This window comes from Cavia porcellus, unplaced genomic scaffold, assembly GCF_034190915.1.
Source record: "Cavia porcellus strain 051 isolate PalLab524CR breed Dunkin Hartley unplaced genomic scaffold, mCavPor4.1 scaffold_6, whole genome shotgun sequence".
In the NCBI taxonomy this organism is placed as follows: Eukaryota; Metazoa; Chordata; class Mammalia; order Rodentia; family Caviidae; genus Cavia; species Cavia porcellus.
This window is the reverse complement of record NW_026947489.1, coordinates 27,145,857-27,410,203: the sequence shown is the minus strand read 5'-3', so window position 1 is coordinate 27,410,203 and position 264,347 is coordinate 27,145,857. Positions and strand designations below refer to the sequence as shown.

Here is a 264,347-nt window from a genome sequence, read left to right as displayed (position 1 = left end):
GTGAACGTTTCTTCATGTATTTATTTGCCATTTGTATATCTTCATCTGAGACCTGTGTGTACATCTCAGATGCCCATTTTTGGAGAAGGTCTTTGAATTTGGGGGCTTGATGTTTTTCAATTCTTTATATGCTCTGGATATAAGTCCTTTGCCTGAGGGATTGCTGGCTAAAATTCTTTCCCATTCTGTGGGTTTTCTTTTCACTCTGTTGGTAATCTCTTTTGAAGTGCAGAAACTTTTCAAAATATGAGATCCCAGTTGTTGATTCTTTGAAATGTTTCCCCAGGCAGTTTGCATTTTGTTCATGAATTCTCTGCCTACTCCTATGTCTCCAAGACTTCTACCTACCTTATCTTCCAGTAGATTTAATGTTTCTGTTTTAATATTTAGGTCTTTGATCCATTCAGACTTTAGTTTAGTGTATGGTGATAGGCATGGATCTAGTTTCAGTCTTTGGCATATGGAAAGCCAATTTTTCCAACACCATTTATTAAAGAGGTGAACATGCTTAGCCCCTTTGTCAAATATCAGGTGGCTGAGTGTCTTTGTAGTTGTGTTTGCATCTTCTAATCTGTTCCATTGATCCTCAGGTCTATTTTTTGCCAGTACCATGTTGATTTTATCGCTGGCTTTAAAGTATAGTTTCAAGTCAGGAATTGAGATACCTCCTGCATTGCCTTTGTTGTCCAGAATTGCCTTTGCTATTCTGGGTTTCTTCTGTTTCCAAATGAATTTCAGGAGTGTTTTGTCTAGATTTGTGAGGTATGTTAATGGTATTTAGATTGGGATTGCATTAAATCTGCATAAGAGTTTTGGAAGTATGGCCATTTTCACAATGTTGGTTCTTCCTAGCCAAGAGCAAGGAATATCCTTCCATTTTCTAATATCCTCTTCAATCTCTTTTTAGCGTAGCATAATTTTCAGCATGTAGGTCTTTTACATTCTTAGGTTGATTCCTAAGTATTTCATTTTTTAGCTATTGTAAAGGGCGATATTTCTATAATTTCTCTCTTGGTGAGTTTTTTGTTTGTCTACAGGAGTGCTATTGATTTTTGAGCACTGACTTTGTATCCAGCTACACTGCTGAATTTGTTTATTACTTCTAGTAGTCTTTTAATGGAGATTTTTGGGTCAGACCGATCTTAAACTCACTTTGTAGCCAGGTTGGCCTCAAACTTGAAGTGGCTGTCTTGCCTCAAGTTCCTGAGTGCTGGGATTACAGGTGTGCACCACCACACCCAGCTAGTTATACAAATTAAAGTGTTTTATTTTGGCAGATTCATATATCTACATAACACGGATCATTTTCACACTCCCCAGTCATGCCCATTGTACCATCTTCCCCTGTTTGGTGTTTTGGGGGACTTCAATGTATATAATATATTTTGATCATATTCATTTCCCATTACCTTCCTTATATACTCTCCCTCATAAGTCTGTACTTTTCATTAATCCAGGTACACTTAGTGCCTTGATACTTACCATAACAAAAGACTGGACCCTGCCTGAACATCCATAAGTAAGGTATTGGATAGATAAATAATGGGATGTACATGTAATAGAAGACTAGTGAGGTATGAAAGTGATGAAATATCTCTATATAAACTAACACAGGACCACCTTCAGGCTGTATCATTAAATGAAATGAGCAAGTCATAGACCAGTGTGAATGATATGCTACCTTTGTGTGAAGGTTGCATATCAGAATGTATGTGAGTTTGCTTATGGAGACTTTCTACAAGTTTCCCTAGTTAGAAGTAAAGGGAAATTCAGTTCCTTGGGGTAAGATTTTCCATCTTCTATTATCTTTCTGCCAAAGAGAATGTACTTAGGTGTTAAGATTTTTTTAAACAAATTTTTTGAGATGAGGTTTCACTATGCAGTTCAGGCTGGCCTTGAACTCACAGTGATCCTCCTGCCCCAGCCTCCCGAATGCTGGGATTACAGGTGTGTGCCACCACACCTGGCTAAAATAACGAAATTTTGCAAGGGAAATAAAAGGCTAGCTGAAATAACTGCTTCCTCTCACTGAAGACTCTGAAGTTGGGGGGCCACTGGAGACTGTGGGCTAGTTCCCTTTTGGGGGTTTCTTTTACTTGTAGTACTAGCAAGGAGAATCTCCTCTTTTCTGGGACAGTTCCCATGAGAGTTTCACAAGTGTCCCATCTCTGGCTGTTTCCCTTGGGGAACTTTTGGGGAGCCCACGATGAGACAGATACTGTTGTGTTTTGGTTTAGTGGGAGGTGTGAGGAGGAGGATGGAGGGAGGGGGTGACGGGCAAGATCTGTCCCAGTTCTGACAATACCCATGCCTTTTGACTCCCCAACCTCCTGTTAGAGCAATACCCCTCAGCTGGTATGTCTTCAAGAAGGAGTCATTTACTCATTTGTGAAACAAACGTCTATCAAGCACTGTTGTGCACCAAGACTGGAACAGATCCTGATAATAATTTAGTAGATTAGACAGATGTGTCCCACATGCCATAGGGTTTATATTCCAGCAGGGGGAGACACAGCACTAAATTCCTGCAGTAAGAGTTCACCTGTCAGACCTAGGAAAGTGGATAGGCTTCCAGAGTGTTGTGGTTTTTATCTAGCTGTTCCCACAAAGCCTCGTGTAGTCATAGGTGGGGCTTTTTGGAGGTGACTGGATCTAGGGTGTTTGATGCTGGGTCAAGGATGTGACGATAGGATTAAACATGTGAGAGCTACCTGCCCTATGGGCGGGTAGCCTAGATAAGATTTAAGAGGCAGAATGAGGGGCTGCTGTTGGAGCTGGCTGTCACTTTCCTTATTGTTTGCTGCCAAGATGCCATCAGCCTTCTGCCTGCCCTGCTTTGCCAGACACTCTTTCTCCTTTGCGATCCAACTCTGCTGTGGAGCAGGCTGATTATGAACTGAAACCTCTACAAACTGTGAGCTAAATAAACCTTGCCTCCTTTTGCTTTGGATGTTGGGTATTTTGTCTCAACAATGAGAGAAGTAACTAAGAGAAATATTTCAGCTGGAAGGTGGAAAGCTAAGCAGGAGCTGTTTGGCATTGGGGTAAGGGGTGAGGTGGAGTGGGAGAGAGAACAGGATGAGCACATTTCAAAGGCAGCGAGCAGCTACAAGAAAGCTAAGGCAAGGATTAAATCCTCCAGTGTTGAGTTAAGGATTTGAGTTTCATTCTTGGAGCAGTGAGAGATCATTGAATGGTATCTTAAGCAGTTGAGCAACAAATGTGATTTGCATTTTAAATATACCACACTGGCTAAAATAAGGGAAATGATTTAGATGAGACAAATGAGGAAGGAGTTGGTGGGTAAGAGGTTACTGTAACAGTGCCAGGGAAACATGAGGGTGGCCTGGTTGGGGAGTGTTGTTGGTGAAGAAGGACCTGGGTAGATTTGATAAGTAATTGGCAAGACACATCAATGGACAGGAAAGAGAGGACAGAGAAGATAAGATGTTCAGCCTGACCCCCAGGTTCAAATAAAGTATGCTGCTACACTGCTTTACAAAACACCTCCACCAAGGTCTCTCGCAGTATCTGAACCTTAGTCTTGTGAGCCATGTAAGGGCTTATTATTACCATATTATTGGTGAGAAGACAAGTCCAAGGAGTAAACAACCATTTTAATGAATAAATCAATAAATACATTCCCACATCCCAGAAAGAATTTAAGAAGACAATGAATCATAACATGGTAGAAGACCACTTTTAAAATGATGCAAACAATGAAAGATCAGAGCCCCAAAAGAGCCAAAGTCAAGCTGGAAATTGCAAATCTTCACCCTCTTGCATACAATAGTCCACATCCTGGACATTTACCTTTAAGCCCTTCAGGACTGACACTTTCCCACTATCTCCCGCCTAGAGCCAGACCCAAGCCTCTCTCTGTGAGTCAGCACCATTGGTGGACTGTGCAGGGAGAGAACCAGGCCTCGCCAGGAAGCAATCCCCGTCTGGAAACCACACCATTTTTATTGTTTTGTTGGGTTGGGTTTTATTCTCTTTTGTTTTGTTTGGTTATGTTAAATCTGATGGCATGAGCAGCTACTTGAAAGATAGCAAGATATATTATGGTAGACATTTTAGATTTACTACTGATTTGTTTTGAAGTCCTTTACTGCATTCATTGTTTTGTTTTTATTCTATTCTGTTCTGCTCTATTGTACTATGTTTGAAAGATCTGCAGCTATTTTGAAGACAACAAAATTCATTAGGGTAACTATCACTGATTTCATAAGGTTTTGAAGTCTTGTATCACTTATACTGGTTTATTTTGATTGGTTTTATTTTCCTTGATTTTACCTCTTCAAAAAAAAAAAAAAAAAAAAAAAAAAAACCAGTATCTCCCACCTCATAGCAAAGCCTAGACTCCAATCAAGATCTTCCAACTTAATCCTGCATGTTTGATTTCCAATTAGCCTTCATCCAAACCAGGGAGGCTCTCTATTCAGTCTTCTCACTGATTTCTGCATGTAGATTCAACAGATTAGCTTGTTAGCACTCATTCTGTTGGGAAGAGGCAGGAAAACTGAGTAAAATATTTAAAATACCTGACTGGACACAGTGGCAATGTCCCTGTAGTCCCAGCACTTGGGAGCTGAGGCAGGAGAATCACTTGAGCCTAGGAGTTTGAGACCTATCTGAGATAATGCAGAACCTGGTCTCAAAGGAACTAAAGTAAAATAACATATTTGCTTTAAGACATCATGGCAAGAAGTGTCAGAGGGTCAAGATCTCAGGAGAAGAGTGCATAGAGTTGAGTTTGGCCCTGATTACCACTTTTCCTTGTGGAACATTTGCTGATACATAGTTGGTAGTCGAGACCTGAGTATCTAGGCAGATCTGGTCACCTTATAGGGGTGGAGTTCTGGAGCCACCAAGGATGAGAAATCCCAACGAACCTGGTTTTTTGTTTTTGTTTTTGTTTTGAGACAGGGTCTTGCTACGTAGTTCAGGCTGGCATTGAACTCAACATGTAGTACTGGCTGTCTTTGAATTTGTGGCAATCCTCCTGCCTCAGCCTCCTGAGCGCTATGATGTGGTACCATGAATGATGGAACCTGGCTTTTGATGGGGTCCCTGGAAGGATAATTTCTCAAGAGTAAAAGCAATAAGTAGGAAACAGACCAGCTCTTGGAAAACTTTTAAATCAACCTCCATTATGATCCTTTGTCCCTACTCACCTGCTGGTCAGAATGTTCTCTGGAGGATGTTAATAAAACCAGAGCCTGACATTGATACTAACCTGCTTCTCACATTCCCACAGAGCCATTCATTATTGCAGTTCAAACCTCTCCTGAGCATCCTTGATACACCAGGCACATGGCCTCCCTCAGGAAGCTCCACGCTCCAAATACAGCCTAAGCAGGCCCCAACCTATGGGGTCAGAGGTGGCTGTTAGGGATCAGCACTTTGCAATTGAACTCTTTTTGTCTGCATTGCTGTAAGAGCAGCAGGCCTGATGCTAGCACTGTGGGAGTCAGGTTCAGGGCGGTGGAGAAGGGCTGCACTTGCTGCACCCTGCCTGCTTCTTAACGGGCAGCAGACAGATGGTGGGGGCTGCAGCAGTGGTGGCAAACCTGCCGCGTGCATTCTGCAGTCGCTCTGAGAGGTTCGCCATCCCTCAGCCAGTTGGAGAGACCAAGGAGAAGCGCGGCCTAATCTTTCCACACAAGCAGCCCCAGCTGCTCTATTTATTCCCAAGGTCAGGAGGTTATTCAAGAGCTTCTGTAACTTCCTTGAATTTCAGACTAGCTTATGGCACCAACAAAGACACATAAGGAGAAAACAGATCTTCCTCAACAGATTTACCAATGCTGTACACAATGAGGAAAAAGGTATTACTTTAAAAATATTTCATAAGGCTCTGTGTGTGTGTGTGTGTGTGTGTGTGTGTGTGTGTGTGTGTGTGTGTGTGTTTTAACCTGGAACTGAGCTGGGGGTTTGTAAGAAGGAAACTACACTGAGTTCAGTTAGGGTCAGGGGATTGGGGCTGGGAGTAGGTGTTGGGAAGGGGCGGGGTGGGTCTTATTGTGCTGTTTCCTGTTCTATTCCTTAGGCCTAGAATGTCCAGCATGCAGGCAAGTACTCAATAGATGTTAGTGAATGCATGGAAAATGGCCTTTACCATCAAAGAAGACCTTTGCTCTCAAAGGAGTAACTTTGACAGGAATTGCAAACTCCTCTGGCTACAGAGCAGGGAGGAAATGCATTTATTTTTTATATGCTCATCTCAATGGCTTATGGCTCTGGCTGTTTTATCTACCCCCTCTTCCTCTTATCCAAAGTCTACCTCTGATCAACTGCTAGTCTTTTAGCATTCAATCACTTCTTCTAGGAAGCCTTCCTTGATCACAATCCCAAGACTGAACTGGTTGGCCTTCTGCTCCCATGACTCTCAGATTTACCCAGAGGCCTTCTCCCACTCTGGGTTTTAGTCTCCTGTTTTCTTTTCCCAAACTCTTACTATACTTGAGCTCCTGAAGTGGCAGCTCTGGCCTTTCTCATGTCCTCATTACCTACCTAGCTCAGTGCCTGGCTCCTAGAAGAAACTCAGTGCATACTTACTGAGTGACCTAATGAACAGGTAATTAAAGTTGAGATTCATAACAGAATCTTGGGATGCAATAGCTGGTATCTTCCAAGTACTTTAGAAGCCACTGTCTCTGTAAGGTGCCTCTCCAGGGCGTTTTCCTTAAACGATTTCTCATGACTGTCGTGTAACAATTATAGGATAATTGCATGTTACTTCTAACTCCCTGGCACCAGTTCCCAGTTCTCAGCCCACTCTCTGGTGAGACAATGAGACTATCATGTAATTCTTACCGCACTCCTTTTCTCCCTCTCATTAACCACACTGACCCTTTTGTTTATGTATAATTGAAGCCTACAGCTTCTTTATTTAATGCATGTACATGGAATGGGGCAGCTGTCCCAGTCCCTGGCCAGCGCCTGGAAGGCAGGTCCTTTGTGCCTTTATGGAGCAGACTTTTGATTGGTGCCATGAGAAAGAGGGTGTGTCTGGTAGGGTGTGATGCTCTACTAGGTCTTGGAAAGGGTGGAGTTTAAATGACCATAAATACAAGCTGCAACCAATAGAAAACTTTGGGAGTATTTGATTCTCTACCAAACATTATCTGACTGCATTATTCAGTTGGCTATATCTCTTGAACTCCAGCCACCTGCAGCCCTCCAGAACTGCAATGCCCAGGTGACATTGCATGAAGATGTTAAGACTGTGAGAGTCCATTGGCTGTCACAGGGGAAGGGATTCAAAAGGAAGCCAAAGGTGAGAGATCTCACAGGCTTTTGTCCAACATAGAGAGATTGCAGGTGCTACCTGCAAGGTTGTGCTTTTCTAACTGGTTCATGACTGCTACACTGTCTACGTTTATCATCTCTCTTCCCTGGCTGCACTGGAATGTAAGCTCCATCATGGCACAGATACTGCTTTGTTTATTATCTTGTCCCCTACACTCCGAATAGTGCCTGGCATGCACCAGGCACTCAACAAACACTTTCTGAAAGAGTAAATGGGCTCAGGTTTTGAAGCAACAGGACACTCCCAGCAACCAGGGAGCTGGTGGCAACAGGTGGGATCTTATTCAGGGAAAGCGATGGTTACGTGTGACAAAGGAGATGAGAGAAAGGACTGAAGTTTATTAGTACTGGGAATTAGCATTGCATGAGGTGCTCAGCTGGTCGGTGACGGCCAAACCCAACCACTGTCCTCTGACCTCTGTGCCAAATCACACATCTGTATGGGAACCCATGAATGCTGAAAAGTCTTGGGAGGGCTGTGCAGATGGCCCAGGCCATGGGCCATTGCTGGATTCTCCTTTTGTGCACAGCTCACACTCAAACTTGAAGTTTAAAAATCTGTTTGTCCCAGAATTTATAATGCGAAGTCTACATACAGATTCCTGTAACCTTTGATGTCCTTAAACTTGTTGCTCCTTAGGTTCGCCTGGATCTGCCTCGGGCCACTCTTGAAGGGGATAGTCTTCACAGTGATGGTGGCTTTGTGATGGGGTTTGAGGACTCCGATGCTGTAGCAGAGAATGAAGAGTGTCAGAAAGGCACTATGACAGCCCCAGTGCACTTTTTCACTCTACGTCCTGGTCTCTCCCTTCTGCAGAGTCCTGAGCCTGGCCCTGGAGCCAGTATTCAGAAAGGGCAGTGTTAACCCCAGCAGAAAAGGCTGAGCACTCCCAGCACTTACAGGATTCTCTGCTGCTTCTTAAAGAGGCCACTTCCTTCCAAGGTCAGCACACAGTCTTCCACGGGCTCCAAGAGGGGGTTTGAAAAGATCACTTGTATGGAGAGAGGCTGGTACATGATGGCTGCACCTAGAATCTAAAGAAAGGCCCAGCAGAGGAAAGGGGCATGAAATTAGTCCCACTTCCCTCCCCACTAAACATTTGGGGACAGCATTGTTTTGTGTGGTGGCAGAATATGCTACTCCTAAATATGCCACTTTGGGATCAGGATTATTTTAAATGGAAGGCAGTACGAAGCAGAAGACATAAGAAATGATCTCTGGTCTCCTGTTATGGTTTGGATCTACAGTGTCCCCACGAGTCTTGTGTGTTTAGAAGGTGGCTGGGTCATGGGAGTGCTTTACTCATAGCTGGATTCACCCTTTGATGAGTTCAGTATACAAAGGTGCTGTTAGGAGTGCCGGGGTGGGCGTGGGGTGCCCTCAAAGGGTAAGTGTATTCTTGTCTCTGACTCCTCCCTTCTTCCTCTGGTTCCCGGCTGTCATGGGATGAGAAACTTTCCTCCATCATGCCCTTTCACCATGCCATTTATGCCTTGGAGCCAGCCAACCACGGACTGAACCCTCTTTCTAACTAGGAAGAACAAAATGTAATCACTGAGATAACTTTAAACCCCTCTTGGCCTAGAGAGGCTGCAGAAGAATCTGTTAACAATATTTTATGAAGTAACCCTTCCCCTTGAGTGATTCTTTTAGATTTGCCTCCTCACAATCTGTTGACTCTAGAGACTCAAGGTGCATTTCCTTTGTCTTATCACTTCTCTTTGCTGAGAGGCTATAAGCCCAAATTATTATTATTATCATCATTATTATTATTATTTAGGGACTAGAGATCAAAGTCAAGGCCTTGTGAATACTAGGCAAATATTCTACCACTGCGTTTCTTCTCAGCCTTTTTTATTTTTCATTTTGAGATAGGGTCTCACTAAGTTGCCCAGGCTGGCCTTGAACTTGTGATTTTCCTGCCTTAGCCTCCTGAGTAGCTGGATTACAGGTGTGCACCACCACATTCAGCCATGAGCCCAACTACTAATTGCCCGACCGGAGATTCCTTGAGCTGTTTGGTGGGATCCAAGAGGCAGTTGGCCTTGGAAGTGAACATTAGAAGGAAGTAACCCTGAACATCTTCTCACTCAGGAGACTACAGAGCTTCAGAAAAGGAGGGATCCTCAGAGCCTGTGTGGTCTAATTCACTCCTGAAAGTTCAAGAAACAGCAGCCTTGCACAGGCAGGAGAAGGAAATGACATCTAAGCCAACCTTGGGACAGGGTGCTTCACCCAGCGGAGCCCCTCCCACTGGGGGTCAATTTCCATGGGAAGGCCAACTAAATGCAGGAGGTGGCCTGAGAGAGGATCTCTCTGATAGCCCATGGTCCCTGCTCTGCAGCAGACTCATAAGACTTGTCATTAAGTCTCCCAACCTTGTGGTATCAGAAGAGGCAAAGAAAAAGAGGAGCTTCTCCTGAGCAGGCCCAGTGCTCTCACAGAGGGCCACCCTGCCTCCCAGCCCGAGCTAAGGGGCACCCAGGCCACTGGCAGATCTCTTGCCTACATTGATTGTGATGCCTGGGTAAGTCAGGGTGATGATCTTGTTCACCAGGATTTTCTCAGGGCTGCTCTTCTCTTCACCCAGGGCACTGATGCGAATCAGCTTGTCGGTGGACAGGTACTGGCTGTATTGGGAGTAGGGGATTTTGCAGGTGTAGGTCTTCTCTAGAGAGAAAACACAAGGTGAGGTGAGAGTGGCCAGGAGCATTGGCTGTGACTGGGCTGGATCTGGTTGTCCTTCCCTAGAACCAACTTGTACTGAGCACCAGCTCGTCAGACAGAGCAACTGAGGATAAGGGAGCTCACTCAAGTGAGGCTCCAAGCAAGTTCTAGATGACTCCAAGATGCACATTTTGGACTGAGGTAGATGCTTTTGTTAGAGGTAGTAAAAAGAAGTCGGGGAGAAGAGGGAGGAGAAAGGAGGGGAGGAAGGGAAGGAAGGAAGCAAAGGGAAGAGGAAGAACTGGTGCTGAAATAGACAGTGAAAGAAAATACAGTCTCAGGAGTCTTCCCTCAGCGTCCTGTTGGCTGACTTAACCCCTCACCCCAGTAGTAACCCAACAACTCTGTGCCCGGTGTGTCCACGCTTTATCCAGAGCCCATACCTTCGTCAGGAGACAGGGAGATGAAAGCTGTGTCCTGCCAGAATGGGGGCAGGGGGTTGCCATCGTGCAGCAGTGACTGGGCACTCAGGTTCACTTTGAGATCCTTGAACTGGGATGACATGTTGAGGGCCAGCAGGACAAAGTTTATGTCCTGGCCCATGTTGGGTGGGTCGAGTAGCTTGAATTTGAGAGAGACTTGAACAACATCACTGGGTCGATGGGAGGGTATATTCAGGCTCCGATGGCTGTTCCAGCTCTGTGACATGGGCCTGGAGGGTTGTGAATCAGCCCGGAAGGCACCTTGGGACCTCCTAGCCCTCAGCTTCTGTAGAGCCTTCTGAAACACCAGCCTCTCTTCGGGGGAACCTAGGAGGGGAGAACACATTATCTTCCATAGGTCATGCTACACAGAGGCTCCTCTTGGCTGAACATTTCACTGTCCACACGTCTACTGGCCTTGTGTGGGTTGGGAAGCTTAATGCTTTCATTTCTAAGAAGTATTACCGCCCTTCAAGTGCTTTCCAAGAGCCAGGCTCTGCTGAGCATTTTGCATCTCTCCATCCTCATATCAACTTCCAAAAAAGATAAGATACCTTGTATTATTATTATTATATACATTTGAAAAAGGAAGCTCAGATCAGTTTGTCTTTGCCTTTGGCATGGAACTTGCAGGGAGAGGGTCAGGTGGGTACCAAATACGCCAAAGTCCAAAATCTGTGTTTGTGACTTAGCTGTAACATCCTCAGGGAAAGACAAAGACCCACAGATGTGGAGGATAAATCTCTTAAAGGCAGTAAAAGAAGATCCTCCAGTGATCGTCTTTCCTAGAGACACCAAATTGAGCAGCATTCACACAACAGCTACCTTCCAAAGAGCTAAGGAAGTCAGGTGAGAGACCAAGAGGCTGTAAAAAGATGTATGAGAGAAGGCAAGAAGGAAGGAGCTATGTACCTCATGCATCTTACTCAAACAGCCCAGCTTGGAAGGAGACAACTTCTCTTTGAGGAGGGAGGTTCTAGACTTGAAAGCTGGTACTAGTTTTATGTTTTTGTGTATTATAACAAATTTTTACTTTAAAAAACTCAGCAGAGTATGGTGTGATTTCCTGTTTTAGAGGCAAATAACTGGTCAGCTGTAGACTAAGTCCTGCAAACTAAGAAACCAAGAAGTACAGTAAAAATAAAAATAAACAAATGATGTCACTCAGGCAAACAGATTCCTGAAGTGTCTCAGGCTTCCTACTCAGTCTCACAGGACCAAGGGGCAGGAATACTCCCCCAGGAATCCCTAATAATCCCCTTCCCAAGAATTTACTGTTCCCAGGGGCTCCGCACTCTCAGTGCAATTGCACAACCTTCTGAGCCCTCTAGAGGCCACTTTGACGCTCTTGCTCTGGGGGTTATTGTAGCCCAGCCCTAGGTGGAAGAGGATCTTGAGACTTTTCACTCAGTAAAAATGGACCCAGAGAGGAGCAAGTCATATTCAGGGCACCTGTGGCCTGTTTGGCCCCCAGAATGCATCAGTCCAAGTGAGAGAGACAGAAGCCTGCTGGCCCAGGGAGACAAAATGTAGCAGAGCACTCGGGGCCACTGCAGTGTGACTTAGTCTCTGTGAATGCAAGGGGCCCTATGGGCCTTGTAGTAAATGTTGCTGGGATCCCCTTGGCAAGTCCCATTTTGTGCCACAGGCTCTACTTTCAGACTGTAGCTCCTGTGACTCCTTCTGAGAGTTTCTCTGTCCCTAGATCAGACCAGCCTGTGCATGGGACACATCAGAAATGTCAGGAACTTATGCTCCCGAGGAGCAGCCCTCAACACTGGGTTCCTTGCCTCTCTGGTGCCCAGATCTGCAGTGTTGTCTACACATCTCCCTAAACCAAAGGCGGGGCTACCAGATTTAGCAAATAAAAATACAGGCCTGCTGAATTTGAATTTGAGATAACATAATGTGTTACGTAATTATGACAAAGCATTATGCACCCCTAGATTGCCTTCTTTCACTTCTGTCCCATTTGTTCACATGCTTACCAATGTGCCCCGCAGTGCCTCCCAGATAAACCACTTGTACTTGAAACTCTGCCTGCAGGTCTGTTGTGGGGGATGCCAACCAAGTACCTCCGGCATCAATGAGGACTGGAGAGGTGATGCTAGGCTGTGTGTTCAATACAGCCATCCCTTGATACCTACATAGTACTGGTGCCAGGACACCTGATGATACCAAAATTCAAGGCACCACTACAGTGGTGTAGTGTTTGCATGTAACCTGCACAGAACCTCCTACAAACTTTAAAGCATCTCTAGATGACATAGTGATAACTTACACAAAGGAAACACTATGCAAACAGTTAGTGTACTATATGATTTAAGATTAATGACAAGGCAAAAAGTGTATACATGTTCAACACAGATGCGATTTCTTTCCCCAAACATTTTCAACCCACAGTTGGTTGACTACTTGGGCACAAAACCCATGGATATACAGAGAGCTGACTGTACCTGTCCCTGGCCTCATGGCTGGCTAGTGTTGCTGGATTCCCTGAGAGGTGAACTTGGCAGTTGGCCTTTCCTGATTTCTAAAAATGTGTCTACACTTGATTAACGTAGCCTTCCCTGTGGCCCTGCTGGCTGTGTAAGAAGCCCCCTTCCTGGCTTGCTCCTCAGAATCACCCTCTGGGCCTGAGCATTTAGCTCAGCGGCATAAGCACCTGCCTTGCAAACAGGTGGTCGTGAGTTCGATCCCCGGTACCGATAAAAATGAAAAAGACAAAGAAAAAAAAAAAAAAAAAAGAATCACCCTCTGCCCTCAGCAGGAATGGGAGGGAATATCTGGCTATAGGGTGTTGCCTAGAGTTTGACCTGTCTCCCAAACAGAAAGAATCAATTAAACAGCAGGTTGAAGAAAATAAAATACTCATAGGAGAGAGAGTACTAAGTCACTTGCTGTCTCCGGAAGGAGGTGGAGTTTTCAGGAAACAAAGGCAAAGGATTCATATTCTGTTGATTAGATGCCTGGGAACAGCTCTCCAAACACCGTGAATGTCTGTGGGGAGCTCACTGTGCTGTGGGATGTGGGGTGCACAAGAAAGGAAGCAGTGGGATCCTCCAACTAAGCTGTCAGAGCTGATGGCTGGACAGAGAGCTGAGCTGGCCCTCCCTGAAGATGCCTTCCTAGGGCAGGCCGGGGAAGGTGCCTGTAGGATTGGACTGAGTGGGGCGGCCTGAGCATACCTTCTCCATACTTGTAGTTCTCCGTGATGTCATCCCGTTCATCACTCTGGATGCTCTTAGTGCTGATGAAATGGCCAACGGAAGTTGTGTCCTGGTGAAGTTTCTGTTCCTTCCCCCCATAGACAAGCCAGGACATGCAGTCAGCATTCACCATGGCAAATACGAAGGGTGTATCATAGTTCAGATCCACTTCGCCTTCTTTGATGGCTCTGACTGAGGCAGGGCCGCAGCAGTAAAGCCCTAGAGGAGAACAGGAGAGCCTCCATGGTGGTGGGGAGCAGTTTGTGGCAGGCCAGGTAGGGGCAGAAGCAGGTGCTGTGGGAGCGGGTCCTGCCTTCTCTCTGGATAGCCTCACCATTGCTGGTCTCCTGAGGGGTGGCATCCAGCACCTGCCAGCCTCCATATCCAGGGGGGAGGTCCTGCCGGGCCATCCAGCACTCATTCCAAACATGGTAGTTCCTGGGAGACAAACCAGAGGAGCCAGTGTTAACTGCAACTTAGGGAAAAGTTGTCCTGCCTGTCTCATTTCTAGAGGAAGATGGATGAGCAGAACTATTAGATTTAGTGCCCATACGGCCCAGACCTCTATGTGAATAGTGATAGATTCTCTTCCCCTTGATTGTCCATAGCCCCTAGAGAAAACTTTTCTTCTGCTGACTATGTGAACAGAGAATGAAGGCTCCAGTCTTCTGATGCTAAAACTCCTTTATACTCTCTCAAAAAGGTCCTAATGGGCCCTTCCTTGAACATGTCATGGTAGCAACATGCATGGTCTTTGTGTGCAGAGGTGTAACTTTGAGCTCTCTAGTGATCAAAAACATAGGCTGAGCATTAGATGAAGGAGATGCCAAGGAGGGAAGCCTCTACCTAGGGTGGAGAGCTCTGGGGATAAAAAGACCCTAAACCCCAAGTTGCTTTTGTTCGGCTATCTCCCAGTGGGGTCACCAAGCAAGGGGAAGAGGGATGGGTGGAGTAGCAAGCTATGGACACAGTCTTGCCCTCCTTTCCTGCTTATGGGCTTTGGCTCAGGTGTGTAACCCTAGAAAAAGATGAAGAGATCATCTCTCACCAGACAGTATCTCTCTTCTTGTTCTCCAAAATCCTGCCTGTGCTGTCGTAGTACTCATCTATGATCAGGTTGCCATCAGTGTCATGGCCAGAGTCAAAGTTGGTGGTCACACGAGTGGGGATCCCCAGGCACCGCATCACTGCAGGAAAAGCAGAAAAACTACCTGTGGGCTACTAAGGGACTCTGCGGATTCCTGAACCTGTGGCCCTGGACCTGGGGAAAACATTTATATGGCATCTGTAGGATGAGCCATCTGGGGAGTGTGTTGGTGATGTTTCCAATCTCCCTCCCCATGTTCTGAGCTCATGGAACGACTTTAAAGGTCAGGATGCTGGCTGCTCCACAAGCCCTCCAGAGCCAAGAAAAAGTCTAGCAAGTTATCAGGTCTCCAGCAGCTTGAGGAGGCATGCCTCTCCCCTGGCAAGCCTCAAGCCTGACTCTGACTCACTCTCCTCTGGTTTTAAAGATCCATCTTCAAACCAAAGAGCTGCGATTCTATTTTTTTCTGATGTTAGAATGACTGACCAAGACCATCAGGTTCTTAGGCAAAGGTTCTGTAGCATGTATTTCTCTTCTATCCTGTAAATATTATTGTGGAAGCGTCTTTAGGAATGCCCCACAGAACAAGCCAGGAATGGAAGGAAACCATGTAACAAAAGCTTAGAAGGGTGAAAGTCTGTACCGGTAGAAAAGTTCTTGAAAGGAGGGAGAATGTTGTCTTTATTTCTCAAGGGTTATTGTCCCCCACTACCAAGTGTCCTGTCCACTCAAGTCCAGAAGCAGTGGCCCACTGAGTTCAATAATAATAATACTAACAACTACAGTGAAAGTGTCTGCTGGCCTGGGATGGTGCTGTGTCACATGTGTTATAGACAGGACAGTTCACATGGCATTTACTATTATTACCTTCCTGATTTTTGTTTTTTTGAGACAGGATCTCACTATGTAGTTCAGGCTGGCCTTGAACTTACTATGTAGCCTAGGCTGGCCTTGAACTCATGGCAATCCTTCTGTATCAGTGGCCCAAGAGCTAGGGTTACAGGTGTGTGCCACCATGCCCACTTTTACCTCCACTTTGAAAAAGAAGTTTGCTACTTTGACCAAAGTCCCAAGTCCTGGTTTCCTGTCCTGCTTGCTTCCAGGACTGTCTCCTCTCAATTCAGCCCAAAGCTCAGCGCTCTGTTTTCATCTCATCCTGTACTCCAAGCAATTTCCAGGCTAGCAAATAATTGTCAAGAGATTTCTAGTGGTGGTCATTTTTGGGTAATTCATTGCTTTCTAGCATATTTGTATAAATAGAGCTATGATTAATATTTTTGTAGATCATTATCCTGCCTCCATCCCTTGGGACGGATTCCAAGAAGTAAAATGACTAAGTAAAAAATAGATTTGTAAAAGTCCTCACATATACTACCGTCATCTTTTGAAAAAGGCTTGGAGTTTTTAGTATAAACAATGAATGTTTATAGACTCAGCTGAGACTCCTTGTACTGCAGCTGGGCACACACTCTCCGGGACAAGGACAGGGAGAGGCTGCCGCTGGATGACCTAGTGTGAGGAGTAGGCTAATCCCTAGCTGTCCCTCGAGTGGCAGGTCTGACCAGGGCCAAAGAACTAGGTCAAGCAGTGGGCAGTGCTGACAAGCGGGCGGAAGACAGAGGTGACACAGGACGGCCTCAGAAGGGATGGTGAGGGCTGAAAACTGCTACTGAAGAAACACAAAATAAGAGTGAGAAAAGCAAGGAGCAGCTCATGAGGGTTTAAATTAAAAGTGTCAGGAGAAGGGGTGACACTCACAAGGGGGCGAGGGTGGGGAGCAGCCTCCTCTCTTCACTTTGATGGTCCCTAAATGGCCACCTGAAGGGCCTCTGCCAGTATCCACTCCTGCTAAACATGGCCTCCGGGCATTTTCCCTCTCTTAGAGGGTCTCTTTTTCAGAGCAGTGGATTATCACGAGTTACCAATCTGTCTTCCTGACAGCAGAGACTGTGTGTTACTCATCTCCATCATCACATAGCGTCAACAAGATGGGGTGAGGCCTCCTTTGCAGGGGTTGCTTGTCTTTGCCAGGTGGTTGAGTGAATAATGTCTCGTGAACCTTATGCCCATTCTAGCAATTTCTGACTTCAGCCCAGGACCGTCGTAACAGCTGGGTGCTATGTGTTGGGCACCAATTCAGCTGTCCCGAGAGCACCAGCTGTGGGTAGTGATGGACTTGTTCTGATCCTTTCTGTCTTCCTCACCACAGCTTGTGAGAGGACTGGGCTAGGGACAGACTGTCACAGGGGAACAGAAGGAAACTACAGAGGGACAAGTCGTGCATATCCATGTGTCCTTGGGGCCTGTTCCTGTCCTTGCTGAGCCTCCTGCAGACAGCTCACCTGCCCATGACTTCCTCTCTCTCTTACTGAATGGGAAGCAGGAGACCTCCCTGTCACTGAGCAGTTACCACACTGAACTTGCTGTCCTTCAGCCTGCCCAATCTTCCTCTCCAATCAAGGGCACCATCACCACCATGGGCGTCAGCCATGGTGCCATGCCCTGCACAGGCACAGTCTCAGTTAATCCTTCCCAAACCCTGGAGCTCTCTCAGCTCTAAAGATGAGATCCCGGAAGATTAGAGAGGCAAGGTCAAGAAGCAGGAAGAAGAGAGCTAGGTCAGCATTTAGCCCTGTGTTTCTCAGATCTCAAAGCCTCCCTGCCCTAATTATAAGCCCCACCACTGAAGCTGCCCCAAGACTGCAGTGACTTCACCTTGGTCTCTACGTGCTTTGCTTTGTGACGTTTTCACCCACTGCTCCAGGCTGTACTGACCTCTCACATATTGGCAGTTGCCTGTGTCACGCATTGAATTAAACTCTCATTTACAATATCTGCCCAGTCAGCCAGATTACAAATAACCTTAAAGTTGGGCTTGTATCAGATGCTTTCCTTGCTTTTCTTCATTCCTGGTACAGTGCTGAGTTGATGCTTATTAAAGTCCTATTGAGGTAAATCATCTTTAGCCTGTGAATAAAATTTCTGCAGAAATTTTATCAGTCCTGATGCCTTGTAGTTTGACATGAGACTCAAGTGCCTCTTCCATGGATAATTTTCTTGGATTTGTATCTCTTATAAAGGAATGCATCCTGGCAGGCACACACAAACACACACACTTGTCAGTGACAATGGGCAGGGATGGATGAGATTTCAGAGTAAGGAGACCTGCAGTTTCCAAAGGCCCACGGCTCCACATCCCCAGCAATATCCCTGTTTGGTTTCATTCGAGTGAGACCATGGAGCCTTGCTGGGATAAAGCACTGGGTTAAATGCATCAGCTGCAAACGTGAAAGACCTTTGGGCCCTTAAGGAGTACAACTTCACTTTTTTTTCTTTGCAGCGCTAGAGATTGAACCCAGGAACTCAAGCATGGTAGGCAAATGCTCTACCACTGAGCTGCATCCCCACCGCTTTTATTTACATATTTGTATTTTGAGACAAGGTCTCACTAAGTTGCTCAGACTGGCCTTGAACTTGTATTCTTTCTGCTTCAGTCCCCCAAGTAGCTGGGGTTACAGGCATGAGCCACCATGTCCTGCACAACTTCATTACTGACTGTGGTAGACACCATCTTGCTGGTGTATTAAAAAACCCAAGTGTGTTTCAGGACTGTCTGTGAGAGCTTCTGACCAGTTCTTTCCCTATTCCACAATGTGAAAGTGTGGTTCTAATTTTACAAGAAAAGTCAGAAGAAAGTTAGAGTTCAACTTGTTGAAACTCGTTTGATCAGTTTTGGTGCTCTACCTCCATGGCTTCTGCAGAGACATACAGTCAAAGCCCCAGCTCATCGAGTCAAAGTGATCTCCCTTAATGTGGTGACTCTTATCACCTTTAAATTTCTCCAGCCAGGTGTAGTGAAGCACACCTGTAATTTCAACATTCAGGAGGCCGAGTGAGGTAAGAGGATTGCCGTGAGTTGCAGGCCAGCCTGGGGTGCATAGTAAGTTCAAGGCCAGCCTGAACTACACAGCAGCACATAGTCTCAAAAAAACAAAAAGTAAATAAATTCCCCCAAATGCATTGTTTCCATGTGATGAAAATATTGCTTTCTGTTCCTCTCCCTTCACCTTTAATCGTTCCTTAAAACCAAGATGATATTGGCCTTTCAGATAGGCACCTGTGAAGCTGTATTTAAATTATTCTCTTCCATCTCCAATGGCAATGGAATAAAATCTTATTTGTTTCCTTAATGGTATTATTTTCAATTAAAAATTTTTAAAAGATTCTGGCTTAGGGGCTGGGGATTTAGCTCAGCGGCATAAGTACCTGCCTTGCAAGCGGGCTGTCGTGAGTTCGATCCCTGGTACCGATAAAAATGAAAAAGACAAAAAAAAAAAAAAAATTCTGGATTAGACAAACAAATAGTACTGGAAAAAATAACAACTGTAGACTCATTCTTTCTATCCTTACTAGCAAGGGCCAGACCATGCCAGCCAGGGATCAAGGTCAACATGAACAATGATACATTCAACACATTCAGCCCTAGCCTCCTGAGTATGTAGGTGTCAAGAACCATTCTATATCACTGTTGAGGGAAAATCATTTCATAATTAAGTTGTGATTAGAGCTAGTCACAGGCCTAGTGCCTTGCCATGTGGGCTGGTTATGATATGTGGGAACATGATTCTGTGTACCTCCAGTCACAATTGAAGCCTCAGTGCTCCTGTGATGCTATGACACCCCCAGCCAAGACTGCATCCGCTGAAGACATCTTGATTCCTTGAGAACCCAGTGATAATAAAAATAGGGTCTCATCTTGGGAAAGATCAGACTTCTTAACCTGCCATCTCTCTCTCATCCTCATCAACATAAAGATCCTCATTAACATAATGTCATGCCACCCTTTGAGTCATCGGATAATCCCTTCGATTATTGTACACACCCAATAAATAGTGTCTGCCCATCCTGAAGTACAGACCTCCCAGCCCCCTGTCATGCATTACTAAGTTTGTCTCCGTTTCTTATTTCATTCTTTTGCTGTACCTCTCATGCAGCATTTCGGGATGTTGGCCAGGTCCCTGATAACTGTGTCCTCACTGCACCCAGCTCTTAATAGTGTTTTAAATATCTAAAGGTATAACATCTCTTTTCCATGATAATAGTCAGTCTTCCAGCATGTGTCAGGGCAAAGCCCTATTCAAATTATTTATGGTAACAGAATATGCATAAGTTAGGGACACTGAGTTGTTTGCTATTAAGAAGCACAGGTGAGCACTTTTACTGGAGAAACAGAAAATAGAATCAAGTCTGGTGACTTTTATGGTTCAAAGCAGAGTATGGGATCTACGAAACACAGAATGTATGTTAGACAAGATTGCAGCTCAGTTTCCACATAGTTGGGACCAGCTCTGTGGCCCTGTGGGGATTTGTCACCTGGGGACATCTTAATAGTAGCAGAGGTCCCCTCACGATGAGAACTCCTGTACTCCTGTTCTTGGAGCAGGGCCAGCAGGACAGAGAGAAAAATCTCACACAAGTGAAAACTTCACACAAGTGTGGAAAATACAAAAGTTGCTTTAAAATGAAGAGCCTCTCACCAAAAATGTCTAATTTGAATATTTCAAGTCTTTGTGTCTAACTTTCAATTACTAGACAAAGAACAGAGGCAGAAGACCAACAATTCAATGAATCCCTTGAGAAACCCAAAAAGCAGTCTGCAGGACTATGTCCCATGTCTTCAACAAAGTCATGCACAGAATAAGAGGTCTTCTGTTTTAAAAGAGGCACAAAGAACATTATAATGACATGCAGTGCTTGGTTCCAGATTAGGTTCTGGGTTGGACAAACAAATGGTACTGGGTAAAACAACAACGTAGACTCACTCTTGCTATCCCAGCCAGCCAGGGATCAAGGTCAGCACGAACAATGACACCTTCAACACATTCAACCCCAATGCTGCATATTAAGCACATGAAATGCTTCCTGGGCCCTGGGGTGCAGCTCGGCAGTAGAGCACTTTCACAGCACACAGAGACCCTGGAGTCCATCTCCAGCACCCTCCACCAAAAGTTTTGTTTGGGGGGGTGGAAATGAGTGAAATTGAATTATGGGGTAACCGGAGCAAATTATTTTTTAAAAGAGAGGCCTGAAGTAGGCTGCATACATATCATAATGCTATAATGTGAGGAGCATGATTAATTTAACCCTAAATAGTCCAAGAAAGAAAGCAAGAAAATAAAATAGAAAAATAAGTAGAAAAAATAAAAGTAAAGGGAAAAAATGGTAGAGAGGATGGGGAACTGAAGCATGGATCTGGATAGAAATTATCCTTGAGCAAGATTACGCCAAACCACAGAAGCCTAAGAGGATGATATTAAAATGGTATTATTAATTATAATAGCTTTAGCAATAACTAAATAAAAGTAGGTGTCAAACTTCCTTCTAAATACACCTCACGTCAAACCACAACTCTATTAAGGAACAAGGAACATTCCCTGCCATCTCGCTGTCTTCTAAGTCAGTAAGAGGTAACAGTAGGTGTGTGTTCAAGCCAGGGCCCTGTACAAAAGACAGTCTGGACTAGGATCTAATGGAGGTTTGGAGGAAAATAATACCCCAGCCCCTTGGAACCTAAGACTCAGTAAAAACCATAGAATAAGAACTGCACTGACATGAAGATGAGGTACTTCACAGAGGTCACTACAATTAACTTAGAAAAAGTCTTAGAGAACAGCTAGCTTGGTTTTTTTTTTTTCTTTTTGAGACAGGGTCTCACTATGCAGTTCAGGCTGGCCTTGAGCTCACTTTGTAGCCCAGGCTGGTCTTGAACTTGAAAAGATCCTCCTGCTTCAGCCTCCCGAGTGCTGGGATTACAGGCATGAGTCACCACGCCCGGCTAGCTTGGGGGCTTTTGAAAAGTTCTGAGTACCCTACTGCAAGCCAAACGTAAGTGGGGATCCAGTAGGAGAGGACACACAGCAGGGCTGCTTTGCTGGAGAGAGAGGGCCATGTGCCTACCTTGCAGCCTCCCATATGTCACACCAGCCCCACTGTCCCCTCCTATCGTGACTCCCAAGGCCTGTCGTCCTGGTTTTCAGGAAAGCGACCTACTGACCTGTCACAGTCACACAAAAGTGTCTTTCTGCCTGTCTTTTTTGCTCCTCAACTCCATGCATACTCCCCGGAGCCTGGTTACCAACAACTTTCTTGAGATACAATTTACATACTGTAACGTATCAGTAGGTGATTTGTAACATAGCTACAGGCTGTGCAACAAATCTTACTAATTCCAGAACATTTTCATCATCTCAAAAAGAAACCTGACATCGGTCAGCAGTCCCTGATTATTCCCTCTCTATCTCCTCCTTGCCTATTCCAAGGGTCATGTAGTATGCGGCCTTCTTTTTTTATCCATACCAGGGATTGAATTCATGACCGCGTGCTTGCAAGGCAGGCGCTTATGCCTGCTGAGCTGAATCCCCAGCCTTATGTGGCCTTTTGACACTCGGCTTTGGGAATAGTTTTTAGACAACTGAAGATTACTGTCCTCTCTGTTCCCTAAAGTACAAGACAGCTAGGCTACTTCCTGCACTCCAGCTGAGGTGAGGATTACCCACCTTTCCCAGGAGCAGGTGGCCAGAATAGCAAGCTCCTCATGGCCTGGAGCGCCATGGGTGCTGGCCAGTGCCCAGAAAGGGCAGGCTAGGGATTTCTCTGATATTCCCAAGTAACAATCAAATCAGTGGATGCCAAGGAAACTGCTCACTCACAAGATTATGACCATAGCTTAGATGTACACAAAGACTTCTTTTGTGATTCTTCTTTACAGGAAGTTGAAATCAACATGTTTGACATTTTAAATGGAAACACAGCAAAGGAAGGCTGCAGAGGGGTGGTGGCACTTTTGGTTTACTTTAAATTTTGGTTTTCTTATCTGCAAAAGGCTGTAATAATGCTTGATGTTCAGGTGGTAAGAGGAGTAGAAATAATAAAAAGTGCTCTGCATGTGCCTGATGCACAGAATTACTGGGAAAGGCAGCTGCTAGCAATAGTCCCAGGGCAGGATAGCCACAGCATGACCCAGAGCACAGGCAGGCTGGGAATAAGACTGGCTCTGTCATTCAGTGTCCTGTTCTGCCAAATGGAGATGATGAAAGAACCTATCTTGTAAGGTCATGTACGGGATCGGCTAAGAGGACTCAAGCTGATGCTTACTGAGGCTCACCAAAGCCAGGCACTCTCCATGCATGAGTTCACTCAGTGCTTTCAATAAGTAGGTGCCAGATACCACTGCTTTCCCTATCTCACATCTGAGGAAACTGAGGCAAAGTTAAGTAGCTTGCTCAAGGTTGCTCAGTGGAAGTGCTAGTATTTAAAGGAGTGCCTTTCTTCTTTGGTTTGCTTGAGCAGTTTAGTTACCCTCAGTCAATCATGATCCAAAAATATTAAATGGAAAATTCCAGAAATAAGCAACTTATTAGTTTTAAGTTGTGCATTATTCCGAGTAGTGTGATGAAATCCCAAGCCATTCTGTGTGAGGCATGAATCACCCCTTTGTCCAATGCATGAATTATGTCTCTTTGTAAATGCCTTAGTCTGTGTTGCTTGTATTAACCACCCATTGTTCACTTAAGTGGTAATTTAGCTTATTCAAATCACCTGTCATAGTGTCACACTGCTTATATTCAAGTAATCCTTATTTTATTTAATAATGGTTCCAACGCACAAGTGTAGATATGCTGACAGTTTCATTATGGCATATTGCCACAATTGTTCTATATTATTATTATTTATACAAGGTCTCACTCTGTAGTTCAGGGTGGTCTTGAACTTGCAGCAATCCTGTTGTCTTAGTCTCCTGAGTGCTGGTACTTTATTATTTATTATTGTTGTTAATCTCTTACTATGTCTAACCTGTTATCTAAACTTTATGCTGGATATGGTGACACACACCTGTAATCCCAGCACAATGGGAGACTGAAGCAGGAGAGCCACAAGTCTAAGGCCAGGTTGGGCAATTTAGCAACTTAGCAAACGTGTCTCAAACAGTAATAAAAAGGATTTGGGATGTCATTCAGTGTGAAAGCCCTGGGTTCAGTACCTAGCACTGCCAAAATAAGCAACCAAAAACAAACAAAAACCCTGTCATAATCTTAGGTAGCTATGTATAGAATAGGTGTATAGGATTCAGTACTATCTACAGTTTGGGACTCCACTGGAGTCTTGGAAAGCATCTTCTAGATGAGAGGGCACTACAGTAACTCCAAGCAGTCTGTTGCAGCATCTACATGCTTCTCTTGTATCCCAGACTATCGAGGTTTTAGCACAGTGCCTAATACAAATGAAATCTCAAATAAACATTAGCTATCGTGGCCCTGAAATGATAATTATTTTTTAAAAACATGTTTTCTCAGATGTATTGGGTTAAGGCATTTAGCTATGGTTTTACTTTTGGTAGAGGAAAGAAGCTGGATCTTTCCTATCTTTGTATCTAAGAATACTTGGAACAGAGTACCTGGCATAGAATGAGAGCTCAGGTCTTACTGAAGACTGAACTTTCAAAACGATGTGTCTGTTTTTGTTTTTCATAGCCAACATGGTGGCCTTCTGAGGAAGACTGGCTGCTCTGCAGCTGGACTGGATCACATTTGAGCCCCTGTGGCCGGCCACTTTTGCTCCCCAGGTCACTGTAAGGCCATGATTCTCATAAACATTTTAGTTTATCTGTTCGTTGTTGCGTAATCTCCATCCGCTGACTTCACCTCTTCCATTGCCCCATTCCAGACACCACACCCAGACCTGCTTCTCTCTCCACATGCACGCCAGGTCCATTGCACAATCAATTTTCCCACACACCGAAAGTTTCCCTCTTTATTTTGCACAGATCCACTCTGCCTGTCAGTCTTACAACTGAGTGACTCTCACCTCCCACTTTACTCCAACCTCCATGACTTCTGTTATCAAAGCTGTTGAGGGCCCTCATGGCGGACCATCAACACCAGGCTCTGCAGCTCAGAGGAAGCAAAAACTAGGATTTCACCATCAGCTCACTCAGAAGTCACTCTCTGTCGGTGTGGCCCTTGGACAGAGGCCAGGTGCTGCTGTCTTGTCAGCAGCCTGGGGCTCTCCGGGATTCCTCCGGGACTGTTGTATTGCTCCAAGAGCCCAGAGACAGGCCCAGCACACGTGCACACACACTGCACCAAGCCTGTCATCAAGGCATTTTCCACGTAGAAAGCCTGAACCCTCCATAAACAGCCAGTTATGGAAACCTGCCTGGCCTCCCTGGATTCCACTAGAGTCCAGTGAGAAAAAGCCTTAATTTGTCTCTTTGTCCAACTAATATGAGTAATAGCTTACTGGTCGTGACCAACTCAGCACTTGGACATGTGTGCCCAGAGGCTCAGCACTGACCTAGCATGGGTCAGATAGAGGGTGAGGATTATGACCCAGAACGTGGCCTGAGTGAGGCTCAAGGGCTCCTTCTGTCCTCTTTAGTGTGTGCGTCACACTTGTATTTTTAGTTCTCTCAAGATTTCCTCCTTAACTTCCTTCTGAGCACTCCTCTTGCTGCATACACACCAACCTCCATTTGCCTTCTTTATTCATATGGATTTTTTAAGCTTTTCTTTTACTAATGAAGCTATTGGCTCCCTACTGGAAAAGCTGACATCCATTTTGCCCTTATTCCCTGACTCCCTGGCCTGAGTCAGACTTCAAGTCCTCCTTGACCTTACAAGAACCTTAATTTCAAGGTCATTTTACACACATATCTTCACTTTTCTGTACTCAGGTGGAACACAATTCAGCTTGTAAGCTTGATCGTTACTTGGCCTCCCATCTCATTTCTCTCTTGGACTTGGCCAGTTCCCAGCCAGTATCTTAAGAATATTCTCTTATGTTGCCTGAGCTTAGAAGAAGGGAAGGGCACTGAACCTGGAGATGTGATTTCCATCTCAGAATCACTGCTTGAAATCAGCGCAAAGTTGGGAAGCTCAAGGTCAGCAACAAGACACTGTATAGGAGAGAGCTTTCCTCCAAATATCGCTTGGTGGGAGCTGGGAGACTAGGATGCGAGCGCTTCAGAGGAGTCTTGTGTGAGCTGCTGTCTACGTTTGGTCTTTTCCCAGGGATTCTTTCTGCCTCCTACCTGTGCACATGACAGCAGCAAAGACCCAGCACTGCCCATAGCGCACTGGCTGGCAGCCTGTGGCATGCCACTTCTTTAGGATGGCCACGCTACCGGTCCACTCGGCAGGGTTGACACCATCTAGATAATTCTCACTCCAGTTTCCGTTGAGCACACCATTGTCATCGTTGCTATTGATCTAGAAAGAAACCATACAGAAGCGTGAGAAACATCCTTTCCTTCAACAGGCTGTGCTGTGTGGGCTGGCTTGGGGTGTCCAGGAATTAAGTGAAGTGATAGGCTATGCCCAGCTACCTCGGAGCTCAGCTGAGAAAACTTGTTATCCACATTTTGATGTCAGTCTTAAGCAACATGGCTTTGGTAGGGAGCCAATCTTTCAATTCCTTGCTCCCCCTTGCAAGGAGACAGGTACAGGTTCCCTCACCTGGCTTCCTCCCTCCTGGCACTTTGGGGACCTCACCATGGCACACACCACTCTGCTGATGTAGACAGGGTTTCCCCGTAAGGCGCAGTCTGTGGCAGGGTCGATTTGGAAGTTCAGGCTCTTGTCTAGCAGCTCCAGGCAGATGTCTATGATATTGTCTTCAAACTGCAAGAGGAGGCCCAGAGAGGGAGGTGCTTACCGAGCACACGGGGCAGGGGAGGGGTACATAAAGAAGCACACGCTATACCCTCTCTAGCTCTCCAACGGATGTGCCTATGGAAAACAAACCCATTTGGAAAGTAACGGTCAAACAGAAGGCCCAGCCTCCCAGGAAAGTGTGGGGTTTCCAAGCAAGCTCTAACCTTTGTGTGTGCCTTGAATGTCAAATCTGTCCCTCCACTTATTCTGAAGAGATGGTTGCTACTGTTGGTTTTTTTTTTCTTGGTGGGTCTGCCAGGCTGAAAAGTGTTTCTCCCCTTTTCCCCTCTTCTACACTCCTGGAGCACCCGAGATGTTCTTGCTTTTTCCGTACTCACTTGTGACCAGCTTATCACTGGCAATCAGGCTGAGAGGATAGTGCAAATCTGCCACAGCCCCCACAGCGGGGTGGGGCTCTGACCTAACCCACCAGTTGCACATGCGGAATGGAACATCTAGCCCAGGGTATCAGCCCTTCAGGCCTAGTGCGCGGCCACTTTCCCAGGCTTGACCCAAACCTGACCACAGCTTCACGCTGCAGGCCAAGGATCTCAGCCCCTTCTCAGACTCCCTAATCTGAAGACATCAAGGTCAGTCTTCCTTGCCGGAGGATATGCTCCATGTGGGTGTAGCTCTTTTCATAGCTCTGGACCCCAAAGAGCACAGTCCCTCACATATAACAGGTGTGGCATATATCTTTGTTGAATGAGTGTAAATGAATATATTATTCTGATGAAAACCAGAAACATGTAGAAGTAGATGTTTCTGATCCATCTTCTTCAAGGGACAGTCTGGCCAGATCATTTTTCTATTGTAAAATGTCCAAAGGCTCCACAGCCTAGAGAATCAAAGTCCCATGCTCTTTCAGAAAGCACCAAGTCCCTCCCAGAGCTGGCCCCTGGATAATTCTCAGCTCATGGCATGATTTTTGCTCCAGTAAATTATCTGTAACTCTACCAAGAGCCACACCATTTCCGGTCTTGTGCTTTCAGTTGGCTAAACCAGTTCAACATCTCCCTTGCCAAGAAGCTTCCTGACATCTCCTGCATGGCAAAGAGCTTTCCTCCTGATTTCCAAATGTTCTGCACTGTCTCTCAGTCCTTACATACCCTACTCTGAGGTCAGTGATCTGCATGTATCCACTCAGGCCCCCACTACACTGTGTGATCACGGGCTGTGTTTTATTCATTTCCATGTCTCTAGTGCTCAGCACACACAGACCAGACAACCAGCTTGCCTTAACTGAAGAAGAACGGAGGAGAACCAGGGCTTGGAAGGCAGCAACCCCCCACTTTTGTTTCACTGGGGTGAAGCCAATGGCAGGAGTTATTGAATATTGCAATGAATATAATATCTTTACATCTGAAATCACATGTTTTTAGAATATGTGTAGGAAGCAAAGCATAGAGGAACACATGTATACCCAGATGGTGACAGTACTTAGATGACCTCTATGCTCCAGGTGTGGGGGCCACCATCAAGAAATAAAAAAATAACAAATGCTGGCAAGGCTGTGAAGGAAAAGGAAACTTTCTGCACGGTTGATAGGAATGTACACTAGTACAACCCACTGTGGAAATTAGTGTGGAGGTTCTCCAAAAACTGAAATTAGAAATTCCATTGGATCCAGGTATTTCCTTCCTACATCTTTCCAGAAGAGTTAAAGACATCCTACTACAATGATGTTCGCATACCCATATTTATAGGAGCACAATTCATAATAGCTAAATCCTGGAAGCAGCCTATATTTCCATCAACAACGAATGGATAAAGAAAATGTGGTATTTACATGCAATGGAATACTACTCTGCCATAAAGGAAGAAACCTGAGTCATTTGTAGGAAAATGGATCCACATTGGGATCATTATGTTAAGTAAAATAAATCAGACACACAAGGTTAAATATTACCTGGCTTATGTTATTTGAGAAACCCAAAGTATAAAGGAAAATAAAAGGTAGGTACAGAGAAGAGGGAGAAAAGAAAAAGGGGTGAAAAAGGAATTAAAATGTGTTATGTACATGAGCCAACTCCACACAAAGAATGTAAACATTATGTACTGCAAACGTGTACTAATAGCTGGGTGTAGTGGCACATGCCTGTAATGCCAGCACTTGGGAGGCTGAGGCAGGAGGATCATCGCAAGTTCAAGACCAACCTGGGCTACAAAGTGAGCTGAAGGCCTTTCTGGACTTCATAGCAAGCTCCTGTGTCAAAAAGTACTAATAAAGAAAATGATCTGGAAAGAAAAACCCCAATTGTGTACTTCTTTTATAATGAGATGACTCATTAACAAAATAAATATACTAATAAACTGAATTGAGAATGAAGAGGCAATAGTCATGAGGCAGGAGATGCCCTGCCCTTCCTTAGCCCTGGTCTGGTAGAGATGTTGCAGGGAGAGGTCCCATCAGTGTCAGGCTCGATGCTTGGCTGCACGGCTAGGCTTGTGAAGATAACAAGCACAGGTGCCAGGCGGCATCACTGCTGTGGGACAACTCCTTTCCATCCTCAGGAGAGCTGCTCTTTTCCCTTAGACCCTGGCCCACGTTTCCCTCCTGCCTTAATACGGCTGCTTCTCTAGCTGCTCAGGTGGCATCACACACCTTCCTTGTGCTGTTAGTTAGTGCCAGTTGTTAGCTCAGCCTGGTCTCCCTGCTCTTCCCAGCAGCCCAGAGTCCAGACGGGCTGAGACTCACCTGTCCATAGTTCCATGGACATGGGCGAATCCAGTTCTTGTTCCCCTGGTAGATGAAGCCATAATCATTCACAACGTATTCTTGCCTCTGGGGTTCACTGTCCAAGTAGACGGCATCCCCTCAAGACCAAGGAGAATAAAGCAGAGGAGTCATCTTGCCCTTCCTGTCCCATGTTTGTCCCCATGGTCCAATGGAAACTAAAGCAGGTACCAAGAAGGGCTGAGGTGAGGGGACTTTTGGGAGCTCATACCTCCAACACCAGCAGCAGGCGTAACGTGAGAATGAGGAGGAATGATGTGATTTACCTTTCATGAAGTGTTTTGGTTTACATGCTCATTCTACTTAAAGACTGAGAAAACAGACTCAAAAGTGAGTAAATAACTTGCCCAAATCACACCTAAGGACAGAGTTGGAATCTGAACACAGAGCTAACGCAATGGCGGCTTCTGTGCCTTCTGCTTTGTTCAGCTAACCTGGTCTGAAAAGAACAAACTGGAGCAGGAGGGTTGGCATTGTCCTCGTCATTTGTGTTGTAGGAATTTAAGGGAAGAGACTTGCTGAGGTTATGTTAGATACGAGCTGCCCAATGGAGTGCCTCTCATAATACTGGAAAGTGGAAACAATCGAGCCGCTGCTCTTGGGCTCTAGCCAAACAGCCCCCACGAATCTTCTCTGTAGAATTTACATAGTATTAACATAAGGTGGCAAATATGGGCATGGAACTCAGTATGTTCCAAATTGACCTTTGTTTAAAAAAAACTGCATGCATATGCTCACAGGCTTTTGAAACTTCTTGCAAAATACATTAACAGTAATTTTTTTTTTTTTTTTTGCCTATTGGTTTCTCCAGAATTTCTGCAACGAATATGTATTACTTTCATGATATGAAAAATTATCTATTTAAGGTTAAGAACAAGCAAACCAAAGGCCACGATGGGCAGGGTGCTTTATGCAGGGCCTAGAATTACCTGAATGCCCGGCCTGGGACTGAGGTGAGGGGCCTGCTGCTGTCCTTGGAGGCAGCTTAGTTGCAGCAGGGACCTGGTGCTAAGATGGGAGGACTCCTGCCCTGGTGTGTTTTTTCGATGGTTTGGGCCAGTGGTGAGAAGTTGCAGGTTCTGGCTGAGGCCACATACCTCCCTGAGCTACAGGCTGGGACCTCGTAGCAGTTCCCCAGCACTGTGACATGGCAGCGGCTGGATCCTGGCTGCAGCCATCCCCATTCCTCATCCCAGTCTTCTGGGGAGTTGGCTGTGGCACAAGCTTGGAAGAGAAGTCTGTGTCCTTCCCACAGCTCATGGAGGCCCTCATTGAAAGTCTGAAGCCACAGACATGTGTTTTGTGTGTGTGTGTGTGTGTGTCTGTCTGTGTGCATGTGCAGGTGTGTGTGTGTGAGTGCTAGAGAAACAGACCCAGGAGGATACACACAGACACACACAGAAAACAGACAGCTGGCCCTCCTGGGTCCAGGATAGGCCTCTTCCCTTGGCAGGTGAGTGGCCATCCTGACCATTCCAGAAACGGAGGTAGAGGATAGTGCAGTGTCAGAACCCTGCTGGGGTCCTGGGTCCCAAAATGACCCAGCAGACACCCTTAGGATAAGGTCAGGAGAGACCCCAGAGGGAGAGGAAGGTTGGGAAGGGGCTCATCCTCGTAGTAGACAGAAGCAAGACTTGATGAGTCTGACCTCTGCCTAAGGCGCACCAAGCCCACCTGCTCTCAGAGATCTTCTTGCCCTCCTTCCCACTCCCTCCTCCTGACTGTGCTTCCTCTGTGTCCTCAGATCCATCCACTATCTACCCCTGAGCTCAGGGGTTAAGGGTTAGAGGATGGGGTGCAGGGATGCTCCCTGTAGCTTTGTTCATACAAGAGAATAACTCCAAACAGCTAGAGTACTCAGGAATAGGGGCCTACTTATAAATATTTGGTGTATCCAAGCACTGGGATGATTGAAAATATAGGGAAAATGTTCTGAAGGAAAGCACGCTTACAGCTGAATACTTTAAATGAAAATACACATTGAAGTAGTATGTATTTTTAAAACCCCACTCACAGCATCTATTGTAGACACACAGAGGCCTGTTTGATTAAATAAGGCTATGCACAAGTGTTTACAGGGTTTCTGCAGGAGAACAGAGCTTGAAGATTGAGAGGTTTTACTTTTTACCTTATGCTTTTTTTCTTTTCTTCCTTCTGTTCTTTCCTGCTTTTATTTCTTCCTGTCTTACATTTTACTTCATTCTTCAAAAATTTAATGTAGTTTATTTATCATTAAAAAAAAAAAAAACTGAGCCAGGAATGGTGCTGCACACCTGTAATCCCAAGCATTCTGGAGGCTGAGTCAGGAGTTTTGCAAGTTCTTGCCCTGCCTGGGCAATTTAGCAAGTTACAGAGACCCTGTCTCAAAAAATGAAAAAGGGCTAATGATGTAGCTCAATGTGAGGACCATGGGTTCAATACCCATCATTGCAAACAACAACCATAGCTTTAAAATAAATAAATGAAAAATCAAGTAGAGTTAATTTTTTCGATGAAGAGTGCTGTTAACAGTGGTCAAACTTATAATAGTGTTCTATTTAAGGAAAAAATATTGGTCTCCTAATTTAAAAATTCTAATAAATAAATAAATAAATAGCAAAGTGTCCCTGCCCTGGTTGCTAGTAGTTGGAGTGGATGCTGTATTTAAGGGACAGGGAGCAGGATCTGAAAACTCTCAAGCCCAGCTGCCTGTGTGCCACAGATGATAGAGCCCCAGGACCCCGCTCACCTGGACACCAGGGATTGAAGAGTAGGATGAACTCCCCAAGCTGGTAGGCGGAGACAGTTCCCTGGAAGGAATTGATGTGAACTTTCAGCACATACCGACCCACAGCTGCCATGGGTGGGGCACACAGGCTCACTTCCAGGGAGGTGTCCCCCTGCATCTCCGGCAAGGCGATCCAGGAGCGGGGCCCACCATGTTTCCCCAAGCTGAACACTGCCCGAGTCCCTTTGGCCAGGTCTGGCAGGGGTCCTGGGAGGAAAGTAGAGCTGAGACCCGCTATGGTGACCTCCCAGCCCGACCCTCTAAGATCTACTTCAGCCCACGCGTAAGCACACACCCTCACACCCACACACCCGCTCTTTGCGAACCAACTGAGAAAGGGTCTCACCAGTCTCAACCACAAAGATGATGTTGTCTACGACTGGCAGAAAGCCACGGTTTCTGAAGTACAGGGTAATGTTGAAGGCTTGGCCCCTGCGAACGAGGAGGTGGTCCACACTGATGTCCTCGGTGTGGTGGTACACATTGTTCCAGGAGCTCCGGAGGTCTGAAAGGGCCACCTCTAGCCCTGTGAGGAGACAGGCAAAACAGCAGAGTTGTAGAGCGTGGTCCAGACCTGTTCATCACTTAGTAATTGCAAACTTGAGTTTCCTTGTTGATGAAATAGAGGCTAAAATACTATTCTGACAAGATCAGAATGAGGGCTGCATGACACACCCTGAAGGTAGATTTGTCCTTCCTTGCTTCCTTCCTTCCTTCCTTCCTTCCTTCCTTCCTTCCTTCCTTCCTCTCTCATTCCCTCCTCCCTCCCCCACTTCTTCCCTACTTCTCTGACCCTGTACCCTTTTCTTCCTTGTGCCCTCCTGGAGGTGACTGGTCTTCAGCCTTTGCCTGACTTCTTATCTAGGCCTGCCCAAGCTTGGTTCTTCTACATTGACTTTCTCGGCCTGAAGTTAACAGTCTTACCTGCCCATGGACCAGCCTCAAAGCCTGGGAGCAGGTCACTGGGTTAGCAAACCCTGGGTCAGTGGTCACTGGATTAGCTGCGCTATATTTAGCAATTTTCAAACTTTCTGATGACCACCCATCCATCCCATGTGCCCAGAATCCTGGAAACTTAGATGCTGAGGAAAGTCAAGGAAGATTCCACCCAGATGTCGGAGCTTCTGCTAATACACAGGCTGATCTCCTGTTCTCCAAGCGTGCCCCTCTCAGAAGGGATCTGTGTCCACCTTCTTGTTTGATCATAGTTTTGTCACTGTCCTCAGTAATTTAGGGATGGACACAGCTTCAAGTTACAATCTCCTCTGTCTGTAATCCATTGTGTGCCACCAAGTCCCTTCACTTTTTCTATTAAAATGTCTCTCATATCCATCCCTCCCTTTCCACATGCACACAATTCCATTTACCTAATTCCTAGTGACTGTACTACTTCTGACAGGGCTATCTTCTGTGCCACCTCCTACCACTACCCCTTGACACATTACCAGTTACAACAATTTGATCCTGCCATTCTTTTGCTTTAAAAGTTCTAAGCTACCATAGTCAATCATATAAAATTCCTTTACTGACACTTGGTACCCTCCATGGCGGACTTTATGTTTACATTATTACTTCCCACAGCTCTCCAGCCAACCTGTCTCAAAAAAACGATCCACTTGCCAGTCTGTGCACTTTGTTCCTGCCATAGGCCCCACTCAGAATTCCACTTTACTATTTTACCAAATTCTACCTGTCATCCGAGATCTGCATCCCTCATAAAGCCTGCCCTAAATGGCCCATGCTTTTTGCTATTCCCCACGCTTCTATAATTTAGCCATGTCACTCTAACTCTGAACTGTTTAACACATACAGTTAATTTACATGTCATGGTAATTTGTTCACTTATGACAATGCATTTTTACTAAGAACCTACTAGTTTCAGGCTCAGCATTTGTTGTTCAAATATTTTTCTCAACTATTTTGTATCTGTTTTCAACCACTAGATGTAAGTCAGCAAGGACAAAGACCTCTCTGCCTTTTTTTAAAAAACTATTTTAAGATTTAAAAAAATGAATCAAGAGACCCAACAAAATCCAATACTCAACATACTAAGAATAGAAAGCATTTTCTCAACCTGGTAAAATGATATCAACAAAAACCTGCAGCTGACCATATTTAATAGTGAAAGGCTGATTCTTTCCTTCCAAGGTGCAGAACAGGGCAAGGGCATGTGCTCACTTTGCTTGTTGTGGCTTCTATCTGGATCATGCCCCATGCGGTCAGGGGTGAGAGTTTTGGGAAGTGACTGGGTCTACTGTGTGTGATGCTGGGATTGATCCAGGGTATGAAGTTAGGGCAGGTGGCCTGCATAGAATATAAGGGACAGAAAGAGGGCTACTGTTGCCACCAGTTGCCTGCTGCCGCTTCTTTACTTCTTCACTATTTGTGGGTCTCTGCCCACTATGGGCTGTTTCTCCTCTGCGATGGCCCTCTGCCCTGTCATCCCGCCTTGGAGTCAGTCAACTATGAACGGAAACCTCTACAAATTGTGAGCTACAGGTCAGAAGGAAGATGGCGGATCTGGAGGTGCAGTTGTGTGATGAAGAGAAGCAGCGACAGCAGCAAAATTCATCATTCATGTCCCTCCTGGAGAGTTTAATGAGGTTTTTTAATGATGTTCGGTTATTGCTTAATAATGATAATGTCCTCAGGAAAGGAGCAGCCCATGCATTTGCACAGTATAGCTTGGATCAGTTTACTCCAGTAAAAATTGAAGGTTTTGAAGATCAGGTATTGATTACAGAACATGGTGATTTGGGAAATGGAAAGTTTTTGGATCCAAAAAACAGAATTTGTTTCAAATTTGATTGCTTAAGAAAGGAAGCAATTGATCCAAGACCTACAAAGCAGAAAATGCAATTGAATCATGGAGAGCTTCTGTAGGAACTGCGCTGTGAGCATACGTAAAAGAACATTACCCGAATGAAGTTTGTATTGTGTATGGTAAAAAAATAGATGGACAGCAAACCATTATTGCATGCATAGAAAGCCATCAATTCCAAGCAAAAATTTTTTTGAATGATTGTTGGAGGTCAGAGTAGAAGTTTACAATCACACCTTCAACCTCTCAGGTGGTTGGCATCTTGAAAACTCAGGTTCATTATTATGAAGATGGTAATGTTCAGCTAGTGAGTCATAAAGATCTACAAGATTCCCTAACAGTGTCTAATGAAGTGCAAACAGCAAAAGAATTTATAAAGATTGTAGAAGCTTCAGAAAATGAATACCAGACTGCCATCAGTGAGAATTATCAGACAATGTCGGACACTACTTTCAAAGCCTTACATTGACAGTTGCCATTACACGTACTAAGATTGATTGGAACAAGATCCTTAGCTTGTAGCTAATTGGCAAAGAAATGCAGAATGCATAAGACGAACTTTGCATGTCCGGTTCATTTTAGTAATCTTTGCATTTAAAAAAATCATTGCAAAAGTGTTCAGAACTGTTAAGCTGCCCAAGTGGGCTATTGCCATGTAAAATCAGTGTAATTAATTAGTTTGGTTAGAGCACAAAGTTTAGCTAATCAACCATTCTTTTCTTTTGTTTGAAGAGAATTGAAAAAAATGAGTTTAAGCTAAATGTCTTTTACTTTCTGTACTTCCTTTGTTACAATGAAGAGTTGATTCCTCTAGTTTATGATTAAATTTTTTAAAGTATTACAAAATATTTTACTTAGTATAACCCTAAAATTGTTGTCTTTGGCTTATGAAATGGGTAACTTTTGATAGTACCCCAATTCTTTTTAATAGACATTCTAATTTAAGGTGGTTGATGGACTACGCCATTCATGCTGCTAAAGAAATTGTCTACCCCTCCACCACTTCTTCCACTTATATAAGATTGAGATTACAGGGAAAGCAATTTTCTATATCAATTGTGGGTCAGTCTTTCAGTAAGGTTATTTAGCTAGCTTAGTGTTGAACTAAACTTTTTTTAAAGCAAGGTCTATTGCTGTTTTGAGATTCCGAAATTAAAAATGAAAACACATCATAAATGCATTTAATGTTTTTTTTCTTGTGACAATTATGCAAGTTAGGTTGAATTCCATATGTTCTTGAGTTATTTTTATCATAAAGCCACAAATATAGTATAACAAGGCAAATTGTAATATATATAATCCTGAAATCATGACCATGTCTAAGTTTATTTTTTTGCTTGAATTGAAATGTACTGAAAATCAGTGTGACATTAAAGGACAAACTTTCCTAAAAAAAAAACTTTCCTTCCTTTAACTTTGGGTTTAGGGTATTTTGTCTCAGTAATGAGAAAAGTAACTAAGATACCTCTCTCCTCACTATTAAAATGGAGCTGCCAGCCAGGCTATTAGACAAGGAAGAGATCAGACATACAGGTAGGGAAGATGAGGCAAAACTGTCCCTATTTACACATGATATGACCTTTTTTTTTTTCAGAGAAAACACTGGAAAATTAGAATATTATGTTTTCATTTTTAACTTTTAATATGTTTGCAACAAATAATAATTCTAATCATCTTGGTGAGTTAGTACACATGCAGATCACATCTTTATTGTTTTACTCCTCTTCTGCGTTCTCCCCTTGCTCCTCCTTCCCAGAGCCCCTCGATACACAGACATAATCTTACATATAGAAAATCCTAAAGAATTTCCCACCTCCAACTTAGAATTAATAAATACATAAATTTAGCAAAGTGCCAGGATACATCAACATACACAAGTCAATTATTTTACACAGTATTTCTATACTTTTGATGAATAACCTGAGCACAAATTTTAAAAAAGCAATTATTATATAATTGCATTAAAGGAATGCAATACTTAAGTAAAAAATTTACCAAAACAACTGCAAAACTTTTACCACAAAATGAACCTCAAAAAAGAAATTAAAGAATATGTAAATAAATGGAAAAAAATCCCATGTTCACATATGGGAAGATATTTAAAGATGCAACAAAACACCTGCCAAAATTCCAACGGCCATTCTACAGAAATTGGCAACTGAATCCTAACATTCATGAGAAAACACAGGAATCCATAATAACCAAAGCTATCTCAAAAAAGAAAATAGAGAGCTCATACTTCTCTGTTTTAAAAGTTGCTACAAAGCTACTATCCTCAAGGCAATGTGGTAGTGGTGTTTGTATAGACTTAGAGTGGAGTAGAACTGAGAGGCTAAAGTAAACCCATATTTAGTTAGTTAATCCTTTACAAAGGTTCCAAGACAGTTCAATACGAAAATCATATTAGTTTTTAAAAAATCATGCTGGAACAAGAGGCTGCACATATGCAAAAGAATGAAACTGAGTGCCTACCTCATATGAGACACAAAATTAACTCAAAATTGAACTTCCTCAAAATTAGTAACATTTTCTTTCATAAACACTATAAAGTGAAAAGATAACCTACAGAGTATGAGAAAACATTTGTAAATCATGTTTGTAACAAGGGGCTTCTATCTATCATCTATCTATCATCAATCAATCTATCTATCTATCATCTATCACACAACTCTACAATAGAAAGACAACCAAGATATAAAATGGACAACTTATATGAGTGGATGTTTCTTCAAAGAAGACATGTAAATAGTCAATAAACACATGCTTAATATCATTAGTATGTAAATGAGGTACTACTTCACATCCATTAGGATAGCTATAATGAGAAAGACAGATAACAAGTGTTGGTGAGGAAGGAACCATTACAGGTGGGCTTGTGAAGTGGTATGGTACTTTGATGAACACTGGCAGCTCCTCAAAGTGTTAAATGTGACACAATCTTGCCAAGAGAGTGAAAATGTATGTTCCCCCAAAGCCTATATGAAAATATTGATAGAAGTCTTATTTATAATATTCCTGAAGTGCAAACAACATAGCTGCCCATCAACTGATGAACAGATTGACAAAATATGGTGTATCCATGTGGGGTTTTTTGTTTGTTTTTGGGGGTTACCAGGAATTGCCCTCATGACCTCACGCTTGCCAGGCAGGCATTTGAGCTGCTGAACTACATCCCATGGTGTATCCATGCAACATAATATTATCTAAAAGCTGAACCTGCTATACCATGGGAGAACCTTGAAAACATTATTCTTAGAAAAAAGAAGTCAGACACGAATGCCATGTATATAATCAGTATATAATCAGTTTATATGAAATGTCTAGAATCCACAGAGACAGGAAGTAGATGGGGGTTTGCCAGGGGCTGAAGAAAGATGGGATGGGATATAACTGCTAATGGCTATCAGGTTTCTTTTAGAAGTGATGAAAATATTCTGGAACTAAGTGATGGCGGTGCTTTCCCCCTGTGCTTGAAGAGAACATCCCAGTCCTGCCAGTTGGAAGGCAGTTAGCTTTTTCCTGGTAGTGGAAAAAGCAGCTCACCCCTTTTGGAGCCGGGCTGGCTAGACAGGGAGCACTAACTGGCTCTGGCTCAGGTTGAACATGTGACTCAGGCTACTCAGCAGGTGGGGCAGTATCCGCCTCAGGGTGAGCCCTGCAGCCTGGTCTCATCCTCTGCGTACATAAGGAACAGTCAGTCTCTGCCTGCAACACAGGAGTTGCTCTCCAGCCCAAACAGCAAACATTCAGCAGGAGTTTTGTTTTCTACTGGGCAGTATATGTTCTCCTTGGGGAAAGGGGAGAATGAGGAGACAGGATCAGGGAATTAATGAGGAGATGATGGCAGGAGAAACTACGAAAGTAAGTGATCTCAATATCTGTCCTAGAGAGACACTCCCTGCTGTGTACAAGAGGCATGCTTAAGGGTGTTCACTGTGACACAAACAACGCAGTGCTCATCTGCATGGGGCTGGATCAATACAGTTCTACACATATGACACAATACTATGCAAAGTGGAAAATACTGACAGACTAATAGGAACTGATCAGCATCAACAAAGCTCTGAGACATACTTTTGAGTTAAAAACAAAATCAAGTTGTAGGATAATACTTGCAGTATAATAAATCATGAATATCTTTAAAAAGCTACACATGTCAATCCTATGTAGGACACTGAGGATAGACGATAGATAGATAGATAGATAGATAGATAGATAGATAGACAGGTGATAGATAACAGATGATGATAGATAAATAAATGATAGAGGATAGATACATGGATGTGTTACTGGTAACAGTGGTTACTCTGGCAATGAGATTGGGTTGAAAATCAAGTCAGGTTATATCAGTAATTATTGTTTTACTTTTTACTCCAACTATGTACTGATATATTTACTCTGTAATTAAAAGTTATACAAATTTTAAAATAAAAACTTGAACACAAAAAATAGTAACTGCAAGCCAGGCTGTGACATTTGTAGAGCAAGTTAAAACCCATCTTTATAAAAGATTTCAATCAACCATTAAATCTTCATAGCAGTTCTTTCTAGAGCAAGGGGGATGATGGTGGGAAGATTAATGAAGATGAGGAAGAGGCCCTCTGAGAGGAGGAAAGAAAAAACATCCATAGAACTTCAGAGCTGGGAGACAACTTCAAGCCTCTAGTCTAGTCCCTTCCATTTTTCAGGCATGGAAGGTAGAAACTAGCAGAATGACTTGCCCGGTGTCAAGAAGTCAGATAGTGTACACTGAGCCCCGATCCCAGACCCTGCCCCTCACCCTAGCTGTGGAAGCGGCCATGTTTACCTGTCAGCCATCCCCTTGTTCCTGGGCCACCAATGATTTCTGAGGATGCTGGGGTCTCTACTCTTCCTTGTCCAGCTCTGTTTTTCCTCCCTCTTTTTCCTTCTGATTCCACCCCCATCCCAACTCTCAGGACTTTCTCTGTGAAGCCCTGAATACCAGTGGCCCCACGGGCTTTCCCTACCTTGGGCCATCGTGGCTGCTCCAGGCTCTGGGGCTGCTCCCCACAGAACAGCTGGGTGGACTGGAGCTTCAGGAAATGGACTGCAGAGTGTCTGCTTCCTTTTCCATCCCAAGACTCTGGACACACCAAAGGCGGAGCCTGGCCCTGCACTGCCGCTTGTTTACTGGGCAGATCACAACTGGTTTTCTCACTTGCCCTCTGGTTTTTCTTGGCGGGTTGCTCAGCAGACAGGAGGTGAGGAGGCTGAGGAACCATCAGAACTTCATGCCACGTGATCTTTGACAGCGCTCAGGCAAGGGGGAGGTGGGGCAGCAGGAGGGAGAGGTGAGCTGAGCTGATGGCGACCTCAGGCTACAGAGGGGGCTGTACCTCTACAGAAAGGAGCACCAGGGTCCCAGAACTACAGCTCACACCAAGACAGCCTCCTTGAGCCCTCTCTTTTATCCCGAAGAGTCACTTTTTAGACATAAAATACAGGCCAAACCACCTTGATCATCCATGATATATTTCACTGTATTTATTTTGGTAGAGGTGTTGTTTTGGGGGAGATCTTCCAGGTCCAAGGTGAATCTCAAATAAAGACAGCACAGGAAGATGCACCAGGGGGATTCTCAGAGGAGTTCTGGAAATAGGTAAGCCGATAGAATGTCAGGATTAAGGACTTCGGTCCTAATGAGAACATAAGAGTCCTGAAAGTGAACACACGGGGAGAAAATCACAGACAGAGCAGAGTGGGAGGCCAGGCTGGGACACACCTGCCCTGCCTCTCCCGCAGTGGGGCGCCTCTGCCTACACCATTGTTCTCTGGATCTTTCTGCCTCAGGAGCCTGCTCACTAACATTGTCCTTTCTCCTGTATTCCCAACTCTTTCGGTTCCTACTCAGCTCCTTTCTCTCTCTGTGTCTCTGTCTCTCTCTCTTCTTCCTTTCTTTTTAGTACTGGAAATTGAACCCAGGGCCTTTTCACTGGGCTACATTCCCTGCCCATTTTTATTTTTTATTTTGAGATAAGATCTCACTAAGTTGGGAAGTTTCGCAGGCTGGGCTAAACGTGCAGTTCTGCCTCAGCCTCTGAGTGCTCTGGGATTACAGGTGTGCACCAACGTGCCCAGCTCCAGTCAGCTGATGGTGTTCATGTGCACAGACACAGTTCACTGTTTTAACACTCCTGCGCCTGCTGCTGATCAGCTGATGGTTCTTTCACTCAGTTCAGACACAAATCACAAATCAGCAAAGTGCAGTTAATGCCAGATTCTGTCAGTAAAACCTACCAGTCGCTGCTCTGTTGGGTGCTGGTGTCTGGAGCTCCTCAGAACTAACAGCCCCTAGCATTTATAGCTCTTTCTTTTAAAGCAACCACTCTACATACGGAGCCCCTCTGATCCAGACCTCCTCAAAGTCCTGAAGAGAATATGTTTGTAATCCCAGGGAAAATTATTGGAATTCTAGTAGGTAAATTCCCATCTACCACTTCCAGTGCAACAAGCAGCAAAAATAAAGTGACAAAGACACACTTGTTGTGGGAGCCAAGGAATCCTAAGTCCTGTTGGAACAACGGCTTACCAAAACGAAGGCCATGACCCAGGGCAGCACTGGGTTTTATTAATTTGTGAAGCGGGGAGTGGCTCAGGATTGAGTGACAGTAGTGGGAAATATGAGTAATGTGAGGTGGGCTGGGTAGGAGGATGATAGCATCTCTGCAATACGCAGAGAGAGGCTTGCAGAAAGAGCACCGAATTCAGCCTGGGTGACCTTAGGTAGCCTCTAAGTTTGGAGGAATCTGTGTAACACAGTTTGAGGAAGCATCTTGTGTTTTTGGTTAGTTACCTCAGCTTTTTCTGAGCCTTCCTGCCCTGGGGTGTCACTGTCCCTTTCTGGAGTCTCAGACCCAGTGGACAGTGTGTGTATCTTAGCCTGGCTCACACTGAGTGATAGGGAGCTATAGGCGGCCATCACTGACATATCCCATTGCTTCAAAGGCTAACATCAGTGCCTCGGCTAGACCCCTTTGCATTGCTTAAAGCCAGTGGAGGGGGCAGGGTAATTTCCTAGCCAGTTCTGCACGTATCAATGCATGGAAGTAGGGCAAGAGTGGGCCAGAATGGAGAGAGATGGCCTTATCTCAGGGAACGCCATCTCACATGTATACACTACTCAGGGTACATTTACGAGACCTAAACTTACACAACCCAAGAAATAATGAGCGCCCAAGAGAAGCTTTGTTTGACCCACAAAGAGGGGTCAGCATTCCAGAGGGTGGCCTCCAACAAGTGTGAGGGAATGTTGCTTATACTGCCACAGCAGGCCTGTACTTGGTACAGATTGTAGCCAGCTGATTGGCCCAAACTGGTCTACACTGAAGCTTCTGATCCAAGCTTAGTGACTGGTACACAGTCAATGCTACTGCTTAGTTAAGTTTGAGCCTACTGCAGTCAGGCCAGACATCCCCTGGAGCAGCTGTGGGATGTAAGGACAGCCACAGCTTTTGGGGCTGTGCCTCAGCAGAATGTAGGGGAGCTGTGGATTGGTTAACAGTTGTTGCATCTCTGCAAAAAAATGGTGGCTCTGAGACGGGGAAATCATCAGCGGGGCTGGCTGTTAATCACAGTTTACTGGTGTTTGGAGAGGTTGGGGATGCTAATAATGCGCCTGGATCCACTGTTCTGTAAGTCAACGAGGGCACCACAGCTGACAGACAAGCTGCACCTCTTACTGGAATGGCCTTGTAGGTAACACTGGCAGTGGTAGGAGGACCCTGAGGGGAGCTGTCCCAGTACCTCCTGGTAGGGGGCTCAAGGAGGAGCGAAGAGATGCAAGGGGAGGAGGGGACGGCAATGGCAAAACCACACTCCCGCCAGTGTCACAGGAAAAAGAAGAAAATCTGATGCTCCTCATCACTTCACACTCATCTCAAGCGCTCACCCTATGCTCCCCTCTGGCTCCCGCACCTTCTCTACCTCTTAGCCAAGCCGCTGGGCAAAAGGAGCTCTTTTGCTTCCACTCACTCCTGACCTCTGCAGTCAGCCTCTGTCCCAGCTGCCTCACCTGCTGTCTCTGATGGCCAGGCCCTGGGCATCCTGCCTTGCTCTTACCTTGGTGGCCCCCTGCAGCCCTATTCTATCTATCATCTATCTATCTATCTATCTATCTATCTATCTATCTATCTATCTATCTCTGTCCTCATTTAATCTCTTCTCTGCATCCCCCTTCCCACGCCTCCCTATCCCTACTCTGATTCTTCCCATGGTTTTGTTTGGGGGCTTCTCTGCTCTCAGTTCACTGATTCCCTCATGGCATTGTGACCCCCGGAACTGTGGCTTGCAGGCACCACCTGCTGGACCACTCCACCATGCCAATTTCAGATACCTCCCACCCAACAGCCCAAAATGGACTTTGCCGCCTCTCTGCTTCCTCTCAAAATACATCCTTCCTCCCACAACTTCTGGTCTTGGTAAGTGACCAATGTCTATGGCTATGTTCACCCAATCATTGCAGAAAAATCTGAGTCCACCTCATGTCCCTCCAGCTTTCCTAGCTCCCTTTAACCCATCAGTCCAGGTTACCTCCTAACATGACACTTTCTGTCCCTTGGCCCTGCCTTTGCTGAAGCCTCATTTTCCTGGACAAGAACTCTGAGCTAGTTTCTCACCATCCTTTCTCCAAATGGCTCACAGGAGATTTTTCTGAAGTGCTCAGTCTACCAAGTTGCTCTTCTGCTTAAGATCTGACAGTGGGTCAAGCCCAGACTTCTCAGCATCATCCTCCAAGCTCTTGAGGGTCTTTTTCTCCTCGCCTGGAGTCTCGGCAGGAAGAACTTCGATGGAGACCCTTCTCCTGTTTCTTTGCGCTCTCATGTGCTTCTCTCTCTTTCTGACTTGTCTACTCTCTACAGTGCCCAGGCTTGAGCATTCACTCTGGGGAGGCCTGTTGACACTCTCCCTCTACCATGCTGGGAGTTTAGAGGGCTTGCCCTTCTGCATTCCTTATTATCCAGCATCATAGATACTTGCTGATCTCACCCATCTCTTTCCCCCAGAGTCATGGATGGTGTCTTATTAATACTATCCCCAGTGCTTAATAGTGACAATAGCTAAGAGTAAGAACTACTGATAGAATTAAAGTAGCTTTTAAGTAGTACCAGATATGGTTTTAAATTTTTGACATGTATTATCCCACTTAATAGTGATATGTATAGGGCTTAAGCGTTCTTGTTTTTGTATTCAAAGAAGAGGAAGTCAAGTCATAATGATCTTGAAGGCCCAGATTCTTCACGTAGAACAGGTGAGCCAGCTTTTGAGTGCAGTCAAGTTCCTGAGCTCCATGAGGGCTTACTGTATTATCTGAAGCCTGGTCAGTTTCCCAGCTCATGTATGCTGCTAACAAAATGGATGAACTAGAATATGGCCCACACGTGGACAAGAGGACCAATGCCTGGACACACGACCACATTCTGGGATGGGCTGCCAGGGGAGGATAAGGGGACGTGAGTACAGCCACCTCATTGTGAGGAGGGACAGGAAAGTGAAAGGCAGGGTGGACAGCTCTGGAGAAGATAGTCTTTTGATAGCTACTGAGACAACATGGTGTCCTGGAGCCAGCCTAGAGCACCTGGGTAAGCTGTGAACATTTTGGAGCCACCAACATCCATTGTTGAGTTGTCCCAGTCCATGTGGCCTGACCTCTGAGCAGCTCTGCCCCCTCCACGCCCTCACTACACCTGGAGCAGGATGGTACACAGATCTCACATGGTTGGGAGGCACCTGAGAGACTTGTGGACAGGGAGTGCCTGGAAGCACCACAGGGCATGATACTCCTTGGTGGGGCCAGGAAAATCCACAGCACCTCCTGTGCCTAGACCTCTAGGGGCTGAACGAGACCTGAGCCCTGAGCCTAATGAGCTGCTTTACAGGTTTAGCGTTTCATTGGCTTCCTATAAACCCTTAGTCAGAGGGTGTGTGGACAGGTGCAGAGCGGGAATCAGCTGGTCAGAGCGGTATGTTCCTTGGTCCAGAGAAGCTACGCAAGGTTGATGAAGGCCCTCATTTCTGGAAGGAAGCAGGGCTGTGAGCTCAGGGGTGGGACAGCTAAGACAAAGATATGGACACTCCCACAATTCCTATGAGGCAGGACAGCTTGGGGACCTGAGGGTGCTGGCTCCAGAGCTTTCAAGTTCCAGAGAAACTTGAGGGCCAGTTCTCGCCTACCATGGTGTGGCCTTGAGTAAGTTCCAGTTTCCTGGTCCACAAAATCAAGCCCATGATACCTAGACACCCAAGTCTGAGGGAAGAGCACAGAGGTTCCCCACGGATGGTTGAATACAGAAGCCAGAACTGACAGGCCCAAGTGTGTCCTCTGCTCCCTCCTTCTTAGCCCCAGAAATGGAGACCGAAGCCCAGGAGAAGGGCTTAACATGCTCAGAGGGCCTCTGCATGTGAACGTACTTAGGAGTTTACAAAGCTTTTTACAGTCCACCTTCTCATCTGATCCTCACAGCAACCTTGCAGGGGGTGGCACTGCTATTGATGTCATTTTACACTAGCGAACAGATGCTTTGCATCGTGTAATGATGCTTGATGTCAAAGGCCCCAGAATTGTCAATCCAAAGGATTTAAGGATGTCACTGTGGAAGGGGATGGGGAACAGAGTCAGTGGCTGTGGCTGCTGAGCTCACCTGAACACCTCCCCACTCTACTCTCCAAGCATTGCTTTTGCCTCTGCTCGACTGTGGGAGCCCCTGCCTGGTCTATTGCCAGCTTCACTGGGTGGCTGGGAGGTATTTGGTGGGGAAGTGACCCAGGGTCCAATTTCATAGCAGTGGGATGAACCTTGAATCCTGAGGCCATGTTTGAAGGCGACTTCAAAATGGCATAGCTCATTCACCATCAGAAGTGGGACAGTGAAGAAATAAGAAAGCGTCACAGAGCGTGGCGAACAGCCAGATTTTACAGTTTTTAGGTGACAAGAGGGAAAACTGTGTATCAGCTGGACTGAAAAAACTGACATAACTAATTTCCCCCACACCCCTGGGAATCCCCTCACTGTTCCCCAATTTGGTGACACAGCTGAGAAAGGACAAGAAGGTGATGCCTCAGCAGAGAAAGACATGGCACTCAGCAGACAAGCAAGGTGTTACATTTCCAAAGGAGGCGGCACAGAGACACCTGGGTGCCCAGAAATGCCCAGCAGGGCTCACGGGGCAGGCTAATGGGGCACACAGGGCACAGTGCAGTGTGCAGCCTCCTGCATCAAGGCCAGACAGAAAGGAGGACCACAAGCATGCAAGACAGACAGAGAGCGGGAAGAGAGAGGAGGAGCCAGAGGAAACTATGAAGAGCCACGCAGAAGGGAAGAGTGGGGTCCACACCTGAAAACCAGTGGGAAGATGCTCTGCTTTCTGTGTCTGCTCAATGATGAAGCCAGGCATGGTGGGGCACACTCGGAATCCCAGCATGGAGGAGGCCAAGGCAGGAGGACCACCTCGGGCTACCTTTGAGACCTTGTCTCAAAGAACGATAACAACAACAAAATTATGAAGTGTTATTGAAAAATATAGTAAATGTTTAAAAATATATTAAGTACTGTGTAATAACCTGACAGCCTTCCTCAAAACACTCCCTATTGCTTTTAATACAAATGTCCCATTATTCTTGCCACTTTCTTGAGCAGTTTTGGAGTCCTTTTTGATAAATATCTTCCTGAGGTGTGACAAAAAATTCAGTGAACGCTGCTGCCATGCAATGGAAAGACGGGCTTGCAAGGACACGATGTTGTGTCCTCATCCGCCTTACTGACCAGATCAGGCACGATGTGACTTCTGGCTTTTCCGCAAAGTCAAAATGACCAGGAAAGAGAAGTTTTGAATCAGTTCAGGACATTGAGGCAGCCACAGCAGTGCAATTAAGACCCAAAGAGGCCTTCCAGAGCTGCTGCCCAAAGTGGCACAAATGGTGTGTTTGAAGCAAGGGAGAGTGCTTTTGAGGAGATTAATGGAAATTAATGTGTGGCCTTTACTTTAATATTTTTTAACTTTTTTTTTTTGTCTTTTTGAGATAGGGTCTCACTATGAAATTCAGGCTGGGCTTTGTAGCCCAGGTTGGTCTTGAATTTGCAGTGATTCTCCTGCCTCAGCCACCCAAGTGCTGGGATTACAGGAGTGTACCATCATGCCCAGCTATAATTTTTAATTTAAACATTACCTGTATTTCTATCATACTTTGTATGTATTAGAAAAACACATATATTTACAATGACAACTTAAAAAACATGACAAAAGGGGGGAAAGGACCATAAAGATTAGAAAATGTTAGCAGAAGCTGGGCATGATGATGGCACATTGTGCCTGTAAGTCCAGCTACTTCAGAGGCTGAGGCAGGAGAATCACAAGTTTGAAGCCAGTCTGGGCATCTTAGCAAGACTGTGTTTTGAAATTAAAAACAAAAAACGTTTCTAAAGGGCTGAGGTGCAGCTCGGCCCTCCCTGGGTTCAACCTTGCTGTCTCCCGGCAAAAAAGGGAAGAGATTTCCCCTGAGGTTGGAATTTTTTTTTCTTTCCAAACTAGCAAGAAGGAACACAGATGATTTTGATAACTGTAAGGAAAATGGCACAAAAGAGTGGTTCTCTCTGTCCTGAAAATAGCAACATAAAAGAAGCTGAGGAAAGTTAGGGTGACAGGGAGAGGGTAAAGATTAAGCGGTGCAGGCTAGAAGGGGGCTGGGGCTGGGAAAGCAAGGGCACAGTGCCCACTGAGAGGTACCTCCCAGTCCTCCTGGAGGGCTGCACTGGGGGTCCCGGGGTAACGCATGTGGGATGTAAACCTGCCAGGAAGGGGCTGCCCCGCCGTGCTGGGTGCTCCCAGGTAGGCAGCACAGATGGTCTGCTGGCAATGGGCACAGCGCTGTGGTGTCCTCTGCAGGGCTCCCTCTGCTTGAGTCTTACTGGGCAGTGGAGAGGGAGAGACCTAGAGCCTCCATTCCACAGAGGCCATGAGAGGGCTGTGGAGTCTATCCTGTGGTAGAGGCCCTTTAGGGAGCAGGCAGGGGCTCAGGGAGCAAGAAGGTCCCCAGTCACAGAGCTGGCAGCTAGGCCAACAGGACAAACTGGTAGCAATAAGTGTCTGATCAGGGCAGGAGCTGCGACACGAGGGATAAAGAATCTCCATTGTTTCTTCATTTGCTCCCAGGACCAAGGTGGGGCAGGACAGGGAAAGCAGCAAGGAGGCTGAGGGACATCAGGAAGGCAGGACCTGGCTCAGGGAGCTGCAGCTGCGGCCACGAAGATGTCCTTGTAGCCTTTCATCTCCTTGATCTCACTGCTGCTGATGAGGACCTGGAGCTGGCGGGGCCCAGCCTTACTGGGATAGAGGTCCAGGTGAATTTGGATGGTGTCTCCAGACTTCAGAGTCCCAAGTCTGGAAGTCAAAACGATGCTGTTAGACTCTAAAAGAGTGATGGACAACTTGGGTGGGTGTTTGGGGTCCCCTGTGGTGGGTGAGCACCTGCCACTCCATAGCACCACCGAATTCCCCCTCTCCTGAGGAGGCCAAGGAGTAGAGGCACAGGGGCACCATCCAGAGTCTCAGGAGGAGACTCACAAGGGACCTACTTGAGAGGCGGACAACGGTATTACTTACTCTTCTGTTATCTGTCCATTGATGAGGCCACTTCCTTCCAGCACCATTGTGCAGTCATTCAGGGCCACTGTGAGCGTATTGGTAAGTGAGATCTGGACCTTCAGGGCCTTGCCCACCTCAGCTGTCTGGGACACCTGTGTAGACAGAAGACAGAAGTGTCCTGGTAATGGGCCTTGCTTCTGCCCTCCGGTCAGTAGCCTTCCTTCCCTGTCTCCAAGGACTGTTACTTCGAGATAGGATACTGCGGCTGGGAGGGAAGACTGGAACTGAGAATATCTAAGGTTAACACATGTGCTGGCCTGTTTTGGAAGTCAGGATATTCCAGGAAGCTACCATCCTGGAGCCCACTTCCCTCCCCACCATGTCATTCAAGATGCCTAGTAGATTTCAACTGAAGGGCTAGTTGTGAAGGTTAGAGGTGTATAACATTTATGCTGAGTGAAGCGGCATCCTGAGAACAAATACTATCAACCACAATTAATTAGTAATGTCTGGTGCAGGCACGGCAGAAGACAGGAGCCTCATGTGTGCCACTGGTGTATCAGTGAAGCCATCTTGACCTTGCACTTTACCAGTGAGGATACAAAGAGGCCAAGGTCCCATGATGTGGGAAGGCAGAACCAGGCCCTGACCCAGATCCCAGCACTGAATCTGTTCCATGCTGCTGTATCCTTCTGTCCACTCAAGATTTTTCAGTGGTGTTCAGTGCTTCAGCCTGTGTCACAGCAGCACAGCCTCGGCCCATACGGGGAGGCAGGGATTCTGTCCTACTCACTTCTGGAGCTCACTCCTGTGCCTAGTACAGTGCCAGCCAGGTGAGGACTGTTGGTAAGCAAGTCTTGAGCTGAAATGAGCTCTGACCAGTAGGATGTATGCTGGCTTCATCAGAGAATCAAGGAAAATGAAGAACACACTCAGGTTATTTAGAATTCAAACAAAAGGCCAAGTCCATATTGAGGGGGTCAAAACAGATAGGGTTAAAATGAATTTGGAATCCAGGAGAGTCACACAAACTATCCCACAGTCCCACACCAATGGGGACCAATTTTCAGCCTACTCAGCATCTGCTGTGCTGTGCTGTGCTTGAACCCTGTGTCAAGCAGGGCTCTGCCTGGATAATGGGCACAATAGCTGCTAATCTTCGCCAAACATTATTGGTAGAATGTCACCTCTCCTAGGCACACCGCCCTGCACTTGGTACATGCTGCTCAGTAACCATCACTTTGGTGTCTGGGGCAGGACAATGTCTTATTTGCTGCCATCCCCCAAGACCTGTGCTGGATGAGGCAGAGAGCCCTGAGGCCCCATCTCTGCCAAGACCTCACCTCAATAGACAAGTGTGGAGGCTCCAGACAGAGGTCTTTTACGACCAGCATGGACCTCCCAGTCTCTTCATCCTTGGCAATGCCAGACATGCGGATCAGCTTTTCATCAGTCAGCTTGTTTCTGTAATTGGTGAAGGGCAGCAGGAGTGGCCAGTGTATCTCTGCACAGACAAACACATCTTGAGTCCAGAGCATGGGTCAGAGATGGAAGGAAAGAGGGAGGGCGGGGAGAGAAAATACACAGGTAAGAGAAAAATGTGAGTTTTCATGTAGAAAAAGAAAGACAGAGTATTCATTCGACCGACACAGATGGCCTCTGGAGCTCACTGCTGTTCCACCTGGCAAGACGGTTTCTGAGGTACCGCAATGGGCATTTCATCAATGGGCAGCAGCCCTCTGCCTGCACTGGCTGTGCATGCACTGCCGGGGGCTTTCTGTGATCTGGCCAGACCAACCCAGCCCAGTTCACAGACTTGAAGTCTTGTCTTTGTAGGAGCCTCCTCAGGCCAGTCTCATACGCACCTTGCCCAAAATCCAGGTCCAGGTGCACTGCTTGCTTCCACAGGGGCTCCCTTGTGCCGCCCCCATGCAACAGGGCCTGGGCACAGAACCGCACCTCCAGTCTGATGGGACCCTGGCGGTGGGTACTGTCCCGCACCCTCTGGACATGCAGGGTGAGGAGCAGGTCCTGGCCCCACGTGGGAGCCCTGGCCAGGTAAAGCCGCAGCCGTGCTGGCTGAGACTTAAAGGCCGCAGAGCCCAAAAGATCCAGGAGGGACGAGGAGGCCCCTTCTTGTCCCAGCATTTTCCGGGAAGCCTTCATGAATACAGAGCGCTCCTCCGGGGATCCTGGCAGGACAGAGACACGAGAAAGACCTCAGTGAGGAGGAGTAGAGACAACAAATGCCTTCCAGCTTTCCTCCTGAAGCTCGAAGAGCAACGCGGCGACCGGGCTGCAAACATGGGCGTTGGTGCTGCTCACTCTGACTCCGCGTCCTTGCTCTGCTCCACCAGGGTCTCTTCTTCCACTGGGGCTCAGGATGATACCAGCACCAGCTGGCCTCACAGAGTGGCCCAGAAAAGCTGAGTTAAGTGTGTTGCTGAAATTAATCACTCAGCACTGTCCTTTGTCATCAATACAGCCACCTTCACCATTTATCATTGTCATCTGGTTTATCTGACCCTCCAAACATCCTGTCTTCTAAAATATTTATTTGAGTCTTTTACATAGAATCCCTTGTCTTGCCTTTGGGGGCTACTCAACACTGAGGAAAAAACAAAACAAAACATTGAAATATGGCCTGTGTTAACCCCACAGTGTGACTCTTTAGGAGCAGTACCTGTGCACCAGAGGGTCTATCCACAGTGCTGTCCTGCATCAGCTCACTTAGCCCTCTGAGCTGTCCCATTTCACAGATGAGGAAGTGGAGGTGTGGGGATGGCAAGGCTCCCACTTTACACAGCCAGAACATGGCATGGCCTGCTCAATCCTCAGGCATCCCCGTGGGAATGTCCACTCCCTCTCATGGGCCCTCGAGCCCTTTCCCTCCTGAATGTCCACCTCTGCCCTTGTCATCACCTCTACTTCCGTGGACAGACAGCAGTGTGACCCTGGCATAGAGTTGCCAGATAAAATACTCCAATTAAGTTTTAATTCCAGTCTTACACAACAAGAAATTTCCAGTACAGTATGTGACACGCAACATTGGAACGTTTATACTAAAAACACAGCCATTGCAAAGAAATAACTACTTTTTAGTAAATTTCATGTACTAATACAATATTTGCTTACCTGAATGAATTTGGAGTTGAAATTTAACCAAGGGGCTTGTATTTTTGTTTGCTAGGGCCACATGCTTCCTGGAGTCTGCCGTGAGGAGGCACCATCCCAGGAGCTACACCCACCCTTCTGCAAACCCTGGCCCAGGCACCTTCTGGATACTTGTAGACATAGGTGATGTCTTGGCGCTGGTCTGACCCTACCATCTTGGTGCTGATCTCTTTCCCGATGGCACTGGCGTTGTGGGCCAGGATTTCCTGGACCGTGCCATCCTCAAAGAGCCAAATGACTTCATCCGCATTCACCTCGGCGAACACAAAAGGTGTGTCATAGGCCAGGTGGACATCCCCTTCTTTGATGGCCTTCACAGAGGCAGGGCCGCAGCAAAACAGCCCTGTGGGTGGATAGGAGTTGTGGGGTATTGTGCTGATATGTGGGCCAGCGTGGCTGGATGCAGCCATGGAAGGTAGGGACAAAGGAGAAGCAGTGGCACTAGTGACCTTTACCCTTGGGGTGTCCTCCACTTTACCAAGCTCTTTCCCTGCATTAACTCATCTGGGCCTCTGAGCCACCATGTGATGTGGCTATTGCCATCACCCAATTTACAGGTAAGAAAATAATAAAGAAGCCCAGTGACTTTTCCGGGCGACCCCACTGTCAACCACAAAGCTGGATTCACCATCTGAGGCTGGCTTGGCTCCACCTCTGGGTAGGGGTGAAATGGGAGGAACATTTCTCCCCTCCAGCCTCCAGGTCACACAGTCCCTCCCAGAGATCGGCCCGCCTCTGTGGTCCTCACGCACTGCTGCTGGTTTGCTGGGGAGTGGGGTCCAGGACCTGCCACCCGTTGTATCCCGGTGGGAGATCTTTCCGGATCATCCAGCACTCATTCCAGACGTGAAAGTTCCTGCGGAGGGAAGAAAGGACACAGGTTTATATATACTGCGGATTTGCCAGGTACCAGGTACTAGACACTAAGATGGGTGTTTGTTGTTCTTTCTTTTTTCTTTTACTGTTTATTAGAAAGTAATTCCAAGCTTGTAATTGTAAGAGTAGTACAAAGAACACTTACCTATGCAATTCCTGTGCTACTAATGGTTTTTTCCACTTTTTCTATTAATATGAATATGAAGTATGATTGAACAATATGATAAATGTTTAAATTTTAAAACTGATTACACTAAAAGACATATTAACACCCCTTAAAATATTCCCCCTTCCTTCAAACACATCTATATGATAGTTCTTGCCATTTTCTGAAGCAGTTCTGGAAATCCTTTCATAAATGTCTTTAGCTGTACTGCTGTGGCTACCTCAGCATCCTGAAGCAATTCAAAACATTTACCTTTCATGGTCATTTTGCCTTTAGGACGAGCCAGAAGTCTCATGGTGCCAGATCCGGTGAACAGGTGGATGAAGACACCTTGATGTTTTTGTAAGCCTGCCTTTCCACAGAACGGCATTTGGCAGCAAAATTCAACATGGGTTTTTTTAAAATCATACTTCAGAAAGACACCCACAAAACAAGACTTCAGAACTGCTTCAGAAAGCGGCAAGAACAATGTGTTAAGTATGTTTGAAATGAAGGGGAATATTTGGGGGTGATTAATGACAATATGTCTTTTACTGTAATCATTTTTAGAAGGCATTCACCACATTTTTGATCACTTTGTGTGTACACACTTCAATATGTGTTTTCTTTTCTTTTTTTCTTTCTTTTTTTTTTTTTTTTTTTTTGTCTTTTTCATTTTTATCGGTACCAGGGATCGAACTCACAACCGCCTGCTTTGCAGGGCAGGTGCTTATGCCGCTGAGCTAAATCCCCAGTCCCTTCAATATGTGTTTTCAAGAATAGGGATATTTTTCATGTAACATTTAATCAACCTTAGCACTTAAAATTCCTACAACACTTTAATTTATGTCTATATTTCCATTTTATCAGTTGACCTAATGTTTATTCTTTTTTTCTGGTACCAGGTATCGAACTCACAACCTCGTGCTTGCCAGGCAGGCACTGTGCTGCTGAGCTGCACTCTAGGATCAGATTTACTTGTCTACTACTATGATCTCATAACAGTTCTTCAGCCTTACTTTTATCACATTGACATTCTGAATATGGTCATCGATTATTTCTCTCTCTCTCTCTCTAGCAGAGTGGTCTCTGTTTTGGGCTTGCCTGACATTTTCTCATGACTGGTCTCAGACGATATATTCAGAGAAAGAATTCTACACAAGCATCTCGGTTTTCACATACATCATTGCTTCTGGAGTCTGAGCCCTTGGGGAGCAGAGGTGTGGATCCCAGGCTGAAACCCCATCACTGCTTGCTTCTCTCTCCTTCCACCCTAATGACCCAGAGAAATAATGGAGGTTCTGTGAGAATGGGCTCAAAGGATGCCAGCTAGAAATCATGCCAAGCGTTTTACCTGGAAACTTACTGGAAAGGAAAAATGAGAACCCACACTTGGGGTACCATAGAGAAGGGGGAAACAGCTAGGAAAAGAGAACTGAGATGCACAAAGAAAGGGACAGAAGTAGGTGACGCATGGAGAGGAGAAAGTGCAGGGAGACCAGCAGAGGAGGTCGGAGGCAGCTGCCCAGGCTCTGTCCCTGGCAGGGGGAGAAAGGGAACACACGGAAGGGCAGGGGAAGGGACAAGCTGACAGAGAGCTTAGGTCAGGGGTGAGGACGCACAGCTCTGTGTGTGGTTGAGGCTTCCCCATGTTCTCCCAGTGTCTAGCTCTGAAATGAGTTTGATTTGATACCTAAGTAGAAGAGCCTCTGGGTTGGGAGATTTTCTCCAAGCCTCAACTATAATGTAGAGGGCAGAGCCAGTGAAGTTCCCCTCTGCCCCCAGCTGGGACAGAGCAGAGGTCTGCTCAAGGCCGTGTCCTTACCATACTTGGTCTCGTTTCTGAGTTGGAAGCATCTCTGCACTTCGGTCATAGTAGGTATCGATGGTCAGGTTCCCATCTGTGTTGTGTGCAGAATGGAAATTGGAAACAACACGGGTTGGGACACCCAAGCATCTCATCACTGAAGAGAAGGAAAAGAAGAGGGTCACAGAACTCATTCTGAGCAGAATTACTGCTTTTTCATGTATAATTTCCTTCTTTTCTTCTTTTCTTTTTTCATTACTGCAAATTGAACTCAGAGCCTTCCCACTGAGCTGTGTCCCCAGCTCTTCTCTGTTTTTAACTTTGAGATGGGGTCTCACTATGTCACTAAGCTGTGCTAGACTTGAACTCGTGGCCTTTCTGCCTCAGCCTCCCAGTGTTGGGATTATGAGTACCATCACACCCAGCCTCTATACCTCATTTCCAACTTTAAAACTGGAGGAGAAAAAGGAGCCGAGATTTTTACAGAGCCTCACCTGTAACTCCTGTATTCCTAGAGCACCACTGCCAGGCCCAGCATTCACTGCCTGCTGGCCCCATAAATGGTTTCCATCTCACAGAGAGAAAGAAATCATTTGAGAGTCACTTACAATAATAATGAACAACCAATTCATCGTCTAGGGCTTTTTCCCACTCAGCAGCTTTCCAAGTTAAAAACAGAGAACTCAAAAAGTCATTTGATAATTAGAAAAAAATGTAAGTCTCCCTGTGCCCTGGCCAGTTTGAAAAAGAAAGCAGAGTGAACTCAGGTACGCGGCCCAGCTCCTCTTGCTATTGCCCTGTGCAGCAGCATGCTGAGCCGGACCAAGTGACTTTCAGCTCTGAAGTTCTGGATCTGCTGTTCCACTTACAGGTAAGAGTCGGGAAGAGAGGGAAAAGAAGGGCACCAGGGAAGGGACAGAAGGGCACTGTTTTGTCTAGAGATGCAATGGCAACTATTGTCAGAGACCTTTGATGAGGCAGTAGCTCTCCCTTGTGGTGTCTCAGGAGAGTGCTACAAAAACCTTAAAACTGAGCAGAGATATTGGACAGAGATCTACCTCTGCCTGGCAACCACAAACCAACCTATTCAGTGGCCATTCTAACAGCTTCCTTCTCCATCCAGCAGACTGCACAGGTCAGCTCCCCGAGACTGACCAGTGTGCTGACAAGCCTGTGGGGGTCATGGGCAAGCCACTGGACCTCATGAGTCATAGGTGGCTTTTCTGAAAAGAGACAATCACAGTCTGGCCTTGGAAGGTCATGAAGACGGAGGAGCTCTTCACTCACCAGTGCACATCACAGAGGCAAAGACCCAGCACTGTCCGTACTTCACAGGCTGCCCGCCCTGAGCTGACCACTGCCGCAGGATGGCCACACTGCCATTCCACTCAAGTGGACTGATGCCTCTGGAGTAATCCTCACCCCAGTTCCCCTCCAGCACACCACTGTCATCATTGCTGTTGATCTGCAAAGGACAGACGCACGATGTCCACAATGCCCACCGGATGAAGATCAAACTGTCCCGGGGACTGTGGGTCTCACCATGGCGCTCACCACCCTGCACACATACACCACGTCGTTCCGCTGGGAATGGTCCTTAGCTGGGTTCTTTAAGAAGTACAGGCTCTTGTTCAGGATCTCAAAGCAGATATCTATGATGTCCTTTTCAAACTTCCAAGGCATTGCAAAGGAGAAAAGAGAGAGCAAAAAGGACTAGACCTCTGAAACTTCAAGTCACTTACAGATTTTAAAGATGGTGTGTATGTATTTGTGGCTGGGCAGTGAGAACTAGATATAAGATATGGCCCTGCTTTTGATGAGCTTAGGGAATGTATTTGACTTGGAAGTCTGAAGAACTAAGCAGTGTGGCAGAACATACAGGGAGAATGAAGAGTGAGAGATCTCTGTTGGCTGAGGAGATGAGAGAAGACAGATGCCTGAGGTCTGTGAGCACATGTGCCCCAAGGACTCGGGACGTCCCCTGGAGGGCTTGTGTGAGCAGAAAAAAATCAAACAGAAAACTCAGATATAGTTGACATGAGAGGAGAGGGAGAAGATGTGGAAAGTCTTGAAATGAGGTAGAGAAGCTCAGAGCTGATGCTGTGAGCACTGGAGAGGGTCGGGGAGGTTCTGTCCAGCCCATGTTTATGATGTATGTCTCCACCCTCTGGCTACCAACTGCACTGGAACCCATCTCAGTTGGAAAGATCTTCACAAGCTGCATTGTTGGAGAATGAGGGGAACGTGACCTTTCTCAGCAAGGCTCCCTGCTTCCCCTGGTGCTTTTCCCTGGAGTCTGTGTCCAGGACTGGGGTGGAAGGAAGCAGAAATCACACCCCCTGTGCTTGGTGCTTGTGAGTTGAAAAGTTGTCCACAGCCAAGAGTCCCCTCTGAACAGTGACTAAAATACTTAATGCTATTAAAGAATTATTGCTCATTTTTTTAGTTCTGATCAGTTTTTCAGAGAGAATCATCTTTAGAACTATGTACTACAGTATTACTAGATTAATATATGATGTTTATCTGTAACTTGCTTCCCAAAAATTCATCAACTAGGAAAATGCAAGTGTATTGGCCAGGGCTGACCACGCTCTTCCAGTAAGGGCGACTAATACTTCAGCCCTGGCAGGACTTGACTCTGTCTCCACGACTCAGCTCTGCATCGTAAGCTGAAAACACCATCAGACAACATCAAAGTGAATGTGACGGTTCCAACTGCATGTTCTTCATGGGCACAAATTTGAATTTCACGTATTTTTCAATGTCATAAAATATTTTTAAAAATTCTTTTAGGCAGTTTTGAAATGTAAAACTCATTCTTCCCTTGTGGACCATACAAAAACATGCAGTAGGAAACATCTGTCTCATGCAAATCTCTGAAATAGACGAAAGAAGTTTCACCATAAACTGGTCACTGTTGAAGCTGAGAAATGTGTACTTGGAGGTTCATCACTGGTTGCTAGTCTGCTTTGGTTAAGTTTAACACCCACAGAAAGAAAACTAAAAAGGAAAGACGCCTCCTAGTCTCTCTTTTGCATAGAAATGACCAACACCTCCCACTGGCCTTTGCCACATCCTTTCTGGGACCATGTTGACAAGCCCACCCCCAGCCCACCTTTGGGAGATGGTGTTACCTGCCCGTAGTTCCAGGGCCAGGAGGTGATGAAACTGTCGTGACCCTTGTAAACAAAGCCATAGTCCCTCATGATGTACTCCTGCAGCAGAGTTTCACTTGGCAAGTACACGTCATCCTCTGGGCAGTTAAAAGCAGTAGAAGAAGCAAAGCCCCAAGCCAAAAAACAGAGCAATAAAATTAAAAAACAGTAATGACAGTGTCTTTCTAGAGAACAGGAGGAATAGTAGATTGATGGTAAAAAAAAAAAAAAAAAAAAAAAAAAAAAAAAACCAGGATTGGGCCCCCTGACAAGTTATTATGTGCTTCTCTAGAGAGGCTACCAATACAATCTATATTTTTAAAATAATTTAAAGTGTAGATTTTAAAAGTTACAAGCTTATTGCAGAGACTTGGAAAATATATCAGGTTCCTTTTTTTGCCCTCCTTTTTCTAAAACATTACAATAAAAATATTTTTAAAAGGAAGTTGTACTGCTTATACACATTAACTATATTAAATATTTCATCTGTGGTCCAAAACTATTTCTTTTCACTCAAAAAAAATTGATGATAAAAATAAAATTTAAAAAAGATCAGGCTGAAGGTTGAACAGGGCTAATGCAGGTGGACAGAGAGACAATGGAAATCACTCAGTCTTGCTATTCAGAGATCCCTGCCATTACATTTTAATACACAGTGTGCTGTGCATTCTCTTCCTGTGCACATATATTTAATATAGTTCGGATCATATTGGATTCCTTTTGCTAAACTATTTCCCTTAACATCACATGAGAAGTATTTTCATTGTGCTGTTAAAAACTGGTAGAGGCTATCTTTAGCAAGAGCACATGGGAAAACACCTAGAAATATATAGAATTTATCATCCTATCTTCCTCAGAAGACCCCTGCAGAGAAATCCCAGTGGGTCAGGTGAGCATCACAACCTGGAGCATCCTACCTGTGCTCCAGGGGTTAAACAGCAGGATGAAAGTGCCCAGCAGATAAGTTAGGCTGTGGCCCTGGCTCTGAGCAATCTCCATCCTCAGCGTGTAGTGACCAATGGCCGCGCTGGCTGGTGTGAAAAGGGAGACTTGGAGAGAGATGGAGTCAACAGTGAAGTCAGACACATTCCAGACATTCCCATGCTGGGCCTGTGTAAGGAAGAACCTGGCTCGGGTCCCCAGCAGCTCCGACGGCTCAGGGCCTGGGTTGGAGACAATGACCCCAAGGAAAGCTCAGAAATCTGTGTATTAAATTTCTCACTTATCCCAACACTTGCTAAGTCTTCTGGTGTAAAGCTCTGGTGACCGCTGAGTGTTTACAGGTAGACCACTTTTAAGATCTCTGGTCCTCTGTTTTTGTCTTTTTAACCTGTAAAATGGGAATCATGATAGTACTTACCTGAAACTGTTTTGTGGGTGTTAAACAGAATCAAGTGTGAAGTTTTAGTACACTGTTTCATTTTTTTTTTTTTCCAGGCAGGGTTTTGCTAAGTCACTAAATTGCTCCTGCTGGGCTCGAAATTTCAATCCTCCTGCCTCAGTTTCCCAGAGTGCTGGAATTACAGGTGTGTACCACCATACCTCACTAGCACAGTGGTTTTAAACATTGGCCGCTATGTCCACAGTGCAGAACTACCAAATCTTTAATGGCACTCACTGGGGAATGAATGTGAAGGTCCTGGGGGTCCCAGATTAGAGAGGGAAGGCAGGGATGCTGCAAGTGAACTTTGTAAATGTCTCTATGCTGAGGGAACCTTCAGAGCTCACCGGTCTCGGCCACGAAGGTGATGTGGTCACTGTGGGGCTGGAAGGGCCGGTTGAAGGCCAACTGGAGGCTGAAGAGCTGGCCTCGGCGCAGGATGAGCCGCTCCACGCCCATCTCCTGTGTGTGGTGCTCCTTGTTGTTCCTGGCGCTGTGCAGGTCCACAGACCTGAGCTCCAATGCTGCCACTAGGAGTGGGGAGGGACAGGTCACTGGCCAGCTCTGACTGGGTTCAAGAGCCCCTGACAATTCTCAGCTATTTCTGTGGGAACCCACTCTGACTTAGGTAAGAGTCCAGTCCCCTTCTTAGCTCTTCTGCTTTCTACCTTCACAACTCAGCCCTACAGGGAAATTAAATAGGTTGGGACCAGGAATGGGGAGGACTTCAAGCCTAGTGACTTCTGCACCCAAACCTGGAGCCACAGTGCTAAAAGACTGAGGCCTAAGAAGACAAACTGGTTCCATATACTAAAAGTTACTTCATCACCCTGACGTAAGAACAAATTTAATTAGAATTCTGTAAGTGAGGTCAGTGGGCTGACTGGAGGCTACAGCCTCAGTTACAGGACAAGTTCCTGCATTAGGTTACTAGGGAGTTTACAACCTGTTTCCTGCTTCTCACCCATTCCAGGCTTATGAGGAGGACACTGGTCACTTTATCAGGTGTACACCTAATGTACGGTTGTGAAATTGTTAGAGTGCAGCGGTCAAGTGTGCAGGCTGTGGAGTGACATGGCTCCGGTCGTCACCTCCACAATTCACTGTGGGGCCTTGAGCAAGTTGCTTAATGTCCCTAGACATCAGTGTCCCCATCTGAAATCTGGAGAGACAATTTTCTTCCTATTTCCTTGAATTCACATAGCAGTAAGAGAGGATGCACATGTGAGAATCTTTGCTTTATGAGAGAGATGGACAGGGTAAGTGCTCAGCCATTACTATCCATTCTTGACAATTGTAATAACACAATCTCTGATTGCATTTGTGTTGCTATTTTTGCTGGCAATGTTTATCCTGTGTTCACTGTCCAAAACCCATTAGGTCTTTCTCTAAGTAGAACATCAAATTAACCCCAGTTATTCTCCACAAGGGATATGGTTCCCTGGAGGATGCTTGGTGATGCCCAAATGTTGCTGTGGCTGTGGGGATGCAGCTGACCAGCATCCTAGGGAAAAATCATGATGGTTGTTGTGACCTTTGCATTTTGAACTTCCACATAGATTCTCTGTTTCTGACTCTTTCCTAACTGTTGCAATGTTTTGTATCCTAATTCTTTCACCTGGATGCTTTACTTTGCCATCAGTATGTTGGTAAACTGTTTTCTAGGTCTTCATCCAAGTCACTGGGCCTAGATAGTTTGACACATTAGGGTTTAAGTCTGAGGCCAATGGAGTATCCTCAGAGCATCCCTCCAGATTCATAAAGGGCCACTGAGCAATACTAGCTATGAATGCACATAAATACTTACATAAAGAAGTTGAATTAGATCCTTTAAAATTTTTTTCAAAGTCCAAAAATCAAATCCAGCTTTTGTGTTTTTATCTTTTCTACAAGTTTGCTAAATGTCTGACTGAAAACAGAACATTTGTAAAGCTCCTTTGATCCATTTCTAGGAACAGTCTTTTCTTGGAGTAGAATCATCAACAGTAATTTTTTGGGTCAAATGGTATACAGTTTTTAACCCTCTTCCTATACATTGGGCATTTAAGTAGCTATGCTATTGGAAAGAGAAAACTCAAGGAAGATCTCAGACAGACCCCTTTGAGTTACTTAATGGCATTTTTAAAACATTGGGCCTGACACATTAATAGTTTATGGAATCAAGGTGACCAATGTTTAAAGAAAAGAAGAAAAGAGATCACAATGCACTGTACAAAAGAGACCACAATGCACAATGTATTTAAGAAGAGAAATTATAATTTTATGTGCAACTGGGCCATAGCATAAATTTTGGATCATTATCAAAGGTGTGAAAGCAGCTGGCCTAGATCTGTTGGAAACTAGTTACATCTCACTTGTTTCTGAGGGGTGTGAAATGTTCACAGCAGGATCTCTGAGCCTTCTCAGGAATCCGCTCCATTCTCTACCTCCTTCCCAGAAGCCCATCCACCTTGAAAAATCTATACCCAAAAAGGCAGTAAAGTGCATATGGGAGACTTTACGGGCCCTGGAACAGCCCTTTCCTGGCTGCTGTTCACAGCTTGACATAGTTCCCAAGGACAAGCAGTACTGTTCGATTTACCCAGACCTCTCTGAGTTTGGAAAGGAAAGAGGAGCAGAAATGATGCCATCTTCCTCTCTGTCCCCAAAGTTGCAGTGCACAGAGAATGTCTTCTCCATTAGGCATTTAAGTTTTCCTTCTATTCCACTTAACACAATTATGCACTTGGCTCACTGATGGCTTTTCATGTCAAAGAGACAGTGTCTCAAGAGAACAATAAGAAGGGCTTCCACAGGCGCCAGGAAAGAAAGCTGAGAGAATCAGGAAGAGGCTCAACAGTGCAGGAAATCCAGCAGCATCACTTAGAAAAACATGCCAGCACCCACAAGTCTGACTTGGCTGCAGTCCCTCAGCAGTTAGCGACATGAGTCAGAGAGGCGAGCCCCAGACATGAGACTCCTTGTGCTTGGCTGACTAACAGAAAGAGGAGTAGAAATGATCAAGGCATATCCTGGTATATTATCAGTGTTTGAACAACACAGGAGACATTAAAACATCATTTGCTTGTGAGGAATTATGAGAAGCGTTGGACATGGTGACACATGCCTGTAAGCCCAGCACTCGGGAGGCTGAGGCAAGAGGATCACTGCAAATTTGAGAACAGCCTGGGCTACAAAGTGAGTTCGACTAGCCTGAACCACATAGTGAGACCCTGTCTCGAAAAAACCAAAAAGAAAAAAGAAACAGAATTGTGAGAAGCGAAACTCCTGTCTTCTGAGACAGCTTGCCTGCGTCCTCACCGAGGCTACACTGCGCGGAGCTTTCTTTGGCTGTGGACTATGAAGCTCCACCTCTCACCCTCATACCACCTTCTTTATTTGGTGCAGAGCATTTGATAAATTCAGAATCAGTTTCACAGAAGCTGAGACCTTTGTCATTTTCTTGAGCCCAGATCCCCCATTCCTAAAATGAAGGATGGTACCCAATTTTTGAAAAGTATAGGTAACGTTCCTGGAACACTTAGAATAGGCCAGTCACTATCTGGAGCATTTTACGCGTCTGCAATCATTAATATTCTCATAGCACTCAGGGCCGTGTTAACATTACTCCTGATAGGTAGGTGCTGGGCAGAATGGAGGCTCAAGCCCAGGTAAGCTGGCTCCATAGCTTGCCCCTGACCTTCGCAGCCCCTGCCTTCCCAGGTGGGAGCTCAGCGGTGTTCACTGAGCTGACCAACACTTGTGCACATGAGGTTTAAGGAGTAATCCAACAGAAGAGTAGGAACAAAGGATTACTATTCATCATAGATAAATGTTAAGATGTTAAGAAGACATTCTTACTATAATCACAGAAATGCAAACTGAAATAATAACAATATCTATAGTTGAACTATTCAAAATATTTAAAAGAATAATAATCTACTTCATTGAAGGCATATGGAAATGGATTTCTCATATAAGGACAATGAGAGTGTAAGTAAATTCATACAAACTTTTTAGAGAAAATCAGCTAATAACCACCAAGATTTAAAGCAGATGTTGCCTTTGACCCAACAGTTAATCTTCCATATAAAAATGTTTGTACATGTATGGAATTATTTTGATGCACACACCCATTACAGTATTGTTTATAGAAGCAATATTAGTAACAACCTAAACGACCATCAATAAGGGATAGTAACAAACTAAATAAACTAATAAACATATGAAAGAAATTATCCCTATTATGCTGGAATGAAAAACTATGTTACTAAAAATTTGGTGGGGGTACTGGGAATGGAACACAGGACCTCATGCTTGCCCGGCAGTAGCTGTGCTGCTGAGTTATATCCCCAGCCCCTAGAAATTTTTATAGGCTAATGTGAATCAACTTGAAAAGATTTCTAAGAGGTGTGATTAAGGTTTTTTAAGAAGTAACTAGGCAAAACGCTTCATACAATTTCATTTACGTAAGAGAAACAATTTTGCGCCATCTAGTACTGTTTGGCAGCAACTGAGCACGTTGTTCATGGGCTGAAGCAGGACTGGGAGCACACATGCACATGAAGGGAGGCAGCTCGGGCTGTGAGGGAGGAGAGGAGACCAGGCTGGAAGGCACCGGGGCCAGGGTGAGCAGGGCTGTTAACTCAGTTGAGGGGCTCCTGTCTGATTTGGTAGTGATGAGTCTGTCTATCCCTATGGGGAATAAATTATCCTGAGGGCAACTTATCAATATCACAATTTATTTATTTGTTTGTTTATTGAGACAGGGTCTTGCTCTGCAGTTCAAAATGCCCTTGAATTTACTTTGTGACACAGGCTGGCCTTAAACTTGTACCAATCCTCTTGCCTCAGCCATCACATCTGGCTATTTATTTCTTTATTTTTTGGACAAGGTCTTTCTATGTAGTTCAGACTGGCATTGAACTCACTATGTAGCCCAGGCTGGCCTCAAACTTGCTGTAATTACAGGGGTGCACCACCATACCTGGATTGTAAAAAAAATTTTTTAAGCCTTAAAACTTCAATACCTTTGGGGCTGGGGATTTAGCTCAGTGGCATAAGCTACTGCCTTGCAAGCAGGCAGTCGTGAGTTCGATCCCCGGTACCGATAAAAAGGAAAAAGACAAAAAAACAAAAACAAAAAAACTTTAATACCTTTGACCTATAAATTCCTCTTCTAAGAAAGTCTTTCCTTTCCTAGGTAAATTATTCAATCAAATGGTACAAAGTTATTAAGCCTCTTCATGTAATTTGAGCATTTAGTAGAATAATGTCCAAGATACATGCTTAGATTTCTAAGATTTTCACTTGTTCACAAAAATGTAAGCATAAGGATGTTCAATGTGACTTAAATATTCTACAATAAGAGCTGGATATGTAAACTTTATTCCTTTAATCTGATGTAATCAACAAAGGCATTAACAGCACCAACATCAAAAAGGAGAAACTAATCCCCTAGATATTAAAAAGCAAAAAAATGGTAGAACCGCAGTGTGTTATGGATTATCTTTGGGTAATAGAATTGTGAAAAAGATTTTCAGTGTTTTCCCAGCTTTTCTTTTTTCTTTTTGTGTTTAGAGGAACCTGTTACTCTGATTACAGGCAGGTTTTTGAGTGTAAGTAGCAGGATTGAAGCTACACATTTGGATTAATTCAGCTCTGGTAAAGCAGTGAGATGTCTGTCAAAACAGCCAAATTCAGAGTCTAATGGGAGAGGAGAAAAAGGCCCACTCTCTGCATGAGGGACTGGCATGTGGCAAACTAATAAATGCAGGCTGAAATACCCTCACTTGCAGGGCTTCCCAAGAGCCAACAGGAGCAAAGAAAGGCCAGCCAGCACAGAGGGCCACAGCCAACAAGGGCCCATGCAGCCAGGCCATTTGAGAAGGCCTGGAATGTGCCAGGTGAAGGCAGCAAATGAAGAGTGATGCCTGGCACAGGCAGCAGACAGAATGGCACCAAATGCCCAGTGGAGCCAACTCTCTTCCTTTTGCCTTTGTCTTTGAGTATATTCCAGCTTCTTCTATTTCTGCATTTCTCATCATTATTATAGGCTTTAGGGCTTTTACAAATACTTCATTCTTATCCTAGAACTCCTATTTAGTCACCGTTTTGAGAGGCTGAGGCAGGCAGATTCCAATTTAAGCTCAGCCAGGGCAACTTAGTGACTTAGTGAGACTCTGCCTCTAAGTAATTTATTGAAAAAGGGCTGAGGATGTAGCTCAGTGCAAAGGCCATGGATTCAATCCCCAGTGCTAAAATATAGTTTCTTCGTTATTTTTCATTTTTCCCTTTTAAAAAATGTGAAAGGATACGTACGTGTGAGTACATATGAAGACTTCTATGTGGCAAGATTACTGTAGTGTTCTGTGCCCCTTTAAGTGTCCTATTACTTGAAATTTCAAATCCAAATTTCTTAGTCAAGGATTCAGTGGCCTCCAGAGGTCCTAATACATCCTCAATCTTATCTCCAAATGGCCCATACAATCTCTTCTTTATTCATGGGCAGGCTCCAAATACATCATGCTCACCTCTGGGCAGCTCCTGCCTCCTCCCTAGTCTCTTTTTGTTTGCACTGGAGCAGTTAGTTATTCAAGCAAAACTCAGCATCCCCCTCCTCCCTGAAACCTTTCCCAAGCATTTCAGAATATGGAGGTGTCTTAATACCTGCAACCATAATTTTATATCTACCTAATCTTTACTAACGCTAATTAAGCTCCAGGCTTTGCATGCATCTTCTTCTCCTCTCCCTACAACTACCCAGTTAGAGATTACCAACTCTGTGTAACAGATGAGCAGGAAAGTCATCGGTGAGGTGAGGTAACTTGTGCAGTGTCACCTATCTAATACGTGACAGAATTGGCATTTAAATCTAGATATTGACTTCAGAATCTAGCTCTTCACCTCCACCCAGAGTGGGTGGAGTAGAGGTTTTCAGACCATTTTTCCCCCACAGTGAATTTTCTGCTTTTTTCAAACGAAAAAAATAAACAGATTTTAAGAGAAGCTATTCTAGTAGAAGAACCACGCAGACCTCCACTGCCCCCTCTTACAGCAGGCATCTGTGTAGCATGTAAGGGGTTCAAAACTACACAATGAAAACCACAGGGGTGGTGCACACCTGTAATACCACCACTCTGAGAGGCTGAGGCAGAAAGATCACAAATTCAAGGTCAGTCAGGGCAACTTAGTGACTTCTGAGAATCTTTATGCAAAAATGTAAAAAGCTTTGAAGGGCTGGGACTGTAACTCAGTGTACTTCTATCCCCAGGAACGATCTCTCTCTCTCTCTCTCTCTCTCTCTCTCTCTCTCTCTCTGTCTCTGTCTCTCTCTGTCTCTCTCTGTCTCTCTCTCTCTCTCTCTCTCTCTCTCTCTCTCTCTCTGCCCTAGCTCAGCCTCCTCATTCTAAGGTGCCCAAAAAAACAAACAAAGAAAAAAATGCAGAAGTCTTGAAGCAGCACAGCAGGACAGGACAGGACAGCTCCAGGACTCAGCAGATCTGTCTCCCTGCTTGGCAATTTCTTGGGCTCTGTACAGTCTATTTTTCAGCTAATTACTGGCTACTGGTTTGTTTCCTTGGGATATCACTGTTGCTTACTGGTATCCACATGACTGACTTTTTTATTGTTCATATCTCATACCCAGCAATTCTAATAACTGTTGGCAAGAGAAAGGTGTTCCCAGACCACTGCACCAGTTAAATCATTAGCTCTTTTTCTCATGTACAGAGGATTATCATTCACAATATATAAAAGTTGCTCTAAATACTAAGGAGATAGCCTTGCTGTCTGCCTAGTCAAGGAAATGCAATTGAACCCATATTGAGATTCATTTTTGACCCATTAAAACATTTAAAAGAATACACTAACCTATTTTGTTGAGGGACTGTTTCCTACACTGATGGTGAGAGTATAAATTCATGCAGGCATTTTAGAGAAAATATGTGGATTATCCACCCAAACTGAAAGCAGAGATTGCCTTTGCTCCAATACTTGTTCTTTTATCTAATATAAAAATATCTGCGCACAGACACAGAGTTATATCAACAGGAACATCCATTGCAGCACTGTTTATAAGAGCAAATATTAGAAATGATGAAAGTATCCATCAATAAAGGGGTAGTAACAAACTAAACAAATTAATGCTGTTAGGTCTGAGGAGGGGAAGAGGGGGAAGGAGTGGTCAGCGGTGGTGGCTGAAAAGAAGTATAAAATTTAAGTAACCTTTATTTTGGGAATGCGGGGAGAGACCCCCGAACCCCCGGGGCGCAGCATCTCCACCCCGGGGCTGGCGATCTCTCTCTGGAACACTCTGTGGAACACGTGGAGTGAAGCACATAAGTAGCCTCGGCCTGGGGTGGAACCCAGGGGGTATTAGGGATGCACAGGTAGCCCATTGGTCTTAGTTTGGCACCAGAGGTAGGTTTGTAAGGGTGGGGGTATAGGGTTACAGGTAAATCTCTAGGGGCGGGGGAGGCAGGAGCTCCCTAATTCCAGCTGAGGCTTTTCCTGGCTAAAGTGTCTTGTCTGGGCCAGCAACGTTTTCAAATGCCTTTTTAAATAAATGCATTAATATCCTCAGAGTGGAAATTGTAATTTATTAAAATTTTTTGACAAGCTAATATACACTGAAATGGGAAGATCTCCAAGATATATAATTAATAGTCTAAAAATCAAGTCATCAAATAATATGTACTACATACTCTCGTTTGTGTAAAATAATTTTGTATAAGGTAGCATCATTTGGAAGTAGTTGATCAAATGATTAGTGGTGCTCTCCTGTGGGAAGGAATAGGGTTGTGAATATTTATGCCAGGTCCTTGTGGGCCTCCTCAGACTTCCCAGAGCCACTCCAGGCTCAGAGTTCTTAAAAATTGTATACAGCTTCAAGAAAGAAGACGAGTAGCCATATTATTCGTGCATCGAGGTCCAAATGAGGGTGGGGAAATAGGAAGGAGCTGGAATACGCGATCAGCCTGGATGCTCCTGTCTCTTCTCCTCACCCCTTACTCTCTCTAGACTTCCCCCTCTCTTGCCTTAGCACTCCAGGAAAGTTACACAGATTGGCAGGACTCACCTGGCTCCATCTCTCTCCTCCTGTTGGCCGAGGCCCTTCAACTAGTCAGCCTTAGGACTGCAGGCTTAATCGCTTTCAGTGCTCAGCCAAAGAGAGCCCTTCACTTCCCCCTGCCCCTCCCATCTCTCCTCTGACAGGAAAGGAGCTCTGCTTAAGCCTTTAAATGTTTGCTGAGGAATTTGCTTCTGTTGCCTTCTGGTTAGGCAGAGAGGACTCCCACATGGTGTGGAAAGCTAAGCTCTGCTCCCATCCATCCCATAGCACTGTCTCTTCAAACCCGAAAACCCATTCACTCTGATCCAGTGCAGTCAAGCATCGCCCAGTGGTGTCAGTGCTGGGGCTAGGAGTGAAAACGTAGCTGTCCTGAAGAAGGTCTTACATGAAGTCACACGCACATGCACACACACACAGAATTTGTACAACCCATTAAGATAAGGACAACATTGAACCTTGAAGAAAAACAAAGCACACTGAAAATTTTAATCTATACTGTAGATTAAAAACAAAGTTTGTGAAAGTTTCCAGTGGCAGGGGAGTATGACAGGACAGTAACTAAGGAAAGAAAAACACAAAATCAGTGTAGCTAATTCCACGGTATAAAAAATACTATTTGTACAGATAGGCCTATTTTTGAAAGATGGAAAAAAATTTAAGAAACCAGGACTGTCTAAGAGCAGAGAGATCATAAGTGATTTATGATTTCCCTGTGCATATTTTACTGAATCAGCAAATTTCCACAGTAGGAGTGTAAGATGTTTTTAATCAGGAAGGAGAAACATATTTAAGAGAAAGTGAGTAGAGGGGCAGGAAATTGAAGGCAGGCCATCTGGACATGTAAACATGTGTTACTGGATTCATCATGTTTTGTTTTTTGAGGCAGTGTCTTGCTGGTTCAGGCTGGGCTTGATCTCACTATGTAGCCCAGGATGGCTGCAAGCCCATGACCTCTCCTGCCTCAGCCTCCCAAGTGCTGGGATTACAGGTGTGCGCTGCCACACCCAACACAAAACTCACAATTTAAAGAGAGAAGTGGAAGTATGAATTCAACACTCCTTGCAGGAAGGACTGTAGTTTTGTCAGAGAATAAGTACTGCAGAGAAAATGTAAAGCCCCCAACACGTTTGCTGATCATCATCAAAGGTATGCAAGACCTGCTTAGTTCCCTGAGCTAACCTGTGTGACTCACTGAAAATGCCTAAATCGATTGTAACCAAAGCTTTGTGTCACAACCCTTTGTCATTGAATGTGCCAAGTGAATTGGGGAAAGAGTCCTAGTTGAATGCATCACACTCACTCATTACTAAGAATTACTGTGGTCTTTACTTTGTCAAAGTTGCTCTACTGTGGCTCAGGAAAACAGCTGATTACTTGTGTCAAGAATATTTTATAGCAGAAATATATATGTCTTTGAGGAAGGCAAAATTAAAAACTTTTTGTAATAAAAGTCCTAATTCATATTAAAGACATTTTGAGTATAGAATTTTTAAATTGGTAAAAGAAAGTATAAATTTTAATAAGTTCTCCCCAACTTTTTTTCCCCACTGCTCTGTATTGAAACCAGGACATTTGCACTGAGCTATATCTTCAACCTTCTTTTCAAAATTATTTTGTATTTTGAAGCAAGGTCTTGTAACAGTTCTGAGAGCCAGGAAAGGGAGCTTGGCGTGAGATGAAGACTCTAAAGGTGACAGGAAGCCCGTAAGAGTTTTAAATAGTGGAGTGAAATATCAGATTTGTTCAGAAAAGATCCTTCTACTCTGACTCTAGTGTGGAGGCTGGATGGAGTGGGAAGCCACGGGAAGAGACCCACTGAAAGATTCCTGTGGTAAATCATCCAAGTGAGACTTGAGGGAGGCCTGGAGCAGAATAGTGTCATCAGAACTGTTCTCGGTGGAGGATTCTAGAGGCATTAGAAAATTGGGGTGGGGTATAGTTCAGTGATAGAGTATTCGCCCGCCTTGTATGAGGCCCTGATTCAATCCCCAGTGCCACCAAAACAAATTGTCAAGCCACGCTGATTAATAGAATATGTAGAGTGAGGGAGAAGGCAGAAAAGAGGGGCTGCTGCCTCAATTCAACAATTGACTGCTGGGTCAGTTCTTTTGAAGCTGTTCTGTAGCAACCTTCAGTGATCCTCCCATTTCACTGCAAACTGCTCTGCTCATACGACTGCACCTGCATCCAGGATAGCTGGGAAATGCAGTCTTTTCCATGGCGGCAAGGATTCCAACTAGACAAAGTCTTACTATTAAAGAACACACAGTAATACATGCTACTGGCTATCTCTGGGACAGTGAACTGCCCTGCTGTGTGCTTCTTTTTTTCTCGTGGGCTCATCTCAGAGCATGGCCCTAGAGAAACCCAGAGCTGACTTCACCAGGGCTTGGAGTTTTATCAGTGAATGGCATGAACATGCTAACAGCAAGACTAAAATTGCCATGACAGCATGACTAAAGTGAAGGACTTGGCCAGGGGTTTAGCTCAGCGGCGTAAGTGTCTGCTTGCCAAATGCGACATAGTGAGTTCAATCCCCCACACCAAAAAAAAAAAAAAAAAAAAGAGAGAGAGAGAGAGAAAATAAAGTGAAGGATTTTTTACAAAACTGGATTGGGAGAAAAGTGGAGCAGAAAGAAGCTGATGGGTAGAAAGAAAATGGAGACCTTAATTACCTGGACATCTTGATGCAGAGGAATTAAGTTTCCTGTACAAGAAATGAGGTGGGCAGCCTTGGACAACACGAGAGTGTGGTGGAGAAGAAGTGAGGCTGGGGACAAACAGCAGATAAGAGAATGGCTTTCTGAAACTCAGTGATGATCAGGGAGACACAAGAATCTATCAAATCTGGATTCTTGATTTCTTGATTCTTTTCTTTTTTCTCCCTACCCATTCCATTTTTGTACAAGTCTGAAGCTGCAACTGAGTGCCCACACATGGCACCCTCACCTTGTTCCCGTGGCCCACACTGAGCCCCAGCTCTTTCTGCAGCAGCTGGTGAGACCTGACAGAGTTGCATCAGGAATCACTCATGTTCTACCCCAGGGCTCCTGTGACCTGCTGGGCACTCCCAGTTATGCAAATCTGGAGAGTGGAGGAAGCTAATATGTCCTGGGGAAAAATCTTAACCTTTGGAGACCAGGATCTGGTAAGTAAATGCTTGCCCTGGCCTCTCTGAGGGTGGACAATTCTTTACCACTTTCACGACTTTCCAGTGTACATGCCAATAGGATCTGGTGTATTCCGAGGATGTACAGCTTCCACCACTGTCTAATTCCAGACCATTTTCTCCATTTCCTAAGGAAACTCCAGATTCATTAAACCACCACCCTGCAGTTCTCTTTCCCCCAACCACAGGAAATCACCAATTGATTTTCTGTGTCTATAAACTTGCCTCTTTGAGATATCACACAATAATGGACTCAGGCAATTATTTTGTGTCTGGACTCTTTCTTTTAGCAAAATGTTTTCAAGGCTTATCCATATTATAGCTTGAATATAGCTCATTCCTTTTTATGGATAAATAATACTTCATTGTGGGCTATATCCCATCTTGTTTGCTTCTCAGTTGTGGGGCATTTTGGTTGTCTACGCCTTTAAGCTATTGTGAATAGTACTGTTGTGCATGATGACATCTTTTTATATTGGCTTTTCTACCTGCCTGTCAGTGTGGGAGACTGAATACTGTATAGTCCGGGGACAGAGAAGCCCTTTGGAGATCTGGACAAAAGCAGCAGATAGAAACAGGTGGGCAGGCATTTGAGAGACATGGAGAGTGAGAACTAGTAGGATTTGGTGACAGTGTGAGAGATAGGAACCTGATGATGGGAGAGGAAAAATGGGGATGATACTGAATTTTAACTTAATGTTTTAAGTTGTTGCTATTTTAAAAGCTTAAACTTCTTATGATTTGGACAGCTAGCATGTTAATAATTGCTGTGTTACTAAAGCCCACGTTAATCTTACCACCTACGATGACAGGTGTTTCCAAATTCCCGAAAGCAACACCACCCTTAGAGTTTGAAGAGTGATGGGGCAAATGTTTTTCGCAGGAATTCTGTCTAAATAAGAAAAACTTAAATCTCTCCTGGTCAGTATGTGAGCATTGTTTTCACTGCTCAATCTTGCAAGATTCCCTCAAAGAAATACGTAGACTGGTTATAGTGATCTACTTGCCAGGCTGCCCATGATGTCCTCACATACATATGCTCAGGGTTGGCCTCACAAATGTGAGTCCTGGAGCTCCTCTAAGTGTCTGGTCACCCCTACATGTGGGAGTGAGGGAGAGGTGTTGACATCCAGCTCGTTCTGAAGCAGGAATAGTAGCAGAGGGAAAACAGGAATAGTAGCCCATTTGGGACCATGTTGAAGCTGAGCAGTACTGCTAACCTTTCAAGATACGCTTAGAAAACTTTGAGGTGCATGGTCCAACTCACCCAGATTTAAGGCTGGTAGCTTCAACTGATCTGGAATTAATGTGAACTTCAGAAAACAGGACAAGAGATGCACCCCACTTTCCAGGTACCATGCATAATACTTGCTTTATCTGACCCTTACCAGCACCTTGGCAATTAAGTAATATTGAAGAAAAAAGTCTCTCCCCAAAACACTGCATCACTCCCCTTAAATCATCTAGCGGTAGATCCAGACTAAAATGTGTTTTTTTTTTTCTATACCCTATGTGATGATCATGAAGGAGCTCACCATTTCTACTCCTATTTGAAGGATCTACAAGATTCTGCTCTCTGGCTGCTGGACATTCTCTAACTGACCAAGCACATCTCACAGAGTTTCTGTAACTAGGTTTTAGCCGTGGCCCAAAGCCCCTCCTGATCTCCTGACAGGCAGACAAAGGGCTAGGCAGGGTGTGCCTTCCTTGACTCACATCCCATGGTACCATGGCTCTTAGGGCCTTGTCACAGGCCTAAGGACTCCTCCTGTGCCTGACAGTTTCCTCCTGTTATTTGGGGAAGGTTCAGCTCATACATGGAATGAACCTGAACAACTCCCTGAACAACTCTTACGCCAGAGGAAAATCCATCAGGATGGGTGACGGAAAGTTTATTTAGAACCTGTCATGAAATCCGATTATGATCATTGTGCATCAATTTCGAGTGTGGTTAATGATTATTCCGGCTTGGGTTCTTGTTGTTTGGGACAGGCTTCAGGCAAAAAAATCATTAAGATGAGGTGTGGCTTTTCTCTAATCCTGGCTAATGAAACCCTGCACCTAGGCAAGGGGCCAGGCTGGCATTTAAGGATGGCTGTGTGGCTAAGCCATCACCTCAACACTTTCACCACAAACTGAACGAGAGATGGCTTCATCTCTTTCGCATGAGTGTCCATCTTTTCCCTGACCCATCATTTATCGTCCCACAGATAATTACAAATGAATTAATTATAAAGTTCACATGAAAGGAGAAAGTCAGAAGGAGTGGAATGGGACGCCATATTTCCTTGGAAATACACCATCCTAAAAAGAAACATCTGGACACTTTGGGAAAGAGAAAAGCATCACAGTGTCCTCTGGTCTCATCAACACTTCAAGGATGTGATCATTATTAGGTGCCTAGCATAACCATTAAGAACAGTTCCTTTGGCTGAAATCTTACAGTAATTTGCCAAAATGACAAACACAAAGGGAAAGGGAGAAAAACCTGCTGTATGTTCTCTAAGGCTTTTAGAAACCGTGGAGTTGTTCCTTTGGCCATGTATATGGGGATCTACAAAAAAGGGTAACATTGTAGACATCAGGGGAATGGGTACTGTCAAAAAGGAATGCCACACCACTGTTACCATGGCAAAACTGGAAGAGTCTACTGTGTTACTCAGTAGACTCACAATGCTGTTGGCATTGTGGAAAATAAGCAAGATACTTGCAAAGAGGATTAATGTTCATACGAGCATATTAAACACTCAGAGTTGAGATAGCTCCCTGAAACCTGTCAAGGAAAATGACCAGAAAAAGAAGGAAGACAAAGAGAAATGTACCTGGATTCAATTGAAGCACCAGCTTGTGCCACCCAGAGAATCATACTTCAATGGGAAGGAGCCAGAATTGCTGGAACCTATTCCCTATGAATTCATGGCATCAGCTGGCGATGTAACATTTCCATTCAGCACCTAATTAGTGGCTAAATGCTCTAGGCTCTGCTTAAAAAATAAAAAATTGTCCTGTGTTGTAAGGATGATGTGTGTTATGGTTGATACATTGTGTTCTTGAAAAGTTTAAAGTTTAAGACTCAGCAGAGAACCAGGGTCCTTTCTTTGTAAACATCCTCATCCTGTGCAAGAGGAAGGTATGCACATGGTATCAGTACTATATGTGCATTAGGAAGCTAGCTTGCTTACAATATAAGGGAGTAAAACAGGTTGTTCTTCCCCCTTTTTGCTCTTACTGCTTTTGCTGTCTTGAACTGTTGCCCCTGTGCCATGCCACCTTGCCTTGCAGCCAGCTGATTACACACTGAAACCTTCACAAGCTGTGAGCTAAATAAATTTTTCCTTCCTTTATTTTGGTCATCCAGTATTTTGTCCCAGCAAGAGTGAACAGGTGTGTGGTGCCTTTACTTCAGAAAAACAAATATTTGAAGCAAATTCTCCTTGTACATAGTTAGTTGTGTCAGGTATTTACTTTTCTGTGTTTTTCTTGTTGAAAGATGTGAAGTATCTTGCAAATGTATACCCAAATGGTCAAATATTTATGAAATATTTGTATTGGTTTAAAGATCCTCTAAATCACTGGGGGGGGGAAGATGTATCAAACTAAATGGAAGTCAGTGTAGGGCATTTCAGTTAAATATATTTAAAGCACCCTTTAAAAAAAAAGATTTCCAAGTTTAAAGACATTATTTTCTCTTAATCCTAGGCTAAAGATTCACTCAGCTGCCGGTAATGACAGCTTCCTATAGCCCTAAGGAGAAGTGGAGAAGATGCCTCTTAGAGGGTCCAATTATTGGGGCAGACATTTCTATGTGAAATTCTAGTGACATTCTAGACATTTCTATGTGATTATTCTAGTATTTGAAAGTTAGAGTCCATTCTTAATTTTTGGTCTGCAGACAATGAGGTTGTAAATAGGACATGAAGAGTTTACAAGAGTCTGGTTTCTAAGTCATTTGGTAAAACAGCAGGATGTTTTCCACATGAGGCAATGACTTCCATTTAGCTTACTCCCCAGCATTAGACCCAAGACTATCATCCCAGGTAATTTTTAAGTTAAGAGATAGACTGGGTACTTGGGGTAATTTCCTATAAAACACCAGTTCTAGGAAATATGCACCCGTCACAACTTTGTACTTAGTTGGTTGCTAATAGTCCTCTGTAATGGCTTATGTTCAACAGATGTGATAGAAATGATTACCTAGATTATTTGACTTTAGTATGGCATGAAATCATGGACCTTTAAAAGAAATAGAGGCAATAAAGTGTTGTGTAAGGTTTCCTTCTCAGAGTCAACAGAAATAGGTTTCATGTTACTGGATTTACAATGTGGAGTTTTGTCATTTCAGAGGCCAGTTGGACAAGTAGCACATTCTTGGAGGTGTTTCCCTCAAGTTCCAGCTTGATTCTTCCAGGATGGGACTATATAATGTTCTCGCAAGGAAGATTGGTGTGGTCTGTTTGGATTCAGTCCACACCTGGAGCTACCTTGGCATTAATTATGATAGAATTCCCAGGCCTGAGTTTCAGTTCTGTTTCCATAATTCATCTGTGTCATGGGCAAATGTCCATAGTTTCCTCTTCTTCGAAGGGTTATGGCAACAATATCCCTCTATGGGGTTTTGAGAAGATAATACACAAAAGCATTGTTGAAAAGTCAGAACTATGAAGGCAGTAAAAAAGAAAAAATCACTGGTGTCCAGGGATCAGGGAAGTGAGATAGATAGCAAGAGTATAGAGGATTTTTAAGGTGGTGAAACAAGTCTAAATACTGCAATAGTACATTCAAATCTTGTACATTTGTGTAAACATGTGGAATGTACCACGCCGAAAGTAAACCATCGTGTAAACTAGGGTCTTTGAGTGGTAATGGTGTGTCTGTTCAGGTTCATCAACTGCAACAAACTGGCTACTCAGCTGAAGCCCCTTGTCATTGGAGGCAGATATGCACATGGGCAGGGACATAGGAAAATTTCTGTACTTTCCTTTTAATTCTGTGAACCTAAAATTGCTCTAAAAATAATATATTTTAAAAATTACGTCAAATACTATCACCCAAAGGCTGCATAACTCCCTTTCACCAGCCAGGTCAAAAGCAAAAGTTCTAATCCCAGCATTCAGGAGACTGAGGCAGGAAGATTATTACTAGTTCAAGACCAGCCTGGGTTACAAAGTGAACTAGGCCAGCCTGAACTGCTTAGAGAGACCCTGTCTCAAAAAGACAGACAAACAAACAAAACACACCAACAACAAAAAGCCCCGCAAAACTTCTTAATGAATGGCTTTAGAAGTTTTGCACTGGCTATTCCCTGTCAAAAAGCTCCTTAGCTAACTCCCATACCTCCTCCAGTGTTGGCTAAAATTTCACCCTTCTGTAAGGGAGACCCTATGCACCGTGGTTAGTATTATAATCCATTACCTCTCCCCCCATGGCACATCACATCCCTCTTACCCTACTTTACTTTTTTCCAAGTTCTTGTCACTTCTAATATAATATTTTAAGTACATAGTATCTTTATTGTTATAATTTCTTATCGCCCCTGCTAGATAGTAAATCCCACATGGAATTATTTTTGGTTTGCTGATATATCTGCTTAGAACACAAAAATGTTGAATGGATTGATGAATGATCAATTGAATTATCTTCAGTTGAAAGGGCCACTTTACATTATTCAAATTCCCCATTCTTAGCATTTCTAGTACTTAGCATTTTCTAGTACTGAGAAAAGGAGGCATGAGTTCTATTACCTGAATTCCAAAGACTGAATGAAAAAGGAAAACAAATATCTCTCTAGAACCTGACTGGATAGTGGGAGACAACCTCTGTGAGCTGTTCCTGGAAGGAGGAAGGGAACTGCAAGCTGAAAGATTGGTCGACCACTAGTATTTCAACATTTTAATGTATTTTCTTATCCAGAAGTTTTAAATATATTTTTCTATGGATTTGCTTGTATTTATGTGTCCTTTTAAGTCTTTCCTACCACCAAGATTAAGATGTATTCTTTTTTTTTTTTTTTTTTTATCGGTACCGGGGATCGAACTCACGACTGCCTGCTTGCAAGGCAGGCACTTATGCCACTGAGCTAAATCCCCAGCCCCAAGATGTATTCTTTTACACTTGTCTTTCATTTTACTTAGTACATGTTTTCAGTGCATAATGTTTGCATTCCTTGTGTAATTCATGTACATAGCACATCTTAATTCCCTTTTTCATTTCCTTTCCTACCCCTCTCTCCTGCCTCTCTCCAACTTTTGGTCCACTTCCCATTTGAGAAAGAAATGTTTCCCGGGCCAGGAATTTAGCTCAGTAGTGTAAGTGCCTGAGTGGCAAGAGCGAGATCATGAGTTTGATCCCCGGCACCAAAAAAACAAACAAACAAAAAAAGACAAAAAAAACCCCACTTTCAGTACAAAAACCTTGGGCTGGGGATTTAGTTCAGCGGCCTAAGTGCCTCCCTGACAAGCGCGAGGTACTATATAGAGACCTGTCTCAAATAGACCAAAAAAAAAACAGTGTTTCCCTACTTCCTATTATGTCTTTCATTTTTTTTTTTAATAATTTGGGTTTCTATTATAATAGAGAACATGCAACAGTTAAGCTTGTGTGTCTGATTTATTAACGTTATGGTTTCAAGTTGCATCTATTTTCCTACAAATGACTCATTTATCTTTTTATGGCAGAGTAATATTACATTGAGTATAAATATCACATTTTCTTTATTCAATTATCTATTAATGAAAATGTAAGCCACTCATGATTTAGCTATTATGAACTGTGTTGCTGTCAACATGGGTATGCATGCATTAGTGTAGTATGATGTTTTCAACTCTTTTGGGATGATATGTAGAAGGGGAATATCTGGAAATAGAATTTCTATTTCTATTCAAATAGAATTTCAAGTAGAATTTCTATTTCTAGTTTCTGAGGAATCTCCATATTGATTTCCATAGTGAGTGTACTAGTTTACATTCCCACCAACAATGTCAAAGCGTCCCTTTTTCTCTTGTAGTCTTACCAGCACTTCTGATTGATAGGTTTTTCCTCCGCTTGGAAGAAAAGCAAGAGCTAGGAAAGGAAAAAAGAAAAAGGGCTTTATTGTGAGCACAAGAGGCCTACAGTAGCAGGCAGATCCAAAAGAAGTGCGCGGGGGTGGGGTATTCTGTTTGACAGGGGGTGGAGTTCGAAGGGGCGAGCAGAACAACGTACTGATAGCTGATTGGGGGAAGTTCAATCTTGGCTCGAAAGAACACCCCAGAAGTCAGTGGTGAAGGGACGCGCAGTCCAGTGCCACGTTGGATAGGAGCCACGCTGACCCTGGCCACGCTTCATGTGGCGGAACCCATCACTTATTAGGTTACTTGATGATAGGGGGTAAGATGGAATCTCAATGTTATTTTAATTTACATTTCTTACTCGTCATATGATTTAGACTATGGTTACTGTTTTGTTTTCAATTTATACTTGTGAGTTGTGAGAGATAGAAAGCTAATACTATTTTTTAAAATACTCCAGCCTTGCCTCAGTGGTGTGAAATACTATCTCATCCCATGTTGTGGTTATTTTTATTTTTTACATTTTATTTTAATTTTTTTGTTAAGAGTTTTGCTAAGTAATTCAAGCTGGTGTTGAATTCACTATGTATCACACACTGATCTCAAACTTGAGGTAATTCTCCTGCTTCAGTAACCCCACCCTACCCTGAGTTCTGGGATTGTAGGCATGCACCACTACTTTTGGCTTCATGGTGTTAATTCTTTGTTTCTGTAATCCATTTTGACTACTCTGCATCATTACCAAACTATTTCTAATTACTATGACTTTAGATTGCATTTTTATGTTGTGGTAGTAATCTCTCTTTTTTTTTTTTGTATCAGAAATTGAATTTCGAACCTCACACTTGCCAGGCAGGCACTATACCACTGAGCTACATCCCTGGCTCCCTCTCTAATTTTAATATGTATTTTGTTTTGTTTTGTTTTTTGGTACTGAGAATCAAATTCACAACCTCATTCTTTGCCAAGCAGGCGCTGTGCCGCTGAGTTAAATCCCCAACCCTGAATTTATTAAAATTTCCTATTAATTTATTTATAATTTTGGCCTAACTAACCCTATATTCATATGATAAAATCTTTTGTGCATTTGCTGTTTTATGCACTAGAAATAAAAATACTTATCATGTCTGTAACCTTGGCACTTGGGAGGCTGAGTTACAAGGATTGCTGTGAGTTCGAGGCCAGCCTGAGTTATGTAGTGAGTATAAAGCCAGCCTGAGCTACATAGTGAGACAGTCGCAAAAACAAACAAAAATTGGTGACTGGACTAAATTAACCAAATGTAAATTTGGTTGGAGTATAGACTTTTTTTTGGTGGGGGGTACGGGTGGGAGGCAGGACTTGGGACTGAACCCAGAATATACTAAGCTACATGCTTTGTTTTGTTTTGTTTTGTTTTGTCTTTTTGAGACAGGGTCTCACTATGCAGTTCAGTCTGGCCTTGGGTTCACCTTGTAGCCCAGGCTGGTCTTGAACTTGCAATGATCCACCTACCTCAAGGCTACATACTTTTTTAAATCAGAGACTAAATTGCCCACACTGGCCTCAAAGTTAGACTCCTTATGCCATAGCCTCTGAAGTAGCTGGGATGCACCATGACACCTGTATCGGGTCCTGACCTAGATCCCTAACTTCCCAAACGAGTGTATGGTGAAGGCTTAAATAAATGAGACAGGTGGTATAATTTTAGGGCTCCAGGAGGATCAAAACCCTTTAGCTTGAGACTGTGAGGGCTAAGATAAAGACTTCTCTGGACCATCCATTTTTATTAGGTCCAAACAAAGAGCAGGGAAACTGAGGAAAGTACAGGAAATGAGCAGGATCTTGGGAGTCTTTTCAAAGTCTTCTCAAAGTAGTAAATTATGCCAATTTAGGAGAACTGTCTTATCTCCATGAAGACATTTATGGTAGGAGAGAGACTGCAGGAGTGAGATTCCTTCAGCTGCAGCTTCTATTTACTTAATTAGTGTTGGAGCCAAGTGTCCTCAGCTGTGGCCTTATCGTGCCCTTTGAGGTCTCTCTGGTCTCACAGGCCACTACAGACCTCAGCCAGGACCAGCGATTCATAGAGGTTCACTTACTATGATTCAGCTTCTGTCACCAGGCAAGGAGCCTAGGCCTAGGACAGACTCACAGATAAACATAGAAAGCCAATTAGTTAATTTTAAATCCTGCTCAGAGCTGCTTTACAGTGGTCTTCAACACACCAGTTTTAGACCCTTCTTTTTTTTTTCTTTGAGATTTTTCAAGGTGAGGGAAAGGAGATGGTGAAAATTTTTTCTGAAATACAGATTAAATGGTTATGTGTCCATAAACAAGAAAAATCAGCTTTGCTAACTTTTTTTAAATAAACCTAAATGTAAATCAGAGCCTGGAATTCAAACAGATGGCCTAAACTGTGAACGAAAGCTAAGAAATGAGAAAAGCAGAATGTTATGTAATGTCATAAAAGTCATTCCCATTAAAATTCTGTTTACTAGCCTTAATCTGCCAATTATGGGGTAAATGGCTTTTCACATAAAAATTAGGGCAAGGGCTTTCCTCTTCCTCTGTTAAACTTACATTGAGAGCTACACACCAAGTCATGCTCAGTGAAGCATCACAACATCCTGGCTTGACCTTATCTATAGGTTCTCAGGGGTACATTCAGCTGCATGTTCTTACTCTTTCAGGTTAGTCTTTTGGCTAAGATAATTCGTTTCAGCTACAAAGGCCATGGGGTAACCATGGACTATTGTTGAGCAGGATTAGCTGAAAATTATAATCAGGAGAGGGTTTCGGTCTACTCAATAAAACTAGGAATAATACCAGGAAGCCTACACCTTTACCTAAGTGAAGGTAGTTGAACTTAAAGACTTTTGAATGGAGAGTCCTTAAAACTTTAGTGCTCATCCCCACATGTACATAATTTCAGGAATTACTGATATCTCTCTTTGCATGCTAGGCCCTAGTAACTTTAAATACGATTTGAGTACCAGAGTGGACTTCTATTCAACATGTATTTACTGTACATCTACTCTAGTAGGGACAGAAAACTGAACCAGAAACAGTTCCTTCCCTCAGTCAAGAAACTGTCCTTTCCCAACCCAGTGGTTTATGTTAACATCAAACACAGTGAGTGAGTAGTCTTATAGCTAAACTGTGGGACAACAGTATTATTTTATTACATAAATACTGACAAATGTCAGCCTACTCTAAAGCTGATTATTATAAGTTTCTTACTTTCTGCTGTACATATTCTCATTTTAAACATCAAGTACAAAAATGATGAGTCAAGATTTATGACTTAACTTGCCAAACTCATGATACTTTATTTCCTCTTTTTTATTACTGCAGTCAAAAGACTTAGTGTAGTCTTTTTGTTTGTTTGGGGCAGGGTCTCACTAGGTAGCTCAGACTGGCCTTGAACTCGATACATAGTCCAGGCTGACCTCAAACTCAAGGCAATCCTCATGCCTCAGCCTCCCGAGTGCTGAGATTACAGGTGTGTGCCACCACATCCAGATGGCTTAGTTATAGTGTTACTGGATGGTCTCTGTGATTAGTAACTTACCTTAGTAACTAGTTCTCTTAATCTCTAAACTGTCCAAAGTACACTGGATTCTCATGCAGGAAGAGAGTGGTGGGTTATAGTCAGAAATGCCACATGGGATGAGCCTTAGTGTAGGCATGGATTGCTTGAAGTTGGGTTGAGATAAACCAGGTCTTCGGGACCTGAGAGAAAAGACAAAAAAGACTAACTTGCTTGGACACTGGATCATATGTGATACATGCCATCTCCCTACGACAGTAAGAAGGATTAAAGTTGCAGAAAGATCAAAGATAGACATTCAGTTGGAAAATTCAAATAGCACACAAAAGTGACAACACTGGCATTTGAGAAACATATCGTAGAACAGAATTTTTAACTTTGTTTTCATATCCTTACTAATACGACATGTTATTTTTAAGACCCTGCCTGGAGTAGAATTTTATAGACAGAAATTCTTTTCCTCCCCTAACACATTTTTCTGAAGAAACTTACTCCCATGTCCAATACCAGAATTTTAGAATAAGCTCCAGTACATAAACAGTACATACCGAATGCTGTTCCAGAGTCATATCTTAAATGTTGCTAACAAGACTCATAAGTGCTCTAATGAGCAGAGTTTGAGAAGAGTAATTCTTTAACTGAGCATGTTGAAGGGGTGGGGGTAGAGTGTAGGCTTAGTCTGATAATCACAGAAAATGTGAATGATTTCTCTGGGGAGTAATTTAGGAGAAGCCAGCTACTAATACAGTGCCATCTTGGGCAGTGGTCAAAGTAAGAGGCACCACCACTCTGGGATTTTAGGTCTACCACACGTCCACATTCTCTTGATTACTTCTCCCAGCTTTTCCTCACAAGAGCAATGAAATTATAATGGCTGAGGACACAATCTAAGTAGTCGCATAATGGAAGGTGTCAGCCAGGCTTTGGAGTTAGAATTCTGGAACAATCTACTACATGACTGATTATGCTTATGTCATTATAGTGTTTGGCTTTGATCTGCTTCTGGAAGCTGACGGTATGCTGTGGTGAATTTAGAAACAGGACTACAGAGCAGCATTTTCCCACACTGATCATACTTCTACCAACATCCAGCACTCGGCCCACTGATAGCCTTGCCAGATGCCTGTGTAGGTATAGTAAGTCCTTTTCTCCAGGACTCACTCATGGCCATAACCAATGATTTCTCCAGAAAGGATTCTTAGGTCTCAGAAAAGTTGAAATTGACTCCAATCTTGTTTTTTTATGGGAGTCTTCATCTAACCATCTAACAGAGCTAACAGGACCCTCTCCATACACATCAGTTTGCATTAGTTTTTATATTAACCTTTTACATTCATTTATATGCAAAGTTCATAAAAATATTGAGAAAGGAGATTCTGTGACAAGTCCACCAAGACAGTAACACTGACAGTTAATATTTAGGTATTTATATAATCTCAAGATACTATACTTAATACCCGCACAACCATTTTGCTTTTTTGTGTGTTTGTTTGAGACAGAGTCTCACTATGTAGTTCAGGCTGGCTTTGAATTTACTAGGTAGCCAAGGTTGGCTTCAAATTGGCAGTAATCCTCCTGTCTCAGCTTCCTGCATGCTAGGATTATGGGCATGTATTACAATGCACAACACACATGATATATTACAATTCATGACAAATTAGAGATCAAATTGCAAGCCTTAATATCTAAGACATTTTGTTGACCTCTTAAGACTCACCAGGAACTTTTTCTCCCACTCCCCACTCCCACCAAGCACCACACTGGCTGCATTGCACTGCATTACACGCTTGCTCTAAGCTCTTGGCTCCTGCTAAGCTAGCAAGGCCGCTGTCTCTCTTCAGCCACCATCATGATTATCTGTTGAAGCCTCATCGCCACAACATGTTGTCCAACATTTACAAGACCCGGGAGATCAAGGATGGGCTGTGCCTGGAGGTGGAGGGCAAGATGGTGGGTAGAACAGAGGGTAACACTGATGCTCGTTCAACACTGGAAATGACTCCGCTGAAAGTCTGGAGGGTAAGAGCCCTGAAAGCACAGTAGTCACTGGTGTTGATACTGTCATAAACCATCACTTGCAGGAAACCAGCTTCACAAAAGAGTCCTATGAGCAGTACATCATAGATTATATGAAATCAATCAAAGGCAAACTTGAAGAACAAAGACTAGAAAGAGTAAAACTGTTTATGACAGGGTCTGCAGAACATATCAAGCACATCCTTGCTAATTTTGAAAACTCTCAGTTCTTTATTGGTGCAAACATGATCCAGATGGCATAGTTGCTTTCCTGGACTCCCATTGAGGATAGTGTGACCCTAAATATGACTTTTTTTTTTTTTTTTTGGTATCCAGGATTGAACTCAGCCTCATGCTTGCCAGGCAGGTGCTTATACTGCTGAGCTATATCCTCAGCCCCAATTTATGATTTTCTTTAAGGATAGTTTAGAAATGAAGAAAATGTTAATTGATTTGCTGATTACCTTGGATCTCACATCATAACTGGTTGCTACTTGTCATCCACACAACACCAGGATTTTAAACAAATGGGTCTGATATTATCTTGAATGCTTCAATTTATTTTGACCATGATTTATTGGAAGTGAAGGCATTTTTTAGGGAAAACACAAGTCATGTAGGTTGTCTAAAGATAAAGTGCCTTTAAACTCATTTGAAAGAATGCCTCTTAGTTTCATACAAGTATAAACTAAGTTCATTGTAGTGTTTGTGGAGAAGATAGAGCCTGTTTATCACCATTAAAAAGCATTAAGACTATCTTCAAATAACTTCTGCAGTGGAAACTACTTCTGAGACTGGAACATAGGAATCAAAGTTTTAATTCTGAATTGTAGGGAAGGGAAAAAAAAAAGAGTATGTTGTTTATAGCAGTGCCAACACTTGGAAGTGGAGCCTTATATATTTCATCACCTACAATGGAAGTAGTTAGCCCTGAAAGAGATTACCAGAAGAATAGAAAGACTTAACTTAGTTGGAAGCAAAGGAAGAAAAAAAGAAAGACTCTCAGGAGACAGATTATCCCCTGCATTTAAAAGCTGAGTTAAATGAATATGCCATTATAAGGGGGTGACCAGGATTAAGGAAAACAAAGATGGTAAAATGCCTCAGTGATGTCCAGTTAGTTCTGCAATAATGAAGATATTTTATATCTACATGTCTAATAAAAATGCTATTGGCGTCATGTGGCTACTGAGCCTTTAAAATGTGGTTAAAGCCACTGAATTCATTTTATTGTATTTATTTTTTTCAAATCCATTTTATTCAAATATAGAGAAAAAACTACAATAAAATTTCAAAGCACATCAATTGAACTTTGCGTGTGTGTGTGCTGAAGTTTGAACCCAGGGCTTCACGCTTGCTAGTCATAGGTGATTCTATCATCTATAGCCCAAATTTTATTTAATCTTAATTAGCTTAAATAGCTACATGTTGCTTAGTTTTAATTGGGCAAGTCCGTAACAATGAGCCATTACAACTCCTAGGCCAGGCCTGAAGTGGTCAAGGAAAAGGCGATTACTGAAGCCTGGATTGATGCAGAATTAGAACTATTACAGGAGAGGACTACATGATGAGAGCTGTAGCCTTTGACAGAAAAGTAAGCTGCTGCTGCTAACCCGTAGACCATCAGGGAAAGAGCTACAAATACTCAATCACTCTTTTTGCCCCCATCCCCTTTTTTCAGTGCTTCTAGCCAGTGGAACTCAACTAGAAACCATGAGACAAGAATGCTGATCGGAGGGGATTTAGCTCAGCAGCATAAGCACCTGCCTTGCAAGCAGGTGGTCCTGAGTTCAATCCCTGGTACCAATTAAAAAAAAAAAAGGCTGGGGATTTAGCTCAGTGGCATAAGCGCCTGCCTTGCAAGGGCATGGTTGAGAGTTTGATCCCTGGCACCAAAAAAAAAAATGCTAATTGGCGCACTCCATAAAGGTAAACTGCCTGGGGCACTGACCGGAGCCGCGGGAGACAGGAGACCAAACTCGAGCAGGATCAGCTCTCAAACTTTATTGCGTACAGCGAACCGGACCTAACAAGGTCCGCCACCCTCAACGTTGATTCCTCTTCCGCCCGTTGGGGGCAGGAACAACCTCTTATAAGGGGAAGCAGTATCCAATCACAGAGAAGCAGAAGAACCCGGAAGCAGGAAATGGGCGCCATCTCAGGCGGCTTCCCACAGGGCACAGAACAGAGTGATGGCTGTTTGGAACAGATCTGGAACAGCACATTAAACTATGATTAGAATGAATTATTTAGTTTGCTGGCATTTATACATTTAAATAAATATAACACCAGTGGCAAAACTTGATCAAAAGCATGGTTTTCAACTGCTGTGCAAATGTTCTCATTAATACTGAATTCTGGTTTGCATTTACAAGCATAGTAATTTAAACAACTGTGTTCATTTCAGGTTTCACCAAGAATTAGGCCAATAATGTTTCTTGAACTACTTTCAACCTTGCATTCTTGCTAAGGAACTATTTGAAACTTTTTCCAAGGTACAGTCTCAAGTCACAAAGGCCAGGTTAGAGAATGTATTACTCGGGGCTAGGGATTTAGCTCAGCGGCATAAGCGCCTGCCTTGCAAGCAGGCAGTCGTGAGTTTGATCCCTGGTACCAGTAAAAACGAAAAAAAGACAAAATAATAATAATAATAATAATAATAATAGAGAATGTATTACATTTATTTATTTGATTTTTTTGAGACAGTCTTGATATGTAGTTCAGGTTGGCCTTGAATTTGCAGTTCTCCTGCCTCAGTTTCCCAAATACTGTGATTACAAGTGTATACCACCACATCTGGCTTTGCTTTTAAATTCAATAAATGAGTAACTTTTAGATTTGAAAATGAGAAGTCCAATCAACTGAATACATGAATTTAGATGCTTTCTACTTTACAGCTGGGTGGCCAATTTCCTGTTTAATCACACTATTTCTCTGTTGGCATTTTAATAACTTTCATTTTCTGCATTTAATAGTGCAAAGGAATAAAAGAGGGTGGTGCTGGTGGTGGTATGGCAGTTCTACAACCAAACTCAAGGTCTATTTGCAGACACCTTTGTTATCTATATCAAGCATCATTTTTATTGCCCAGGACTTAAAGAAGAAAGGTCTAGAGTCACTGTATGAGGGTTGAAGTAAGTGCCAAAGGAAAAGCAGTTCCCACCACCTCCAAGGAGCAGGAGCTGTCGTTCTTCGGGAAGGAGAATGCTGGTATGGTTGTGCAACATTAGTGGCCATGGCACACTTGTTGTGTCAATCTGATACTCAGTGCTCAATCCTGTACTCAAATTGATAACAGTCACTCCAGGAACCGAGGAGGAATGAATCCAGACCCCTCCAACCAGCAGAAGCTGTCCATTAAATACATGAGATGTGTGGGAGTACCTTGGGGTAATGGGAGGCTGGATATCTATTGATTCCCACAGGAATCCACAAGAGATTGGTCTCAGGAAGACTACAGATTTCAATGGCTTTTCAGAAGCTCCAAGACCTCCAGCAATAAGGGCTCCTCCTTGCCAAGGGCAGGCACTATGGGAATGCCGAGGGTCAGGTGCACCCCCTTTCACTGGGATCTTGACCCAAGCCATTGTTCCTAGATGTAGGAAATGCCAATCACTTAGCACTGGTTCCACTACATTCCGACCCCCATACACAAACAAGTATTTCTCATTCTGATAAGACACTTCTGTTGTTGAATGCCGCCAACATGACAAAGTGTAATCTTCCAAGTCAACCTTTGTTACTGTCACATTTATGGATTCAGTGCTATTATCCCCACTCTTACGTAAATGAAGTTGGACAGCCCCCAAGGCTGGACTTACTGGGGAGAGTCTCCCTCCCAGAACCAGAACCTGAGTATCTGAAAGTCTTGTCATGGTATGATAAAGGCGTCCATCCCACTGGAGTCCAGTCCCCCAACAATATATTTGGCTGCTTTTCCATTCAACATGAGAGTATCTTGAGAACAAGTGAAGTTTGCTCACTCGGCAATGCCGTCCTTCCTGTTCTCCAAATCCTCCTGCACTGAGGACAATCCCAGGGCTCAAGAGGACAGAGGCGTGACCATATCTCTTAAGGTTTGAACCCTGGCTGCCATTAGTGACCACTTTGGCAGGAAAGACCCCTGAAGGCGAAGCTGGATCTACCTGAGGAAATGCCTCTAAGGGAGCCAACAAAAGAGCCTGGGAGAGGGTATCTCCCTTAGAAGCTGTCAGAATGAAATAGTGGGAGCACTTCAGATGCCACTCTTCAAATTCATCAAAGGGTTCAAGATGTTCCATCCGCTGCCGTTCTTCTGCAGGGAGGAAGCAGCGGTAGAATTCATTCATGTCCATGGCACTGCAGGCAGGCCAGCCAGCTTCAAGGAAGCGGCATCGCTGGGACTCCACGTCAGGAAAGAGGTCCAGGCCATGTAGGGGAGAATTCAGCTGCTGAAAATGTTGCAACATGACCTGGCCAAAGGCATCTTGTGGCTTCATTTGCTCATATACCACGAAAAAGGCATTAGAAAAACGCCGGGCAGCCCAGGCAATGAGGGCTGCAGCACTGCTGGGCTGGAGGTAGGTGAGTACGGCCTCGGCCAGAAGCAGGGTGGGTATGGCTGCGTCCAGGCCAGCCGCATCCAGGGCCTCTTCTAGTTGCTGCAGCTGCTGCAGGTCCAGGCCCAGGATGTGGTAGTCCAAGCTCTCGAAGCACAACGTCGACTCGGGTCTGCCCCTTTGGAAAGGCCCGATTAACGCGCACAATTCCGGCGTCTCCTCGATCCTCTCCGCCTTGCGCCGCGCCACGACCGGGAAATCCACTTCCCAGACTCCAGCCCCGGCCAGAAGGCCTGAAGCTTTGAGGTGGAAATACAGTGAGTCAGAGCCCGCGCCAAGAGACAGGATCTGGGAGCGACGCGCTTCTGGGCCAGCGCTCGTCAGTTTGAGGAAGGCGAGCACGCAGTGGCGCACGGCGCGTGCGCGGATGTAGTAGCCCCGGTGAATAAGGGGCGTGCGGCGCGCGGTCGCTGGGACCAGCAGCGAGGTGAAGGCATCGTCTACGTACCCGCGCGAGGCTAGAGAACTCTTGCTGAGGGCGCTACTGTCATTGGTTTTCTGTACTGCTCCTGCCCGGCGCTCACGGCTCCGTGGGCCCATGGCCAGGAAACAAGAGCAACTTTCGGAGCCGGTACAGCCAACCCTCACTGCGCGCTCGGAACGGAAGAACCGCCCCTTTTCTGGACGCGCCGGTCCGGGCGCACGCATGCGTCACTTCCGGGCAGAGCGCAGCTAGGCAATCAGGATTAGCCACAGTGCTAGGTTAAGTGGCAAAGTCAGCTGCGAACGTTCTTTGTCTGATTCTCAGGATTACGTTTTCCCGGAGAGTGAATGACAGCGTGTTAGGGTAGCACAGGTTGTAACTTTTCTACCTGCCTTTCAGTGTGAAGGGATACTTGTCTGGGCCCTTGTAGCTGAAAAATCGAGGAGGTGAGTCCGGGGACTGACGTACTGATTGTCTTGGATGGCAAAGGAAGGGCTTTGGTAGGCACAAAGACTCAGCCCCTGGGACCTTAAACGGGCCAGAAGAGATCGTGCTTGGAATGCTAGTGTAGTTGCTAATTTATTTACTGTGCTCGTCGTGCAAAACAGAACCCATTAAGTCTGGAGAAAAAAAAAAGTCAGGTCGTATGGAAGGTGAAGAAAAAGAAAATTAAAGATAATTTATATTTAAAATAACCATCACGTCACAGGTACATACTTTTGATTCCCTTGTATTCTCTACTAACTGACAATAGTTAATCCACTCACCCTGTTTCTCATCTGTAAAATGCTGCTTTCCTTCACTTGCAATCTTATGTAATGCGAAAGTAGCGTTGAGTGTGGTCCTCGACAGCTAGTCATGGAAAAGAGGTGATTATTCTCTCTGCCATATTGTGAATATTGCTTTTAAGGAGGAAGTCCAACTTGAAGTTTAAAATAAAGTTCCTAAATTGCATGCCTAGGAGTAAGTAAGAAACCATCAGTAAGAAACCAGTATCAGAGCTATTTAGGAAATGTATTATTTTGCTGACTGGCTGATATAGAGAAGGAAATTTGGATGACTTTTAAGTATGGTTAACCTCAAGTAGTAACACATAATGGATAAGGGTATGAGTCCAACTGATTTGGATGTTAGAGCTAAGAAAAATGTTACACTGATACAAAGATTTCCTAGTTTGAAAATTCTCCTTACCTTTGGCGTTAATATCCTTTGGGAGAGAAGAGTCTGGCATAATGAGGGGAGAATCTGTGTCACATTGAATGGGAGAAAAGTTAATGGAAGCATCTAGTGTAAATTGTGCTTTCAAAGGAGGTTGGCTTACAAGCAAAGAGATGAGGCAATATTTAAAGAAGAATGTGGAAGCAAAAACGTGCACATGCATGTTGTGTCTGAGGGAGATCAGCCTGTAGAGAGGGGAAGTTGAAGGAACATAAAAATTGGAAAGTAACTCACTGGTAGGGTAACAGCTTGGAATAGATAGGAATAAAATGGGGATCCTGGGTACACATTAGTCTTGGGGGCAGGAAAATGTATTTTTTTTTCTCTGACTCAAAAGAGTATAAGTTTAGCTGTAGAGCAGAGAGAAATAGAAAAAATTCATGTCTTATGGCTTCTGTTTTCTCTGTAAAGTTAGTGGCAGGGTTGTCAGTGTAAATAAAGCACTTGGATCTGTGGACTTGAGGACTTCAGAAGTGCTTGTAGAGGAATTGGGAAAAGAATTCATATATGAGGTTTCTGGATCTTTGGATGGATCCTTAATGAAAAGTTAGTAAAATGTAAATGTTAAGTTAAAATATTCCTTTTTTGTAATCAAATCAAAAAGAGTGATGTAAGAAAAAAGAATAGAGCAAAATTTGTGATTTGAGAACCTTACGATTTCCTAAACTTTGCTTATTCTTAGGTAAAGTGAGGACAGTAATATCTCATAGGTTGTTGTGAGGACCTAAAATAACCTTCTGAGACACTTAGCTCAGTAGCTAACTCCTCTAATAGGTGCATTGTAAATAGTAAACATTTTTAATATTCTGAGCTCCTTTTCTGAGGGGACAGGGAAGTGAATCAAAGAAAAGTGATACTAAGCATAAGGTCAGTGGGACCACTGAACACATTGAATCTGAAAGGTTCTAAGACCTCAGATCAGAAAGGACTGCTATTCAAAGATTTCTTGATGAATGTGAAAATGGTTTACAGTGAACATTAACATTAAAATGATGTGAAAGAAAGCTATAGTGGCACTGAAAAATTACAATGCTCAGTTGTTTTTTGGTTTTATTTATTATTATTATTATTATTTTCTGTCTTTTTCATTTTTATCAGTACCAGGCATCGAACTCACGACTGCCTGCTTGCAAGGCAGGCACTTATGCCGCTGAGCTAAATCCCCAGCCCCTTGGTTTTATTTTTTAATTCAAGGACTGATGTGACCTACCAGATTTCAGAACATATGTTAATAGCACATATGCCATTGAAAACTTAGGTCTTATATTTCTTCTTTTAGACTTTCAAAGACATATTACCTAAACATGTGGCTTTCTCAGTGTTTTAACTGCAAATTTTCATTCTTTGACTTTATAAACAGGATTAAATATTAGTATTCTTTTTTTTTTCCATACTAAGAAACCATTGAATTAGTATTCTTTTGAATCAGACTAAGTGGGATTCCAGTATATGGCCAAACTACCCTGAATGCGTCCAATCTCATGTGAATAGGATTCTTTATTACTCTTTTTTTTTTTAATTTTATTTAAGGAGAAAAAGAAAAAAAAGCAGAAAAAGGGTACAAGTTATACAGATTTACAGGAAAAAAAAATAAACAGTAGGAAATCACTAGTTAATGGATTACATATTGTCATCTTAGAAATAGTTGTTCAAGTTACAAAATTAAAGCTTATAAAGTGGACATACCAACAGTGAAACTGCAAACAGTTCTGTTCAATGATCCAACAAAACTGAGTAATATCATTATCTATCTTATACACTTAAATATACATGCAGTTATATCATTTAGAGCACTTTCTTTTCCTCTCTTTTGTACAATGACAATTACACATTTTGGGTTTTGTTGCTCCCACAGTTCTTATTACTTTTTGGAAGAGACCAAATGTGACATAACAGAACAGAGTCAGTCAAATCAAAAGGGTGGACATAATAGATAATGTAAAAGCATAATACAAGGTGATCAACAATAGTTACCATAATGCCTCCCACTGTCTTTAATAGAATTGCCTATATCATCAGTTACAATAAAATTGAACAAAACAGTAAAGAACGAGACCAACAAAACCAAAACATTGGAGACATTACAGGTCTTCAAAAGTAGATAATAGTCAGCCAGAATGGGCGTCATAATGAATCCCACTATCTTCACAGCTGTTGCCTAAACTTTCAAACCTGGTACTATCAAACAAAACAGGATAGAGGAACATCAGTCAAAACAAGATGCTGAGAGCAATACAGGGCTTCAAGTCAAGATAATGGAAAGTCAAAGTGGGTTACTATAATATATCCTGTTATTTTTTATATTTTTCCCTTAATTAAGAGGATAAAAATAAAAAAGTAAATAACAAAATGGAGATTGAGATAAAAGAGGGCATAACAGCAAAACAGTGCAGATCAAAACATAACCATTTAAGCAAAATAGTGTTTCACCACAAGATAATCCCGACCTAAAAGTAGTTACCATATTGTCTCTTTCCTTGAAATCTTTGAGTATAACTTTGTATACTGTAGCATCAAATATATCAAAACAATGTAAAACCATTTAAGAGAATGACAGTATTACAGGGTATTTAGAATCAACTAACAGAAAATGAACAATGGTTTCTGTATGATCTCCTTGTCTATAAAAGTTTTTGTTTATACTATCACATATAATAAAATCCAATAAGATACAACCTGTTTAGACCAATGGAGACGGAAGAACAAAAGCTTGATGAGACTTCAAAACAAGATGATACTAAATCAGTATCACCTATTATGATGTCATTTTCTCCAAAATAGCTGTTCCTATCATCCAATCTTCTCTGCCTCATTTCTGTTGGGCTCTTTTTCTGTCATTAGTTGTCAGTTTGTCTTCTTCATTTTGTTTTCTGCTCCATTCATTGTGGCCTCTCTGCCACTATTTCTGGATTCTTTGTATTTTTCTTTTTTAGAATATCCTGCAGTATTCACTGTAGAGTTGAATTGGTGGTTGCATATTCCCCTAGTTCCTCTTTATCCTGGAAGCACCTTGTTTTTCCATCAATTTCCAGGAATAGTTGTGCAGGATGTATCAATCTTGGCTGGAGGTTATTATCTTTCAAAGCTTAAATTATTTCCCCCCACACTCTTCGTGATTTGATGGTTTGTGTCGAGAAGTCTGCTGTAATTCTGATGGGTGTTCCCTTGTAAGTGATCTGTTTCTTGTCTCTAACGGCTTTTAATATTCTGTTCTTGTATTGGATTTCTGGAATTTTGATTATTATATGCCTGGGTGTAGCTCTGTTTGGGTTGTAGGTGGCTGGGGTCCTGTATGCTTCATACAACTGACTATCTTTACCTTTTGCTAAATTAGGAAAATTCTCCTGGATTATTTCTGTGAGTAGCTTTTGTAGTTCATTTGTTTGTTTCCCTACTTCTTCTTTTATGTTCTTAATTCTTAAGTTATAGATCCTCTTATCATCTTCTAGTCTTTGTATTATTGCTGTTTGTTTCTTTGTTAGTTTTAAGAAGTTTTTCATTTCATGCTCCCATATTATAAATCTGCCCTCCAGTTCAGATAGTCTGTCCTTAGTTTCTTTCAAGCTGTTATGCCAGTTTTTGATAGTTTTTAGTTTCCTGGTAATCTCTTTGAACCTGCTTCACGTATTCTATGCTTCCTCTATTTTCTCCATCAAACAATTCTCCCCTCTTTTTCTGTTCTTCCATTCCACCATCTGTTTTTTCTTGGGTAGTGAAATGCTAAGGCATTTCTCTAACTATTCTGCTTATGTCTAGCTTCAGGTCATTAATAACTTCATTCCTGAACTCGTCTATGAGGCTCTGGAGATAGTGCTTTATATCTATTGGTGCTGTGTCTGCTATTGCCTCTTTCTCAGGATTGCCTCTTTCTCTCTTGTTGCTCCCTTTTCCCATATTCTTTGTTCCTTATATATGCAAGCATATATAAGAGGCCCAGCTTCCTTCCCTGTCGGCCACAGTCTGATTGAATTGTGCCAGCTAGGTGTTCCTGCCCACCGCAGTGCACCAGGAAGTTGCAGACCGGACAGCCTATGCAGGGCCGCCCCTCCAGGTCAACCTACCTTCAAGCGCTGGGACCTGGATTGTGCTAGCCTACTGGGTCTCAGCTAGCAGCTTCACGTAAGCTAGGCACTGCTCACCAATCCTGCTTGAGAGGGGGATATGTGACTGAAGTCACTACAGCGCCCTGTTCCCGCAAGTCTGCCCGGTCCCAGAATGTCCTTTGTTGGAGTTTCCTAGACAGTGGAAGAGTCCCAGTTTCTCTCACTCACTGCAAGTCGATGCACAGCTCCCCGCCCATCCTGCTGTCAACTCCGTTCACTGATTCCCATTCTCAGAGCTTTCGCGCATCTCTCTCCCTGCCGAGCAGACACAGACGCAGCAGCGGTGGCGGGAAACCCAAATCTCGCCTTCCAATGGTGCAGGCTCCAGCTTCCACACTGAGGCTTTTCTGTTCCTGTTATAGCACCAAGATTGCGTTCCCAGTTGGTTTCTCTCAGCCCAGTTCATTCTTGGGTCAGCAGGGCATATCTCCTCTTGCTTATGATTCCTTACTCTGCACCATTCCTGAATTCTAAGCTGGGTCTTTCAGAGAGCCTCCATAGCTGCTGCTATCTGTCTGCCATATTCTCCGAAGTCCTCTTTATTACTCTTCTATAGTTAGCCTTTGGATTAGTAGAGAAAATACAGTATCTCTGACTTTATCTGTTAGAGTTGATTGTGTCATTAAAGTTTTAGTATTAATTTTTTTTTGTCTTTTTCCTTTTTATCAGTACCGGGGATCGAACTCACGACTACCTGCTTGCAATCAGGCACTTATGCCACTGAGCTAAATCCCCAGCCCCAGTATTAATTTTTTAATAAAGTTTTTAAAAAAGAAATGTACTGGTACATATTGTATAAGATATAGCATAAATTCATAAAGGTTACTGAGGCCAAAAAAAATTTTTTTTTGTTACATTGATACTGCTAAATTGGTTTTTTCTTTTCTTTCTTTCTTTCTTTCTTTCTTTCTTTTTTTTTATCTTTTTGAGATAGGGTCTCATTATGTAGTTCAAGCTGGTGTTAAGCTCACTGTGTAGCCCAGGCTGGTCCGCAATTTGCAGGGATCCTCCTGCCTCAGCCTCCCAAGCACTGGGATTACAGGCATGTGCCACCACACCTGGGTGCCAAGTTGTTTCTTAAAAATACTTATATAGGTTAAGCATTCTTTTAAAATCTGTGTGTATATGTGTCTGTCTGTGTATACATACATATGTGTGAAATTGGAGACTCAATCCAGAATCTTAGCACTGAATTACTTCTCCAGAATACCCTCCTCCCATTTTTTTCCCTTTTAGTCAGGGTTTCGCTAAGCTGCTAAATTGCCCAGAGTGAGTTTTGCACTTGTGACTCTCCTGCCTCAACTTCTCAGAGTGCCAGGATTACAGGCATGCACCACCAGGCCTGGCTAGAATTTGAAATGCCTAATGTCTGAAATTTTTTGAACATTGACATAATGTTGCAGGTAGAAAATTTCATACTGTGAAACTTTTTTTATGCACAAAATTGTTAAACATATTGTATACGATTGCTTCTGAGCTGGACATAGTGGCATCTTCTTGTAATCCCTGCACTCTGGGAAGTTGAGGCAGGAGGATCTTGAGTTCTAGCCAGCCAGGCCCACACAGTGAATTCAAGACCAACCTGGATTATATAGCAAGATCCTGTCTCCAAAGGTAACTAACTTTTAGGCCATATGCAAAATGTGTGTGTGAAATAGATGAATTTCATATTTAGGTTTGGGTCCAGTTCCCCAGATACCTCACTTGTGTACAGATATTCCAAAATAAGGAACATTACTGGTCAAAAGAATTTGGGCTAAGGGATGCTTAGTCTGTAAATCAATTTGTGATGGATGGCCAGGCATGATGGCATGCACCTGTCCTCCCAGCTACATAGGAAGTTGAGGCAGGCATATTGCACATTTCAGGCCAGCCTGGGCAACTTTTGGAGACCTTTAACAAAATTTTGAAAAAAGGACTGAGGATGTAGCTTAGTAGTAGAGTGCCCCTGGGCTTAATCCCTAGTATTGTGAAGGGAAAATTTATGATAAATTGATTTTACCTGTGCAAGAATAGGTATATTTTCCCACTTCAGGAAAGTCATTTATATGTTTTCAGTAGAGATTTTAAACACCATTGATTAAATAGTGCATCTTTTCCATTTTTACTCTTTATGGAGCACTTACTTTAGCAGTACATTGAAATGTTACTTTTATCCCATACTGATTGGGTTTTTCTGTGGCTTTTTATGGCTCTGATGGACCTGTGTAAACTATTTTCTTTTCTTCTGCAGTATTGCAGATTGAACCCAGGGAGTGCTGAATTTCATTCTTGGTCCTTTTTATTTAATTTTTAATTTGTTAAAGATTTTGTTATGTTGCTTGGGCTGCCCTTGAACTTGTGATCCTCCTGTGTCAGCCTCCCCAGTAGTTGGGATTGCAGGGATGCACCATCATACCTGACTAAACTATTTTCTTTATTAAACATTTTACTATCTGGATAACTTATTTAGACCTGATGAGTATCATTTATTAATTTTATTGTAGTAATCATTGTAAAGTTACTGTGAGAATTAAAGATAATATTATTAAATGTGTTTGCTACAAATCTGGCAGGTTTTGAATACATGGAAACTGCTATTCTTCCTAACCCAGGGGTCAAGGTAGCTACTTTGAAAGTCACTAAACTTCATTTGGAATGTTTCAGAGGTAAAGAGATGTTAAGAGTGATTTATCACCTGCAGTGTATCAGCACTGTGCTAGGTAGCAAGGTGACAGAATGAGCAACAGTCTCTGTTCTCAAGAAACCTAAGGGAGTTAAAATTAGTCAGTGAACTATATGGGAACATAGAAGATCAATTACTTTTTTTTGGTACTGTGGATTGAACTCATGACCTTGTGCTTGCCAGGCAGATACTTATACTGCTGAGCTAAACCCCAGCCCTGTCAATTACATTATTAATCTCAGAGCTATTCTGCATTCTTATCCTATTTTTACAAACAAGGAAACTGAAGCCATGAGGATAACTGACTGAGTCCATGAAGCTGCTGGAATGCAGAACTGGTAAATGGGCAAATGTTGGTCCATCTGATTCCACATGTCTGCTCTTCCTTTATATATTCTAATAAATCAAAATGTAAGTCTATATTTTTTATCCAAAATAAGACTTAACAAAACTTCTAATATTTGAAGTTGTTTATAGAAAGTATCAATAGGCAAGGGATACACTACCAAATTTTAGGTCTTAATACATCTCATAATAGCTTGAGACCTTTCCTTAATTTCTTATGTGTTGCTTACTAATCATTTCCCTACTCAGACACATTTAGATTAGCTTTGGAAGCTGGGCATGAAGGTACAGACCTGTAATGCCAGAACTGTAGTAGTTGAAGCAAGAGAATCACAAGTTTGAGCCTACCCTGGGCAACTTAGAGACTTAGCAAGACCATGCCTCAAAATAAAAAAGGCCTGGGGAATGTGGCTCAGTGCAGATACTTGCTGTTCAATCCCCAGTTGAAATTATACCCTCATTAAAGAATAAATTAGCAAAACTATAGGGTTTTGGTTTGTTTCGGTTTTTGGCTTGTATGTCAGCATCTGAACATATGCATATTTGTTAAAATAGATGAAATTGAACCCAGAACTATATGTACAACCAACTTTATGAAAATGAGTGGAAGGAATGTGAAGAAAATCCAGGAGCACAGAATTTACTGAAATACATTGTGGTATTCAAACCAAGGGTAAGAGTGGAAAAGGACCCATTTTTTTTCCTGGTAAAATCATGATGGAGACAGAACGACAGCAACCGTGGACAACAGACTTTTACTTGGAATTACCCAAAGTGGTAAGACATCAACTACCAAGTTCTTGAAGAATTACTGATTATAATGGTCTTTATGGTTTTTAGTTTGTTTTTGCAGTAAAGATTGAACCCAGGTCCTTAAGCCTGTTAGACAAGTGCTTTCCCACTGAGCTGTATTCCCAGCTTTAATGTTCTTTCTTTCACAAAAGAAAAATAAATTTTATGCGTAGAATTAGAAACTTTAGAGGTTATATAGCTCAGCTCTTAATAGGCAGTTTTCCTAGTGCAAAGTAAAAACATCAAGTACATGGTGTGACACTGTGTCAGATTCTAGGTTTTTATTGACTGTAGTCTCTTGTTTTAGGAACTTCATGCCCACCTGAACGGATCCATTAGTTCGGATACCATGAAGAAATTAATAGCCAAGAAGCCAGATCTTAACATCAACAGTCAGATGACTGTGATTGACAAAGGAAAGAAAAGAACTTTAGAAGAGTGAGTTTAAGAAGGTTAAGGAAATAATTCTTTTTTTTTTTTTTGTCGTCAGTATTTTGAGATTATAAAAGTAATATATAAAAATTCAGATTTTAGTAGGTAAAAGGAATAGAATCAGTATCTGGCAGTGAGAATGTAACGTAACAGGATTTTTTTCAGCTGTCAATGTTGACAGTATTTTTAATGATTATACTGTTAGTGAAGCTATCTGCTTCCTTTAGACTTAAAACTTCAGGCATATAGGAACTTTCCCTGGGTGGGAGAAACTGCAGGGATGAGGTCAGAAAAATGGGAACTATAATTTTCAGCCATTTGATTATCATTCTAAAGCAACAACAGAAAAAAGGTTTGAAAAACCTTTGATAAGGTTTTATAAATCTTAATATATCCTGTTAGTCTAAAATACAGTAATGTTTTCAGTTTAGGCAATTTCTCTTGAGTGACAAATTTTTGATGACTAGAGTATATTAAAACTTTTCATTCATGTTACAGATGTTTTCAGATGTTTCAAATTATTCATCAGCTTACTACTGGCCCTGAAGATATTCTAATGGTAAGACATGAAGGAAATTTAAAAGTGGTTTAAAGATTATGAAATAATGAATGCCCTTCTGGGTTTTTTGGTTTGGTTTGGCTTTGGATTTTTGAGACATCTCTATGTCATATTGCAGGTTGGCCTTGAACTCACTATGTAACCTAGGTTGGACTTGAATGCTCATCCTCCTACCTTGGCCTCCTGATGATTACTGGGTTAATAAGCATATACCTCCATGCCTGGCTGCCCTTCTGAGCTTTTGCCCATATGAGCTTTTACCTTCATCAAGAGTCTGATGAAAAATGTTTTCCTCTTTATTATGGCGACTCTTTTTCAAAACCAATGTGAGACAGTTGCCTAAAAGGTAAAATATATTTTTAAAAAAAATGTTCATTGTAAAAGGTATGAAAAAGGAACCAAAATCAACATCTCCTACTGGGTAGAGGATGATATGGAGAAGGAAATTTGGTCCTGTTTTCTGCATCCAAAATAACACATGAAATATTTGACCTCAAATGGGCATGTCCTTAATAAAGGTTTATCTGTGTCTCATAGGAAATTTTTAATTGCCTGGGTGGGCATTGGAGAGAATGCAATTCATGAAGTGCTTACAAATTGAGTGGCTAATCCCTAGAAAAATTATGTTTTCCTTTTGGGGACAGAGGACACCACCATGTTATCTGAAGCTTCATGATTCTAAAATCTGACATTGACTACTGACTTCCGTATCATTGATTTGACCAGGGTGGCATTTTACTTTATTTATTCATTTTTCCAGTGCTATGAACCAAACCCAAGAGCTTTTACATGCTAGGCAAGTGCTTTACTCAGTCACAAGATGGCATTTTAAAATGCTGTTTTGATAAGTAGAAGGAAGCAAAACCTTGTCCATCCTTAACTTAGGAAAAAAAAAACAGTAAAAAGTATAACTTGTGTTTCTGGAGAGCTAACTTCAGACTGGTCAAGTAAAAACTTTCCTCCTTGGCCAAGACTGATCTTCCTGATAAGTAGTAGGTATATTAATTATCTTAGAGGAGAGAACTCTAGCTGTTTAGTTCAGCAAAAGTTGACTGAATGCTCAGAGTGTTCCAGGCACTGTGCCAAAGATGTTGAGATATGAAGAGAGATAGACATAGTTTCTGTTCCTGAGGAATTTATAGTCAGGTTATGGAGACATACTGTTGCAATCAGTGCTTACTAGAGAAATGGATCTAATACAAGACATACAAATATATAAGAATTTATGAGGTTGACTTACAGTGGCCACCCACAGAGTCAGGTGTAGAAGAGTACAAAAGGTCTATCTGCACAGTGGAGCTCCGGAGGATCCCGTCGAAGGCCTGGGGCTCAGTGTTGTGTCCCGTGTGAGTCCCTATGAGGAGGCTGAAGAGTCTGTGCTGGAAACCAGGAGATGACCTTCAAGATAAAGGTGAAGACTGGAGCTCCTGTGAAGAAACAGAAGCGAGCCTTCCTTCTTCATGTCCTTTTCACACCATTCTGGTGACAATCCTCCCTAGGCTGAGTCTTCCACACCTAGATCCAAGGTAGTTGGCCATTTCTTACTCAAGTTGACACAATTAACTGTGACACATAGTTAGCACACAAATTTAACACAGTTGGTAAGCTATTTGTTAGAGACATGCACAGCGACTTATAGGAGCCCAAAAGGGTGGTCTCTGTTTGGTCACTTAGTAAATACCATTAAACACTACAGGGGCTTCGGTCTCACTTTGATGATGAGTGTTATAGGGAAACATGATGAAATTTTAGACTTGAGAGCCTAATACTTCATGGGTATAGTAAAGCTAGCCTTACCACTTCATTGGCTTCAAAACAAAAGTTGGTGGAGAACTCTTAAATAAGGTGAGCAGTAAAGATTATGTGCATCTGACTTAGTGCTGCTGGGATGGTTTGGAGAATGACAAGTATCCTATAGAATACATGAAACATCTGTAAGAATAAGGTATAAGCGATTGCTTGCTTGCTAATGTCCTCAGAATACTCTGAAGAACCCTTGAAACTCTAGTCAAGGTGACCTGGATATAATAACAAAGAGACAGAATTGGAATTTGGCTGGAATAATATTTGCTGTTGCTGGCTGTGGTGGTGCATGCTGTAATCTCAGTACTTGAGAGGATAATCCAGGAGGATTGCTGCAAGTTTGAGACCAGCTGGGGCTACAAAGTGAGTTAAAACCAGCCTGAACTGCTTAGTGAAACCCTGTCTCAAAAAGACAAAAAAAAAAAAAAAAGGATATATTTGCTATTACATATGCTGAATTGTGCACTTAGCACTACTCTGTGAAGTTGGTATTTTTAGTATTCCCTTTTTGCAGATGGCAAACAGATTTAAAGAAACTAAGTGACTGGATGTGGTAGACCATACCTGTAATTCCAGCTACTCGGGAGGCCAAGGCAAGAGGATCGTGAGTTCCAAGCCAGCCTGGCCAATTTAACAAGACCCCCATCTCAAAACAAAAAATAAAAGAGAATTGAAGAGCTGGGGAATATAGTTCAGTGTGAAGGCCTAAAGTTAATCCCCGGTAAGTGGGGATGTAATTTAGTAATAGAGCACATGCAAGGTTCTGGGTTCAATTCCTAGCATCCCCACCCATAGAGTAAGTATGGTAGACAGATTGTCTCTGTCTGGTTCCAGAGCCCATGCACCTTCTTATCCAGGCACTTACTTAACTGTGATGTACTCTATCTGGAGAAAAAGGTGGAATGGATAGTATCAGTTAAGAGCAGTGGTGGTGAGAGCAGTGCATATGTGTCACAGTGGACACACACAGCCCTCACTGTCTGCACGTGAGTCAAACTGCCCTAGCATTGCTCCAACAGCCACACATTCAGGTTTAATTGCAGTGTTGGCACCTTGTGATAAATCAGGGATTGCACCTTGCGTACTCAGTCTCTAAAAGGTTTGCAATCACTGAAGTGTAAGAGAAGAAGGCCCAGAGAGCCAAGAGTTGCCCTCAGAATCCTGTGCAAGGGACAAAAAGGAGCTAAAGCTGGCAAACACTGATGTGGTCCCAGGGGAAGGGTTCTTGGAGATGGGTTAGAAATGATTTCACAGGCTTCACTGTGGCCCAGACAAAAGCTTTCACTCTGCTCGTGTTCCATACCTGGTAGCAACCTTTTCATTGATCATTTGGTTTCATATGTACCTCGCCACTCAGAAAGACAGGGCCTTGGACTACACATATGATCACTTTAGTGACTGGAAAAGACTGCTACTTCAGAACCCCACTTCTTCCCAGTCCCCATTTTCAAAGGGGTTTCTGTGTTTCTCATGTGTTGGGGTTGACTGAGTTGATCCCACTGGGTCTGATCAGTTCTGATGCAGTAACAAGATCCAAGTTTGTCAGCCTGCAAAGATAAGGCCCACACTGTGGGTAGTGGCAACAAGATGGAGTTTCTCCAGATTGCTAAGAGTTCACCATGCGAGTGCCACTCTGTTAGGCATTCTGCACAAACAGCCTTTGTTCCTGTGCTAGGACCCTGCACATTCATAATTGTGTGCATGTAGGCAAAGCAGATTAAGATTAGAGTACCAGTTAAAGGGCTAACGAGGGCAGGTATCATGGCATCCTCAACCTTGCCTTTTCTTTCATCTGAATTTGCTATTTCTTGGTGATTGCTGATGGAAAAGGAAAAACATCAGAAAGGTTTTAGATTGTTGAAGTTTATACTATATTAAATATAAGTTTTACTCTTATATATTATTCATTTTCTTTGCCTAAGAGTATTGTTCCTGAATTCTTTAGGGGAAAATTTAACCCTGCCGTGATTTATTGAAAAATACAACTCTTCCTAAGGAGCTTAAATAAAAATCTTAAGCCATGACTTTGCATAGCGTATCAGTAATACATTATCATTGCATCAGCAATACGAGATCATTTTAGCTATTTAGTTTTGCTTGTACATCTCCTAGCATCATGTACATAACTGGCTCCAACTAAGCTGAGTATCATAGAGCGCACCTGTAATCCAAGCACTTGAGACTAAGGCAGAAGGATTGCAAATTCAAGCTAGCTTAGGCAACTTAATGAGTTAGCGAGAAGCCTTTCTCAAAAATAAGAAGGAGCTGGGGATGTAGCTCAATGTGAATGAGCTTAGCCTCATATCTCTGTTTAATTGGTCTGCTTTAGGAACACTAGGAGATAGAGAAAAGAATAAAGGGTAGAGGTACTAAATTTAAGATTTTTAATTTTTTTTTGTCTTATTCCTTTTTATCGGTACCAGGGATCGAACTCACGACTGCCTGCTTGCAAGGCAGGTGCTTATGCCGCTGAGCTAAATCCCCAACCCCAAATTTTTAATATTTTAAATAGTAATAAAGTCAGCCTTAAAAAATAAAAGGGTGGAGGGCAGGGAGGTGAAGTTGATATGCAGATATAAATTAAATATGGAAATGAGGCAGGTGATGAGAATTGTGTGGAAATGGTGCAGCTCTGTCATAGGCTCCATCAAGGGTGTGACAAAGTGGGCACTCTACCATGTAACATTCCTTGAAAATCAAATTTAATGCAGCTGTAACACCTGCCATTTTCACTGGGACCCTTACCCAGATATTATCAGTGTTATGTACATTACCTCTATTTTCAGGTCACAAAAGATGTCATTAAAGAATTTGCTGATGATGGTGTCAAGTACCTGGAACTGAGGAGCACACCCAGGAGAGAAAACGCTACTGGTAGAATCTAATTACTTCTCAGTGAATTGCGGTTCTTTTCTGTGTGCTTGGATCTTTTATATGTTTGTCAGTTGCCATTATGAAGCACTTACTTTACACAGTTGTGTGGTTCTCCATTTTCATCGAGACTTCTAGTCAACAGAAAAATCTTATGTATTAATGATGTGCATTATTAACAAGTGAGTTCTTAAGTAAAATGCAGAAAGTCTAATCAGACATTATCTATTTAAGGGGGCATAAGGCTCTGCAAATCTTTGTTTTGTTCTTCTTTGTTTAGTTTTTGTCGTTTTGAGAAAAGGATACTTGCTCTGTGTGGTTGTTATGTCTCAAGCAGAGGCTGACCCTTGCTTCCTACATCAAGGGCACATATGTGACACTGCCACTGACGGGTGCAGAATCATATTTTATGGCAACTGAAGTGTAGGTTATTCAGCCACTCAGTTCTTGGGGACTGATGGTTTATTAGGACAGGAACAAGCTGCACACCATCTGGATGGACATGAGCTGATCTGCATATTATCTGGAAGGACTTCATAGGCTTATCCTTCCATAAGAGCAGCATAAGAAAGTAATATGATCACAAAGTCCCTGTTAACCTGAAGAGACTTTGGTCATCTTGAACCCTACCACGTATAACCTAGTAATCACTGACGGGGAAGCTAATGTTTTGAAACTATTATAGTAACTGTTGAAATGAGACAATGAGAAGATTCTTAATTTATATTTTTGTTTGTTTGTTTGTTTGTTTGGTACTGGGAATCAACTCACCACCTTGTGCTTGCCTGGCAGGCACTTAACACCACTGAGTTAAATCCCTGGCCCCTACCTTGTATTTTTGAACTACAAAACCAGTTCCAAGTTATGCTAGTGAGGATAGAAAAAGACAAATACCTGCCAATTAGTAAAGCTACATTTCTTTTCAAATAGCGAGTCACAGTGGAATACAGCAGTAGGGGAACAGTTTAGTAAAGACTAATGGGATATTCTACAACTATTAAAAATACTTTCAAAGACACTATTGTAGCAGGAGTTGCATACAGAACACAAAATATATAGTATTATTTATAGTGATCACCCAAGAGTTAAATACAAAGAAGGTACAGGAAATCTGTCCACAACACTAAAGGCCTAGAAAATCTAGCCAAGACCCTGGATCCCACAATAAGCGTCCTGCGTGATTCCAGCTGAAAACCTGGAGCCCATGACAGTGTCTCCTTCAAGTCCAGCTGAAGGCCTAGAGCCCATGACAATGACTCATGCAAGTCTGTTTTAGGATCTGCGCTAGGAAGGCCCAGAGGTCAGCAGTAAAAGCTAGAAAGTTTGGGGTTGGAGATAGACTATATCAGTAGATTGAGGGTTCTACACTGGAGCCAAGAAGTAACACTCAAATTAAGGACCAGGGCTCCCCTGAAAAGTTCCATAGCTATCCTCTACGACAATGAGGTCCCAAGCTACTCTGACAACAGCCAAGTTCATATCAGAAAGCCAGCATGCAAGCTTCTCCTGGAGATTAAACGGCACACATCTTATGCTCTGGTACCAGGAAACAATGCCCAATGTAAGGATCAGCCTCTCCCAAAGTGATCTACAGTCACTCTCAGTGACAAGGTTCCGAGTTCCTCTGATGATAATAGCTGAATTCATATCAGGGAAGCTAGCCAGGACAAGCTCCTCCAGGAGAACTAACAGCTCCAAACAACAGCAACACTTAGAGAACCCATAATGCTAATGCAACATTCCTCCTTTCCACATCTCCTTTTATGCTAGCAACTTTCCTCAGGTGGGCTACCTACGCTCAGCAGCATGTTGATTGAATTCACCTAGTGTTAAATTGCTCACCAGTTTTTTAATCCATAGCAGACACTTTCATGGCATGTAGAAATACTGCACCAGTGTTAAATTACAGGTTCCATATGTATCTAGTAGCCGTCTCATCCACTAAAAATGCATATGTGTACACTTACAGAAAATGTTATGGTTAGCCGCAAGTGAGGGATTACAGGTTATTTTTGTTTTTCCTTATAGTTTTCTGTGTTTCACTAGAGAGTTTCCATTCCAAATCAGCATATTACAGTCAGTGTAAGATGATATTCTAGGAGAGGCTGTTCCGGAGAGCACTGTCACAGAGCCTTCCAGAAGAGGACTTGCACTCTCAAATTTGGAAGGGTAGCTCTGATCTCCTGGATGAGAAGCAGCCTACTCAGGGTTGAGGGGGAAGGAGCCCACAGTTAAGATTGTTTTTTTTCCTGGACCAGTAAACAAACAAACATCCTGGTAATAGAGAAAATAGCTTTTTCTTTTAAAGGACAAGAATTAGCAAATGACTTATGCGTCTTACATTGTTAGAATTAGCATATAAAATTTTACGGCAGTTTGTGAAAATAGTTTTATATCTGTTATATTAAAAATGTTTAAAATGGGTTTGTATTCTGTGGGTTTTTTTCTTAATTTCTGTTTTCCTTTTTCCTATTGTATGAAATTTCATTTATTAAAATGTACCCATCAGGGTTATGTTTTCACTCATCTTGAATCATGCCTTGTAACATACAGTAAAAAAGTAAATGTTCATATAGGGCTTCATAAGTACTGAAATTGCAGGATAAAATAGTTGATGGTCTCATGACATGTTTCTTACATTTTTGTCCAGGAATGACTAAAAAGACTTATGTGGAATCCATACTTGAGGGTATAAAACAGTCCAAACAAGAAAATTTAGACATCGATGTTCGGTAAGAAGATTGTACCTTAATAGTTGCCATTTTAAAAACTAGAACATGGGGGCTGGATATTTAGCTCAGTGGTGTAAGCACCTGCCTTGCAAGCACATGGTTGTGAGTTCAATCCCTGGTACCGGTAAAAAAAAAAAAAAAAAAAACAAAACTAGAACATGAAGTTTTATTGTGTTGATGATAGGTTATGTAATAGGTTTTAAAAAATCAACCAGTAACTGATATCTATTTAAAATAGAAAAAAGTAAAGAATTTTGTTGTTTAAAGATGAGAAGTGTTGATTTATTCCTGTGGCAGTAAAGTCCTGAGGTTTTCGAGCTTTTTTGAGTAGAGTATAGCTTCTCATTGCTTGCTTTTTGTGTTTGTGTCTGTGTATCTGTATCTGTGCCTCACATGTGCTATGCAAGTTCTCTGCTACTGAGCTGCATTTCTATTTCTTTTCATCTTTTGTTTTGAGACAGGGTCTTGCTAAGTTTCCCAGACTGGCATCACACTTGGTAATCCTCCTGCCTTCACCTCCTGAGTAGCTGGAACATTGTGTTTGGCCACCTATGTTTTTTCTTTTACAATGTTCATTTAGAACAGGATAAAGAATAGTTTTATTGCCGGGGTTATGGCTCAGCAGCATAGTGCCTGCCTGGCAAGTGCAAGGTCATGAATTCAATTCTCAGTACCAAGAAAAAAGAAAGGAAAGAATTGTCTTGTGGTGTTTTTTTAAACACATGCTCACTCACTAGACTGGAGATCTTATCTTTCATTAATATAAGAAAGACAACTAGTGTCTTTCTTATATTAAAGGTATTTGATAGCAATTGACAGACCACCTTGTCTCTGATGCACAGAACTTAGTGTGTTCATAGTTGGGCTCAGTAAGACCTTGAGTAAAGCAAGTTAGCTGTACAGTTTTATGCTGTAAGAATATCTAAAAATTAAGCCTAACTAGATTAATACCCCAATAAAAACCAAGCCAGAAACAAGAATAGAATACAGAAAAGAAGACATACAAATGTACCTAAGAAAATAGTTGATTTATACATAAGATTCTTTATTGTAGTATTATTTATAACAAGTTAAAAAAATCCTAAAAAGTCTGTCAGTCAGAGGACAATTACATTATGGTATGTTCATATGATTTATACCATTTTGTAACACTACTTAATGCATAGGAGACTGAATGAAAAGGATTTTTTTAGGTGGTTGATCCAGATTTTCTAAATAAATAAATAAATGCTGGAGGAATTTATTTTGTGAATAACCAAACTAATACATGCCTCAGAACAATCACACAAAAGTAACAGGTTTTTTTGCGGGGGTGGGAGTATATATTTGAGTTCTATAAAATTCTAGTTAATGTATAAGAATGAATTTGAATCAGGTGTTTAGTTTAAAATTAGAATATTACCAATTTTGTAACCCTTAATGAAATCATCTGAGCTATCTGAGAATATACCACTACCTTTTATTCTTGTAAAAAATTAAATCTGATCTGATTAAGCCTCAAGACTAGATCTAAGGATCAATTTATAGGAATAGTAAGGGGCAGGAGAATATGTTAATACAGGGAAACAATCAACAAAATCCAAACTGTGGGAAATTTATAGGACAAACAAATTTTTTTTTTGCTACAGATAAATTCTTTTTTGTTGTTACAATAAATTCTAAGAAAAGACTATAGAAAAAAAAGAGTAGAGGGCAAAAAAGAATGAGTGACTATAGATTTATAAAAAAGACCTAAGAGGTATGCAGACTCATACAAGATGGGGCCTTATTAGGCTCTTGAGTCAAAAGATTACAAATGCTTAAACAAATGTGAGACAACTGTTTTGAACAATGGCTAAATATTTGACATTAGTGTTTAGCATTTCATGTCTTATTCTGTCTGGCAAATAAAATGTGCTATCTAGACTCAGGCTGTATTCACCTAGTAACCTATATTACTTGCAGCCTCTCATGCCTCTCTAGTCATACTTGGAATTGTCTTTTTCATCTACATAGTAGTTTCAACTATTATTTCTTATATTAAAGGTATTTGATAGCAATTGACAGAAGAGGTGGCTCTTTGGTAGCCAAGGAGACTGTTAAACTCGCTGAAGAATTCTTCCTTTCTGCTAATGATACAGTTCTTGGCCTTGACCTCAGTGGAGACCCAACTGTAAGTTGTTTTTCCTAATATATTTTATTTCTTAAAGGGTGATTTAATGAGTTAAGGATTAAGTTGGAGCATCATATTCTCTATAAGGTCCAGCAGATGCTATTCTGCCTTGGTTAAACTGAATGTCTAGAGCAGCTGTTCTTAACCAAGGTTCTATGAAGGAATAAAGCACCCTAAAAAAAAATACTTTCCTGAGTGAATATGACCATTTCCTCCGTTCTATTAAAGATGGTACACAAGTAGTTCTAGTGTGTATGTATAGAGAGAAGTTAATTCATTACATACAATGGAGGAATATTTTAGGGCATTAAGTTCGTAATTATTTCATAGAAGCTCCAGTTCAGAAAAGTTGGCTGAAGCTTCTTAAGCAAAGTTCCAACAGGAAGTCTTGATATTCCTGGCCAGTTTTTTCTTTGGGGGCAGCCCTATGCCTTATAGGATACTGAGCAGCATCTATAGTCTCTGCCCATTAGGTACCAGTAGCATCCTCCCAGTAAGACAACTAAAAATTTCTTCAGACCTTGACACATGTTCCCTGGATCACAGAATTGTTTCTGGTTGAAAACCACTGGATGAGAGAAGCCTATGAAGCTGGTGCCCATGACTTTATCTAAACCTGAACTGTTCTGCTCCTGTTTTCCCTACCCATTTAATAATTCTTAGTACTTGTTAAGGTTTTTGAATCAAGTGAGATGTCTTTACTACTAAATATCTAGCTGTCTTTTCAGAAATAAAATTTGGTGACTGCCATGTCCAGCTTAGGAAATTGATCTTAGGGCCACTAATAACAGACTTAAAGATTCTTAAGGGCAGGGACTCTGCCTTTATCAGCATTTTAGTCTTCAAAATAGCTAGTACCTGGCAGGTGCTCCATAAACAAAATGTGCAAATAAATCAGTCTCTTTATTTTTTTCTGCTGTTATTTTATTCTTTTGTTTATTGGATCAGAATACCTAGTTCCTCAGTTTGCCTGGAATTCTCATGCATTTTCATTTTAACTTTTCAAGATAGGTCAAGCAAAAGACTTCTTGGAACCACTTTTAGAAGCTAAAAAAACAGGCCTGAAGTTGGCATTGCATCTTTCAGAGGTAAGTAATGCTGTCTTAGGCTGGAAGGGCAGTCTATGACAGAAAACAGTAGGGGTGTCTTGAAGTAACTAGAAATAAACCTGGTTTGGGAAAACATTTTTGAATGGGGAGACAGAATTATTTTTAAATGTAGTTTAAAATGGTAATACATGAGTTACTTTAGTGTCTTATGTTACTGTTTTTAACATTTTGTGGTTCCTGGGAGTTGAACTCCAGCTGTGTCATTACAGCTTCGTGAAATCTTGCTATAGAAACTGCATGAATTTTCACCACCAGCCGTGTCATTCATGAGCCAACTCTAAGAAAAGCACCAGTTCACCTTTCCTGTCTTCACAGTGGGGCGTAGTGGAGCAGACCTACATGTATCACATACTGGCACTAAAGTAGCTAATCATTATAAAATAAAGCTTCAAATGGCCCAGCGTTGCAGGTGGGGAGTTCACAAAGGAAATCTAGTGTTCTTCATTGGTCCCCAGCTTCATGGCACCATGAGGACAGTAACACCATGCAGATTACAGCTAGAAACACACATTTTCTTAAGCACATTTTTGTGAGGCAAACAAGGATTCTGTTGCTCTCTTCCTTATTTTACTAATTTTTTCTACCTCAGTATTTTTAGCTATGTCTTATATGCAGAAAATAAGACTTAATATACTTCTTTCTTAAAATTATTGTGTGCATTAAATGGGGTAATGTAAAAAGGCTGCGTACCATCATGGCATAAAGATTAAGGAAAGAAATTAGAACCTCCTGCCAGTACTTATATCATTTGTGCCTGCAAGCAGAAGGTCAGTAATCATTAATCATAGTGGCAGAACTTAAAATCTACAGTCCATGTTTTCAAAGTCTAATAACACAGATCTTTGACTCATAGGACACCCTCTAGCTGACCTAGGTGGTGCCCTGTCGAAGCCACTGGTCAGGATAGTGGAACAGCATTTGATACTGTGACAAGTTATCTCTGGCCTATGCACAGCATTGGAACGCATTTACCTTAGTTTCTGTTGCTTTGTTTGATCCATTAGATATAAAATAATCACATTTCAAGATATTCTGAGCATTTGTTTTGAAGCTATGTAGGAGAAAAAGAACACAGCTACCAAAAAAAAAAGAGCACAGCTAGCCATTTTCATGGAAACTGGGGTATTTCTGTAGCTAACCTTGTCAAAATAAAGGATAAGCACAGTGTAGGAAGTTTCTGGGCTCTGGAGTCAGATGGAGTATATCTTATCCCTCTCTACCATTAACTAGCTTTATGTCCTTAGACAATTTTTTTTTTTTTTTTTTTTTTTTTTTTTTTTTGTTCTAGGGATTGAACTCATGACCTCACACTTGCCAGGCAGGCATTTCTGCTGCTGAACTAAAACCCCATGCCCCTTGGACAATTTTTTAAAAATACTTTATTTTTCAGAGTTGTATGTACCTTAGGCCGGGGATATAGCTCATTGGCACAAACACCTGCCTGGTAAGTGCAAGGTTCTGAGTTTGATTCCTTGTACAAAAAAAAATAGTTTACATAAAACTAATTTTTAAAAAAGTTGTATGTACCTTAAGAAATTTCAAGCATAGGTGTGTTGGTCACTTTCTTGTGCCTGAGATATATAATACCTGACATATACAACTTAAAGGAGAAGAGGTTTGTTTTGGCTCAGTTATGGCCCATGACTGGCTGGCTCCAAGGCAGAAGACAGCCTGGCACAAGGGCCTAACAGAGGAAAAGCTGCTCATGTCATAGGGGCCAGGAAGCAGAGAGAGAAGGGACGTCTAGAGAGGCAGATATACCCTTCTAGGTAATGTCCCCAGTGACCTGCCTCTAATTAGGACTCACCTCGCAGCAGCATGTTGGTGTAGTGTCCCCACAATCCAGGCACCTTCCAAACGCCCCATCTATGAGTCTGTGAGACCTTTAAAGGATCTTGATCTAAACCCTAACTGTAAGGAAGTATAATGCAGAAAAAAAATTTTTAAATGTGAAAGTCCCTGTTAACTCCCCAGAGTTAATAATGTTGACAGTTTTCTGTTTTTCTAGACCTTTTTCAAATATATATGAACACATATATACAGTGCAAAACAGAGTTATGGGATTTTGTTTTGATTTTTGAAAATTACTTTTCCTGAAAATTAATTTTTCATCTTAACTCTTGAGAGGCCTTAAGATTCTTGAGGCCTTAAAAAACTGATATGAAAAAAGGAATAAAACAGGATCTTCATAATTTTTATTGTTACTAAAATGAATTTAGAAGAATGTTGTAGAATGAATGAGAAGATAAAAGGCAGAAGGGGCTGAAGGTACAGCTTAGCGGTAAGAGTTTAGGCTTAGCATGTGGGAGGTCCTGGGTTCAATTCCAGCACCAACAAATAAAGCATAAAAAAACAAAAACAAAAGCAAAATAAAAAAATAGCAAAAACAAAAGCTAGGAAAATAACACGAGTATTTTAGCTTAAAAATGTCATAGCATGGTGGCTTACCCTTGTAATCTCAGTACCCAGGAGGCTGAGGCAGGAGGAAGGCCATCAGTTTGAGGCTAGTGTGAGCTACACAGTAAGATCTTATCTCAGGACAAATTATGTACACAAGAGGAGAGAAAATGGCGGCGTGCTAGGGGATCGAGCGAAGAATCTCTCCAGAGAATTCAAACTCAAAGCTAAAAAAAAAAAAAAAAAAAAAGACAGCATGGAGAGGACCAGACAAATCCATAGCGATCCTTATCAACCAAGACAGTACAGCTGGAGGATTTAAAGTCGTGCTGAGACCGGAGGCTGCAAATCCCGCGCCCTTAAATCAACGAACAGACTCGTGGACCCAACACGAAAAGCTGAGTTGCTTTTGGGGACTGCGGAAACTGAGACCCAGATCGAGACTCCAGGCGGCAGCCAGTTCTGCACCGCTGCACCAGCGCAGATGTACAGAGCTCTGGCGTTTCGAATCTAAACGGTGCACAGAAATCTGACCAGTCAGCGCTGAGCCGCGAGGTGGGGAAAAGTGGACGGCTTGGTGTGTGGCGGTCCCGGAGCGGGGACTTGCACCGGACTCTGGTGAGTATAGAAAACCCCGCGGCGGCTGGGTTTGGCCAGAGAACAGCTGGCCCGCCACCACGGGGAAATCAATAACACAGAATCTGGTGCAGACATATTAGCCTGGCGGCAGAAATCGCAGCTTGGTGACATCACCAGGACCCCCTGTAGGGAGGGCTGGTGGAAGACATCTTGAGTCCTGGCAGAGTCTGATTGCTTGCTGGCTTCAGCTCCGCACGTAGAACTTAGTGGGAGCCATCTTGGTTTTGGGCAGATCTGCTTTTCTAGAGCTCCTATCACAGAGAGGTTTGGAAGAGAACGGCTGGGACCTGGGCAGAATCCTGTGCCATTACCCAGCTGCTTCTGATTCAGGGAGAACTGGCAGGAGCTGTTGGGGCTAGATCAGGCCTCTGCTTGGGGCCCAATGGGTGGATGCAGAATGGTCACAACTCAGTGACAACTAGAAAGTACAGCCTAATTTATGAACTAACTGACACAGAGGCTAGAGACTAGACTGTACCGCCCCTGCATCCCAGCCTACCCCAGATAACAGCAAATTGGGGAGGACAGCAAAAACTCAAGCCGGCACGCTTCTGAAAGGCCCTAAGCAATTTGGAGAGGGCCAGAGAACTCCAGGACAGTCTGAAAGAAACCAGAAACATGACAAGAGATAAAAATAAAAAAAAATCTCCAGCTGTTCAACAGGAGAAATTAAACCCAAGAGAACTAAACACTGAAGAGAACAAGCACAGTAACCATCCATTGCTCGACTCAGCATCAGCCGAAATTAAAAAATATTTACATGATCTCATAGAGGAATTTAAAGATGTACTCCTGATCCAAGTGAGGCAAGATATAAAGAGATTAATTAAAGAAATGACAAGCCCTGCCCAAGAGAACACAGATGGAAGAACTGAGGAAATCAGAAAAGAAAGAGAAGCATCTGAAGAATTTAAGCATAACTTAGAATACATGAAACAGATCCAAAGAGAAAATCAGGAAACTAAAAACTCCATTGAATATTGGCAAAATGCCTTGACAGAAACTAAAGACAACCTTCTGAAACTTGAAGAGAGATTTAGGGCTTATGAACGTGAAAGAAAAAGCCTCTTAAAAATAACAAGGAACCAGAAAGAAGCAATTCTAAAACTGGAAGATGATAAAAAGATGCATAACCTAAGAATAAAGAATGTGAGTGAGGAAGCAGGAACATCCAAAAATGAAATACAAAAAATATTCACAGAGATATTAAAGCAAAATTTCCCATGTATAGCAAAAAGAAATGATATCCAGATAAAAGAAGCATACAGAACACCAGCTACCTACAACCAAAACAGATCTACGCCTAGGCATATAATAATCGAGATCCCAGAAATCCACCAAAAAAACAGAATATTAAAAGCAGCCAGAGAAAAGATGCAGGTTACCTATAACGGGAAATCTATCAAAATAACGGCAGACTTACCAACACAAACTCTTAAGTCAAGAAGGGAGTGGGGAGAAATATTCCAAGTCCTGAAGGAAAAAAATATGCAACCTAAGTTCATATATCCATCAAAACTCTCTCTAAAAATTCATGAAGAAATAAGATACTTTCAAGACAAGGAGGAACTGTGGGAGTTCGTGGCCACCAATCCAACCCTACAGAGAGCGCTGAAGGACATTACAGAGAAAGAGAGGAAGAAATATCAGGATTACAGCTACAGTGGCAGAGAGGCCTCAGTGTACGGGGCAGACCATGGAATGAGGGAATAAGGTGGACAAATTATAGCAGAAAAGTGGAGTAGCAGACAGGAGGCAGAGACGGTAAGCTAGTCTTTGGTAGAGACAGCTCTGAAACTATATTTAAAAAAAAAAAAAAAAAGCAGAGGTCATTGCTAATGGTGTATAACGATTTAAAAGACACAGTAGTCCTAGTGCCATATTTAGATTGAATTAAATTTGTTCTGGTCTGTCCACTCATATCAGATTTGAGGACACAGACCTCTAGAACCAAAAATAGCAGGTTATACCATGGTAACCATCCTTACTTTCCTATGGACTTAAGCTGAAATCCTGTATTACTTACATTGTCTTACTATGACTGATCTTAATTGTATCTGAATCATAAGACTATTGGTTGGCCTTGACTGATCCTATTTGAAATCCGTATGCCTGTTAGAATCAACCCTAAAAGTAGAGGAAACTACTCTGAGCATGACAGGATGTAAAGGATATCCATACTGGTATGAATCAGTAACAGCTCTCAAATACTACAATGCAGTCAAAGATAAGTTTTTATAAAAATAGGTGATAGTATATTTAACTATAATAAGCCAGTGTTGTCGACAAATCTATTGAAAATAACAAGAGAAAACATAGTAGCTACGGAAGATCATTTATATTATAGTTTTGTAAGTCTTATCCATTGCATGTTTATCTAGGAAATTGTTTCGCTATCTTGTTATGACTTGGTTTTCCCTATAATACAGAGAGGATAGGAACAAATACTCTGAGGAAGAGACCTGAAAAACCCGAGGCTTATTTTGTAGCATTATAATATAAATTCTAGCAATCTATTGCTTGCTGATTAAAATGACTCTGGACTGGTTTCTTCAGCTCAACTTCAGCATATGCAGAGATGGGGACGGCTATCACAAAGAGAATGAGAGATGCGATGGTAGTTGGAAATGTCTTCCCTAATTTGGAACTTGAGGACCTAAAAAGACTCCATCATCCTGTAATGATTTGATTAGTTCTATAATATGTAATAAGTATAGAAAGTGGGTGAAGTTAGGGACAACTATCTGTAAGAAGCTAGAGACAGTTAGATAAGGTAGATCTCCAGTGGACTTGCTTTGAAATCTGTATTTCTTTAAATTGTTTTTTATTTTTTTTTAAATGTTCTGTTCTGTTTTGATATGGTTAACCTTATCCTCTTAGAGATGTAAAACAAATAGGTGGGACTGATAATCATATTACGGAGCTTTTGTTCGGCCATAGAGCAGAATGGTTTGTAGGGTCACTTTTTTGAATGTCATTCTAAATACTTTAATTCTATAACCTAAACAGCCATTTCGAAGAAGACAATTTGTAACTTATCAACTGGCAATTTCTTACCTTTTGTTTGTCTGTAATTTAGTATTATTTTTCTACCCTTTTTTTCTTTAATCTCCATGTATTTTTTTTTCGTTTCCTTTTCTTTAAATAAAAAAAAAAAATATGTACACAAAAATGTCTGCATTAACTACTTAGCAGGACAGGGAACCCACTGTAGAAAACTACTTTTAAGAACCCCTAAGAGTTCATGATGCCCTCTTCTCACTTTTCTGAAGATTCCAAGTCAAAAAAAAGAAACCCAGGTGCTCCTGGATCTCCTTCCTGACAGAATTGGGCATGGAACATTTCTCAACTCCCCTGAGAGAGGATCCCTGGATCTGGTAAACTTTGTGAGGCAGCATCGGATACCACTGGGTAAGGCTTTCAGTCTTCTGGACAGCAGCCTGAGCCTTCCTCCCCAGCCCCAGGTGGGAAGCTGGAAGTGAGGAAGTGCTGTTCTAAAATTATAAGTATCATTCAGAAAGTCAAGGTCATAGTGTGTGTGCTTTTTGAGCCTCGTTTAAATAAAGTTTCAGCTCCCATTAGAATGTGAGCTCCCTGAGAATAGGCTGTCTGCCTTTTTATTGCTAAAACCCCCAATGCTTAGGACTCAGTTGTGCTTTTCTGAAGGAATAAGGGTCACCAAAAGTTTTGAAATTGACTTTAATGAAATTGACATGTGTTGTGAAAATATGTAATATTTATTTTAAAATTGTAAATTATAGAAAATTCCAAATATATTTTTACATGTCCATTGACTTTTACATGCTTATCAGTGTGTTTATGAAGTGCCTATTGTTAAAATCACTGCTCTAATTGATAGGAATAAGGAGTAAATAAAACAGATAGGGTTTCTTTCTCAGGAACTCATAGTCTAGTTGAGGGAAGACAATAAACAATTACACAAGAAAATATCACTATTAAGTTTTGTGAAGTAAATTAAACAGGCTACTATAGGAGTGATCAGGTAACCACTTCCTTTCTGAAGAATGAAAAGGAAAGTCTTTCCATAGAGAGAAGTGATTGGCTGTAAACCATTTTACTGAATGGTCAGTTTGCTAAATTTTTAAACTTTAATTTACCAAGATATTTGTGTGTATATTTTTTTAACTACTTGAGAAGCTTTTAGCAATTCATAATAAGTGCCAAATTTTTTACTAAGTTTTTTTTAACATTCACAAAAGTAGAGAGAATACAGAGCTCTTTCCTAGTGATCTTGTATGGTATGGTATGCTGGTGCTCCCAGCAGAGTGAGGGGCATCATTTGGACTGAGTGGCCTGTGAGGCTGCCTTGCCTAAGTGAGCAGAGTATTGGTTAAATTACTGAAGCATTTTACTGTGAGCTATGCACACTGTTTCAGATAGGAATTTGTTAGTAGTAAAAGTCATTCTTAAAATAGACTTACCTAGAAGCAACTGGCAGTAAATTGAGAGTGGGCCAGGCAGAGATGTTTTGGGTTTTCTTAGAAGCCATAGGAAAGTTCATGTCCATTCTTTGCTCTTTCCAGTTGTGACTCTCAGGCATTACTACCATTTTCTTACTTTTGTTTCGGTCTCTAGTGTAAAAGTAGGAGGAATTGTAGTAGGTCTTCAAAAACCCTAGCAGCACAATTTGTAATAACCAGATCTTGAAAACAACGTAAGTGTCCATCAACTGAGGAATGGATAAAAAAGTTGTATTTTTATACAGTGGAGTACTACTCAGTTATAAAGAATGATCATATTGATATATTTATAAATAAATGGACGCAACTTGAGACCATACTAATAAGTGAAATGAATCATACTCACATGTATAAATATCATATAGTCTCCCTAGTGTAAGAAATGGTAAGAGTACATAAGAGTTTATGGTAATCATGATTCCCCATTACATTGCTTTAAAGCCTTATAATGTTTGCATTCATTAGTTGGAATGATTTTATCCTGGCTTGTTTGATTTTATTATCTGTGATAGTATGAACAGTTATTTTGAAGAAAACAAGACATTAGAATAGCCAGTGCTGATTTAATATCATCTTACTGTGAAGTCCTACTATACTTTTGCTCTTCTGTTTCCTTTAGTTCTATCATATTATATCTTATTGGATATTATTGTGTGATAGTATAAACAAATTTTCTATGGAAAATGAGACAGTAGCCATTGTTCGTTCTCTGTTACTTGGTTCTGAAAGCCCTGTAATGCTGTTATTCTTTTGAATGGTTTTATACTGTTTTGTTATATTTGATACTATCGTATATGAAGTTATGCTCAATATTTCAAAAAAAGAGACATTATGGTAGTTACTGTTAACTTTGGGTTGTCTTGTGGCAAAATGCTATGTTGCTTGCATTGTTCTGATATGATCTGCTTTGTTATGTCCTCCTTTGTCTTAATCTCTTTAAAATAAAAAAAATTAAAAAACAAAAACAAAAACCCTTTGCTGCTGGGCATGGTGGTACACACTGGTAATCCTAGCACTCTGGGAGGCTAAGGCAGCATCACAAGTTCAAACCCAACCTAGGCAACTTAGTAACTGTTATGGTTTGTGTCTAGATACTCCCCCAAAGCCTCATGCAGTCATAAGAGTTTTTTCAGAGGTGGCTGAATCTAGACTGCATGATTGATTCATAGTGGAATGCTGGGATTAAGAGTGGGTGATTGCTGGATCAGTCCACTGATTAGATTGACACTGTCCTAATCCTAGCAGACTGGATACATTATAAGGGACAGAAAGAGGCTTGTTTCAAGTCCACCACCATTGCCATATTCTGCCAAGAACTGTTGCCCCTCTGTTATGTGCCACCCTGCCATAGAACCAGCCTACTATGAACTGAAACCTCTTCAAACTGTGAGCTAAGGAGTTGGCTATCTTGTCTGAGCAAAAAAAAAAAAAAAAAAAAAAAAAAAGCTGGGCTTGGTGGTGCATGCCTGTAATTCCAGAACTCTGGAGGCTGGGATAGGAGGATCGCTGTGAGTTTAAGGCCAACCTGCACTAAAAAGTGAGACTTTGTCTCAGAAATACAAAATAAATAGGATTAGGGACAAAGCTCAGTGTGAAAATAAAAAAAAAAATCAAAATAAATAAATAAGGGCTAGGGCTGAAGCTCAATGTGAAGATCCTGGTTTCAGTGTCCAGTATGACAAAAGAAAAAAAAGGGGTGGTGGTGGCTGGAGGTTTAGCTCAGCAGCATAAGCACCTGCCTTGAAAGCAGGCAGTTGTAAGTTCGATCCCTGGTACTGATAAAAATGAAAAAGACCAAAAAAAAAAAAAAAAAAGAAAAGAAAAACACATACACAAAAACTCCCCCTGCTTTCCTTTCATGATAATTCCCTGTCTTGTTCATCATGACTGGCTTATAACATTCCTCTGCACTGTGGTAAAAGACAGGGAAGCACCTGGCTGGGAAGATCATATTAATTCCCTGCTGGTACAGTTGCTGCCATAGTTGTAGCACATTCTTCCTGGGCAACTAAATTAATTGAACCACAGCTTTTCACATCACATATAAGGAATGAACAGGTTTTTAAAAGTAATAAAAGTAGCCGGGCATGGTGGCTCATGCCTATAATCCCAGCACTTGGGAGGCTGAGGCAGGAGGATCATTGCAATTTCGAGACCAGCCTAGGCTACAAAGTGAGCTCAAGGGCAGCCTGAACTGCATAGAAGAGACCCTGTCTCAAGAAGACAAAAAAAGTAATAAAAGTGATGCAAGTCAGCTTGCTTTGGAAAGATTTCTCATGAGTCTCCTTGATGAACATTGAATGAGTTCACTTATCTGAGTTTACTAAGAGATTTTTTTTTTCCACTTTCATTTAGAACTCTGTTTGACTTCAAACATCAAAAGTCAGACAGTTTCATCTTATGACCAGCATCACTTCGGATTCTGGTACAGCATTTCTCATCCATCTGTGATCTGTGTAAGGTGTTTTATGTTATCTATTTTGCTCCTTTTTATTTGTTGCATTTAATTAGGTTACATATTCACTACCTAGCTGCCTTGCGTACAGGAGGGTAATGCCCAGGAAGAGGAATTAGAGGATATGGGGCCATTGAAGGCTTCAGAGGATCAAGCAGGTCTGGCCTGGCTCTGTTGGAAGGGGTTCTGAACATTCTCTAAGGAACTTAATGCTAACCTTCCATCTCATGAGATTCTACTTTATTTGATCTAGGGTGAGTCCTGGGCGTGGATGTATTTTAAAAGCTCCCTGGGTGACTTCAATATGAATAAGGTTGAAAGACTGCTCTGGTATTTTTTAAGTATAAACAAACTCTATTTATAAATAGGCATAAATACATATTTCATAGCCCTAATTCAGACTCTTGAAGCATAGTAAGTGAGAAAATATATTCTAAATAAAAAGTTACTTTTTAAAAAAGTAGTTTCCTTTATTTTTAAACATTCTTGTTTTTTTCCACAGACTGATGATAAGGGTGTTTTTGCAACATGCCTTTCTCAAGAGTACCAGCTGGCAGCTGAAACATTTAAACTGACCAAGTCTCAGGTGTGGGATCTGTCTTATGAATCCATCAACTACATCTTTGCTTCTGACAGCACCAGATCTAAACTGAGGAAGAAGTGGAATCATCTGAAGCCCAGAGTGTTACACTTTTAAGCGTAGTAAGATGAACTACTATTGGGTATATGTTGTAAGATCTTCTTGCCATATCCTTCTCGGTAAACGACTCATCACATCGTTTAAAATGCAGCAGCCAACCACTACACTGTACACATAGCAGGTGCTCCATAAATACTCCTTAAACTGACTAGCAGGCCATGAGTCTTACATGGTTTTACTTCTCTGCTGCTCACTAGGAAAAACTGAATTTCTCATTCCACTAAGTTTTTTTTTTTTTTTAAACTTAATGATATTTCTTCATTTAGTGATCATAAAACATCAGGGAAATCAGCAATTTCTTATCAGGGCAAGTTTTCTAATTACTAGTTTAAGGTAAAGAGAAAGGGGAAAACAGATTGCTACAAAGACCTTTAAACCTGCTAGGTTTTGACAACAGCTCTGTACTTTTATGTTCTGAGAAGCAAAACAGCCATACCAAATCTTGGAACCTAATAAATTCTAACTATTCAGAAGTGATCTTAGTTTGGTCCTTCAGCCAGAGTGGCCATAGTATGTGTCTGTGTTTATGTAAGCCTGTACCAGTGGTGTATAATGGGGCTATATGAGACCCAAAAAAACCCAATAACTATAATTTGCCATTACTAGAAGGATATTTTGGAATGATGAAAAATGAATACTGCTGTGAAATTCCAACAACTTTGTGGGAGAAGCTAAAGTGCTAGAAGCTGATTTAAAAATGGAAGCTAGTGGCACAAACCTGGAATCAGTCAAGAGACGGAAGCAGGAGTATCACAAGTTCAAGGCAAGCCTGGCAATGTAGTGAGACCTTGTCTTGAAATTAAAAATTTAAAAGGCTGGGAATGTAACTCAGTGGTAGAGCACTTCCCTGCAATATGTGAGGCCTGGGGTTTAATCCTAGTACCACAAAAAAAAGAAAAGTAGAATAAAATTTAATAATATGGAAATATATATGATAATATACTCAGTGACAAAGTGTGGTTACAAAGAAATTTATGGTCATTTAATATATACCGAAGTTAGTAAGATGAGCAATTTTAATTTATTATCTTTTTTTTAAGTCTTTTTCCTTTTTATCGGAACAGGGGATTGAACTCAGGACTGCCTGCTTGCAAGGCAGGCGCTTATGCCACTAAGCTAAATCCCCAGCCCCTTATTAGCTTCATTTTTATATTATGAAAGTCATGCTAGCCTTAAGGAGATTGGGAAGGTGAGGAAGGTTCTTGTTGGGAGTTTCCAGAATTTAAAATATGTGGCTACATTGAAGAAGAGAATTCATGACAAATTACAGCTTACATAAAATTTGATAAAGTGCCAGGCATGGTGCTACACACTGTAATCCCAGTCTTGGGAAGTTGAGGCAGGAGGATTACCTCAAGTTTCAGGCCAGCCTGGGCCTACATAGTGAGTCTCAAACAAACAAACAAAAAAAAATGGAGGAAGTATTAAATGTTTTCCCCCCAAAAATTATAATAATAAGAAAAATGGTATCTGCTCTACCCACTGCTTGAGTATTGAACTCGTACTCCTAGCTAGTGTAATAAGGCTAGAAAAGGAGTAAAAGGGGAAAAGATGAGAAAAGAGAATGTGTCTTTGTTCATAGGTACATGATGATTTAAATAGAAAGGTCTAAGGAATCAACAAAAATATTAGAACTAAAAAGTGAATTAGCACAATCACAAAATATGGGATCAGTATACAAAAATCAATTGAAAAGACTGCTACAAAGGCTAGAGCAGAAAAAGTACAAGGTGAAACTACAATACCTTTTATTGAATCACAAAATAAAGAAGTGCACAAAGAACATGAGCTAATTTGAGGAGGCTCTGACAGACAAATTAAACATCACAGTAAGTCAAAGCAGTAGGTTTTTAATTCATTAAAATTAGAATGCAGGGGTTGGGGATTTAGCTCAGCGGCATAAGCACCTGCCTTGCAAGCAGGCAGTCGTGAGTTTGATCCCCGGTACCAATAAAAAGAAAAAGACAAAAAAAAAAAAAAAAAGTTAAAATTAGAATGCATGAATTCAAACTAATAAGAGTAGGTGGGAGAGAAGGTAGTCCTTTTCCTTATAGTAGACTAGCATATATTATAAGAAATATATGTTAGAATATCTAACAGGCAGGCATAGTGCCTCTAATCCTGTCACTCTGGGAAACTGAGGCAAGGGGATCTCAAGTCCAGCCTGGACAACTTAGCAATTTAGGGAGTCCCCATCTTAAAAAATAAAATAAGGGCTGGGGGCATAGCTTAATGTAAAGGCCCTGGATGCTAAACTAGTGGATAAAAGTTTAATGAAGAACAGTACTTTATTGACTAAAAGTACTCCCCATATGTTATTAATTTTAAAAGGGGAATTATAACTACAATGAAGAAACCAGGTAAGCATATTGTAGTTAGGAAATAGTCAACATCAATATTGGGACAAACATGTGCCTTCTGAAGTGATGCATGAGAGACACATCCCTTTTATTTTATCTATGCCAAAAACGCAGCCATAGCCGAGCATGGTGGCATACACTTGTATGTAATACATATACACACATACTAGTGTAATACTCTTTAAGAATGGTTGCAGTGTTGCACAGTTGTCATCCCAGCTACTTAAGAGGCTGAGGCAAGAGGATTCCAAGTTTGAGACCAGCCTGATTACCTCAGTTATAAGAGTGCATGCATGAGACCCTGGGCTCTGTTACCAGTAATAACAAAAAGTGTTGATCAAGAAAAATAAATGGTAAAATTGAGTAGACATAGTATTGTATCCATTTTAAATTTCCTTCACTTTGATAACTTTACTGAGGCTACTGAATGTCCTTGTTACTTAAGAAATACACAATATGGGGGGTAGGGCACAGAAAAAAAAAGAAATACACAATATAAAATATTTAGGAGAAAAGGGCATTGTGTTTCTAACCAGCTCTCAATTGATTTAAAAAAAAAATATATATATATATATGCATAGATTGCCAGGCACAGCAGTGCACACTTCTAATCCTAGCATTTGGACTAGTGTCTAAGAGGACTGCTGCAAATTCAAGGCCAGCCTGAACTAGACCCTGTTTCAAAAAACGCCCCCCAAAAAGGAAAAAAATACATGTATATAGGTATGTGTGTATATAAATATATAGGTATATGTATGTATACACATATAGGTAATGCATGTGTATATATCTACCTACAGGTATGCATGTGTGTATATATCTATATACATATATGCATATATGTAGATAGATATACATAAAATGAAAATCAAATGAACAAAATAACTGGTGAATCTAAGCATATAGGAATTCCTTGTACCTTTGGAACTTTTTCTGTACATTTAAAATTCTTTACAAGAAGATAAAAAGTTACAAACAAAAACTGTATATACTGATGATTAGAATATGCCCATTGAAACTTCCTTGGATTCTATCAGTGATCTCGTATTTTGAAAACTACTCCTAGGGGCTGGGGATTTAGCTCAGCGGCATAAGCACCTGCCTTGTAAGCAGGCAGTCATGAGTTCGATCCCCAGTACCGATAAAAAGAAAAAAGACAAAAAAAAAAAAAAATACTCCTACCTTCTATTCATACTAGTAGATGAATATATCCTTTTAATCATCAAAGTCCTATCTCCCCTCTGTAGTTTCTACTTCCATTCTGTTGTTTTGTTTTTGAAGTTTTTATTGCAAATAAGAATCCAGGAGGGGCATCCAAAAAATTTAATTTCTCGTTTTCCCTGCTGTTAAAAGCTTTTATAACTTGTGTCTTATCTATATAACAAGTGAACCCAGAAGTCAAAAGTTGTGGGGCGGACAGAAATGCAGCTTAATTCTGCCTACACTAGTTCTACATCAAGACCATGGAGTTCACTGGAAGTTGAGCCTATTCTGTTAAATGTCACTTCTTTGCCTGTTAAAAATCCTCATATGTCAACTTTGAGCAACCAGAGATTTTTTTTTTTTTTTTGTCTTTTTCATTTTTATCGGTACCGGGGGTCGAACTCACGACCACCTGCTTGCAAGGCAGGTGCTTATGCCGCTGAACTAAATCCCCAGCCCCGAGCAACCAGAGATTTGATGATCTAAGCAACATCAAAATGCTTGGGAAAATATAGACTTCATCATACAATGAGGTGAAGGTCTAGCTGTAGTGTGTTTAGAGAAGATGTAAATAAAATATATGTAAACTGAAAGCTACTTAAGTAGTTTGAGGACCTTACCATTTGTGCAAGACTAAACTTACTTTCCTAACTTAACTGTTGGGTTACACAGGTTGAACTGAATGAATACCCACCCATACTCAATCAGGGCAAGCACAAACAAATGCACACACATATTTCAATGTTCCTACCTTACCCTATCTTATATTGATCACAGAGGAGCTATGCTGGCCAGACCCTTCTTGAACGTTATGACATTCTGACCTGTTTCAAGCCTTTAACCTGATTGCCAACTGTTCCAAAGTTCTGAAAGAGCACTATGGTAGGTATAGTAAAGGCAATATTTAAGTTTCTAAAATTTAGAGTTCAGTCCCCAGTACCAAAAAAAAAAGTATTATAAATACATTATAAAACATAATACTTCATTAAGCACCATGGCTTCACTGAATACTCTTTAACATGTCAAAACTTTTGAGAAGTGTTCGTTAGCTATTTGAGTATATAGGAGTAACCTTTTCATTTTAGATTTAAGTGAATAGAGAATTGATCTATCTTCACACTGACTTTAACTCCCCTCCCGTACATGGGAATACATATATATAGCTAAAAACATTTATTATAAAGTTGATAGACTCAACCTCTCATTCAGTTATTATAAGAAATGGCAAAAGCACAGGGAAAAAATGTTAGATTCTGTAGCATTAATTACAGAGGACAAGCAGTGAAAGAACAAAGGGTAGTATGGGAAAACTACAAAATAAGTAGCAGTGCAAGGAAACATCTCATGAAAAGAAATACGACTATCCAGCTCCTACTGATTTTTATTTTTGCTTCCTTTGCTGTATGTGTCCCCCTCTTCCTACAAAGGTTTTATGGATATTAAAAGACTAAGAGTACATATGTCTTTTGTGAAATTGGTTTGTCTTTCCTAGAATGTTTGAAGACAGTATTTCTTGCTTTCTATCCTCAGGAATGGCAGATTGGGTGCTATTTAATGGCTTGTTTGAGATGAACTGTGTCTTCATCTCTAAGGGTTTGCTGTTGTCCTATTCCTTTTGCATATTCTCTTCATCTGGAGATTTAAGGGTTGGGCCAGAATATTTTCAGATCACATTCATTTCCCATGCCCAGTTATGGGTCCTAATGGACTGTAATTATGGATTCAGAAAACAAAAAAGGATTTTCATCCTAATTTTTCTTTTACTACACTGTAATTTATTCCCCTTCCTAGAACAAAAGATCCAGGCAGACATTTCCAGTAACACAATGCAAGAAGCCAAAAAAAAAAAAAAAAAGCAGAGATTTATGTTTTTCTGCTGTCAACAACTTCATCATGATTTTTGTATATAAAAAAACACCCAAAGAAACACCCAGCACTTCACAGACAAAATTTTTATTAACATAGTATCCCTGAGAGGCAGATAAGGTGTAAACATTAGTCTGCTTTGCAGCAAATAGGCAGGTTGACTTATATAAAGATATCTGAAACCTGAATTTGTATCTGTTAATATCCAATCAATACTTTTTCCACAAGACTATACACAGATATACTAAAGATAATAATTTCATTTTTCTTGACATTAGAACACACTTCCTAACCCATCTCAGATCCTCAGGCATTTCTTTAGACTAGTGTTCCTTAAGATCCTCCCTTAATTGCTAATAGGTATTCAGTTGTTCCTTACACCACTAGAACTGTTCACAAGAATTCAAATTATAATCACTGATCTGACATAGCTATGAATTATCGAACTCCTATCTCCTTACTGCTCCCTCCAGATCTTATTCCAGCCACAGGGTTCTAATTAAGTATGGGTGTTATTTATTCCGAGTGTTGGGCATATTCACCTTCCCTTTGACCTGCCCACCAAAGTACTGTGTCTTCAGTAGATACTAGTATCTGATCTCTTCTCTCCCAAAAACATTCTCCCCCACAGCCAGCCAGCTGTTTTCTTATCAATAGTACAACAAAGTACCTAGCTTACTGTAGGTAAGTGGACCATTTTCTGGTCTGCATCTAGTACTCCGTGTTTCTGCAAAGGTGATTCTCTGCCGCCTGCACAGCACATATCACATTGTTTTTTGTTTTTTTTTTTTTTTTTTTTTATTTAAAGAAAAGGAAACGAAAAAAAATACATGGAAATTTAAAAAAAAAGGGTAGAAATAATTCTAAATTACAGACAAACAAAAGGTAAGAAATTGCCAGTTGATAAGTTACAAATTGTCATCTTCGAAATGGCTGTTCAGGTTATAGAATTAAAGTATATAGAATGACATTAAAAAAAAAATGACCCTACAAACCATTCTGCTCTATGGCCGAACAAAAGCTCTGTAATAGCACATATCACATTGTTTGCCAAGTTTTTGCTGTTCCATGCTTTTTCTGACTCCTTACTATCTATTTTTTGTCCTTTGCTACCTCATTTCTCACTCACCCAGTATTCAACTTTGCAACAAGGTGGAAGTTCCTTCCACCCAGATTTATTCAGTAACACTTCCTTCTTTGAATACTTTTTGCTTCCTGAAGAAAACTCCCAGATTTTTCTTCCAGTAAACTCTTCATATTTATGCATAGTGTTATACCTTACAGCTGTTACAGTTAATACTTGAATGTCTCTATATATCGTCTATTTTTGATTGTAAGGACAGTGTTAAACTTGTGCTACATGGGTTTATATTTTACTATGAACCGCTAATTCAGTATTAAAAAGATTAGTGATCACAGTTACATTTGAAGGGCTGCTTTTAATTGTATATAGCTGAGTGTGTATAGATTGACAGGTCCATTGTCCACTTCCTTGCCATTCTTGTAGAGGGTTGACACAAAGTGGTCAGTTTTTCCCACACCTGTGAACATAGCAGTGTCTTCTACTCCTTAAATGTTTGTACTGAGCACCCATGGGGTGCATAACACTTGGAGTTTAGGGCATGGTGAAAATGAATGATTCCCTGCTGACAGCTTAAACTTCTTTCCTTAATATCATATCCAGCTGGCTTGTTTGGTTTTCTAGACCACAAAGGATAGGTGAAATTAAGGACAAAAACAAAAATCAAACCAGATACTATAAATGTAGTATTATTCTATTCCAACCTTTGTAGGACTTGGCAAAAACTAAGAAATCCAGTATTTATGTAACATTACATTGTTTCCCCATTCCCCATTCCCCAGGATGATTCATAGGACAGAATCAAGGGGCACATAAAATTCTGTTTCTTTATGGTAAGTGAAAAATATGCATGACAAATATGTCATTCTGGGCATAGGCTTAAGTGAGCAGGAAGGGTCATTGTTCTCAACATTTCCAGTACTGTACTGAAACCTACTTAAGGAGCCAAGCCTCAGCTTTTCCCACATATGCTGTTGCAACAGGTTTTTCCAATTGAAATACAACTGACAGGATAAGTAAATTCACAGGCTATACTACTATGTTGTCTATTAAGGGAATAACACAGACCCTGAGAAGGAAAACTTGTTACCCATCAGTTCAGATGCAGACAAAATGAGGGGAAAAAAAAAAAAAAAAAAAATATATATATATATATATATATATATATATATATATATATGTATGTATGTGTGTTTTGTTTTGTCTTGTCTTGAGATGGTCTTGCTGTGTAGTCTACGCTGGCCTCATTCTCCTACCTCAGCCTCCTGAGTGCTGGGATTACAGGCATGTACCAGTATGTCCAGCTAATCTTTTCAATCTTAAAATGACTGCCTTGGGAATTTCACTCTAGGTCCAGGAGAAGCATAAGAAACAAACATTGGCATAAATTCCAAGGAGTACTTCCTAAGCCAGTTGGGCATAGAACAGATGACTATCATTACTGGAACGCTTTCCAAACAATACATAAAAAGAGGCTCTTTCCTTTGGGGGCTTACTCAGGCACTGGCTGTGACAGAAGCTTGTCTCGTGTATGGATTTCCCGGTGCTTATTAAGGGCAGAACTTTTAGTAAAGCACTTGCCACAATCATGACATCCATAGGGTTTCTCTCCTGTGTGGGTTCTATGATGTGCACGTAAGTCTGAACTTTTACTGAAACTCTTCCCACAGTCAGGACACACATGGGGTCTCTCTCCTGTGTGTATTCGCCGATGTGCGCTGCAGTGAGAACTATTATTGAAGCTTTTTCCACAATCTTCACACTGATAGGGCTTTTCTCCTGTGTGGGTTCTCTGATGAATTATAAGGCTTGAGCTCTGATTGAATCGTTTCCCGCACTCAACACATTGATAAGGTTTCTCTCCTGTGTGGATTCTTCTATGGGTGATGAAATTTGAACTGTCACGGAAACTTTTCCCACAGTCAAGACACTTGTAAGGTTTCTCTCCAGTGTGGATTCTTCGGTGTCTGATCAGGCGTGCACTCCGGCTGAAGCTTTTTCCACAGTCTGTACATTTGTATGAGTTTTCTACCTCATGGGATATCTGATCTATTAGACAGGAGTTTGGGCCAAAGCTTTTGGCACATCTGAGATATTTATAGGGTCTCTCTCCTACGTATTGTCTGTGATGACTTAGGACTTTACCCAAACTCTCCTGTGAGTAGGTCAGTTTTCCTCTTTTGTCCTCTGAGGTTTTTTCCCACTGTCTTCCTGATCTACAGTCACTCACATTACCTTTATTTTGATTAATATGACAGGGAATTTTTCTTTCAGATCTTGCAATTAATGTCCTGTGCAGCTGTACTTCCTCAGAAATATCCTGTTTTAGATTCTCTTCATTCTTGAATCCAGCCTCAAAACCTGACATAAAGAATAGAATTCACAAAGTTACCTATTTCCTTAATTAACAGTGCCAGGACAAGCAAACATGGGAAAAACAAGTGTTATATTAGATGTTTAATTCTGATCCCAAATTACTTCCATTATTAAAATTTCAATGTTCTACTACTTAGTAGCTTCTCATGTGCTTTTCATATAAATAATTATGTAAGAACAGGCAGACATATTCTCTAAAACATTTCAGGATCATTAGGAAATCCTTTCAGTGTAGCAATAAAAACTCACTAGGTGTTATGGTGATATATTGTGTTGACTTGAGAAGTTTAGAAGTTCTACATACAGACTCAGCAGGGAGCCAGGGTTCTTTTTAATTCTCAGCCTGTGCAAGAGGAAGGCATGCGAATGGTATGAGTGCTACCCTTGCCCTGTGTGTAGGGGTGGCCTGTGTACAATATATGGGAGGAAAAGAGGCTTGCTCTCTCTCTCTTTTGTCTGCCTGCTTTTGCTGGCTGCTTTCTTGAAGTACTGCCCTGGTGCCATGCCATCCTGCCTTGGAGCCAGGTGATAATGGACTGAAACCTCCACAAACTGTGAGCTAAATAAACCTGTCCTTCATTTTGGGTGCCAAGTATTTTGTCCCAGCAATGAGAGAAAAGTAACCAAGACACTAGGTTTTAGAGGACACCATGTTTATATAGAAAAGCCACTTTGTAACATATTTGTGCCATATCCCAGGCTTATGACATTCTTGTTCATGTTCTTTGCCATGTTCATGTTCTAAAGAAAACTGCCTAGGAAATCTCTATATTCAGAAAGAATTTTTGTTTAGTTTCCTTTCCCTCAAATTCCATATATGCTGGAAATGACATGACTAGAAAAATATTTATTTTTCAAATAAAAGGTCTTCTGAGAGGAAAACTTTGCTAAGAAATATCTCTAAAATTTGGAGGTACTGGAGATTGAGCTCAGGGCCTTATGCAAGCAAGGCAAAAGCCCTCTAAAATACTTTTCTTTCTTACAGAAAAATACTATCTTCCAAAAGAATCTAATGTGTTCTCTAAGGCAACTTTTTAATATTCTAAGAGCCAAATGCCAGGCTTCTATAATCAAAATAAAACTCAATACTTTATAAAGTAAATAGACATTAGTATTCAAGGCGTAAGGGGTGATAAATATCAGCTTCTGTGGACCTATGCTAAAGAATTTGCACTTAGATGCTTCAGATAAATTTTTGGATTCTAAATTCCCTGAACTAAATTTAGGAGTAAAAGAATGCTGAGTGTCAGTACCTCCCTAAAGCAGTATCTCCACCCAGAAGCCTAAGTCTTATTAGATGTTTCATGTAATAGTCATTAAATTAACAGAACCTTAAGAACAGTGATACCTTGGTTCACAAACTTAATTTGTGCAGCAGTTCAGGTCATGAACCAAACTGGTCGTGAACCAAATCAAATTTTCCCATAAGTTTCAATGTAAATAAGGTTAATCTGTTCTGACCTCTATTAACATGATTGCTGACTGAAACATCTTTCCCATAAGGTTCAGTGTAAATAAGATTAACCCATTTTGAACCATAGGTATATTTTTAACCACAAAAATATGAAACAAAGTACAGTACCATACACTATGAAGAGAGAGAACACTAACCTTGCTTGAGGCCACTTCTGTCATGGAGGACAGCAAGGTGGGTGGGAAAGTTATTGTTTGGAGGGCAAGTCCCCCTCCATAAGGACATCAGAGAGATCTCCTTTAGAGGTTTCCTTTCTTCGTCTCTTAGCTGCAAGGTCTATTTTTGTCTAATGTCATATTTTCCTGCGCTGCATAACCTTCCAGAGATGAGAGACTAGATTATCATTCACCAGATTCAACACTATTCATTACAGTTATGTGGGGGTGATGTTTCTCAAAGAAATCTGGGGACTCATTCTACTTTTCCATAATGGATTTTATCACATCAGTCACTGCTAACCTCCTCCCTGTCTTCTTCATCCTCAGTGGAGTGCTCCTCAACAAACACCTTCTGCTGCTCACTCTGGAGTTCAGCAAGCTCTTCCATCCTCAGCTCCCTCTTTATGGTCCTCAACAAGCTCTTCTATGCCTGCACCATTGACATCCAGACCATTACTCTTGCCCACGGACATGGTATACTCCATCACCTGTGCATCAGAGTCATGTTCTCAAAGTCGTGTTCAGTGACATGTTCTGGCCTATTTCCTCCAGGTTGACTTTAAGATCCAGTGCAACATCTTCCCAGGCTTTATCAGTAATATTGATGCAGTGGAGGACATTGAAATGCTTCTTCCAGAACTATTTCAGAGTCAAGAACATCTTTTCAACGACATTAAAATACCCAATGAAGAGCACCTTTGTGTACAGCTGCTTAAAGTTGCAGATCACTTGATGGGCCATGGGACACAGAAAAGGTGTTGCGTTGCGGGGAGGTACTGTCTTGGTATGGTTCTACTCAGTGTCCGTATTGCCCACTAAAGCTGGAGGATTTGCAGGGCAGTGTCCATCAGAAGGCACTTTCAGGCAGTTGGTTGACAGAAAGATATTTCCTAATTATGGGTACACTTTATGCAGCTATCCCATGAACAATTGCCTTGTGACCAAAGCTTTTGCATTAGCCCTCCTCAGACCACGCAGTCTGGCCTTGTTCATATTCTGTGCCTTAAATGCATGAGGGATCTGGGAATGGTACGCTAGTGGTGGCTTAATCTTCAGATTGGGGCTTGTACTCACACAAGCAAAAGTGTCGATCTGTGCTTCATGGGTTTGTGCCCCAGCAGTGCCTTTTTCTCCTGTATGTATAGGTTCTGTTCAGCATCTTCTTCCAGAAGAGCCATTTCATCACAGTTGAACACCTGTTGAGTAATGTGTCCTTTTGGCTTCTTGAATTCCATGAATTTTTTTTACTGTAAGCTTCTGGCCTTGGCAGAACTGGAAGCCTCACCATGTCTCATCACACTGTGGATGCCACTTCTTTTGCGGAATTTATCAAACCACCCTCTACTGGCTTTAAACTCATTACTTGTTGCACTTGCAGAGGGATTTTCTTGCAGTAAATCACTATACAGTTTCCTGGCTTTTTCACAGATCATAGCTTCACTAACTCTATCACCTGTCAGCTGTTTTTCACTCAACCACACCAACAAAAGTTTTTCCACCTCTTCCAGCACTTGTGTCCTCTGCTTGGTTAATGTTGTTACTCCCTTTGCCACATCAGCTCCCTTGATGGCATCTTTATTCTTCAAAATAGTCGAGATTGTTGACTTTGCCATCTTATACTCTAAGGCCAGATCAGTCACACGAATACCATGCTCATGCTTTTCTACAATTTTCTTCTTCAATTCAATAGTTATTTTCTTCAGAACCTTCTTACCATTCTTGCTCTGCACGTTCTTGTTACCTTCATTTTTTCTCTGTGCATTCTTGTTACCTTCATCACTGCTCTGCACTTTCTTTCTACCACCATGCTTGCTCTGCACTTTCTTTGGAGCCATGCTGGATTGAATAATACTGTACAGTACTGTATGTGCTAAAAAGCAAACAAAAAAGCTTCACAGCAAGTGTGCACAGGTCTGTTTATGACCACAATCTCGACTAGAGGAAGCCATGACCACGTGTCAGAGCAGGAAAGATGGCTGCATTCGTGTTTGTGCAAGGAGGATGGCCCAGTCGTGTTCATCACCCCAATGCAGAGTTTTCAAATGGAAGCAAAATTTTGCCAAACACTTCTGTTTCCGAACTGAATTGTTCGTGAACAGAAATGTTTGTGAACCGAGGTATTACTGTTACATGAATACATATTGTGAGCCTCCAAGAGAGCTATTTAGAATTTCCCAAACCTAAAAGTAATTTTTTGTACAACATATTAATATCCCATGTAAGTGATTCTTCATGTAACATCCTTAAAGCATACTGATTTAAAAGATTTATAGAAATTAAAACTATTATTTATTGAATACCTACTATATGTCCAGGCACTACAACAGTTGCTTCACATAGTACCTCATATACATCAATTCTATGAATTGGATTTTTGCTATTTTCATTTTTCAGTGCTAGGGATCAAACCCAGCACCTTTTACATGTTAGAAAAGCATTCTATTACTGAGCTCCATCTCCAGCCCAAGGTCTTAGTATATAAGCAAACCTGGGGGTACTTAGTTAACACAGCTCAGATTGACACACATATACATGTATGATTGCAAAATCAGAACTATTCTTCTTACGAGGGAAGCCATGTTGAATATATATATATATATAAAATCAGCTAATTATTTACCTAATCAGTTCCCATAGAAACTTCAGATTTCTGCAAAGTATGTCTGAAGAAAAGAGTTGTCAGGCTTTCATATGTGTGAATAAAGCTGACATACAGCTGATATACAATATGAAATCAGAAGCAAATAAAAATGAACTTCTAAAATCAACTCGTATCATGAGTACATGACATGCTACTTGAGAAATGTTAGCTTTCAGGTTTCCTAGATAAATTGGAATTCTAGTAGGCTATGCATCAATGACAACCAATTTACAAAGTTCACAGCTATCTCAGATTGATGCTGTAGTATGAGGAAGCCAAAAGGCACATGAATAACATATTCCCCTCACAGATCTATCTGCTTTGATAGATGGGAAACATGGGGAAAGGATAAGGTAGATAAAAAGCCATGGACGCTGGGTATAAAGGCCCTTTCTCAATCTAATGGTTATTCTCCTAAATCCCATTTCCTCCCTTTTGTTTCTTATCCCATAAGAAGGAAAGAATCTTACCACTGGGGCTTTGGAATAAGACTGGAGCATGGGTTAAGACAGCCCCTGGGGGTATCTCAGTATCCTCTTCATTGTCATCAGAATCTTTATCTATGGCCTCTTCTGTGTCCACACCTTGCTTCTCAGCTTCAGCATCACTGGCCCCCTGGATAAGGTAAGAAGCTGTTTTCTCTTCTTTGCCACCACTGGATGGAGCAGCAACCTGGGCACTAACCAGAGCATCCATTTCTTCAAAGAAGGGGCAGGTATCTCGTGCTTGGCCACTTTTGACCTTCCGGTAACTGGTCTGTAGGCTTTTAAACTTGGTCCGACACTGCTCTGGGGTCCTGAAGAAGCCATGTTCCCATAGCCTCTCAGCCACTGCTCCATATAACTGGCTGTTTCGATGACAGTTCTGGAGGGCTTCATAAAATTGAGTCTCACTAAGAATTGCAAGGTAAGTCTTGGTCTCTTCGTAGCCCCAGTGTACACCTGCCATCAGGAAAGAATTTCAGTACCACTGAATCCACAGTTTTAGAGCCTCAATTTCCCAATCTTATGACCTGCATCAAGAAAAGGCTGAGCACCTGCCTGTAATAGCAGCATTCAGGAGGCTAAGGCAGGAGAATCATGAGTTTAAGGCCAGTGTGGACTACACAATGAGTTCAAGGCCATCCAGCCTATATGGTGAGACCTTGGCACAAGTAAACAAAAATTAGAAGAAAAGCCAGATGTGGTGCTCACACCTAATGTAGGAAACAAAATGAGGATCTCAAGTTCTAGGCCAGTGTGGGCAATTTAGTGAGACCCTGTCTCAAAATAAAAAGAATTAGAGATATAGCTGTAGGAAAAAAGAGAGGATGAAAAGTAGGTCACTAAGGCTGGAGGCAAAAGCTAAGTAGAACAGTATGTGCTTGGCATGCATAAGGCCTTGGGTTCAATTCCAGCACCAAAAAGGAAAAAAGGAAAATTACCTAACCTTAGGCTCCCATCTATAACAAACTCATCAGAGAATGTTTTGCTTGCATCTATCCTTTAGCAATTGCACAGAGAACTTTGTAAATTTTATTACTGTTGGGAAGCCTTTTCACCTAATCACTAAAACAATCATGTATTATGTATACTGAGTCAAGTGTGTAAAATGCATTTTCCCATCCTTCTACTGGTTTTTATGGAATTCTGAATCTTATTAGAAAATCACTAGTAAGGGGAAGAAAACCCACAACTAGTGGCTGTCAGCCCCAATGTGTCATACCAAACTTCTCTGATCAGTGAATTCCTTATAAATTCAGTTTACCACAGAATGACTTAAAACCCTGGGAATTGCCTTTTTCAGACTCACACTAGTGCCAAATCCCTATTAAGGCCTTTCACTTGCCATGATCTCAGTTAAGCAGGCCAGCTACATAAAGACTTGAAGGGTATAAAACAAGGGCTTATAGTCACAGATGTTATCCATGGAGTGAAAGACTGACAAGAGCCACAGTGAGGAAGGAAGCAAGAGCAAACTGTCCATTGGCCTAGACACATGCCAATAGTGCTGCCAGGATGAATACAGTCTTTGCTTCCTGAAGGTACCCAGAGTGGAAAGAAAGAGGGTTCACCTACACTTCCACTTGACAGTCAGCTGGATGTTACTTTCTTTCCATTATCTTTCTTCTGCTCACAGTGAGTAATTAGGAAAGAGTTGGAAAACAGAAAAAGCAAGTGAAAAGATGAAAAAAACAAAAATAATACCATTTAGCACATAAGCCAAATTTATGATTCATCTATACTTATCTATGTCAGTGAAGGGAAAAAAGAATGAAAAAGACAATGAAGTACACATGTAGTCAGCTAGGAATGATTTTATAATTGAGGAAAATATTACAATAAAGAGTATGATTCTTTTTCAAGACAAGCTTGAATTTTCTAGGTATACTTCTTTCAAAAATCAATTTATTCCTTACTATTATCTAATTCTCTTGCAAAAAAGAATGACATACACATAGAATTGAGAAATGCATTTGTTTCCTATTGATAGGCCAAGTTGGCAGGTGACAGCCTCATGACTTCTCCACGTTTGGTTGCTGTCTAATCCCAAAATCTCAAGAAGAAAAACTTCTTACCACTTGGACTTCGGAACATTACAGGTGCAGCTGAGTTATCAGGGTCCTGGGAAGTGGCCTCTACGTCCATTTCATCACTGTCAGACTCATCAGCCTGAGCCTCTTCTGCTTCCTCCTCATACTGCCAAACCCCTTGCTGGGGCTCTTCTGGCTCAGCATCACTGCCCACCTGACCAGAGTGAGAGGCTGCCTCTTCCAGGCCATTGCTGGGCAGGGCAATGACCTGAGAACTCATCAGGGCTTCCATCTCTTCAAAGAAGGGGCAGGTCTCAGGTGGATAGCCACTCTTCACTTTCCTGTAGCTCTTCTGAAGACCTTTAAATTTGGTCCGACACTGTTCCAGGGTCCGGAGGAAGCCGTACTCCTGCAGTCTCTCGGCCACAGCCCCATACACTTGACTGTTTCTATGACAATTTCGGAGAGCCTCATAAAGTTCAGTCTGGCTGAGAATTGCTAAGAGAGTTCTGGTCTCTTCATAGCCCCAGTGTACACCAGCCACCTTCTCATCCTCGAAGCCCCAGTGATCTTGTTCCATCCAGTTTCTCCTCTCTTTCTTGGGTGGCAACAGGTCAGCATGCACTGGTCTATCTCCTGTGTTGCTGCCTCTTGGGACTTCTTTCTCCTTGGAGCCCAGATCTGGAATCCACAGCTTACCTTGCTCCAACATGGAGACCACACCAGACTTAGAAAATGGAAGTCCTGCTTTCAAGGAAGCAAACAAAAAGTATCATTGTCTGACATGACCATGTAAAACATCTCTGAATTCAATTCTGCCTTTTATCAAAGAGATCCTAAAATGTTATCTAAAATAATGGTTTCAGGAAGTTCAGTGGGTTAAAGAAAGGAAACCTCAAAAAATGAAAAATATTTTATTGTCCAGAACAGAGTGACAAGACAGGAAGAGTTCTGCTGTATGTACAAAGCAGATAATTCTACTCCAAGTTTCTCCCTTGCTTTCCAGATTATTTGTTGTTAGGAAGTAGCACTGCTAGGAATAGCCACTTCCTGTTCTATTTTTCTTCACTGGGGATTAGAGAATTAAACTCAGTAACTTCAAGACTGAAAGGAGACAAGACTGTCTTCAACTCTTCAGTTTCCTTCACACTCAGTCATCAGATTCTTAAGGTGTTTCCCTTGCTACATGCTTTCTCTATATTCCTACTACCACCACCCAGGTCTAGACCCCTGATCCTCCCAGATAACTGCAACAGCCACTGTCCTACTGAACTCCCAAGTTTTTACTTCCTCAGCTCATATGCTAGTCTGCTGAACTTTTTTTTTTTTTTTTTTTTTTTTTTGTCTTTTTCCTTTTTATCGGTACCGGGGATTGAACTCACAACTGCCTGCTTGCAAGGCAGGCGCTTATGCCGCTGAGCTAAACCTCCAGCCCCTGGTGAACTTTTAACATTAGTGCCTAGCATACACTGTCCATTCCTGTTATTTTCTTCTCTCCAGAACACAGTACACTTTTATTCATCCTCTGTGCCTTTCCTTTAATCCCTTCTTCCAATCCAAACTCACCCCATTATTCTAGAACCTGTCTTTGCTAGTGCCCTCAAGAAGCCTTCCTTGCAGAGTTTTGAGCGCATGAAAGACTGAGTTGATGCATGTGAGGTTGAAGGATCAATTCTGCAAGTCTGTGTGTCCAATTAAAGAATTTCATTTAGTTAACTAGCGACCATTCTCAGCCAGGTAAAGAAGGCTATCAATCTTGGATGATAATATCAGAATCCAAAACAACCTCAACAAGTTTCTATGAAATGATCAAAAAAAAAATACAAAATGGAGTTTAACAGTATAAAGAAGAAAAACAAGTTTTACAAAATCAAGTATAATGATAAACAAATAGGTACAAAGGCATTGGGGAAAGCTGTAAGAGTTCTAGGAGTTACCAGATGAATATAAATGATCACATAATCATAAACTGGCCTACATTTAAAGATGCTATGGGATTCTAAACTAAAATTCTTATTAAGCTGCTATCTAACAGACCCTCACTAGAAGAATATATGTGATTTAGTTCCTAAAAAATTCCAAAGTTGAAAGTGACAAAAACTTATGTCTAAAGAATGGATATTATGGGGCAAAAAAAATTTTTTGAGACAGGTCTCACTACATAGTTCAGGCTAGCTTTGAGTACCCCAGGCTGACCTCAGACTCAAATCGATCATCGTATGTCAGCCTCCCTAGTGATAGAATTACAGGCATGCAGCACCACACCTGGCCCTAATTTGAAATTTTAAAAAGACAAATATAATTTGGAGCTAAAAGAAAGATGTCCTTTTAGGTATAGAAAATAATTTCTATCTAGAAATTTCTATCCATTATCAAGAGGAAATAAAATAGTCTTAGATTCTGATTAAAAACTAGGGAGCCATTCTCTAACACTTATCAAAAGAAGATATATAAGGATACTTACTATACCAGATGGCTAAAGTACATGTCTTCAGAGGGTTCCCACTACATATCCTACAATTCCATTTATTCCTAAAATCCTTTTCCCACTCAAAATTTCCAACCCTACTTCCCAACTTAGAATGGCATTCTGTCTTCCCCTGGGTCTACTCCTCACCGCTCCTTTGAAAATGTCTGAGATTCTCCTTTGGGTTCATCTGCTCCTGAAGTCCCAGATAGGGGCTTCTTGCCCTCTCTTTCTTGGGTCCACTGCTGGGCTGACGTTCCACTGATTCCTGCTGAACACTCAATAACTCTTGTGATGATTTTAGAGTTGTCATCTTCTCAAGACACACTTCCTCCCCCTTCACAGAGACTGTGACCTGGAAACAAGACCCATTTATTGTCACTGCAAGGTTATGAGGAACAAGCCCAGAGACTATTTAATAAGCCAAAAGCAATCTACAGCACAGGTGTGAGGAGGTTACAGCAAAGGGTCTTACTCCAATACGTCAGTTTACAGCCTCTAGAACTCCAGAAGGCAAAAATCAAAATGGTAAACCTAACTACAGGCTGAGAAACATTCTCTAGTAAATAGAGAATTAGTAAAATTGAAAACAACATTGTGTTAGGGTATACAATGACACATCCAGGTAGCACTCCAGACATGTGCTATCTGAAAAAGTTACCCTAGAAAAGTATTGCTAAATCAGAAGTATAAGGGAGACTGTTTATACTTTAAATTTATACCTTGCCCCTTCCCAGTTCTAATCTACCCTCCCTTCTCACCGAACATCCAGGTCTTCCAGGTCCTCTTTCTAAATCTTCCACCAGAGTCACTGCCTCCTCTCCACTCTCTGGACATTGTTCCTGTACCCAATTCTGGATCTCTCCAGGTAAGATGGTCAGGAACTGCTCTAGCACCAACAATTCTACAATCTGCTCCTTGGTGCGAACCTCTGGCCTTAGCCAAGAACAGCAAAGTTCCCAGAGTTGACTGAAAGCCTCTCGGGGCCCAGCCACCTCCTGGTAATGGAACCTCCTGAAGCGCTGGCGGAAGGCTTCAGAGTTGGTGCCCTTTTCTCTCAGAGTGGGTTTGGCCATCATTCTTCCACTTAAGGGCCTGGGTTCCAGGAGTGATACCTATCTTCCCATGTCCTTGGAGAGTCAACTGCAGATAAGGCTCTCTCTGTAAGGGGAGTTGCTTCCTAGAGTAGAGAGAGATGGCACCATCAATATATTTATATATCTAAGTCTTGCTGGAGCTGGCTCACGTGAGGCAGCACCATCTTCAGGGCAAGTCGACAATGAGCAAGGACTTTTCAAAAGCTGTATTTTTGGGCCACAATTAAGGCAGTATCAAGAAGCTGCTGGAAGACAAAACTACTGTCTGCGCCTATCCTGCCTTTCCCACATCTGAGCACACTAAACTTCCCAGATCAGTGTTGCACAGTGAGTTCGAATGATGCGGGACACCTGGAGCTTGAGAGGATCTTAAGGTGTCGTTGTTACGTAGGATGCCCAGGAAGAGCAGTGGAAGCCCCCGTGGACCTCTGCGGTTCCCCTTTCCGCCCTCTCCATCTGCCCCGCCCCTCAGACTCTGAACTATCAATTCCTGCCCCATACAAACTAGAGGGCTGAACGCCGGGCGTGTGTTTTTCCCTCGCAGCAGGAGTGACCAGTGAGGGTGTGGGACTAATGACGGGAGGCCTCGCGCGTCGAAAGAAGCTGGGTAGCTCCTGGAGCGAGCGAGACCCGGGTCCGGGCTTGTGAAAGTCACACTGATCCGTGGAGGGACGGGCCCGAGGGGCAGTAAGCAGGGGTCTTCTGGGATGAGTGCGGCCGTGGCGGGACTCCGAGAGCTGTAGGGTGCGGGAGCGGCGGCTGAGGCGTTCCGGCCTCTTTTGTCTTCGCGCCCTCCGGCCGGGTCACTCAGACGCTCAGGACAGCAGTTCCTCCAGAGGCCTCATACCTTACTGAGGCGCCCTGAAGGTAACTTGGCCCGCGCCCGGGCGCATGTCCCTCTCGGGCTGCCCCTCGGCTCACTTGCAACCCTGCCCCCCGGGCCAGCCTCACCCCCTCAGGGTCCGGCCCAGCCCAGCTCTCCGGGTGCCCAGTCCGACTCCCCAGCCGGAAGTGCGAGCGGGCGGCGCGGGACCCCGAGGGCGCATGCGCAATGGCAACTCTTGCGCCTCCCTCTAAGCGCGCCAGGATAGTGGAAAAAGAGTGGGTCCCCCGAGGCCGCGCACTTCCGGGACGCGACTTCGGCCCCGCCTCCGCCGCGCTTCTGCTCCTCCTGCTGAGGGATCCTGTGAGCTTAGACTGTATCACGCGCGGGTCCTTATAAAAAGAAGAGTGCTGTGCCCGGCTGTCGGCTGGAGGGGTGCTGGAGGAGAGGACGACGTATCCAGGGCCTCCCAAGTCTGCTGGGGGATGATCCACGAACTGCTCCTGGCTCTAAGCGGATACCCAGGGTCCATTTTCACCTGGAACAAGCGCAGTGGCCTGCAGGTACTAATTAGCAAGGAGCGGGAAAATCTGGGAGCCAGCGTCTTTTGGAGTCCGAGACACCTTGGGGCGGGGCCTGGCCAGATGACAGGAGGGCAGTGCTCAGGGTTCTGAAGAGACTGTAGACTCCTGAGCCATTCGAGACTGGATGAGAAACGGAGGCAGACCCCAGACGCACCGCCTGTGGTGGGATGCGTATTAAATTGAGAGAGGAAACCTCGCGTGGTGGCACCTGCCTGTAATCCCAACATCCTGGAAGGCTGAGACAAAAGGATGGGAAATTCAGGCCCAGCCCAGGGAATTTAGCGATTTAATGAGACCCGTCTCAAAATAAAAAGGGCTGAGACTAAAGCTTAGCTTAGTGTAAAAACCCCGGGTTCAATTCTCAGTGGGGTGTGTGTGTAAGGGAGACACTTCTGTATTTTCACTTGCGTTTTACTTCAGACAGTTTTGTAGTTTAGTCCAAATACACAGCGCTTAACCCATCATAAGCCCTCATCAGTTTTCCTTGAGTAAGTTCGAGTGCGTGTATTGTTTCCCAAAATCATTACACCTTTTCTGGGCAGTTTCGGCACAAGGTGTAGAATTCTCAGGGCTTCCTGTAAACAGAAATGTAAATGTAAACGTGTATGTGATAGAAACTGCACACGTGCAGTATCTCATATTTTCACAACTACCTATATTCATTTTACAAATTAACTTAGGCTCACACTGTTAGTTTTGAACCCAGTTTGTATCTGGCTGTAGTATCTGAGCTATTCTCTAATTCTGCTTCAGTGATGTCACCTAGTGCTGGCTTTGGCAGCACGTGTACTAAAAATAGTAATGTCACTTAATGTTCTCAGTAATTTGGGTATTGTTAGCCCTGGTTGCAAATGAGCAAATTTGAAGCCCAAATCATTTTATACCTGGTAATCCTAGCAGCAGCAAGACTAGGAATCTCAAACTGGTTGCGGTGGTGCTCACCTGTAAACCCAACACTCTGGGAGGTTGAGGCAGGAGAATTCTCAGGAGTTCAAGGCCAGCCTGGGCCATACAGTGAGATTAAAGCCAACCTAAACTACAAAACAAGACCTATCTTTAAAAAAAAAAGGAAAGGAATCTACGTCTGTCTGATCACGTTGCCAGCAGAACTGCAAATATAGGCTGTGAAGAGAATTACATTGTTAGTATATAAAACCTATACATCAGATTCTTCTTGTTCTTTATGAATATGAATCTGGGGTTTGGGAGCTTAAATGAGTTTTTCGAATTATTACTTTTGGTATGTAGATCTTTGAAGACTGACTTGACATATCACTTTTTCCCCCTGGAATTTAACACTATGCTGTTTACATTGGAGGAAATGTTCAGAAGTATTTGTAGGTGCTGAACTATGTCAAGGTAAAAGAGGTAACAGAGTGTAAGATAGTTGGAGAGGCTGAAAAGAGAGCCACAAATAAATCATCTTCTTTCTTTCTTTCTTACAAAAAAAGCCTTAAGCAGATACTTTCCTCCTTTTCATTCATAAAATATCAGCTTCACAGTTACCTCAGAAAGTTTCCTGACCACATCTTTAAATTAAATCGTTCCCTTATGCCATTACTCTGTGTGACAGCAATTTCTTTCTGTCTGATACTATCACAATTAGCAACTATTTACTGTGGTTACTTACTGACTTTTTCTAAATAGGTTGCCTATGGTGGCAAAGACCACACAAGGTGATCTTCATTCATGTACTGTGAGCACCTTCCACATACTAAGAGTTCAGAAATTTGTGGAGGAAAAGACAAAAACAGCAACTACTGCATACTTCCCACAGAGCAGTGTTTTTCACATTTGATTAAAGGGAAAAATTATCATGGATATCCAATGTTCATGAAAATTATTTTCATTGTAATATTGTACGTCCACATATTATGTGTCCACTTGAAGCTGTGTATAAACTCAAGCATGATGCTTTTAACTATAAAGGCAAATTATTTTATAAAGTAAATGTAAACAAAACTACTAAATTAATAAATTTGAATTAATACTACTATAAAAAATTTTTTCAACTTCGGCACTTTTGGCACTTTGGTCTGCATGTTCTTTTATCATGGGCTTTATCTACTGCACTATAGGATGGTAGGCAACATCTGGGGTCTCTGCCCACTAGTTGCCAGTAGTACCACACAGTATGACACCCAACAAGAAACACAACTCCCCCTGACTGAGAAACTCAGATCCAGTGTGGCACAGAATATGTTTTCCTAGGATTAAGTTGGTAACATTGAGTTTATTTGATTCTTTTATATATGAATGTTGGCATAGTGGGAAGGAAGGGAATTCTAACATATGTTGCAATATAGGTGAACCTTAAAGATGTTATGCCACATAAAATAAGCCAGTCACAAAAGTACAAAATGGAATGATTTTGCTTCTGTGAGGTAACTAAAGTAGTCAAATTTATAGAAACAGAAATAGAGTGGTAGTTTCCATGGGAAGGAGAGAGGACTGTGGGGAGTTAACATTTAATGGATACAGTGGTTCAGTTGGGGTAAATGAAAAAGTTCTAGAGATGGATGGTAGTGATAGTTGCAGAACAGTGTGAATACACTTCAGCGCCATTGAAGTTTATATTTAAAAGTGGCTAAAACGTCATGCGTATTTTACCATAAACATATCATGTATATGTCATGTTTAAGAAGTTGGTTGAAAAAATATATTTTTCCAGTACTTTTTTCAACTTGAACAACTCTAAACCTTTGTTATAGCATATTAAGTTGTCATTTGACCTTTTCATTTAAATTAAAAATACAAATGTGTGCTACCTTTTCATCACTATGGTAGAATAGCTGACAGAAATAGCTAAAAGGAGAAAAGGTTTATTTCAGCTCACAGGTTAGCTGGCCCCCTTGCTTTAGACCTGTGATGAGAGAATAATTAATGGCAGAAGGGTGTGGCAGAGGGAAGTTGCTTAATAAGCAAGCAAGAAAAAGGCCTGGCAACCAGGTATAGTCCCCTGGATCATGCCTACATGATCTGCTCTCTTCTATGTGGTCCCACTTCCTTTTTCTGTCATTTGCCAATAGTGCTATCAGATTATGATCTCATCAGTGGATTAATCCAAGATTTGGTCACCTTCCCAAAGCCCCTTCTCTGAACACAGCATTTTTAGAGGACATTTTAGATCTAGACCTCAACAAAATGCAAATTTAAATAAATTTATATGTCCAGTAATAAGCTATTTCTATATATTTAAATATATTTACATTAATTTTAGATTTTTATTTGCGTGAAAAAAAAATTTCAATTTCATAGATTGTCTATAAATCCTGACTGTATATCTGAAAAACCCTTGGGGTCTGCAGATCCCTTTTTGAACATTATTGCTGATGAGACTTTGCTGTAGCAAACTCATTGTTATTACACACCATTTTGTATTGTTTGAATTCTTTACCGTATGGTACCTATTTTAATAAGCAAGCCATTAGGTTGAGATGTTTAGAAATACTTTTGCTATCAGAATTAACCAACCTTAAGTGGTCATCTTAAGGAAAAAAAAATAATACAAAAGGAAAAGGCAGATAGTGTAAAGCATTTGCAGTATCCTAAGAATGCAGAACAGTGACTAACAGCCATCTATCTTTTTGTCATTGTCCGTTTTCTTACAGGTGTCCCAGGATTTCCCATTTCTCCATCCCAGTGAGACCAGTGTCCTCAACCGACTCTGCCGGCTTGGCACAGACTATATCCGCTTCACCGAGTTCATTGAACAGTACACAAGCCATGTGCAGCAACAGGTGGGACCCTGTTCTGGGATGTGTACCCTCAGAAGGCAGGACCTTCTGTTGTGCTTTCAGTGAACTCACTGGGGAGCCCTATGAAATAAATTATGAATTTCTCATCACTGGAAATATTCAAGTCAAGGCAATGTCTCTAATTGTTTTGTAAAAAGAGAAAGAAAAATCAGCCTCTCCTGTATTTTGATGACTATGTTATGTCATGTAATATGTGAGTTCCTATCTTTCCAAATTCTAGATACCTGTAGTACCTCTTTTAAAAAAGTACTTATTTCTTCTTTAATTTGGTAAAAAAATGAAATTGTTCAGTTTTCTGAAATGACCTAAGATTAGAACAAATTGGCTGGTTGTAAGCCAGTCTGTTCTGTTTCACCCATGTCCATGTTGGTCTTAGTGTGGCTGTGAATGTTTATCTTCAAGAACTGCCACTAGCTATACCCTGCTTTCTGACTCCTGAGCCTGAGCCTCCTGCCACATTTGATGCTGAATTCTTCTGTCCAACTGACTACTCCCAGGGCCTGATCATCCAAGCCAGTACATAGCCAGAAAACCTATTTATAGCTTCTAGTTAGCCAGTAACCACTTGTACAAAAACCAAACAAACAAACAAAAACTTGCTGGTTTCCTAAAAGATAAGCTATATTTGTATATGATCCATGATGAGAGTCTTACACCCCCAACATTGGCCACCAGATTCATATTATTGGTGAATTGCTAAGTCAGGCAGGAGATGGGAGGTTAAGAAGGACTGAGTTCATTTTTTATTCAGTAAAATATTTGCCTGGTTCAAAGGATTGTGGTATGAGCTGAGATACAAAGATGAGTCAAATACCTTATCTTGTACTTTAGTGAGGGTGACATTTAAACAAAAGTACAATTCCAGCATTAAGTAGAAATAGCATTAAAGCAGCAAAGTGAAGCTGTTAATCCTAGTGAGAGAGAGAGGACTTTGTGGAGAAATGCTTTCACTGGGTCTTGCAGGAACAGTGGGTGTTTGTCAGAAAGGCGAGGCACATAGTCATAAGCAGAGCAGGAGTCCAGTTTTCACAGCAGCAAGAAATAGAAGCAAGGCACATTTGGTGAACTATAGGGGGTCTGAAAATGAGGTGCAGCTGGAAACTGAAAGATAATTTTGGAGAAATAGAAATGGGCCAGATAAATTTGGATATTACTTTTGGTATTGGAAAGCAACTGAGGGTTTTAAGCTGGAAACAAAAAACCTTCACTGATATAGAGTGCTTGTCTATTTGGTTACAACGCTGGTGACTGTTTCAAAAATTGAAATACCACCTTTTAAAAGATCAGAGGAGCTGGGCATAGTGGCACATACTTGTAGTCTCAGCTCTGGGAATCTGAGACAAGAAGATCTCAAGTTGATCACAGTCTGGACAGCTAAGTGACAAGACTGTGTCTCAAAAAATAAAAAAGGGTTGGAGTTATAGCTCAGTGAAGGCCCTAAGATTAATCCCCAGTATGCAAAATTAAATTTAAATTAAATTAAATGTCTGTGGTAAAAATCTTCATCTGAGTTTTCTCTCACTGAAGCATTGCTTTGATATGGAATCATTATACAAAAACATACCACTGGCAAAGGATAATATCTTCCCAAGCACAATGTCTGCTAAAGTTTAGGGCCTGAGCTAAGAAGCTGACTTCTCTCTGCTTGATTTTAGGATCACCACCCATCTCAGCAGGGCCAAGGCGGGTTACATGGAATCTACTTAAGGGCCTTCTGCACAGGGCTAGATTCAGTTTTGCAGCCTTATCGCCAAGCACTACTTGATTTGGAACAAGAGGTAAGAAAGAAGTGTAGTACCTCTGGGACAGCAGCTTTGAATGTGTTCTTGAATTTGAGATGCCCTTTGATAAGGTCAAGTAGGTAAGACTTAGCTATGTCCTGTGTAACTGGAGTGGGTGCAGTGTTCTGTCTGTGATTTCCCATGCCAGGGACAGAATTGCTTGTAGATCATGGCAAAGGTTTGTGAGTATATAAGAGTTCTGACTTTGTTTTTTTTAATTACCTAAAATATAATAATGGCATATAAGTTATTAGTTTTATATAGCCTGGAGCTGTATAAAAGCCTATTCTCAGATTCATTTTTAGTTTTCATACCTCAGACTGGTTCAAGGTATTTTGAGTGGATTCCTAATCAGATTCTGTTTTTAATTGCAGTTCCTGGCTGACCCTCATCTCTCCATATCACATGTCAATTACTCCTTAGATCAGGTATGCTACCCAAATAACAAAATGCCTTGAAATTCATTGATAATATTAGAATAACTTAAGTTATGACACTGTTTTTGAGAACTTATGACAGCAGAATCCAGTATTTTACATTGTATGCCTTTTGCATACTTTACTAGATCAGAACTACTTAAAGTTCCCAATTAAATGAATACTTACGTCTCATATTGGTGCTTTTTTAGTGACATCAATATTGACAGTTATGCCAGCCTCTGACATGCGAATATCTTCTGTCTGCCACCTTTTCCTGTTTGTACCTAACCTCCTAATCAGATTATTTTAGGATAGTAGATCTTGACTGTTCAGAATATTGCCATTTATCTTAAGTTGGGCTACACAAAAACAGAAGCATTTCCTGAATTTATTTTTCTACCACATTTGATTATATATCCTTATTGTTTACTTTGCAGTTTCAGCTCCTTTTTCCCTCTGTGATGGTTGTAGTAGAGCAAATTAAAAGTCAAAAGGTGAGAACTTTCCTTTTTCCTTGGGTAAAAAGAAATATTGCCCTATATTCTTTTTAGAAGACCCTAGTTTTTAGTTTTTATTGTTGATTCATTCAAAATTATCTATTTATATATCATGCGAAGTGTCAAGAATGCAAAAAATAAGATATTGTTCTGTCTGTAAGCACATCCTTGTTCAAAAGAAAGGAAATGTTGCTGGAGTGAAAAAAAAATGCCATGGAAGTTTGGAGGTGCGTGCAATTTGCAGTAATGTTTTAGAACTGTAAAGTGTGGGTCTTGAGGAAAAGCAGAAAGATGATCCTTAGAAATAAGGTGCTAAGTTTATGGTTAAAGTGCTAGCCATTTTCTGAGAATTATGAAATCACTTAGTAAAACCCAGATACTGTATTTTTGTCATAAGCTTTCATCATATGCATTGAAAGAATATTGCAAGAATGTCTTTTCTGGGAATAGTTAATAACTGTGAAGAATAAATGCTTTGGAATTTTACATTAAAAGAAAAATTTGTTCTATTGAACCAAATGGACAAATGGGTTAAATATGTTTAGCTCTAGTCTCCATGTTTTTAAATTCTTAAATTTGTGCCTTAGCTTATTAAGAATGTGTACCCTAATGAAAATAATTAATCAGTTAATTTGTCACGTTGCTAAACTTGCTCTGTGACAAGGAAACTTAAAATACTATGCTATATACATGTTGAATTCACAAAACCTGGAAGCAGCTATTTGTGGCCCTTCAAAATAGATTGTGCTTATCAAGTGACAAATGCAGCTTTGTCATCCTCTTTTGAGTATACCAGGCACTTGGCTGTGACGAGTTTACACAGATGGAGCAAATGGCAGAGCTGGGATATAAACCCATGTCTAGCTAACATTCGAAGACTGCTGTAGATCATATATTACCCTATTCCCAAAGTGAAAAGGGATCTTCTAGGTGAGTGGAACAGTGGTGAGAGCATAGGGTTCCCTGCGCCACTGCACATCTTAGTTGACATTTTAGTTTCCATCGGCTAGGGAAGAAGAGTGGACATGAAGAGTAGGATTGTAGGTGAATGAATCTTCCTGCCTACAGGATGATCATAGAGAAACTGGTGTGCACAGGCTGTATACAGACTTTGAAGTATGAGGTGGTGAAGAGCACAGGCTAACTGTGAGAATGAGCTCGATTGCAAATAAGCACACAGAAGATTGTTAGGAGTGATGGGAGTTATGAAACTGGATTATGGTGATGGCTACACAGTGCCAAAAATTAAAAACTTAGATAGGCTTTATGTTATATAAATGATACCATCTTTTAAAAAGCATGACAGGGGCTGGGGATTTAGCTCAGCAGCATAAGCGCCTGCCTTGCAAGCGTGCAGTCATGAGTTTGATCCCCGGTACCAAAAAAAAAAAGCATGAAGGACATAGAGGCAGTGCATTTGGGAGAAAGTATGTATCTTTAGCGGTCTGAACCAGAAAAAGTGAGCTTTTCTTGGCTTTAGAATGCCAACCTTAAATGCTTGTGATTTCCTTGGAGCACTGGTTCCCATGCACTTTGCTGTGTGATAGACTCTCTGGGAAGGATGGTGGAGACAGAATGCTGAGCCCTGCCATACTTTGCACCCTCCTGAGTCCAAAGGTAATACTGATGCTGCTGGCAGGAGAGGTCTGTCTGAGAGCCACAATGTGGAAATCGTATTAAGACCGTTTATCTCCATTCCTACTGGATTGTTCCCTCTTGGGATATAGAATATAAGTTTGTATTCAGTGAACTATTTAAAAGAATCCAATTTAACAAGGCCGTATTTTCCACAGATTCATGGTTGTCAGATCCTGGAAACAGTCTACAAACACAGCTGTGGGGGTCTGCCTCCTGTTCGAAGTGCATTAGAAAAGTATGCCGAGATTTAATTCGGGTTGGGGTGAGGGGAGAGTTAATGACCTGGCTAGACAAGCCCCATGAGCAGAGAAATCCATATCAGTATCAGAGTCAGGATTAGCTGCTGGGTCACCTCCAGGCTGTCATTTTTAACTTCTGGAGCACGTTTTCTTGTAGGATTTCCATTTATGTGTACAAGGTCCTGCTTGCTATGCTCATATACATGTACTAGGAGTTCTTAAAGGTATTGATATTTAATCTGTTATGCCATTCAGGAATTTTTTTTCTAACAAAATTATTTAAAAGAAGGAAATAGCTATGTACAGATATGTTCACTGCAGTGTTGTCTTCTATATTGGGAAATTAGAAAATTACTAGCAATAGAAGAAAAGCTAAATAAAGATATGTTCACTGGATAAACTATAAACCCACTGGAAGACAACCCCATAATAAAATGCATGGCCTTGGCAGGGTTTGGGATTCTCCAGATGAAGTTCTAAACTTCTCACTTCCTCCTCTCCTCAGAGTCCTGGCGGTGTGTCATGGGGTCATGTATAAGCAGCTCTCAGCCTGGATGCTTCACGGACTTCTCTTGGACCAGTATGAAGAGTTCTTTATCAAACAGGGTCCATCTTCTGGCAATATCAGTGCCCAGCCAGAAGAGGATGAGGAGGACCTGGGCATTGGGGGACTGACAGGAAAGCAACTGCGAGAGCTCCAGGACTTGGTGAGAGCCCAGCAAGCAGCCTAGAATTCTCCACCTGAAGTCAGCAGTGTTTAAAGCTAAATCATCTTTCGCTGGTCCCTCCTTTGTTCATTATAGTCTGGCACCTTCTGCGAACTCTTTCTTGTTTTGGGTTTTTTTTTGTTTTGTTTTGTTTTGTTTTTTTTGAGATATGTTCTTGCTAGGAATTTCAGGTTAGCCTTGAACTCACAATGTAGCCCAGGTTAGCCTTGAACTTGTGATCCTCATACCTTAATCTCTCAAGTGCTGGTCCATGTACTCTTTATGTATAAACGCTGGACTTTCTTTATATTAGTGTGAAACTCTAAGTGAGAAAATATGGTTGTAGGGGGCTGGGAGTGTAGCTCAGTGGTAGAATACTTGCATTTGCCCAGAACTAGATTCCATCCTTTCAGAATGTTCTTTGTTTTCCATTATAAGTATTTAAGAGGTAAATAATAAGTCATATCTCTACAAACTATAGATATCCTGTAGCTTTTTAAATGACTTCACAATTTTGATCAGACTCCTCAAAGTTGTGTGTTATCCATATTCATTCATATGAATGAATATCCTTCTATCCATTTATCTTGTTATATTTCATTTGAAGACCTAATATGTACTGGGCATGGTAAATGTCACAACTACATAGGTGCATGAAAATGTTTCTGTCTTTAAGAAGCTTATAGTTTCATTTACAATAAAGTAGACACTTGTATTATAATGTACTATGTGTTCTGAAAAACAGTAAGCATAGGTATTCTTGGAATATGGAGTAACCCTTGAAGTCTCTTCAGTGTCGTGCGTATCTAGATTGCAGTGTTTAGGAGGACAGCGCAGGACATCTCTGGGCAGAAGGGATGATGTGTGAAGTAACAGAAGCTGTCACTCCTTTGGGGAACCAGTTGAAATGGTCAGGTAATGTGTGAGAAAGGGAAGAGGGGAGAGAGTAGGTGGCAGTTGATGAGGCTGCTGAGTTGAGCAGATGCAAGAGCACGAAGCCCCTTACTAACAGCATGAAGAGATGTGGACTTGAACCTCAGAGAACTAGGAGTCATCGAAAACTTTCAGGAAAGGGTAACACATTCAGACTTTATGATCATTCTGGATGCTGTGCAAGGAATAATTTTTTTTATAAACCAAGATTAAATTAACAGGTAGACTAGTTAACTGTGATGGGGACCCTTAGGTGGAAACTAATAGTGCCCTCAATGGAAGGTGGAGAGTGAACACGGAGAAGAGTTTTAGAGGTGAAATCAGTAGGCCTCAGTGATCGGCTGGCTGTGGGTGAAGAGGGAAGAGTCAAAGTTAATGCTCAGGTTTCTGTTGCCAGCAGTTCTGCTGGTGTTGGGGGAGAAAGACGGATCTAATTTTAGGCATTATAAATGTGAGGAAAGGGCAGGCGTGGTGGCACACATCTACAATCTCAGCATTTGGGAGGCTGAGGCAGGAGGATTAGTGGAGTTTTAGGCCAACCTAGATTATGTCACAGTTTAGGGCCAGCCTGAACTATGTAGGGATCTGAGGAACTGTCCAGTGAGCTAAGCCTGGGGCTCATGAGAATAGTGTAGCTTTGTCTAAGTCCAACCGTGGAGCTGAACATGGCGGCACATAACTGTAATTCTAGCATGTGGGATTCTGAGGCCAGAGGAGAGCTGGGAGTTCGAGGCTAGCCTGGGCTACATAGTGAGTTCAAGATCAGTCTGACTTGCACAGCAAGACTTCAAAAAAACAATAAATCAATAAGTAAAGCTAAAGATGGTGTCACTAGCATATAGCTCAAAAGTTTTTAATCTGAGGAACATTGGTGGCTTCAAGAAGTTCTCAAAAATGTTTTAATGCCTGTGCATTTGCCTGGATGGTACACAGTTTTTATAATTTGCAGAGAGGCCTGTGACCTAAAAAGAGTAAGACTATTATGTTTAATGACTTCACAAAAATGTGATTGTCTCAGAAGAACAGTCCACACTGTAGAGAAAAAGGAAAGCAGAGAGGTTTAGGAGAGGCCTGAGGAATAGCAGCAGAGCAAACATACCTAGACCTGGAAAAAGAGCAGTTCTTGCACTGTGTGAGTAAGAAAGCTGGCTTACTGTCCGCGTTTCACACAGCGAAGGCAGGGTTCAATCCCAGGGTTCAAAAGCCGTCTTGCCGCTCTGCTTCCTGATGATTGAGAATCGTGTGTGTTCAAATTTACAGTCCCTGCTTCTAAAAAATAGAAAGCATGGATTGAGGAAGTAAGCAGGTATTTCCCCCTTTTCTTTTCCTTACTTTGTGCTTCGTCTCTGAAGAGAACTGCTTCCTTCCTAGCGCCTTATTGAGGAAGAGAACATGCTGGCACCATCGCTAAAGCAGTTTTCTCTACGAGTGGAGATTTTGCCATCTTACATTCCAGTGAGGGTTGCTGAAAAAATCCTCTTTGTTGGAGAGTCTGTGCAGATGTTCGAGAACCAGAATGTGACCCTGACAAGAAAAGGTGGGCTTCTTCTTGACCACAAGTCAAAAGTGCAGAGGCCCTACCCTCCTCACCCTGCAGGGCCCAGAGCAAGTTGCTGCTTCCCAGGCACCTTGCCAAGCCTGGCTGTCTTCTCTTCTTGTGACAGAACTTTCTTCTTCTTGCAGGGTCTATTTTGAAGAATCAGGAGGACACTTTTGCTGCAGAGCTGCATCGACTAAAGCAGCAGCCTCTCTTTAGCCTAGTGGATTTTGAGCAGGTGGTGGATGGTATTCGAAGCACTGTGGCTGAGGTTTGTTGTTTTCTTTGATTTTTTTTTTTGTTGTTTGTTTGTTTTTGTTTTTTTGAGACTGGGTTTCACTATGTAGTTCAGGCTGGCCTTGAACTCAGACATCTTCTTGCCCCAAGGCAACTTGGCCTTGTCTCAAAATTTTAAAAAAGGCTGGGGACATACTTAGCACAGAGGCTCTGAGTTCAAACCCAGTACTGAAAAACAAAGACTAACTCTTGGCAAATTTAGAGCTACTGATTACTTTAACTTGATAAATTTATATCCCAGAGGTTTACAGTGAGCATGATAGTGATAGATAAGCTTTATATGCATAATCTTTGTAAGAGCCAACAAATGAAAGATATTATTATGCCTCCAGTATAAAAGTTTGCTTAGACTCTCATCCCATCTGTTTAATGTAGTATTCAAGATCCTGGCCAATGCAAATGTGATACACATCTGTAATCCCAGCACTTTGGGAGGCTGAGGAAGGAGCCAAGCCTGGGCAGTTTAGTGAGACTAGCTCTCAAAGAGGCAAAAAAAAAAAAAAAAAAAAAAAGAGGGGAGCTGGGGACATAGCTCAGAGCAAAGGCCCTGGCTTTAGTCTCCAGTGCCACACACATATACACAGGTCCTAGCTAACCTTGTAAGAAAAGAAAAAGTTTAAAAGTTGAAAGTAAATTTCAAGACTCTGATTATTTGGAGGTGAACAGGTCATTTTTCAAAAATCAAAAAAACCTAAGAGAATAAACTGTTGAACTAAGGGTATTGAAACATAACAGAACACACCTTTAATCTCAGAAGCAGGAGGATTGCTTCAAGCTCAAGGCCACCTGGGCTACAAAGTGAGTTCAAGGCCAGTTTGAACTACATAATGAGACCCTGTCTCAAAAAAAAAAAACGGGGCAGGGAGCAAGGATATAGCTCAGTGGCACAGCACCTTCCTGGCAAGTACACAGTCCTGAGTTTTATTCCTTGTGCAAAAAACAAAAAGCAAAACAAAACCAAAAACAAAGAGACTTCAGCAAGTTGCCAAGTTTAAGTACAAAAATACTACTTATGTAAGTAATACCCAGCTAAAAATATAATTAAAAACTATTAAGTATCTAAAATTTTTTTAAAACCTTTTTGTTGAAGTGCTAAAATATGTACAAGAAAGCACACAGGCTGGGAGTGGTGGTATTTATCTGTAATCCCAGGACTTGGGAGGCTGAGGCAGGAGAATTGCCATGAGTTCAAGGCTACCCTGGGCTATATAGTGAACTCAAGACCAGCCTAAACTGCACAGCAAGACCTTGCCTCACACCAAACCAAACCAAAGCCAAAACAAACAAACAAAAAAGCCCCCACACACAAATCGTAAGTTTACAACTTTAAGCTATTGAACTTACCTATATAACCAGCCCCCAGATCAAGAAATGAAACACACTAAACATCACCAGCACTTTGGAGCCCACAGCCCTCTTCCACTAACTCAAAGGCCAACACTTATTTTTGAAAAATTAAAAGGGTAAGTGATAGCACAAAAGGATGAATGCAACACATATTTGTAGCATACTTCCAACTTTTCTTTCTGGGAATGCCTTGTTGCATTGTGAGAAGATGTTATCATTGTTACAGTAATATCCCTCAAAAAAGTCTTACTAGTTGCAATTCTAAGAAATTTTAGAGTCTGAGCTTCAATTCTTTTGTCTATCATTTTTACAAAACTGGGTTCAAACCCAGTACTGAAAAAACAAAGACCAACTCTTGGCAAATTTAGAGCTACTTATTACTTTAACTTATAAATTTATATCCCAGAGGTTTACAGTGAGCATGATAGTATAAATAAGTAAATACATATAATTTCTACCAATGTATTCATTTCAGAATTTCTAAAGAAACAAAACCAATTTTGACATCTCCTACAATAAAATAGAAATTTCTTCCATTAATTATGCTATCCAGGGGCTGGGGCTCAGCGGCATAAGCGCTTGCCTTGCAAGCAGGCGGTCGTGAGTTTGATCCCCGGTACCGATAAAAAAAAGAAAAAAAAAAGTGTAAAAAAAAAGTATGCTATCCAAACAGTCGTAACACAGATGGTAAAAAAGCAGAAATAGAGTTAATAAAAAATGTTGAAAGGACTTGAAGATATCATCCCATTTAGATAGGAGCTTGCCTCAGAATATAGACCAGGTGAGATAATGTCTTGAAATTTTTAAAGAACAGAAATAAGGACTTTAGATGACTTGATTATTTACTTGCCCATAAGAAATCAGGTGTAGTGATGCTTCATGGTTATTTTAAGGTCTGTTATTCTGCGTCTGCGTAACAGCTGTCTGACACTTAGGATTTTTGGGGGATGGTGATCAGAAAAGGAAATCATATTTTTTCTGAAATTATAGGTTTGCACCTCTACTCCTGGCTCATTGTTAAAATATATTTTTAAGACTTAACCATAGCCAGTACCATAGGCCTGTAGCCTCAGCACTTGGGAGACTGAGGCAGTAGGATCGCTTTGACTTTGACACCAGCCTGGGCTACAAAGTGAGTTCAAGGCCAGCTTGAATTATGAATCAAGACCCTGTCTCAAAAGGAAAAAACCAAAACAAAAAAAAAACATTTAGCCGTAAATAATCCTGATTTATCATCTGCCCCTTTGGTACCAATGAAGTGGCAGTTTCTTATGTTGAGTCTTTTTTTGTTTCACCTATTCATATTTAAATTTCTGATTAGGCTTTCAAATGTTGAATCTTCCTGGGCAAAGGTCTTCTCAATTGTGATTATTCTATTTTTTAATACACTACTGGATTTGTTTAGAATATAAAATAATATTTAGAATTTTTTTAGAATATAAAATAATATTTAGAATTTTTGTGTGTGTATTCATTAGTAAAATAAGACTGTTCTGTCTTATTCTTAGGTAGTGTTGTAATACGATTATACAAGCTTTATAAAGTAAGCTAGGCTACGTAGCTGTTGTTTCTATTTTTTTAGAATAACTTACATAAGATAGAAAATGTTACTTAAAGGTTCACCGAATTTATCTGAAAAGAAATCTGAGCTGCTTTTTTTTAGGAGGGAAAATTTCAGTTTGTCTATTTAAAATGTATTGACATAAAACTTAAAACAGTTTTGGCATTTTCCTACAAATGTCTATTTCTTCTAGACTTACGTTATGTTTAAAAATCTCTCCTTGTCTGTGGTTATTTACATTTTATTTCACATTTTATCTAAATTTTCTCTTTTATTTAGTCTTTAACCTAACTTTTTACTTAGTAAGATTAATAAAACTAATAAAATCACTTTTGTTTTTACTTTTCTTTAGTTTTCTATAGTTCACTAATACCTGTCTATTTCTTCTTTTTTGTTTCTTTCAACTGAAAAAAATTTGTAGGGTTTTTATCTTCCTTTTGGTAGTACTGTGGCTCAAATCTAGGACCTTGTGTGTACTAGGCAAGTTCTCTACTGATTGTTCCCTTTTCTTTTTTTTTTTTTTTTTTGTGGTACTGGGGATTGAACTCACGACCTCATGCTTTGCGGGCAGATGCTTATGACACTTAACTAAACCCCCGACCCTAAGTTCTCTACTAATGAGAACGTCTCCAGTTTAAAAAAAAAAAATTGTAGCTGATACATGAAAGTTGTTGGGCACAATGGTACACACCTGTACTCCCAGCAACTCAGGAGGCTGAAGCAGTAGGATCATAAATTCAAGGCCGGCCTAGGTAATTTAGCTAAACTTTGTCTAAAAAAAAAACAACAAAAAACCAACGAATGCATTTCAGCGACAGAGCACTTGCCTCAAGTGTGCAAACCCTGGGTTCAATCTCCAGTGCCACAAAGAAAAAAAACTTTAAAACTACCAGTCATAAAAAAGTTGTACATTGGCTGGGGATTTAGCTCAGTGGCATAAGCGCCTGCCTTGCAAGTGTGCGGTCGTGAGTTCGATCCCTGGTACCGATAAAAAAGAAAAAGACAAAAAAAAAAGTTGTACATTTAATTGAGTACCAGGCAGTGTTTCAATATATGTGTATATTTTATAATGTATGATTCAGGTCAAACATTTATGTTTCTTTATTTTTTAATTGTTAATTAGTTTATTTATTGTCTTTTTGAGATAGGGCCTAGCTATGCAGTTCAGGCTGGTCTTGCACTCATTTTTTAGAACAAGCTGATATCAAACTTGCAATGATCCTTTCTGCCTCAGCCTCCTGAGTGCAGGGATTACAGGCATGTGCCACTATGCCCAGCTTTATCTGTTTCATTATGGTAAAAATTTTCAGAATCCTTTCTTCTAGCTTTTTGAAATGTGTTGTAAATTATTGTTATCTCCAGTCACAGTGCAACAGCGCAGCATAACTCCTTGCTCCTAACTGTAACTTACTGTCCCGTCCATAACCCACCCTATTCCCACTCTCCCTGCCTCTGGTAATCACCAGTGTACTCTTGAATTACAGCAACTCAACTTTTTCAGATTCCACGTGCCAGTGAGATCATGCAAAACCTATCTTTCCGTGCTCAGCTTCTTTTACTTAACATATCATAGGCCTCAATTTCACTCACATTGCTGCAGATGACAGGATTTTGTTCTTAAGAATGGCTCACCAGTATTTCATCCTGTCTGTGCCAGATTTTTATCTATCATGGACTATGATAGACCCTTAGGCGGTTTCCATTTCTTGGTTCTGGTGACCTGTGCAATAGTGAACATGGAAGTACAAAAGCCTCTGTGGCCAACTGATTTCCTTTCTTTTGGATGTGTACCAGGAGTGGGGTTGCTGGCTCATATGGTATTAATATGGTTAGTTTTTGGAGAACTTCCACACTGTACTAACTTATATTTCCAAACGTTGTGAGGATCATCTTTTTCCACATGCTTGTTATCCTGAGTCTTTTTAATAATGACCATTCTTACTGGGTGAGAGGATTCTTGTGGTTTTAATGTGTATGCCTCTGATAATTAGTAATGCTGAGCATTGTTTATGTGCCTGTTACCTATTTATATATCATCTTTTGAAACATGTCAGTGTAGATTTATTCTCCTTTTTTTTAAAATTGTTTTTTTGGGTTGTTTGCTCTTGAGGCTTTGGATTTCCTTGTATATTCTGGATACTGACCCCTTGTCAGGTATATAGTTTGAAACTATTTTCTCCCATTCTATAGGTTTTTCCTTTAGTAGGTTGATAGTTTCCTTTGGTGTGCAGAAGCTCAATTTGGATGCCCGTTATTTTTCTTACGTGATTGCTCTAACTAAAACTTCTATGTAGAGTGAAAGATTAAAAGTGAGCATTTTTGTCTTGTGGTTCTTAGCTTTCACTTTTTCCCTATTCAGTATAATGGTAAGTGTTGGCTTACTATAAATATGGCTTTTACTTGTGAAGTATGATCTTTCTCTACTTAATTTGTTCTTGTTGTTGTTTTTGTTGTTTTGTTTGCTTTTTGAAGTGCGATCTTACTAGGTTACCCAAGCTGGACTCATATTTATAATCCTCCTCCTGAATTGCTGGAATTACAGACACGCACTACTGCGCCCAGCTTCTAATTTTTATGTGAAGTGATGCTAAATTTTATCACATCCTTTCTGCATTTGAAATGACCATATGTTTTTGACCTTTATTCTAATGATGTACTTTTATTGATTTGATTTAAACTACATTTATTGATTAGCATATGTTGAACCATCCTTGCATCCCTGGGATGAAATGACTACCACTTGATCACGTTAACCAGTCTTTTCAATGTGTTGTTGGAAATGGTTTGCCACTGTTTTGAAGATTTTCGCATCTGTGTTCACCAAGAATATTAGTATATAGTTTTGGGATTGTTTGTTGTTTGTTGTTTCTTTGGAGTGTGTTGTCCTTTGGTTTTTGAGATCTGGGTAGTACTGGCCCAATAAAGTATTTGGGTTTTTTCATCCTTTATATTTTGGGGGCAGTTGCAGCAGAAGCCCTGGACAGTCTTGCACAGAACTCTGATGTTCTAAGGGCCCTTCCAAGATACTCTAGGTGGGTGAGGCTGCTATGCCCGGAACTCCCTAGTTCTTGGAAAGGCACTGCTCTCAGGAAGGATGGATCATGGAGTTCCTGCAATGCTGACGCTAGAAGGTGAGAGGTACCTACCTCAGTGTTGCTGGGGAGATCTAGAAAGTCCCTAGGTAGGTCCGTGCAGCAGGGTTGCCCTGCCTGGTGTACTTTTTACTTTTCACAGGCCCAGTTATTTTGGCCAAGGAGCTTATATTCCCCTGAGGATGTCAGCTAGTTTGTCTAGAAATGTTGCTGTAGGAAGGTCAGGGGCTACTTCATACTTTGTGAGTTTGGGCAGGGAGCATCACTTAAGGATGGGAAATCTCAGCATTCTGAATGTCATCGATGCCTTCACTGGGCAAATTCTAAAGCCAGGACTTTTTCCATGTCAGCTTTACACTGAAGTTTTGCATTTTAACCACTAGCCTTGCTGAATTCTCTTACTAGTTCTCATGTTCTGTGTGTCGCTCTTTTGGATTTCCTGTGACGATCATGATGATACCAGTTACTCATGACAGTTTGGGGCTAGGTGTAGTAGCACACACCTGTAATCCCAGTACACAGGAGGCTGAGGCAAGAGGATCACTGTGAGTTCAAGGCTGTCCAGGGCTACATAGTGAGTTCAAGAATTGCCTGAAATATATCACAAAACCCTGTCTCAAAAATTAAATAAAATCAGGAACATAAAATCTTATCAAATGCTTTTTCTATATCTATTCGTTTTTCTTCTTAAAACTTTAATGTAGGGGCTGGGGATTTAGCTCAGCAGCATAAGCCCTTGCCTTGCAAGCAGGTGGTTGTGAGTTCAATCCCCGGTACCAATTTAAAAAAAAAAAAAACTTTAATGTAAGCCAGGAATATAGCTCAGCAGTACAGTGCCTGCCTGACAAGCATGAGATCCTGAGTTCAATCTCCAGTACAAAAAAAAAACCCACAGTGTACAAGTCTATGGCTTTTACTGTATTCACAGTTATGCAGCTATTACCACTAATTTCAGAACATTTATATCTCATATGGTTTTGTTTACTGTTAAGCTTTCGATTAATTACTGGACTGCATAATTGTAAACAAACATTTCCTCTTCAGCACACTGCTGGATTTGTACAGAACCATTCTTTTGTGAGAGTTTTAGTGTAATGAACTTCTGTTTATTGTTTTCACAGCATCTCTGGAAGTTGATGGTGGAAGAGTCAGATTTACTGGGTCAGCTGAAGGTAATAACTGTTCTTTTTATTCTCTCTTTTTTTCTTTTTGGTACCAGAACTTGAACTTAGGACCTTGCACTTGTCAGGCAGGTGCTGTACCACTGAGCTATATTCCTGGCCTTCTTTTAATTAATTCTAACACTGGCACTGGAAGACACTGACTTATATTCTCTAATCTTTGGTGAGAGCACTGATTGCCTATACCTGGATGTCACAGAGACTCAGTAGGTCTTACTCAAGTGAGCTGACAGTACCTTGTGCTACAAACCTCCTATTATATGGGAGTTTACTTTCCTGTGTAATATAAGTATGTTGCCATTGAATGAATGATGCCAAATGCAAACCAGCCACCCTGCTGTGAGGAGCTCTTCACATACCCTTTTGAAATACCAAATGCCTGTGTCCTTCAGACCACTATGATTGGGGGAGTTACATGTCTCATTCCCTCAAAATAGCAAAGACCTCTGTCCTTGCTTTACTGATTTGCAAACTGAAATTCTTTTCTCAGATCATTAAAGACTTTTACCTTCTGGGACGAGGAGAACTGTTTCAGGCCTTCATTGACACCGCTCAGCACATGTTAAAAACACCGCCTACTGCAGTGACCGAGCATGGTAATTGCCTTGTGGTCCCAAAAATGACCAGCTTACTGAAGTTGCAGGGTGCTTCTTGGCTGCTGCTATTACTCCTACGCCTATTCTGCATATGAGTGACCTACTGAGTCACAGAGCAGCGCTTCCAGTGGTAGAAGACATGCATCACACCATGACCATTAGTAACAGTATCTTGCCTAGTTGTTCTATGTGGATGAATTGGTACAGGCGTCAGTCCAGATGCTTCATCAGATGTAGCACATCTGTCTTAAAGGGCTATTGGGACTTAGTGTAACTTAACAGTATTGCATAAAATTCTTTCTGCTATGGACAGTGGAAACCTACCATGAGCTAGCCTAGTTTAAAAAGGGGAATTTATTTGCCATTTTATCTAAAATTCAAGAGGGACAGGTATATAGCTGGATCTCAAACACCTGCAACAAGGGACTAACATACTATCAGAATTCCCCCTCCCTGTGTCTTACTGTATCTCCTAAACTCTCCTGACCTCGGACCATCAGAACATACTTCTCCACAACGTCTAGTAAAGGAGTCATACCTGCTCTCTCTGGTAGCAAGTTAAAGAATTCCAGGGAAGAGTTCTGATTGGTCCATTCCAAGTCATATGCGTACTTTGTATCAATAAAGAGATCAGACAGTAGGACAGACTTAGTTCAGCAAAGTGTGTACCCCTACAATTAATGGCTGTTCCCATTTAGAAGAGAGCTGGGTAAGGATCAGAGCCAAAAAGAAAAAAATAAAATAGAAGGAAAAAAATACAAGACTTTTTCCCTCCAACTGGGTAAAACAATGTATTTCCACTGCACCTACATTTTTTTGGTGGCAGATATAAGAAAACCCAATTCAGCAATGTAGTTTAGTGTGATACCCTGGGTTGAATTCCCAGCATAGACAGGGACAGAGATGCAGACTGACGGGGAGAGAGAGGACAGAAATAGAGAGACAGGCAGACAAAAGGTGGGAGAAACAAAAGAAAAAAGGGAGAAGAGAAGGAAAGAGAATATCCAGTTCAACCTAACGTAAACAAATTGAAAACAAGAAATGAAAGAACAAACCGAGCAGAGTAGTACACGCCTATAATCCTAGCACTTGGCAGGCAAAGGCAGGAGGATCGCTGCAAGTTCGAAAATAGCCAGGGCTACAAAGTGAGCTCAAGACCAGCCTGAACTCATAGTGAGACCCTACCTCAAAAAGACAATAAAGAAAGAAAGAAAGTAAGTGATTCTAACTGGAAAGCCCTGAAGTGTGCTAGCTCTCCCATGGCTCAGATTATGCCATTACTACATCTTTCATCCTTCACTTCTTTCTTCTCAATCCTGTCTGAGTGGTAGCAGGAGAGGCTCCAGCCCAATAAGTGCCTACTGATTTCACAAGAAGGGCACCTATGTTTTAAAAGTATCTGAATAGAGCCCCTAGATTGGCTTGGACTAGAGTAGCAAGACAGAGTGTGACGTTCCAATTGAGCCATCTGGCTTACCGGCCTGCCTTGGAACCAGGCTGCAGGCCACACCCCAGCGCTAGCTGCATGGTCTAGGTCAGGATTCCTCTCTAGAGCACTTTTACCAGCGAGAGGAAGAAGCACTTACTGCTGACCCAGCAAACATAACAGCTGTCCGTTGCGTCCCACTGCCTTCCAGCAGCCTTCCAGCAGCCTGTGTGCTCTTTGTTTGCAGACGTGAACGTGGCCTTTCAGCAGTCGGCACACAAGGTGTTACTCGATGACGACAACCTTCTCCCTCTGTTGCACTTGACCATCGAATTTCATGGGAAGGAGCACAAAGGTTTGCCATCCTCTGTACCTTTCTGCTCCTCTGATCACATGACTTTTCCTACCTTTGGTTGTGTCTACCTTCACAGACATCAGGTAAATATTGTTTTGCACTTTAGAAAGCATCCAGTTCAGTTCTCTAATTGTGGCTAGGAAAACAAGGAAGCTTGGAAACCTAGAGAAATTAGGGGAGATGCCCAGGCCATGGTTTCTGCCCAGGCCGTGGCTTCACCCTCCAGTTTTAGCACTAAAAAAGAATCTCAAAGCCCTCCAAGGACAGCCTCATGGGGAAGCCACGTGTGTACTGCCTTTGAGTCACATGCATACTCCTCAAGCTTATCTCATGAATATTGCTCGCTTTGTTGAGACTAATTCTGGATTAGCCAAATTGTCATTTCTTATTCCTCTTCTTGATCCTAGATGGCATTCAGGCAAGAGAAGGGCCTTCTAGGGAAACCTCCCCCCGGGAAGCCCCTGCATCTGGCTGGGCAGCTCTGGGCCTTTCCTACAAAGTACAGTGGCCTCTGCACATTCTGTTCACCCCGGCTGTCCTGGAGAAGTGAGTACTCCCCGTGTCTCACAGACAAATATTACTTACATTACTCCCAAGGAAAGAAAATCACAGGAACAGAATTGGTGGGAGCAAGAGAGCCACCCAACTAGTTTTTAACTAGCTGTAAAGCAGAGAATGTGTCTTTAGGGCTCAGCCACAACACAGCAATATGTGAGGCCGCAGATGTGACTTAGAGGGTGCTGGAATGAATGGGAGGATTATAAACACTTAAAACATAGTTTTAAAATAATTTTCCAAATAACAAGCAGTTTGTCAGCTGCTAATTAGTGACCTTTGGAAAATGAGATCTCAGATTCCGCATTGAGAGTCTGGCCTTTAATGATTCCATCAGACCAGACAAATTTGATGTTAATGATGTTTGTTGTTGCTGTTGCTGCTGACGGTTTCCTTAGGGAAGCCCTCCAGCTTGAAGGGTATAAAGACGGGAGATCACCCCCTCCCCTGGAGGGAGGCAACAGGGACATCCAAGGTTTGGGGATAGCATAAAGGAGCTGGACCAACATGGCATGAGCTGTTCTTTACAAGAGCCTGCCCACGCTGTTGATGTACTGATTGGGACCTGAGGTCCCCAAAGCAGCAGGGAAGCAGAGCTCTAGGGAAAGGAGGTAGGATAATCTCCTTCCCAGGAAAGCAGCAGAGAATCTGGAGTGAGGCCCACAGAGTGGGAAGAGAGAAACAAACAGAAGCCCCATCTCCTCTTCCGGCCCTGTCCATGCTCCCCTTGCTTCCCAGACCTGGCTGCTGGGGCGGCCTGAGCCCCGCAAGCTGCACAGACCTTATCCCGGGTGCCCCTTTGTGCCACAGCGTGCATAGGCCACAGTCCACCCACCCTCTCACTCGACATGCTTTTAACTCTTGGATCAGTGGTATTTTTCAGCTTTGTATTACAGAAAATTCTAACCAGAAACAAACACAGACTGCAAAGAACTCCCATGGCTTCATTCTCCTGCTTCAGTGGCCACCAGTATCACGATGCACCTCTCCCTCCATCACAGGTGCTAGAGGCTTACTGATTCATAGAAGGCCCTCCAGCCTTCCTTCATGTGTCATAAAACCATTTCCCAGCAAGCTCAAGGTCATGAGTTTGATCCCTGGTACCAAAAAAACAAAAGACTTCCCAGCACAGAAACTTATCAGTGTCTTAGTTATTTTCTCTCTTTTTCTGAGAGGAAATACCTGACACCCAAAGTTAAAGGAGAAAAGGTTTATTTCAGCTTACAGTTTGTCAGGTTTCAGTCCACAGTCAGCTGAGTCCAAGGCAAGGCAGAGGGGAGCGGGAGGGGAAAACAATCTATGGCAGAGCAGGCGGGAGGCATCAAGCAGAAACAGCAAGCAGCGATCTTTCGCCTTTATCCCATCAAGGCTAAGCCTTTTGGGTGGTGCCACCTACATTCAGAGCTGGGCTTCCCATTATCCGCTATGATAAACCAGTCAGTGCACTAAACTAAACCACAGCTGCAATACTATGATTTCTCTTCAGATTGCATAAATCTTTCACCTTTTAAACCTGTATTACACACCTTTAATCCACATTCACACACTGTAGATCCAGCCATCTCTGAAAAGCCCCACCTGTAAGTGCATGAGTGAGTGGGAGACATTCTAGATACAGCCAAAGCAGTCCCTGGTAATGTTCATGTTTGTGTGTTCTTCCAGTCCTGTTTCCCTGCCTCCCAGCCCAAGGCAGCTAATACTATAAATTGTTTTCTTTCCATTCTCTGTAGTTTTATAACATCTGTGTGTATTCCTCAAAAGGTTTTTCTTTTTAACTCTTCTATATTTGAGTATCAGATATTGAACTCAGGACCTCGCGCTTGTCAGGCAGGCACTGTGCCACTGAGTTATATCTTTGGCCCTTTTAAAGATTTACTTAAATGTGATCTTTTCCACTTTACCACTTTTCACTCAGAATGATACTGCTAGCGAATCACTGTTGGGGACCGGGGATTTAGCTCAGCTACATAAGTCTGGCCTTGCATAAGTGTGTGGTCGAGCTTGATCCCCGGTACAAAAATAAATAAAAGAATCACTCTTGGGTTGTGTAGATTGCTGTGTACTTCACTACACCTGAGCTATACAATGCTTGAGTCCACATCCCCAGCCATTCTTTCCTGCCTATTATGTCATGGCGGTGGAGTGGGAAGAGTTTGTCTCTTGACTAGTCTCATGTCCCATTGTAGGTACAATGTTATTTTCAAGTATTTGCTGAGTGTGCGCCGGGTCCAAGCTGAACTGCAGCACTGCTGGGCCCTGCAGATGCAGCGCAAGCACCTCAAGTCTAACCAGACTGATGCAGTCAAGTGGCGCCTTCGAAATCACATGGCATTCTTAGTGGATAATCTCCAGTACTATCTTCAGGTGCATTCTGGGGTTGAGCAAGGAGAGGTATGAGGTCTAGGAGGTGTTGAGTGGTAGAGGGCCAGCAGCTCTGTATTTGAGGAGTTCACATTTGAGAAAACTTGAGTTATACCTGTCTGTGCAGGCATTTTAGAGAAAGTGAAACTACGGACAGAGTCAAGGTCCTTCTCAGCAATGCAGTGTTTATTGCTGACTTGCTCCTCTGTGTTTGCTAGCACTTGTGGAATCTTGTAGGGCTAATTCAAGTCAGCAAACAGGAATGGGGCATGAGTGGGTATTAGGTTGGAGCAGGAAAGCTAGGTCCCCAAGACATTGAAGGTGATCAAGATGATTGCACATATAATGCCCTGCATAGCTGTGGCCTTTGGTGAACCTGAAGGTGACTTGGCTAGAGGGAAGACCAGCAGAAGCATGGAATTTCTGTCTATCCTGTCAGGCACCTAACAGGGTAGAACAGTGCTTAGAATATGAAGGTGCTGAACCTGTTTGTATCACTATCAGGTGGATGTGCTGGAGTCTCAGTTCTCACAGCTGCTTCATCAGATCAATTCTACCCGTGACTTTGAAAGCATCCGACTGGCTCATGACCACTTCCTGAGCAACTTGCTGGCTCAGTCCTTTATCTTGCTGAAACCTGTAAGTATGGTTGGTCAGTTTCCTTACACTGGTTCGAGCACTCACTGCTTCCTTAGGCACTTGAATTGGCAAAATAGGAAACTCATTAAGCTCTTGTTCAGTTCTGTTTTCTAAACATTTTTAACAATTACCAAAGCAAAACTAAAAGGAAATGTTAAAAGGGAACTGAAGTGTTTCTGTCCTACACTTTTATATTGTAGAGAAAACAGCAATAGATAAAAGAATTATGCATTTAACCTTCAGATAGGATTTAAAGAAACTCAGAAATCTTCCTGACATTATAGAAAAATCAATGAAAAGCTGAGTTCATTTTCCTTGGCATCTGCTGGACCAGGATCAACCAGTCATTTCAAAGTTGTTATGCGGAGCACTAGAGTAATGTCTGTCTCTGTGTGTGTATGTCTGTAAGTGCACACGCCTGTCTCCCGCACAGCAGTTATTCCCAACTTTCATGGCCCAGTGGAATCAGCGGGGCCCCAGAGCACTTGAGTTAGAATCCCCAGATTCTAACAGCAGGCACCCTGTTTCTCGCTGCTCACAGGCTGGTTGCCAGTCCAGGATTAAAAGCAGGAAGACTGAAATGACCTTTGTCATTCTCGCTAATGCAAACTGGCTAACCACTGTGTGCCACACCCTTCTTGTGTTCTGGCATTTGGGCTGTTACTTTTGCTACATTGGCAAGTGAGTTATGCAGATGCAGATGCCACTCCAAAGAGTTCTGTGAATTGAAAACAACCACAACTGCTGTGATAGGTAGACCTGTCCTTGCCTGGCATGAGTGCGTCCACAGGGAAAAGCAGAATACTCAGACTAGGCCATCTTCATTAAATATTTATTGGGTGCTTACTGGATGCAAGGCACTGGGGATACAAAGAGGTATAAGTCATGGCTCTGCCCTTAAGGAGCTCACAATCTAGTTGGAGAAACAAGACACATTTATACAGAAATCAGTGATAGCACAAGTGGGCTACACAATGCCAAATGTACAGCACAGATTACAGCACAGGACCGGGGTGGGGGGCTCACTACAGCTACAGAGTGGGAAGAACACTCCCTCGACAGCAGGGCTTGCACTGGTGTCAGAGAAGAGTGTTCAGACATGAGGACAATACACAGCTCAGAGGCAGGAACACACTGTGGTGCAGGCAATTACGACTGATTAAGTGCAGCTAGTGGAGAAGAGACTGAGAACGCGTTCACGTGTGTTGCGTCTGAGGGGGCAGCAGGCCTTGTGGATAGCAGTGTGTGGTCAGCTGATAGATTTTTCTTGCAGCTTTCATTTCACAGATGGGTCTTCCTTTTTCTAATGCCCACCCTCTTTCCTGGGCAGGTGTTCCATTGCCTGAATGAAATCCTAGATCTCTGTCACAGTTTCTGCTCGCTGGTCAGTCAGAACCTGGGCCCACTGGACGAGCGTGGAGCAGCCCAGCTGAGCATTCTCGTCAAGGTGAGCACACCTGACGAAGGAAGCACACAGCTCTATCCACAGGGTAGAGGTGGTTTGGAACCTGAGGGTTCCTGATCTTTCCTGAGTCAGTAAAGCATTTCCCCGACATACACACATAAAAATAACATGATACAGAGATTAAAATGTCGCTATGAGTTGATTTTAAAGTAGACAATTCATGTGCTACCTCAGTGTTCAAAACTAGTCACTCTCAACAGGAAAGTTTGGTCAGCCTATCTCATGCGCCTTTCACTTTCCCACATCCTACCTGCTTCCTTCCTTGAACCAAATTCCTGAGGTGGTGACATCATCCCCCTGTAACAGAAATGAGCCTGCCCCCCCAACCCCAGTACATGGCAGAATAGATTTCTGTGAAACCAGCTGCTAAATCCCTGCTAGTGAGAACCGTGTTTCATAGGAAGCCATGCATTCTAAAGCGATGGCACTAAGAAGTCATTATAGGAGCTGGTAGAATGGGATTGTGGGAAGGCCAGGTGGCTCTGGGGAATTCTGAACAAGGCTGTTCCCAGGGTCTCCTGTGCCCTGTGCTCCCTAGAGGAACTGGAAAGTTAAGGGGATGTCACCCTGATTCCTTCTCTCCATAGGGTTTCAGTCGCCAGTCTTCACTCCTGTTCAAGATTCTCTCTAGTGTTCGGAATCATCAGATCAACTCAGATTTGGCCCAGCTACTGTTGCGACTAGACTATAATAAATACTACACCCAGGCTGGTGGAACTCTGGGCAGGTAGGAAGAACTCTGGGAACTTAACAGACTTTGTGTGTATGGCTTTTTAAGAAGCTGTGGAATTCCAGAGCAGGACGGTGACTTTAGTCATCCAAATATTCTCATCTTATAAACAAGGCTCGGAGATACAGGAGTGCATCTGACCATCTTTAGTGACTAATGAAGGTTATTTTCCAGTAAAGCATCATCAAAGTAAAACACTAAACCTTTACACTGACAAGAAGGGTTTCATGAGGACTCTTGGCCTAGGTTACATATTGTTGCACTGGATGGCAGGGTGGCTTTTAGTCCCAGCTCTGACATAAACCAACTGGTGCAGCACAGGTGCTGAGGGCCCCAGCTTCCCCATCTGTGAAAGGAGAGCAGGACCCTGCTGCCTCGAACTTTTTTTGGTCTTTTTCATTTTTATCGGTACCAGGGATTGAACTCACGACTGCCTGCTTGCAAGGCAGGCGCTTATGCCGCTGAGCTAAATCCCCAGCCCCTCTGGCTCGAACTTTTAAAGCATCTTGATTCTGGAGTCTATGGCGGCTGGCTTCTCAGAGCTGCTATTCCCTTTCATAAAAGCACTCTATTGCCCTCCCTTCCGACTCTGAACTGTCCCCAAGCACATTTTTTTCCTGTTTGATTTTAGCAGGAATCACAGAAACTGTTTGAGGGTTAAAGTGACATCTACATAATGATTTGTGTTTCTTTAAAGACAGTCTGAGAAAACATGGTATTTAATGAGGCTGTTTTTTTCTTTTGTAGTTTTGGGATATGAAAATTTCTGCTTCCATAACCGATAAACAGTCAATTACACCAGTTTCCAAGTTTATAACAGAAGATTCAAAACACATATCCACTCATGAAACACCTGCAGCCTGCAGAAAAGACTCTGCCCTTGCTCCTGGAAGTGACCCCAAGATACTAAACCCTCCCCATCATTCCCATGTGGAATGTGACTGCCCCACCAGGGGGGATTCTTAACTTGCCAGCCAAGGAGGACCTGTGTGTCATCCACTGTCTCTCTGCTGACTCTGCAAGAACTGTGCTTCTTCACCCTGGAACGTCTGCTGGATATGCTTATTTATAGCAGTAGTATTATTAAACATTTACTGTTTACCCTGGTACTATTCAAGGTGTGTGAGACACAGCAGTAAACATCAGAAAGTTAAATATTTTGTAGTTGATAGGTAAAAAAGAAATTATAAACAGTTTTAACTGCTGGATGTCACCACCAAGAAAGAAAGAAAGACATGGGAAGACAGGCTTTCCCTCTTACACCTACACAGATACCTTTCCTCCTTCAGAATTAGGTTAAATGATTGAAATCTCCTACCCTTAAGGATCTTCAAAATTGTGAACCTGAACAATTTGGTCACTAAGTCCCAATTCTTTCAAACATGTAAAAGGAAAACTTTAGTAAGAATATAAAGCATTTCCCCCAAAGAAAAAAAGCATTAATGTTCACATCAGTGTAGACAAAGTTAGTATTCATTGAACCCCCTCCAAACTGGGAAAAATGCAAGTTCTGACCTCACTTTGTAGTCACTGAACCTGTTCTTCACTTTCTAGCACACACTGTGAAAGCTTTAGTCCCTCCCTAGACTGTCAACTAAAGACAAGCCCTTCTGCTCTGCCACTGGAGCAGGGCTCAGCAAACCATTGCCTGCTGTGTGTTTCTGTACACAGGATTTTCCTGAAACAGCCACACTCGTGTTTTACCTAGAACTGTCTGTGGTTGCAGTCAGACCAGCTGGCCCACAAACCTAATAAAATATGTACTGTTTGGCTCCTTATAAAAAACATTTGTTGACCTCTGGCTTGTTTTGTTTTTTTTGACCTGTGTTTGGAGGAGAGGATATTAACAGGGATGATGCAGGGGGCAGGGAAAGCAGATGTTCTGGTAACTGACAGCAGCAATAGAGGATCTCTGACTGGAGCGTTTGGCGTTCCTTTAACCTAACAAAGTCATTGTCCACTGATAGCAGCTGGTCCTGCTCCCTTTCAGCTGAGCATGGGAGAATCCACAGGTCAGCTGTCTAGAGTGAACTTGCTCTAAAGAGAAGTGGACATTTTTTAACAGAAAACTGACAGCTGTTCCACTCAACTTTTAGGATAATAGTCTGGTCCCTCACCTACTTTAAAAATCAAGTTTTTGGAACAACAGCATTTTAAAGAGCCTGGATAACTTTTGATGATGCCAAAGCATGAAATTCACTGCCAAGTTTGGCAAGCTATCCTGAAGTGAACAAGCCTATAGAGAACCTCAGAAAGTCGTATTTGTCTTGTTCACTGAGAACAAGCTCAAAGAAAGAGATGAAGAAATCTCAGTTACTACAACCAAAGAGATTCAACATTTATTTTGATCATAAAAGTCCAGCAAATAAAACTATATACAAGATCCATGCAAAGAATCCACACACAAGACACATTTAAAACCTGGTTAAAACACAATCTCCACAATAGTAGGGAATAAAACCAGAAAGACCAAGTAACTTTAGTGAGAAATATAATCATGTTTGTATTTTGGATGCTGCTTGAATCCAATTCTCTTCCCAACAATGAGGCACTGGATCACCCACTCTTGTGACACCACAGGCAGCTGCAATGCTTCCGCACACTTCAGCACGGAGGCTGGGCACGAGGGGTCTGTCACCACTACGTCAAACACCCCTAGAGCAATATCTGCAGGGAGCAGAGGAAGGGAATGAGGAAAGAACACTGAATTCAGTCCTCCATTAAAAAACCAGCAGTGCCGGTGTATCCCTCTTTGCCCACCCTGAAATCCCATTAGGTCAAGAATGAGGCTGCTCAGCACAGCTGGAAGTAAAAAGGTGATCACTACATGGTAACCTTGCAGCAGAGCTTAAATACACCACTGGAAGCCAGTAAGTGAACAGCCTGCTGCTTCAATCATACCTACTCACCTCCTAAAGGTGGGCATCTTACATGTACAGGCCAGCTCCCCCTATTATGACTGATCCATATGCAACCCCAAGAGCTACAGGACGAGGAAGACCTACAGGATGGTGACAAAGCATGCACATCGCACAGGTACCTTTGTTATGGGCACTTGAATGGTGCTGCTTCACAGAGGCTGCACCCCCAGTCATGAGGATCTCAGACCAGAGCTCCAGGAAGTTCTGCTGCTGATCCGACACCAAGAGTACCTTTAGATTCTGGAAAGGATTTTCACGAGGTTGCCTGGGAAGGAGTCAGAGACATAGGCCTTGGGAAATGGAAAGCACCTGAGAGTAACAGATAATGCTCAGCAAACAGCCCTTATGCAAAGGTATTGTTTTCATTGGAATGCTTGGAAAGCCACCCATCAAAACCCCTTTCCCACTTTTTGTGAGGTGTATTTTCTGAAATCTCTGCCTTCCGAGCTACCATTCTGGTTTTCATGTTTGTGCACGGGTTGGGAATAATCCCAACCATGTTCCTGAGCTTTGGTTTTTTTCTTTTTAAGTTGCTTGAAACTTAGTTCCCTACTATACCGACAGGTTGGGAATACTGAATCTACATACAAATCTTCATATATTTTCAAAAGATTCCTTCCTAATTAAAATGGAAATAAACTTTGGAACAAAATAAATGAACTGTAGCTAGGTGTGATGGTGTACACCTGTAATCACAGCACTCAGGAGGCTGGGGCAGAAGGATCACTAAGCTGAAAGCCAGCCTAAACTACATAATGAAACCCTGTCTCAAAAAGACAAAACAGAACAAAAACCATTGAAATCATTTCAAGTTCTGTGATTTTTATCTTACGAACACTGCAGTTTCTAAAACTATTCTCTCATTTAGACTCTCCTTCCAAAAGCTATTTTCCTACTGTATCTGTTCAGCTCTAGATGGATCCTAAATACTCACCAATCCAGAATTCTTTGCTCCTCAAGGCTGTACCCAGCTGGCAACAGATAATTACGGTAGTTTTGGAGCTGGTTAGCATGGCAGCTGTCATGGACCCAGACATGAGACACACAGGGAATCCCACTGGCAAGGCACAGGAAGTACTTCCGGGTACGACAATGCTGATCAGCAATTAGGAGACACTGGTAGGCCGTGTTACACTAGAAAAAAGGGTCTGGTAATGTCTGGAAAGTTCACGAACAGCAGCCCTAGTGAACCATACCTGTATCAACTCAGTATGAGTTGTGTCTGTCCTTGTGTCCTAGGCTGTTTTTCTGTCTCAGGAAAGCCCCAGACTCCCAAACCAGTGAAGGAGAACATTTTAGAGATTTCAGTGATACAAACACTCTGCTGTGGTATGTATGCCATAGGTTCACCACCACTGTCCTGGACATTTTCTCTGACTAACTTGTAGTTTTCTGAGGGCTTAAATCCTCAGCAGACAAAGTCATGTACTCAGCCCTTCAGGCTAAGAATGGAACACTAATAGGAATGTGTACTAACATAAATTTCAACCTGCTTGTCCCAGAAGCAGAATCACAGCCATTAACTAACTCACAGTTCTAACATCTCTTCCTATACACTACAAAAAATTTATTTCATGCAACAACTTTCTGACTATTCCTATGCTACTCAAGCTTCTGGTTACTTTATCCACACTCTCAAGACTTGGGGTTCTCCTCAGTGCAAAAAGCAGGCTTTTATCATCACCATTCAAGGTAGCTGCATGAAAAAAATGCCTCACCTGGGCTTCATTGAAATCTTCAAGGATATAGCCAGCTCCTGCTCGAAGCTGGGACTCTGTGTACTGCTTGTTGAAAGGAGGAATTTCTAAAAATTCTGTATTCAAAAAAACAAAAAATATAACCAAAGTTAAAAACTACTGAGTGAGATGGGGTCCTCTCCTTTATGGCCGCATCTAACCACTCCCTTTCCTACTCCCTACCCATCTCCACAAAAGTGTGTCCCACACAGGTCAACGGTTTTCTCCATAGCTCAGAAAGCAATGTCTTAAAGCCACAAGAAGGGACAAGGAGGAGGACTGGGAAGATGAGGATGGAACGTAGGTCCTAGACCTGAAAACACCAATGGTTCATACGTGATTCTTAGCCAGGAGACATACAGCTCCCCAGGGACATGACCCCTACCATCAGGAAGTTCTGTGTCCACCCTAAATCTTTCCCACTGCAAACTAAACCCAGTTCCTCTACTTCCATCTTTCTGTGATGATGAAGTGACTGGCAGTCACCTTTTACATAAGCTTTCAAATTCCCACTTCAGCTTTTTTCTACCCACTGTACACTAAAACTTCAATAAACCAGAATGCACAAAGTGTAATATTTAAAAACGTAACTAAGTAAAGGTAATCAGGTTTCAACTTTTCATGGAAAATCATCTACCTTTGATGTCTTGGAGGACCTCAGGACACTGACCACCATGACTGTTCTGGTCTTGAGGGTGAAAGAAAAGGTACGAGATGAAGCGCAAGCTGCAATAACCCTAAACAACTAGAAATTGCTGTTTTTTTGATCAAATATCTAATTTGAATCTGTTTTGTCTCCTACTTATCTCATATATAAATAACACATTAGAAAAGAAAAGTCAGGCCAGGGATTTAGCTCAGTGGCTCAAGCGCTTGCCTGGTAAGCGCGAGGTCATGAGTTCAATCCTGATACCGAAAAAAATGAAGTCATTAGAGATTTTACAGAGGTATTCTGGGAAATTAAGCTCTAATGAACTAAACTTTTATCGCCACGGCCACCTGGGGGACAGCCGGACCCCAGCCTTTCCCTGGGAGCCATTAGTGGACTGCAGGGACAGAGAACAAGTCAACAAGAAGCAAGCCCTCCCTGTGAACCAGCAACATGTGCAGGCCACCACTGCCAGAGGACAGCCAGACCACAACTGCTTCTATGTGTAGGCTGGGAAACAAGAAGAGCCAACACACACATACACACACACACAAACACACACACATACACCGTTAGCAACCACCAGCTGATCTGAGAAACACAGGCTGCAAGGACAGCTACTGAGGTGAAATGCAATTTTGATGCTTGTGGTGTTTGGTGTTTCACTGACTTTGCAGATCTAGGAGGATAACAGTACCCAGTGTGGCATCTATGCAGAGTCTCCTTCTGAAGGTGGTGACCACTGTTAATTCTCTATTATCTTGTTTTGAAGTCCTGTATCACTTTCATTGTTTTGTTGGGTTGGGTTCTATTCTGTTTTGTTTTGTTTGATTTTGTTATATCTGATGGCATGGGCAGCTACTTCAAAGATAGTGAAGACACATTATGGTAGCCATTTTGGATATATTATTGTCTTCTTTTGAGGTCCGGTGTAGCATTCATTGTTTTGTTTTTGTTGATTCTACGCTGATCTGTATTATTTGATTTTACTATGTCTGAAGGTATCTGCAGCTATTTTGAGTGCAGCAAGAGGCATTATGGTAATCATTATTGACTGTGTATTGTTTTGAGGTCCTGTGTCATTTTACTGTTTTGTTTTGTTTGCCTTTGTTCTGTTTTGTTGTGCTTGGTTTTATTCTATTTAAAATGAATAAAAATAAAAATAAAATAAAATAAAAAGCCCAACCCAGTGCACAAAGTTCCATGCAGACCCTTTTCCCTTTCCCTCACCTGTGAGGAAGCTGGCTGAGCCAACCCCCTCCAGAGAAACCCTTCAGTGCCCTCCCTTCCTGTCACATCCCTACCTCTGCATTAATAAACAATGTCTAAGGCAGACTTATTTTAGCATCTTCCTGTTATAAACTGGCATCTAAGAATTCCTATTTATAACATGTAAAATACAGTTTCTTAAAAGGTAAATCAGCAGAGGATTGTTTTAGTACCAGTGTCTTCAGCCTTGAGAGAGAAAAGTCCTAAGCATTCTCTTACCAAATTAATCAACTCTAATGCTGTTGGGGCAGTGTGCAAGGATGAAGAGACTGACATACAGCACATGCATTTCCCAGAAGCACACTCTCTACCAAAAACCCGAGAGAGCCCTTAAAAGCTCCCTCCACAAAAAAACTGTACAAATTCCTTTTTTTTTTTTTTTTTTGGTATTAAGAATCAAACCCAGGACCTCGCACTTGTCAGGCAGGTGTGCTATATCCCCAGGCCCACTCATTTAATTTTTGTGAGTAGAGTTTATTCGGTCTTACAGGCCCAGAGATTTTCAGAAAATGAAAAACAGCCTGCATCTCATACCACAGTCAGCTTTCTTGACAATGCTGTACCAATAAAGCATCTAGAGAGCTGTGCTGTGAAGTGCTGGTTCCAGGAAGGCTAGCAGTTCATTAGATATTATGAAAGCAAAAAGAAAGCAACGTGGTTAATATTTGTTTCAACACTGTTACATATTTCTACAGAGTCCTCAAGGGACATCCCACATATTTGCAATCTAAGCGAATACTTTCTAAGGACCTCCTCATATACACTGTTTATCTCCCACTTTACCTGTTTGGGATTCTGTTGACAACCTAGGCCTGGCTCACAGCACAGGTAATCCTTACAAATCCCACATACACTTCACATCCTTGGCTCCTGCACTTCCTACACAGCACTGATCTTCCCCATGACTTCCTGACCACTCTGCCGTGTTCTTACATGCATCTCTATACACAGCTGCTGCTGGGGACAGCTTCTGGCTATTAGGATAGAGCCCAGCCACATCCCTGAAATGGCAGCTACCACAGATGGGCAGTGGTGCTACACACTCAAATTTCAACTCCTTCTTGCAAAACACAGTATCAGTCAGCACTCCTGCTTACAGAGTTCTCAGCATTGCATCTGGCCCTGTGGCCTTGACAGATATATCTTGACAGATACATATCACCACTCTGTATTTTTTTGTCTCTGCTCATTCTCACTGAGTTCACATAATTTTCAGATCAGTGAACTCACTTTTACCCTTAACACCTCAGCCCTCAGACACAAAGTAACAGACAACAAAAGTATGCAATTATATAGCTTTAGCTTAATGCTGATGAGAGATACAAGAGTCAAAATAGTCTGGAAGTTAACTGCCTTGAACTATCGCGTGGCACAGGGCACTCTACACCCCACATTCCCAGTCTTACATTTGGACTTCAAGAGAATGAAGCTCACCCTTCATGTGAGTTGCCCCTATAGCAGTTACCCCTAAAATACAAATGGGGATGATGGCAAGGCATTCAGAAGCTTGGGTGACTTGAGAGCTGTAAGAGGGTTCTAAACCTCAACTCCAAGATTATTGTGGACAAAAGCTCATTTCATCCTATGTAAGATGGATGACAATAATCCTTTTCTTATCTGCCCACTAGCATTATTTTGGGTACCACTCATTAAGGAATTCTGAGAAAGGTATCAACCAGGAAGTAACCAGTGCCCCTTTCCAGGGGGACCAATAGCTCAGAGTAAATGAAAATGAAGAAAGTACACGTGTAGCTCCGAGGGCTTCCTAGGGCCTCACCTTCCTCTTCCTCACTGCTTCCTGTAGGGAGATCCTGCAGTTTGGAGCGGCTGGACAACTTGTCGCTTGTTGTAGCCATGGTGAGGAGAAAGGCATAACCCAGAAACAAGGTCTTGTTGAGGGGCAAAGGCCCCCTCTGCTCTTCCAGGACAGAGGGTTCAGCTATGTTGTCTCCGCTCTCACAGGGGCTTACAATTTCTCCTGCCCCAACTGCACCTGAGATAGACAAAACATGGTCACTAGAGCAATGCAGAGCATTCTCTGGAGAAGTCCCTGGCACCTGATGACACACAGGCCATGTCCTGATGACCTTTTCTGAGCTAAGACCCAAAGACCATTACCATAGCCAATCACTGGAAAGGGCCGACAATCTAGAATCAAATTAAAATGAAGAGAAATTTACAATTTGAATTTTACAGTCATAACAGTATACAGTATATTTTCATAAATGAAAAACAACTAGTATTGCTTGCTTTCTTTCTTTTTTTTTTTATCGGTACTGGGGATCGAACTCACGATCACCTGCTTGCAAGGCAGGTACTTATGCTGCTGAGCTAAATCCCCAGCCCCAGAATCGCTTTCTATAGCCAAACCCAATACTTCCAAAACTTCCCAGGCCATCTGAAATAAGAGATGAACAGCTAAGGATAAAAAGTGTTCAGAAATCTTCAGGCCACTTGTGCTGTCTAGTGCTTAGGTTTCTCCTAGGATATGTCAAAATAAAATCATAGCCCCCTTCCCCAAAGAAAATTTTCATTACCAAAAATTGTTAATGGAGAGATTTACCAGCTCATCTCTGATCTTCACAGGAATGATGCAGAGAATACTGAGTAACCAAGTGCTTTTATGTGGAAACGACACCACAGCAAAATACCTTGCCTCAGGTATTTTGCCCAAGTTCCAACACCTGAGTAGGTAAGTGACCCAGCCAGTCCAGGACTCCCAGAACACCCATGCCAGAAGTGCCCCAGTGAGTCCTTGAGAAGAAAACAGTACCTGACCTGGAGAGGCTGAATCATGGGCTCGCTAGGAGGCTAAGATGACAGCCAGGTCATGCATGCCTCCCTACAACAAAACCAGCAGCAAAACAAGAGTCTCAGAGGCAGAGTGATGGTCACACACACACACGGCTGGACTTCCAAGTCAAGACAGTCTGAGTCTGAATCCTGGCTCACTTTTACCTTGGGAAAGTTAAACAACATTCTGTGCCCCAGATTCCTCTACTGGAAAACAAAGTCTAGCACGGTATGTCAAGAGATCATCCATGGATAATGTGCATGCAGCAATTAAACTCCATGCCTCACACTGTACATAAGCAGTAAAGATAATGATTTTAAGTGCAGCAGAACACTACAGCTGTCAGACATGGCGCACACAGGGAACAAGAGGACTCTGGTGCTGGAACCCAGTTACAGTATCGCGTCAGCAGCGTGGCTATCAAGGCAGTGGGTGAGGGCTTCACCTCCATCTCCAGAACCCAGAGCAGCTAGGTCTAGGTCACAGTAAAGACTCAGAAGGCCTTCTCTCTAACACAGGATGTGAACAATTAAAAAGGGGTTGACTGGAGGACAGTGAGGAGAGGGGAGGCACAGGTACAACCTTCCATGAGAAAGCCTGAGCATAAAAGAGAGAAGAGCAAAGTTTCTAGCAGACTGAAGATGGGGTAAGCAAGAGACATCGCCCGTTTTGATTCTTCTGGAAATTCAGCCCGCCCTTCCCTCTACAACCTACACAGGAGTTAGTGAATATGAACCAGTCATGGTCTCCCTAACCTCCCTAGACTCAGAAGACAAGGGGGGCAGGGGCTGCGGTAAACTGAGTGTTACCTATGGCTTTGGGCCCAGCTCTGAGACCAGGACACAGGAGCTGAAGTCATGTATTAGGCTAGATCGTCCCAGCAGCCAACCCCTCATTTGGCCATGGTCTGAGGGAGAAAGACGTGAGAGAAAATACTCACCAGGCTTCACATTGGCAGACTTTCGGCCTCGCTTGGCAGGGGACCGGTCCTCTTCTGAAGTGATAAGTTTCCTTTTGCCTGATGGCACTCCCACAGAGGCCCGAGGACTTTCTGTGACCTTCCGGGTAGGGGTTGTGCTGCTGCTGCTGCTGGAAGCCGCAGGAGTGGCCGGGGAGCTGATGTTACTGCGCCGTTTCCGCTTACCTTCCACCAAATTGTCTACGGTACAAGTCAAACCTTGGTCAAATCAGTGGTCTGGGACTCTGACTCCAAAGTGCTGGGCAGAGGCCAATCTAGAAACCACAGTGCTTTCCTCCCATCTCCCAGAGGGGCAGAAAGTCTCTCTTTCAGGCCGTATTTCCCGTTCCAATCTTTGCCGTAACTGATGTGTCCGGTCCTCTATAGACTTCAAGAGAGCACTAAAACCCTAAAGACTTTCTGGTCATAGGAAGGAGACACGTAAGATGGCCTACGAAGTGACAGTGCACTCTCTGAGAAGCCACATGAAGGAGTCAGTTAGGGAAAGGTCACTGGTTGCTCTACAAACCTCTCCTCCCTCCACTGCGGAGGTCCGCTCACACAGCAAAGGTCTTACCTAAGCTGATGTCTGCCGCCTTTGTGAGAGGAGTCACCGCCTCGTAAGGACCAAGCCCATACTGCTCCCTCAGTCTGTTCCCTTGCTCCAAAGACAGGATGACAGCCATTCGCTTATACCACTTCCTTTGGCCTTCTTTCTCAATGCTGTAGTACAGCTCCCCGGACTCCTTCCTATGCCCTTTCACCACTCCTGGGAATAAACACATAAAAGCCTGCTGTTGTTTTAGGCTGCAGAGTGGCCACTCCACAAAGGAGGTCAGAGTTGGAAGCTCAGACATCCAACAGAGGGCTACATATTAGGGCTTAACAGAATTCAGGGTGTTAATCCCAAAAGGTAACACTTAGGACACACATAGCTACTACTCTAGGATTGGGACAAGACAGATTCCCCAACAGGAGGCAGTAGTTAATTATAAAATAACTTAAAGCTTCGCGAGGCCAGCCTTACAGATGGTTAGTATTTTAAATGGTCCCCCTGCAGTGACATGGCAGGGGTTCTCTGGAGGTAAGCATAAGATTTGAATTAAGTGGTATTGAAAAGCAACATTCTAAGAGGACCTGTATATGGATGTTTGTTGTGTACAGAAATCAGAATAGAGATCTACTGCAAAGAAAGGAGAACAAAAAGATTCTATTATTTAGCTCATCTACCCTCTCTATTATCTACTTCCCTGCTCAAACTCTGATTCAGAACCCAAATATAAGGCTTTTACATTCCAGAAACACAGTGTGAGGCCTAAAAGGAAACTGGGCTAGAATTAAGCAAACCTTAGCCTCAGTCTCAATTTGCTAAATAATTTCACCAAGGCTGAAGGAAAACTTTTTATTTCCCTGTATTAATCAGTAGAATTTACAATATATAAAAAAAAAAACAAAGAATTCACAGTATACACACGACACACGCAACACAACAAGGTATGCTATTCACAGTTTTTTCACTCATCTCACCTACTTGCTTGTGCTTGAATGAAGAACTAAAATACATCAAGATATCTTACCAAGGAAAAGAATAAAGGGAGAGAGCAGACTTACTCTTTGCTGTCACACAATCTCTTTCCCCTCTTGAATCTCTTATCACCAAACTATAAAACCTACGGTCGGTCACAAAACAGTAAGAGCTACTAAAACTAGAAAGATTATGGTGTTGATGTTAGCAGACAACCTCAGTAAGTAGAGCACAGAATCTCTACCTTGGGATACTGAACTGTCTGGCTGAAAGGGCCCAATGTAGACCTCCAAGAGTGACTGTATCTTTGAAAGAAAAACTAATGCATTTGGTAATGAATCCCAGGTCATAAAAAACCCACTCTATGTGCTGCTCCTAGAGATACCATACAAAGCTGATGGTGTTATCCAGACAGTTTAAACAAACAGTAACTCCTCAGGGAAGTCCACACACAGGCACCTCAAAACTGCAACAGAAACACACACTCATTCCTGACATCCCAATCCAAAATAATCCCAGAAAGAATGACAAATGACAAAATCAACACAAGGAGGTGTTTTCAAATTCATCCACAGAAAGGAGAAACACTAAGAACTAGCCCACATAAAAGACAGAAGAGAACTAGCACACAGAACAATAAAAACACACAAAATGCCCCACCAATACCATTAATGGCTTCTGCAAAAAAATAGAAATAAGGTAAGCACTGGTCTTCCAACCAAAAAGTAGTGCCTGTCTGACATGCAAACAGCACCAACCACCTCTGCCTACTTGACACTCTGTACCTGCCACATTCCTGTAGCCAGCAAAGCACACAGTTAAGTTAACAGTAAGTGAAAAAGAACAGAATGGTTAAGGAAAAACCACTAACATTTAAAACGGAAATACAGCAACCACCACCTTGAGTAGTGAGCACCAAACTACACCACAATGACCATCTCAGAAGGACAAGAAACCTATGGTCAGTCACAAAACAGATGTCAAATTCCTTCCTCAGGCCCATGGAAAGGCACTACACCTCTGTGGTGGTCTTCTAAAGCACCCCAACTCCAGCCAATGAGAAAACATTAGATCAGCCCAAACCGAGGAACACTTTGTAGGTTACCTGACCAGTATTTCTCAAAACTGTAAGAACAAAAATATCAAAGTCATGAAAAACAAAAACAAAATGCCATGAATCAGGCAAGACCAAAGGAAACACAATGACTAAATGGGGGTGTGGATGAGAACCTGGAACAGAAAAAGGAAATCCAGTGAAATCTAAATTATATCTGGAGTTAATCATAACGAATTAAAATTGATTTCTTAGTTTGGACAAATGTACCATGCTAAATTAAGATACTAAGTCTAGGGAAAATAGATGACACATACACAGGAACTCTCTGTCCTAACAGCGTTCGTTCTGCACATTGCCAATATTCTGCAAGTCTAGTATTATTCCAAAATAACAGGTTTACTCAAAAACATGAATCAAACAAAAAAGTCAATGGCAAGAGGAACCAATGTTGTAGGAATGGAATCTCTACTTGAGACACCAAAAAAGCAGGAGAGTGGAGTGATGCTTGGTAACAAGGCAACAGTGTTAACAGCCCCAGGCCACAGTGACTCTCGGGACTGCTGCTTTTATTACCTGCACTGAAATATTCATCCTCCGAGAGCGCAGTCACTTCAGTATCCAGTGGGATGGGGTCGCACAACAGAATGTCTTTGCCCAACACATCACACTCATAGCCATCATCAAAAAGTAATTTATACTTCCCAGCTCCAACATCTCGTGTGATTTTTCCAGAGTAAAAATAGCCATTGGATGACCATTTGGCTACAACACGGAGCCCTACAAAACTGTTCCCTGGAGAAGAGGCATCTAAGCCATCTGAGGAGCCAGCAGAAGCCTGGAAAGGTATCTCCGGGGAGTCACTACGGCGCAAAGTACTGGCAGCCACGTCTACTCTTCTGGTAGTGTCTGGTACGCGGGGCAAAATTCGGGTGAAAGATTTGTCATCTGGCGACATGCTGGGTGAGATATCCTCTATGCCCAATGTGCCAGGTGCAACGGTTTCTCTATGGAGAGATAAGAAACGGGAAGCTCTAAGACTAAGCCGACAAAAACACACACCCATCAATTTTCCCAGCCCCTCTTTAGCCAGCTCTGATGGCCCCATCAGTCTCCCTCTGACCTCTGCACAGCATCCTGTCAGCATGGATCCCTCGTCTCCCTCCTGACACCCATGTATTGTCCACTTTCATCTCTTCTCTCTACTCCCCTTATTATCTGAATGAGTACAGGCTGCACAGTATCTCACACGAGCCAGGTACCTGGTTCCAGTGGTCCGAGAGGGTGGGCGGCCCCTCCGCCCGCGCCCACGAGGTGTGACTGGAGCCTTCCCTCCCTGCCGGGCGCCGAGGCCTGCGTCACCATCCTCCTCACACACTGGCGTGCCTGTCTGACTGATTCCTTTTCTAGGACTAGAGAATAAAGGCAGGTTAGTGTGACAGTTGCTGCTACTGGATCCTTTCTCCCCAGGGCTCTTGGGCCACATGCCCACTTACAAGTGCTAGGCCGACAGGGCGGCAGTGTGGGACAGTAAGGACGTCACCTTGTGTGAAAGACTACTCACTCCTGACAGTTTCCCACTGCTGCCCTCAAAACAAAGCAAACTCATTTCTAGTCTCTACCTCAACTTCTGAAGTATTTAAAAAAAAAAAAAAAAAAAACTTAGGAGACATCAAGATGGGGCCTTCACCTAAACTTCATGTCCTCCCCAAAAAAGCATGTACATACTGCAGAACACTGGGGTAGTAGGAACATGTGCCCAGCATTCCCAGAGTCCCCTCACCATTTTTTTTAACAGTTTCTCAGGGGTCCTTTGACAACACAGTGTACTTCCCAAAGAGCTCCTCCCATACCGACCCCAACCAGGAGAGGAACGAATGAGGAGGGAGGCTGCTTTATGCTGGACAAGGAAGGGTTTCCCATCACTTTGTGTGTGTGTGTGTGTGTGTGTGTGTGTGTGTGTGTGTGTGTGAGAGAGAGAGAGAGAGAGAGAGAGATATTAAAATCTCAGCAACCCTGCCTCTGCTGCAGTTCTCTCTGAAGACCCTGTCTGCACCTCAGTTTTCCTGGGCCTCCGCGGGAGCTGGGTAAAGCAAAATCTGTGGGTTCCGTCCCGGTGGTTTTCCCCTTGAGTGGTCCGGCTCCTCTCCCTGAGCTGCCACTGCTGTGCAAGGCCGAGAGACTTGTCCCACTTGATGTGCGGTGCAAGCTGGATGCCTTTGACGAAAAGGAGCTGATATCCCCCAGATCACCTGAGGAACCCCCTGTCTGTGAAGGGGACACTTCAGTCTCACATTCCTGACACTCTACAATTGGCTCCTCAGTCTCCTGCAGGAAGAAATGGATAAAGAAGCTAAAAGAAACCATACTGTTAAAGCAATGGTTGGAAAATTCTAGAGATGACAAGAAAATTTCAACTCAAAAAGATGGGAACTTTCTAGAATAATGGAAATGTCTCCACTTCGAATAGATGTTACACAAAAGTGCAAAAGCCTTGCAATCCCAGATACATGGGAAACTGAGGCAGGCAGACTATAAGTTTAAGGTCTGAATAAATTGACCCCACCTCAAAAATAAAAGATAAAAAAAATCAAAATCTATTAACCTGAACACTTAAGATCTATTCATCCTACTGGGGATATATGATATCTCAATAAAAAGTAAAAGCAGTAAAAGACAGAGAAGTGGAAAACCAAGCTAGATTAAATTATCTTTCCCTTGGGCAACTTTGAAACCTTTGGCTGCCAGCAAGTCCTCTAACCCAGAAGACACCTGGCTAAGAAGAGCAGGATAAGGAGGCAGGCAAGTTGCAAGGGAAAGTGAGCATTAGGAGCCTTCTTGGTGCTTCATTAACAGCAAACAGCATTCCATGTTTTATGATGTTAGTTACTTCATATACCTTTCAATAAATCAAGAAGATAAGAAAGTTACAGGCAAAAGGAGACTGAAAACTATACTGCTATTTGGAAAGATAATAAAGTATGCGTTTTCAGCATATGTATGTAGATGTCAAACTGGCTTCTCACATGCCCCACTTTGATAGGTTGGTCGTAGCTCCCTGGAGCTCAGCTTTAAGAAGCCATCAGAGCCAGGCATGGTGGTGCACACCTGCAGTCCCAGCACTTGGCAGGCTGAGGCAGGAGGATCATTGTGAGTTCAAGGCCAGACTGGGCTACAAAGTGGGTTCAGGACCATCCTGAACTAAATAGCGCGATCACATCCCAAAAGAACAAAAAAGAAGCCATCACAGGCTAAACCCTAGACTTAGTGGTGAAAATTCTACAGCCAACCAGCAAACATCTGAAATTGCAACACATCCCAAACTTCATGATGCTGACTCTAGATATGTCTTTGTCATCAAAGAATCCTAGATCCTTAGTTCATTTCACAACCTCAGCACTCTTTTTAATGAATACTGATTTCTTTCAATTAAGTCTCTATGACAGTTTGTTGTGTACAGACCCTTTCAGTCTTCCTACCTCAGGCTGCTACCAAACCACTATTCTCTTGTACTGTGTGCTTGCCCTCTTCTGTCATTACCCACTAACACCCCACCACCATCATTAGTCACTCTCATGCACGAAGAACTTACCCCTGGTAAATACCCTTCCTGCTTCCACACCCAGCTTCTATACCTGCATGGCCAGGGGCTGCTGCTAGGTGACTGACTCAGCAACTTCAAAGCCTCTTGAGCTAATTACTAATGATATTTTCCTCTACATGACTTAAGCCACAATTCCAGGGTCACTACTGTACCCCTCTAAACTGTCCATCATTAATATGTCACTCTCCAGTCACTTTCTTTTATCATCTAGTTAGCAGCCTGGACTAGATCTAAGTAAGCACAAGTAGCAAGGTCATGTGACTCAGGTAGGCATCATGATTTCAGACTTACAGCCAACTTCCTCTCTACAGCATGGCATTGTGTAGGGTCCTGAGGCTGGGTCTCAAATGGACAGAAGACCCAAAGAGGAAGAGATAGCCCAGCCACCTATGCAACTGTACAGGAGCCAAGGCTGTTACTCTTAGCATTGGCAAGGGCCAGACCCTAAGTTAGCCTGGTATAGTTTTTTCAATAGGCCACATGAAAACAAAGATCTCAACCATCTTTTTCTCTAGATGTATTCCCAAATCTATCATAATACCTGTCACAATGAGGCCCTTGGCTAGGCCTGGTGGCACAGGCCTGTATCCCCAATACTCTGGAAGGTTGAAGCAGGATGATCACAAATTCAAGCCCAGCCTGGATAACTCAGTAAGACTCTTGGTAAGACTCAAAAACAGACTGGAGAGGTAGCTCAGTGCAAAGGCTCAATTCCCAGTATTGGTGGAAAAAAAAAAAATGGGACCCTTGATAAATTTTTACTGAATAAAGGAACTTCTCTCTCAAACAAGAATCTTAAAAAGCCACCTATATTTGGCCTGCCCAGGAATCAATGTTAGACTCCTCTCCTCTCCCTAAAATTTTACAGTTAGGAGGTCACTAAGGTCCTTCAATTGATACATATTTTTTCCACCTTTTCTCTCAATCCCTACTGCCTCTGAACTATCTTGACATGCATTACCTCTTGCCTGAACTATGACTAATCTTGAACCCCTGCAATCCAAGGTCACATTGCTGCCAATATGATATTTCCAACATACAAATCTGAGCATGTCTTTCCTCCTCAACCCCAATTATTATTATTTTTTTGTACCAGGTATCAAATTCAGGACCTTGTGCTTGCCAGGCAGGTGCTATGTCTCTGAGCTATATCCCTGGCCCCTCAAAAGTCTTCAAAGGTTCTCATTAGGCAGATCAAAAACGCTGAACCTCTTTTCTTCAGTACACAAAGCCCTTTATGTTCTTGACCATTACCAACCTTGACAGTACCCTCTCTCACCATTCTTTAGCCTGTACATTCTGTGACTGTGCCAATAATCAAGCAAGTGACATGGGCAGTATTCATCCAGGCTGCAACACCCTCCTACCGCGCCCCCCAGCACCACACGTATGAGGCAGACAGCCCTGTACATCCGTCACCTGGCCCAGCCATGCCCTTCCACACTTCCACTATGGCAACGAGGATCGTCTGGACTTGGTGCGTGTCACCCATAGATGTCTGGAGAACAAGATCTCTGCTCTATTCCTACAGAGTCTGCCACGGGGCTGGCAACATAACAACAACAACAAAACTAAAGAAACTGCTGGCAAACACATGAATAAAATCTTTAAGGGAAACAAGCATTACAAGGGATGAGGGAAGAAGATTTCTTCACTGCTGTTTCTTCTTCTCAGAACATGGTCAGCTTCATATCTCTAGGTATTTCCCAGAGTCCTCTGGCCTCAACTCATCCCACTCCATAGCCTACACACTTCTGTACACGCTGCCCACCACCAGACTGCTTCTGTGTGCCTTGGGCCTAGAATAGTCTCTGTGCCTCCGCTCCCAAGCTCTTCCCCTCACCTCATAGTCCCTGAGACTGCTAGCATCCAACTCAAACGTTATCTCTACACTCAAAAAGACTTCATCAAAGTTCCCTTCCAATGAGTTGAACTCTCATCTATTTATTGACTGTATAACGTTAGGCAAATTATTTCAACTTGCTATGCCTCTTGTTTCCTCATCAGCAAAATAAAAACAATGACCCTATCTATCTCATAGCACAGTTGTGAATTCACTGAAATTCTTCTAATAATTCCTGGCACATAGGAAATGCTCCATGAGCAGTCTCCATTACTTTGTTTAATGAACATAGTGTTTGCCAAAGTATAATCTAGAGGGCTGGAGGTGTGTGTGTCATGTGTGCCTCAGTGGTACAGAACTTGCCTATCACGTTGCAAGGCCCTGGGTTTGGTCCCCAGTACTATAAAAGGCAAAGTCTGGTGTATAAGCATATGAAAAGCATTACTTTAATAAATATTTAATAGTCAAGTAAATTTGGGAAATGCTAGGTTAAATAATAAAACATGTTTATTACTAGAGGATTTCTCAGAAACTTTAAGATGATAATATCTGAATTTCCATGGTGGTAATGGTGACAGTAGGATTTAACAGCAAAATTGCTCATAACCATGGAACTCCACTCTCCACCCTAGACTACCTGACAGGACTGCTATTTCCAGAAATATACTTTATTTTACATTTTTTTTTTTAAAAGGACTGGAGCGCGCCCACGGGTCTCGAACCACCGGACCAATTGGACTGGGTGGTTGGGAAGCCAGACTCAAAGGAACCACTGGGCTAAAGCCAGCCCCTTTTTTACTTTTTTAAGAAGTAAATTTATTATTTTGGGGGGATGGGTGAGACAGGGTCTCACTATGTAGTTCAGACTAGCTTTGAGTTCCCTATGTAGCCCAGGCTGGCATTGAATTCACGGTAATCCTTTTGTCCCAGACTCCCAAGTGCTAGAATTACAGGCATGCACCATCATGCTTGGCAGAAATACACTTTAGAAACCACCACATAAAGTATCATGTGAAGTAATAATGTTTAACATTCAACAGAGCACATTTGCCACAGAGGACAATGTGGACTACAGTACTTATAAAATTTTTTCATGAAAAATTATTTTTCAAGAAAGTCCATTAGATGCAGGTTTTCTCTAAAATTATAGCAACATGAAAAAAATTCCACAACACAAATGCTTTTAAACATCAAAAAACAACGATAAACCAATACTTAAAAATTTCCCAACGTTTGGTACATAATGAAGAAAAACAACAATTTCTCAAACTCTATCAAATATATTATCAAATATGAAGTCCACAAGGCTCATTATTAAACAACAGAAATAACACATTGCATTTAAGGTAACTATCAGTCACAGTTTAATTCTTCCCAAGCACAACCTCCTACATGGCAGAATTTCAGAAAAGCATCTGGGTCAAGGAGATGGAAAAAAGGAGACAATAGCTGTGCCTCTTCTCAGTGAGTGAAATGGTTCCAGAGCTTAACACACATACAGTAGAGATCCCAGATCTTCAACTGTAGAAAATAATTCAAAAGAATTCAGAATATGATGCTATTAACAAGTCAATAAACGCCAATCATACGCGGACACTAGAAATGAGCCCATGACAGATCCCACTGAAATAACTAAGGTCAGCTCTTACCAACAGGTCCTCCACCCACGGATGGAACACAATGTGTGGACATGAAAATACATGAGAGAAACGATTAAAATACATAAAAATTGATATATGAGACAGATTTACAGAGATTCATCAATCTAGTCTCTGTAGAAAATGAACACAAAGGGGCTGGGGATTTAGCTCAGCGGCATAAGCGCCTGCCTTGCAAGCAGGCAGTCGTGAGTTCGATCCCTGGTACTGATAAAAACGAAAAAGACAAAAAAAAAAAAAAGAAAATGAACACAAGACAATCAACCAAAGCTCAAACAGCAAATCCATGGCTGGAGAACAAAGAATACTGAATTGCTCTTTTATTAAAAGAAAAAAAAAAGGAGATGAAGTGATTGCAGCAAAAGGGATGAGCGACAGAAAGCCAAGGTGACTTTTCCATAGACACTTGCCACACAGACCCAGAGTGTTACCTCAGTGATTTTCCTCTCCACTTCTGTTCCATCTACATAGTATACATCTGTGATGACACGGGTAACAAGTGTGCGTACTTCACGGATTGTTCTCATGTGGCGATGCAAGACGTGGCCGTGTGGAGGCTGAGGCATATCAAACTCTTCTTCTCCCTGTGACAGAGATACATAGCACAAGTTTTCACTGCAAACTCAAAGAATCACAAATCAATTTCTTCATGAGCACTGTGCAGCATGATGAACTTCCCTTCTGCTCTGATTTCTACTCCCTTATGATTAGGACTGAGAATGGACACTTCCACAGCCCTAGGCTGGGCAGAATTTATCAGCAGAAGCAGGGCTGAAAGGACCCAATACTATCAAAAGCAAGATCCTGGCACCTTGCTGATGTCTACGGAAGGTTAAGTGACTTTGGAAAGCTAAAAGCACCTTTCTTTCTCTTGTCTTTTGTTCTTTGTTTCTTCTTTTCTATCTTTCTATTTAGTCTTTTTAAAACAGGGTCTTACTATGTAGTTCATGCTGGCCTTGAGCTCACTTTGTAGCCCAAGCTGGTCTCAAACATGCAAGAATCCTCCTGCCTCAGCTTCCCTAGCACTGGGATTACAGGCATGCACCACCACACCTGGCTATGTTACTTTTAGATAGTCATCCTAATGGTGATGATGACGTGTCAAATAATAAGTTTTCATTTCAGCACTTTACTCTTTAGTCCTTTAAATAAAACTAGAATGACATGTCTGTGAATCTCAGTGCAATCGGTTCTTCCTGCATCAGTAAGCAAAAACCACAGTTTATACAAGAAACAAAGTTCAGGTATTTATCCTGGCATGAAATATCAAATATTTACCCTGTCCCAAAGAACATGAAAATTATGCCTAGAGTTAAACTCTCACATTAGGAAATTAAGATTTTCTGTCTAGTTCTACTACAAAGAGTAATCAGGTCTAGGCATGGCGGTGCACACCTATAATGCCAGCACTCAGGAGGCTAAGACAGAAGAATTGCTGCAAGTTTGAGGCCAGTATGGGGGCTACACAGTGAGACCCTGTTTCAAAAAACAAACCAAAAAAAAAAGAAGGTCTTCTGAAGACGCTGTAATGTAATCTCTTATATTCTAGCCAGCAGCCACGGCAGTAATTGCCTACAATCCTAGCTACACAGGAAGTCACAGAAAGATCACAAGTTTGAGGCTGCTCTAGGCAACTGAGTGCATTCCAACCTCAAAATGAAATTTAAAGGAAAGTGTGCTGGAGATGAGCATGGTGCTCTCTGGGTCTCACACATTCAGCTCTGGTCAGTGAGCACTCAGCCTGCTGCCTTTCAGAACCTGGTGCCTTCTATTAGAACCACAGGAACCTGGTCTGCCTGCCTACCTGTGTACAGCTGACTACTCCCTGCTACACCAGAAGCCGCTCCCTACATCACAAAGGCTAAGCAGGTTCTGCTTTACATAGCTCAGAAACACAGCCAAGAAGCTGCCTGACACTCTCCTTAAACAGCCATACAAGGGCCCGCTCCAAGAGTGACACTTGATGGTATATGATAAGATGACAGGAAAAAAGGGAAAGAAGACAGAGAAAAAGAAATCCATGTTGACCTCTTTAGTCTTTTGGAAAGTCTCTGTGAAGTTACAAAATTTTATGATTCTATCATCATTAATTGAAGAAAACATGGAAAATAAAAATCATACTTTCCTAGCCAGATGTGGTGGCACATGCCTGAAATCCCAGTATTTGGGAGGCTGAGGCAGAAGAATCGCTGCTGAGTTTGAGGCCAGCCTGGGCTATCTAGTGAGTTCAAGACCATCCTGGACTACACAGTGAGACTGTCTCAAAAACAAAACAACAACAACAAAAAACTTTGCTTTGCTAACATGGCTCCACACACTCCACAGATGAAGAGAAAATGTAAGGAATATACAAGTAGGAAGCCTATGTTATCTTATGGCCCTGGCCGAAGGCCCATCATATCACAAGGATAAAAGAAAGCACTGAGGTTTGATTTGGAGAACTCATACAGCCATTCTCATTTTCCAACCATTCCTCAAAAGACAGCATACCAATTCCTGTACATCGTCTGTAATTTTTTTTAAACTGTGGTAGTCTACATGACATAAAATTAACCACTTTGCAATGAACAGTTCTGTGGCATTCCAGTGATAGTTGTGGTAACAACAACCAATGGGCAAAAGCTACAGCCAAGTTGTTTAGAGCCTTGACCAGGTTTGGGGGCCAGAGTGGGGCCCTCCACGCCTCACCACTGTTGTCCCCAACATCCTGATGAGTGGGGTTTGTGCCAATGCCTCAGTCTCCACTGCTCCCCTCACCCTAATGATGAGCAGAGACTAAGTCCTCATTTTACAGAAAGAGACTAGAGGAGGCAAAAGAGAAGGCAATCAGGTATTTTCCACGTGGCAGCTGTAATACCAAATTTAACTCTTTCTACAAAGGCAGAGACACCAAACTGGCAGGTGGCAGAGTACAAATACTTTGAAAATGAAAATAAAGAGAAGCAAAGTAAGGTATAACCCTAAAGAATTCTGAATTGGAGCTCTTCGCACTCTGGGACTTTCTGTTCTAAAAGGCACATACAGACAGAACTCTGCAGTTCCTGGAGAAGCACAGTAAACAGCAAAAGATAAATGGGCCAAAAAACAGGAGCGTGACAGCACAGCACAAAGAACACGGATGCCAACGACTAACACACTGAGTTCAAAATCCGGTTCTGCCACTGACCGACGCCAACTCTTGGGCAAGTTATTTAACCTCTTTTCAGCTTGGGTTTTTCCCTGGAAAGGGGAATAACAATACGAACCCACCAGGTGGACTGTCTCAGGCACAGTGATGACACAGCACATGCGTCCAACAGATCAGAACCAACCAACTTGGATGAGCAGAGCAAGAAGCACATGGTTAGGAAACACTTCCCGGGCAGAAGTGAGCAAGACGATCTCCTGGAACAACTGAAAGGGCAACTTTCTCTCCCACGGATCCCAATGCCAGCTGATGCCTATGTGAACTTCACTTGGTTATTACCACATCCCTGTCGCTGCTGTCCTGCTCCCTCCCCGAGGGTGCTTGCTACAACCACAGTAACCGGTCCCCAGAGCCACTCACACCCCAGCTCACTGTCCTCAGCCCCACCAGCTCTAGTCTTAGCTCCTCTTCTGCGACCCCAGTGACCTTGGACCTCTCCCCATCTCTCTCTATTTCTGTGCTGTCCTGCACAATTCCCCTTTGCCTTCTACTGCCTGGAGTCCCAGGAGCAATGGTAAAATAAACGGAGGGAGAGGCGATGACTGTCCCCAGAAAGAAAATTAACAGTGGCAGAAGAAAAAGAGAGTGTGAAAAACTACACAAGTCAGACGGTATCCTTGTCTTCCTTTCCTAGTGAAGGCCCACTTAAGAACTCTACCATTACTCCACTTTCCCTAAAAGACTATCAACTGTGTCGCCATCATTTTCACTTTTATTCCATCTCTAACTTGGATAAGCGGCTTTAATCTTCTAACCTCTATGCTACACAAAACTCTCAAGAGTTGGCAAGTGTTACAATTTCAAGTTTCTGAAGCACTCAGCATGTTCTCACCTGGCTGTGGAGTGACTCTGTGTCATCCCCAGAGGCGCCAACAGGCTTCTCATCACTGCCTTTCTCGGTCTGCACTGTGGCATCTTGCTTCCCCGAGCTCTGATCCACTGTGCTGGTGCCCTGCTCGCATACATTCTTAATAGTCTGGGTCGCTGCAGAAACTGTTTCTGGGACCCAGAGGGAATGGTCCAAAGTCTGGATTCCAATGTTGTTTAGCGTGGGCCTTTCAACCAAGGCATCGCTGGGCTTTTCCGGATGGGCGTACTGTTCTTCTTGCTGGCTTTCGTGCGTGTCTGTCTCCATGGCTTCTTCTTGTGGGCTTTGCGGCCCTTGTGAAGCTGTCTGCTGAGAGGCAGGAGACGTGGGGTCCCCAAGAACACTGACTGTCTTCATGGGCTGTTCACTCTCTCTAATTCTTTGGTTGCCCTCTACTTTTGCTTTCTTCTCTTCTTCTTGGGTACTTGGAAAATGAAGCAAGTTCCCCCTGTAAGTGAGACACGTTATGCTTTCAATGTGGCTTAACCCCTCTGAAGCTCATATTCAAATTTACTGCGCACACTGCTGAGGCAGTAAAGGGGTGTCTTTGGAAGGGAAGCAGGAATAGATGAGCTCAGCAGGGCAGCGGCCCAGGAGTGAGCGCTGGTGCCTCTAAGTAAGACTAGGGCCAACATACACCCCTGATCCTCTCTGCCTTGGACTCCGCTGGACAAAGGCCTCTGCCACAGGTGTACATGTGATTTCTCAACAGAACTGTGAGCCAAAATACACCTCTCTTCTTCATAATCTACCTGATCTGTGGTCCTGTGTTACTAGCAACAGAAAATGGACCAAACAGACTAAAGCACCATGTCAAAAGGGAAAGGGGTAAATAAAACAGTGGCAGAGGGGGACCATATTTTGACAATTTTAGTAACATAAACAACTCAAGGTGACTAAGCATATCATTTGTGAGGCCTCTCATAATTTCACTCTAGGAAAAAAATAAGGACAACAGGACCATTCCACCATGATGGTAAAATAGTCATGAAACTTCTTCCCAGTATTAACAATGAATCCTGAAACTTGACACAGGAAATGAAGTTAATTCTAAGTAAAGTCACAGGCAATCTAAAGCACCTTAAAGATCTACTCTGAAAAAGAATCAATTAGGTCATGAGGTCTCATTTGGCTTCAAGAATGGTTCTAACAGTCCTGACTGACTTCTAGCATTATAGATACTACCAGCTAACCAATCACTTTAGAAAAAGAACTCTAAAGGAAAAAGATACAGGTGGCATTCTGATTTTGCTAACTGTATGACAGCTCTGCATCTCAGAAAAGGTACTTGGTTCCTTAAAGACAGTACTCAAGACAGCCCATTTCTTCTCACTGGTTCCACTGGGCATCAGTAATTTATTTATCCCATCAGCTTTTGATGAAAGTCTGCTATAAATCAAATACCATGATTTTTGACGTAATTAGGGTTTCAATGTCCTTGATAATTTTCTAGAGTAAAAAGGTTCACTTCTTGAGTTGCACTGTCCCAATCAGCAGCCCCAGCATATGGACTACCAACCACATGATACATAAGTCATGCATTTTGAAACATGCTGTAGGTTTAAAATGCATAGTATGTTTCAAAGACTTAGCATAAAAAATGTACTATTTCATTAATAACTTTCTACACTAATTACATGTGGTTATAACAATATTTCAGACACACTAATTAAAATACCTTATTTAAGGCTGGGTGTGGTGGCACATGTCTGTAATTCCAGCACTTGGGAGGCTGAGGCAGGCAGATCATTGCAAATTGGAGACCAATTTGGGCTACACAGTGAGCCCAAGGCCAGCCCAAACCACATAGTGAGACCCATCCCAAATCAAACAAACAAACAAAAAATCTTATTTAAACTGGGAATGGTGGTATATGACTGTAACTGCAGCACTCAGGAGGCTGAGGCAGGAGGATGGCCACGAGTTCAAGGCCAGCCAGGGCTATAAAGTGAATTCAAGGCCAGCTTGAACCATATAGTAAAACCCTGCCTCAAAATAAGCCAAAATAGGGGCGGGGATTTAGCTCAGTGGCATAAGCACCTGCCTTGCAAGCAGGCGGTCGTGAGTTTGATCCCCAGTACCGATTTAAAAAAAAAAAAAAAAAAAAAAAAAAAAGCCAAAATAGTAAAATAATAATAATAATAAATAAAATATCTTATTTGGAAAGAAAAAATTTTTTAAGGCCTAGGCTAGCTCCAAACTAGTAAGTTGCACAAAAATTCTTCATACTCTTCCTTACACTTAAAATATCTAACAAGGAGCTTAATATGAAAATAGGCAACCAACACACATACTTTGAACAAAAGAATGAATAATTCTCCAAATCAAAACCTGCACATCTACTCAGATTAAATAAACACAAATTATATGTAAATATCTAGCATAAAGATAAAAGAAAACCACTATGAACTGAGTTTGCTAGGACCACCTATCTAGAATACCTGTCTCAGTTTTGTGTCACAGTTTACAACATAAAATGAGACACACCCTGAAAACAACTTTAACGACAAGGGGCCTAGCAGTCAGCACTGTCTGCAGCTTCAAACATTCAGTCAGAGAAGGAGAGAGCTGGGGAGAAGCCCTGTCCTCAGCAGTGGACCCTGCTGAGGCAGAGGAAAGGAAGCATGCAGAGCACTTCAAAGATCTTGCTCTTTCTGGTTCTCGATGAGGAAAAGAAGTTTTGGAGGTTTCCATGTTGCTTGGTTTAGTGCACCAGAAGAGACTGAAGAGCTATTTGGAATAACTTTCTAGCTAAAGTCTCTCAGGAACCTCAGCTGTATGAAGACACATGAGCCAATGAAGAAAAGGCAAATATTCACTAGGATAGATGGCCTTAATTCACCAATGAACAGAAACACAGGCAGAGTGGATTAGGAGACAGGGTCCATCAATATGCTTTATACAGGAAACACATTTAACCCAAAAGGGGGTTTGGGTTTATAGACGGAAAGTCAACAGTGAGAAAACAATGTTCTATGTGACAGGGAACTGAAAAAAGTGGGGGTAGCTTGCACATCATCTGCCTAACTTGTAGGTAAATGGATACAACTTGAGATCATGCTCAAGGGTAAAAATGTTCAGTCACATAGGTGAATAGTGTGTTGCCTCCCTAGTATAAAAAGGAGTTAGTGGGATCTAAAACATACATCCTGCAAAAGTGAGAGAGGAGGAACTGTCCAAAAGGGGAAGGCAATGGCCACTGTTAATCTATTATCGTGATTTGAAACCCGTATTGTTTTCATTGTTCTGTTTTGTTTGGTTTTATTCTGTTTCAGTTTGTCTAATCATATGGTATTTGATGCCATGGACAGCTGTTTCAAAGATAACAAAATTATTACAGTAAGCATTTTTGATTTCCTATTAGGTTGATTTGGGTTGTTTTGTTTTGTTTTTGTTTTTTTATTATAAAGAGAGTAAGATTAAACAGAACAAAACAGATCATAAGGAAACAATTTTAAGAAACACGAATTTCAAAGCAAGCCCACTGGAGATCTTCACTGTTTGTCTATCTTATTTTCTCTAGTTTTCTTCCAATTCTTCCCCGTCTTCACACACAGTGAATACATACTGAACATTATAGAACTAATCTAATCCTAACAGGATGATGAAGGCTTTTTAGGTCTTCAAGACCTGACATTGGGGAAGTCAATAATGACTGCCATGTCTCTCATTCTCTCCGTAGTAGCTGTCCTTATCTTTATGTATGCTGAAATTGAACGTAAGAGACTAGACTAATATCACTCTGAACAGTGAATAATAGTATTGCTAGATTTTATATCATAATGCTACATAATTAGCACTGGGTTTCTTAGTGTCTCTTCTTCAGAGTACTGTTCATTATATCATGCATTATATAATCTGTTCCCATAAACTGTTTAGAAATTCTCCCCACGTGTTAATCTCTACATGTGTATCTATCCTTTCTGTATTATAAGGAAAAACAGATCATAACAAGACAACAAAACAAATTTCTAGAAAAACATGAAATGAAAAAGTCATATAAAACCACAATATTGAGCCAGGCGTGGTGGTGGCTCATGCCTGTAATCCCAACACTCGTAAGTTGAGGCAGGAGGATCGTTGCAAGTTCGAGACCAGCCTGGGCTACAAAGTGAGCTCAAGGCCAGCCTGAACTGCACAGAGAGACCCTGTCTCAAAAAAAAAACCAACCACAATATTAGGTGATCTACAGTAGTTACTATGCTTTCCCTTGTTATTTTCAATAGAATTGTCCACATCATCAGACATACTATAATTGAACATAGCATTACATAGCTATTTTAATAAAAACACAACTTTGGAGACACTGTAGGACTTCAAAAGCAGTTAATAATCAAATGGAATGGGTAACTTACTACATTTTGTCATCTTCAGAGTAGTTGCCTCTGCTCTTAGACTTGATACTATCAAGCATACCAAATTCAAATAAAATCAGTCAAGGTAAAACAATGGTCTAACAAACCAGCTTCAAATAAGATCAGTCATAGTAAGACAATGTTAGTAACACAGGGCTTCAGTTTAAGTTAATAGGAAATTAAGGATAGTTACCATGGTATAGCCTGCTATTTTGGAGATAGCTGTCTGTGCCCTCAAATCTAGTATGAGTAGACAGACCAGAACAAAATAAAATCAAACTAAACAGCGATAAGACTACTGTGGCTTTTAAATCCTGATACACTATTAACAATGTCTTCTGCCTTCCTTTTTTAGGCAATTCTTCCCCTTTCCCTTTCTCAGGATGCTTTGTGTATTTTGGGTCCCACTAACTCCTTTAGTTTTTAGATTAGGGGTCAATCCATTATCTGAGTGAACCTTTTTACCCCTGAGCTTGATCTTGAGCTGTATTCCTTTACTTACTAAAGTAACAAGGTTTTCCTTCCTTCTAGCTGTGTAGTTCTACACTGCACAAAAGTGTCATAACTTTCCAACCTATCTGCAGCTGCTGGATGAGTTGTCCCTATTTCTCTCTGGTTCCTTGTCACATACAGCATCGTTTTCTCATCTTTGACTTTCAGTTTATTAAGCCTCTTTCAGGTTGAGTATATTTCCTATTCAGAGCATCTCGATGGATCCTGCTTCCTAATCTACTCTGTGTTTCTTTTTGTTAGTGTATCAGGGCTATCTATATTAAAGATTATAGCTTACTGTCTCTGCCTCATCTGTTATTTTATTTTTCTGCTATTATCTGTCCACTTTTCTTCTTCATTCCACCCTCTACCCTGTTCACTGAGGTCTCTCTGCCACTGTTGCTGGAATCCTGGTATTTTTTTTTTCTCTCTCTAGAATGTCCTTCAGTATTTTTTGTAGGGTTGGATTGGTGGCCATGAACTTCCACAGTTCCTCCTTGTCTTGGAAACATCTTATTTCTCCATTAATTTTGAGAGAGAGTTTTTCGGGGTACATCAATCTGGGTTGGAGGTTATTTTCTTTCAGGACTTGGATTATTTCCCCCCAGGCTCTTCTTGATTTGATAGTTTGTGTTGATAAGTCTGTTGTTATTTTGATGATTTTTTCCTTGTAGGTGATCTGCTTCTTTTCTCTGGCTGCTTTTAATATTCTATGAGTGTATCCGATTTCGGCCCTCCACCCACATTTTTCTTTCCTCTTCCTATTTTTCTTTTTCCCTCAGTTTCCTCCTGGGGTCATGAGAATCCCTCTCCACTCGTTCAGCCCTCTCCATGTTGTCAAATTCCAGCGTCTGGGTTGTTTTTCCCAGAGAGGCTCTCTATCCAGCTACCTAGCAAGCCACCATCTTCCAGTGATCTCCCTATTAGGCTGATGTGAAGTTCTGTATTGCTTTCATTGTTTTGTTTTGACTGATTTTATTCTATTTTGTTTTGTTTGATGGTATCATGTCTGATGGTATAGGCAACTACTTTGAAGACAGTAAGATGCATTATGATATGCACTGTAGTTTTATTATCTTCTTTTAAAATCTATAATGTTTCCTAGTTTTGTTTTCATTAGTTTTATTCTGTACTATTTTGATTTTATTATGCCTCATGATATGAGCAATTCTTTGAAGACAAGAAGAAACATTAGCCGGGTATTTAGCTCAGCGGCATAAGCACCTGCCTTGCAAGCGCGAGGCTGTGAGTTCAATCTCCAGTCCCAAAAAAACCAAGAGACATTATGGTAGCCATTATTGATCTGCTTGTATTTTGTTTTTAAGTCATGTACCATGTTCATTCTTTTGTTTGATTGACTCTATTCTGTCTGGTATCATTTGGTTTTATTTTCTTCAAAATAAAAAAAAAAAAGGCAAGACACAGTTACCAGGATACTAATGAAAAGCGCCTGCCTGGTATAGCTTTTATAAATAGTCATGCACGTAACTCACTCAACAGAAGCACAGTTAGCAATGTATGATAAACTGATTAAGGAGATTCAATTTATCTTCTACATAAACTGAATATTCATGTTTGAACCTTTAAGACACCTAAAACATCAGTGGCTAAGCAATAGTCAAGTTGTATTAAAGTCAAAAGGGACGGGATTGATCCCATCAGTTTGATCCCTAGAACAGTGATATTGTCCTGCCTCAGCCTCCCAACTGCTAGGATTACAAATATGAACTGCCACTCCTGACTGATTCATGATTTCAAAAATTCAGTTACCATTGTCTTTCATGTTTAAACAAGTTTACACATTTTACCTCGGACCAAATATTTATGCCCACCCAAAATTTGTAACTTTAATCCTAATCCCCAGGATGGTATGAAGAGACAAGGCCTCTGGGAGATGATCGGTGTCCTAAAAAAGACCTCAGAGATCTCATACAAGAAGTAGACCCTCGGGGCTGGGGATTTAGCTCAGCGGCATAAGCACCTGCCTTGCAAGCAGGCGGTCGTGAGTTCAATCCCTGGTACCGATAAAAATGAAAAGACAAAAAAAAAAAAAAGTAGTAGACCCTCACATCACCAAATCTGTCAACCCTTTAAGACATAACAGATTTAAAAAAAAACTTAACAGATTTTACAATGGCAGAAACAGATTTGTTGCTCAAGGATACCTAGCCTTTGGAAGTCATAAGATAGTAGCAATGTGTGTTAGATGCTGGTATCAAGCATTTTGTGGTCAATGGAACCCAAAAGATACCATGAAAATAATGCTCACCTGATGGGGGCAGAAGGGAGCTCCTCACCTCCAGCCTTCTCTTCTTGTTGGGCTTCACACATGCAGCTAAACACAGACACGGTCTTCTGGGGACTAAGGTAAGACATGAAAGCAATATGCTGTGTAAGTGGGGTGTCTCGGGTGCAAAGGAAACCCTTTCTTCATCCTGAACTCTAAACTGCCTCTCAGCAAAATGCAAGTTCATGGTCACTATACTGTATTCCTTCCTGCAGGTAGCCCACCCTCAAGTTGTGGAGTGCACTTCTTTTCCTACTTTTATTGGTCCAAACTCCCTCTGCAAAGTCTGTTTGTTCAACAACTCTTTGCTACTATTTGCACTTGTCTTGACTAATTCTTTGCTGAGGACAGAAAGGACCTAGAATCTATCTCTAGAAGGGGACTCCAGCACCCAAAACCCAGTAACATACTTGGCTTAAACAGCCAGCCAGGTAAACAAACCCAGAAGTCAGCCAATCTTGTGAGCAATAGATCCCAGACATATGCAAGTAGGCAGGACATCAGTGACCCGCTCTCTAAGACCCTGAGGAGGTGTGACTCACGGATGAAAATATGCACTTGTCCCTTCCCCAGGGACCTCTGCTCAAAAAGTGGAGCTCACAACTCTTACTCGGGTATTGATACCTGTATTAGGAAAAAGGCAAGCAGCTATGCATCTATACAGACTCCAAATATGCCTTTCTGTGCTCCATGCCTGTGCAATAATTTGGAAAGAGTCTGTTTGCTAATAAACAATCATCTCTAAAACACAAGCAGAAGTATTTCCCTTCAAATGCTTCCTGCTGATTAGCGTCTCTCTCCTCTTTCCCCACCTACAATTACTAAAAAATAAACAGACAAACATAAGCAGGAAATTCCACAACTCTTAGAGGTATCTATCTTTCTAAGCAGGTTGCTCTCATTCATTCTAAGGGATCCTAAAGAAACATATCTAAAGCCTCCTTGGGAAACTGAAAGGCTGACAGGAAGGCAAGGACAGCCCTAATAGCTCCTCAAGAGACTAGCTTTATTCCCAGTTCCTGAGGAACCATTCTAGTCCCTCTGCAAGAGGTAGTGACAAGCTATAAAATCCTAATGGGAAGCGATCACTATAACTTTCATAGGACTAAGAAAAAGGTATTCCTGAGAATGTCTGGAAGACCTGAGACTCGTCAGAAAGCAAGACTCCTATACTGCTCCAGCTGCAGATAAGCAGTCACTAATGACCCTAATTCACTACAGTTTAAACAGCCACCTGTATGGAGGCTCCTGTTTTTAATTATATGGTAATCTTACTAAGGCTATGGCTCTCAGGTTCTTGATAATTTACCTAACCTCCTTTTGCCATACCTTGTCCTCCGTAAGAAGCATGCACTTCAAACTTGGGTTCTACACCCTCAACATAGTAATACATAACAATAAGCTACTTTTTTTCTGCCATCGAGCAGATCACTCAAGAGTCACTAACTCATTTCTGTCTTCTCACAGATTTTTTTCATTAACCCAGCCAGTGAACCACAATGCCCCAGTAGGTGGGGTCTGTGCCCCTTGCGACTGAAAGAAGCTACAGAAATCTCTATTCCCTCAGCACCTCTATAAAGAATTATGGGGATTCTGTATGTGTCTCTCAGAGGAATATGAGACAGATTAGGGAGAAGCAAAAGTAATTGGGGATTTAGGTGTGATACATGTGCAAAGCAGTTTCCAAACCCCTGCACAGGGACTTTTCCCAAGAACTTGGGCAGGTTTGACAGGATGGCCTAGAGCTGAGGAGATTATACAAAGGACACTGAGTATGTGACACTGCCCTCACTTGCACGTGCCCATTCTCATGCTGTAGGGTGCATTTTTCCTATTTTCACTTGCCCCAAACTTGCTCTACAGAGCCTCTTTCCCTATCTTTAATAAAACTTTGCTACCATTATTTTAAAAATGCAAATTCTTCATGTGCTTCAAATTAATATAATAAAAACCCAAGGAAGAGTTACTAGAAATAAGAGAAAACTGTAAGGCCACGAGGATGTGATCAGGAAATCAGAATATAGAAAACAACAGAATAACAAGATTATTAGGGGGTGTGGCGACAGGAGTGTTTAACAAGTCTTAGAGCAACCAAATGCAACAGGTAAACTTATTTGGGTTTTGATTCAGACACTGTAAAAAACAAAACAAAAAAAACTGTTGAAGGTAAAGAAATCTGAACGTTAAATATTTGATAATAGCAGTATGATCAAGTTTGAAAATTAGAGTTATCTTTTAGAGATCATATTGAAGTGGTCACATATATTGATACATCTTCAAAACAATTAAGTAGGAGAAGGGATTGTTGGAAGTATTTCTAAATGAACCCAGACCAGTCACCTGTTGGTAATTTCTGAAACATGGTAACCTAAGATGCTACTCTTAACTTCTGTATACCCTTGAAACCTCCAACAGTAAAATGACTGAGCAATGAGATGACATCAAATAATCTGAACTGAATCCTTCTACAAACAATACTTAAAAGTGTCATGTAAAACATGTGGCAGAGTATTCTACCACATGTGTAATCCCAGTTTTCTAGAAGGCCGAAGCAAGAGGGCTTCAAATTTAGGCCAGCCTGAGCAATTTGGTAAGACCGTGTCTTAAAAGTACGACATAAAAATAGGGCTTGGAATATAGCTCAGTATGAAAGCCCTGAGTTTGATTCCCAGTACCACCCCCACCCCACACACACATAAGCTTCATCTAAATGCAATCTAAAGCTTCATCTAAAAAATGATCCTTTATATACTCTTAACACTTTAAATGATTTCTTAGGATGAATCCAACAGTAAAGTGAATCATCAAAAATATTTTTGTCAAAAATTTTAAATATAGATTCTTATAAAAAAATTTGCTTCAGCCAAGTATGGGGGCACACTCCTGTAATCCCAGCACTCGGGAGGTTGAAGCATGAGGATTGTTGCAAGTTCGAAACTAGCCTGTGCAACAAAGTGAGCCGAAGACCAGCATGAACTATACAACAAGACCCTGTCTCAAAAAGAGACACACACAAAATTTTGCCTCATGTTACCATGTTTTTATTTTTCATTCAAACACTAGGCCTCATGCATGCTAGGCAAGCACTCTACTACAGAGCTACATCTCTAATTAACTTTTTTTCCTTTTTGAAATACAGTCTTGCAATATTCCCCAGGTTGGCTCTGAATTTGCAATCCTCAGTGCCCCAAGTAGTAGGGAATTATAAGAATCCATTCCTGTGCCCAGCAATGATGTTTTCTTTCATTCTATGATCCACCACCCCAACTTTCTGCTCAAGTTTCTCCACGTTTTTTCTTCCCACATTCTGCCTGAAGAATTCAGGAAGTTTCAGCAGCATATTCTATTTCGTCCTGATATACACACACACAGACTTAATCAAGATGTGCCTGGCACACAGTTCTGCCAAGGCCACTGAGATCGAATGCAAAACTGAAATCAGATGCAAACTCAACCTTATTAAACTGGCTGGGGCCACAGTCACTAAGGGCCTGCAGGTGTACACTGTGGTTCAGTGGCAGTGCTCACCTCGGAAGCACAGGGTGGGGCGCTCTATAGAAAAAAAAAGAACCTAGGCTGCTTATTTTTCAAATTAAATATGCAAGAACTCAGAAACTAATCTAGGACACAGCTAAGAACATATTGAAGGATCCTGAGAAGAGTCACAAACTTAAAAATAAGGGGAAAATTTAGTTCACAGACATCTTTCATTTGAAATTGAAATTTTTATTTTTAAAAATCCAGATTCCATACCCTGTAATACTTTCATTCTCTTGAATGATTTTACACTGTCTTGTTATGTTTGATATTATAGTATATGAAGTTATACTCAAATATTTCAAGGAAAGAGACACTATGGTAGCTACTGTTATGTCAGGTTGTCTTGTGGTGAGACACTATGTTGTTTAAATTGTTCCGTTCTGACCTGTTTTGTTATATCCTCTTTTTTTAAAAATAAAAAAAAATTTTTTTAAAGTAAAAAAAAAAAAAATCCAGATTCCTTGTATTGTTTTTTTTTTTCCTTTTGGTATTGGGAACTGGACCTGGAGGCTACATTCCCATCCCTTTTTTATTTTTCACTAAGTTACCCAGGCTACCCTTGAACTGCAATCCTCCTGCCTCACTCGCTCAAGTGCTGAGGAAATAAGGATGCACCACCATACCAGGCTTAAAAATCCAGATCTGTTTAAAGATTTGACAACAGTAAATCTGTACTCCTGAATTAAAACCACCAGCTGGATCTGAACAGGGCGTACCCTTAGAAATGGGAAGCACCCCGTCAGCGTTTTCCTTAGCATTCCGACAGCTGGTATACAGTACCTGCCCAGCAGTCCTCACCTGTACTGCATCAATTGTTTCTAGTGCTTCCGTGCTAGCTGGCTCATGTCAAAAACAATGAGATGTCTACTCTCACAGCCACCAGATGGCAAAGCTTTACCACCAAAAGTTTGGTATGAGGTCCAACTTTCAAAGCATTTAGCATTTGTGACAAAGTAAAAGTAACAGCTCAACCCAGCAGTCCACTCGGCTGGCAGAACAGAAAATGTCTGAAGCTGTGGTCGACCATGGGATGCAGAAGGTGCAATGTCCACAGCTATCTCTTGCTTAGTCCTCTATTTCCTCCCTATAGCAACGACCACCCCAGACTCAACTGTAGGGATAAACCTTCATAGGAACAAAAGGAACCTGAGTTTTAAAGACAAAAGCTTTACTGACTAACACATTGCTAAACCCTTTGTGCTGGAGTTTTCCATTAGGTTTTTCCTTTGGTGGTAAGGCATCTTCCCCTCATTACCAGTAGCTCTGGATTAAACTCCTTGAAATAGACACCAGCTCCGGTTACCTGGCAACAGCCTCAGCAACAGCAACAGCAGTAGAACCATTTCTTCTTTCATCAGTTGCAGGCTCTGAATAAAAACAAAAGCAAGAAAGAAAAGAAAGGGAAACCAATGAGGTAACATCACACCTAAAACCTTTCCCTGCTCTGTAATTTCAACAAGTAATAAAAATAAATAGAAATTGTAAAACTAATCAATGAACATAAACAGATTTCTTATAATTTAATGGTAAGTTTTTTCATTTACACAAATTAATTCTCTTTCAAATCTTCTATAGGAAACAAGTCAATGTGACCTGAACTACAATAAATTACTAAACAGTAACATTATAAATTAAAATTAAGCCTCTTCTGAATCATCTTTGCACATAACAAGAAATTTTAAAACTACTTAATAAAACAGAAAATAGGTCAGCATGGTGACGCACACCTGTAATACCAGTACACAGGTGGCTGAAGCAGAAGGATCACTGTGAGTTCAAGGCCAACCTGGGCTACCAAGTGAATTCAAGGCCAGCCTGAACTGCATAGTGAAACCCTGACTCAAAAAGTCAAAAAAGAAAAGAAAAAAAATACAAAATAAAAGTTTAAATCAAAAAGAAAAATTATTTTGATAAAATAAGTAAGATTTTAGGAGCATCCACGAAAATTAGAATGTATCCAAGTTTTTCCCCAAAGTGCTTTAAGACAGATACTGAAAAATAAGACTTATTTCCAAGAAAGAACAATCAGCAAAGTAAGGTTGATACTGAAAAGAACCCCATAATTTTCATAGCAATGTCAACGGATTAAAATTTGTTTCTTTAACATGTATCCTTAGAAGAAATAACCCTTAAATAGTTTCACACATTTCTAAAATACTTGTGATTTGTTACAAAGTAAACAGTCTGTCAAGGAAGCAGCTAAAGTTCAGGATTAAAGCCTCTGAAGAGAAACCTAGCTCATGCTTGGTCCCCTGCACTTAGAGAGTCCAACCTGGGGTGAACTATGTTGTCATTCTGAGTCTCAGTTTCCTCATCCATAAGACAGAAAACAGTACCAAACTCCTGTTTGTGTCACTGCAGTGTTCCCAGTATTGGGAAAGGTGCTACCACTTACTGATGGGACAACGGTTAACATTCAGCTCTATCTCGCCCTTCTCCATTGTAACTTCAGGTCTAAAGGAGTCAAGATTTAAGGGTACTCACACATTCTCTCAAAGAGCCCTTATTTTATTCCCAAGAAGATAAGGCTAGAATTACAAAATGCTTCAATTTCTAATCAAAAAGCACTGAGAAGTAAAATGGAGTTTTAGTTTTGGATCCAGCTTCTCTGGATTTGAATCCAGGCTTTTTTGTGTGACTCTTAGGAAGGCACTCAGCTTTTCTGTGCCTCTGCTTTCCTTTCTGCAAAATGCTAACAGGATCTATTTTTCACAGGTTTGTTAAGAGACTTAATAGCTGTGCACATAAAGTGCCTGGCATACAGTAAGAGCTCAAAATTTGTTAGCTAAAATTTTCAATGGTCTCAGAGAATAGGATTCATCAACTCTTACCCCTGATCCCTCATCTTTAACCTATCCTTCTCTTGGAGCCTTTCAGGCTATAAACTTACTTAGGCTTCTCATAACTAAAAATGAATTATCCTTTGACCCTAGATTTCTAACTTGTCATATTTTCTCTTCTTTTCTCACATAAACTTCTTGAGTAAAGTCCACTTGCCACCTCCTCCTTTCCTCTTTTTCCACTTGCCCACTTCTCAATTATCTTTGGTACAGCTCAGACCCCAACTAAACATTGGAATGGTTCTTGGTACAGCCACCAAATGGATCCTAACTGCCAAATCCAAGATCCATGTTCAGACACATGTCACTGGACTGCGGCACCTACATTCAAGTTATCTTCTGAATCTCTTCTCTCCATAGGCATCCTACTACCCCAGCGGCTCCTCTTTGAATCCTTCTTTCCATCCTTTTACAACACTACTTCCTCTTCAAACTTCCTTAAACAGCATTTACAAACAAGCCTACTGGAAAACTTAGAAGTTTTACAATTAGAAAGGACTCAAATTCCAGCTCTGCATCTACCCAATTATTGTGACGTTAGGCATGTAACTTAAAAACCACTCAGTCTGTTTTCTGTCAATAAAATGGAAATGTGACTGCCTACTTTGAAGCATTTTTATGAAAATGAGATGAGACAGTATATGTAAAAAGTTGCTCTATATTTTTAAAACAAAGTGTTTCTTTCCTTTTAAAGAAGCAAATCAGATCCTGTAATTCTCCTATGGCAAGTTCTGCAGCTTCTCAGCATAATGCAAAAGGCTTTGAGAATCTGTCCTTACTCTCCATCACCTCCACATGCCTTGTCTGTATTCTACCAAACAACTTGCAATTCATGTGGAAAAGAGGCAACATAAATCTACTCTGAAAATCACAGCCCTAAATTTTCTACTCTCTTTTGAATTACTTCTGTATATGAAAACCAATTACTGAACAGACACAGGTTTAATATGAAGACATAAATAAAACAAAGACTATAAAATATAGTATCTTCGGCTAGGTATATAGCTCTATGGTATAAGCACTTGCCTGGCAAGCACAAGGTCCTAAGTTTGATTCCAGGTACCAAAAAAATATATACATATGTATTGTATCTTCATTAACATGATAGGGACTAACCAAAAACAATGAATAAAACCTACATGCATTATAAAAGTAACAACCATTAAAAGACAGTTGACACCTCCCAGATGACCTGGAGCTACTAATTACCCAAGATTAACATAAAATAAAATAAAACTTACTTTCCAGACTAAATTGCAAAGACTCTTCACTGGCCTCTGTTTCAGGACTGACAAGTTTCATTCTTAGACACAGTTTCTCATCCACTTCCGGAGCAGCCCCAGAATCCCCTTTTTCATTCCCAAGTATGGCATCGTTGGTCTCTACCATGCTTTCAGACATGACAACACTGGTTGCTATGGTGTTTTCTGGAAAGTTTTTAATGCCTGAAAGAAGGGACGCAGGGAGGAAGAAAGAAAGAGCACTGAAATACAAACAGTAAGAACAGCAATGCTACGTCATCAATTTGCCTGTTTGGCTCCACCACTCTGCAGGATTGAAGGGGGTCCTAGGATAGATCCTGTCACAAGTATCAACTACTACGAACTAGTATGAACACCTGGTCTTAGAGGAGCAACAGGATTCAGATCCACTTCTGCATCTGGACAAAGGATGCTGCATGAGCCCTCAGCCAACCCACATCTGCCAGCATCAGGCATAGGTAGCAGGAGACTCCAGACGGCATGACTGTTACCTCCCAGCACTGACTAGAGAAAACAAACAGGTTAATGTAGAAGTCTACTGGCTGTGTCAGGGAAGGAGGATCTAAATTCTCTTGCCTTGTTAAGCAGTAGACTGACTGGTTAGCCAGAGTACTCAATAAATAGTGCTTGTATCCTGTATTTTTATCTCCTCCTTCTTTTAAGAGTTCCGTATCACTGTTTGGCACAGAGACTACTGCTTTGCAAGTAATATGATAGAATGCTTATAATTATTCTCCCTCTTCCTTCCCTCCACCCTTTCTTTCTATCTCTCAAGATCGTTCATCTCCTGAGAGTAAAATCACACAATCAAACCACAGCTCTATTCTGAGACAAAAATCAACCTTATCAGTCAGGCCCAACTCCTCAGATCTAAAAATATCACTTGCTTGAACAATGACATCTCCAAATGCCTGCCTTAAATATCATCATTTTTTATTCACTCACCAATAGGAGTACTATGTCTCTTGGGCTCCAATTTTAGGTGCCCAATGAGAGGTGGGGTTGCGCCAGTCAATGGTGGGATAATATCACCTTCTTTAGGCAAAGTGAAATGAAATGGGGTTTCTGAAAAAAATAAACAAAAAACGAAAACAAAGCAATGATAAAAAAGCAAATCAAACAGAAGTATAAAATAAGCAAAAATGTGGAAAACTGCAAAAAATATTTCAAATGCTCTTTTCTTTGCTCTCAAATTCTCTTGTTTGGATCATCTTCGCCAGGCCTCCAAACCATTCCCTCTACTGTCTCTGCTTTTTGTAGGCCCCCAACAACAAGACTGATGCAAAGCAGAAGATGTACAGACTGGTACATAGGGGAAGCCCACAATGCAAAGGGCTGAGAACAGAGTCAAAGAAGCCTGAGAACATCTGGCCTTACGACAGATGTGGGGATACTTAGCAATACGTATTTGGATAGTTTCATGGTTTCAGGTCTGAACAGTACAGGTATAACGTAAGTGGTCCATTTAAATAGAACTTACAACCTAATTGAAGAGCTGACAAAGGACCTCATGGGTCAATGGACTTCAAAATACTTAATGGTTCTAACCTAGAAAATCTATGTCTTTCAGGGGTCAGCAGTACTCATCAGCACTCATGCTATACCAAAGTAGTAATGCCATATTCAGATCTTTACACAGCAGTCAGCCCTACATACATAAGCATTCCCATTGTACACATTTTGATTAGTTAGTTTTAAATTATTAAAAACATAAAACACTTGTCAAGACATGAAGCTACTTTAACTAGGTTCCTGTTTCACATTCTAGTTAATTAGAATCAACAAAATGCCAAAATCACGTTTCTGGCTTCTTACCTCCTTCAGTAAAATGGACTCATTTGACAGAAATAACAATTCTGCCAGACTAGTCTCTTAAATTTTAATATATGAAGAACTGGTATTCTTTTCTAGATAACTCAAAATAACTACAATCTGACACACCTAGTCATTACTACGTAGGAAAACAGTCTTTCTCCACTCTGTTTGTACCTTTATTACTCTGTAATTCCAACCACCTTGATACTTTTTTCCTTCAACATCACAAAACAACAAAAATAAAAACCTCTTTGATCTAGGTAATTCTATAAGAAGACATGCTTCAGGCAGCTGTGACCTTATCTTTACAAACAATTACAAATAATTTGAAAACAGAAGGGGAAAAAATAGTATCTTTTAAAATCATTTATATATTCATACTTCCCAACATTGTCCTTTGTGATTACAGCATAGGGTCCATTTTGGTAATGTATGAAAGAGAATATTTTCTTCAGAGCAAATGTTTAGGTGGCTTGCAAACAAAATGAGCAAGTAGAAAATGTGTCAGTTATAGGACTAAATAATGATCCTCCAAAAACTACCCAAAGAGGTATCAGCAATTAAAGAATTTAAATAGTACAAACAAAAAGCTAAACAAACAAACAAACAAAAAAAACCTCTTACATCTACAAGAAAAAATGAATTAGTAACCAGAGGAGATGAAAAGAAAAATGAAATATCCTCTGGAAACAAGGATGAAAATACACACACTCAAAGAAACTATGAAGAGCAGGACTGGAGAGCCTCAAAATCAGTTTAACTGGCAGAGATCCTCCATAGTGAGAGCAAGAGAAACACATCAGGCAGACAAGCATGCTTCTCTGGTGGCTCCTTATAAGGCAAATATTTTAGACTAACAAAGAACTCAAGAGCAGATACAGAAACTATGAAAACAAAAGCAAAACATCTCACAAAACATACATTCCAAAGATCAATTTTATAGGATTTTCATTCCTGGAAGACTCAGGAATAGGAGACTGCCCACATATTGCTTTCTTGATGGGAACCATCCCTCATCTTATAACTGATCATCCAAACTTCTAAACATCTGTATGAAATCTCATGTAAATTAACCCAAAGCACTATTACTGACATTTATTTGCTAGTAAAAGAGTGTCCTTTGCAGAATACTAGGTAAGACTTCCAATTAAAAGTGATTTTAATTTAATTAACATTACATCCTAATGGTGGTGGCAAACCTATGGCACACATGCCACCGCAAGCCATCTGTATCACTGGAAGTTCTAAGAGGTTTGCCGTCACTGAACAGAAGGCTAAGATTTTCAGTGCCACTGCCTTGATTCAGCCTTCAACACCTCATTCCCAACTATCACAACAGCCTGCCAATCTTTTTCTCCACTTCAGATATCCCTTGCTCCCTAACCCCTTCTCTCTAAACACTGCAACCAAAGCCACCTTCCTACAAAACATGGCTTCAAATGTGTGGTCCTTGTCAGTCCTCAAAGTTTCCACTGGAAGATAAATTCCTAATTCTTTAGTCAGTATTCAATAAGTAGTAACAGCCCAGATTTCCACTCTTTAATTATTCATGTTAATGAAGCTTCCCCTCAACATCCTCCAAATAGCTTACCTTCCCATTTCCCTGCTTTTGTTCACTCATCTGAAAGTCATTACTAATTTAGTCAAATTATCATGAAATCCTGCAAAGTACATTTACTGAAATAGTTTATCCTTTTTTGTTTTTGTTTTTGTTTTTTTGGTCTTTTTCCTTTTTATTGGTACCAGGGATCGAACTCACGACTGCCTGCTTGCAAGGCAGGTGCTTATGCCGCTGAGCTAAATCCCCAGCCCCAAAATAGTTTATCCTTTTAAATTTACTGGAATTTCTCAAATACTTGGTTCTCTAACCTGCATTGTTTAAATTATCAAATCCTTGTTCACTTTTTCAGATTATCATGAGTTGGACTATTTTATGTCAGCATATCAACCTATGAAAAAAGATACGGATAAAAAGTAAGGAAATTAGCTGGGCGTGGTGGCTCACACCTGTAATCCCAATACTCTGGAGGCTGAGGCAGGAGGATCATTGCGAGTTCGAGACCAGCCTGGGCTACAAAATGAGCTCAAGGCCAGCCTGAACTGCATAGAGAGACCCTGTCTCAAAAAGAAAAAAAACAAGGAAATTTAGTACCAGTGATCAACCCATCCATGTAGGAATCTATCCTTACTACTATGGACTTCAAAGGATTCTAGTATGAAGCAGTATTTACAACTCAAATCAACTCTAACTTTTATTATAGTTTAAAGCCCATTCTTTTCTTTAAAAACTGGTTCGCTCTTTCTCTCTCTGACAGAGTCCCATTATGTAGTACAGGCTAGTCCTGCATTTGCTATATATAGCTCAGGCTGCCTTCAGACTCTCAATCCTCCTGCCTCATCCTTCTGGGTGCTAGGATTACACGCACGGTCCATCATACCAGGCTCTGGTCACTTATTAATGAAAAGCTATCTAATTAAAACAGAGGAATTTCTATACTGGGTGACACTACAAACAATCTAAGTGTCTGCCTCTGACATTAATAGCCAGTCAAGATGACTCCATCAAGCAAAACAACAAAGATCATACAAAGTCCTAAATCTATCTAGTTTCTCTGATTACTATTAACCTGCTACAAACTGCCACTTAGGATTTAAAGATTTACTTAATCTTTAAATTTGTTCTTTATTAAGTTGCACTCCTAACACTTTAACTTTGCTTTGCAGGCTTAGGAGATGTTCCCCATACACAGGAGTCTGGAAAAGTCACAAGTCATCTACAAATGACAGTGAGCCCACCTCTGATCCCACCTCTTGGTCTGTCTCGGTGACTCTACCTTCCCACTATTCCTACTTCCTCTTCTATCCACTCCTAAACCCCTCTTCCTATACTGTTTCAACATTTCTCACACTTAAGCATGTTTTTTGTTGTTTTGTTTTGCTTTTGAAACAGGATCTCATTAAGTAGCCCAGGCTGGCCTTAACTTTCGGTGATCCTCAATTTCCGCGCATGCCAGGATTAAAAGTGTGCTCTATCACACCCAGCTAAGCATGTTATTTTTTAAATCAATAATGGTTAAAAAAAATAAAAATGCTCTTGTAACTCTAGTATCCAGAAATCTAATGAACAAACCTCAGACTCATTCTATTTATACCTTTTATTCTATCTTTTCAAACTCTAGAATCATTAACTTTTTACATTATTCTCATTTAAATTACTCTCTCTTAAAGCCAGGGACTAAACTACATTTTAAGTACAGGTAATTTTTTTGTGTTCTTTTTTGCAATGTTCTGAGATTTACTTTAGATTAACCCTCGAAATCAAAAACTATTATTCTCCTCTGAATTGCAATTTCTAGCTAAAACTATTTTACCTTCTCTGATAAATACTATTTTTCAGTCATTGTCTTCATTGATTTTTGTTGCCTATTCAATAACTAAAATCTTAAAATAAGTAAAAAAAACTCACTGACATTTTAAATAATCTGGATTAAATACTAGTACAATAATTTTACTATGGCAGAGTCTGTAACAAAAAACAGCTAGCTGCCATATTAATAGCATGAATTAGAATTCATGAAAAATACTATTAATCTAACAAAACTAATATCTGTGCTTTAGAAGTTTCTTTTGTATTAAACTGTTAAGATACTTAAAAACTATTCCTAAATAATCACACAAAGACAATCTATAAGCCGTGATACTTTCTCTATTTAGATCAAGAACACTTTAAGTGTTTCAACAGCACAGAATTTTAAATCCTTCAGATAGTTGTTTACTGTAACTCTTCAGAATCAGAGATCATATTAAGCAGTTTTGAGGGAGGACAAAGCACTGACTTGGGAATCTGGAGACCTAGGTTCTAGTCCTGCCTTAATCATTAACTGGCCACAATTTTAGAAGATGACACTGAACCCCAACAGTTCTAGCTTCCTTTTCAGCTCTAAAATTTCTTGTTCTGAAGAGAAAAATAAAAATAAGTAAATAAATAAATCCTGAATATAAACCTAATGATTAATAATCACACCTAGACAATGGGTATAAACTAGGACTGTTTTAGGCAAAAAAGGCGTTGTTGCCTCGATAGCCTCCATGTGACCCTCTATATCCCCCAAAATTTGTTTTTCTTAGGTCTGTATTTTGTTGGGTTTGTTTCAGTTTTACATTATACTAACTAGAGAGTCAGGAAGTTTGAATTCTTTTCAGCTAATGCCACATATGATGCTCTATGAATATTTTAGGATGCAATCCATGTCCTCATGCTAGATTTCATAAAGAATATCTTCTCTAGTTCAAGATTTAAGATTTTATACATATACACAGACAGACAGATAGATACAGATAGACGTAACTTGGAATTTTTACTTAACTCCCAGAAGGGAAAACAATCAGTAACAGCATACTGCTCATACAGTGATTTTTTTTTACTGTATACTCAAAAACAGATCCTTGTCCTTCAAAGCAAGGGTCAAAATATAAGGATGTGTTGGGGCTGTGGGTATAGGGCAATGACGTGCCAGGCTTTGCCTGGTGAGGAGTAGAAACATACAACACAACCTAAAGAGAAAAGGTAGACTGGTATACATACTGACAACTTCTGAGTCATTACAAAGCTGGTAAAATTCTACCTAGGATCCAACAAATAATTATATTTTAAAAATGCAACCCCAAATCTTAGATGTTCCAAATACTACTGTGCGTGAGCATAAACTTCAGTTAAGGCAGCTCAGCGCTGACACAAGCATGCAGCAGCACCTTCGTTCCTTCCATCTGGTAATGTGGTTGGAGCTCAGAACAATCAAGAATCACACTCACCGCTAGAACTTTCACAGAAGCTCTGTGAGGCATGGGCAGAATTCTTCTCGAGCTGCCCAGCCTCTCCACCTGAGCCTGGCTGCTTTGCATTAGCTGTTTTGGAGTCTTCTGCTAGTGAACTGTCGGTTTTCTCTGGAAGCTGGCACTGCTGCATTTCTCGCTCAGGTCCAGGAGCCTCATCTGCTCTCACTAAGGGAAAGGGAGGCTGCGCTGAGTCTTCCTCTGCAGGTTCCTTTTCTGTAGTCACTGATTTCAGACCTCCATCATAGTCTACATTCTTCTCTTCCTGGGGATCTAATCTATTCTCAGCACAGGGTTCTGTTTCTGGAGCAATATCCGCCCAGGACTGGGAATCTGAGCATTTCTCCACTCCCTCCAAAGGTTCACAAGAAGCATCAACTCTGGGAGATGGCTCCTTCACATCTACAATGACAACACTCGAATCCTCAGAAGTAGCTTCCTCCCAAGCTTCCTGATCTTTATGTTCTAATTCTTGGTCAAGTACTGGCAGTTTCTGGGGGGAATCAATACTAATCATGCTGCTTTCAATTTCCATAGCTTCTGGGCATTCTTGTTTGGGGATTTCCTTTGGAAGACAAAATCCTTGGGACTGAGTTTCAGTCAGAGAAAGATGAAACGGAACATTCTCTGTATTTTCTTCTTTGGACTCCTCTCCATGACTTTCACAAGGAGTCTCCGGGATTTCTTCTACCTCAGATCCCAAAGATCCCTCCTCTGGCTGGTGTTCTGTAACTTCCATAGCTTCCTCTTGATCTAAAACACTAGAAAGTGTCTCAGCTCGAGTAGCTGGAGAAGGAACTGCCTGACTCCCTGAATCACAAGTGAGATCGATGCAAATGTCTTCAGTTACAGTTTCTTCTCTTTCTTTGAAACCAGTGGCTAAAATACTCGTGTTATCCTTATTCTCTGTGTCACTTCCTTTTGTCTTGTCATCATTCTGATTCAGTTCTACTTGGTCATGTGGTGCTGGATTCATCAGGACACTGTCACTTTCAGCAGGAACAAGTTTAGAATTGAGAACTGGAGATAAGGGTTCAGTATCCTCAACTTGTGAGTTTTCTCCATCTTCATCAATTCTATGAGAACTCAAGCTCTCCATCTTTGGGGACTGACTGTACTCACTTGCAGAAAGCATCAACTTGCAAGAATCCCCTGTCAAAGAGAGCCCAAGATCCTCAGTGGAATTCTTTGGTTCAGTCTCTGAAGTTTTAGAACACTCAACAGTCAAAGATGAATTATACAAATCGTCACCTTTCTTGTCATCATTTGATCGTTCTTCCAAACTTGGTGATGGGATGAAAAGGTCCTAAAGAAAAAACAAAAAGTGACAAATCAGCATTTATTCATAATCTTGTCTTCTTTTCCATCTAACCCTTGCATTCTTCTACAATTTCTAAATCAATTATCCAAGAATTAAAGAACTCTAAAGACTATAATCCCAGAAATACAAAGCTCAGAACTGTATCTTTTATCTACAGAAGTCTCTCTAGCTAATGCCTTTCCTAGTCAACCTACTGATATAGAATAAGCGTAATTCAAACAAAAACCTAAGTGGAGTACTTTACCCTTTTGAAAGATGAAGACACTTAAAGTTAACTGCACATCATCAAGCTATTAAAATCACATCATGATGGAATCCCAATTACAGTACTTAGTAATCATTTAGACATACTGCCTACAGCACCTGTTTCAGATCTCACATGGCAATATGTACTCGTTTTACTTCCTACTATTTCACAATACACTGACATTCATAAAGTACCAGAATTCAACATTATCACTGCATTAGTCAGCAGAGAAATGCAAATTAAATTCACACCTAAATTCCACAAAAGTTGAAAAACCACAAATCCCAAGACCTTTGTAACAACTGCAACTCTCACACAATGCTGATGGGGATGCAAAGAGGTAGAACTACTTTAGAAAACAGTATGATAGTATTTTACAAAGTTAAATTATCATGACTCAGAAATTCTGTTAGTAGGCATTTACTTAAGAGAAATAAAAAAATATGTCCACACAAAGTTGTATATGCAAATGTTCGTAGCAGCATTAGTCCTAACAGTTCAAAACTAGAAGCTATCTAAGTGTCTGTCAACTGGTGGCTGGATAAGCAAACTGTGGATGTCCGTATTATGGAGTACTACTCAACAACGAAAATGGCATTAAACATTAACATATGCAAAGATTAAACAAATTTCAAAAATAAGCAAAGCAAAAAGAGTCTACACACAAAAGACATTATTTCATGATATCAATTAGGTAAAATTCTACGCTTGCCAAGGATAGAGAGAAAAGTGGAGTGGAGAGAAATCAACTAGAATGGATTAGAATTATGCTACACACCTGTAAGCACTGCCAAAATTTATCCAACTTTATACACTAAAAATAGCATTTCAAATTTCTGTTAGTTCATCAAAAGAACAGTGTGTGTTTTCATTGTTTGATTGGTTTTGTTTGTTTTCTGTTTTGGTACCAGGGATCAAACTCCGAACATCACACTTGACAAGCAGGTACTTATGCCACTAAGCTAAATTCCTGGCCCCCACTGTTTCTTTGATCATTTTTTCATTTCTAAATCTTGTAATGTGAACAACTACTTTTAAGATAACAATATGTAATATATTAACTAGTGTTATTTCCTATTTTAAAAATTCTGTATTGTTTTAATCCTTTTTTTAAGAAATGGAATTTCATTTTATGTAAATGATACTTTAATTTCTAAAATAGGAGAAAATAATCCAAGGTTTCAATATGTTTTGAAGAGTTAAATATTATTCTGCCTTACATAAATACTATAAAACTCTAGACATAGCTGTTAAGGCATTCATTCACTCCATGATTTTTTATGAGAGTGGGTACCCAAACACTGTATATTTCATAACTTGGTATTTCAATGGTTGGTATTACTATTTATTCTATCAGCATTAAGAATGATCAAAAATTTAAACTTGTTCATATACAATCAGATATGACAATATAAATTGGCTCAATATTTCTAAAAAAGCAGTTTAGCAATGTAGAACAGCTTTAAAATCCTGTATCCATCTGTTTAACCTAGTAATTCCATTTCTGGAAAATTAATCATTGGAAGAACATTGAGACTTAGCTATAAAATATTCACTGCTGCTGGGGATTTAGCTCAGCGGCATAAGCGCCTGCCTTGCATGCAGGGAGTCATGAGTTGAGTTCGATCCCCGGTACTGATAAAAAAGGAAAAAGACAAAAAAAGTAGGGGCTGGGGATTTAGCTCAGCAGCATAAGCGCCTGCCTTGCAAGCAGGCAGTCGTGAGTTCGATCCCCGGTACCGATAAAAAGGAAAAAGACAAAAAATATATATATATTCACTGCTACTTTATTAGAAGAATAGGAAACATGAAACATTTTTAAATGCCTACTATAGATTTAAAAATTATAATACATCCACATGATACAATTCTTTTTTTTGTTTTGTCTTTTTCCTTTTTATCGGTACCGGGGATCAAACTCGTGACTGCCTGCTTGCAAGGCAGGCGCTTATGCCGCTGAGCTAAATCCCCAGCCCCCATGATACAATTCTTTATAGTACTGTCGTAAAACTATGTGATAGAAGGATATTAAATACAGAAAAGCCAAGCGTGGCAGTGCACATCTATAATCTCAACACTTGGAAAGCTGAGGCAGGATGATCACCTCAAGTTCAAGACCAGCCTGGACTATACATAGGGAGTTCAAGGACAGCCTGAACTACATAGTGAGATCCTGACTCAAAAAAGGAAACACTGGCCATGCATTAAGTAGGAATAGTTTCCATTTTAATAAAAAAAAAAAAGAAGTATGTGAATATATAGTTTACTAGTCTTTTTCATATAATTTTCATTCAAAACATAATTTAAAAAGTTAAAACTTGTTACTTCTGAGACAGGATAACTGATATTTTTATCTTTTTTAACTGTACAACATCTGCACGAAATATATATATGCTTAGTTGAAAATAGAAGGATTTCAGAATTGGGTAAGGTGGCACACGCCTGAAATCCCTGCCCTTGGGAGGCTGAGACAGGAATGATCACTGCTAGTTCAAGGCCAGCCTGAGCTTATAAAGTAAATTCAAGGCCAGCCTGAATTGCAGATCAAGACCTTCTCTCAAAAACAAACAAGCAAGCAAACAAAAACAAAACAGTTTTTTGAAGGAAGGTTTCTGTGCCGTTAGGACTCAAACTCAGAGCTCACAAATTAAGCAACTAGTCTACCACTAAACATGCCAGATCCCAAATGTTATTAGATAAGCTGATAGATAAGACACTGCTAATAAAACTACAAATAATTTCTTAAAAATAAAAAACCATGTAACATAAAATTAACTCATTTTACAATCAATTTAGTGACATTTACTACATTTACAGAAATGTGCAACCACCACTTCTACCCAGTTAAAGACATTTTCACCACCCAGAGAAGCCCTGTACTCATTAAACAGCTGATTCCCATCACAACTACCTTACAGCATTACTGAAGTAAATACTGATGTGATTTTTTTTTTAACCAGAATTTTTATAACACAAGTAGAATTTCAATCAGTCAGAGCACAATTCAGGAGTTAGTCACCCTGCAACAAACTGCATTTCCTAAGACTGCCTGGGGGTGTCTGTTCCCTATCAATCCACACTGCTGGGGCTCCCTGCAGATTTAGTCATAATAACTGCACCAAGTGAACAAAATGTCCCAGAACTCTAGATAAAGACTTACAAATAACTGTCAGGACTATGTCCAAAGCACCGACTTCTAGGTACAGATCCAAATTCATAGTATATCTCTAGTCTGAAGCTGATCTCAAACATACAAAGCTTAAGAACCCTATAAAATTTAAGATTTTTATCATTATTTTACCACTTCTACTCTAATCTGTCTAATCTAATCTGTCATCCCCAAAATCAAGAAAAAGAAGTATTAAATATGAAACTATGTTCTAATCTTCTCTCCATTACTCACATACTGGTGAAGGGTCAAAGAAGCCATGCAATTAACAAATATGTTAGAAAAGAAAAAAATTCACAAAATTACTACTGTGTATCTTAATTTTCTCGTTTTGTAACTATCTACTGATACATATTTACATCTTGTAATATCAAAATTAAATTGACCTGGATTCCAGTAACTAAAGTACAGATGAAATAACAGGTATGCAAAGGTTCTTCACTAAAAATAACATGCAGAATTTTGAAACATAATTTAAAAAGTAGGGACCTTTCAAGTAAAACTCGCAGACTGAATACATACCTAATTTAACTCTTTCTAAAATCCTCCTAGGCAAAAGGTTTTAAAAAAAAAAGGGAATAAATTCTAGCTAGAAAAAGTCTAACTTGTGATCTCAGCTACCCAGAGTTCAGAGCAGGAAGACTGCAAACCTTATCCTAGTCTGGGCAATTTTATCAAGATTTCTTGTCTCAGCCAGACGTAGTGGCTCATGCCTATAATCCCAACTCGGGGCTGAGGCAGGAGGATCTTTGCAAGTTCGAGACCAGACTGGGCTACAAAGTGAGCTCAAGGCCAACCTGAACTGCATAGAGAGACCCTGCCTCAAAAAGACAAAAAAAAAAAAAAAAAAAAAGATTTCTTATCTCAAAATAAAAAGTAAGGGCTGGGGAATAAGGGCTGGGGATGTAGTTCAGTAGTACAGTGTCCTTGAATCTAATCCCCAGTACTGCAGGAGGGGAAAGAGGCATAAATGCTCTAGGAAAAGAAAACAAATGAAAAGATAACTGAAAAAAAAATTATACCTGGGGAATTAGCTCAGCAGCATAAATGCCTGCCTGGCAAGCATGAGGTCACAACTCTGATCCCCAGTACCATAAAATAAAAAATAAATTATGGAAGAATAGTAATCTATTTGGCAGATTAGCAAAAGTTGAACTTCTAAACCAACAGAAGAGAAAGCCAAAAAGCAAACAGAATTGTACCACTAAACCACACTCATCTCCCCAAAAAAGATTCAGGATTTGGCAGTAACACCAGGTAATTCTGGAAGTGGTGGCGAGGGTGGTGCTAAAAACAGGAGTGGAAATCTATGCAAGCAGCAGCTCAACTCTCATATCCTCCCCTTCTTCCTGAGCTGCTTCTGCCCTGGAGAGCAGACTGTCCCCGAACTGGAGGGCAAGGGCACAGTTAGCTGTAGGAACTATACTGAAACCTGGGAGATTAAAGGAAAATGTACATATGGCATGGAACCTATACTTCACAATATGTACCAGTCTCTTGGTCCCCTAAACCCTCTTTCCTCGATGGACTTTCAGTACAATGACAGCCAGGCAAGTATACGCTCGATAGGAGCCTGGATTCCATCCTGGGGAAACTGATGAGGCCAGACAATCAAGACTGTGACATCAGGACACAGCTAACAGTGTCCCAACAGATCACACATCAGGAACTCTCAGAAACAAGCCCCAAACACCAGCTTAGGACTACCCTCATTCTAGAGTGGTAGTCTAGTATTTCACTCTTAAATTTTATCAGCAAATAATGGAGCAATCCCAGACATCTAAGGAAAAACTACTTTAAGAAATCAAAAGCAACAAAATTAGGCTGAGAGTGCCGTTCAGCAGTACAGCTTCTGCTCTGCATTAAAGCCCTGGGTCTGATCCCCAACACCAAAAAACTAAACCCAAAACAAAATGAACCAAAACTAACACTTATCAGACCTGCTGTGGTGGCACACCTGTAATTCCAGCTCAAGAGGCCACAGCAGGAAGACTGCTGCACGTTCTTGAGGCCAGTCTGGGTTACATAATGAGTTCAGGATCAGCCTAGACTACATGATGAAACTCTGTCTGAAAACAAAATCAAACAACAAAACAAAACTAACACTTACCTGGAAGAAATAGTGACGATTTGGGAGGTGGGATTATTATTATCTTTAGAGACAAAACATAGTATATTATGCCCATAACAAAAGGCTATTTTAAAAGAAAACAAACATTAAGAAGAAAAAAGCTGAAAAATCAAAAATACAATTACTAACTCAGAGACATTACTAAATCAGAGAAAGTTTTAAAAAATGATTAAATTGCCAGGGATTTAGCTCAGCAGTATAAGCGCTCACCTGGCAAACACGAGGTCATGAATTCAATCCCAAGTACAAAAAAAAAAAAAAAAAAAAAAAAAAAAGATTAAACTCAGCAACTGTACCTAACGGTATATGTAAGGAAAATAAAACCATTTCCTAAAAACAGAATTGTGCATGAATGCACACAGCAGCATTATTACAGACAACATAGAAGAAACAGCCCAAAGGACCACTATCTGATCAAAGATTATTAAATCTGGGCCTCAGGGCATTATTCAGCAACAAAAAGGAACAGAATTGATACATGACAACATGGACGAACCTAGAAAACTTTTCCCTAAGTAGAAGCCAGCCAGGGCCGGGGATTTAGCTCACCAGCATAAGCACCTGCCTGACAAGCATGAATGAGGTCATGAGTTTAATCCCTGGTACTGAAAAAAAAAGAAAAAGAAAGAAAGAAAAGAAGCCAGCCAAAAAAAGACTACCTGGAGGCTGGGGATTTAGCTCAGTGGTGTAAGAACCTGCCTAGCAAGTGCAAGGTCGTGAGTTCAATCCCCCATACCAAAAGAAAAAAAAGATAGAAAACAAAAAAAGACTATCTGTTGTATAATTTCATTTATAGAAAATTTCCAGAAGAGACTAATCTATACAGGTACTAAAAACACAAGTGCCAACAAACATGGTTTTGAGGAAAGGTAAAAGTATTCTAAAATTGGACTGTGGTGATGAATACTAAAAGTGAATTAAAAGCCACTGAATTGTGACCTTTAAGTAGGTGGACTGTGAATTATAGCTCAAAATAAGGTTATAAATAAAAGAAAGATGGCTGAGGCAATCACTCAGGAAGCTAAACATTAGCAAGATGAGAAGTTATAAAACAAATTACGAAAAAAGTCCATTTGAGGAGTTTCAACATCCAAACAATTAGTATTGAGGACAGGAGAAAGGAGAGGAGGGGAGGAAATTAAAATAATTAAACTTCCCTAAAATGAATAAAGGATCTGAGTGTCTACATTGAGAGGGCCAACCAACTGTCCACTCTAATGAATAAAAACAGACTCATGAATAAAAACAGAGAGGGCCAAAGACTTGGGGGAGATTTGAGACTGCCGAGGGTAGAGAAGATCCTGCAGGATTCCAACAGAAAGAAGAACAGATCACATATTAAGGAAGGCCTGATTCTTGTCAAGAGTAGCATCTGAAGTTCAGAGATAACAGAGCAAGGCCCTCAAACACTTCAAAGAAAAATATTGCCAATCTGGATGCTTATATTCCTTCAAACTAAAATACAAATCAAGTATGAGAGCAGAATGGTGGCTCCTGGAGAATGTCCTCCACCAGGAGACAGCAGCTAAGTCTCCAACACAAAGGTAAAGGGGAGCTCCATGGATGACAGCCACGGGAGGTGACAGCTAGGCACCAGGCACAGAGGGTACTGATGACAACCAGAAATTAGGGGGCTGCAAACCAGTTTTCTCCAAAGAGATGAAACAGAAAGCTTAAGCCTGCTGAACATCCTAAAAGGAGGATCTGAAAATTAGTGAATAGTCTAGGGTTATTTGAGAAGAAGTTCCAAGACAACAATTTCAGAGATAAGCAATAATTCAAACATGGTAAAATAACCCTAACAATCCACCAGCTCTGCTGTGATTACTGCTTACATAGTCCTACTATTAACTCGATGATCTAAACTAAATGACAATGAATTACATTAGAAGATGGGGACATAGCTCACATTTTTTAAAACAGGATTTATAAAAATATAATCATGCTAGGTAGAATTATGGAAATAATCAGAGGGAAAAAGTACTAAAAGTGTAAACCATGCCTTATGATGAGTACTTGGGGGAGGCTGAGGCAGGAAGATTACAAATTCAAACCCCTCTAGGGAATTTAGGAAGTTAGCAAGATCCTGTCTCAAAATAAAAATTAAGTATTCAGGGTTTTTTTGGTTTTGTTTTGTTTTTTATTTTGAGACAGGGTCTCACTATGTAGCCCAGGCTAACCCTGACATCATTATGTAGCTCAGGTTGCTGGCCTTGAACTCATGGCAGTGTCCTGCCTCATCTTCCCAAGTGCTAGGATTACAGGTTTGTGCCACACCACGCTCAAGTCAAAATAAAAATTAACAAAACAAAATTTGAAACAGGCTGGGGATATAGCTCAGTATAAAAGCATTGGGTGGGCTGGGGATTTAGCTCAGAGACTCACATGCTTGCCTGGTAAGCGTGAGATCATGAATTTGATTCCCAGTACCAAAAAAAGGAATTGAAAGTATCTTTGAGTAGAGGTGAAGACTCTGTTTTCCTCCTATTTCTTTTTTGGTTTACAAATGTTTATTAACTACCTAAAATCAAACCCTTAATTTTAAAAGCTATGTTGTAAAGTTCCTCTTCAGACAGAGCAAGCGCGAGAGCGAGAGAGCGAGAGAGAGAGAGAGAGAGAGAGAGAGAGAGAGAGAGAGAGAGAAAGTGTGTGTGTGTGTGTGTGTGTGTGTGTGTGTTTTAAGAGGTGTGGATTGCTCTGCTGAAGCATCTTAAAATATGATTATAAAGAAATGTGATCAGAGTCATCTCAGATTCCAGAAAAACTCTGAAGTACACTTAGAATTACTCACTTGCGTCATATTTTCATTGCTGAGTTTTCTAGCTGCTGCTGAAGGTATTTGGTAAATGCTGACGCAGAACAATTTCTTCCAGCAAGTCCTCATAAAGCTAGATCTCTGCAGCCACGGTTCCCTCTCACTGGTACAGACCTCTCTACAAAGATTCATTCTCATAAAAGTTCTATTTGTTCACTGATCTGCAACTACTGTCTTTAGTATCAGCTGCATTTTCTGGAATATTCTCTGTGCTTTATGTCAGTGCTTACAACTGATCTGCTAACCCCAAAAACTAAAGCCAAAGCTAGATGGTAGTTAAATTTATTTCAGCTCTATATGACTCTTTCATTGCCAGCAATAAATACCCTGTGCAGTACTTACCATGTACAAGGTACTAGTCCAGTAATTCTATACATATTAACTCACTTAACTCTATACAAGAACAGGCATTTAATTTTTTTTTGCCCCTCAGTACTGGGAATTGAACCTACAGCCATTCTTCCACATGCTGGGAAAATGTTCTACCACTCAGCAACATCCTCAGCTCTAAGAACAAGCATTTAGATTCAACATACAATATACACATTCAGAGGAGAACAAGTCACTAAGAAGCAAGCCCTCCTTGCGAATCAGCTCCATGTGCAAGCTGCCACTGCCACCATTAGCGGGACAGCCAGACCCCAGCCTTTCCCCATGAGTCAGCGCCATTTGCGGATTGTGGGGGAAGACATCAACAAGTCACCAAGCAGCAAGCCCTCCCTTCAAACCAGCATCATGCACAGGACCCTGCCACTGCCACAGTAGGGACAGCCAGATCCCAGGCTTTTCCTGTGAGTCAGCACCATTCGCAGGCTGTGGGGGAAGAGAACGAGAAGTCACCAAGAAGCAAGCCCTGCCTGCAAATCAGCACTATGCACAGGCTGCTGCCACAGAAGGAACAGCCAGATGCCAGCCTTTTCCCGTGAATCAGCACCATTCACGAACTGAAAGGAAAGAGAGTAAGTCACCAAGAAGCAAGCCCTCAGCGGCATAAGCGCCTGCCTTGCAAGTAGGCAGTCGTGAGTTTGATCCCCGGTACCGAAAAAAAGGAAAAAGACAAAAAAAAAAAAAGCAAGCCCTCCCTGTGAATCAGTGCCATGTGCGGGCCACTGTGGGGATAGCCAAATCATAGCCTGTCGCACAGGTTAGGAAACCAGACGAGTCAAACCAGCAATCCTCCCATAAACGACCAGCTGATCTGGAGAAATTCAGGTTGCAATGACAGCTACTAAGGTGAAATGCAATTTGATGCTTGTGGTGTTTGGGGTTTCACTGACCTTGCAGGTCTAGGGCCGGTGGTCCTCTCATCTATTCAGAGGATAATGGTACCCAGTGTAGCATCTATGGAGATCTCCTTCTGAAGGTGGTGACCACTGTTAATTCCCTATTATCTTGTTTTAAGTCCTGTATCACTTTCATTGTTTTGTTGGGTCAGGTTTTATTCTATTTTTGTTGTTTGATTGTTATATCCAATGGCCTGGGCAGCTATTTCAAACATAGCAAGATGTATTATGGTGGCCATTTTGGATTTACTGTTGTCTTGTTTTGAAGTCATTTATTGCATTCATTGTTTTGTTTTTATTGATTCTATTCTGTTCTGTTTTGTCTGATTTTTACTATGTCTGAAGGTATCTGCAGCTATTTTGAAGACAAGAGGTATTATGGTTGAAAAAAAATATATATACACATATAGACTCATTTAGATGCAACTAAGGACCTGCAACTCACTATGAAAATTGCATTTCAAATTATGCAAATTAGGTATTAGGGTTGTTTTTTTTTTTAAAGAAAATACATATCAAAAATGTAAAAACCAAGCATTGTATTGCACACCTATAAATCCGCCACTTGGGAGGTCAAGACAGGAGGATCACTGCAAGTGCAAAGCCAGCCTGAGCTACATAGTGAGTTCATGATCATTCTCAATTACACTGCAGGACCGTATCTTAAAAAAATAGAAAAAAATCTAAAAATCATTCTGATGTCCTTAGTGCAGGAATGAGGAAAGAGTAACAAGATTATTGTACATCTACTCAGAAATGTTAGTTTTTGAAAGGATAATACGAAGACAATAACACACTAAATATTATTATGACAAACATTAACAGGGAAAATATTTAAGTGTTATGTCTGTCATAAACAATTTTCTTTTTGAAAAAATGATAGGAGTTGAAAGACAGAATGATGAACCGGGTGTGGTGGCTCATGCCTGTAATCCCAGCATTCAGGAGGCTGAGGCTGGGTGGGGGGGAAAATATCCTTGCGAGTTCGAGACCAGCCTGGGCTACAAAGTGAGCTCAAGGCCAGCCTGAAGTGCATAGCAAGACCCCGTCTCAAAAAAGACAAAAGACAGACAGAATGAGGACCCATAGATTTTTTCAACTTCAAAACATTTTCAAAAAGCTTAAAAATACAGCGTGAAATTTAAATATAAAAAGGTGTCAGGTGACCGCTCTTTTTTGGTCATCTGCCTCCTGTTTCGCACCTTCCAGATATTTAATTATGGTGGACGTGAAGGATCTATCCAAGTCACACATCAGCACCAGCATGTCATCTCAGTTCACTGACCGGCCAGTCTGCTTCATAGGGGGCTGAAAAAGATTCATCCCTCTGGAAAAATGTTTATCCTTTCAGATGGAGAAGGAAAAAATGGAACCACTGAATTAATGGAACCACTTGATGAAGAAATATTTGAAACTGTGGAAGCAGTTGGAAGAGCAATAGCCAAGGCAACCATCATGTATACACCTTAGGTCCAGTTTAGAGAAGGTAACAGTCCTTTTGACCTCAGACTTTACAATGTGAAAATTACTCATGAATTCCCTCAGTTTTTTCCTTTCAGAGTGTAAAATGAGTCTTAATGAATTTTTTTTATGATTACAAGCAGTTACACTGACAAATATTAAAGGAATCCCTTCATAAGTATAGGAAAGAACTTTGATTCCAAATAATTTGTTTTTAAAATTCCATTTATCAAATGTTAGATATTTCAGTCTGCAGTTTTTGATGGAACTGATGTATTATTAACAGTTCTCACCTAAGTCCTTTTTTTTCCCCTTTTATAAAAAATTGTTACTATGGGGCTGGGGATTTAGCTCAGCAGCATAAGCGCCTGCCTTGCAAGCAGGCAGTAGTGAGTTCGATCCCTGGTACCGATAAAAACGAAAAAGACCAAAAAAAAAAAAATTGTTACTACATTGTAGTCAGATAGATGCTGTAACAAAGCATGTTGTTTACATTTCTATTTTATTAATAAAAATTTGAATAGTATATACTATTGGTTACTTCATCTTTATTCTTGTAAGCTTGTATTCAGACACAGACGTGGAATTTTATAACTATAAAGTCAAATCTGCTGGGGATACAGCTCAGTGGCAGCACAGGTCACGAGTTCAATCCTGGTACTCAAATTAATAAAATAAAATAGTCAAATCTTACGCCTATGAATGAAACTCTGTGTCAAACTTTGTTAAGGATTTATTCACTGTCTCATAAATTCTACCATGTTATATTCTTTGATACTCAGAAAGTGATTTTTTGTTCTTTTTTTATTAATGTTTGCAATATGTATTAAATTCATTCATAGCGAGGAATTGGTACCTATATAAATCTCATCTTGATCCTTTTTATCTCTCCTCCCTCTCATCCTCCTCTCCCATCCCTATCATAAAGTGTTTTTGACAGTTGAAAAGAGCAAGAAGTACCCTGTCATATAATTTGTAAAGTATATCTTTTCTGGATTTTTAAAACTGAGCATATATTAATGCCAAACAAGGTACCCATAGTCATTGAAAGAGTTGATGAAATTGTAACCCTTTCAACTGCTGTTAATGATCCTTAGTATATAATTCCTGTCTACCAACATGTGATAGTGGAGCCAGGCAGGGAGGATGTGGCAGTTGTAGAACACAATAGTGCAGAATAACCATGATAGTGCCTACTTAGTTGGATTTTATGTCTTAGCCAACTATGCAGTGAGAAGTTAATTCCAAATCTGTATAGGCTATTAATTATACCCAAAAATACCCATTTTAAATTAATACAATCTTAAGTTTTAACTTTTATCATCCTCAGATGCTCTGTAGATTAAAGGATGTTACAACATTTTGCTATTTGAAGTTAAAACATAGTTGAAAATGAGACCTATAATGCTATCTCAGTAACAGCATTGCCTTCTAAACTAGAGAAGAGATTCGTCTCCAGTTCTAATATTAGCCCCCTAAAGGGTGCTCTGCTTGAAACATCTTGAATTACTCTGCTTAGAAAATTGGAATAAATTAATCTAGGAGCTTGCTATCTGTTGAATAAATCCCTACTGCTAATAATCACAATCTCATATATAGGCCCAATATAATTTCTGAACTACTCAACATCTATACATAAATTTCCCACCAGCACTGCAATCTGAATGAGGAAAGTTGGAACAAGTATAGCTTCTGTGCCACATGTTCCACATTTTTCTTCTCATTTCACTGAGGTGTAATTCACATACAATTTGCCTATTTCGAACACACAATTAAGTAGTTTTCAGGGCCCCGCCATGCTGATTGGAAACAGCCTCAGCCCACATCAGCTGTGAAGCAGGCCCCGCTATGCTGATTGGTAAGAGCCTCAGCCAGAAGTCAAACCATGTCTTCCCAAGAAGACATGCTGATGAGGAAGAGCCTCAACCGAAGTATAACCACACCTTTGCGTAAGCCAGCCCCCACCCGCAGGTGATTTGGAGTGCTCAGGGTGAAATGATAGTAACTGAGGGAAGGGAACAGCCTGATGCTGGTGGTCTGGGTATATACCTACAGGATGGCATTGTACAGTGTGTTAACTGTGGGGGACTTCCTCCTATCTTGTTTTTGAAATCCAGTGTCTTATTCCATTTTACTGTTTTGTTTAATCTCTGCATCTGGTAATCTGAATCACTATTTTGAAGATAACAATGTACAGTATTGTTCTCACTGCTTTGTTTTGTTCCAATTTATTGTTTTGTTTCATTCAATATTATGGGGCTGGGGATTTAGCTCAGTGGCACAAGCACCTGCCTTGCAAGCAGGCAGTCATGAGTTTGATCCCCGGTACCAATAAAAAGGAAAAAGACAAAAAAAAAAAAAAAAAAAAATGTTCATTCAATGTTATGTTTTGATTTGTTTTATTGTTTTGTTTGATTTAGCTATGGACAACTATTGTGAAAATAGCAAGATACAGTATAATTATACACACACACACAGGGTTGATTTCCTATTACCCTGTTTTGAAGCTCTGTACTACTTTCACTGCTTTGTTTTGATTGCTTTATTATTTTGTTTTGCTGGGTTCTATTCTCTTTAAAATAAAAAAATTTTAAATAAAAAAATAAAAGAATGTTAAGTGACCAAAATGTTCTAAACTTAATTGTGACAACAGGCACAGAACTCCACAGATTCAAGAAACTATCACTAAGTAACACACTTAAATGGGTGAATTTTATGGTTTATAAATTATACCTCAATAAAGCTCTGCTTAATGAAAACAAAAAAATATGTGAGGAGAAAGTAGAAACTCTTTGTACAATACTCACATGTGAAAACTCAGGCTGTGATGGGATAAGAAGGGAACCAGGGGTGAATACTGGTGTGCTCTGAGACACTGGCGTGGACACCTGCGGAGGCACAGTACATGCAGATGGGAGAGCTGTGTTTTCTGTTTGCGCTGGGTCATCGGCTTGGAGTTTCTTCTGAAAAGGCTCCACCCTGCCCTCAGTTAACACTGACATATCTACTGGTTCATCTGGTTTAAAAAACGAAAAACAAATAATCACTTGTCAATATTACTTATGTTCCAGCACCATTAACAGTAATTCAACACAAATTTCCCCTCCTAAAAAAATAATCGCTTTAGGTTGGGCATGGTGGCACACACCTGTAACCTCAGCACTCAGAAGGCTGAGATAAGAGGATCCCTGTGAGTTCAATGCCAGCCTGGGCTATGTAGTGAGGTCCAGGGCAGCCTGAACTCCATAGGAAACCCTGTCTTTAAAAAAAAATAATAACGGGGCTGGGGATTTAGCTCAGCGGCATAAGCGCCTGCCTTGCAAGCAGGCAGTCGTGAGTTTGATCCCCGGTACCGATAAAAAGGAAAAAGACAAAATAATAATAATAATAACAATAAAAAAAAAACCTTTTAACTTACAGAACAATAAAATAATAATAGACTGGGTCCTAATAATTCTTTCTGGGTTAAGAGAGAGGAAGAAAGAGGAAACATGCTTCTATTAGATTGAAATCTTGGTTTTGCAAATAGGAAGGGAACCAAGATGGAGAGAGGGAAGAGGATAAGGATATAAAAAGAATTAAGATGCATTATGTAAGTATTCCAATTCCACATGATAAGTGTACTCAATATGCACTGCTAACATGTACTAAAAAAATAAACACACAAATTAATATCTGAAGATATTTACCCATTTACAAGACATGTTAACTTGCCTCCTTGGTCCCTTTCCTAACCCTGTAGAATTCATTTTTCTTATTTTGTGTGGGAATACCCAGATTAATATCACTTAATTTTTGCAGATTTTTTTTTTTTTTTTTTTTTTTTTTTGTCTTTTTGAGACAGGGTCTCGCTATGCAGTTCGGGGAGGCCTTGAGCTCACTTTGTAGCCCAGGCTGGTCTCAAAGTCGCAACAATCCTCCTGCCTCAGCCTCCCAAGTGCTGAGATTACAGGTGTGAGCCACCACGTCCGGCTTAATGCCACTTAATTTAAAAATCACATATTCTGCTCCAGGATGTGAAAGACAGTGAATTTGTTAACCACACTGAGTAAATACCTACATATTTATTATATGAAAACACTCTAAATTTCAGAGTGCAGGTCTTTTTTTTTTTTTTTTTCAGTACCAGGGATCAAACTCATGAGCACACACTTGCAAGGCAGGCGCTTATGCCACTGAGCTAAATCCCCAACATACCTACTACATATTTATAAATTCATTATATTTTCATTAACAACTAAGTATGGAAAGATGGATGCGAAACAAATAACAATGAAAAGTCTTGTCGAGGCCCATAGGCACTAATGCATCAAAGTACTAAGAAGTCACTAAAACCAACACAAATTACTCAAGAGGGAACAAACATACAACACTAGTGTTTTCTCACAATATTCAACATCACCCTTCTTCCTCTATCCCAACCAGGCTTCCCCCAGACCACGCCCAGCCTCAATACCTACCCTTGCTGCTGAGCTGGGCCTCTACCGCACATACCGGTCTACTGCAAGCTGGGGAGCCGGTACTACAGGGCTTTAATACACTGCCACAACTGTGCTGAACATTGTTGTCTCATTTTGTGGCATTTGTCACAATAAAATACATTAAGCACCTCTATTTTAGGTACTACATATGAAAATACTTTGGGTAATAAGACAGCAAAAACCAAAAGCATATATAGTCTCTCGGACACACTGATAGACATATTAAGCAAACGCATTAAATCTGAAATACACTGACAATGATAATACATTACATGAACAAAATCGAATCATACACATAATATGATGCCAACTGTGTAAAAATACTTTATTGTATTTATGCACAGAAAGGATTCTCAAAATCTATATCCAAATACTAATTGTAATTAAATTTGGAATGTGGTTATTACAGGTTATTTTATTTTATTACTCTCCTACACATGTTCCAAATTTTCTAAAATAAGTATTATTAGAAGCATAATAAGGGCGAAAGCATTTTTAACATAATCATTTTTATATATTTTGAAAGTTCACACTACAAATGGAAAAAACTGTTCAAAAATTAACCAAACTTAACTTGCATTAACAGGGTTTTTTGTAGGATGGATTTACCTTGAAGATGTCACTCATCATCTTATGATTAGAATGACATTAGTTTATTTGGCTACTACAAATGATTTGAAAAGGAAACAACTGGAGACAAATACTGAGGCAGGAAGAAAGTCTCATTCTGCAGATAAATTAATTGAAAAACAGCTAAATACATTTCTATAATTACTATTCTTAAAACAGAAAATAGGATATCACAGGCAGCATGTACACTCGGGAGTCAGCTGCCCAAGGTCAAATCCTGCCACTACATCTCAACACTCATGAAGCAGTCCTGGGCCTCCATTTCCTTATCTATAATATAAGGGAAAAGTGACACCTACTGCTTAGATGTTGTGAAGATTCAATGAGAAAAACCATAGAAAGGTACCTGGAACCAAGGAGAAACATGTAGAACAGTGTGTGACACATGCTTAGTTCTCAATAAAAATGGGATACTGTATTATTGGCATACATAAAGAATAAAAACAAGACAATTACAGAATTTATCAGAAAAAGCTTTGCAGAAATACTAGGCATTTAGAATACATTAAATGACTGAACAGGCACTTACAGCACTCTGAAAGAGGTTTAGGTAACTAATATAAAATCAGTTAAGCCAGACACAGTGGTGCACACCTGTAATCCCAGATGCTCAGGAGACTAAGGCCGGGAAATCACAAATTTAATGGCAGCCTGGGCAACTCAGTAAGACACTGTCTCAGTAAAATAAAAAGGGTGGGGGATGCAGCTCACTACCAGAGCATTTGTCTGGCATAAGCAAGGTTCTGGATTTAATCACCACTACTACCAAAAGCAAACAAAATCAGGTAAGTGAAAAGGCTTTCTTGTGAATAAAGTAATACAAAAACCAGTTAGGTCCTTAAAGGAGAAAATTAAAATTTTTACTACCTGCTCCTAGCCATTCTTTGGATAAAATAATAATTGTTGGTTCCTTCTCACCAGAAACATGTTGACATGTTACTGGAAACTAGTACACCACTAATAAAAAAACCAGTTCCTCACCATACTAATTCATTTGTGTCAACTTTAAAGAAACAAAAATTCTCCTTTAATTGCCTTTATAAAAATTGAGTCAACAATACATAACTGAGAAGAAACCAAAGTACTGAAGTGAACGCTTTGCACTAGGTCATATCTCTGAAGGTTAGAGACGTGGGTCTCCAAACAAGGTATGGGACAGGGTGCTAAAGTACAAAGAAACAGCACATTCTGCATGGCAGAGAAATGCAATGCTGCTCCCCTCTTCTTTGAGGAGCTGGGGATCAGACCCAGGACTTTGAGCATGTTACACATGTGCTCTACCAGTGAGCCACATCCCTGGCCTCCTCTTCTAACCTGAGATTAACAGACAGATCAAGAGCGCTCACCTTTTCTCCCTTCTTGCTCTGTGGGACTGCTAGGAACGATAAAAGGGGTAGATCGGAAAGCATCAGGGGAAGGAGCAACAAGATCTGAGGAATTCCTTTGTATAAAGAGAGAATCACAGGTTATTTTACCACAGCCATAGTTTTCATATTTGTTTTCACTTTGTAATAGCAAAAATATCTAAGTCATTCAGATCAATACCTAATAGCATTTCTTCCAAACAACAATCTGAGACTGGTGGAAGAACCACTAAAAAACTACTCTCATACCAGATTATTTTGTTCATTCTTTTTCAGGTCTTTTGAGACAGGGTCTCACACTACAGTTCAGGCTGGCCTTCTGGCTCACTGTATATCCTAGGCTGGCCTTGAACTCATGATTCTCCTGCCTCAGCCTCCCAAGTACTGGGATTACAGGTGTGTGCCACCACACCCGGCTTCAGACATCTCTAATATAAAAATTTTTTTAAAAGAATAAGGGCAAATTGGATGACCAGACACAAGGACATCATGATTGAAAAACAATGAGCAAGTGCCAAAAAATAATGTCACTGCAGGTTTGAGACATTAAAAAAAAAAAAAAAAAAAAAAAAAAAAAGCCATTTTTGCATAATTAGAAAGACTACATATTTATTTTAAAACAAACACAAAACAAAAAACAAAAAAGCGAATCTCTGCAATATCACTGAAATGAAGAAATTCAACTATCATTAACTATAACAGTGTATTTTCCCCTTATGATGCAAACTGAGAAGACATGCTGGTAAAATAAAATCGCAGAATGCTTATCTGGAATATGTATTACATTTATAGCTGGGAATTTTCTATCCTGGTGAAACTTTTTTTTTTTTCCTGGTGAAACTTTTGATCTACTGTTATATAGCCTCTGGAAACAGATCTATCTGCCCTCAATCATTACAGAGTCCTTAAACCAGAACTTCTAACACCTAGGTTCTACTTTTTGGTTTAATATGAATTCTGGACAAGCAAGCAACTTCAGCTCTTTTAACCTCAGCCCAAACTTTCAGACACAGCTGTGTGACCTACTTACGTGGACAGACTCTCCTGTATGAGGGACCTCTGTCCAGAGAGCTGCAGGACGTGCAGAGTGGTAGCAGGTGTGGAAATCAGAGAACACCCATCTTCCTCCTTGGGAGGACTGGAGCAACCATCAGAAGCTACAAGAAAAAAACAGAAAATCTGGTTGCACTTACTTCTCGGATTGACATTACTGATTTGCCCAAAAAGAGAAAAAAGAAAGAAGAAAACACTAAAACAGTAATATTTGTATTACCAACCACATTTCAAGACAGAAATTTTTTTCTAATTATAGTACAATTAATGGAATGCCATAATGAGACAAATCTTCAATAAATATTAAACCCCCCAAATTATGAGTTTCTTAAACAAAGTATTAAAAAAAAAGTTCCTGAATCCTTTCTGTCATGATCTAAACTTGGAGAGGAAAAGCCAGAATCCTTATACCTCTGCTTGGCTGCTCTTCTTTCTTGTGATGCTTCTATTATAAAACAGCCATCGAGCCTTTTATTCCCAGGTCTACCTAAGGTGAAGTAAAGCTCATGCCATGGTGCAGATGAGAGAAGTCAAAACAATGCGCATGACACCTGATGATACGAATGCAGCAATTTTCATGATTAGAACTTGGGCCTCCTCAAAGGAGACGGAAAATACTAATGTACTAATCAAAGAAAAAATGAGCAGCTGATTTATATTATGAAGTTTCCTACTGGTCCCTCCTCCTTAGCAACAGACAGAATATCAACTAAATTCATCCTAAGTGTAAAGAAATTCCTTAAACACAACCTTATAGCTTTAGTGAGGAAACAAAAAAAAAGGCTCTTCGGTCAGCTTCTAAATGTTCTGCACAGCAAGTTCCATCACAAGACAGTAAAAGAATAGTCTTCCCATCCCTTCTTATAAAAACCACATTTTATCTGGGTAGTTACTGCCAACACTTTCTTGTCCTCTGAGGTTGTGGAATGAGGTGGCTGTGGCTGAGGGACTAAAAGTGTACGAAACAAGCACCATTTTGTTCTTCTAAGTTTTATGTCCTTTCTTTTAAACTTTAACTGCCTTTTTTGCAGTAGGTGAACTAAAAAACAGTAAGTAAGTAGACTGTTCAAGGCAACGTGAAAAACTCAAACATCATATTAAAGAGTTGAAGATCAGTAAACATAGCAGAAGAAAAAATGGCTTAACTTAGCCATAATACTAAATTTACTTTATTAGCTGTTATGATTTTATTTCCGAAACACAAAATCATGTTAAAATGTTAAACAGCAAACAAAAATTCCCCAGAAGTGTTTCTCTAATTAGCTACAAACATTTGCCTTCCATATAACAAACAAGTTAGCACATCTCTCAAGTGCTTTCTAACTTAAACATTAGCCTCAGAACTAAAATAAAAATTTAAATCTTTGGAGAAGAGGAGATATCTATAACAACTAATCATCCTTTATACCTGTTTTATTGCTCTGGTCAAACAAGTCTTCCTGAGTTGACAAAACCTCAGGCTCTGGTGATTTCTCAATGTGTAATCCACCTTCCAGAACTTCTGGAACAGACGTCTCTTCTTTAGTTTCCATAGCAGCATGAGACACTCTGGAACTAGAAGGCAGGTCTTCTAACCTAGGTAAGTCATATCACCAGGAGAAAAGATTGCTGAATTCAGTCTTTGACCTGTTCACTAAAAAGCTTTTCCCGTTTTGTATTTTTTTCTTTAATAATTTCAAAATTCCCAGTAGCTATAATCTATACCATGACCTACTGAAAACAAAATAAGTTACTCTACAAAGCCCTCATTCCATTTCAAAGCCTGCCTGAGTCTCACACATAGCAACACCTCTTTTCAATTTGGCTCATTGCTGAGCTGTATGCTTTCCAAGATTTCTGAGGAGTGATTTGGAGATTTCTGCTACATAGGCTGTTATGCAGACTTGTAGGAACATTCTGATCCAGACCAAAATACTGCCACTCAGGAGGGCAGTATAAACAGTGACCTCTCATGGAGGGTGCTTGGATGTGAATTGTCCTCTGCTATTCCCATTCCATGTATTCTACTCAACTATGCTGCAAATCAGGACTCCTTTGCACTGATACTAATCATACATTTAAAACACTTTTTTTAACAACCCAGTGCCAAGGACTGAATACATACTGCAACAACTCCAGTTTTTTTTTTTTTCTTTTCTTTCTTTTTTTTGTCTTTTTCCTTTTTATCGGTACCAGGGATCAAACTTACGACTGCCTGCTTGCTAGGCAGGTGCTTATGCCGCTGAGCTAAATCCCCAGCCCACTTTTTTTTTTTTTTTTTTTTGAGACAGGGTCTCACTAAACTGCTAAGTTACCCCAGGCTGACTCAAACTTGTAATTCTCTTGCCTCAGCCTCCTGGGTAGCCATGATTAAGATATGTGCCATTTTGCCTGGCAAGACAATCATTTTGGTCCTTTCCCAGAGACTTTCACCTATCCTACCACTACGCAGAGTAAACAGAATAGCAAAAACAGCTTGAAGGAGAACTTCCTAAAGAAAAACCTAGGCAGAAGTGGTGGTACATGCTTGTAATTCCAGCACTCAGGAGACTGAGGTATGAGGCTCATCATAAGTTCAAGGCCAGCCTGGACTACACAGTAAGAGTCTGAAAAAAAATAAAAACCTAAAAATGCATCTACTGTAGCTAAATGTGATATACCAGAAAGACAACTCCTAACGTTTAGCTTTAGTCAGGACCTCACTGCCCACTTTTTCTACTAAAGAAAGCAACAAAACAATACTGAATACTTATTCAAAATTAAATCCTCAGGGGCTGGGGATTTAGCTCAGCGGCATAAGTGCCTGCCTTGCAAGCAGGCAGTTGTGAGCTCGATCCCCGGTACCGATAAAAAGGAAAACGACAAAAAGAAAAAAAATTAAAAATAAAAATAAATCCTCAGTTTTCCTCTGCCATATGCAATCCCCAGCTACTGCTAGACAAGTTCTCTACCACTGAAGTACAGCCCCAGCCAACAAAAGATTTTAATAAAAATTAAGTGCAATTTTAAAATCTAGTTTTGGATAAAATAATGACCAGAGATAGAGCAAAGGTGTATTACCCAGTTCCTACCAAGTTAAAAGCTGAAAACACTTGGACAAGTTCCTACATCTATCTCTCTCTCTTTTTTTTTTTAATGGGTACCAGGGATCAAACTCATGACCGCCTGCTTGCAATGCAGGTGCTTATGCCGCTGAGCTAAATCCCCAGCCCTATCTATCTTTCTCATAAACTGCCAGAGGTGGAATACCTAACAATCCATAGCAATGTGCATGCTCAAGTATGGAAAGAGCAAGTTTTCAAATATGGTATTTATGTGACTCTTCCTAACACCCAAGAGACCTCCTCTAGAGAGACAGTGGCTCCGCACACAAAGATGACAGAAGTGGCAATAAAATAATGGGATCATCACTAGTTACAGCAGCAAAAGATCTCTGCAAAAGGCAAAAACGAAGATGAGGACACAATCAGACTGCATAAACAAAAAATGTTTATAAGTAATCTTCCTATTAGACTAGAAATATGCTAAGGGGACAAAAATTGACAATTCCTAACAAAAAACTATCTACCCAACAACATAAAAGTAGTATAATCCAAAAGCAAAAATCCATGAACTACAGAGAGAGAGAGGGAAGGGTGGGGAGGCAGGAGGAGAAGGGAAGAGAAAAGAAAGAAAGGTAAGGGGAAAGGAGATGAGGCGGGAAAGGATGGGGAAGGGAGGGGTGGGGAGGGGAGGGGAAGGAGAGGTGGGAGGGGAGGGGAAGGAGGGGTGGGAGGGGAGGGGAAGGGAAGGGAAGAAAGTACAGTTTACCTTGCTGGTGCTGGACTTTGCTCTTCTACCACATGCACAGCTTTACCGGGCAGTAGTGTCACAGGGGAGTCCTTGGGGAGCTGTTCTGCCATGGGAATATCTTCACTGCACAGCTCTTCTTCTTGCTTAACTGCTCCAAGTTTCAGAAAAAAACAAAAGGGAAAAAAATAAACAGACAAGAAGGAGACATCATTAAAGTACTAGAAGCAGCCCTAGATGAATGAAACCCACAGTGTAGTACATGCTACGGAAGCACTCTACCACTGAGCTATATCCGCAAGCCTTCCAAATGATTTTAAAATGCAAAGATTTTAAAAGGAGTAAGTCCAACTTAAAATACATATAAATTTATACTTTCCAAAAAGGAAAGCAAGCAATAACTACTTACAGAAAATCTCAGTCTGCAAGCTATCAAGTATTTATCAGCAAACTGCAAACTTACAGTATCAACTTAAGATTATATGTATTTTGGATAGTTATAAAACTTATCAAGAGAAAGATAGCTTCAGTCTGAGAAGAAAACATCATAACTCCAAAAGTGAGAAAAGCATTTCATACCAGCATCTGCAGCCACATCGGAAAGCCTGTTATAACCAGAGTTGGTGGTTATTAACTGTAGGTGTTCTTTGTCTGCTTCATATGGCACAATATGTTCTTCAACATCCTGACTCTGAGAGAGTTCCAGGACCCCAAAGCCCAGCTGTGATGAAGCAGGATCTAGGATAAAACTCCAAGAAATTAGGAATCACCCCACAATATTTTCAAGGTACAAGATGCTGTCCCTTGGCAAAATAAGATCATGAAAAGTTTTTCACATCAAAACCCTGCCCCCAAAAACATTTCCAAAAAAATAAAGGAGTCACACATGACCCTAGGTTCAATTCCTAGGAAAAATTAACACATGCATTAAAAATGAAGGGAAAGCCAGGGATTTAGCTCAGCGGTGTAAGCACTTGCCTGGCAAGCGCGAAGTTGTGAGTTCAATCCCTGGTACCAAAAAAAAAAAAAAAAAAAAAAAAAAATGAAGGGGAAAAATGTACAATGAAGCAAAAACTTGAATACCATGAAGCCTTACAAGCATCCAATATGGTAGACTCTGTTTACATTATGAAGACACTTATACCATAGCCTATACCACACAAAAAACTATTCAGAGTCCAAAAATATTTGGAGGAAAAAATGAAAGTAAAAAGAGAAACAGCCAATATACAGAAATGGAACTATCCAACGAGCTACGAAGCTACAAGTCCTTGGACAAATTACATGGAATATTTTAAACAATAAGCAAATTCCTTTTTGTCTTTTTTTTGTACCAAGAATCAACCTCTGGACCTTGCGCCTGCCAGGCAGATGCTTAGGCCACTGTGTTATATCCCCAGCCCCACGATGAGCAAATTTCTTAATGACTCAATTTAATCATGAGAAATCCAGAACCTGGTAACAAGAAACTCAAACACGTGCAAGCTCATGTTAAAAGAAGGTAGAAGAATATACCATGCAGAAAAAAGCACAGGCTACCTTCAGCACCAAGGGCATGTGTGGTATCATCTGAAGTGTCGTCTTCTACCTCCTCTTTCCCCTTCTCTTCCAATTCTTCTTCCTTCTCTTCCCCATCAGTAGGAACAGATTCCAATGACATTCCTAGAACACTACACAGTAGAAGGAAACAATCATGTGTTCCCAGAAACTGGGACACTGTTTAAAGCCCCTGAATGTTACTACAAATTCCCCTACCAATTACCTTTTAGCCAAATGTGAAAACATTAAAAAAAAAAAACCCTCCTCTCTTCTTAAATGCTCCTCTCTATAGCAATCACCTAGAAGGTTAGCAACTCAAACTGAATTATGTAACACAGAAATTAAACGAAAGACACAAATACATTTAAGTTTCATAGATCTTATTATGAGTAGACATAGAAATATCCTGCACTCTCAAGAATTACTGAGAAGTGACAGAATGTACATTGAATGAGCAGGGAAGGAACTCAAAAATTGAATCGATTAAGCCGGACAAATTCACAGAAACATTTTAACCCAAAAACCTTAAAATACATGAAACTAAAGAATCCAAATGAAATTTAGGCCCACATATTTAAAAGAAAATTGACAACACAGAAAAAAAAAAAAAAACATAATAAAACTAAAAAACAAAAAAATTAAAAAGGAAAAAAAATACCTGTAATAAATATAACAAAAAATTAGAAAAACAAAATAAATAACTCATACAAGCCAGGTGAGATGGCGCTTGCCTGTAGTTCCAGCACTCAGGAAGTTGAGGTAGGAGGTTTGCTACAAGTTTGAGGCCAGCCTGGCTACATAGTGAGTTCAAGGCCAGCCTGAACTATATAGTAAGACCCTATTTCAAAAAACCAAAATAAAAAAGAACTCATACAAAGAACTCTAACATATAAACAAATAAATGACAACAGTCAACTCATTAAAAACAAAAGTAGCTGGGCATGGTGGCACACGCCTGTAATCCCAGAATTCAGGGAGCTGAGGTAGGAGGATGGCTATAAATTCAAGGCCAGCCTGGGCTACAAAGTGAGTTCAAGACCAGCCTGGACTACACAGCAAGACAGTCTCAAAAACAAATAAATAAATAAATAAGAAAGAAAAGTATCTTTACATCTTTAAACACATGAAGAAATCAGAGAAAGTACTGCCAATCAGAAAAAAAAAAAAAGTAAATACTACACTACTGCTCAATGTTACCCATGTTACTGTAAGATAAACATTTTTATCCACTTATACACACATTAAGAGAGTATAAATAAAAGAGGACCCTTTCCTGGAGAACAATTTGAAAATACGTAGCAAGAGTTCACAAAGGGGCTCAAGATGTAGCTTAATGGTAGAGCACTCTGCCTAGTACATGCAAGGCCCTATGTTGGATCTCCAGCCTATTTTTTAAAAACATAAACAGTTTTAGAGCTGGGGAAATACAAGTGGTACAACACTCAAACTTGAGCATCCAATTCCTAGCACAGAGTTCAATCCTTGTCACTGCCAAGAAAAGAAAAAGAGCTTAAGAAATATTAATATTAGTCATTTCAGTGATCTCAAAAAAAACCCTGAAATGTAGGATAAAACTTTAAAAATAAAAATAAGTCTTAAAAAACAATATGCATGAATGATTTAGGGATGACAATGTGCAATGTATGTACCATTGTTACACCCTGACTGAGATACTTTAAAATTTTGTTGTAGTTTTTTTCTTTTTTTTCTTTTCATCTAGGAATAAAATAGAGTTGAAAAAAAAAAGTGTATGTTCAGCATCAGAAAGATAAATCATTTTATAACCTATAAAATAAAATCTTTTCTTGAGACAGGGTCTCACTTTGTAGTTCAGGTTGGCCTTGAACACACTTTGTGGCCCAGGCTGCCCTCAAATTCAGAGCAATTCTCTTGCCTCAGCCTCCCAAGTGCTAGGATTACAGGTGTGTACCACCATATCCAGCTCATAAAATAAAATCTTACACCACTATTTAAAATATTTGAAACAATACATAAATACATAAATAAAATGTCTGAAACAATCCAATTTGCTATATGAACTAGACTGGATCCTAGATCAAATTAGTAAAACAAAATATAAGACATCTTTGACACAATCACAAAAATGTAAAAATGAAGTGTTGTTACATATAATGGGATTATCTGGTGTGATAATGGTTCTATGAATCTACTGGATTATTCTAGGGGATGAATGTTAAAGGGGAACTATGAGGTTAGTTTTGAATGACTCAGTCCCTACTAAAAGCAAGCACATACAGAACATACATGTTCTCTTTTTATCCCATCTATAGGTTTAGTTAGGAAAAATGTTACAGATTTAACTCACATGGGAAAAATGTTCACATTTCTAAGCAAAAAGGTCAACAAACACAAAATTATTTTCCAAATGATGACAACTATGTAAATTAAATGAAAACAAATGGAAAATTTGCCAAAATGTTTATAGCAACTAGCTTGTGTGCCAGAATTATAGGGTGACATTTTTTTACTTCCCTGCAATTTTCTACGTATTTAATAATGCATGTTAAGTGTAACTAAGCATAAAAAAGGTAAAATCATAAATCTGGAAAGTTGGGGACCCATAATCTGAGGAAGAGAAAAAGGATTAAGTATAAAGATTTTCATCAAAATAAAATTGAACAAAAAATAAAAACAGGACTTTATCCATGTACTCAGGACCAAATACACAGAGGGAAAGAAAGTCCAAGAGCAAAGGTGACAAAAGGTACTAGATGAGCAACAAAGAAAAACATACAGCTACACACTTGAGCCTTCTCACCTTTTGACACAGTCCTTCCTCATGGCCCAGACCTCTAAATGCCGCTGGGCGCAGTGAGCTTTGGCCCTCTTCTCCAGACACAACTACCACCTTAGGAACATACGTACACTGCACTCTGAATGCAGTACAACCCACACACTTACAATTCTGCAACAGACATGTCCTGCCTAGACCTCTCCCCTGAGCTCCAGACCTACACATCCAATCATCTCCTAAACATCTCCAACTGGCTGCTGAACAGGTAACTCAATTTTAGCAAGTCTATAACTGAACTCTCCCCTTGCAGTCTTCTCCATCTCAATAACAGATTCTCCACACTAGCTGCTCAGATCAAAAATGTAGGATTACTGCCACCTCTTTCCTGTCTCTGCACTCCACATCTGCTCCATCTTTAAACCCTATTTTTAGATCCTTAATCTCAGCCAGGCATAGTGGTGCATGCCTGTAATCCCAGCACTCTAAGAGGCCGAGGCAAGAGGATCACAAGTTTGAGCCTGGCCTGGACAATATAGTGACTTAGCAAGACCTTTTCTTTTTCTTTTTCTGGTACCGGGAATCGAACTCACGACCTCACACTTGCCAGGTAGGCGCTTACACTGCTGGGTTAAATCCCCAGCCTCAACAAGATCCTTTCTTGAAAAACAATGACACAGCTCAGTGCAAGGTCCAGGGTTTAATCCCCACACTGCAAAACCCATGTTACCATTCTTCATACACCTTCACCATGAACAAGCCACTGGCATATTTTGCCTCAATTATTTCAAGAGCATCCTACTTGGCCTTCCTGGCTCTGGCCCGTTTTCTCCTTTTAGTCTGTTCCTGATCTAGCAGCCAGAGTGAGACTGTTAAAATCTTAGGTCAAACTCAAAACCCTTAAATGTATTCCTATCTCACAAAGAAAAGCTGTGTTTCTCACAATCACCCATAACACCTTGAACTGGTCCTCCCTTCATTTCTCTGATGACATCTCCCATTTCTCTGGATCACTCCACTACAGCCACACTGACCTCTTTGGCATTCATCAAATCTGCCAGGCACATTCATGCTGCAGTGTCTTTGCACACTGTTCTCTATGCACAGACTACACTCACCCAGATAACCAAAGAGATCACTTAATGGGGTTGTATTTTTAATCAAATGTCTCTTCAGAAAAGCATAACCTAACACCCTATATAAATTCTCAACTCCTTCATACTTTCTGTTCCCTTACCTGCTTTTTCTATTCAGATCTTTTCAGTCTCTAACATGCAGCTATGTTTCATTTATTATGTATTACTGCATCCCATATAAGAATGTGAGTAACATTAAAATACAGGATTTTTTTACTGATCATTCTGTATCCTCGAAACCCAAGAGTGTTTGGCATACGGGAAATACTGAATATTTGTAGAATGTTAGGTAAATCCGAAGAGATTTGAAAGAAATCAGATTATGAGAGGAAAAAAAAGGATCAATGTTATATTCAACTGCCTAAAATAATAGAAAAAGAATGCCAAACTAGAGTCCCAAATCAGGAGCTTGGTGAGAACTCCTCAAAATTAAAAAAGACATAGGGATGTAGCTCAGTGCAAAGGCCCAAGATTCAATGTCTAGTACCACAAAAAAAGAAAAAAAGAAATAGACCTTTATATCTAATTTATAAATATTTACAGTAATTCCCATAACAGCCAGGCATGATGGATCTTTTCAAATTCAAGGCTATCCAAAAAAAAAAGAAAAATTCAAGACTATCCAGACTACACAGTGATGTCAAGACCAGCCTGAACTATACAACTGGACTCTACCTCAACCCCCCCCCCCAAAAAAAAAATTAAAAATTAAAAAATAATACACACACATAAAACTATATGTCACACACATGCACACATAAGAGTATATATGTTATACAATAGTTTCAAAAAATATTACCAAAAGGATCTATTTCTTTTCCTTGGGGGACTGGAGGGCTGCTGCTATCTAGCATAGAACCCAGAGCTTCACACATGCTAGACCACTGAGTGACATTCATTCTTAATTTTTTTTTTTTTTTTTTGGGAGATAAAGCTTGCTAAATTACTCAGGCTGAACTCCAATTTGCAATCGTCCTGCGTCAGCCTCCAGAGTAGCTGGGATTACAGGTATGTGCCACCACACCCAACTCTCTATTTCTTTTCTTTTCTTTTTTGGTACCAGAAATTGAACTCAGGACCTTGTGCTTGCCAGGCAGGTGCTATGCTGCTAAGCTAAATCCCCGGCCTTCTATTATTTCTTAAAACAGCATGTGAATCTACAATTATCTCAATTTTTTTTAATGTTTCATGGTGAAATAAAAAAATTTTTTCCCATATTTTAGAATACTCCCAGTTTAGGAATGTCAGCTTATATCAACAGCACACCAGATAAGGCAAACATTTTAGGAGGAATTTCATGACATAGGGTAATGACCCAAAAAGCCATTTTTATCAAAATATCTGATTTATGAATAAAAACAACAAAGACATATACATCGTGGAGAACTTTCACTCTTTTAGAATCACTTTCAAGTTCCTTCTGGCTTCCTGGCCTTAACTCCGCAGTTCATTCCATCAAGAAAGCATTCTTTTCACACAGCATGCTGCTCCTCAGCCCTCCAATTACATCCAGCAAATTCATGGTTATTGTTTGGACTGCGGTCCTTAAAGAGCTGCTCCCACAGTCCCCAGACCCAGGTATTTTTATTTTTTCTCTTAAATGATCACAACTGTAACTGAATAGCTACTGATGTAATGGCTTAAAATCAGCCTCCTTCATTAAATTATAAGCTCCATGATAACAAAGTCCCTTTAAAGTACCTGCTGCAACACCCGCATATTTAATGATGCAGAAAATGCAAAGTATGATTCCACCACTTGGGAGACTGAGGCAGGAAGACTGCCCTGAACTTCACTGGTCTACACAATGAGTTCAAGGACAGCCTGAGATACAAAGTGAGACCCTGTCTCCAAAAACCAATAAATAAAAAAAGAAAAGAAAAGGAATAGTATGGAACTTCTCCAATACCACTTCATTCACAACCGAGTACCCATACTTCCAGACTCCCTACTCACACTAAGACTCTGAGCCATAAAAACAGCTAAATCGGGGCTGGGGATTTAGCTCAGCAGCATAAGCACCTGTCTTGCAAGCAGGCGGTCGTGAGTTCAATCCCTGGTACCGATAAAAAGGAAAAAGACAAAAAAAAAACAAAAAACAAAAAAACAGCTAAATCTAAATGGGTTTCTAAAGAGGTACTATAAACTTGAATCTCTGGAAAGCAAAGCAAGATAACACAGATAGTGAAGTGAGTGTTAGGAACAAAAGCAAAAGTATTATGATAAACAATAAAAGAACACCCAGTCTCGGTGTCCCTGGATGTATCATGTTTAGGTGCAAAGTCCCTACAATGAATGTGATCATTATGTATATCTAAAATGTATCAATAACTCAGAGCAAGTCAGAGTTGATAGTCTCATACCTCAAATGAGGGGAGTGCTACCACAGCTCCCGTTAATTATTGCCAAGGACTGATAATCCTAGAAGCCTGAAATACAGATGTAACGAAAAATTTCCCCATTTTAAAATTCTGTTAATTAATTTAGACATGTGGGCCAAATACAAACCATCTGCAGGCCACAAAGAGCCCACTAGTTTGCACATTGTTTTGAAGCATTCATTTTTACTCAATGTGGGAGAAATTTGTGTATGGAGTACAATATACACCAGGAAAAAAAAGCACTTAATTTTAAGATAAAACCGTATTCTTGCCAGGCAGGGTGGCACATACCTATAATCTCAGCACTCAAGAGGCTGAGGCAGGAAGATCACCAGGAGTTCAAAGCCAGCCTGGGCTACATAAGTGAGTTTAAGGCCAGCCAGTACTACATAGTTAGACCCTATCTCAAAAAAAAAAAAAAAAAACACAATATTCTTTTGGGGGAGGGTATGTCAGGAATTCAACTCAGAACTTTGTACTTGCCAGGCAGGTACCCCATAAAAACAATAGCATTTGGCGGGGGGGGAGTCTTTCTGAGACACAGTTTCACTACACAGTTCGGGCTGGCCTTGAGCTCACTTTGTAGCCCAGGCTGGTCTCCAATTTGCAAGGATCCTCCAGCCTCAGCCTCCCAAATGCTGGGATTATAGGCATGCATCACCATACCTGGCTCAAAAACAATATTCCTGATCCATTTCAAGCTACCATTCTCTGCTATCTCCCAATCCCAGACCTCCTGGCTCCTAAAGTTGCTTGTTTTTCTTTGATCTTAGGCAAATTAGGGAAGAAGACTGAGAATGTGTAAAAGGGGAAGCATCTGCATCAAAAGGAATAAATCCTACCAGGATATATCATGTACAGGTACAAAGTCCCTATGATGAATATGATCATTATTATATCTAAACTGCATCAATAACAATAAAAAATACCAGAATTCTACTTACAAATTGCTAATAAATCCTTAATATCATAAAAAAAGAACAATCCAAAGTCCAGCTCTGTCACCAACAATATATCCAGAGCACGTGTTTAACTTCATTGCCCATGTTTCTCCCACTATTCTGTATAATAGAAGTTAAATAATGTATCCACTATAATAGTTCCTTTAAGGTATTTGATCTTTAAATAAGATTATATGTCAAACATTCAATATAGGGTCTAACAGGATAAACTGGAAAAAAATGGACACTGTCAAAACATTCATAAGACATAGTAAAAACTGATTTAATGTAATAATCACACCAGGATCTAACAGTGGTGAAATACTTTAGTTGGTTGGTAGAAAATATACCTAACCATTTTGATAATAGTACAGTTAATATTTTTTAGAAGCTATATCTTTTTCTATTTTATTTTACATTGCCTATTTTATTTTACATGCATAAGATAGATGACAACTTGACTACTACAGCTATAAAAAGTATTACCTTCAGAAAGGGGTTCCAGCTATGAGTGCTAAACACACTACTATCTATAGAATTCTCCAGTTTCATTCCTTAATTCACAAAAAGATTAATCCTTTTATCCTTAGGATGAGGCAACAGATACAAATAAAGAGTTGATCTGCTAATTAATTTAAATAGCTAAGGGTGGTGGCGCACACCTATAGTCCCAGCACTCAAGAGACTGAAGGAGGAAGATCCCATAAATTCGAGGCCACCCTAAATATAAAGCAAGACTCTGTCTCAAAATAAACAAGTTTAAGTATAAATTCTTTCAAATATTAGTATACCTGCTTGTCCTGTTTGGCTGAGGTAACGGATCAATGACCTGACTGATGGAACTACATGTATCCAAATGAGAAGAATCCACAAGGTCTGAAAAAAATGACCGAATATTAGCACAAGAGGCACTTACCACTAAACTTCAATACAAATTCAAGAACACACACAACCTAATGAGCCACACTGACATGATTTTGAGTGCTTACTAGGTACTGCACTAGACCTGCTTATATACATTCACCACAGGTCTTTAATGTTCAAGGCCCTCCCATCCAACAGCACCTACAAAAATGCAAAGAGGATGGACAGCTTTAAATGTCTCACCTGCAGCCTTGTTTTCTTTCAAATGTTCATTGAGCCCACTATTATGGTCTCCCTGTTCAGCTGTCTGTTCAGGAGTGGACACAACATCCTAGAAAATATACATACATAATGTGGATACAACATATAAATAGTCCAAAATGAAACGTACTTTTTGTGACTATGTTTGTTCCATCGTCCCAACACACTTAATCTGAAAAATAGCGATCCTTTAACTACTTATCTTTGCTGGTTGGTTCACATTAGAAAACTTAAATCTGCTTGATCATTTTCAAACAAGTTATCTATCACTCACCAACACAGGGTTCTCTTTGTGCATCTGGAGATTTGGAAGGTGTCGAGAAAGCACACTAAAGTGAGAATCATCTTCAAGAACCTGGCTTTCAGGCTGAGAATCTTCAATTATCAGGCAAGGAGTATCTTGCTGAGAGAAATCTGAATCCAACTGACTTCCAGTAGGGTCCATCTGCTCCCCTGGAATGGAATAACAAAAGATCAGCTCTGAGTAACCTACGAGCCTTCCTCACGCAATCTGAGCCTAAATAACGGGGCGGAAGTACAGGAACTGAGAAGGGCCCAGTTCAGGGATCCGCCGATCAGAGCATTCCATCTGTAATCACTTCCTATCACACCTCCCCAGCCCCGCTTTCCTCGATACTTACAACGAGCCAACAATCCTTCCCCCTCTTCTTTTTCATTGCCCTTTCCCCTCCTCCCTAACCTCTTCTCCCCGCCCCTTTTTCCATCCCCCTACAACTCTGTGTCCTTCTGGAGTCTCCACCGCCCCCCAAAAGGCTGCTCGCGGTCTCCGCTCTGGAAAGCCCCTCGTCCCCTCACGATTCCTCGAGACCACCGGCCGCCAGCCGGGCCACCCCACCCCCTCCCGAGCCTGCAGCCCCTTCCACGGCACTGCCGCCATGCTTGCCACCCCGCCCCCTCCAGGCCGCCGTCCCCTCGGACTCCAGGCCCACGCCTCCGGAGCCCGCTGCGCCCCCGTCTTCCCCGGGCTGTACCAGGCATCTCGGCGGGACGTCCTTCGGGCTCCAGCTAGAGGTCTCGGTACGCTCCCCAGGTCCCTCTAGCTGGATTCCCGGGTCGCCGCTGTCGCCGCCGCCGCCGCCGCCGCCACCGGCCGCTACCTCCCCGCTTTCCCGTCGCGTCACGCAGTATCAGGCCGCCTATTCACTGCTGCTGCCCGCCACTCAAGAAACCCTGTGAATGATAGGTGGTTGAGGAGGAAGGCCCCGCCTCACGCAAGAAAATGGAACTCGGCGGCGCGTTTCCATGGCAGCATGATAGTGCAGGCCCTCCCCCTAGGACAACCGGAGAATGACAGTATCCATGAACCTCAGGGACCTTGAGAGGGCACGAGATGTGTCCTCCACCTCCAGAACGGCTGTGTTTACCAACACTCAGACATTTGAGGCTACCTGCTATTGTCCATTCACCTAAGACCCCTTCCTTCACTATTGCGTGGAAGAGTTTCTCGGCTTTCTGATAAAAGGGTAAAGAAAAGGAGGATTCAGGAGAGCTAGGACCTCAGAGCTGGTGAAATGAAAGAAAGAGAAAATTCTTTGAGGTTTGCCAGGATTAATCGGGGTCCCTTCTGTGAGCCCCTCTCTAAATTCAAGAGGTCTGAACCTTTTTGCCTTATATCTCTGCCAGTTGTTTGTTGGTGGTGGTTGGGGTTTTGTTTGGTTTGGTTATTGTTGTTTACATTGTCTGAGGTCCCGGTAAGCCATGTGTCTTCCCATTGCCCTTTCCAGTATGGAAGGCTGAAAAGTATGTCAAGTTTCACATCCTTGCCTTTTCTTTTCTGAGGTTGCAGGCTGGAAACGATAGTCCCAGATGGGGTTTGCACCTCATATTGAGAGAGCAGAGCATTGTGATTCTCACACAGTCCTAAGGAGAATAGGAATCGCCTTTCAAACTCATGACCTTGAAGCCCTGAGATTCAATTATCCTAATTATGGTGCCAGGGTCTTCTAGAGGGTGTGGCAGCTATGGCAACTATTAACAAACTAGGCCCCATGGGATGTATGTGTTTGTTTCTTTTGATGTTTTGAATTAAACGGTGGTTGAATATAGGAGAAAATCATAGCCACAGCAGCTGACAATAGAAAAAGCACGAAGCACAATACCTGATAGATATGTAAGAGACATTTGATATGCAGTGGTTCTCTTTCTACCCCAGGCACAGGTCCACCATGAGCCTCCATTTCTATAAATGTCCAACTCCACCGCTGAAACAAGCTAAGCCACAGACTAGCTTCATACCAGTCTTCTCCCTGTGCTTTGCCTTACAATGATCATATTTTCCAAGCCAAAATCAAAGCATATTTTCTCAGTATATGTCACTTATGAGAATAAAAGTACAAACTTGGAAGTAAAATTGAAAACTAGGATCTATATCTAAAACTATATCTAAAAGATAATTAAGGCCTCTAGAATATTTTGTTGATGTGGCCAAAATGAAATAAACCACACAGAGATACATCTCACTTCTTAAAATCATTTATAATTGATTCTTCTCTTTCTCTACTCCTGATACTGCAGAAGACCAGTGACCAAATAAGTGATGTCCTAAAAGGACCAGGTCAGTTCAATATTAACTGTATTTACAGGGGTGAAGTGAGTTAATCTGCTCAATCTGAGATGGCAGACTGTGACTATGGTTCCCATAAAAATCACTAACCAGGGCTGGGGATTTAGCTCAGTGGCATAAGCGCCTGCCTTGCAAGCAGGCAGTCGTGAGTTCGATCCCCGGTACCGATAAAAAGGAAAAAGACCAAAAAAAAAAAACGACTAACCATTTTTTTTTTTGCTCTTCTTCTACAGTGTACCATTGCATTGCTCCCTCTCTAAGTGAAACATAAGTAAATAGCCCTTCCTGATCATTTGACAGACAACTGCATGTGTTTGTCAAAGCTCAAAAACTATTTTAAAAAGTAAATTAAACCTCAAAAAGCATGACTAATGCCTCCCTGGCAAGTGCAAGACCCTGAGTTTGATTCCTGGTACCAAAAAAAAGACTAAAAATAGATAAATTATCTTGGACCATTCCCATTACTAAATAAGTCAAGAAGAAGAAGAAGAAGGAGAAGGAGAGAGGAAGAAGAAGAAGCCAGGCATAGTGGTATACCCTGTGGTTCCAGCACTCAAGAGGCTGAGGCAGGAGGATTGCCCTGAGTTCAGGGCCAGTCTGGGCTATACAGTGAGTTCAAAGCCAGCCTGAACTACAAAATGAGTTCCAAAAATATGCAAATCCCTGAAGCCAGTACTACAGGACACAAGAGTGGCTGGACTGGGCATGTTACTCAGCATCACAGTGTTGGCCTAGCCTGACTGAGGACCTGAGTTTGACACCATTACCACAAAAAAAGAAAGAAAGAAAGCGGTGGTATCAACCTGCTACAACTCTATGCTTAGTGAAACCAGGCAAACATCAAAGACACATGTTGTTTGATTTCATTCATGAGTTAACGGTATGTGCACAAGTTAGAATGGTGGACACCAAGAGTTGGGAAGAGGGTAGTTGAATTATTGTTTAATGAGTTGTGCAGCTTTAACTCAGGGAAGGCAAAAGAGTTCTTTGAGATAGATGGTAGTGATGGTTGCCCACAATGGTATGTGTGTCTGAATTGTACACTTAAAAATGGTTAGAGCTGTCATGATAGCACGTGCCTATAATCCTGGGAGGCTGGAGCAGGAGGACCACATACTCAAGCCTTCACTTGAAATTTTAGTGTCGGCTGGGGATTTAGCTCAGCGGCATAAGTGCCTGCCTTGCAAGCAGGCAGTCGCCAGTTCGATCCCCGGTACCGATAAAAAAAGAAAAAAGAAAAAAAAAAAAGAAATTTTAGTGTCGTCATAAAGCCCTGTTTCCAAAAAAAATAAATAAATAAATCTGGGCATGATAGCATATACCTATAATCCAGTCCCACACTAGGGCCACTGAGGCAAGAAGATCACCGTGAGTTCAAGACCAGCCTGGACTACACAGGGAGTTCAGGGGCAGCCTGAACTGTATAGAGAGACTTCTTTAAAAATGAATTAAATAGGGGCTGGGGATTTAGCTCAGCAGCATAAGCGCCTGCCTTGCAAGCAGACAGTCGTGAGTTCGAGTACCGAAAAAGACAAAAAAAAAAGACAAAAAAAAAATAAATAAATAAATAAACGAAACAATGAGAAAAGTGTGAAGGTCCTAGGCTCAGCTCCCAGTGTCCCCACACACACATACACAGTAGTTACAATACAAGGCTTCCAGTGTAGTTAAATGCTAAGTGCAGCATTTGGTTAATAGGTCTGAAGCCCTGCGTTAGTTTGTGCACCATAAAAACAAGAAACAAAAATAGTCATAATGGTAACATTTTTGTTGCACAAATTTTTCTGCAATAAGAAAGGTTTTTCAATAAGACAATACTAAACTTTAAACATGTATATCTAGAATTTCTCTGTTTTGTTTGAGACAGAGTCTTGCTATGTATTCCAGGCTAGCCTTAAACTCACTGTATAGACCTGAGTGGCCTCAAACCTGCAGCGATCCCTGTTTGAGCCTCCTGAGTGCTGGGGTTACAGGAGTGCAGCACCACACCTGGTCTAGAATTTCTAAATGACAAGATTACAATAAAAATCAAAACTAATGGTGAATTTTAGAGGAGAGGGGTTGCAAATCATCAGCAGTCAAGTGAAATCCTTAGAAATAGTCTGCTTTTATTGCCAGGTCATTACACAGATCTATTTTTACAATTCATAATTTGTACATTTTCACTTTTTGTGTGTTAAATGCTAAAGATGATTAAAACAAAATTTCATTGCCAAGAATAGTAGCCAACAACTGAAATCCCAGCTATCAAGAAAGCTGAGGCAGAAAGATTGCAATTTCAAGACCAGTCTGCACAATATAGTGAGATTCTGTCTCAAAATTAAAAAATAGAAAGGACAGGGCCTGGTGGCACAGACCTGTAATCCAAGCACTTTGGGAGGCTAAGGCAAAACGATCAAACTTTCAAGCCCAGCGTAGGTAACTTAATGAAATCCTATCTGAAGACAAGGGTAGGGGCCCTCTGTGGATGTAACTCAGTGCAGAGGTTCTGGATTCTATGTCAGTATTGAAATAAATACATATATATATATAAATAAATAAATGGGCAGGGGATGCAACTCAGGGCTTGCCTAGTCATATGATAAAACTCATAGCATAGTAAAAAGCAGAGTGTTAAATGGTCTCAGGGTATGTCCCTAAAATGTGTTCAATTATGACAAAGAGAAAAGTAGTAGCTTTTTTTTTTCCCCCACGGTACGGGTGGTGGGGGGGGGGGGACGGACTCACAATCTTGTGCTGGCCAGGCACTTATGCCACCGAGCTAAATTCCTGGCCCATAGTAGTAGCATTTTAGTGAAGCAACTCAGTATTTACCAGACTGAGGCAAGAAGATTGCTTGTGCCTAGGCTGAGGCAGGAGGATTATTTGAGGGCAGGTGAAACAACATAGTAAGACTCTGTATTTAAAAAAAAAAAAAGAAGAAGAAGAAGGAAAGGCTGAGAAACTGTTCCAGACTTGAGAAGACCATTAAGTGTAACATGTGATCCAGAACTGAATCCTGGATAAGCAGCTCTGTGACTTAGTTTTCCTTCTTCTATGTTGGGAGTACTGGTAGTGTGTGTGAATTAGGTCTGTGGACTGTATAATAGTAGCCCTCACTATTATTTTCCTGATCTTGATACTACACTGTGGTTATGTGAAAAACAAAACAAGAGTGAAACCAACGTGTTCAAGATAACAGCTGGGGAGGCTACTACCGAGCAAAACTGTGCTGAAAGTTAACCTGCAACCCACACAGCAATGAAATGAGGATAAGAAAGACTATTTCCAAATCCTTTGAGAATTGCCAGCAATAAAATCCAGGATGGTAGAAAGTAAGAAAAAAGGGGGCTGGGGATTTAGCTCAGCAGCATAAGCTGCGTTGCAAGCAGGCAGTCGTGAGTTCGATCCCTGGTACCGATAAAAAGGAAAAAGACAAAAAAAAAGTAAGAAAGAAAAAAATGGGGTTAAGAAATTTAAAATAACAACAATGATAATAATAAAAAATAAAATAAGGATAATAATATAAGGATACTTCAGTGGACCAAGACATTGATACTATGTCTTCGTGGCTGAGTCATGAAGTATTTACAGTACTTATCTCCTGAGGGGAGATCATGTGCAGACAGATCTGACACCCCGTCACATTTTTGCCCTTTCACTCTATTCTGGGTCATTTCACTCATCTCCCTTCTGTGGTCACGTAGATAGGATTGGGCTCAAAGGCAGCACTCTGTTGTCCAGACTGGTGTGCTCAACAGTGACAGGAACAGTGAACTCACAGGTGGCCCTGTCACATGTAGAATGTTACAAACCTCATGCCAGAAGTCATAAAGCTTATATATTCCTGATTCCTCCACATACTCAAGTTTGTTGTTAATTTTAATTCACTTGCACACAAGTGCACCATTTTGACACCATGGTGATGGTGGAGAGAGAGGGAGATATAAAGAAGAATAAGCCCTAATTCCTATCTTCAAAGAATTTCTAATCTGTAGAGGAGAAAAGATATATATTCAAGTTATAATCCAGGAGATAACAAAAGTGGTGCAGAAATTTAGAGAAAGAATAATGAGAGAATTTTAGTCATCTGTAGTCCTGAATACGTATTGAGTACTTACTGCTCTCCATTCTAGTTACTCTTGCTCTCTTGACACCCAGCTGTTTGCTCTAAATACCATACATATGCTAGCGATATTCAACTTTACACCCTCAGCCCACATGTGTCTCCCAAATCCCAACTTTTATATATAACTACCTAGTCAGTATCCACTTGGATGCCAATTGACATCTCAAACTCCACCTGCTGCGTTGAACTCTTCTTTTCTATCCAGTCTGATCCACCTATAGCATCCCACATCTTGGTTTGATGGCAACTGCATTCTCTTAACTACTTAAAACAAAAAGGTCAGCCATTCTCTCTTTTTAACAGAAAATTCCAAGAATTGGGAATGGAGCTCAATAGCTGAGTCTTGTACAGCATGTGTGAGGCCCTGGGTTCAGTCCCCTCTTGGAGTGTAAAAACGCCTCCATTTATTCAGATATAGGCATGTCATTTTGTAGAACATCATCATAACTCCCCAAACTCCCCAGAATTCTGGCCTGAATTTCATGCAGCTCTATTTCCTGTAGAACCATTGACCCGAATCTCTCAAGTTAAGCAGTAGAAGCTGTCACTGATTTTATCCCATGCATTCTGTACCCAAGTCAAGGCCTCTCACAGACTGGGTTTCATTAGAGTTTTCCATTAAATCAAGAGTTAACTAAAGACTTAGGAGATAGGAGTGGTGACAAAAATGATGACCATTAAAAGTGATGGTCCACACAAAAGGGACTAAAAATTGCAGACATCAAAATTCAGAAAACATTTCTTTATTTCACACAAATGCATTGAGTACATCTACTACAACACATGATGCACTGAATTATGAAGACTCATTATGCACAACTACATCTGTCCGTTACCAAGTGCTCCCCTTATTCGTGTGTCATGTCTGTACTCTGCTCTTTTGACAATACATCTTCTGTTCATCTGTATACATAAGAATTTACCTCTCGTCCAAAGGCACCTTCTTGGGTGTTTACAAATAATTATAAAATTTATATTATGTATTTTAAGTATTAATGTCTACAACAGTATTTATATTGAGTTACATATTAATATTGTTGTTTTATAATTCAAAATGTCTATCACGTGTTGCAATGGACATATTAAATTTGTCCATCTGGCTGACAGTCTTAACTGGGGCTTATTTTGAGGATAGAGCTTATATTATGAGCATCCTGAAAAATCATGCTAGGGCTTATTTTCCATTTATGTCTAATTTTGGGGAAAATATGGTAATGCACTCCCCCAATAAAGTACTTATACACCTAACCATGTCTTGGCATCTGCTCTTCAGAGGTCCCAGCTTTAGTGTGTGCTTTCTTCTGCTCAGCACAATGCTTTTGTTTACATCTATGTTGGTGTATTTGTAATTTGGCCTTTTTAAAAAATCCCTAGTAGCTTTAAGATCAAGAATTTGGAGAAAAAAAAATAAAATCCCTAGTAGCATTCTATTATTTGAAGAAACTATATCAAATTTTGTTAATCTGTTCTCCCATTAAACAATATTTGGATTGGTTCTAGTTTGGGGCTACTTATGAATAACACTGCTATGAACAGGCTGTGCAAGGTAGCACACACCTATAATACCAGTACTTAAGAGGCTGAGGCAGGAAGATTGCTGCAAGATCAAGGCCAGCCTGGGCTACCATGTGATTTCAAGGCCAACCTGACCTGCATAGTGAAACTCTAACTCAAAAAGACAAAAAACAAATTTGCTATGAATGTCTGTCACAAGTCTTTTTGTGGGCCTGTTTCATTTATCCTGACCAAATCCCTAGAAGGATAATTGCTGAGTCATAAGATAGATGTTTAACTTTTTATAAGAAACTTTCCAAATTCTTTTCTAAAGTATGTGACATTTTTTATGCCTATAAACAGTACATGAGAGGTCTGTTCCACATCCTTGCCAATCTGGTGTTATTGGTCTATTCATATTTGCATTTTGTGGGTATTATTGATATCATAATGTGATTTTAATTTTCATTTTCCTAAGACTAGTGATGTTAAGCAATTTTCAAGTATTTATTAATCATTTGTATATTTTCTTTTGTGAAAATACAAATTGCGTGTGCAAGTCAGGCATGGTAGCATACACCTAAGAGGCTAAGATAGAAGGATCACAAGTTTGAGCCCAGTCTTGGCAACATAGTGACCTAGCAAGGCCTGATCTAAAAAAAACAACAGAAAAGTCTGTCCACTTCATAATTGAGTATCTCTTTATCGATTTGTGGAGACTTTTAAAAATATATTCTGGAAAAAGTCTTCGTAAGTTGATCATTTTCACTTAATTTTTATATCCCTATAAAACATTTACATGATTCCTGAGTCAAATTTACAAAATAAGAGAAATTTTAAAAAGTCTACCACATATCCCTGGCTGTTCCACAATCTGCTTTTTCTCTTCTTCTATAGATAACATGTTTTTTCTTTTATATTCTTGTTTTCTCTTTGGCGTCATTGTTTTTACTTTTTTTCTCTCAGTTATTTGACCAGGCAGGATGTTAAATTTGTTCTACTTTGAAAATCATGCATGCTGTCAGCTACCTTATCTTTGATAAAGGGTCCAAACACTTTAGTGAAAGAAAGGTAGCCTCTTTAATAAATGATGTGGAGAAACTGGCTCCCCAAATACCACAAATTGAACTGAAGCTCATATCTCTCCATGCACTAAACTAAAATTGAAATGAATCAAAGATCTAAATATTAAAACAGAAACACTTAGTCTGCTGGAAGATAGAGTAAGTAAAACTCTTGAAGACATGTGCAGGCAAAAACTTTATATACAAAATCCTGATCCCACAGGAAATATTACAAAGAATCAACAACTGAGGTCACATCAAGTTAAAAAGTTTTTTCACAGCAAAAGAAACCAACAGAGCAAAGAGACAATCCAATCCACAGAATGGGGGAAAAAATTTACCAGTTACTCCCCAAAAGAGTAACATCTAAAATAAAAAACTAAAGCCTGGGTTTGGTGGTGCATGCCTGTAGTCCCAGTGCTCAGGAGGCTGAGGCAGGAGGATCACAGTGAGTTCAGGGCCAGCCTGGGCTATAAAGTGAGTTCCAGGCCACTGTGTATTGCATAGTGAAAGCCTGTCTCAAAGACACACACACACACACACACACACATACACAGAACTAAAAAAAATCAGACCCCCAAATTTAAACACCCAATCCAAGAATAGACATTTCTATGGTGAAGAAGTAAAAATAGTGACTAAACATATGAAAAAATGCTCAATGTCTGTTATGGGTTATATCTAGATGTCCCCCTCTTCCAAAGCCTCATGCAGTCATGGATGAGGCTTTACAGAGGTGGCTGGATCTAGAGTATGTGATACTGGGACTAAGGATATGATACTGGAATTGATGCATGAGACAGTGCTAGGATTAAGGATGTCCCACTCAGGGTGTAAATGTAAGTGCTAGCTGCCCTAAGGGCAGGTGTCCTGGGTAGATTGTAAGAGAAAGAGGGCTGCTGTCGTCATTTGGTGCTTCTTTGCTACTTCACTGTCTTCTGCCTGCCATGAACCGTTTTACCTCTGTGATGCCCATCTGCCATGCCACTGCCTTGGAGCCAGACAACTATTGAGCTCAAACCTCTACCAACTGAGCGCTACAATATGCCTTTCTTCCTTTAACTTTGAGTGTTGGGTATTTTGTCTCAACCATGAGGAAAAAGGTAACTAAGTCATCACTGTCATTCAAGAAATGCAAATTAAAACAACACTGAGATTCCATCTCACTCTAGAAAGAATGGCTATGATCAAGAAATCAACCAGTAACAAATGCTGGCAAGGCTTTGGGGGAAAGGAACCCTTCTCTGTTGCTGATGGATGTGTAAACTGGTACTAGCTCTATGGAAACCATACAGAGAGTCCTCAAAAACCCACCTAAACCTAAAGATTTCATTTGAACTAGCTATTCTCCTGTTAGGTATCTTCCCAAAAGTATTAAAGGCATCATACCATACTCAGTGATGTATGCACACCCATGCTTATAGTGGCACAATTTATAATAGCTAAGTCTTGGACACAGCCTGAACTAGTCAATGCTTACTAGAGTCAGATGGAGAAGAGAGCAAATATGCTGTCTGCATGCTGGAGACACAAAGGATTCAGTCGAGGGCTTGGAGCCCACAGCAACATCCCGTGTAAGTCCATATCAAGGACTTGCACCAGAAAGGCCCAAGGGCTAGTAGTGGAAGCTGCAAAGTCCATGCCTGAGAGTTCAACACTGGAGCCAGGAGATAATGTTCAAGATGAAGATGAGGATTGACACTGTCCTCAAGGAAGACAGTAACCAAAGCTCCTTTAAAGAAAAACTTCTGAAAAGCAATTTCTTCAGGAAAACTAGCAACATACAGTCCTCTCCTGTTCTTCTTTTATGCCATTCTGACAACAGTCCTCAGAGAGGTCTTCCATGCTGACTCAGTTCAGCTGGGCATTCCCCCTTAAATTAACCATTAATTAATCTACCACAGAGCCCATATGCCTATCAGATTTTTTTTTTTTGTCTTTTTCCTTTTTATCAGTACCAGGGATCGAACTCACGACTGCCTGCTTGCAAGGCAGGCACTTATGCCACTGAGCTAAACCCCCAGCCCATATGCCTATCAACAGATGACTGGATAAAGAAAATGTGGTATTTATACACAATGGAGTACTACTCTGCCATAGAAAACGATGTACTTGGGTCATTTGTAGGAAAACAGATGCACTTTAAGACCATGACATTAAGCCAAAAGACACAAGTTTAAATATTGCAATGTTTCTCTTCTGTGAGAACTCCAGGGTAAGTTAAGCAGCATAATGGAGGAAAGAAATAGGAAAACAGAAAGAACATGTTCAAATAGGAAGGTGACATAGGAGAGGGAAGGGGAGAAAGGAAAAAGGAAAAAAAGAGAACAGGAGGGAGAAAAACCTGAAAATATAGCTTTTGGAAATGAGGAAAGAAAGAAGGGCGGAAAGGATAATCAAGATGTATCATGTGCAGGCAAAAATTTCCTGCAGTGAGTGTAATCAATAGGCATGACAAGTATGTACTGATAAAAAATAAAGTTAAAAAACTGAATTAAATAATAAAATCCTGTATGCCTAGAACCCGTTCTCATCTTCACCAACATCCCTCCAGTCCGAGCGCCGGCACTGTCCCCTCCTTTGCCACAGGATCCCTGGCCAACTCCCACTCCAACCCTCATACCCGCGACAGTCTCTGCTCAACACAGAAGTAGGATGAGCTTGTGCACAAAGTGAATCCTAGCACTCCTCTGTTCCAAAGCCACAACTGTTCCCACGTAACTTCAAGTAAAAGCCAAAATCCAAGCAAGACTTGGAAGAACCTAGGATTCCTCTGAGTTTATCTCTTATTCTTCTCTCTCCCTCCTTTGTTCCAGTCACAATTGGCCCCAACTTTTTTCTTTTTTTGGTGATACTGAGAATTAAACCTGGACCTTTACATTGAGCTGCATCTCCAGGTTCCCCTGCGCACCTTTTTGGAGAGTCTTGCTTAAGTCACTAAATTAGCCAGGCAAGGTTTGAAATTTTCAATCTTCCTGCCTCAGCCTCCCGAGCCCTGGGATTACAGGGGTGCACACCACATCCAGCAGCCCCCAACATTTCTTGTGTGTGCCAGGTACTTTGCTATAGACTCTCCCACCAGATACTCAGTGGCTAACTCCCTCAATTTTCTTCAAGCCTTCACCACAGTCTCCTCTTCTCAATAATGCCTACTCTGATAACCTGACTGGAAGTGGTAAACATTTCTAGCCCCTTCACTACTCTTTCCCTCCCCACACCCTCACCAGTGTTCCCAATCCCACTTACTTCCTTTTTTTTTGCCATAGCACAGGTTACTTTCTAGTATACTTTATTTATTACTTTTCTATTCATTGTGTATTACCTGCTCCCTGTCCCTAGTATGTAAGCTCTACAAGAACAAGGATCTTTGTATGTGCATTTGCTGGGTGAAGAGAAGAGTAAGTGCTCAACAAATATATTGAATGAGTAAATGAAAGGATTCTAGGTTTTGTGACAAGCATATTTAAGAAGCTGTCCCATTTTGTTTGCAAAATAGCCCCTATAAGATGAGATGTTATTATTATGATTTCATAGATGAGGAAACTAAAGCACAGACTACATAAACAACTTGCCAAGCTTACATAACTGGCAAGTGGGGTGGTTTCACAAAAGGTGCTGTGTCTGACTCATACCTACAACCTTTGTGGAATGAGATGAACTTGTCTTAGTTACCTTTCATTTCTGAGACAAAATACCCAATGCCCATGATTAAAGAAGGAAACGTTTATTTAGCTCAGTTTGTAGAGGTTTCAGGCCATAATTGGCTGGTTCCAAGGAAGGGGCACATGACAAAAAGGCAACAGTTCACAGCAGTGGAAGACAACAAAAGCAACAAAAAAGAGCTAGATAAGCCTCTTTCTGTCTTTTGTGTTGTACCCAGTCTACCAGGATTAGGATGGCACCAATCCAATCAGTGGATTGATCCAACAGTCACTCACCCTTAGTCCCAGCATTGCACTACAAATCAATCACACACACACTGGATTCAGTCACCTCTGGAAAAACCCTATGACCTCAGGAGGCTTTGGGGGACATCCAGACACCAACCATAATGAATCTTTATTCTATAAGTAAGATAGATCATAAAAGTAAAGGCAAATACATAAATTCCTAGAGGTGAACAAAGGAAAAAAAAGGTTTAAAGGAAAAAAGGACAAAAAGCTCAAGAATGACAGAGGGGTGGGCCATGGGGAGGAGATCCAGATGCCAGCCGGGAGACAAGAAGAGCCAAGGTGTCGTCCCCCACTCCCGCACTCTGTCACCCATAAGTGACCTGCTGAGCTAGAGAAACACGGGCTAAGATTATAGCTATTGAAGTAAAATCCAGCTTAATGTTTGTAGTGTGTAGTGTTTCACTGACTTTGCAGGCCTAAAGCTGGTAGTCTGATCATCTATTTAGAGGATAACAATATGCAATATAGCATCTATGGGGGATCTCCATTGTTAATAGCAAGTGTTAATTCCCTATTATGTTGTTTTAAAGTCCTGTATCATTTTCATTGTGTTGTTTGGTTCTATTCTGTTTTGTCTTGTTTGATTTTATTGTATCTGATGGCATGGGCAGCTATTTCAAAGATAACAAGATATATTATGGTATTCATTTTGGATTTACTATTGTCCTGTATTGCGTTCATTATTTTGATTGGTTTTATTCTGTTCTGTTTTGTTTGATTTTACTATGTCTGATGGTATGAGCAGCTATTTTGAAGACAACAAGAGGCATTAAGGTAGCCATTGTTGATTTCCTATTATCCTGTTTTGAAGTCCTGTATCACTTACACTGTTTTGTTTCAATTGGCTTTATTCTGTTTAATTTTGCTTGGTTTTATTTACTTTAAAACAAAATTAGAAAAAAAAAAAAAAGAGGGGCCGAATGATAGAGGGTGCCAGGCATACTGGCGTTCACTTATAACTCCAGAACTCTGAGACTGAGCCAAGAGGACTGCAAGTTTGAACCCAGACTGTACAATTTAATGTCTTGGTGAGACTGTTGCAAAATTTAAAAAAAATTTTTTTAAATGGGCTATGAATATAGCTCAGTGAAAAGGCCTTAGGTTCCGTCTTCAGTCACACACACACACACACACACACACACACACACAAGTAAGGGAAAGTCAAGCATTCCTTTCTGACTGAATAGAAGGGTTAATGCCGGATATCTGCAGGAGGTAACAGTGGAAAGAAGGGTTAGGGCAAACCATGAAGAGCATGAAGAATCTTTAAGAAAGAACTGATGGAGGAGAAAAGGAAAAGTGACTCTGTGATATTGTCAAGGGAATGATATTTCTTTAACCCAGGCATTCCTTGAATGAAAATAAATCCATTATTATATGAATCCTCCAGGAAAAAATGCAAACTGTAATGCACACATAATCATAGACTCAGAACTCAGTTATACCATTCGCTTGGGTTTGAGTTCTGCTTCTGAACATCACCTCAGCCTCCACAGGAGAATCCTTAGGGGCCCCTAACATGGGCAGCTCTTTTTGAACTAAAGGAAAGGGCAGTGTCAGGGGCCATAATCAAACAGTGCCTTCTGTCTCATAGGCAACTAAAAGGGTAAAGGAATATGATGTTCACTATTGCTGCATCTTCACTTGGAGAATCACTTTCTTTAATAAAAAGAATGTGAGGAAGAAGAAAAATGGGAACTTTTTAAATCATCTTCAGGGAAAAGCTAAATCCAGTACCTTTATTCTACCCATTTATTTAATGCGTACAAAGAATAATTAGGAAAAGTATTCAACATATATTTATCAGGGGGTTCTTCTTCCTGCCAGACATTGCAATAAATGCAGAGTCTTCTCCATCTCAATCATTTTAGAGATTGCTTTACTTGCTGCCATTTTAGAGGTTATTTTTCCCCAGGGTATTAGAGATAAACCAGCTGTTCATGCTAAAAGGTGACCTTATGACTGCTGCTGTACATTATGACCACAGTGTTTTCCCCAAAAGCCAAAGATGAGCCTCTGACACAGCAATCTGTAATCCATACACCTCCTTCTGTGCACAGAGCACTTAATAAGCAGAACTGATCACAGGTGGGAATCTGAGCTGCCACAGCTCCCTTTGGAGAGTCAGATTGCTAAAACCATACCATCAGCAAAGCAGGCGGAAGTTCTGCCACATGAAGTCAGACCCCCAGAAAAACCAATGACATTCATCAGGCTAGAGACAAAAGAGGAGTCAGTATCTTTTCTTTATGAATTATCAGAGCTAGTTTAAATCTGATGGAGCTCATCAGCATTGAAAGGAGCATGATGCTGTCCTCACCCCCCACATAATTTAACATGAGTGTAAAAAATATTTTTTTTAGGTGCTGGAGATTGAGCCTTGTATATGCTGGGCAAATGCTCTACCATTGAGCTACATTCTCAACACTCTATTTATTTATTTATTTTTAGACAGGGACTTGCTAAATTGCCCAGGTTGAATTTGCAATCCATCTGCCTCAGCCACCTGAGTGGCTAGAATTACAGGTATTTGACATCATACTTTAGCCAAGATGAGTGTAATCAACTGCAAAAAAGCTCCAATTTTTTTCATGAAAACAACTTCAATACTTTAGATACCAATGATGAAATTATTTTCAGAAAAATAATTAGGCCCGGGTGTGAGGGGCCCACAGTTGTAATCCTACCACTTGGGAGGCAGAGGCAACAGGATCATTGTGAGTTTGAGGGCAGCATGGGTTATACAGTGAGACTCTGTCTCAAACAAAACAAAACAAAACAAAACAAAACAAAACAAAACAAAACAGATCCCTTCCACTATGTAATATGTGAGCTTGCTTAATTTATTTGTTGGTTAATTCATTACTATATGTTGGAACTGATAGAGACGTACCATGCCCAAATCTATCACATCTTCTATACCATTTAAAACTAATTCTTTCTTCTACCATGTGCTCAGTTCAGTATGTGCTCTAGGAAAGAGCCTATACTTATACTTTGCCTTTGCACATCTTCTGACCTCTTGTAGTCTCTTGTAGTCTCTTTAGGGGTCAAACCATACAGACCCTTTACACAAATCAAGCATCCTATACTACAAAAATCAAAAACAGGTGGGCCAGGAGGCTGAGTCAGAAGGATCACTGTGAGTTTTAGGACAGCCTGAACTACATAGTGAGTTCAAGGCGAGCCTGGATCAAAAGCATTGTTTGAACTACTATCATATGGATTATTTGCCATTCTTGCTTGATAAGACTGTAGAAGAAGCTACAAAATGGAGGAATTTCCAAACGATCACATGTGGTCAATACAAGAGTAAGCAGTTAAATGAAATACTGCCATGGGTTCTACAGTCACCTCACGCAACTACACACATCTCACGTGCACATCACAGCTCACCTGTGATTCCTTTGGCCTTTGGTTTTGGTTTTTGTTTTTTAATCTCAGCGCCTCTTTAGGAATTGGCTAGACCTTTGAAAAATATCATTTTAACTAGGCTTCTGCCACAGCACACTATTCCTAAACATGAAATATATTTTTAAAAAGTCTACTGTATAAAACCTCCCAGGTGTGGTGGTGCACATCTATAATCCCTGCACTTAGGAAGCTGAGGCAAAAGGATTGCTGTGAGTTTGAGGCCAGCCTAAGCTACACAATGAGTCCAAAGCGAGTCATCCTTGACTCCATAGTGAAACCCTTTCCAGAAAAAAAAAAAAAAACAAAAAAAACTATTATAAGCTGAGTGTGTTACTGCACACCTGTAATCCCAGCACTCTGGGAGACTGAGAAAAGATGATCAGAAGTTCAAGCCCAGCCTGGACAACTTAATGAGACCATATCTCAAAATTTAAAACACAAATTTAAAAGAGGGCCTAGGGATGAGATTCAATGTGAAGGCCCCAGGTTAAAATCCTGGTGACAAGTACACATGCATATATACACACATATGTATATACAGAGCAAGGCATGCCTATATCATATATTTTAAAATTGTTATTCAGCTTTTCATGTCTCGCACATACATTCATTAGTACTTAAATTGTAAAACTCTGGAGTGTAGATGAATACCCACAGTGTTCTTT

The 264,347-nt window shown here is 41.3% G+C and overlaps 7 protein-coding genes and 2 pseudogenes across 29 annotated transcripts; 4 read left to right on the top strand and 5 right to left on the bottom strand.

Annotated features, from left to right (window-relative positions):
- Positions 1-7,633: 7,633 nt before the first annotated feature.
- Tgm5 (transglutaminase 5) lies at positions 7,634-39,971 on the bottom strand. Of its 3 annotated transcripts, none has more exons than XM_063249560.1 (13): positions 39,785-39,971; positions 32,322-32,501; positions 31,937-32,182; positions 29,170-29,288; positions 26,274-26,438; positions 25,850-26,027; positions 14,722-14,860; positions 14,008-14,111; positions 13,653-13,892; positions 10,426-10,791; positions 9,825-9,985; positions 8,216-8,349; positions 7,634-8,042 (listed from the first exon to the last, which is right to left on the bottom strand). In XM_063249560.1, the coding sequence occupies exons 1-13, from the start codon at positions 39,792-39,794 to the stop codon at positions 7,889-7,891; spliced, it is 2,196 nt and encodes a 731-aa protein (XP_063105630.1). In that variant the 5' UTR covers positions 39,795-39,971; the 3' UTR covers positions 7,634-7,888. The 3 variants fall into 3 exon arrangements, with proteins under 3 accessions (XP_063105630.1, XP_063105628.1, XP_063105629.1); XM_063249558.1 differs by lacking the exon at positions 39,785-39,971 and adding an exon at positions 39,604-39,736; XM_063249559.1 differs by lacking the exon at positions 39,785-39,971 and adding an exon at positions 39,604-39,736 and having other exon boundaries at positions 26,310-26,438.
- On the top strand, positions 34,487-35,589 carry LOC100724039 (F-actin-capping protein subunit alpha-2-like; annotated as a pseudogene).
- A 7,956-nt stretch (positions 39,972-47,927) lies between the features above and the next one.
- Tgm7 (transglutaminase 7) lies at positions 47,928-68,112 on the bottom strand. Of its 2 annotated transcripts, XM_063250184.1 has the most exons (13): positions 67,991-68,112; positions 59,280-59,462; positions 58,469-58,714; positions 57,531-57,649; positions 55,939-56,067; positions 55,684-55,861; positions 54,415-54,553; positions 52,321-52,424; positions 51,669-51,911; positions 50,260-50,586; positions 49,738-49,898; positions 48,413-48,546; positions 47,928-48,190 (listed from the first exon to the last, which is right to left on the bottom strand). In XM_063250184.1, exons 1-13 carry the CDS (start codon positions 67,998-68,000, stop codon positions 48,031-48,033), a joined length of 2,133 nt encoding a protein of 710 aa, XP_063106254.1. In that variant the 5' UTR covers positions 68,001-68,112; the 3' UTR covers positions 47,928-48,030. The 2 variants fall into 2 exon arrangements, with proteins under 2 accessions (XP_063106254.1, XP_063106253.1); XM_063250183.1 differs by lacking the exon at positions 51,669-51,911.
- Positions 68,113-85,736: 17,624 nt separating this feature from the next.
- Positions 85,737-88,973, bottom strand: Lcmt2 (leucine carboxyl methyltransferase 2). Of its 3 annotated transcripts, none has more exons than XM_063250177.1 (2): positions 87,132-88,973; positions 85,737-85,958 (listed from the first exon to the last, which is right to left on the bottom strand). In XM_063250177.1, the coding sequence occupies exons 1-2, from the start codon at positions 88,883-88,885 to the stop codon at positions 85,838-85,840; spliced, it is 1,875 nt and encodes a 624-aa protein (XP_063106247.1). In that variant the 5' UTR covers positions 88,886-88,973; the 3' UTR covers positions 85,737-85,837. The 3 variants fall into 3 exon arrangements, with proteins under 3 accessions (XP_063106247.1, XP_013014260.2, XP_003475769.3); XM_013158806.3 differs by having other exon boundaries at positions 86,914-88,971; XM_003475721.5 differs by having other exon boundaries at positions 85,737-88,971.
- Positions 88,974-88,987: 14 nt separating this feature from the next.
- Positions 88,988-120,699, top strand: Adal (adenosine deaminase like). Of its 7 annotated transcripts, none has more exons than XM_013158807.3 (12): positions 88,988-89,215; positions 97,035-97,166; positions 97,656-97,877; positions 98,200-98,330; positions 98,823-98,883; positions 103,473-103,560; positions 106,208-106,289; positions 108,315-108,441; positions 109,449-109,529; positions 115,859-115,997; positions 119,423-119,523; positions 120,025-120,699. In XM_013158807.3, the coding sequence occupies exons 3-12, from the start codon at positions 97,815-97,817 to the stop codon at positions 120,217-120,219; spliced, it is 1,068 nt and encodes a 355-aa protein (XP_013014261.1). In that variant the 5' UTR covers positions 88,988-89,215; positions 97,035-97,166; positions 97,656-97,814; the 3' UTR covers positions 120,220-120,699. The 7 variants fall into 7 exon arrangements, with proteins under 7 accessions (XP_013014261.1, XP_063106249.1, XP_003475770.1 ...); XM_063250179.1 differs by having other exon boundaries at positions 88,988-89,478; XM_003475722.5 differs by lacking the exon at positions 97,035-97,166.
- A 5,023-nt stretch (positions 120,700-125,722) lies between these two features.
- Zscan29 (zinc finger and SCAN domain containing 29) lies at positions 125,723-140,491 on the bottom strand. Of its 5 annotated transcripts, none has more exons than XM_013158593.3 (6): positions 140,409-140,491; positions 139,122-139,540; positions 138,511-138,715; positions 135,939-136,640; positions 133,852-134,322; positions 125,723-129,093 (listed from the first exon to the last, which is right to left on the bottom strand). In XM_013158593.3, exons 2-6 carry the CDS (start codon positions 139,437-139,439, stop codon positions 128,225-128,227), a joined length of 2,565 nt encoding a protein of 854 aa, XP_013014047.1. In that variant the 5' UTR covers positions 139,440-139,540; positions 140,409-140,491; the 3' UTR covers positions 125,723-128,224. The 5 variants fall into 5 exon arrangements, with proteins under 5 accessions (XP_013014047.1, XP_013014046.1, XP_013014044.1 ...); XM_013158592.2 differs by having other exon boundaries at positions 139,963-140,480; XM_013158590.2 differs by having other exon boundaries at positions 139,122-140,480.
- A 76-nt stretch (positions 140,492-140,567) lies between these two features.
- On the top strand, positions 140,568-169,773 carry Tubgcp4 (tubulin gamma complex component 4). Of its 2 annotated transcripts, none has more exons than XM_003475455.5 (18): positions 140,568-140,843; positions 144,476-144,604; positions 146,278-146,400; positions 146,778-146,831; positions 147,260-147,316; positions 149,113-149,192; positions 149,702-149,903; positions 152,208-152,373; positions 152,520-152,644; positions 159,792-159,842; positions 160,342-160,447; positions 162,121-162,228; positions 162,636-162,774; positions 164,970-165,147; positions 165,649-165,783; positions 167,114-167,230; positions 167,836-167,975; positions 168,726-169,773. In XM_003475455.5, exons 1-18 carry the CDS (start codon positions 140,766-140,768, stop codon positions 168,736-168,738), a joined length of 2,001 nt encoding a protein of 666 aa, XP_003475503.2. In that variant the 5' UTR covers positions 140,568-140,765; the 3' UTR covers positions 168,739-169,773. The 2 variants fall into 2 exon arrangements, with proteins under 2 accessions (XP_003475503.2, XP_063106248.1); XM_063250178.1 differs by having other exon boundaries at positions 164,970-165,174.
- A 518-nt stretch (positions 169,774-170,291) lies between these two features.
- Positions 170,292-248,215, bottom strand: Tp53bp1 (tumor protein p53 binding protein 1). 7 transcript variants are annotated; one of them, XM_063250172.1, is made up of 31 exons: positions 248,058-248,215; positions 247,340-247,518; positions 247,048-247,135; positions 246,732-246,816; positions 238,731-238,861; positions 237,771-237,929; positions 237,213-237,342; positions 234,832-234,998; positions 233,401-233,527; positions 232,353-232,447; positions 228,703-228,911; positions 214,720-214,774; positions 213,448-214,620; positions 207,766-207,885; positions 207,177-207,320; positions 206,800-207,003; positions 204,022-204,085; positions 199,161-199,253; positions 192,009-192,492; positions 188,421-188,573; positions 182,941-183,212; positions 182,147-182,296; positions 181,461-181,891; positions 178,883-179,074; positions 178,288-178,506; positions 176,331-176,546; positions 173,273-173,323; positions 172,618-172,712; positions 171,834-172,033; positions 171,019-171,164; positions 170,292-170,645 (listed from the first exon to the last, which is right to left on the bottom strand). In XM_063250172.1, exons 1-31 carry the CDS (start codon positions 248,062-248,064, stop codon positions 170,458-170,460), a joined length of 6,027 nt encoding a protein of 2,008 aa, XP_063106242.1. In that variant the 5' UTR covers positions 248,065-248,215; the 3' UTR covers positions 170,292-170,457. The 7 variants fall into 7 exon arrangements, with proteins under 7 accessions (XP_063106242.1, XP_063106240.1, XP_063106241.1 ...); XM_063250170.1 differs by having other exon boundaries at positions 213,448-214,774; XM_063250171.1 differs by lacking the exon at positions 173,273-173,323 and having other exon boundaries at positions 213,448-214,774.
- LOC106028843 (replication protein A 14 kDa subunit-like) lies at positions 225,654-226,000 on the top strand (annotated as a pseudogene).
- Positions 248,216-264,347: the final 16,132 nt, after the last annotated feature.

Excerpts from the sequence above, each read along its gene's own strand:
- Tgm5 (XM_063249558.1), bottom strand. The coding sequence starts at position 39,721 with ATGGGGGTGGAATCAGAAGGAAAAAGAGGGAGGAAAAACAGAGCTGGA. Across the intron at positions 32,502-39,603 it reads AACAAGGGGATGGCTGACAG|GGCTAGAGGTGGCCCTTTCA; the intron begins GTAAACATGGCC and ends GTCTCCTCACAG. Across the intron at positions 32,183-32,321 it reads CATCTTTGTGGTTGAGACTG|GACCCCTGCCAGACCTGGCC; the intron begins GTGAGACCCTTT and ends CTTTCCTCCCAG.
- Tubgcp4 (XM_063250178.1), top strand. The coding sequence starts at position 140,766 with ATGATCCACGAACTGCTCCTGGCTCTAAGCGGATACCCAGGGTCCATT. Across the intron at positions 144,605-146,277 it reads CAAGCCATGTGCAGCAACAG|GATCACCACCCATCTCAGCA; the intron begins GTGGGACCCTGT and ends GCTTGATTTTAG. Across the intron at positions 146,832-147,259 it reads TCAATTACTCCTTAGATCAG|TTTCAGCTCCTTTTTCCCTC; the intron begins GTATGCTACCCA and ends TTTACTTTGCAG.
- Tgm7 (XM_063250184.1), bottom strand. Across the intron at positions 57,650-58,468 it reads GTTTAACCCCTGGAGCACAG|AGGATGACGTGTACTTGCCA; the intron begins GTAGGATGCTCC and ends TTAACTGCCCAG. Across the intron at positions 52,425-54,414 it reads CAGAAACGAGACCAAGTATG|GAACTTTCACGTCTGGAATG; the intron begins GTAAGGACACGG and ends TTCCCTCCGCAG.
- Adal (XM_003475722.5), top strand. The coding sequence starts at position 97,815 with ATGATGGAGACAGAACGACAGCAACCGTGGACAACAGACTTTTACTTG. Across the intron at positions 97,878-98,199 it reads ACTTGGAATTACCCAAAGTG|GAACTTCATGCCCACCTGAA; the intron begins GTAAGACATCAA and ends CTCTTGTTTTAG. Across the intron at positions 106,290-108,314 it reads AATTTAGACATCGATGTTCG|GTATTTGATAGCAATTGACA; the intron begins GTAAGAAGATTG and ends CTTATATTAAAG.
- Tp53bp1 (XM_063250170.1), bottom strand. Across the intron at positions 234,999-237,212 it reads CAAAGTCCAGCACCAGCAAG|GTTAGAAGACCTGCCTTCTA; the intron begins GTAAACTGTACT and ends TGACTTACCTAG. Across the intron at positions 192,493-199,160 it reads CTCCCTTCTGCCCCCATCAG|GGGGAACTTGCTTCATTTTC; the intron begins GTGAGCATTATT and ends TCTCACTTACAG.
- Zscan29 (XM_013158593.3), bottom strand. The coding sequence starts at position 139,439 with ATGATGGCCAAACCCACTCTGAGAGAAAAGGGCACCAACTCTGAAGCC. Across the intron at positions 136,641-138,510 it reads CAGACATTTTCAAAGGAGCG|CAGGACTTCCATTTTCTAAG; the intron begins GTGAGGAGTAGA and ends CTTCCTTGAAAG. Across the intron at positions 129,094-133,851 it reads CTTATTCCAAAGCCCCAGTG|GTTTTGAGGCTGGATTCAAG; the intron begins GTAAGATTCTTT and ends TCTTTATGTCAG.
- Lcmt2 (XM_003475721.5), bottom strand. The coding sequence starts at position 88,885 with ATGGGCCCACGGAGCCGTGAGCGCCGGGCAGGAGCAGTACAGAAAACC.